Here is a 274,244-nt window from a genome sequence, read left to right as displayed (position 1 = left end):
GTAACCAGGGTTTAAAAGAGAGAGGGGGGACAAAAAGGAAAAACAAACTCCTTCTCACTCCCAACTCTCACTCCCCTCCGCTTCTCGTCTCTGACGCTCCTGCCGGTAACAGCCGGGAGGTGAAACTCCATCCGCCGCCACAACAAGCTCTCCTTCCCCCAGCTGCACTCCTCTCCTGCGAACCAAGCGCACTGCCCGGTGCTTTTCTGTGTCGCCTGAACCTCAACGTCAACTCACCTGTCGTCAAACACTGGGCTTCCTTTTCCTGCTTACAAAATAAAACAACTTTTTTTATTCTCATCCTAAATCCTTCTACATCTCACACTTGAGTGGTTTTGGATCCAGATAAAGCTGGAAGCCAGCAAAAAAACTTCTCCAAATCGAGAAGATTAACTGCTGTTATGGGGTACAATAGCTACATTATGGAGACAGAATTTCGGGTTAGGTAGGTTGAATAAATACCGACTTGTTTAGATCTATTTTGAGGCCCGGTAGATACTTTATGACAGTATTTAGGAGAGCAAATTGCTATTTAGCTTTCAATATAAGCAAAGCACAATATTATACACCCTAAACAAAGCAGCAGAACTCATTTGGGGCTAATCATTTATACAAATAATCACTATTATTTCTGAGCCATGTTTACTTCTGCTGCACTTATTCCCAAACACATGTACTGCTAAATTAGTACTTTTTTAATGGCCCCCTGGAGTACTGGGTCCCCCTGGGGTAATCGGCTGTTAATTAGAAGCCTTCTTTCAAATCCTTTTTGCTTCTGGTGCTTACTAATAAACACTCTGGAGATAAAATAAGCTAAAATCATTATGCTATTCCTGTACTGAAGAGAATCTAATTAGATTTTGTCCCTTATCACTTATGCGATGCTAAGCCTTTATTTTGAAAGCACTCCTGCTGTGCTTCCTCTGTTACCACGGGTTACCTGACTGGCAGACTTACTGTACAGTCTGGGCGTGGATGACGATGCTACAGCACCAACGGGAGGCTATGCCTTTGTTAGGTTCACACTCGCAGCAGCCACCGGCAGTAGCAGCCGCTGCCGCTCTCACACCTCAAACTTATTCTGGCACACTTGCACATGCGCACTCCTCCTCTGTGCGGACAGTGTATTCTCGTCACTGCTGAATAGATTTAGAAGCAGGTGAGCTCCTAAAATATCCCGCAGTCATGCTAGAGCAGAGTTTGTGTGAATGCAGAGGAGGGATTTGTCGTTTTTTTCTCTTATGTTTGCTGATGTGACAGCCTGGGAAACTGAGACTCCCTCCACCCTCTCCACTGCGCCCCCACTCTGCAGGTCGGTGCAAGCTTGGACCTGCTAAATTGGAATTTAGAAGCAAATGTTGCCTTTAAGCACTCCACCTGCAGCTGCAGTTCCCCCCCCCCCCGAATTTTATAAGCGCTTTTAGGCAATTCAAATGATTAAAGTCTTGAAATTAAAGAATAATTTAAATATGCATTTATTATTTTCTTCATTAGTCAACCTTGGAGCAAATAAAACTTTACTTTTTCACATCTATGCGACGATGACAGTAAACTACAATTCAGCTTTTATGAGTTTCAGTATATTAGGTAAGAATTTAATATCTAACAACCCCCAAATTATCCAAATGTTTTTGTTTTATTTTTAAATTTTTTAATGACCTGATTATATTTCTCAGAAACATACACCCTCAGCTGCTGCTGAGGCTTCAAAGGCTGTGTGTGCTCGCTCCACGTGTTTCCAGCTGTGGCAGCATTCAGATTAAGGTCCTGCGTGTCACCTGTTGATCTGAAATCAGGTCAGCAATAGCAGATTTCGGCAGCGATGGGGGAAAACAAGCTCTTTGTTCGCACAGACTTATGATATTACTGTCATCCTTGCACCCACATGTTAGTGATTACATGATGCTGCTCAGTGAGAGAGCTGGATCAAGCCTCTGCTTGCACAGGTTACTACTATTATTGATTATACAGTATTTATGTGACATACATATCCCAGTAATGTGTAGGTCTGCAGATGTGAAATAATCATTTAAAAACACATGTCATCATGATCACATGTTGTTTACTTTGTGAACATGTAGAAGCTTAGGCTGGTGGAAATGTATGGTGGCCCTGAGGTGCCAAATGCATACATAAATTGCTTTTTACAAAAAACAAAACAAAAACTCATGAAAATACAGGTGCTACTTCATGAGATATTCTCACTGGTCACTTCATTAGGTACACCTTATTGGATTGGGTCCCTTTTTATCTTTGTAGCTGCCTTAATTGTTTGTGGTACACCCACCCAACAAGTTGCTGGAGACACTCCTCAGAGATTTTGGTCCGTACTAACACAATAGGATCCCATAGTTGATGCAGACTTGTCTGCTGCACATGCATGATGTGAATTTCCAGAGATGCTCTGTTGGACTGAGAGCTGGTGATTGTCAAGGCCATTTGAGCACAGTGAACTCATTGTTATGTTTAAGAAACCAGTTTGAGATGATCTGAGCTTTGTGACATGCATGGTGCCATCCTGTTGGAAGCAGCCTTCAGAAGATGGGTACACTGATCATAAAGAGATACTCAGGTATGTTTTGGTGTTTAAATGATGCACAGTTGGTACTAAGGAGCCCACAGTGTGCTGAGAAAGTATCCCTCACACCATTAAATTACCACCAGTCTGAACCGTTGATTCAAGACACGATGGCAATACTTTAGCTTTCTGATCTTAGAATGTTTTTCAGTCTATTATTGTCTGCTTTTAGCGAGCCTGTATGAAATACAACCTCAGTTTTCTGTAATTAGCTGATGTACCTAAGTGGCCGAAGAGTCTATATTAATCTTGTTCAAAGTAGTGAACCTACCAGCAGACTGTCATTTCCTTCCTCATAAGAGGTGCCACTAGTATGACTGAAAACAATAGACTGCGTGGCACAAGCTGAAATTGAAATGCTCCTCTTAAAAAAGACCAAACAAAACCCATTTCTTCTGCAATACTATAATGCTTCTATAATAATTCAGTTTTTTTATTAAACCTGCACACTATCATTGTATAAAATATCACAGGATCGCTCCAACGCTGAACTAAAACCAGAGGATGAAACAGTGAAGAGGCAGCTGCAGCCACACTGGGTGTTGGACACAGATTTTGCACTTCGCACTCAGCCGAGACTCAACCTGATGCCTCTCTCGTTCATCCTATTTCCCACAATCCTGCCGCACATGGAGCTGGCAATCCTTGCACTCTGCTCCACACACACACACACACACACACACGCACGCACGCACGCAGTATATAAGTGAACGTGTAAACTTTGCTTACATAAATGGGTCTGCACTGTGACGTAGCTGTCATCACAGACACATTAAGCTGCAGTATGTAAACAGCAGAGGAGAGCAGAACTTTTCTGTCTCTTAGACACACACACTTGAACACTTAATGTCCTTCTATGACTCACTGCACTTCTCCAGCCATAAAATGTCATGACCATTTATGTTCACAAAGACCAAACGCTCTGCTGCAGCGCTTCAGTGCAGCACGTTTGAGCCGACAAAGTGGCTGCACTCTTATTTAAAGAGCTTCACCCTCCAAGCTTCAATATTTAGCAGTATTTCTTACACACACACACACACACACACACACACACACACACACACAAATGAATGAGCAGTTTTAAAAGTGTTCATTAATCTAGCTTTCAAATAGAAGTTTCAAAAGTAAGTTATGTTGCGGTTGTGCTGTCAGAATGAATTTTTATGTGTTTTTAATTTGTTATTTTTCAAAACATGTGTTAGATACGTTTGACACCAGCGTGCCTGTTGTATTCATCCAGCCAAATTTTTTTAGCACCTACATAAATTTACCTCTCAAATCAAGTCACATACATTTTGTTAAAAGCCTTTTCAATTTGTGTGAGAATCAATCAAAAAGGGGCAGTCGTTAACCTAACCGGTGTCTTGGTGATTTTTAGGAGGCCAACAATGCTGCTGTGTAAATTGTAGATGTATGAGCTATACGGCTGTGCTTCAAAAACAACACATTTTCACATACAAAAAAAATGAAATATGTAGTGCTCCTGTATAGGCTGAGATAAAGTGTAGAAATAGCAGAAATCGCTGAAGCACTAAAAGACCAGGAGAAACTGCCCATTTTAGAAAGACAGTTTCTTAGGTTTTCACAGGAAAGCAAAGAAACTATAAAGCTCCAGTATTAAATCAGCCAATGTGGTTTTTCTCTTATTAGCCAACAGTGATTAAAGTCCAGCTTTTAAAGTTTGGTAGCTAAAGAGGGAGCCTCAATAGTCTGAAGCTGAAGACGACAACTATTTGACAAGGGATAAGACAAAGACGCGTACATATAAACATCTTTCTGCCCCTGTTGGATTCAAACTATCATACTGTAACAGTGCTAGGTTAATGCAGTGTTAAAGAGTCGGAGTTAACGTTTGGTAAAACTTTGTGCTATGGCGCTCATTTTCTATTTGTTTAATACATAGTTGTCATACAATTATAATGCCCTACTAAGCATAATCATGTTCTATGCACACCCTCTGGGCCATTAACTAAATAGAAACTTCACCATCGAGCCAGAAACAGTCATAGAGACTGAAATTGGAGCTCTTAATGCTTGTAGTTTAGTTGCATAAAAATAGGCGGCGTTTTTTTTTTTTAAGCGCTATTAAAGGAAATATCTACTCTCACAGTTCCTCCACCTTAAAAGGCCCAGACGGAGCAAAGCATGGTAACATTGTATTCTATGAAGGAAAACTCTTATTTAATGGCCAAATAGAGAAAGCAATTAATATGGGATTGATAGTGAGTTTAATAAAGAATGAATAGGCAACTAATAAGCAATGAGGTAATGGTGAATATGTTGATCTTAATATTTTAGATCAACATATTCACCATTATAAAAACATTTTAAAACATAGCTCAGCGTTTTTGTCTTTTTCCAAAACAAATGCTCACAGACCGAAGAACAACGTCAGTGTGTTTTGTTTGTTCATGGCAGTTTGTGTTTCACATTTTTAAGTAATGAGCTTTAGACGTAGGCACGGGAAGTCTCATAATGAGCCGAGAAAGATGTCTGCAAAGAACTTCACACCCGACACTTAGAAAAAGTGAAACCTTTTCAGTCGGATACCTTTTATTATTGTGAGTATTTCAGCAGCTTTGACAGACAAAAATACAACTTATTATTACGTGTGTATTTTTTCTTTTTTTAAGATAGTTTTTTTTTGGTTGGGGGGGGGGGGGGGGGGGGGGGGGGGGGGGGAGAACTAAGTCTAGGAAAAATGGGCCAAAATAAAGCAGACGTAAAGTAAAACATTCCTCTTTAAGAAGACAGCTCTGTTAAAAATCTAATTTCAAGTCTGAATCGCTCATTCGTGGAGGCAACTAGCTGTGTTTCAGGAAACCAAACAAATCAAAACATTGTTTTAAATTAAAAAGAAAAAAAAACAAACATCCTGAAATGAATAAATGCACCTTCAGACCGATTTAATGTTCCGAATCCACAGACACCAAAAACTATCCTTTTGTGCTGTGCCGAAGCATGTGCTGTTAGAAAAGTCACTCCCCCTAAAGTAGCCGCACAAGCGTGAGGCATGGGCACATGAACAGATAGTCTTTGTGCGTCCACGGAAAATAAAATAAAATAAAATTACATTAGATGGCAGATTAGAAAATTCACATAAAGACACACACACACACTTAAGTAATCAGGCAGCTTTACGGTGCCCTAATTTTCCTCTTTTCTCAGAGTGGATGTTTATTTCCACTGTCTCTACTCGTCGGCTCAACTTTTCTCTCACAGTTCTGATTGTTGTATTTACATTGCCTCAGTTTTAAAAGTGCAGCACATGTTAAGGAGCTATTTACACATAATTAAAAAAAATAAAATAAATGGGAATGGGTGCGGGCGGGGAGGAACAGACTGGTGTCAAAGCCATGGAAATTCACACTTTACTTGTAAAGAAATGCTTGTTCTGACTGAGACATACACTCATTCAACTGAATCACTGCAAAATCATTCAAAGTTCTGTAGAAAATAGTTATGTGTTCCCATTCTTGCACAATATACACTGTACACGCTGCGAGGACGAGCAGGAACATGATTCGTCGCTCCCCTCTGAATATGAAAGCGCTGGATTACAAATCGAATTTCAGCGCAGTGCAAAGTAAGACATTCCTCTGAAGATACGACATTCAGCGTTTCCCCATGCCTACAGGTCTGAGTGAAGCTCACTGACGAAAAGCTGGGATGCTTTTTTTAATTGAAACTTGAACAACAGAAGCAGGTTTCTGGGAATGGTTTTCTGTAGGCACGACCAAAGTTAGAAATCTCATCCTCTTGCTGTCTCACACAAACACACAAAGGTGCGCATTTTATCCTTCTTAGCGCTGCAAACGTGTGAATTGTCCGCAATTAAAAGTGGAAAACAAAACAGATGACGAGTGTGTAAAAATGCGTTTTCTCAGAGTCGTCAAAGACTCGGGATTGTTTTATTTGTATAAGTCTGAAGTCACGCGGTGGCTCGTGAAAAGGGAGCCCCCATTGTAGTTTAAAAAAAAAAAATCATGTTCTTTTCCTTCTCATTTTGCGAGACTTGTAGGGTCTTCGAGAGTGGCGGTCTAGCTGGTGCTGACTTTGAGGTTCTTCAGTCGGTGAAGCAGCGAGTCCTTCTCCATCTGAGCCTCAGCCAGCGCCATCTTTGCCCGGGAAAGCTCCACCTTTAAACACTCATTCTCTTCGATCAGCATCTGAAAGAAGAAATAAATAAACATCACAATCTGCCCCACATACAGAATATGGAACATTTCATCCTTCATTGACCGCTGACATTCTCAGCAGTTCAGTTGCTGTTAATCAGCCAGCTCCAACCATTCCAGTCTCAGTTTCCCTACAGGTATGAAGTCATTCAGGTGTCTCATCGGTAGGCTTATTATACCCTCCCAGGGATCGCTGCTTATACGAAAACTTAAGAGAAATACTGCTTCTTTGGAAAGTTGGGCTGAACAGAAAACATAACGACTGCAGCAAGTTTTACCACAAAGAGGAAGAAGAACAAGCAACGGCTACAGTGAACAGTTTCAGGGGCTTTTCGTGTCTGATTCCACTGAACTATAGTGTGGCTTTTGCACATAATGACTTCTGTCTTTTAGCCGTGACCAAAAAGCCAGATGAGACAATAGGTCTTAGCTGCCTACAGTATGATGTAAAATTCTTGAGTCATTTCTCATTTCTTTTTATTGTGCTTGCAAAGAGACAGATTTTGTGGTAATATTTCAAAGCAGTCTTAATCAATAGAAGAAATGGACAGAGACCATTTAGACTCTTTGTTACTAACATCCAGTTTCAAAAACACAATTTGTTCATCAACAGTAGCTTTGCACCTACAGGGTGATCCCCAGAGAGCTATTAGCTAAAAGCTCAGTGTATCTCAGCATAGTGTGCAGTGTGTCTTTAAAAAAATTGGAGGAACTTGAAAAAGTGGAGGAAAAAAAAAAGCTATCTATATATGAAAGTCATCATCTCCTTAAGAAATAGGAAAATATCCAGTCAAAACCTGAAACAGGACCTGAGAGATGCATCTGACCCTTCAGCTGATCCATCTACTGTTCACTGACGCTTCATCAGAAATGGTCTCACCATCCAATATCTGTATCTGGAAAGCACCTGATTGGCAGTGGGTTCAGACTGGCCTCCTCAGAGCCTGGACCTTACCATTACTGACGCAACATGGGATCATTTTGACAAAGAACAAAACAAAAGGCAGCTAATATCCAAGCAAGAACTTTGAATGTCCTTCAAGAAGCCTGGAGAACTATTTGTGAAGACTACTTAAAGAAATTACAAGAAAGTTTGCTTAAGAGAGTTCAGGCTGTGCTGAAGAATAAAGGTGGTCAATAAATTGCTGCACCTAATTTCCATTTTTCCAGCAAAAATAAATGCAGAGAGGCTCAAGACTTTAAACAGTATTGTAATTCCAAACAGACCCTCGCCGTGGGATAAAGTTTAAAAGGTAATTTAGCTATTTTGGTGGCAATGAATAAGCATCGAGTAGATTGTAGATCTGGCTGAAAATGCAATGCTTTTCCTAAGTTTCTAAATATCACTCCCACTGTGAAACAAGCTCAAGCCAAACACAGAACTGGAATAGCTTTACCAAAGCAAAACCTGGCACACCATGCTTCAGCCTCCAGAATGATCAGAAAGAAACAACATTCTCATTTGGAGCTGTTTGTAGGAGAAAATGACAAAGAAGAAGAACAAAAACATGAACATCAACACTGTTTGCACATGTGGTGTTTGTTTATTTTTGCCTCTATGCTCTCTTTCCACTGTGTTTTGCCGTATTTCTCACCTTCTCCTTGTCAGATGGAGGGGGGCTTGTAGGCGGAGCCTGAGTCTGCGTCGCCTTTGAAACACCACAGATGCCGCCCACAGTCTCAGGGACTGGACTCAGAGAGCTGTCAATCACTGAGGCCGCTTGCTTGGGTTTGGCCTCTCCTGCTCTATCCACTGCGAGGAAAAAGAGAGAGGGAGAAGAGGAGGGAGTTCGGATGTGTGGATGCAGCGAGCGTGGACTTTAAAAAGCCACTTAATAGGTCATCTTATATAACTGCAGTGAATCAGCGCTGGAGTGGAGGTGGAAATATCTGGCAGATGAAAATGCGTGCACGTTTGTCACCTCCTATAGAGAAAGACCCGTCGTCTCTTCTGTGTACGATGAGGCTGTCGATGTGCAGCATGACCGGCGAGGGCTCCGAGTTGGGATTATCACGAGGGTCATCATCCTGCAGGAGACACAGCACATGTTGTTGGGACTGAGTGTACCAGAGACAGAATGAGGGAGACGTTTAGTCCAAATCCATTTTCTCAAATCAGTTCCACAGCAAAGCTGCTTGACCATGAAAGAACCAAACAGAGAGTAGAAAGGCCTTTTCTTTCTGTGTCATTAAACCTTTAGTTCAAATCCAAATGCCAATTAGGCCACTGTTCAAAATATTTAACTTGATAACAAGAGAGTGCTTTAGTCTGAGGCAGTGAGTTATGGGCTCCATTAGTAAAACTGGATTTGAAGCAATGAGACAAATTTCCCACTGAAACAGTTCTGTTGGTGTTCTGCAACAGTAACCTCGGGGTAAAACACAAACTTTGCAAAGTACAAAACTGAAATAAGTCTTTTCACCTTTAAATCAATGTGTGTGTCCCTGATGCTGATCTCCATGGGCAGCACCTGGGAGGCCGAGTCGTCCTCCAGGAAAAGGGAAAGGTTGCGGAGCGAGGACATCATGAAGCTCGCCGTGTAATCGTGAAGCTGCAGCTGGAGGAAGCCGTTACGTTCAGCCAACGGGGAGTGGGCGGCGGCCCAGGGCCCGCTTTCCAGCCGAGCCCGGACCGCCGGACCGTGAAGGCCCTGGATGGATGCAGAGCTGGTCTCGCCGCCAGCTGGGAAGGAAGACATGTAAGCTGTTAACATCAACGCTACATTTGTGAAGCTTGGAGATAAGACAAGTCAGCTTAAACACACCCGACATTAAAATCCACCCAACATGAAATAAGGCTGGTGTGTCTTTTGAAAGTGTCCAGGAATCTGACAAGAAGAAAATTTCACTTCTTGTCTAATTCAAGATTTGGACCGTTTTAATCTCTCTGTGTAATCAGGTCAAACCATCAGCTGATATTAGCTGACTGCAAACTTTTATCTCGAGATGTTTTTGAACCTACTATGAACACTGGTCTCAAATTTATGTCAGAGAAAAAAAGATGGTGCCAAAATCTCTCTTTTTTTCCTTTTTCATTCCCTTTTCTCAACATCAGTGTAGAGTCACTTTATTAGGTACACCTTGCTAGTACTTGGTTTGATCCGCTTTTGGCTTCAGAAACAACTTAACTCTTCATGGCACAGATTCAACGAGGTGCAGGAAACATTCCTCTGAGATTTTGGTTCATACTGACATGACAGCATCAAACAGCTGCTGGAGATTTATCCAGTGGATGGAAGTAGGAGATATCTGAGTAAAGGACACTCATTTTCATGCTCAAGAAACCAGTTTAAAATGAGTTTTGTGACATTGCATGTTATCCTGCTGCAAGCAGTCATCAAACAGTCGGTACAATATGGGCAGACATAGTCGGCAACAATACTCAGGAAGGCTGTGGTGTTTAAATGATGCTCGGTTGATACTATGGGGTCCAAAGTGCACCAGAAAAACCCACTATTATCCCAAACAATTACTCTACCCGCAGCTGTTGATACAAGGCAGGATGGATCCATGCTTTCTTGCTGTTTAAGCTAATTCTCATCCTGCCATCCGAATGCTGGGGCTGAAAAATCAAGAAGCATCAGACTCTTTGGGTGCTACCATTCACGTGGATGTCACTTACCACCCACCAAAACACTGCAGCAGACCAAGCACACCATGTCACACTACCAAAAACTGCTCAGGAACCACTAAAAGAATGTCACAAAGAGCTTTGGGCACTGAACCTCGAATTATCTTCAACCAAATCTGAGCATCGGTGATTTCCACAGAGGTGTCACCCCGCAAACTACATCATGAAAAGGATCCACTGCTAACACCCACCAGGTGGGACTATACACTATTAGGCACTATTGAGCAGGGCATTTAAGACATTAATAAAGTTTAATATGCTCACATTGTTGTCACGGTGAAGTTTAAGGACGTTCCTTACTTCTTAAAATGTGTCAAAAACATCTCGAGGTCATCACGGTTACTTCTTCTAAATAAAGGGTGAATTTTAATATCAGGTTTACACAAGCTCAAAGTAAGAGGTGGGATGAATGAAAAGACAGAGGAAGAATAACATCAGAAAGACGAGTGGGAGACGGACTTGAACAGAAAGTTAAAAAGAAAGAAAGAACGAAAGAAAAGAAGCCGGAAGGATTTAAGAAGGTGGGCTGAAGGAGATCTTTTACAGTCCCATCGGCTCTTTCCAGCTGTAATGTTTAATTATTTCCAAAGCCTGGGGACTTGAGGGTTTGGTGGAAAATACAAGCAAAAGTTTTCATTTAATACTTTTTTATTTATTATATGAATAAAACACCTAGCACATCTAAGCTCCAAGGAGCTGAAAAGAAAAAGGTTTGCTGGTGTACTAATGAAAAAAAGAGTTTCACCCCTGAAAGACTTGAATATGACTACAGGAACTACAAAATGTGACTGTAAGAATCCTATTTTTTTGCTGGGTTTTTTTTGAGAAACAGAAGTAAAGAAGACAAAAAAATGAGTACAGAGAGAAAGAAGACGTGAAGTGAGAAAAGTCTCAAGGAGTCGTCAACGTCAGCACACAAAAGGGGGACATTCACTGGGCAAGCGCACAAATACAGACAAGCTTTTGAACAGGTGAGAGAGTCGCAATAGGAACACAAGGCATGAAAATGGCCACTTAAAGAAATCACTCTTTTTATTATGACAGCGAGAAGCGCGTCGCTTCCCTTTCAAACGCTCTCTAAAGGACAGTCAGGAGAAGGTTAATACTGTAGGGCAACTGCACGCCTAGCAAAAACACTCAAAGACACACACACACACACACACACACACACACACACACACACACACACACACACACACACACACACACACACACACACACACACACACACCGAATTCTGTCAGCTTTTCCTCAGATAAAATTGCATATTCTCTCAATCCTGAGCAGCCAGGGTTGAGGCGAAGAGAGGGAAGATGGGAGTGGGTGAGGAGAGAGAGCGAGGAAGCCGGCAGCCAAGAACTGAATGACTGTGATAAGACAGGGAGGGGAGGGGAAATGGCCTACAGAGGGAGAGAGATGAAGGAAAGGAAAGGTGAAGGAAAGGGAGGGGTGAATGACAGAGGATTAGTAGGAAGATGGAGTAGGACCTGGAGGGAAGAGTGAAAAGGAAGGTGGAGGGAAACAAAGAAGGAAGAGGGGGGGAGGTAGGATAGCTTTTGTGAGAGGAGGCGAGGGGTAAAGCTGGCATTTCTCTCATTGCCTGAATCACTGGACTGAAACTGCAAAGTCTGCTGCAGTGGAGAGATGAGGTAGTAGGAGGGAAAAAGAAAAAAAAACAGGGGAGGATGGAGAGAGAGGGTGAAAGAGGAAGGATGGGAGGATTTGGGGTTAAAGCTGTCAGCACAAAAAGTAGCTGTTACCCTAAATATGGCACGAATGTGCGTAGATTTGAAGGTTGCAGGCCTAATGTTGCAAATAATGGGACCACTCACTCCATTACGGTCACATTTATCCTCTGTTAAGTGCCACACACACACACACGCACACACACACACACACACACACACACACAATACCACATCAGCACCCCGTGCTGCTGCTGCTGCTGCTAAAAAAAAAAAAAAAAAAAAGGAGCACCACACACTCCTCATGCGTTGCAACACACGCCGTCTGCATCTGCAGCGCATGCCACTGAGCAAGTCCTGCAAACCGTAACACACACACACACAAACAAACAAAGAAACACGTACACAGATGGAAAAAGAGGCACGAATGCAAGCATGCACGCTAGGCTACAGATGGCGCATTAACACGCAGCAGTTACCTTGGCTGCTTTGTGCAGGTATTGGTACTGAACACACCATACCTGTGGGGAGTTATGGAGGGTAAATAAAAAAGGTGAAGGGGGTGGTTGGTAGTGGTGGGCTGTTAGTGTGCGAGTGTGTGTGTGTGTGTGTGTGCACTTGAGAAGATAAGTGGATTCAGACTCAGGCTGCATTCATCTACCAATCATCACACAGGGATGTGCCATGAAATGTCTGGCTTTGTCCCAGAAACTCCACCAAGGATGGCAATTCATTCTCAAATCTGAGAAGCACTCAAAGCCTTAAATGATCAATAAATCACTGCTGTAACTGAAAACAAACGTCTTTTTTCCCCCAACACTCTCTATATATCACCTTCCTGCTTTCACTGGCATCTGCTGAGAGAGAAATGTGGATGTCCTGATGTAAGCTGCTGTTCACCCCATCATTTCAAATGTGAACAACATTTTTTTTTAATGTCAGGTGTCGCCTCAGTATCCTGATGGTCTTTTCCAGGACCTTTATCACATGTTCCTTCCTCTCCCTGTCCTAATGATCCCTCTTACTCTCTGAAACACTCCACCCTCCACCTCCTCAAAAAAAAAAAAAAGGGATAAAAAAAAAGGATAAAAAGCCACAAAAAAAAAGCTGTAGCTGGATTGAGTCTAAATCCATTAACAAACACAGGTGCACACAATTTTACGTATTAGCACTGGTTTTGCTAATTATCAATTGACAATGTGGCAATATTCATGTGATAGTTTGGCATTTGTAACATTTAAATAAAAAAACACTCAAAAATAATTAGAGCTCACATGAAAAGCTGTTTGTCTCATGCTCATTCTCAGACAAAACTTTAAAACATGCGCGTAGCCGACTTGCATTTCTTACCCAGGCTGCGGTTGCTGAGGTACTGTCTGAGGCTGACATTTCCCAGCTGGCTGGGTGTGACCCGGCCCACCTCCAGAGCCACGGCTGTGCTCTCGCCCATGGCCTCCATGCCCACACACACCGACTGCACCTTCAACACCAGCACTGACACCTGGAGGTGAGGAATACATATTTAAAAATCGAATAAGCTGCGCATGCTGGCTTTTTATTGTTCATCCCAAAACCACTGTTTCTTACTGTATCTTTGGTGGGCTCATCAATGCTCTGTGATGCTGCGCTGGCAGAGTCGGGGGACTCTCCCCCCTCGTGCTCCTGACCAGTCGCTGCCTCGATGGCGCTCTCTGCGGTGCTTTGTTCACTGATGACGTCCTTGAAGCCTGAGATGGACACGTCGTCTGCAAAGTACATAAAGGAATACAAATGTGACACACACAGACAAATAAACACATGTATGATCATGATAAAGAGAACCATACACCCTCTGATGAACTCTAACGTTTTACATAACACATAATAAAAAGGATCTGTTATAAACTAAGTGCATGTCGTGATTCAATAGTTTGCAGAACCACCTACAAGAGCAATAACTGAGCTCACCTTTTTCTGTCCAACTTAATCAGTGTCTCAAAGTCCTTAAGAAGGAATTTTGGCAACTCCTTTTTAACAACACTGCTACTTTAGTTCATTGAAGTTTGCAGGCATTCGTTAATGCACAGCTCTCTTAAGGTCCCACCACAGCAGCTCAATCGGGTTGAGGCCACTGCAGCACCTTTATTCTTTTCTTTTGCAGCAATTCTGTTGTAAATTAGCTACTTTGCCTGGAATCATCGTCTTGTAGCATGATCCAATTTGGGCCAAGCTTTAGCTGGACTCAATGACTGCAAAAGGTGCCCATGTCCTATGGTTGCAAAACATGCCCAAATCATCGCCCAGCAGTTGTGCTGATATGCTGTGTCAGGCTTTCTCCAAATATAGGGCTGTGAATCATGTCCAAACACCTCCACTCTGGTCTCATCTGTCTAAAGGACACTGTTGCAGAAGTCTTGTGGTTTGTGTAAGCTGTGCTGCCATGTTCTTTTTAGAGAGAAGAGGCTTTGTCCTGACAACCTTTCCAAACGCGCCGTACTTGTTCAGTCTTTTTTTCTAGCTATGCTGTCATGAACTTGAAATTTTAAGACATGAACCTGTCTTGTGACAGGCCTGTAGTGTCTGAAGTGCAGTTCTTGGGCTTTTACAGTTTATCTGAGCATTGCAGGGGTCTGAACTTCTGGTGAATTTGTTACATCATCCACTCTGTGTTGAATGTTTCCCACTTCTAAATAGTCACTCAGTGTATGATGATGGACTTCAGACTGTTTGAAAAAAATGCCCAAAACCCTTCCCAGTTTACCAAAACCTCAGCTTTTACAAGTGGATCTGATTAACAGCACCTGCCTACTATTTACCCTCTTAATCCCTGTGGAAGCCTTAAGGCTGTAGTTATTTTTTCCACACGCAGCTTCTGCATTGTTGGCCTAAATTTTGTTGATCCAGTATAGTATATCATGTTTTGTATTCATTAGTGTAACTTTTTCCTTTCTCATGTAATCCAGTTCACCAATGCACAACCAGCACAATGCTGCCACCTTAAGGCCAAACAGCAAGCTGCAACTACACCTACACAAATCATTAAATCTTGATCCCTGCGGAGATATGCTCTACTCCATGAAACACATAAGAAGTCCAAAGGTCAGGATAAAATGGTGGAGCTTAGTGCAACTACACGATATTTTTACCTCTTTCCAGCAGGCTGTAAGTGTCTCCATCCTCCATCAGGTAGCTATCTATGGAGATGTTGTCCAGGGACTGCAGAGAGGGGCTCTTCTTCATATTTTTATAGGACACAGAGAAACTGGACTGGGAGCGATCCCGCATCAAACGACCACTACAACACACACACATACACGGGCGCATGAGGAGGTGTGACAGTAGTGACCATAATCACCCCGATCACTCTGTTTCTGCTTGAGGTACAATTTTCATGCATGCAATTAATTCTAAGTTATGACAAATTTATGACAGACTGAGTAACAGTGACATAAAAAAGGAGTCCAGTGAAACTATTTCATCACATCTGATAGGAGTTTGTGTTATGCCGACACTAGCCGACACCACAGTGCTCTCTCTGAGCTGACAGAGCCTACTCGACAAGTCATGAATTAAATATCGCTTCATTCCTTTGTGTAGTGTTGTTTAAGGTCACGTAAGAACCAAGTGTGCTAGCCTCACCAGAGCGCCAGAAATAATCTCAAGAAAAATTCAGATCAGACAAAAAAATAAAAGCTGCTCCCGACAGACTGAGAACACAAGGCGGGGGGGGGGGACTGTCACAAAGGAAGAGCTTCCCATTTCATCTCGACCATGAAGGGTTAACAAATAGACAGCAAACAGAGGGGAGAAAAATAACACATACAGACATGCACTCATGCAAATGCATGCCCACAGAGGATGCACATATACACATTTGCATTTGTACTCATCCACAGACTGCAAGCAGGAGGACACACACACAGGGTACATGTACACCCTCATTAGCACAGCTAGTCACAGATCCAGTGGCTTACATGTTGGACATGGAATAAAGGGAGGTGGATCTGCTGGAGTTTGAGGAGCTGAGGAGATCAGATACCACAGACAAACTTCCTTTCCTTGATAGAGAGAAAACACACACACACGCACACCTCGCATGGGTCAAAGCAAAGGTCAAGAGGCAGAAAAGGAAATGAATGAGTTAAAACACAGAACATCCAAATGTCGACAGACGGCAGATGAGAAAACACATGTAAGAAAAGACAGCAGCTTGTGGCTGGCCAACATTCAGAAAGTGAGACAGGTGATGTGAGAAGACTGAACATTCAGACTGACGAGCACTCATGTGGGAATTCGACACACAGCTCTTGTGTTCAGGAATAGACATGAAATTAGTGAGAGAAAGACTCATGTAGGTCAATGACAGCGAGGCACAGAGGTCTTTCTGAAAAAGCTGTCTGGATCATTTAACAAAAGTCTGACAACTGTGACATACGATCACTTCTCTGGATTCAGCACCGCAACGCTATTTAAACTGGGTGCAAATCATCTAGTAGAAAATATGTTTGCTGGTTTACTTATAAAATCTAATAGATATTTGATTTTTTTGACATTATGTTTGCAGCTAAGGGTGTACTCAGCACTTAGTACCGTTGTCTTATCCTGTGCCTACACACTCCTGCTCCCCATATTTTACTCCATTGCTTTTCTCTCTTATAAAAGGCACAACTAGTTTCATATGACAGTCACCTACGGAACCACTTTAACCTTTTACATGCAACTAAAATAGTTGGCCAAAAAAAAAAGGGATTGTTTAGCCTTTTTCCTACATAAAGAACTTTATCAATTCATTAACTAACAACCCTGCTGTCAATTAATTTTCTGTCAGCTAAATCAAGTCATCAGCTGAACATTTCTGGACTACTTATTGAAGGCTGAACTAGTCTGGAAGTGGTTTAAGTGGTATGTTTCAAGCTTTAAAGATCATATGGAAATTAAGATTTCAGCTTCAAACATTAAGATTGTTTGAGTTTGTTTATCCCCCCCTCAATTACACATTTGATTACTCTTCCTCGTCTCACCCAAACTGGTCAGTGTAGATGTCTGCTCATCCCTGAGCCTGGTTCTGCTGAATGTTTCTTCCTGTTAAAAGGGAGTTTTTCCCTCCCACTGTCACCAAAGTGCTTGCACATAGGGTGTTCATATGACTGTTGGGGTTTTCTCTGTTGTATTATTGTACAATCGACCCCACAATATAAAGCGCCTTGAGGCAACTGCTGCTGTTATTTGGGCGTTGTATAAATAAAATTGAATCAAAACTTTTTCGAACTCCACAAATAAAAAAGAAACATATCCCAATTTAAAGTTGCCTGTTGTCACTTTCAAGGGCCTATTTTTGTGTTTCTCAGTTATATTTGGATTACTCCATGGAAGCCATGATCTGATCTGCAAATGCATATTTGCAATTTCGCAGTTTCCTCCCTGGTGACGAGAGCTCCGTTTCCAGCTACAAGCGCACTCTTCAGCACAGAAGAGAACAGAGTATCCAAATTGAAGGAAACACTTCAAGACTAACACAACCGGGGGCATCCTTTTCTTAATAAAGAGTCCTGCTGTAACATCTTAACGCCTGAGAGAGAACGTCCTGAGCTGTGGTGCAGCCACACCAACACAATCCCCCCTCAGCCCTGTTCGTAACATTTGGCTCCCTGCAAAGTTACATTTAGGTTGTAGGGTCACTTTTAATAAATGAAAACCAGGGCAAATCTCAAATGCACATGAACGAGTAGTCAGATCAACCAGAGAGTGATCCAAACGCAGCAGGAGTGATGAAAGTGATGACACAAGGAGACGGCCTTTCAGGGGATATGTTTGTTTTTGTTTTTTTATGGGTGTGATTCTAGTCCTTGTATGGTAGCAAATTTGGGCTTTAGACCTTGGTTGGATAAAACAAGCATCTGTACAACATTAGTTAGGATGTTGACATTGTAATGGCCTCTTTAACATGCTTTCCCGACTGGAAAAGATTCTACAAAGATTAACTTGTTAATCAACAAAATCATCAGCAGACTAACCTTATTAAAATTATGCTTTGTTGAATCCTTAATATTTTTTTTGTTTCTCTCTTGGTGTTCAGCACTAACTTAATAATGCACTTACACAGCCTGTACTGCAAGCATCTGATTCCTGGTAGAGCGATTCCTCTTCTGCAAATGTGTGAAACTGAACTGTATAAACAAAACTAATTACTGGCTTATCTCAGCGGAGTCTAAATGTTGAAACAGCACAGTTCTGCCTTAACGTATTAGTAATGACTCTGTTGTGGAAACTAATAGCATTCGTGAGACAAACTGAATACCTGGATATTGACTGAGGCATCTTTGCAGCCTTGTCTTTGTCACTCCAGTCTTTGCTGCTGAGTGGATCAGGCAGATGGTCACATGGTTGGCTTTTGGAGTCTAACCTAGATCCCATATCATCACCTCCAGACAACCCATCCATCAGCACCTCGCCACCTTCATCTGAACTCCCCCGCCCAGTCCTTTTAGCTGGAGTCCTCTCCTCCACTGACGTTTTGTGGTTCAAGTCGGGATGTGTAGTTGAAGTGGAAGCGGGAACGAGAGGTGCAGGAACCTGCATGGGTCCTCCCTCTAAGCCATGGCTACATAGCAGCTGGTCTACAGTGCAAGACTGCTTGGCTCTTCCACCTTCTGAGCCAGATCCTTCATTGCCTTTCTCTCCCCCGTCTCTCGCATCACTCGCAGGCTCCAGAGTTCCTCGGCTCTCTGAGGGCGACAGCTCCGAGCCTGGAGGAGATCCTGAACCCTCAGGCTGCGGAATGGGCTTCAGGAGCAGGGACACCTCTGCGCTTTTGAGCAGGAGGCCCAAGCAGACGGTGAACGGCTGGCGATCTGCCGGATGGTGGGAAGGATCCTTGCGGTCTCTCTTGGAGCTCATCTTCTCCATATCCTGCTGTAGTGTCTGCTGCAGGGATTTGATGGTGCGCTGAAGCTGCATCAGAAACACATACTGCCGATGGCTTACCTAAACACATGCACAGAATAAAGGCGTTAAAGATGTATAAATGTGTTAATGCTGTGAAGCTTTTTTCAGGGGGTTGTTAACTATCAAAGGTTTATTGTTTAACTTCTTAACTTTCCTGTCTCTTTTCAATCTGTGATGTTTATTCTTTTTATCCCTGTAAAGGTAACAGGTCAGAACTGTTACCATTACCAATTAAGTAGATTTTCCTTCCTATTTAGGTTTCAAACCAACCAAAAGATATGGAATAAAAAAAAAAGCAAATTAGATACAAAAGCCTTTATGAAAAAATACCTGAGCGCTCAGATGCTTCTGCACATGCACCAACACATGCACATCTGCATCTTTATCTGATGACAAAGAGGAGGATGAGGAGGGCAGACTGTCTAGTGAGAGGGGTTTATGGAGACCATTACTGGCTGGCAGTGCTGAATTGCTATTGTGAGGTGATGATGTCGTTGCATCAGTGCTGTAATACTCCTTTAATAATCGCTTCCTCTGTAAACGTGCGACAGCCTCCGCTGACGAGCTTCTGGACAGTCCTGGTCCAGCAGCACTCCTCAGCTTCTCCTGATGCTGGACGAGCTTTGCTGGCTGACACGCCCACACAGTTAGAGGGAAGGAGTCCACAAAGGGCTGGGGCCGCCCTTTACCTCCGCGGGTTCCTTCATAGTCCACCCAAAACTGGGCAAAGTGCAACGCCCAAAAGTCAGTGGCTGCAGGCATCTTGAGGGCGTCCGTGCCCATCGTGGGCACCACCAGGCCCCGATAAATGTCGTGCAACTTGGTGTCCTGTTCGTGAGCGTGGCGCTGGAAGACGGGATGGAGGATTGGTAAAGAGGATGAGGAGCGAGGGAAAGAGGAAAAAGATGAACAGAAGAAGGGTTCCTCTTCAAAGGCCTGCAGAAGGGCTTCAAGGTGGGATCGTGTACAGTTGGCCGGGTGTCGGGTGTTAGTGGCTGCCATTTCTGAAGTCTGAATTGAGATGGAGCGAGGCAGGTCAGCAGGCGAAGAAGAGTCCTGATCAGTGGGAATTACGAGCTAGTGGAGAAATAATAATAATTTTTAAAAAAAAGGCATGAATCCGAGAAAATACAGTCCAAGCTTCAAACCAGGAAACGGCCTATCCCTCTGCAATCCTTCTTACCTTCAGCATGAGGCCGTCAACCCTGATGTCAACATGCTCGTCTGGTTTTTGAGAGTCATTGAGCTTGTAGATCTCCATGAACTGCTCCAGACTCTGCCTCAGGTCGAGGGCAAAGAGGTTGAGCCACACCAGGCTGCGAGGATCCAGGACCAGCTGAAGGGCATTGAGCTGAGCATAAAGGTTTGGACACGGAACTGGAGGAGCAGAAACATGATGGAAAAGATGGAAAGGTTACATGATATTTAGAAACACGTAGCAGAAAGTAATAAGACACTATACGCATTAAAAAAGAAGAAGGAAGGAATGGTACTTAATTTGCTAAATGTTATTTTCTTGGCTGCACACTCGAAGTCAGAAAAGTAAAAAACCTTTAGTGGCTCTCATAATGTGTGCTAATAGAGCTTGTGAGAAATCCATAAATGAATTAATTGGGTGATCCCTCATCCAGAGCACTGAGTGTAATTCAGAAAAATCAATGTTCTCTCAGCCACACAGGAGTCAATGACTAACCCCACAGCTCACCGATTGGACTAAATGGACTCGAAAGTGTGATGGGAGATAGAAAACCTACCATGAAGCAGAGCCCGGGTTTAGAAAAATTGTTATTTACACAGCGCACGATCAACTCATTTATTTGTGAGGTGAGAAAATAAATGTATCCTGAGTATCAAGGCACAAAAGTCTTACTAGGGTAGTCTTTTCCATCAGGGAAATAGTATTCTGTGAACTCTACATGGATGGCCGGCATCTCTGACGGAAGGTACAATGACTTCTTATTACAGGAGATCATGGTCTTGGGGCTGGAGCGGCGCTGGTCTGCTGTTGAGACCTGAAAAATGAATTAAAGGTAGTTGAGAAAATGTATACAGCCTCAGTGATTTCCTGCAGAAAAAGTCTGCAACATTACTGAACCTGATAGATGCTGAAGTCAGCCACCCTGAGAACAATTGAGCTGGACATGAGCTGAGCCTTGGGAGTCTGAGGCAGAGGAGGACTGAAGGAAGCGCTGGAAGACGTGTTTATCTTACCTGGAGGGAAAAGAAGAAGGTATGTGTAGGTAAAACAAGAGGAAATGACTAAAAACACAACAGCAGAGAGGGCGGCAAACAGTGTCACAACTCAGTTCTCCAATGAGAAACTTCTGTGCCTAGACAAAGGTGTGTATCACCGCACCAAACTGTGCGCAAACACACCGCGATACCTGGCTCCAGGCACCAGCAGCACTGCGCTGGAGGCTGTGCGTGTGGGCTCCAATCTAGTAGTGAGGAGTGTGTCTCACTAAGCCCTACTGCTCCTCCTCCCGCTCCTTCCTGACTTCCTAGAGAGCCATACACATCGTCCCTAAGGGACACTGGAGGACAGAAAACCCACAGGGGTGATGTGCTGTGGGTACAACAAAAATGCACCTAACACCTGTGTGTGAGCGTGTGTGCTTTTACCATGCTTTGGGGAACTGTGGGTGTGGCTCGGGCCTTGCTGGTCTCGAACTGTGCTCTTTAACATCTCCACGTTGGTCCTGAATTCATCCAGGAGGCTCCGTGCCCAGCTCTCTCTTGTCTTAGTGGCGTCGCTGTAGTGCATCCAGTGAGCGCAGCTGTCACCTATGAAGATTGAAATACAATTAATAAATTCTGTTTGTTTAAAGTAAACAGTGTTTATTTTGTTTGGCAGATTACTGATCTCAACAGCTGAATTCATACCTGCTCTGTGGAAAGGGTAGTAGTCCAAAGTAATGGAGCTAAAGGAAAGCTGCATGGCTCCACCGGTTATCCTTTTATTGACGACTATACACCAGAGGCAAAAAACAAGAGACCTCAAGTTGAAAACAATCATGCTTGTCATTTGTGTGCTTAATAAAGTAAACACGTAAAGCTGCACATGCGTTACCTTTGTCCTTAGCATGGATATCATCGCAGATGTGCAGGTCTAGGTGTGTGATCTGGAGATGGTGCGATGTCTCGCACACATCATAGGCGCTGAACAGCTTGGCCATGGTTGCACTCTGGTCAGCAGCTGAGGACGCCTGTTGGGTGCGAACCTGTTGGGCTGAAGGGGGCGGCGATGACACCTGGAGAACACAGAACGTTTTAAGTGTTGACGCTTTGCCCGTGTTATAAACGCTCTGATAGATCATCCTATTCTTGTCACTGATGAGGTTTTCAGTTCATTTCCTACAAGAGTGACTCATGAAGATTGATGAGTCCAATAAAAAAGATGAGCGGTGAAGTACTCGGTGTTTCCACCAGGTGGCATATAAGGCCAATTTACAGGAAACTGATTCATTACTGTAAAGTAAAGCTGCTGAGATATAGGAAGGTGTGAATATGAGTGGGCGATGGCTGTCTGTACATTTTGTGTCTCTGTGTGTGTGTAGAGAGCAGGAAAGTAGGACACTGACTGAAAGAAGCTAAAAAGCAACAGTGAAAGACATACTGTGGGCACAAATAGGGCATCAGACGGGATTTTGACAAGCATGAGGACTAAATATTACACCATGGCTCATTCACACACAATTAGAGCATGAACAGGAAGAGGAGGAGGAAATGGGAAAAATGGAAAAATGGGGAGGGTGACAGAAAGAGGGGAAAAAAAGGTAAGAAAATATGATAAGCGTTCTCTATGCGTGGAAAACGTCACTGACTGGTACCTGGTCTTCTGTGGCCATGCTTTTCCTCTGCTGTGCAGACTTCTCCATAGCCTCACTGAGGGACTTGGCATACTGCACCATAGCTTTGAGCTGAGAGTCTGTCAGCACCCACAGGAGGTCATCCAAGATCAGAATCAGCTTGGAGGCCACCACGTTACAGTCTTTGATCTGAATCACACAGAAGAGTTGCTATAAACAAGCAATATGCAGGTGGAGGTTCGCCAAGAGTTTCCAGGAATGTAACATGACACCGAATTCACAAGAACATTTATCAGATTTAAAACAAACAAACAAACCGAATACAGGTTTTTGCAGTTTAAGGAGCATCTGTATCTTTGTCCAATAGGAACTCAGCAGGCCAATTACTTTTGCTCAGCACACTAAAATCCCCTTTGTGTTGAAGAAACTGCATACTGGTTGCCATTTTGGCTGAAATAAACACCAGCTGTTTAATGAAGCACTGCTATTGGCCCTGCAGCCTGTGAGGCCACACAGAGGGGTCATTGTTCACAGTGGGCAAGCCGATGTTGCCTAGAGTCTGGGTTTCAAGCCTGCTCCGTCAAATGTCATAGCATGAATATCTGAAAGGGCACATGCGTGGTATCTAACCCGTCTCTTGAGAGTGACTCGGATCTTGGACTGGTTGGTGATGAGGCGGATGGGGGCGCTCAACATCTCGTGCTCGGCGCTCTGGATAGCGTCGGCCTCGATCCGGATCATCTGCCAGCTGATCTCTTTAAATGTCAGAATCTGAGCGAAAGAAAAAAGGGCAGTAAATGAGAACGTTGTGTGTCAAAATACCCTTATTTTGTTTAAAACTAACAAACACCGACCTCTCCTTTCTGGGGGTCCTGAATGCGAGTAAAGCGTAGGTCACCGATGCTCCAGCTGGTGTTGACGCTGTAGACCTGCAGCTGGGAGAGCTCAAAAGACGCGTTAAAGGCCTTGGCACTGATCCGGATGATAATGGAGTTGATTGATAAGGATATGCCCTCTACCACCTTCTCAGCAAAACCATATTCACTGTAAGATGCACAGAGAGGGGGGGGCAATAGATCATTAGTAGCCTGTCAGTCATCTGCGTCTTTCAACAAACAAAAACCTCACACATCATCTAAATAACCGCCATGTTTTGTATTCATTAATTTTTGAAGATAAGCTTTATTGATAGCTGTATAACAAGCAAAGTAAATATTAGTCTTATCTCTGAACTTTGATTTGTGACCTTTATGATCAGAAATAAACTCCCATCCCATTGTTAACTCATAAAAATGACCCTTTTTTAATACTAGTGGTTGAGTAATTAATATTTTTTAGAGTGGGAGGGTTCCGGTTTCAGTGCTAGTACTCTGACACTGTTTTAGCTGCCCCTCAGAGTCATCTGATTTATAGTGGTGTATGGTGACACAACAGAACTGTTTTAAAAATGTCTGTTTTTAATTAGTTTTGATTTTTTTTTGCCATTACTGGTCAGCACTATATATATATATATATATATAGCATTAATTCACATTCAAAAGGCAAAAATAAAACAAGCAAAAACTGGACTGTTGAAAAGTTTGAAAGCACTTCATTGCTGCCTACACTGCTCATCCGACTCATCCCAATGAGTATAACAGAAAGAAAAGCCCACCTCTGTCCTGATGCTGTTGCAATGGGAGATGGGCCATTGGGTGGACGAGGCTCATCGCAGGTACTCATCTCCATCACCACTTTATCCAAAGTCTGAAAGAACAAGCAAGTCAAAGACTAGAATGTCATAGACATAGTAGCTCATCTGACTCATTATCGATCACAGTTCAGAAGTATATTGGTTGTCCTGTCAGGTCTTATCACTGATTGGTTGTACTGCACAATCTAATGAGAATAAAAATTCATTGAGAAAGACATTTGACAAACTTGAGCATGTTTTGAGTGAAGGCCATTAGGTGGTTATTTCAGTTTAGTTAAACTCGGAGCAGCATTACAGGCTGAGTGATTCTGCGATAAAGGTTTGGTAACCAGTTGGCGAAGGGACGGGTGCCTTAGTATGTCATGAGCTCAACAATCCTCTGGCTGCATGAGCTAAAATATGCAAAATAAGCAAACAGCCTTACTTTTATATAGTCTTTGTCAACGTATTAAAATTTGCCAATCCAACAATCGTCAGGAAGCGCTGGTGTGTATTTTATCTTTTCATACTTTGATGCTAGACCTGAATGTGTTAAATCTTGCCCCTGATAAATACCAAACACAGTATGATATGAAAAAGCTCAAATTAACACTAAAACTAATGAACCCCGAAGAGGAAATGCACATTAGAAAACACAAAAATGTTTCCTTGAGCCCAGAAAGTTCACAACGCTCAGAGCTGAAGGCGTCTAAAGGTTTTGTGTAGGCAGGTGTACTGTGTGTTCTTGTTGCTGGCTTTCACTGGCCCGTGTTCTGGGAATTGAAGCTACCTGGAGACTGGGAGTCTATCAACCTGACACCTGTGGCCTGCTCATTCAGGCGGAGGTCAGAGAAACACTGGCAGCCAGTGGAACAGACATAAACGAGCTTTTGGAAAAGTTCAGCACCAACACGAAGGCCAATTGACAGCATACTGAAGATAAAACGGGCTCAAGACGGGAAACTAAAGGCTCTCGTACGTCATATGTGCAAGTGCGTCAAAGGAAAGCTTCAGCAGTGCTTTAGGAAGCTTACTGACACATTTTGTTTGCCATTTCCTGCTCTTAACCTTCTAATAAAGTGTATCATATATCCTGGACATTCACTTATTGATTGAAAGTGGCACATCAACTTACCAAAGAGATCGGGTGAGTCTTCAACTTGGTCCATGGTATCTGTGGGTGAAAGCAGAGCAGCGTGTCAGCTTTGCAGCATTGCATGCTACACAGAACTAATCTTTACCTCACCCATTCAGATTTTTGGTTCACTGAACTGAAAAATGCAATTTCAATTAACAGGATGTACAAATCCAGCAGAGTAGAAAGAACAAAAACGTAATCGATGAGTAGTATAGACTGACTGGCAGCTCATTCATTCATCTCCAGAGCGTCATTAATCCTCGACATGCAGCCTCCTGATTCAAGTCAAATTATATAGCAAAACAGATTAAATGCTTATGTTCGGTTTCAGGGGTTTTTTTTTGTCACAGAGCGACTCCTTTTTGTCATAAATCAAGTAATGGGAAATACTCGGGATTTGTGCGTCTAATTCAATTAAATCCATTTCATTTGCCTTCCTTCTGGTTTTCAAAGACATCAGGGGGTTCTAGCTCATCTTTTAAACTACTGAGGCAGAAACATCTACTACAGTATGTGAAGTTACAAATGAGTCTTTGCCCGTCTAGATATCGATTGTGTAACTTTACTCAACAGGACCATTCAATGAAGCAACCTATTTTTACTCTAATTTGTGTATTGCGGCCTTTTAAAGGGAAGAGGTGAATGTGTGAGGCTTACTGTCTCCGTAACAGGAAGATGCAAAGAACAGATGGGGATCTAACAAGTGAGGAAGTGAGATATGATTCTGCTTTCTGTTTTATTTTAAAAGCCGGTTTAATAGCAAACGCAAAAATACCCAGCGAGCTACGTTAAGGCTGTAGTGAAGGTTTCAATTCACCAGCTCCATTGTTCACTCAGAAATCATATTCCCCTTACACTGACCCCAACTGTCTTTACTTTTACAAGTAAAGACAAGGGAACAATGGTACATTGCATTTACAGCTGATCAGACATCGAAGTGGCAACCTTAAAGCAAATCGAAACAAGAAGAAAAGGCTTGAAAAATTATGCTATGAGCTGACGGTTCGGCTTTTTGAGGATAAGGGGGGAAGGTAGTCGGGTGGGGGAGGGAGGGCAGAGGTGGAAAATGGACCTTGGCCTGAATAAAAGTCCAGTCATGAAGAAAATTATACAGCTGCATTCACCGTTTCCAGGGTGTGTCAGAGGCTGCTCTTAGTCATGATACTTGGCTGATCACCATGACCGCATCGGAGTGTCAGACAGCTCCAGCAGAGAGTGCTTATGTAGTGCAAAGAGTCACTAGAGGTTACCAGTGTGCCTTCAACACTTGTATGATATGTTTTTAAGGCACACTGTTTGTATATACACATTGTGTGTTTATGGAGTATTCTAGGTATCCTTGACTTGAGTGCAAATCTGCTTTGCACATCTATTTAAATATGCCTCCTTAAAAAAAGCACCACTGGAACCAGCATCATAACCCATGTCTCATTTTTCAAATCAAATCTATTTTCCTAAACCCAGTGTTTCCAGTCCTAATGTTCTCTATAAAAGCGTAAGGGTTGTTTCCATCTGAAGCCAAAGCTCTTCCCTAAAAGTCGTCATTTCCAGTAAATAGGTGACAAATTGAACAACCCCGAGTCTCACCCTGATGGCAGCCTTGTTGCATTCCACACGATTGATGGCCAGCCAGGTGGGCAGGTCCAGCAGGCTCTGGAGCACCTCCTCATCGAGCTCCAGGTTGGTGAGCTGGCCCTCCCCTTTCAGCGTGCTCAGGTTGATTTTGTCGGGCGACAGGTTCTTAGCAAACCTACGGGACACAGACGAGAAGAGTCCAGATATATTTATAGAAACAGGCTGTAAACAAACCGACAGGCCAGCCAAGCAAATCCCAAGAGTAGCGCTTACGGTGTATTGGATGTCGATTGCAACACACACACACACACACACACACGCTTGTGGTTTTAAAAAACATTTATATTAAATACAGAATAAATTATATTGAGAAACACTAAAAAAAAATGTTTAAAAGCCCATAATTTAAGGTTATGACTGCTGTTGAATTTAACATTCCAGCAACAGGAATGGAAAGACATATGTCATAAAACCACAGCTAGTGTTTGGAAAAGGTGTTTTCTACTTAATTGAAGCTGTATTTGTATTTGTATTGCTTATACACTGCTCAATCTACTGATGATGAGCTCATAAACAGATGCTGAAAAAGAACAGGGGTAAGTCTAGCACAGTAACATGTGTAACTAACACTGGACAAAGTGTACCCAGGCCTCACAGTCTCATAAAATAAGGTGCACATTTATAAGTATTTGCCAGTGTCCCATGCTATATGCTGAATCAGTGAGTCCCCGTTTGCTTTTACACAAAGTAAAGACACTTAATCACACAAACTTGATTGTCCATGACCTAAGTGTTTTCTGCCTCCATTCACAGTTTGAGTATTGGTTAATAGTTAGCAGAGTAGCCGCACACTGAGTTGATCATTGACGCAGAAATCTCCGTAGACCAATTCAGCACAATCTCCTCTAAACACTACTGTGATTTTATTGATTTCACATTCTTTCTTTTGCCGTCCGGAGCTTCACGGCCTTCCCTGTACATTCCCAATTTTGGTCCGCATCACATTTGAAGAATGCAGTGAAACCATGATAAAGCCCCACAAAAGCATTAGATCCTAGCCTGATATTCATTTGAAATGTTAAAAAACAATAAATAAATGAAACCTGACCATAGAAGTGTCCGCCACAGTTTGGGGTATCATTGTTACTACTATGTGGAACATCTTTAATAATAGCAAACTGACACCAGAAAGAGATTTTCTTTCTGAGTTACACCAGAAAATAAATAAATTTAAAAAAACAAAAAACATTTAACTGAGTGTAAACCAACTGAGCATAGATTCTACTAGAATGCCATGATCCACTCAATAGTACCATATTATCCTAACATTTGTATATCAACACTGTTAAGTCAAGATACATGCAGGCATGCAGTTTTATTGTAGCATGATCTAAATCGTGTGATTGATCTTTGTATTTATTGTCTATTTCACAAACAAATATTGATACATTTTTGCTTTGAATTACTGTAACTCAGACTCCTATTAATAGTTATTTTATATAAATAATATTACAGGTTGGGATCAGGTTAAAAAATAATTATTTATTATTGAAACTCTTTAGCACTAGAATAATACATCTATTGCTTTTTCAACCCACCATAGTGCTTACTTACTTGTACTTTTCTAGTGAGGTCAGCAGAGGTGACCATCCTGAAATAACATTAGGCGTGGACGCCAAAGCTACCATTAAATCAGGTCAACACTAAACCCAACCAACACTGGACACACTTATCTTGATATACCCACCTCCTAATTTAGAGCAAGCTAATAAAAATAACACAATCCATATGTCTATGCTCAAGACACAGATATGTGACACCATATGTGACTCTACGAAGAAGCACAGCAAAACCTGAGGAAAGGTTGATTATAGCAGGAAGGGGTGGACTAACTTGTGAGTTGTAGATTCATATGTGACTATAACTTAACCTCTGGGCAACCGCTTTCAATCATGAGGCCACTGCACAGGTCACCTAGTGAGAGGCGATCCTGTCTCCAAACGACCACGGTCCAACTTGCACCATCTCAATTATAAATACAGATTTGCACAATGCTGGACTCAATCTGAGCAAGTCAGATTGGCGAACAAATGGCCATTTCAAATCTAGGAGGTTCTTGCTTTGAATGCAAGTAGTTAACGTGAAACTTTCTGTGTAAGTAGATGCCAACAGACTTGCCATTTTCACCATTTCATTAGTTTATCTTCGTTTTATTGCAAATAGATTGCGTGTAATTGCCAACTTAGCCTCATTCAGTTTCAAACTGTTAAAAGACTGATGGCAGAGTTGCTCCATGTTATTGCCGCTTTTTCGGCATCTTCACACACCAAAGTACATTCAAAGACGGCAACTGGCTGCGTTTGTTCGCAGACCATGTTGCCATCTTTGTAGCAGCGATTTCAAAGCTCGCTCGATTGCACAAAGCTGTAATCATTTTGGTCGCGTGCATTCTAAAACTACTGTTTTCCATTGTGTGAGTTCGGCATCAGCAGGTAACTGATTGGTGAATTTGAATCAATTTTTCAAAACAATAGTAAAAGCTGAAAAATATAACAAGAGACCAAAATCAGGTTAGCCTAATAAGAAGTATAAGAGTCAATTAAAAACCTGAGAGCAACTTCTTAAAGTCACATTGGTAGAGAAAGTCACGGAGAGCTCATGAGAGTCACGAAGAGCTCAAAAACTTGCACTCTCAGCATTCCCGAAATGGTGCTGTATGATTACGCAGCCATTAAGAAACTGGATAGTCATAAGAAGACAAAAGGTTTTTCTTTTTGTTCAGATGGTCTGTCTGGACCCAGACTATCAGGACACTCTGCCACTGCTTTGTGATTTGGCAGCTCATGTCTGTAATGATTCAATCAGTCAAATCCAGTTCCTTTACACCCAACACCTTCTCCTGGCAGCACTGGATTCTTCTCGTATTCGCCATCCGTGTAAATTATTCAGCTGGGGAAGCATAAACTGAGCCTCGGCACAGCAGAATGAGTCCAAAAAATTAATTAATTAAAACTCTTACAAGCAAAACACAAACAATTCAATGCACACATGGGCATGCACATAGAAACAGTTTGTGTCTGAGAGATGGAGAGTCTTAGCCTTGTGACCAGTGAAATATTCATTTCTGCTGCTGATCAAGTATCAGCCAACTAGCCAGCTAGTTTCCCCTCCCTCCTTTGCACCTTATCTGGTATATCATCCTCAGTCGGGGCTTCCTCTTGCCTTCCTTCAACTCCATAAATAAATCACTACTGTGAGCAAATAAAATGCTGTTAATCAGCTGTCTAATATCAAGGCTACTAAAGCTAAATTAAGCAGGTAGATCCCAGTCAACAGCAAGAGGTAGAGGGTATTATGTTCACACACACTGTCATCTTTCTCTTTCATCTCTCCACACTAGACCTCAGCCATTATTCCAGTCAGCAGGTTCCAGCTCACCGGACCAGATCCAGGCCCATAAAGAGATTAGAGCAGGCTAATGGCTGCAGGCGGGGGTGTCTGCCTCTCCAAAGGACAAAATTAACCACTCAGCACAGAGCTAATTCCTGCAAAACTTAACCAGTTTCACATGACCCATTTGAAACGATTAGTAACCATCATGCCAAAAGATACACAAAGTAGGACGCCACTTTTAAATACCTTAAAGCGTTTAAAATGAATATTTTTTTTATATTAAAATGTGATCAAATGAAAGTGGCTGCACTACAGTGACAGTTGTACCATCTACCCCTCGGCTCCATTTGTAGTTTCTGCTCTGTAGTCGTGTTTGGAGAGAGCTGCTGTCTCCTTCTCTCCTGCCGTTCAGAATCTTACCCAAAGCTAATCTAACCTTCTGCTTCAAGGTTCATGTTTATGCAACACGCATCACCAATTTTTCATCCTTCTTTTTCCATCTGCATGACTTGGCTGTTCAGTAAACACCTGCTGCTAATAAACATTTGTGAGTCATTTTGCTCAAACTCAGCTAGGGACGTCTCCAACAGTACGCTGATCCTGCAACTTCCCACACAACCACAAACCAAGAGCAGAGATTTGGCCCGCCACACTGTATGCTTATGTCTGCGGATCTGGTTGATGGATACAGGTTTTTCCTACTCTCCGACGATGCATTTGAGGCGCACCCTGATGACATCAGTGCCAGAAAGAGAGGAGGCAAAACAGCCAGAATGACTCAGAGGACTACCAACTCTATTTTTGTTTTTGTTTTTTTTAGCAACAAAGACTGCGGCGACATAAAGTGAGAAACAAAGAGACAAACAGAAAGAGGATAAAACAGGAAACACAGGCGGCATCTTCAGGGCATTCCTGTGCAACCTAGAATTGCAGTTTACCGGAAGAGAAAGGGGAGTTCCAACATTTTTACTTGGCTCAACAAGAAAAATGGTGAACGTGAGCTTTAAATAGCCCTCTAAATCCTTCACTGGCCCATTCAGTGTAAACAGGAGAGCGGGTTGAGCCTCCTGAACTGATAACGCCTTTCATTAGGGTCAGTATTCCTCAACAGATCACCAGGTGCTGGATGTAATTAGAGGCCAATTAGGACAATAAGATGCTTCTGGTGAATGTGACTTGCTGGGATAATTTGACAAGTCACACATTAAATCACACTAAAGTGTTTCTCAAAGCCAATTATATTTTTAAAGCCATGCCTAAGATACGCTTCCAGGTCAGAGGAGTGCAGTGTGGGTTTGTGCAGCACACACAGGATCCTCTTCTTAGTTACCAGTCGCTGCGGTCTCCAGTCTTTACCCAATATTCACATTATATAGAGCCTTCCTGAGGATATTGCCTCTTACTGCCTGGCTTTAATAATTCGAGCTTGATTAAAGCTTGGACTCATTAACGGTATCTGAAGGCTGCAAGCCACGGTCTGTCGCATCTCATCGTCTTTGATCTGTTCTGGGTCACAAAATTCTGATAGCAAAGGTTAAGAAAAATGATTAAGCATTAGGCATCAGTCACTTATCCTTAGCTAGCTGGATGACAACCTATATGATATGATAACCTGCAATTTACAGTATCATCATTTTTAAAAAAAAACAAATGGTCCAAATTTACTATTTGATTTACTAGAATATAAATAATTAATGATCTGATAATCAAAATCTTTCGTTACAGTCCTGCATTTGGTTATATTTGTTGTTTTGGGGTGGCCTGACTAAGTATTAGGGATTGGATGAGGAGCTTCTACATCATGATGGATCTGATGGGAGCGTCAAAAGGAGACAGATGAGGCGGTTTAAGCATCTAATCACAATGATTCCTTGGTGCATTCCTTTGTAGGTTTTCCAGCAGGGAGGGAGGAGACTCAAAGCTTACTAGAAAGACTGGCTTTCCAAGTGTCTCGGGATTCCCCAACAGGAACTGGAAAACATCGCTGGAGTGATTTTTGTGTGAAATACCCTGCTCAATCAGCTACACTGCAACCACAGAGGGAAAATGATATTATTAACTAAAGGGGAAAATCTTTATCAAATCTTTACCAATTCTGTGTTCAAAGGCAGCTAGACGGCGAGGTTTTAGCACGTGTCTCATTATTTGCAGTGTGCAAACATGATGTAGACAGTAAAGCTGCACTGCTTTGAGTTTGACGTCAGTGTTTTGCAATGATCAACTGTCAAAAAGACATGCAAGTACTCAGAGAAGGAAGCGTTCGGCATGTTTCTCGATTCCCAATTGAAACCGCAACTTGACCTCAGTGAAAGAAAATGGATGGGTGGATTTTGGCTTAGTGAAAGTAAACGACTTGGCAAGAAAAAAAAAAGGCTAAAACAAAAAAAGCATTTGCATTTGTTTTCACTCCCATTATATAAATCTTGAGCGATTTTGGACTCATTTGCAATATTTGATTAATATTTACACTTATCAAAAACTTTATAATTCAACTCATCATTAACATCAACTAATCGCATGGTAGCAACTCACTGCACTTTGGCATGCAAAAGATCATGATGGCCTCCTGAAATTCAAACGGGAGCTTCAGAATGGGGAATAAAGGTGATGTCAGTGACTTTGAACGCGGTGTGTTTGTTTGCGTCAGACAGGCTGGTCTTGGTGCAAATCAAACTGCAAAGTCAACCTGAGTATTATTCCCTTTATGACTACATCACAAAGCACAGCTCATCTCAAACTGGTTTCATGAAAATGACAATGAGTTTCACTGTACACAAATGAGCTCCACAGTCCCCAGATCTCAAACCAAAACAGCACCTTTGGATGTACAGTCAAAAAAAATCAGCAGCAGCTGTGTGACGCGTTAATGACAACATGGACCGAAATCTCTGAGGAATGTTTCCAGCACCTTGTTGACTCTATGCCACAAAGAATTAAGGCAGTTCTGATGGCAACACCTTGGGCCTCACCCCTTACTAGCAAGTGTGCCTAATAAAGTGGGTGATGAGTATATATTGCCAGTAAAGCTTCAAGCATGCTACCAGTTGGACTTTTATTGCACGCCTGGAATTTTTGCCTGCTCTTCCTTTTTGAATTTGACATCAGGAGGTAGACCCTTTAATCCCACATACACAAACTCCTACTAAACGCCTCCACGCAAACACAACACAATGAAGGCAACCTGAAAAAGTTAGGCGAGTATGTGTTGGCACAGCACGTCTTTGTGGAATATTTACAGCCCCGTGGAGGCAGCGAAAAGGTTAGCGTGAAGGAGAAAACAATCCACCAGCCCAGTCACGGGCAGCAGAGGATGCCAAGGCCTGGAGGGACCCTGGCCAAATGTCGCTCTATTGCACTCGCTGCACAAACACAACCTACACACTAAGCACTTCACAGCTACACACTGATGAGACACCCAAAGCGAGGCACTTAGTCATGACTCAGGCCATAATAGCCTTCCCACCAGCAGAGGGAATAGTGGAGTGCATCACTATGGTGCATTATTACACAGCTACAGCAGAGGATGGGAAGATACTCGTGGTGATAAACACAGGAGAAGAAATGAATCCCACTGCAATGGCCACTAAAACTCCAATGATGAGAAAGCACAGACTCAACTCAACCTCAAAACACTATATCGGATTCATATCGGTATCGGCAGATATCCAAATTTATAATATCGGTATCGGACATAAAAAAGTGGTATCGTTCCATCTCTACTTACAATTAGTGGTAGTGCTATATGACGGCCCTATGAAATTCATAAGCATCCATTTAACTCAGTCATAATGACGTTATGAAAGGAAGAGGTCAAAACACAGCAAAAAAATATATAAAAAGTTGTTTAACGTGTCAAATCGTATGCTTCTTTGAGGAGGACTGAATTCAAGACATGGAAACAAAGAAATCACTGACATTTTTTGATAGCTGGACAGACAAAAACAAAACCTTGAGTTCTGGTATATTCTCTTGCCTGTTTTTTGCTATTCTTGGATATTTATTTGTATACTGAGGACAATAAACTAATAATTTCAATTTCAATTTTATTTCTATAGCACATTTAAAAGTCACAGGTACAACAAAGTGCTTCACAGACGAGCCATACTTGCAGGTTTACAGCAAAAGAAAACAATCAACAACAAAAATACAGTTATAGGATGGTACTATTGCAACAAGCATGAACCGGGAAGAAATTAAGCTAAGTAGTTTGAAAGGCAAGCTTAAACAAATGGGTTTTTAACCGTGATTTGAAAGATTGAATAGTTTCCGACGCACGGACATCAACCGGCAGGCTGTTCCACAGTTTTGGTGCAGCAAAAGCAAAGGCACGATCCCCCTTCGTCTTTAGTCGAGACATTGGTTGCATTAGGAGCCCCTGATTAGAGGATCTGAGTGCCCTTGTAGGGATATATAAATTAAGAAGGTCAATCAAATAACTGGGTGCCAAGTTATTTAAGATTTTAAAAGTGTATAGAAGAATTTTAAAAACAATACGGTACTTGACAGGAAGCCAATGGAGGTTAGCTAGAATAGGAGTGATATGATCCTGTCTTCTAGTGCCGCTTAAAAGGCGTGCTGCGGCATTCTGGACTAATTGTAGGCGTTGGATGAGGGAGAGTTGGAGGCCTAAGTAAAGAGAATTACAATAGTCCAGTCTAGAGGTTATGAAAGCATGAATGAGCCTTTCAAGGTCCTTGTGTCGTAGGTAAGGCATTGCCTTCGAAATTTGGCGTAGTTGGTAGAAGCTGGACAAAAGTCAGAATCAGATTAAGAGACTAAAGGTAGAAAAGTGAAGAAAGTGAGGACATTTTTAAAGGGCCACAAAAGGGTTAAAAGAATCACATGTGCTAAGAGATGAAGAAGCAACAAAAGGAGGAAGACAAGAAATAAGGAAATGAGTGCTCATTCGTTAACTGGAACACCTGTAATTAAGCTCCTTTCCCAGCTCCGTAATATTCCTTTATATGAGAGTGTGACCTTTCATTGAGACAGCCTCTTTCAGGAGAAACATAGCGTCGCTACATCTGTTTTTGTGTGTGTAACTGGATCTCGCCGCGTCAGGCTCTGAGCCAGTGTCGTGTCGATATCCAAAGCGGTCCGTAACGCAGACAAGCAAACACCTTGTTGTTAACTCACCCCCGGGGGTTACCTGAGTTCGACCTTCTGCGAAACACTTTATCGACTAAACACTTTCACATTAGGGCAAAACATTGAGGCCAGCAGCTCAGCCAGTGCTCTCTCAGCATTCACAAACTCATTCTTGGGCATGAAAAGTAAAACACAAAGCTTCTTCTAACAGATCACATCGTGGAAACGGGGCTCTTTCAACTAGTTTAATATGTCATGCATGCCTCAGTGCACTTGTCCTGCCCAGAGGGGGAAACGGTCATTGCAGACGTCTTGATCAGTGAACTGTGAAGATGTGATGCTGGCTCACTGTGACAGTCCTAGTCACAGACAGTATTTGAGAGAGGAATGTCCTCTGCAACAGTTAAGCTGTTGACACCCACAACATAAACTGCAGCTGTAAGCACACAGATAATGATGGTGATAAAGCAGAGAGAATCTATGCAGAATCACAGCCTGCTGTGGCCAAACTCGTGCGGTAGAGCATTTAGGGCCACCCTGCTCTGGTATTCTGACACCAGCACCTCGATCATGACATCACCTAATTGAAAGATGCAGGACTGGTTGACTGTCTTCTTCCGCTCAGAAACAGACCAATCAGGCCAGGACAAAAAAAAAAAAAAAAAAAAAAAAAAAAGGGACGGCAAGCAAAAAGACAGATGACATCACGCCTCCTCCAGTCATTTCCTGTCAAAGTAGATGCTATTTTTTGCTGACAGCATGCACAGTCATATGTACATGCTCTTATCTCAACACAACACCACGTATGAGGATGCTGAAGGACGTGCCACTAATAAGTGGTGTGTAGCAGATCATTTTAATTTTTAACTGCAGCAGTGTGCAAGAACATCAAGGGCACAGCAATAACAAATGCTGATATAATCCACAGGGTGACAAATTCCTCACAGTTTCAACAAAGGTTTTTATCAGTGAGGACAATCACCTCACTGCTTTTTTCTTTCTTTCCAAGCACCAGTCCACCTGCATGCTTGTAGGCTTTTCATGACTTACCCATCAGTGATCTGGATTAGAAATATGACAGCTGAACGCTACTACATCATTACTATTCCATGACGTTTGGAGAGGCATTAAAGGGCAACATAGATATAATATGGTGGGGTGTTTAACAGTGACGCAAAATGCTGTTAAATATATTGAGTTAGGGGGCAGGACAATATATTTCACTTTCTAAATGACCTTATCTTGAATAATAGGACGTTGAGGCTCCATGTACACCAAGTATGATGCCTGATAGGGGAACACAAAGGCGAAAAGTGCCAGATAAAAGGGGTTTAAACCCATGTAAACAAACCTGTACCTTGCACGTCTTCCCATTACTATATTGACTGTATGCCCACTAGCTACCTGCTAGGCAGTTGCTGAAGGTTAAGCTACCTTGAGGTGAACGCTGAGATTGTTGATTTTAACAATCTGACTCAACTACACAACTGGTTCAACCCGACTTAGCAAGTGTCTGGAGGATTAGCAGCTCGCGTGGTGCTAGCACACTTAGCTGGGTAGCCACGTCTCAGGTCCTGTGAGGGTTACCAACTCAAAAACGCACAGTGACAGTCAACGGAGGGACGTGTTAAATTACAGGACACCCTTCATCTATGTGCGGCAAGCATAAACTCATTAAAGTGAGGTTTTTGTGGGTGCTAGCTAACGCCTGTGACAGCTTGATCCATTCGTCGTCGCTTTATTTCCACTCCCTGTCTGCTAGCGTTAACCTCAACTCATCACTGACCTGGAGAGATGCTTCAGGATCTGCTTCTTGATGAGCCCCGCCATGGTTGCGCAAATCCGATATCCGAGCCTCCGCCGCCGGGTGTCACAGCTAGCTGGCTAGCCAAACCGCTAGCTTTTCCCACTCGAGGTTTAAACTCACAGCTCACAGCCTGATCCCTTCGCCCGCGTTCATGTTAGCGGTGTTCCCGCTTTATTCTCTGGGAGACGAGGGGCGAGATGGGCGGAGAGACGGCATTTCGGACGTCCGAGTGACAGACAAGCTCGGAGACAAAGCATATCGCGTTAGGCCATTTCACGCAAATATACCGACAGAGGTCTGAAACGGTCCGGATCACTGCAATACCTCACACCGTACACCTGGACGGAGCGGCGTCTGCTGTCACGGCGTCTGGGCGGGGACTAATGCGGGGTTCATAGTCTGCTAGGAAATTCCCATTACCCACAGCCGGGTAAGTGCCAGTGTTACAAGTGGTAACGTTTTACAGTATATAAAAATGTCTTCTTTATGATTTTATCATTTCATCTAAAATGGGGCTTGCTAAACTATATTAAAAGTATATGCTGATCAAGCCAACACTTCAGTCTCGATTAATAAACGTTTTGGACGTACTTTCATTGTCATATCTACATGTTCTAAAAATGTAACTTACTTTATTCTGAAAATCTATTTTACGATGGTTTTTATAAAACAAACAAGTCTCATCTTTTAATTTCGTTTTTATTCTGTTTTTTTTCTTTCAGGATTTTTAAAGGCATGATCTATTTTAAGGAAGATGTAATTTCAATTCATGTCTTTAAAATTAAAAATTAATTTTAATGAAAGTGGTTTATCCATTTATTTATTTATTCAATTTCCTTCTTTTTTTTTCAATTAACGTCGAAGATATAAATGAAGACATTTATCAAATTACTTTAAAAAAAAGTTTAAAAACTTTTTAAATGAAATGAAGATTTTCGTGATAAATTAATCTTTTCCTCATTTTGCATAATTTATACCACGTAACATCTGTCCACTGATTGAATTTAGCTATTTATATTCATATTTAAAAGACAGCTACAAAACTTTTCAACCAGCTATACAGGCACTATTGGGTCCTCTGGATGACGAAATATCATTGTCACTATTATTAACTTTCTTTCTTTTTTAACTTCATAATTAAAAACGTCAGACCATTAAACAGAATTTCTTTGTAGTAGAAGTAGAGGATTGAAAGTGCCGAACTGGCCTGCCTGCAGTCCACAGCTTTAAATAACTGAAAACATTTAAGCATCACGAAACAAAACATAAAATGCAAAAAGAAGACAATGCCAATGCAAAAGGTAACACTGTGACTTATTTTAACTCTCTTAATAGTCTAAACTTGTTGCACATTTGAGTTTAATACACAATTATTATTCAGTACATTTTGAAGGAACAAATCAAGGTGTGAATTGGATCACTTATAAGCTCTCCCTCTGGAATAAAACAGGGCAGTAACTCATTCCACTTTTTAAGTTTATAGTTTTTTTCCACATATACATGCTAACATTTTTATCATCTTCTGACTTAGTATTTCCATTTTCCTTCCTTTTATTGGCAATTCTGTTGTACTTTTCTATATGCAAAATTGTTATGTTGCACATCTCTGCTGAATAAAACATTTAGGGAAACATAGACAGTTGCATTTAATTTAATTTAATTTAATTTAATTTAATTTAATTTAATTTAATTTAATTTAATTTAATTTAATTTAATTTAATTTAATACGAACGTCAATGCTTGTTCTGGTTTTGACTTTAAACGCTCTCTTAGCGACATCTAGTGTTCAAACCGAGAATGTGACCATTTCGTCGTTTTTTACGTCTTTTTTTAAGAAAGGGGGCAGAAAATTACTAATATTCTGTCTCAGAACGTTTTCGTTATGTGGTTTAAAGAACAAAATCCAGAAATAAAATAAAAGTCTATCAGTAAAGATGCAGATTAGAAAGCCCTAAAGAATAAAATGACAACATTATTAAAATATATACCATGAATGAGTAACGATGCCACAAAGATCATTAAGACCACTGAACTGTTGGTGATTTATTCACCTTTATAATGCGTTTACTGACTTTGACATTTGCACACGGACTCTGTGACTTTTCTGATGTCTCTTCTCTGCGCGAACGTGTACAGTACGTGATTTGCTGCCGTGCCAAAACTTCAGCTGCCACGTATGAAAGGAGGAGCAAACTGGAAGGGAAGAAAGTGCCCCTCCCTGCGCTGCGCTGCTTCACTGAGCTGTGTGCAGAAAGTTTGCATCAGCAGAAAGAAAGAAGAAAAAAAAAACAGCATTAAGGGAAATTTGTAAGAATAATAGAGACAAAAGTGTGTGGATGGCACACCGACTGACACTTTGATAAATCTTTTCTTCTTCTCTCCCCTTCACGTTATTAAAAAGTCACAGTTTTTCTGCAAATGATGAGAGTATGACACACCTATATAAATCTGTCTTTATGCGATTATCACACGTGATGCAAAGATAAAAACATGCCTAATATAAAAATCTACTATAAGTGCAGCAGCCCACTAATCATTCATTGCTTCCTAGTGTTTTATGTCACCGGACAAGACCCATTCAGAGCCTGGAGTTGGGCATGGGACAACCCCCATCCGCATACCTCAGCGCAAAAGCCCCCCGGGGAAAGACACGAAGCGCTCACTGATACGCTGCTGGTCCAGTCAGTGGGACTGGACTGAAAAGCCTCTCCATCCACGACTGCAAAACTAGCAGCCCTCTCTCACACACACGTCTCAAAGCTCCCGCTAACCATGACTGCGAAAAAGCCAAAGAATAGCGACAAGAGCGCCGCATCCAGCCAAGAAGATGCGCCGAAGAAAACCCAAAAGAGCAGCCACAACGGAGCGAGTGCCCCCGGACCTCAGGGGTCGCCACGGCCAGGCAGCTGCCTGAGTCTTCTTGTGACCACGGTGTTTTATGTGGCGTTAATAGGTGCTGCAGGGTTCGCTGCTTTTCACGTACAGCAAGCGCTGGATGAAATCCGCCAGACGAGCGCAAAACACGAGGAGAGCGCACGGCAAAGCGCAGAACTGAGCGGCAAAGTGGAAAGTGTCGTTCAACAGGTAGGTAGGAAAGAATACGAATCAATGGATAGAACTTCTAAACGTCACTTTTCTTTTATCCAGGTATTTTCCAGAACTCTAAAAGGAAGCATCACCTTATAATAAACGCGTATGCACTTATATAGACGTGGATAATGTGGTTTTACTTCATGTACTCTAGGAGTCTGTGTTTGTGAGCTCTAAAATGTGAGTCGGTAATAAAATTTCAGACCCACTCAATAATACGTCATCTACAGTATTATGAATTTCTTTATCGCGGGTTTCTTTGAATGAGAACAAGTCGTTTCTGATTGCAAAGCTGGACAGGGCAGATTATGGATTTACAAGGTCAGTCATTAATGCAGAGATTCAGCTTTCTCTTGCTTCACAAAGAACATGAGGTGGCAATATCTTTTCCCGAACTCAGCCCTGCTAAAAAATTCAAATTCATATCTAGGCTGTTAAAGTGGAGACTGAGACTCCGTTAAAGGCTTGTTTCATATATCATTTCTTCTTGTGCTTGATCTGAATGATACCAAAAAGAGAGAGGAGACAGGATTCATCTCAGGCACATAAAAGCAGCCCACTGCAAACCTTCTGTTTGCTAGGATTGATAAATCAGAAGCAAACTGTGTAAAAAGGATGTGTGGCCTTTAGAAGCAAGGGACTGCACTGAGCCCCAGTATAAGATTATCTTACACTGTGAAGCTCTGATACAGTTCAAGGAATAACAATACTGAGAAACTGAAAAATTCCTGCACCATCTTTTCAACCTTGTAGAGATTTCATTTTTATACTTTGAATTTGAGCTTCATTTGCACTGCTGTAGACTGTGAAATCTAACAACATCTAAATGCGAGAAAAGAGTGTATGAGTAAAATTTGTCTTTGTGTTTCCAATGTTCTTTGTAAAGGTGGAGTCTCTGAGGGGTGTTGTGGACGGGCTGGAGTCATCTCTGGGGATCACACGGGTGGAGATGGAGGGGGCCATCAGTCGAATGAAGAGAGCCGAGGTGGAGACGAGGAGAGTGGAGGAGGCCCTTCAGAGGCTCCAGAATGATCTACTCAGGGACCTTTCAGAGGGTATCAATGACGTGAAGGAGGCTCGAGAGAAAGACTTCTCCTCTCTGGAGAAGACTATTGAGGAGCGCTTAGCTGAGGCCAGCCAGTCCATTAAAGCCAGCGTTGCAGAGTTCACTGAAGCTCAGAGTGAGGCGCAGAGCCAGCTGGCTGATCTTAAAGCCCGTCTGGGTGACATCGAAGACCCCGCTCTCATCAAACAAGAGCTGTCGGCCATTGTTGATGCTGTAGCTGAAATTAAAACAGCCAAAGATGCAGCTGACTCGTCAGGCGATTCCCTCAGACAGCAGATCAGTGCAGTGAGGGAAGAGCTCCAGACTCGCAACCGAGAGGTGGCCTCAGTGTCTCAGGAAATTGAGACACTGAGGAAAGTAATGCAAGACACCACTGGGAATCTGAGGGAGTCTCTGTCTTCAACCGAGGCTTCGCTTCAGGCTCTGAAGGACAAGGCTGTGATGCTAGAGAGTGGCATGGAGCAGTTTGCCGATGCTGTTCGTAATGTGGAGGAGCATGTGAATGAAGCAGCTACTCAGGCCCTGCTGAGAACTGATGACCTTGCAGCCAGAGTCAAAGCATCGGAGGAGAACGTAGTTTCAATGTCTGCCTCAGTGTCAGACATCAACTCCAAAGTACAATCACTGTTTGACAAGCATGATGCACATGAGAGCAGTCTGGCTGCACAGGGGAAAGCTGTGGAGGACATTAAAACTAATTTGGAGCAAGAACTGGAGGCAGTGAAGAGCAGTTTGGAGGATCTCCAGTCTAGTATAGCTGCTCTAGAAGGAGACAAGACAGAGTTACCTTCAGCAGACTCCAGCCTGGGTGAGCAGGTGGAGGACCTGGAGAGGAGGCTCGCTGCTTTGGAGGACAACAGCAGCAGGATGAAGCCCGAGCAGCTGGAGAACTTAAGAGACATGGTAGCTGGTTTGGAAGGCAAAGCAGCCAAGCTAGAAGGCCACGATCAGGCTATCGCTGCCCTGCAGGAAGCCCTGCAGAAGACCACAGAGTCACTGGCAGGCCTGTCTGAACAGCCCGACATCACGGAGGAGTAGTTAGCAATGTCCCATCGGGATGTCAAAACATGCAACAACAGGGTCAATAATGAATCCAAATGGGTGACAAGCTTTTCCTAGTTTTAAAAAGAAAGGTTTTTCAGAGTTGATGGTTGATGCCATGAAGTTGCACACTAGAAAAGAACAAACATGAGGACAGTTAGAGCAGGAGTGAGAGGGGCAGAGACGGACTGCTGATCTGTGAATCCACACTCATTCTGCACTGTACTTTTCTATTATTATTTTTTTCAAACTCACCGTTTTTGTGCCAGTTGGCTGTTTTTTAATCTTTCTAGTGGATCAATGAGCTCATTTTGAGCACCCCGTTTTTATTCACTTTGTTTTTTTGTTTTTTAAGAATTAAAAAAAAACCTTGTTAACTCAAAATTGTGAAGAATTATTTCTGGGTGTGAACTACGTGATAAAATGATTTTTTACTTTGGTTCATTACATCATGGGTGATGTATTGACAGGAAGGGCGGGAATGAAAAAATAAGAGACGTGATTTACCCAGTAGCTGATGGGGAGAGGGGAAAAATCGTAATCCGTCTTCGCTACATTATTTATAACGTCAGCATCGTGTTATTAATAATATGTGACAAGGCTGTGGAGTCCAGGCAACGATTTTTCACCTCTTAATGAATAAATACCAGATGCTGAACTCTTTATACAAGTGAAAAATAGTTTTGCCTCTTTACCAAGTGTTCCATAGGAAGGCGCTTCCTTCAGCAACAGCTAAAGCTGTGGTTGGGTGACCACTTCACTGGAATACTTCAAAGCTATCTGTTTTGGTTTAAGGCATTTGGACATCAATAAACTATTTAAGTAATCTAGAGAGTACATCAGGAAACACTCATGTACTGCATATCTCTAGTGACAAACTGGATTTCCAAGTCTGTAGCACTTTAATGGTAAAGGTAAGACGATTTAGGACAATGTGTTAAGTAAAAGCTGTAAGAAGAACTGATGCGTGGGGAGTGATGTCAGTAAGATATTACTGACATCACTCTGAGCACAGTGTAAACACGGGGAACATGAAAACAGGCAGCACAGCCGTTTTCAATGTTCCAAACATTAAAAAAGGGTCATGGACTACCAAACTAATCAGACACAACATTAAAACCATAGGCACTGAAAGATCATCGCTTTATAAAATCTGTTTAAGTTGGAAAACCTTTTTTTCTGGCATTCATAAGACACACTAGTAGTGCAGTACTCACACCAAATTCTTGTACATTGGGATATCTGCATCACTTATACTACTACAGAATAAGCCATGAAAGTGGTTGATTAACAGTTCAATCCTTTCCTTATTTACTGGCTTTGCATCATGTCAGTTAGGGTAGCTAATCCACTTAAACCCGATGTTGGTGGGTTAAAGGGAAAAAGAAAGGGATCTAAAATGGCTTATTTCAAAGGATGAACCGAGGGGGTGTGAAGCAAGTCCAAAATCATAATATAGCACTTTGACTCTTAAAAGGTAGCTTCAACACTGGAAAACAATGAAAGAGCATGCTTAAACATGAACGCAAGTGGAGAAATATAATGGCACCATAAAAAAGGTAGAAAGAAAAAGGGAAAACAATTAACCGCTGCTTTTCGTTACACTTGGTTTCTATAGAAAATGTATGGTGTGTGTGATGTAGTAATGGTGTTTAGACTGGTGTAATTTAAGCGTTATATTAATGGGAGGCTGGACTGGAGAGGATTAAAAACTGCAGTAATTATTAGTTAATTGACAGTTAAAACTATAAAGAGGAAGCGCAATAAATGAATAGAGAAGAATGACACAGCTTCTAAGGCCTCCGATTTCCACAGAACTTTAACCGATCGAGCATCTGTGAGATAAACCGAACAAGCACCCTGCAGGTCACTGGAGCCAGGGGTCCCACTGAGGTCCTTTGTCCAGCTTTGACAAGTCAGAGCTTTTCTGGTTTGAAGAGGGGGATCCAAACAATATGTGGCAGGTGGTTTTATTGTCGTGGCTACTTGCAATCGGTGACAGGGCTGGTCAGAACCAATAACTGGAGCTATAACTCAGTAATTCACATTTACCCTGGAGACACGAGAGAGATTCTGCAGAGCTCTGCTGGAACGCGAATAGGCACATTCCTCAAAATGTCAAGCTACTGTATTGCTGTATCCCCTAAAGCTAGTATTATGTGGCCCATACTGAATATCAGGGAGATTATAGAAGGAGGAGGAGAAGCCATCGCACATGGCATGAAACCCGATGGAAATGTATGAGAGAATTGTGCAGGTAAAAAAGAGAGTTGTGTAAGTGAAACTTCTTCTGGGGGGCAAAACCAGCAAACTTTTCATGCAGTTGTATTTGTTTTACTGGGGATTCTTGACTTGGTAAGTAATGAAACTGACACATTTAGATGGAGCCAGGCAAAGAAAAACAATAAAGCGATCAAATCTTCATCCTCGAGGTCCAGATCATATTACGCCATTTAGAAAAGCTGACAGCCTCAGATCATAGTGATTGCTTCAAGGGTGTTCAGATGCTCACATTTGTTTTATTCGTAATAAAAAACAGATTTATTTCAGTATTTGTTCTTGTTCTAAAACAGCAGTATGACAGGTAATCGGGTTAAATCGATGAATTGAAGCCAATGTCGGTTTGTTTTTCATGTTGGCTTGTGTATCTCTCCAATGTCTGTTATATCAGCTATCTCGTTGACCTGTTTACTTGTGACGCTCAAATCTCCCTCGACTGCAGTGAGGTTGCTTAATGTCTGTCGAAGCTCAGCGATCTCTCTCTCTCTTTCCATGAGATCTTTTGCTAATCGTCCTATCCGAAGAGTCAGGTCTGACAACTGGGGCTCAAACGCGCCAAAGTCTCTCCTAATATTAGCCACCTTTGGTTTAAGGTCGCTGGCAAAGGTCACCGTTCTTATCACGCGGGCCCGGCCGCTCTCTAGCTCCACCAAGCGCTCCGAGATCTGCTCGTCGGCGCTGGCGAGTTCAGGGATGCGTCTGCGGAGCTGCTCTATGGCCTGAGAATTGCGTTCAGATGCGGATCGGAGGTTGGAAACTCGATCGATGCTGCTGGCCAGCACATCCCCGATGCGTTTCACCATGCTGTGCTCCACCCGAGCAGCCTCGTCTTCAAGCTCGCCCACCTGAGTCAGCAGAGACTCCACCTCAGAGTGCAGGCCATCCATCCTGCGCACATCAGTCCTCACTGACGACACCTAGATGGCCATAGGGAAAAAAGAAATGTTTGAAACAGCACTAAGAAAGCTTTTTTTGTAAGGGCTTTGCATTATTGCACAGCACTGTGTAAGTATTTAGTCTTTCGTTTTTATGTTATCTGTAAAAAAGCAAAAAGAATCTTTTGCAGAGGTGAACATGCTTTTTTGTTGCAAATTTGGGTATCAACTGAACCAAATAAATACGCGGCCGTACTGCTGATACCAATACTGCTACTTTTAACCTATAAAGGGACGCGAAATATATAGCAGAGTGTGTTATTGTTTATGAGAGAAATTATCATCAACCTGCAATTTCCGAAGAGATTTTAATGATCACTAAATCACATTTTTACTTTCCACAATAAATAGTACAATAAAGCACCCCTATCAGCTTTTCATCTATTTTTAAACTTTTAGACCTTGAATGTAAATGTGGTGTAGCTGAGGTATAGTTTTTCACCCCTCCACCCCCAAAAAAGTATTTAACTGAATTCAGTGGGCTACATACTGAACGGCAATATCGATTGCTCTAGTATTAATCAGATACCGATACCAGAGTTGCTATCAATATGATTAGTCTCTACCCACATACACTTGCACTCTAGAAAAAGAAAAGGCGCGACATCAATAACATCATCAATAACCTTGCTGGTAAAGTCCTTTGTGATGGTCGATGTCCGTGCTTCGATCTGACCCACAGCTTCTCTCAGTGAAGTCAAGCTGCTCTGAAGCTGAGCCCTCTTCTCAGTCAAGCCAGTAGCCCACTCCTTCAGCCGAGCTACATCCTGCTCCAAACCCTCCAGCTGAGACTTCAGAGCCCCACGCTGACCCCCGAGACTCTCTAGCATCAGCTGGACGCTCTCACACTGAAAAAGGTGGTACAGGACATGTTTTTTCCCCAATGGAAAAAAAAAAAAAAACAAACACCTCAGGACAGAAGACGATTCACTGAGAGGAAAAAACAAATCAGACATTGTTCTGTAAAAACAAAAAAAGATTGTTTTATTAAATAAGCTTAGTGACACAACAGGTGACACAAGAACAAGATGGAAACGTGACATTCAAATATGTGGATTGTCTTGATATTTGCAAAGCTTCTTCTGTTTAAAATCTAATCTAACACTTAGAAATTTTATTGACCCTGTTCATTATTGCTTGTTTCCAACTGATCAGGGGATCTTTTGCTGTTTAAACAACAAAAACGTGCAAAGAAAATGGTCAACAATGACGACCTTGCATCAAAGGTGGTGATATGAAACTGCTTTGTTCTCAATCAAAACTTTAAAACCTAAAACATATCCAGTTTACATTTGAATAAAATAGAGAAAAACAGAGAAGACTGAACAAAGACTGGCACATTTAATGCTTTAAAACTGTATCAGTGCATATGGATACCTTGAGAGTAGTCGGGCATATTTAATAAAATGGTGCACAAAGGTAAATGTATCCGACTTCTGTAGTACAGTGCAGTGTTTTAATGAGCTCGTGTTGACATCAGGCTAGTTTTCTGACATTAAAGTGAGGTACAAAGTTTACAGAGATACTACTAAACTCAACTTAAGGGGTTTACAGCCTACAGTTAAACAGGACATTCCTACTCATTTTTCCTAGTGGACAAAAAAACAACAACAATGACATCATTCTGTGAGGTCATCAAGAAAAGGCTCGGTCAATTTATCCTCTTCATCTTTCTCCCACTCTTCCTCCTCCTCATTCCATTCCACTTCCTCCAGAGCGTCAGAGTTCATTTGGCTGTCAACCCCACTTTCCCTCAACACCATGGTGAGTTCACGGACCGCCTCTTTAACCACGGACAACTCATTTTTCATCTTCATGATGCTGTTTTGAGCCTGCAGGGTGTCCAGCTCCTGTCTGATCTCGAGGATTTCATTTGTTGCTTTCAGCATGCTGTCCTCGGTGCCGAACACCTGCAAGGTCACCTCCTCCAGCCTCTTCTCCATCCCGCTCAGATCTCCACCCAGTTTGAGGATGGAGCGCACTGCCTCTTCTACCTCCGGCAGATGCTCTTCGCAGGCCCTCGCACGGGGAATGTGCTCCTGGAGCTGAGAGCTTAGCTCGGCCTCCCTCTTGTTCAGGATGCCGATCTGCTCCTCCAGCTTGTGGATCTGCTTGGTGTTCCAATCCAGCTGATCCTGCGCTCGCTTGACGTCGTCCTCCTCTGTGCGCTCCAGAGCTCGGGCGTTCCTCTTTGTGCTGTCCTTGAGCTCCTCCAGCCTCTCCGCCAGTGAACGGATTCTCCGCTCGGCTTCATTCACCCGCTCTGTGGCTCCTGCATGAGTGTCCCTGGACTCGGCCTTGAGTGAGGTGAGATCGGTGGTGACGGCTGCCAGACTCTCTTGCCACGTCTCGGTCACGTTGAGGAAGTGGGCGTTGACCTTCTCCAGATCACGGGAGGCAGAGCTTTCATCAGCCTGTATTGTCGTGACAGCAGCATGGAGGGTGGAGATGTCCTGCTGGAGTTTTGTCACCAGGGAGATGGTGGAGAGCGCATCCTGTAGGTCATCCTCAGAGGCGGCAAGCTGCAGCCGCAACACAAAACAGGAGTGCTGTTTCTGTGGGAGCTCTATCTGCAGTATTCATATAATACACAAAGTGGTGCAGTGATAACTCAACTTTAAAAGAATGAAATTCATGAAGATAGTTTTTTTTCTCCCTTTCTTTAACTTAAAGGTACTTTTTGTAATTATCCCTGTAGTTATCTAAATCTTTCAACACCAGGGAGCAGTATTTGACATTGGGTGTACTTCCATGTTTTCAGAAGTGCCCATAATTGTAAATAACAATGCACCCCTAATGACTTGCTTTGGTAAATAAAGGCTTGCTGCACCATCTTGTGGTTCAAATCAGTATCACATGAGAATACAGGTCCTGGTTCAAATTCAGGTGACATCTTTTAAACAAAGAAAAATCAAAGCAGTTGTTTCTGCTCTACCTGTCATTGACTTTGGGTAATATTGGAAGGTTTTAAGGTGTTTTTAAAACATAGGAATTTACAAAAGGTATAGAAGCATCCCTTCTGACTTGATGCTTAAAGTTAGTTGCATATGTTTGAGGTGAGTAAAAAACCCCAGAATGTCCCAAGAAATGCAAAGACTAAGCAAGTTTAATTCTGCAAAAAATGTAACCATAGTTTTCCCCTCCCTTGAGGTTAAACAAAATATATATAAAATAAATAAAATATAATAAGAAGACACTTTTTCTTTGCTAAACTTAAATTCAAATGGGCTGAAATGCAATAATCTCAAATGGAATTTAGGTGAACAGACACATTGGATTTTATGTGTCCAGATTTTGGAATATTTGTCTCACAGCTTTCCTTAAGCAACCCAATACAACACAATCATTGTTAAGTTTATTTGTTTTGCCCAAAGAACTAAATTCTATGTTGAAATAAAGAACATCTGGTAGCCATAGAGTCCAGTTAAAAACAAGGTAGCGTTTTATAATACAGTGTGTGGTTAAAAAGCAGTTCCGCTCAAATAAAATCTATTTTATCCAAAGTATTAATAATTGCCTACAAATACCTACTAGATACAGTAGAATAAGGGGCAACAGTTCACGTTTTTACAGGAGCCAATAAATAATTACACTGTAACTAATTTTCAGTAATGCATAACTTCCTTAAACCTTAAAATTACTTAAAACTAAGTTATTATTTCCTGTAAAATATCTGAAGTGCTGTCCTACTTAAACGTACCTACACATAGTACTTACAGTATAATAACTTCTTCTAATTACATCTTCTCTAAAATACATATTAACATACAAGCTATAAACTACTTAAAATTACTTATGGGCTATTTAAAATTACTTGGGCGCAACTTAAAATGACATAAAACGGAATGATTTCTTCTTTCCTGTGAAATACCTGGAGTTAGCACTACTTAAAAGTAGTTACGCTGATACTTAGAGTATAATTATTTCTTCTTGCCTAAAAACATATTATTATTACACCCTTATCCTACTGTATCTAGCAGTAAATATTTATAGATACATAATTACATCGTAATTTCATGTAAAATACACTTAAAATCGATTTAATTCTAGGGGAATTACACTCTTTATCGTCGGGCTAAATATTTAAAGATCGCTAAGTATTTGACATTCACACCCATCAAAATTTGCAGATTCATGGTCCAAACACGTTGAGGATCTGCTCCACAGTCAATCAAACGTACCTTTTTGGAAACTCTGACAATCTCCTCCTCCATGTCGAACAGACTGGAAGTTTTTCCGTGTAGAGATCTGTATTTTTCCTCAATCTGGGAAAACTTCTCATTCTGCTGCAGCACCAACCTGAAAGTCAGAAAACCTTCAGAGAGAAGTCCTCTGTAGTTCTGAAGAAAGCGTTAATACTAATATGTGGACTTACCAGCTCAGAGCCCCGCAAGCTGCGAGCGACAACAAGCACATTACACTTCTAATGTCCAGGCCCGAGGACGTTTTGTTCGCTCCTGTCTCGTCTCCTGCTTCAGTCTTCACTTTCTGCGTTTCTTCTTTCCCGTTTGAGCCTTCTGATGGTTCATCGCTTTGCTTCTGTGCCTGCGTCTTCCTCCTCTGCTTTAGTTCAGTAGGCATTTTAGCGCAGTAATAAACCGCTGGTTATCTTTTTATAGCCTATTTAGAGAGTTAAACGGGCTTACCAGAGTTTGTTACCTTGCACAGAAAAACAAGACTCCTGTTTTAGAGAGAAGTTCATAATGTAGAAATCAACTTCAAAAACGCAAAAAATAACGGACTGAGTGTGCGTGTGTTGGCGCTTTAAAAGGACTTTTTCTTTACCCCTGTTCCTTGGAAAAATGCGACCTTCAAGGGGTGCTTCGTAAGCTCGTAAATATTAATACTGTAATGTTTAACTAGTTAAAAGCACCAACGCTTTTAGTTGTTTAAATGCTATAAACACAATTAAAGAGAAACATTTTACTCCAGTAACTGATTATTTGTTCGTGATGAAACCTTTAAATTAAGCAACTTTTCGCCAGGTTTAGCAGTGTTGTTTGATTTTGCATCAAATTTCCGACAATGACCGCACGACTATCAACGCAACAACCGGCCACGTAAGCGGTTGCCAGAATTTGCTCTGAAATTGGCCAAAGTGGATTAATGTCTGCAGAAGTAGATCAACATTTGATAGACTGTCCGATGTGGAAGAGAACTTTACTGATATAATTTTAAATTTTCACTGATTATTTAAGATATTTATCAAAAACACGAGATCACGTTTCAGCTTTTTAAAGCGAGAACTGCTGCTTTTATCTGGTTTATACTATTGACTTTTAACGAAGTGATATTTGCCCAATAAAAACACGCAAAGGTCTTGAGCCACCCTTTAGTCTTATATTTTTATAGAGAAAAATTGGAAATGAATGCATCAATTGCATGAAACACTGAAATTTACAAAAGATACGGAAGTACAGTAGGTAAGGGGAAATTGAGTGGGTGGGACAACAGAAGGGCCAGATGCATCTCTCAGGTCCTCCAGTTTTTTTAGGGCACACTACTCACCCTGATGATAAAGGTTTTCTGCCAATAGCTCTTTGAGAATCATCTTGTTAATGCAAAAATATTTTATGCCTGTCAAACTGTGCTGTCATTGGCATTTTCAAAGATTCAGGCTGGGTTCTTGGATGTTTAAGAGTTTTGCACAGTACTGTGAATAAGAGGTCTTAAAAAGAAAAAACAAATCCCACTTAAATCTAAAAAAAAAAAAAAAAAAAAAAAAAAAGTTTGCAGGCACACGGACCACAGACACATTTACACAAATAATGAAGACAGTAAAAGTTTAAGCACAAACCATTTATTTGGCATATTCCCAAAAGTCGTACTTACATTTTGAGTGTCAAAAATGGTCAAAATCTATCTGTAAGTTTTTTCATTAATGAAAAACCCCTATACAAGATTGTATGTAGCAGTTCACAGCGGACTAGAGTTTTAATAAACAAGTTTCTTAATCCATCTCATATTCAGGATGTGTTGACATATTTATTTTGAGGGCTACAAGGGCCATGCAGCTTATACAAGCTCCTACATGTAACAATATAGAACGGCAGAGACACAATCTTACAAAACATATATGCCGACTTAGGGGCAAAAACTAGAGTGCAACCAAGCAAAAGCTGTTACACACAATTTCCAACACATGTGCAAAAGATACCTAGATTGAGACAACAAGAAGGTGTGTAAATCAAAGATCTCCGGACTAAGGCATTTACTGATGGGAATTAAAAAACAAAACCCAAAAAACAAAAATATATTTGACCATTTAAGAACCTCTTTAGTGTTTCATATTTGAACATGTCAAATCAAACTCCTGGGATGTTCCAGCTTCTCAGAAATTAGTCTGTACTATTATGACGGAGTCCGGGCTTTAATTAGTCCCTTTAACTTTGGACAATGATAAAGGACAGAAAAAAGGCAAAAGCGCAAGCTTTACTCTGAACAGATATCAAATCTAACTCAAGCACTGCCTGTAGTTCTACTGTGTTTAGAAACAATAGCATATATAAAGTTAAAACCTTTTATGATGGCAGTTAAAGTAACAGAAAAAAATAACTGATGGTTTTAAAGGGATCATTCACATTGTTCTTTTAAAGTGGAAACGAGGCCTGAAAGCTACATAAAAGGTCTCAGCACATCAAGAAATCCTTCAAGTTTTATAGAGGCGATCCAAGGGCCATACTAAGTGTACAATTTAGAGATTTACCAAGATGATTAGGCATTTATTTCAAGAACATTAAAAAAAAACAATAATCTAACAAAAATTACTTCTTAAAATGATGACTGAATTCTTCATAGCATCTAATTCTATGCAACTGGAGCTTTTACGAAGCTCATTTGTTGTTTTAAAGAAATATTTATATCTTATAATAATTGTTTTTTTTTACTCCTTAAAACTTTGACATATCACATTCCTTTTTTATAAGCATTTCTGCATGACTTCCAAAAAACAACAACAACAACAACAACAAATTGCGACTCACAGGATAATGACACTTATGTGCTAGTGACGCATCAGTTTACATAACTTACAGTACTCTTACTAAAAGTATATCTGTTGCCCCAAGGCCTCTGTTTTAAATCAGCTTTTGGTCCTGCCTTTGGAAGAGCAAATGTAAGTGCACTTTGGGGACAGAAAGGACACTTTCAACCCTGCATGAAGGGGCACAAAAAAACAAAAAGCACAAAAACAACACTACAAAGTGCACGTGATGAGTGAGTTACTGAATTAAGTACTTACGGAGGTAAAGGAATCAAACGGATAGCCCTCCTAGCTCCTCAGACTGCTACATACAGCATTTCTATATATGTAAAACCCCGAAGCTCAAAGCAAACTTAACATAATGCAGGCTGAATATTCTTCATAGCTGTATATACACAAATATCTTCCTTCAAGGTGTTTGCAGGGGGAAAATAATTCCACCGAAAAATATTGGGCTCTGCTCATCTTTATTTGATCCCAAAGACTACGACTATGTATATACATCATCTAATAAAAAACTAGATATAGATATACAATATACAAGTACATTCTGCAGACTTGCTCATAGCATTGATTTATGTTTTCCTCCCAACTCTCCCACGATGAGCACCCACTAGAAATGTCATCTAACTGGCAAACAGAAGATACCTATGGACGGTGAATCCGACATGTTCACTTAGGAACTGTAGTGATCCTGAAAAAAGGAAATTAAAAAAGCACCATGAGAAGTCGTCATTATTGATGAACTTCTATCATACGCTGGAATATATCTGACTGACCTGAATTGAGCTAACTACGCCGCTGGCCATGACTGAAAGTTTTCCTGCAACTGAGCGCACTCCATGTTTGAGCTGCGACATGTCGGGAGCACTGGGGAGTACGTTGCTCAGACGGTACGAACTCGCTGTGGACACGAGGCAAAAAGTCAAGCAGACAGAGAGACAAAAAGCTCGAGGACTCGTGGAGAAGCCACTCGCATGTACAGTCATGTGAAAAAGACAGTTTTCAGGAGACTCCCTGCAGTCCTGTGTAAAACAAAGTACAGTAGCCTGCTGAGCACATTTAGCAGCAATAACTTGAAGCAATCATTTCCTGTATGATCTTACAAGTCTCTCACATTGTTGTGGAGAAATTTTGGCCTGCTCGTTAAAGCAATGCTGTGATATGATCATTGTCCTGCTGCATGACCCAGTTTTGTTTAAGATTCATCTCTTGGACAGATGGCCTCTCATTCGACTCTACAATACTTTGGTATACAGAGGAATTCATGGGGGTCTGTGACTGCAAGCCCCCCCAAACAAACATCCCTACTTTGGGTTTTATCTGTATGAAGGACATTGTTCCAGAAGTCTCGTGGTTTGTTCAGATGCAACTTTGCAATCCTAAACTGGCAATCCTTCCAAACAAACTATACTTGTTCAGTCATGACCATTAACATTTAACATGCCAACATGCTGAGGCCTGTAGAGTCAGAAACAGAGAAACTAAAAAAATAAAATAAAATGCTACAAATGGTCTGACCTTCTAGTGACTTCCACTCCTGATAAGATCAGTAATTATATTGAATGTTTTCCACTTGTGAATAATTGTCCTCACTGTAGAATGAGCGACTTCAGATTGTTTGAAAATGGCCTTATAACCCTTCGTAGATTGATTGGCAGCAACAATTGCTTCTTTAAGATCATTGCTGATATCTTTCACCCCGAATGCTCCAGAACAGGAAAACAAAACGTCTGCTGTCACAGAGGTGTTCACACTTGCTCAAAATCAATTACTCAAATGCCTTTGATTAGCAGCACCTGGAGGCTACTTACCTTCTTAATGCCTGTGGAAGCAGTAAGTGTGTATTTAATGTTTTCAGTCTTGTGAAACCTGCTTTTTCACATGATCATATGAAAGAATTTACGGTATTTAGATTTCCTCTGAGGTACAAGGGTTGAGACCAGTTCGACCAGTATGCACAGTTGGTATGGTTAATCACTCTGGAGCTAGTGCAAAACTTCAGTGTATGTGAGATAAATTACTCACAATTTCAGCACAGCTTCACAATAAACTCAAAAGTCAGACTTCTTTTCATAATTTCAGGGGCATAATATTTTATATTACAACCTGTATCACAGTTCAATACTTATTATGTAATTATTCTAGCAGAGATTCAAGGGTCATCAGACAGGTGGAAAACCTCCATTCCACCTAAAATTCCACCCAACAGTGTAACACCAAGTAGGATAGGCCAAGATTGTCTTCTCAATGTGACCACCACCTAACTAAGCCTGGAACAAGCATCCAACATGTGCAGTTTCTCTCTTATGATACAGTTTTAGCAACCGGCATTAATCAGTGACCCAAAGTCCCCAATAAAATTAAGAACACAGCTGAATTTGTGGCGCGTTTGTCTACTTATTACTGACAAAATGACCTGGAGTTTGGAAGATGTATCAGAAAAGCACACAGTTAACAGGTTGTTAAATCCAACTTTAAAGAATCACACAAGTCGGCATCTTATTAAAAACAAACAAACAATCATACTAAGATGTTCCTCCGAGCGGCTCAACATACAAGCGCTAAGAAAAGAAGAGACAGTCATGTCTTACCAGTCTGCTTCTTTGGATCATCAAATAGATCGGCTGAACTTATGGATGCACTCGCAGAAAATCTCTCCAGTCGGGTTTTGGCTTCATACTGAACAACAGAAAATTTTGAAAATTTCAACCAAGTTTTATGTTTGACCATTTAAGAACCTCTATTTAAATTAAAGACCTTCAGGAACTAATGTTCAGGCTTATCTCAAGTTCCAAGGAACAAATACAGACAGTTTTTAATGTGATTTCCCAGTCTAGTATTCACCAAATGAAATCAAAGGAAAAGCACGGTTTAGAATGTGTGTCCACGTTGTGCTTGTATACCTCAGAGTTGTCTTGTTTTCCAAAGTACATATCAGACGAGATGGCTTTTACATCATCTCCAAACTTTTTCCGAGCTTCTCCTGTGTCTGAGAGCGCTGCTGTTTCTGGTTTCCTTCTGGTTGTGGGCCTGATAACAGTTACCAACAGAAAAAAATAATAATATGACAACAGGATGAAGTACTTTAAGCACAAATCGTGTATTTTAAAAGAACACGCTGAATTAAATTACACCAAACATATTTAAGACTGAAGAGTCTTACCTTTGTGTAAAAAGTATCTTAAGCTACAATTAAAAAACACTGATGACCACCAACACTACACCTCAGCCAGCTAGCAGACGCACTTATGCTATCATGTGTTGAAAGTTCTACTTTGCCTTCTTCTCGAGTTATTGCATGTCACCCATCAGCCTTTTGCGGCTGAGGTGTAAAAAATTTCTTTCTGTAAATTAGTAATTTTATTTGATAAAATAGAATAAATCTGATTATTTTATTTGATAACATAATCAGATTTATTCTAGAAAGCCCTTATCTTAATTTGCTGTTAATTTTGATTGTTGTATTTAACTAAAATTTGCTTTGAATCATTAAACCTAACCATAAAAACATGTAGAAAGCTTCAGTTTTGTGTTTAAACAACTAACCTGTCATCAAATGAAGTTATAGTGGAGGACAAGAAAAAGTCTGGCTCTGGTTTCTTGCTCTCTTTCATCCAGCCTCTTCCATCATCTCCATCGCCCCACCGTGAAGAGAAACTGTCTGAGGTTTCACTTTGGTCCTCAAAGCGAGTTAGAACCCTGAAGAAAGAAGCCAACAAGAACAATATAAGGTGGAACAAAAAGAGAGATAATGGACTTTACTAGTACGCTGACACTAAGATACCCAAATTTACACAGTCAGCACATTGTTTAGCATGCAAATGTTAGATTTATAGACTCCCATTCATCATGCTACAGTGTCAGGGAAGTGCTCACAGATCCCACATTAATCCTGTAACTTGAAAATGACTCTGAACATAAAGAAATATTAGAAACAGAAAGAACAAAGAGCTCTGCAACACATAGTTCAATATCAACACAGTCTGAATTGAAAGAATGAACTTTGCCAAGTTGTTCATTCGTCTATAACTGATATATTTGAGTGCAAGAGCACCAAGAAGAATTACTCCTATTTAAAAAGGCTATGGATGTTCACAACAAATGCTACTTCAGGTTTCCCCAACTGTTAATCATTAAGAGCTACTACATTTTTCACACACCATATATATTTTTGTACCATACTCAGTTTTATTTATGATCATTTAGAATATTATATGTTTTAATCAAACTGCATCAGTAATTTTTTTAAGAAAAAACAAACATCTATCTGACCTATCACATCGACCCTCTGCATGTCCTCCTTCACTACATCTGTAAACCTCTTTTTTGATCTTCCTCTTTTTCTTCCTGCCTGGCAACTCCATAGTCAGCACCCTTTGTCCAATATACCCACATGTCCAAATCATCTGAGCATTGCCTCTCTGACTTTATCTCCAAACTTTTCAAACTGAACTGTCCCTGTGATGTACTCATTTCTAATCGTGTCCACCCTGCTCACTCCCAATGAAGACCTTGACATCTTCAGCTTGGCTTTTTGTCAGTGCCAACATCTCCAAACCACACATCAAAGTAGGTCTCACTATCATTTGGTAAACATTCCCTTTCACACTTGGTGTCACAAATCATTACTGAGACATATCTCCATCCACTCCACCCTGCCTGCACTCTCTTCTTCACCTCTCTTAGCCACTGTCCGCTACTTTGGATAGTCAACTCCAACTATTAAACTCATCTACCTTCACTACTGATATTTTTTACAGCTTTACTGTTATACCCGTCTCTGTCTCACTCAAAAGGAAAAAAACCCTGTAATATTATTAACACAGTATCAAGATTTCATTTTGTTTATATATTATCAACATCAACTTTATCTGACCTAGAGCTGAAGGACCCTTCATCGTCATCTTCATCAATAAATCGCCGTCCTTTGGTGGTCTTTGCTCCAATTGGATTGTCCTGCTGGATGGTGTGCATGTCTGACATCACAGAGTGAGAAACTCCACTACAGAGAAGAGCCAAGAAAGAGTAAAAATGACAGTGAGACACATTAAAATGGAGAAAAAATAAAAAAAAATAAATCTTAAATCTACTAGAGGTTTGTCCCCCCTCACTCCCAATTTGTCTTACCTCCTCATGCCCAGACCCATGCCCAGTCTCTCAGCCTGTTCCTTCTTTTTCCCCTCTAGTCCTTTCAGCTTCTGCTCTTCGATTTTCCTCTGCTGCTCAAAATCTTTGTAGGCCAGCCGCATGGATGGAGCACTGAGAAGAAAAAAAGTAGGTAAGCTCAGAGATGGAAACAGACGAGCCAAATGTGGTGCATAGCTTAAGTAATATACATGATTTAGCCCCTTTCTCCTGAGGTAAAGAGAAGAAAGAGCCATGGATTTCATCTTGCCATAGAGGACACAAAGTTACATTCGCTTTCCGATTAAGTGATTACAACAAGAAAGATGGAATGAAAAAGAAATAAAAAGCTATGGGTATTCTTACATGGACTCCTCAGTTGTAACGTTCTTCTTGGCACCAGCAAAGCTCTCTTTCTCTCTGATTTTGTCAGCAGCCTGCGCCTTCTTCTCAAGCTCCGAGAAGCTCTGGCTGCTAACCTTCTGAGCGCCCAGACCGCCCTTCTTTGAGGCCAGCTGCACACAAACATACACATTACAATGATGTACCAAATAAAACAGATAACGGAGCTGGGGTAGAAGCTTGTATTCTGAGATAACATTCAGAATCTCCAAGATTAAAAACATATTTTAAAAGAGGAAAATTCAGAAAACAAAAAACAACCTCTCATAATACTATACTATAACCTCTTATAAATGGGTCCATGAGGCAGCAGGGCAGTGCAAACTGCAGGGACATGTGGAATGGGACCCCAATTCATTATTTAAAACAAACGTGTAAAGATAATTTATTTTATTGGCAGTAAATGGTGCCTACTGTTGTTGTGATTCACCTTATTTACCTGTTCTTGTGTCCCCTCAGGTCAATCATGTGATGTGTGTGTATGCAGTGACTACTGCTGCACTGCCTAACTTGGGTGTAAATGTGGCCCTCCCTATGTGGCTGTGGTGTGTAGTACGATCAGGTTGACCCGAGCTTGTAAAGTAAGACAACGTGACTGGCTTTCTATTTGTCTTAAAATTTATCTCAGACACTACTTGAATTTTTTGTCTGAATATTACCCTCCTCCCTTAAGTAATAGTTTTATTGTACTTATTATGACACCAATATAAAACTTTATACATACTGTTTTCTTGGCACCTGCTGGCTTCTTCTTAAGAAGAGAAGAGGGCTCTGAGAAAACAACAGACAGAGTGAAGTCAATATTTAGACAGACTTTTACGGGCATTTAGGTAGAGTTAACTAAACATGCACAGTATTGACTCAAACCTGGGTTTGCTTTTGGTGAAACACTGAGCATTTCCACATTGGGACCCTCCTCTGAGTTACCTGAAGATAAACATGTGATGAGCCACAAAACTATTTTAATATAAAACTGCAGTGAGTCAGTATAAATCAGATTATTAAGCAATGACACAAAGATACCATTACGGTCTTCATCTTTTTCTGGCTCTGAAAGCTTCTCTGATGCGGAGGGGCTCAGACTCATTTTGGCCATGTTCAGATTTTCAGGAACAGCCTGGCCAGGAAACAGACACACGTAGTGAAATTAATAATCGCTGTGTCAGGCTGTGCAGCATATCTGTGGAAAGTTCTGGACTAAATCCCAATTGAAGAAACCACACACTTATACCTGTGTATGCAGACTGAAGAAATCCACCTGCTTGTCGCCTGGGGATGTTGGAGACAGAGGAGCCTGACTGTCCAGCCACAGCTGTGGAGAACAAGAGCCGTAAAATGATTCAATTATATGAGCGTTTATTATAAGTGTGATAAGCATATGGGTAATACCCAGGAAGCCAGTGTTTAATAAATTTAATCTCTCAGCCCCAGGTTGGTTTCTCCCCGCCCCCCTTGAGGAGAAACATGGAGGTGTTTTCAGACTGTAACCCAGCCTGTCAGTGTTACCTCAGTGCCATGGCGTCTGGTTGCTTGTGTGGCTAAAGTCTTTATCTTCTCTCTGTACAGCTGTGCAGCCCGGCTGTTGTACTTGGCATTGGCGGCATTGGCTCTGCAGCCATGTTGACTGAAAAATGCAATCTGACACCGAGAAGTCAAATAAGAAACAGGAAAGCAAACAGGTAGAATCACGCTTGTGTCACACACTGCTGGAGTTTTAACCTGATGATAGTGTGCTGATATTTTACTCACTGCGCTGGTGTTGCCTCCAACTTGCATACATCTTAGCTGGAACCACGACCAATTAAAATCCAGCTCGGTGGACCTGTGTGGCACAACAGGATCAGGGTTTGAAGAATGTGTGTTTGAACAAAGAAAAACACCTGAGGTTACAGAACCCTATCCACTCCCATCTCCTTGCTTGAGCTGCCTTTGTTCCACTTATCCTTCACTGTATCTGAATCGTCTTTATTCTGTTTTATTTGTTTTGGATGCTTAAGTCATTTATTTTTATCCAAAATTACAATAAATCTCTAGAGATTGTTATGTCCAATTAATATACCGTATCCAGGATTACTGCTCGTAGTTTACACATTCACCCAAAAAGTGAAAGATCCCTGGTTCAAGTCCAGGAGGAGAAATAAATCCCTTTGGGGTGGGGTCAGGAAGGGCATCCGGCATAAAAATCTGCCAAGTCAAACATGTGAAGCTACCTGTTGTGGTGAATGATTGCAAAATAAGGAAGCAGCCTACAATAGCTTTACTATTACATTACACACTTTTAATGTAGTCATTTGAAATGACAGTTTATTTTTTTCTTCTTTTTTTTAAAAATTGCTTATCTTTTTAAAAGTTTACTTTTATTACACAGGTAACACAATCCTATGCCTTAACAATAAGAACACCAGTCATGCTTAGTTACCCTACAAAGGCCTGTTTTTGGCTGAGAGTATACTTCTGAGCTGTTCAGTCCATATTGCACTACATCTTTGCAGTTTGGGTTATAAAAGGTAGAGGGAATTTGATCAAAACACTGTGCATATCTTACCTTCTTTTCATTTCTATGACTGCTGTTGTCTTGAATTTTTTAAAGGGTTTAATACTATCCTAACGAGCTGATATTTTTACGTCCTAATTTCTTATACTGCAAAAAAACAAAAACTTTTTATAAAACTCAATTTAATTAAAAAAAAATATTACAGCAACAGCAGAGTCAAGGCACTTTTGTTTGCAAAAACGGAAAAATAATCATTCACATCCACTTTCACTTCAAAGAGGTGGCTACAGCGAATCATCTGCCTCCATCTCACCCTATCCCAGGGATCCTCTTAAGTCACACCAACGCTCACCAACACCTTCTCCGTTTTCTTCCTCTTTTCCTCCCATTGGGCAGCTTCATCTTCAGCATCCTTTGTTCAGCGCTGCATATCTTCATACTAGCTCAGCCTTGCCTCTCTAACTTTGTCTCCAAACTGCTCAGCCTGAGCCATCCCTCTGATGTACTCTTTTCTAGTCTTGCATGTCCTGGTAACTCCCAGTGAAAATCTGGAAGCTCTGTCCCCTGTCTTTTTGTTAATCCCAACATCTCCAAACCATACATCATAGCAGGTGTCAGTAACGCACTGCAAATCTTCTCAGAAAATTAAAAAATAATAATAATAATAATTCTCAGTGTTTAATCCTCAAACACAACCTTCCCATTGAACACACTTCTGAACTGTTGTTTACTCTTGATTTATTATTTTGTTAGAGGTGCTTGTGGCTCATGATGAAGAGGAGGTTGTCTGCAAACTGGCTCCTCTAGTCTGCATGTTGAAGTAAACTTGAACCCAAAGATCCCGATGCTTCTATTGGAGTGTGTGATGTTAGATAAAAAGCACTTATACATTTTCTACTGTATTTGAGAACTTTCTTACAACAAGCCCCATTCACACATTGACATGAGCACCAGTCCATTTACCTCCAACTCCAAGGAAAATATATAATTCCTGACTTACCTAATAAATGAAAGGTGCACTCCCAGAGACCTGTGAGTCCCAGAACAATCTATACAGACAAAAACCCCATAGGTGATGCTGGCCCAGCTGGGGTTCTTAGCTGCGCAGTCAAAGCAAACCTGAGGGACAGAGAGCAAGAATATATACAAACACACGAGATATTCATCATATTAACAAAAGAGACGGATCATTCTATAACTGGAGAAGACTATTTTTTTAAAATATAGATAATTTAAAGATATTTTATTTGATGTAAGTAATAAAAACAAATAATAAATTGATATGGCCAGTTCAGGCATCAAAGGTGCACTTTTTATTTGTTGCATACTATGCTTGATGCAACCTGGTAACCAATATGGCAGAAAAAAAAATGAGATTTTTAAAATAGTGTTTAATAAATTCTTGACTATTAAGTGAATGAACTCATATTGCATACTCAGTTTCAGATGAGAGTTGGTTTAATCACTTTAAACAACTTGACCCTGTACTACAAACTTTTACAAAAGCAACAGATTAAGCCCTTATGAATGAAAAAGCAACAACAAAGCATTTACGATCATTTTAGTAAAAATTATATGGTAACCTGGTTAAAATAAGAGTAACAAGATTGTACAAGTTAACGTGGCTGAAATATAGTACTTTTATTTGCAGTTATGACATAAATGTGACAAATACTCAGGACCACAGCAGTGTTGTTTAATAATATTTCATGATTTTAAAATGTTTATTTTATATGTATGTCAACAGGGTTGCAAATCATAGCTGTTATTAGTGTTTTCTCAGAAAAATATGCTATCTAGGGATAAATGTGGTCATATAAATAAAGGATACTTTGAACCTTTGGTAATATGAGTAATAGGGTTGTATTGGTTAGACTAATGCACTCAATGCACTTAACTAGTCAGAAAAAATTGAAAAAAAAAAATAAAAAAAAAAATATGTCAGAGGACAGACCTTTGGTCTAACCATGGTGTTGGCACATGAACAACATGACATGTCATTTTACTGTTTTATCTCTTCCTTTCTAAGGCGAATTAGGTCGTACATGTGCTGTTGGACACAATTTACAGAGCATAATGTTCTTTAAAATATGCTGATGTTAACAAAATGTTTAAAAACACATGTGGATCTGGAAGAAGTGGATTTCTAAGCTGGAAATTTGTTTGTTATATTTAGACGTGTTTTATAAAATATTTCATAACCACTGTTTCAACAACTGGATTTACATTTTGTCTCAGGAGTATATTTGGTATTGTAGTATTTTATGCATGGATTCTTTTCAAATTAACGCAGTTGTAGAATGGTCCACGGGTGGAGGCCAAGAGCGTGAAGAGTGTCCGACTACACGAAGCAACAGCTGTGAGGATAAACAGGAGACTGTGCTACTGACTCAAACAGCTGTTGGTGAAGTGGCGTTAATTTCGCAATGAGATCAACAGATAATAGTTACAGCAGCGAGTCGCAAACACATCTTTGTCCCTGAAGATGTCTGTTCTGTCTTTTACATGACCCGAGTCGAGAAAAGGCCTTAGAAACGGAGCTTTAAACAAACACGGCTAATGTAAACTGTCAAAATGTAGCTAGCTAGCTGTCACCCCGTTTGCTAACGTCACGTCACGTCAGGTTACAATTTCTAAGTTTTGTGATATTTTGCTTCTGCACGTTTTAAAAACACGTTGTTTTTTTTTTTTTTAAACCCGACTTATTCTAAAGATGACACACGTCAGACAGCTGTTAAATTGGTCGCAAACTGAAGCCAGCTGTGGCGTTTCCCATAAAGTGCGACGTGTCAGATATTTAGTTCAGCGGACTTCCTTGTGCACCAGAATACACCCGTCTTTCTGGTATTTATTTAACTCTCACCTTATTCGTAGGGATGGAACGAAGTCGCTTGAAAATAACAGAAATGTCCTGCTTGCTGGGTTCTGCCATTTTTCTACCTGTTGGTGTCTGGCGGTTAAAGGAACAGCATCAAAAGCAGACCCGTGTTTTTCCCCTGAACTAAACCCGACACGTCAGTAAGAGAACACCATGGGCGGACGCTGATTGGCTGGAAATGATCCGTCGTCGTGTTATTGTCGCAAAGGCTTCTTGGCAATGTAGTTTTAGATCATATAAGCGATAGCTTACGCATCTTCGAATTTCATGCATTTCTGTGTGACCGCAGCCAAAACATTAAACACAACGCTGAACAATATAACTTTAATAACGTGTCTTGAAATAAGATACAATAACACTAAATAAAAAATACTAAAATATGATAAAATAGTTCAATAAGATAAAAAAAAATGCATGAAAAATGGATCATTTGAACCGAAAAAGAAATAAAGCTCAAATAAAATCTAATCTAGTTATTGTTATTTTGGAATGTGGTAGGTCATTTCCCGTCTTTTGTGGCACCTTTTTATTATTAATATGATCATTATTACTAATGATAAGGAGAGAATTCTAGGAGTAAGGTGAAATGGAGGCAGATTATCAGCTGTGGCATCCCCTACAGGGAACGTCAAGGTATGTGTGTATATATGTGTGTTAGATGTTTTATATTGATTCTTATGAGGGAATACAATAACACTTTTTTTAAACTGTTATCGAGTTGCTCTGTGGTGTATTGCTTAAAAGGTTATATGTGAAAGGTCACATGTAACTCGGATTACTTGAGTTTCCCCGAGTGTGAGAAGAGACACCCAGACCCAGGGGGTCCCAAGCTAGTGTATAGAAAAATGGGAGGGTAGCCAGCTAAATCCTGTGCCAAATGAAATATGCAGATCTATCTGCTGTGGTGACAACTTGGGAAATAAGGGAGCAGCTCAAGTTACCTTTCACTTTATATCTAATATATTGTACACACATTAAGTTTTCTTTAAAACCAAACAAAGCAATGCAGTGACTCGGGGCTATACGGCTTTTTAAAAACAAACACACACCCAGTTCCCATTAAAACAATGTCCAATACTTTCTAAGTTTATAACATATCAACATGTGTGTCATATGAAATGTGTCTCTGAAAAGAGATGCGATTTGTGGATGCATGCTTATTGGAAGCCTAAATGATTATCATACCAGCTGAAACACAAGGGAATACACCAGTGTCAAGACTATTTAAGAGAGAGAGAGAGAAAAAAATAACTTTACTATAAATAGAAACCTGCAGTGTGTGGGAAAACTGCATCCAGTCTAGTTTGTCTTGGATGGATTTGATGCCAAACCTTAAAAACAAAACAGTCAGATTTATCACAGTATCCAACTGCATATTCCAGTTTGTTGACATTTGTTCAACTTTCTGTTGTATCGTTTAAATCCTCGTCTTGCAGAATAGCATAAGGCTACAACATAAAACTTATTTTACAGTCATATGGTGCCTTGTAAGGATATACACCCTCAAAGCAAAAAACTATATATTAAAAGAAAAATTACAGCAACAGAAAAAAAGTTAGATGCAGTCAAACTTCTTTTAATAAATAAAGTACAATAGTGATCAAATCTGTAACGGTTTGTGTTACCTATTGAAACAGACTCAGTTCTGAGTGTCTTTCAATTCATTGAAGTTATTCAGTGAAAATATAAGAAGAAAATCTGTATATTTTCCCAGTAAATTCATTTATTGTGATGTGGGACAACAATTACAAACCTTTCTGTGCAAGTATAACTGTCACTGCATTTTGCTAGCAACACTCACATCTTTCCTCACTGATGTACAAAACAAAACTTTTTCCTCCTCTGCTGTAGCCTGAAGGCATCAAAAGTAATAGTTATTTAATGAATGCTCTTTGTGAACGATGTGCAGTTCATATTTGCAAACTGTGCATTAAGGCTGTGATAGCAATGGCATAGGTCCCAAAGAAAATTAATTTTTCACAAAGCATTTTGTGATCAAAGCAACTCATATGGCCCTCTGAAGGGAAAATATAAATCATATTTACAGATATAGCAGTAACGGTCGATGAACGTTTGCCATAAACATTCAGTTAATGTACAAACTGATTCTCCATCACAACATTTCAGCATCAGAACAACAGAAGCACTTGTGGCATCATAAATTAAGAATTTCCTGCACATCATCCAATCAGAATGTTTGATTTGTTCTAATATTAATGTATATGCAATACAATATTCAATTGTGTTTTTATTGCTAGAACATGAAATCTAAATCAAACAAAATATTCTCCCATAACCTGGCATGTGACAAGAATCGAGAACTGAACTTAGAAGATTCAAGTGAGAAACTTTCAGTGTTGCATGAAAAATATCTACAATCATCAGAAAGGTATGTGAGAAAGGGAGTGGGGTCAGTGGACGCAGTAAAAGTGAACAATCCATGAGTAAAAACAAATACATTCAGCTGCAGTCACTAAAGGAAGTCTACCCATGAATAAAGGTAACTGAGGACCTTTACCATTCCTTTGAAAAACTAACAACAACCACAACGGTTACAAACTGAATGGGGAAAAAAAATCAAAACCCTGAAAGAAATGAGAGAATATAAACACTAATTTAAAATGAAGTTCATGAATCTCACAATTCAGGCCAAATAATAAAAAACATCTATGGACTGGATTCTTTCAGGAGAAATGCAAGTACTGGTTATAAAAAAGGTTCAATTCCCTTGGTGAATTAAAAACAGGCTTGCATATCAAGGCTGTGTTTCGCATGCAAGACTATTTGTAAGATCGTAATCTCAGTGATTTTTATTTTTATTTTTTAAATGATCCAAATTCACACATTTCATTCAGTCTTATCCAATATGTACTTGAATAGCTATTTCTGTAACAGCATAAATGGGATTCTAAGTAACATCTTACACCAACAGCAAGTCTTCTTGGATCTTCCTGAAATCTTCTGGAAACTTGCAGTTAGTTTCCAACAGTGTCCATGGGTAAGAAATGACTAAAGTGGTCCTCCTAAGCTCTACAAACCCTTCTCTTCTGTCTTCCACCAACTCCAATCCAGTCATCACAAACAAGGAAAAGAGGGCTGAAAATAAGAGCCTGTCAAGTTTCATAAAACACATTCTTCACATTTGTTTCTATCTGTGGCGATTCATTACTGGATGTCTTCCACATAGTTAGCAGGATAGAGGCCCGTTTGTCCATCCTTGAGCCTGCCTTTGCACCAGCCCTGATCATCTTCTTCACCTATTTTGGTAAATTCATCACCTGGAAATGGGGAGAGAGAAATCTTAATCAATCTTAATCTACGTACATATACAGAAGTCATTTTAATTTTAAAGGTTAAAAAAAGGGGGGGAAAAAAGAAAAGAAAAAAGAATCAAGTCAGTTTACAGCATCAGCGTCAAATATGCAGCTAAATTTTTTTGAGCAGAACCAAGGTCACCAGAACGCAATCTAATAATGGGGATGCAACTTTAGGATGTGGTTAAACAGAGTTGCATCATGGAAGTATGCATCTCCAGCAACTATATCAATATGGACTCAAATCTTTTAGGGCCCTTTCTAGCACCTTGTTGAATCAATGCCATGAAGAATTAAGGCAGCCCTGAAGACAAAGGGAGGTTCAACTCTAAGATGTACCCTAAGGTCATAGGTGTACATTACTGAAATCATAATCTCCTTCACAAATGATTGCTTGAGGCCAAACTGACCCCTTTTAGTCATGTACCTGCTTTGAAGCTCAGCTCATCCTGCTCCTGTCCCTCATAGTCGTAGAGAGCTTTGACAGGCACAGATACAACAGGAGAGGCCGGCTCTTCCTCGAATGGATTACCCTCACCATTGGTGGAGAAAGGGTTACCATCTGTGTCCTCATCCGACCAGTCTGGAGTCTTCTCCGTACTGCTTGCACTGGACAGACAGACCAACCACATAGTAAAACCCTGGTATTTTGCCTCACAAGTCAAAGAAAAACCGTCAAGGCAGGTGGAAAGAGTTTGGTTAGGGCAAAAAAAGGAAAAGGGGGGGGGGGGGGGGGAATAAAACAAATACAGTACAGTGGAAACCCAAAAGCATAAAATAGGCATCTCCAAATGCAGGGAAAAACAAAAAACAAAAAAACTCCTTTTGGGTCAGTCTAAACAACTGCAAGACTAAAAAGCAAGCATTTGGTTGACGCAGGATAAATGATTTCAAAATTGCTTATATGCCACTGACAACAAGAACTTGAAGTCTATGGAGACGAGAGAGAAATAATAGGGGGCAAAGCAAAAAAAAAAAAAAAAAAAAAAAAAAAAAAAAAGAAAGAAAGAAAGAAAGAAAGAAAGAAAGGAAAAAAAAAAAAAAAAAAAAAACCATCAACGCGACATGTAAGAAAAACAAAAACCGAAGCACAACAAGATGAAGCAAGACAAATCACAATTGTCAACGCATGATTGGAGTTTAACTCTGACCAGGAGAGGGAGCCACCTAAACATCAGAAGGAACTTGGCAGGCAAAGCTGAAAAAAACAAAACCAACAAGAATAATTTACAGTCAGACCAGTTTATGGTTTCAAGGCTATTTTTGGATCCCTCCACCCATTAGGTACAACTGTTATTCAAATGAATAAAAGTTGATACACAAAACTTACTCATTTTGTTTTAAAGAGCCTTTAAATTATCAGCTGGCACAAAAAAAAGAAAAAAAAGAAACAAAGACCAATTTCAAATATCCAGATCTGACTGTAAGAGAGAAACAATGCATTTCCACAGCAGAAGCATGCGCCTCCATGCGCATACACTTAACGTTCTGCAAGACATGAAACTGTTAGGGATGAAGAAAAGACACAGGCTTTGTGTGCAATGCCATTCAATGACCATGCAGAGCCACAACATGACACCTGAGGAAGGAGAGAATAAAAAGTAGTGGGAAGAAACCAAGAAAAGGAAAATGCACGAGACGCGACACCAACGACGCTCCACATAGCAAAGGTAGAAACAGAAAATGCTGCAGGTGAGCGTTTCCGGTTCACCAACGTTTTTATTTCCTCTTTATTCACAACGGTGTTGTTGACTGTGATCTCCTGCTCCACGGCAGTCTCCCCCACTTCATCGTCATCTTCGTCAAACGGGTTCGTGCCCGCAGGTGCAGCTTTTGGTACAGTCAGGCTGACAACATGGGACACAGTGAGAGATTGTTGACAAGCATGCATACAGAGTCACACCTGGGATTTAAAAAAAAAAACCCAAGTTATGCATAACAGGAAGCAGAAGAAGATTGGATCATTGACCCATTCGATATTTTAGTCCAAAAGGAAACTAAAGGGCTATTGCTGTGATGGACTGACAGCCTATCCATGGTGTACCGAGCTTCTCGCTCAGCGACAGCTGGGATGGGATTTAAGTTCATAAGCATGTAAGAAAATGGTTGGGCAAATGAACATGTGTCCAGTGAGGTAACAACTTGAAGTTCATCAGCACATCACACAAGTTAAAGTTGTCCTATCAGCCTTTCACTAAACCCCTCAACCCAACAGTGAGAATCCAAACAAAACAAAGCTGGTCTTGCACAACATCATGGATTTCCCAGCAGGTTCCAGTAGTGTGCATGTAACTATAATGAGCTCTTACAGTCAGACTCGAATCTTTTACGCCATTCTCTGGATTGAAATGAGTTTAGACATCAGTTTAAGTATCCAACCCCAAACAAGGCCAGGCATAGTCAAAGACCGTCTAATGAAGTAAATATTCAAAACTGAGTTAGACAAAAGTCATTGAGCAAAGAGTTGTACAGAAGACTGTGCAAAGTCCCTCCAACAATGTGGGCTTTACTCTATTTTTAAAAAGATGGGAAAATACTGACAGCACTCAAGAAGCAACTTTTTCTGTAAGACTTCCCATCACTGAATCATGTTTTCCACCATCTTTAAAAAAAAAAAAAAAAAAAAAAAAAAAAAAAAAAAAAAAAAAAAAAAAATGATACGCTTGTGCACCTGCTTTTTCAGCAGGGCCGTCTGACGGTTTTCCCGTCATGGGCTACATTTTCTAAAGCCTGATAACAGAGTGTATGAGTCTAGATGAAACACAGGCAAGCTCAAAAGGTTATTTTAGAATTTAATCAGGTCATAGAATTAGTCAGCTGAAGGTTAGAGATTTCTGCCTCTGTTGCACATTTAGCAACAGCAAGAGAGGTGGGGCTATAACTGTAGGTTTAAGGACAGCTGGAAGACCCAGTAATTTTCATATTTATATGAAAGAGTGACATCAACAAAGCATGAAACTAAACAGACAGAAAGAGCATTCTAGTGAGACTTGTTTTTCACTAATAAGTGCTGCATGTCATAATTATCACAAAGCTATCAAAAACATCAGTGAGCCCCTCCCTGAGCCCTTAATTGCCAGCTGTGGGTTGTTTAGGTGTAAAAACCCTGTGAAGAAGTCACATGAGGGTTGTTTACTTCCTATTATTGTGATTGTGTTTCAAGGAGCAAAAAACCAGAAGAAGGCCTGTATCAGAGGAAACAAGACTCCTACTCCCTGTTTATAGAAACATTTACAGAAGCAGTTATCAGTTGGCCCCAAGTACAGAAATGTGAACGCCTTTGTTTGCATAGTCATGCTATGCTCTTCGAGTTAAGCCTGTGGCATTATTACAGCAAACACTTCTGCAGTGGGAGTCTGGTACAGTGTAACTTAGCTGACTGAAACCATCCAAAGTTGACCTCATAATCATGAATTAAAAGACTTGACATTGTTCTAAGCAAGCTCTAAGAGTTTTAAAATCGGTTTGATTCATGTCTGACACTTCAAATCAAGGACAAAGAGGAAAAAAAAAACCAAAAAACCCAACAACAAAGGGAAAGAAAAGACAAATCTGACACCGACTCAAAAACAAGTTTCACCATTATCCAAGTTGTGACTACAGATAGGGATCAGACTTGAAACAAGTACCCATACTCACTGATGTTCAAAAAGAACCAACAATAAGCAGCATATACGGGGGAGTGGCAGCAAGTGCAATGGTAGTGGTCAGAGGCCAAATACTTTCCATGCTTGGCATTCCCTCAATCGGCTCCTCTACACACTCCTCCACAAGTTTTAAATGCACACATCTTCCTGCTTGTTAAGAGCAAACAGCAGGTGTTTGCACATTAAATTGAGAGATTACAAAGCTACAAAGGAATGTGAAGAGTTGAGGCCTCCCAAAACACACAGGCCCATAAAAACCAATCACACACACAAATCATTTAACCAAGTTTTTATAGAGCGTATCTAAATTAGTCTTTTGTCATCATTTCCATGACTTGTCAAGTCCACAGTACTGTTGCCACGACACAGTTAACAGATGTCTGGGGACAACTACATTCCCATCTTATCGCTTTAGAAAGACTCCTTCATGTTATTAAAAACCGCCAGCCATTTAACTTTGATAGAAGCCTTAAATCCCTTATGTATTTTATTAGATCAATGGAGGATTAACTCCCTTACTATAAACTGAAAGAGGGTTTGTGTCGATATTTTGCTTAAATCTTAAAATGAGTCTGTTAATTACAGTATTAGTTGACATAACATCTTAGCCCACTTGCTTTAAGTACAGATGTCCGATTAATCGACCCTTTTTTCAACTTGTCACTACCAATATGAATGCCTATAAAGCATGTGCGTGGGTTGTATTTTCACAGTACTTTTGGCATGCTTTCAGGTATGCACCAGCAGACTTAGTCTCTTGACGATAACTTTATCCCACCAATCTGTATCAAAATGTTTACTGTTCCCATGGGGACGGCTGCACAACTGAACATCATTCCTGGAGCTTCCCTCATGCAAAGTTTACAGCCATTCCTTAAGAGTAGGATGCCATGCACAGGGTGCAGCAGCATCTTTGATGTGGTGAGTTTGGATAGATGTGTGTATTAAATCAGATGTTCTATTCTCTGCATGTTTGACAAAGACAGTGAACCAATGAGTTATCAGACATCTACCTGTTGCTGGTTTTGGCAGGCTGAACAGGCTGGTCTGACCCAGCTGGACTAATGCCCGTCAATGTGATGCCCTCTGATGGCTTCTTCTTTTCTCGTCTGCTCAAGGTTCGGTTGAGGTCTATGGACCATTCCTGTTACACATTTAAAAAAATTACGTATTAAAAATTAACCGTACAACTGTGCCAAACTTAGCCAAGTGAAAAGCGTGAATCAACAAGCCCATCAGCTAGTACAGGGAGAACTTAAGCACAGCATCTTAAACACACAGCCCCAGAGTCCCTGATCAGTTCAGCGTTTCTCAAGCTGATCCACTAATTCTCAATTTTAAAACTGTGCATACATGTCTGTTTATATTTGAGTGTGTCAAGGATATACAGACATATCGTTAGCTTCATAGCATAATTGCCTAAGTCATTTGACTAAGTCAATGACTTAGGCACTTATGCTATGAAGCTAACGATATGCAGCATCCATATCCCATTGAAAGAAACATCACCAACAAATTTTCCCCCTCAACCAAAGAGGAAGGTTATTACATAATTTTATTCTTCCTTAAAATGGATGCAAGCATAACCTCAGAGCTCCAATTGTTTCTCTAACCCCTCTGATTTATAACTTAAAACCAAAGTCTTCCATGACACAGTATCATGTGACACTGCAGAGTTCACATGAACTGCAGGAATGCCTCAGAGGCTGAAATGACGGGTCAGAGTCCAAAAGTTAGAAAGACGAAAGATAAATTACAGCAATTCTGATATCGAGGAAAAGTAAATGTCAGGAAGCTTGAACCTTTGACTGGCACTGATAGTATTCATATATTGTCTGCATATACCACATGAAGTTTTGTCTCAGTTAAGTTTCACTAAGGCAACTTGAGTCAAAGGCACACACAGAATGAGAGAGGGTTAGTGGGAATAAATAGTCTCCCTGTGGCTGCTGTGAGAGAATAGCCCTCATGCAGAACTCACTACAATGGACCATCTCTTAGAGGGACGATGACGAGACCATTCCAAATTCTGTCAAATATGCGGAAAGGAAAGCAGGGGTACAACAGGTTTAATGCAGATAACACTATGTAATCCTAAACCATGTTGCTGAAACAGTTGCATAAACAAAAAAAAAAAAAATCTCCATCTTGCAGGGAAATGAAGACAGTGATGTTTTATTCAGTTTACTTAAATGTGCCATGGATAGCAGTTCTCAGTTGTGTAGAATTTAATCTAAGGGGAGATATATTCCTCTTTAAACCCCCCCCCAAAAAAAGACAAAAAACAAAAACCAACAACCTAAACTTCCAAAAATAAGCACTAGTCAGACAGAAAGTGGAAGAAGTTGGCTCACGGGAACAACTATGCCTGCAAGAGTATTCAGAAACACTAAATTGTATCAGTGGAAGCGCATGCAGCTTTACCCGCAGACAGATCTACTTCCACCTCTGGTGTCTCAATGCCAAGAGTGACAGAAGGCTATAACTCCTGCTTGGGCCAAATGCTTTACTTCCCTTGAAACTTTTTCATTCAGATGTTTTCCCCATTTCTGACCTGTGGTGCTTACAGCTGCACCTCAAGAGTACCCGCAGCTCTTAAGATAAGCTTCCTAAAGTACTTTAATTCATTCTTAAATTACCCTACTGAATAATATATATAACAGCTATTAGTGTATATCATCATCTCATCAAGTCTGGAACAACAACCCACTCTTCAGAGTGACACGAGTCAAACAGAGCATCCGGTTCAGATGTAAAAACTATTTGGAAACCTCTAGCAATTGCTCTCAGAGCTCAACCCTTCCCCTAGCCGATTTACACTCATGCATTAAATAAGTGTGGTCTTTAGTACATTACCTCAAACTGGGGCCAGTTCATTGGCATTCCAGGACCATGATTGGACCGGAACCATTTTAGGTCCTCTTCAGGATCGGTGCCAGAGATTGTGTCTTCCAGTGTGTGGTAAACTCCCTGATATCTACAATGACAAAGGGCAAGGGATACACTTAAAGTGCAACTATTCAAAGCTCCAACTTCTCCCACATCTGTGTCTTTCTGAAAGGGATGTTATGTCATTTCTGACCTGTGATTGGTTGAGAGGTCCAGGTGCTGCTTAACCTCCAGCAGCACCTCTTTGAAAAATTGAATGCGCTTGTCTTCAAACTGCTGGCACTGCTCGAACACTTGCTCCATGTTTTCCATGTACTGAGGGGTCAATTTGTTCAGCTCCTCGATGGATTTCTCATAACGTTCTTTAGTCTGAAAGGTAAGAAGGGAAGAAATGATAAATCACATTTAACAAACAAAAACTCACGCAGATTCCCACATTCAGCTAAGGGGGGGGGGGGGGGGGGACAAAACAAAATGTCTTCCCAGTTACAAGCCTCCCTCTTAGTCTCTTGCCACAGGAAACTGTACCTTCTGGACCTCTTGCTGACACTTTTCCACCTTTTCCTGGAGTTTCTTTTGGGCTTCAGGGTTATTGTTGCTCTCGAGTTTGCTGTTAGTCTCCCTGCTGGCTGCAAGCTTCTCTTCTTTACAAGCAGTGTGGTAGGCCTTCTTCAAAGTCTCTACCTGCAGGTTTGATGGTTAAAGTAAAATTAAGGAAATGACACAAGTCGTGTGTAACCAGGTAACTTGAAACAGTGTGAGGAAGTGTGGAAAGAATTGTTAACACTGGTATCTGAAGATATAACCACCTCTTTACCCAGCCTTAATTTGTGTGAAAACTTTCAGTGAAGTATGTAAGCAAACAACATTTGTTATGCTTTCCAAAATGTTCAAGTGGCTGCCTTCACATTTATGTGAAACTGATGACCGCACTTGTTCACCGAAAAAGCTGAACTTTTTAACGTCATTTGTAATCATTACGCTAGATGGCTCAAAACAACAAGAGCCAGCCCTAATTTTTAAGTTATAACAGACATTTGTGTGTTTTCCCTTTTCTGAATAGAAAAAAAAATATTTAATGTCCACAAAAACAAAACAAGAAGGCTCGGGCCTATGAATAAAATACTTCATAGTCAGTTTAGAAGGCAGGTCCGATACTGACACAATACCCACTTCCCCCATGTCAGCTAGCCAGTTAATTACCCCCATTTTCTCTCTGCCATTCATCGCTTGTCCTTGCCCATCTGGTCAATCAATAAATCTCCATCACAAAACAGTTTTGCTCAATGACAGGCCAGGATGTCACCATCCCCTGTGACATCATACTCACAGGAAGTAGTGGGAGCCTGAAGGTTGCAACATGCCCGGTTATAAATATGCCCAGGAAGAAGGGGGGGTAAGGTTCCAACAAGTAAACAGGCTAAAATAAAAGTAGCAGTAGGAAATACATAGACCTCATTTTCAACCAAAGGAGTCTCCCTCTGTGCCCTCACCATTTCCTTTCCTATGCCTGGCAGTAACCTTCAAAATCAACACTAACCAGATACAACTGTGCTTGTGCTCTGGTGTTGTTTAAGACATTGTTTGCTCTTCTTTCCATGACTACCACTGAGTCAGTAAAATGTATTCATGAGAACTGAGGGGTAAAATTTATAGCTGTGATCAGCAAGATGATAAATGACTTCCTTGCTTTAGATAAGATGGCAAAACTGGAAAGCTTGCTAAGCACCAAACAGTTTATCAACATGTGCTAACTGTATCAGAATTGTGCAGCCAAAGTCCTGAAACAGACAAAAGGACTCGCTCGATTTTATCAACTGAATTTTAAGACAACAAAATCCACCGAGTGCATTTCATTTTTGACCCACAGACCATAGAAGGTGAATGACATTAACAAATTAAAGTGAAAATGAGCAAAATAATAGCCATCACTTTAAGTTGAGAAATTTTACTCTGCCCTATCCAACTTCAAAGAGGCACAATTGAATAAACTACCAGAGGGATACTGCTGAATGCCATATGAGTCATAAGAAAGACTGTCCTTCCTCAGCAACAAAGGTGTGTTAACACCCTGTTTTTGGTCATCTGACATGCAACCATGGTTGCATATAAAAACCAAAAAGTTAAAAATGAACTTCACAAGAGAAATGACGTTCTCTGACTGCTGAGATCATCTTGTGATAAATATAGCAGTTTTTAAAATTGAGTAATTAAGTACTTCCACCTCTTGAGATAGTCACCCTTAAAATTTCCTTTTTGTGACATTCCTTGTTTGGTAGCTTGTTAGCCTGTCTTTTCAGGCTACAGACCATACAACCAGAGGATGAAATTTAAAATGAGAACCAAGTGATGTTTGTGCCAGACTAAAATTTGTAAAGCCCAATTTTGATTTGCAATCCTCAAATGTGAAGCCTGACCTAAATGTTTAGTTCTAGAGTAAAGCTGACGCTGCTCATGATTTATTAAAGCTAAACTACATTTTTCCTAACTCACATCAAATGTCCTGAGCTCATGAGAAGTTTGAAATTCACACCTCTTTGAGTTTCTTGGCCCAGGGTTTTTGAGCCTTGCGGAAGCCATCTTCAGTCTCTTTAGTCTCTTTGAAGCCACCGATCATCTGTTTGTGGAAGGACTCTCTCTGCCAGTTCTTCAGCTTCTCATAGTCTTCTCCCATCAATGCTGCTTTCACCTCCATGTGAAGCTCGCTCACCTTCTCTGCCTCAGTACACAGAGCAGCCCACGCTCGCTCCAGCGTGCCATATTGAGGTCCTGACGGCAGAGTTATTGAGAAAATTCACGCTTCGATTCAACTTGAGCTCAAATTTCCCATTGTTGATGATGAATCAGCACATTGTTCTGGGTGATAAATATATTAGAAAGATTAAGATGCTACAATAATTATAATTTATTGTAGGTTTTTCACCCAAAGAGCCTTTAGGCAACCGAACCGGCACAGTATAATCTACACTCAATTTACTTAAGACAAAGCAAAATCTTTATGTATATAAAAAAAAAATTAACTATGTACAATTTAATCTTACCTTTCTCTACAAGTTGCCGCCAGCGCTTCCCCCATTCTGTGAGCTGCTGTGCGTAGGCCTTTTCAATACGCGCCCGCTCATGAATGCAGTTCATGAGATCTGTGCAGAGCCGACTACCATCGTCTATCCGTTTCACGGTGCGCTTGTAGTTTCCAACCTGCAAACCAGAACAGTGCTTGTTTTCTATTAAAGGGCTTTCTTTTGGAGAGCAGTTACACCCCTCCCAAGAATGATTTAGAGCATAATTATATTATAATTGATCCTCAATCGTTTGCTTGAGTTGAGCCATTTTAAAAAAAAAAAAAAAAAAAAAAAAAAAAAAAAAAAAAAAAAAGTGTAAATAACCAAGTTACAAACTGTAGAACAGAGGAAAGATTTAATGCATCTCACCTCCCAGAAGCTGTCACTGGAGACATCAATCATGGAGTCATCATAGGTGCCTGACATGGCTGCTGCCCAAAGCTACACTTAGTGTGTGGGTCCTAGAGAAAACGCATGCAAAAATTAAAAGTCAGAATATCCATGTTATGAGCACAAACCACACTCCATTTAAAAAGGTCCAAGGCTTTTTACAATCAGTCTAGTTCACATGTTATTACAGTAACTTTCTGTTTCACAAATGTGTGGGGGGGAGACAAGCTGATGTTCATAAACCAAAAGGAGGAAGGGAAACATTTTAAACACTCAAATTTGTCTTCCCTCCATGCATTACAAAACCACCAAGAAAACAGCATTTAGTCAACATCACTGTTCTGTCACAAAATTCCACAGAGACTACAGCTGTGTTCAGACGCAGATAAGATGTGAAAGATAAAAGGTTCAGAAGAGCAGTTCAGACAGATGCAGAGTGTGTGATCTGGTTCGATAATCTTGGCCAGCAGGTGGGTCCCCCACGCCCCCACCAGCACATATGACAAGTTGAAACCACAGCGGCTACTCACAGAACACTGAGTCTCTATTATCGCAGAAAAAGAAACCATCAAGAGGCGCACAGCGGGCAGCTTCCGTTTCCTCCAGACTAGTACGACAGTCTTTGCTCTGTTACTCCTTGAGTCCTCGCATCCAGCATTTCAAACTCAAAAGCCTCAAAAAACAGGCAGTTTATTCTTCCCTTCACTCCTCTCTGCTAAATTTCCCACTCCTCTCCTTCCTCTCATCCTCATCAACTTGGAGGCCCTTTTCATTCTAGTATCTCATATACATTTTCAGATCAGAGTTGAATCTAACCGATGTCAGCTGACAGTTTGCAAGTATCAACAGGATGCAAATGCTTCTCAAATGGGCACTTCAAAGTGTATTTGAACTTTCACCCAGAAAATTCTGTGCTCAGCTACACTTAGAGCAGAAGTAATTTGAAGTTTTTAATAATGCTCAGATGCTGAGGTAGTAAAGTCAAATGTGGCTTCAATAAAAACATAGCAAATTAAAGCGTTCATGTTCTACCTCTATTTTTTTTAAGATCTGTAACTTAAAAAACAAAACTACACACTTTTAGATGCATTCACACCCACAGTGAGTTTAGCAGTTTTATCAAAGTCTTGTAAAACTCCTCCAGTAGTCACTTTTACTTTAAAAAAATAAATAAAAAAAATCAACTTATAAATCTAACAATTCTCACCCCCAATTGAGAGCTGTCCACTTCCGACTGGATCACACAAGATTCAATTTAGTGCCAAGTATGAACACACTGGGCCCCTTTCAGCTGTGCGAGACAGTGAGAAGATGAGGCCCACTGCTCTGTGGGTCTGTTCATCAATGGTCAGTGGCCCATGGCCTCCAGGGCAGGACTTGGACAGAGGGTAGTATTGTGGTGTCCACAGGCCAGGGAGGCAAATGAACAATTTTCTCTTAAACTGTGAAGTTATGTCGGTCTAACAGCCAATACACACACTCAGAAGAAACTATGCAACAACAGATGGTGTGCCACCATTTCTATACATTTTTTCTTTTTAAGAAAAAAAAAGAAAAAAAAAAGGGGTGAACTTTAATTTTCTCATAAATGACAGCTTTAATAAGCTGTAGTTGTGGAGCATTTTGTCTGCATCAAAAAGTTAGTCCAGTTATAACACCATTCCTGACTCAGTTTATTGTTGTTAAACGGGTTACTTCTCTAAATAAGAGCACCATTTCAATTTCATTATTTGTGCATGTAAGCTACACACTATATAGAGAATCAGAGAAAACAACAATACTGAGTCAAAAATGAGCAAAATGGGTCCCTTTTAAGTTAACAAACACCACACACCCTGTTCAGTCATCATACACTTTTGAACCAATGATGGGTGGAGAAGGGGAACTAACCTTGAGCTCTAACATAACAGACTTGACTGATTAGACGTGACCGTATAGTGCAAAATTCACAATTTTCTTTGTAGACCATCCTTCATAAGAAATCATGTAAGAGGTATAGATGATCAAAATCTCAAAAGAGACAAGCCAGAAGAGTGTAAATGATGAGCATGTGATCATTAAACTTCAAACAGATACCTCTTCATAACAAAATTAATTAGAGCCAATTTCCAAGAATTAAGGGGCATGTGCAATCCTGTTGTCCTATCCCTCCTACCAGCCGTTTCAAACAGTGGACTACACAACACAAGCTACTTGTGTGGGTGACAGGAAGAGAAAAAAAAAACAAAAACGCCCAAACAAAAACAAAGGTGATGTCAAGGGGCAAGGATATTTGAAACCAGCAAGAAAATTCAACAGAAACCTCTAATAACATCATAATGACCTAATATGAGTAAACCAATAACAACCGTAGTAATACACATACACATTTCTGTTTTGCTACTCATGGGAGGGGATGAAACTGAGAATATGACTTTGCCTTTACAAGATACATAAACATCAACATTTTGAGATGTGTTCATGTGCTTGGGGATATGAAAACTCAGTTTAAACTACATACTTATATTCTCAGGATACAAATATGTTTGAGCTAGGGCTGCTCGATTATGGCAAAAATGATAATCACGATTATTTTCACTGAAATTGAGATCACGATTATTTGACGATATTTATTTCGTCCGCCAGAGCTTATATTATTTTTTTACATGCTGTAGTGCCATTTGTGGGAGCATTTCAAGTTGCTATACATCAATACAACTGTTATAGCCCATATTTTAAAAATGTGTATGCATTAAGTCCATAGTAACTACATTAATTGCAAAAAAGTGCAATAAACTACAAAAAAATTGAAAATCGTTTTTGTTTTTACATATATATTTCTACTTGGAGAAATTTAAGAGGTTTATCCCTCAAAACTTTAAATACAAAAAAGTTGCAAAAAATAGTTTACAACAACAACAGGAAATTTATTTTGAGTGTCTTCATAGTTTTATTTTTGGAGATACAGCAATTTTTATATACTGCAGGAAAAACAAAAAAACAATCCTATGATGCAAATTTGCAAAGAATGTGCATGTGCATCAAAATAAACTATTTCCAGCAGTGCAATTCGAGTTCTAAGGCCTATAAGTAAAAAACTACATTTTCCGCAAAAACGATGTCACTTGCGATAGTTCGTGTTGACGTCTTGTTCAATGTGGGAAGTTCATGATCGGATCGGCAAAGCGTGTTTCTGGAATATTATGTTTTTGTTCCTGCAAGCTCTTTTTATGCAATTTTTGCAAAGCTATATGTGGAAGGAAACCGTGACCGAGGACAAGCTGATGGCATAAGAAGTACGTACAACTCCTCTGGTTTCATATGGAAAAAAATTTATTGTGCTAGCTTAGCGTTCAGGTTCTACAGGGATTTAAAAATAGTTACGCAAAACGAGCATGCTGCTCTGACCGGCTTTAAAGGTTTAACAATAACAATGTATTGAATAATGACTTTAAAAATAATATAAAATAGTGTGCAAATACTGATAACAGTGCAAATGTTTGCAATATAAGAAATAAATGAAAAATGTGAACTTTGCAGTGTTGCTCTGTGGTGCAGCTACGACACCATAGCAAAGTTTACACACTGTGTCTACTTGATCCACGTCTGACTCCGCGAAGCCATAATGTTTCCACACCACTTAAGTTTTTTTTTTTTTACCTCTCTTTTCAACCAACGGCAGTCCACTCCTCTCCAAATAACTTCTGCTTAGCTTTCCGAGCTTCCCTCGGGTCCTCTTAATTGTTGTGACGCGTGTTCGAAATGCAGAGCAGTGCGCTTGATTTGCCACATGGAGCAGCGCGAGAGTAAAGCATGAGGGAGGGGCTAATAATCGGCTCAGTCATTTTTAATGATCGTTGAAAGCCCAGATGTAATCGTGATTAAAATTCGATTAATTGAGCAGCCCTAGTTTGAGCAGGTGATTGTTCTAGTAGCTACATTCAAAATAAACAAGGATGAATAGGACAATCTGTTACACACTTAAAAGAAACTTAAATCGCCACAAAGACTGAATTCCTATATAGGAAAACCTCTGCACACCCTTGGCTCTGAAGGACATTGTGTGGACTGTGCTAAACAATTGAACACAGCTTGAGCCAGAACTGTAAACAATGGTGTTGACTAAGCTGGGGTCTGAAGTCCACTCAGTCTGTCACTGTAGGAGAACGCTGGAAATTTCAACACTATGCTGCTATGCCCAAGCAAAAAAACAACAACACTTAAATATGCGGAAACTAAAGTCGAGAGTGTTTATCGTTTAAATTTGAATTGAATAAAAATGACAAGTGTCTTTCTAAATGTATGATTTAATCAAGACTATAGACTGCCTTAGATTACAGGCTTAGAAATTGCATAATCACTGAAGTCTGATAAGTGTATGTACTAACCACAGTGGAATTTAATTGCTGACAATAGCCTTAAGATAGAAGTGAACAAATACATTCCTCAGTGCCTGACTGAGCCATGGCATGTTAAGTAAATTCCCACACTGTCACTACTCGAACCCATTTTGCAAAAAACACACCAAAGAGCTGTTCTACGAATTGAGTTCAACACAGCCAGGCTTTCTTCGAGTTAGCTGGACTGACAAAACCCCAAACAGATAACAGTATCTTGATAGCGGTTATCAACTTTCTTTGCCAACCCTGGCTCTCCAAGTGCCCACATGAAAGGGTGAGTTTGACACATCATTTCCCTTTTTTGCCACATCAAAGACTCAAGTTCTACACTGAACGATACTGCATACTTCCAAAGAAAGGGGCAAATATACCAACACAGAAGATGCTGCATAAAATCAAGAATCTTTGAATGGAGAAAAAAAATAAATAAAAAAAAATAAAAATTCCAGCATCGTTTTTCCGTTTTTCCATTAATCTTGCTTTGTAATACACTTGTCAGGCTGTCTGTTTGGAAAGTAGTATTAGTGGTTTCTTTTGTGAATGGTTTAAAAAGCAGACTCCGAATAGGGTGAGCACGACCTGATGAGGTATAGTTTACCTCTGCTTAAGTGTTGAAACAAACAGTAAAACAGGACAGGTTGAGCATATGATATTGAAAATAATAATAATAAAATCATCTTCCTTAAAATCATATTGTTTTAAATAGATATGAGTAGTATAAAGCGAGCTCAAGTCTGTTCAATACTCTTATATGAATGACATTAACTTCTAAAACAGTTTACTGTTATTTTAGCTGCTGTTGTAACAGTTCTAAGGTTGTAAAGGTTCAAGGATGTATTCACAGACTACCACATATCTTTAGGCATATATGTATAATTATTAGGAGGAGGAAGAAGAAGAGGAAGAAAAAAAAAAAAAAGACTCGTCTATTACTGTGTTCAACATTTTTAGTCTTTATTATAGCTGGATTTGCTTTCCTTCATGGGGCTTTCCATGATAATCTCATTAGTTTCCAGCTGTGCTGATTTATAATTTCTCCGCATTGGGCATAACATAATGTCAAAATGTGACATTTTGTCATTATGTAGGACACAGGGATAACTGATAAATGCTGTGCATTCCCTCAAAAACAGGACATCGACCAGTGCTGATGAATGGCAAAAGATGACCATTTTATTAAAAAGCACATGAACACTTACTGTAGTATGCTGGCAAGAAGTGAGAAAGCCTGAGTCACGTCTGTAAAAAGACACGAGCTCCCAGTGACTTCTGCAAATGGTGGGAAAGACTGCTAAGCAAAACACACCCTTTACCAAGGGCATATTCCTTTCCATAAGCTATCAATAGACAGACTTCTCATTGCATGTTTATGTTCCTCAGAGTGCCCTGCAGACTGTCACAGATAGTAATGAATGAAGCAGAAAAGCAGGAAACAACAGGACGTACGCACCACAGAAATGAGCACATATATACAGCCGACAGGCGCACACATGCCTAAAGCAGTCTTTATATCAGTGGTTGAGAAACATAATCAGAACACCAGATGATACAAAGCAAGTGGTTTGATGAGGATTTGTGATACGATGGCCATTTTCAGTAAAACATTTAATAGTGAAACACAGATATTGCTCCATTCATGTGACATAATCTCATTCTGCCTCCATCTAAATGCATTCAGTAATTGGAGGTATGCTGATGACTTCTGTGTCAGTTTTTGTTGCCTGACAAATACATGTTAGTCTGGATATCTGCCAGTATAAGCAAGAACCCACAACTTATAAAATGAAATGAAAAGGCACATCCACATTTGCTATATTTTTTCCTCAGATAAGATTTGCAAGAATTTTTGAATGGGCCACTAATGACTCCAGGATTGATAGATATTTAACTGCCTGCAAACTGGGCTGCCACGATTAGTCGACTAATCACGGTTACGTTGACTATCAAAATTATCGACAACAAATGTAATAGTCGGTGCGTCGTTTAAAGCCTTGTAAGATCCTAAAAGACGCACGAGTTAGTAGGATTTAAGAGTGTAATAACGGACTGAAACAGAAGATGGCAGCATTGCATGTACAAGGATGCCAGCTGCCATTAAACCCTGAAGTAGAAGAAGCAACTCAGTTTTCGTAGCTGTGTCCAAATTCAGGCCGCATCCTTTGGAGGCCGATTACGTTACAGCAGCGTGACGAAGGCTTCCCAAATTCGAAGACGCCTCCAACTGCGTTCTTCATTTCCTCAGCGTAGCTCAACCCCCAACCCATCCCAGGAATCATAGCGCGGCCCAGCCAATTCCAGTTTCCAACAATGGCGGCAGCTACTTAGTTCTAATATTACTTTTTCTGGGTCACAAAATAAACTTTTAAGATATTTTCAGGCGAGAATGTAGCTGTGCAAATATCTGATCGGTTTATCAAGACATCACATATTTGCAAAAGTGCTCTGACGTTTTCGGAGACATCTCTTACCCACCAGCTGGCTAGCTAGCTGGGGGGGTTTAAGTGGTCACTCGAGCCAGCGAGAACACCGGACTCTCGGCAAATCGTTTTCAAACCCCCCGCGGACTTTCGCTACTCAGGTTAAACATGATATATCAGTGACTTAGATAACTTAAAACTGTTATTGTTTGGCTTTTTTTTTAGCGTTTTATTTGTTCCTGAGTAAATCGGTCTTGCTGAGATTAAAGTTATAGTTTTCCCACAGCTGAATAAACGTCAAACAGAAAACTGATTAAACGGAACTGTGAGATGGTCGAGAATTTACTCCAGTGTCCTGTTATATTTTAGATAGCAAGGAGCAGACGGCTGAGTTTATTAAACTCCACTGAGACAATCTGCAAATTTTATTAAAAGTTTAATAAACTATCATCTTGTCTTTATTTTTAGTTTGCACATACCTTAAACACTTCAAGCTGTAAGCTAATGGTAGTTATACAAATCCAGACGCATGCTGGTGCAATAAGCTGTATGTTTTACGTCCAATGGATGCATGATCTTATTAGTCGACTAGTCGCAAAAAATAATCGGTGACTAGTCGACTATCAAAATAATCGTTTGTGGCAGCCTTACTGCAAACCATAAGAGGTAAAAGAACCAGGAAATTGATTAGTTGTGAAGCTATGATACTTTTTTATGTGGAGGGTAGACTAAATGTTTGAGCAACTTCAACCATTTTCATACATGACATACACAAAACAATGCAAAAAATGAAATATGTGCTGAAAGCTAATCACATGGAAGTTACTTACCAGAGCAAGGGTGATTTTTTTTTTGGTTTTGCATGTTTCCATTTTACTTTATTGTAGTACAAAGCAGCTGCAATCTCTGTGGTGGAGAGTGCAGCTGAGCTGATCTATCCCTTCAATATTGCACTTTCACTGCAGGGCATTGTTTAATACCAACTGTGCTAAAGAAGGAGGGGAAAAAAAAGAAAAAAAAAACAAAACTTGTGCACTCAGGAGTAGTAGTAGTATCCACCAAAAAATAAAAATAAATAAAATCACAGGCCATGACCTTTAATATCTATCACTCTCAGTCAACTCTGCCCTCCTTTCCTCACATGAGCTCAACAGCTGCTCTTAAAGGAATATGCCTTTCCAGAACAGCATCTGTGGCCCTTACAGACATCACTGGTAGAACTTAACTATAGTTAAGAAGCCTCAGATCTCTACACAATGAAACCGCTGGTCCGTCAACACCCAGTTAACTGTAGCCTCGACATCACTGATCAGTCCCCCTGTTGCTCAGTGGACAAGGATAAACAATGGCATTTGTTCCACAATTTCAGGCACTTTCCACTCTGTATGCCAGCAGCATGGAGAGAAACATAATGGAGGGAAATCCAGTATTACATGAAAGGGAAAGAGGAGATTGTTACATCACCACCAGGCATGTTTTCCTGTGGAAGCCCCAGTCTTGCATTATGAGCAGTATGCAAAGTCTTCAGCAAAGTAGGGCTGCCACAAACAATTATTTTGATAGTCGACTAGTCACCGATTATTTTTGCAATTAGTCGACTAATCAGATCATGCATCCATTGGACGTAAAACGTACAGCTTACTGCAATAAGCATTCATCTGCCCTTATAGAACTATCATTAGCTTACAGCTTTAAGTGCGTAAGGTATGTGCCAACTAAAAATAAAGACAAGATTATAGTTTAATAAATTTTAATGAAATTTACAGATTGTTTCGGTGAAGTTTAATAAACTCCATGCTATCTAAAATATAACGGGACACCGGAGTATATTCTCCAGCATCTCACACTTTTGATAATCAGTTTTCTGCTTGACATTTATTCAGCTGTGTAAAAACTATAACTTGATTTCTCAGCCAAACCAATTTACTCAGGAACAAATAAAATACTAAAAAAAGCCAAACAATAACATTTTTAAGTTATCTAAGTGACTTATATATGTTTAACCTGAGTAGCGACAGACGGCAGTGGGTTTGAAAACGATTTGCCGGGAGTCCGGTGTTCTCACGGGCTCTAGTGAGCCTTGCCCCCGGCTAGCTATCGAGCTAGTGGGTAACAGACGTCTCAGAAAACGTCGGAGCGCTTTTGAAAATGTGGTGTCTTGGTAAACTGAGCAGATATTTGAGGTTTACACAGTTACATTCTCGCCTAAATATACGTTAAACGTTTATTTTGTGACCCAGAAAGAATAATAAGAGTAATATTAAAACTAACTAGCTGCCGCCATTGTTGGAAACTGAGCTGGGCTGCGCTATGAATTCTGGGACACCGCTTCTTCTTCTTCTTCGGGGTTTAACGGCAGCTGGCATCCTTGTATATGCAGTGCTGCCATCTTCTGTTTCAGTCCGTTATTACACTCTTAAATCCTACTACTTATTCCTGCGTCTTTTGTGATCTTACAAAGCTTCAAATGACGCGTCGACTATTAAATCAGTCGTCTACGATTTTGATAGTTGACGTAATCGTGACTAGTCGACTAATCGTGGCAGCCCTACAGCAAAGAACCGCAAACAAGTAATCTACCAACTGTTACAAATCAATTTCTTATCCTTATTTTTGTTTATAAGTGGATTGGCATAAAAGAAGCAATACTTATTTTTTGTACTTTACATACTGTTATTAGTGTTGTTGATATAACAATATATATCGGATGACAATATAAAAACAGCTATCATTTCATTTTACGTTTGTTTCGTGGTGTCGGAAAATAAACTGTTTATGGCAATATTTTCTCATCGTTTTGATGGTCATTCTAGTGGCTATATTAATTTCTTAAACTTCTCTCTTTCTCTTATATTTTATATAACCACACTATGGATGGACAAGCGTCTGTTTTTATGCGTTGTGGTTAGCAACAACGAAGGTAACACCATCACGTGTCCGCTTGTTTATGTTCCACATAAACCTTTCACAATAAAGCTCAAGATCCTGTTGAGACTTTTCAAAATAAACTGAATCACGTGAAAGAGCAGATTATTTACGGATGAGAAGTAAAACAAAAAACAAAACAAAAAAAACAAAACCTTAGACTCAAACCTTAGAGGCTTTTCCCCGCAGCACGCTGTGTAATAAATACTCACAAAAAACAAAAAAACAAAAACAAACAAAAACGGCAGCTGTTACAACTTATGTCTAAAAATTTATAATTTCATGCATCTGTTAAAACACTTGATTCCAGCTACATGACGCGCAGCTGGAAACACTTCCATAAGTCGAGCTGCCCGAGATTCACAGAATTTACAGAAAGTGTTACATTTTTGTGATTTATATCGTTATCGGGACGATAGAATTCTTATATCGGGATATGAGATTTTGGTCATATCGCACACCCCTAACTGTTATAATGGCAAATGCTCATGCAGTGGGTTGTTTTTCCTGCTTCTTCCTATACATCACGTCAGAGAGTGGATAGCACTAATACGGTAATTTCAGGCACCATCCAGGTGTTCATAGAAGCCCCAAATCTTCTGTTTCCAAGGGGAAGCTAAAGAGAAGAAGGCTGGTATAAAGGGAGACAGAAAGAACTCTTTTTTTAAACTGTAATAAGAAGTCCTAATCTAAAATAAATAAGGATTATGTTGAACTGAATTAGGTCTGGGCAATTAATTCAATTTAAAACTCAATTATCTACCAGTTACGAACACAATATTTACATTCACTGCTTGAGTCAAGAGGACCAAAAGAAAGCCTTCAGTCAAAAAACACCAATGTAAAAGTCCTCTTGGGCACAGATTTTATGCCCAAGTAAATGCAAATGCTACTTAGAGAAAAAATAAAGTTACTTTTCTTTAACCAACCCTGGAAAGCCCAAATATATTTGGTGGCCACCAAAACTTCTTATTTAGAGGAAAAACAGCTGCACAAAACACCCATCATGATGTCGAGGAGCACAAGAGTAAGAGACTGTGAAAACAGGGGGGGGTTTGGTTATGAGATGAACTCAGTAGCATATTATTTATTTATTCTAGTTCTAGTAAAGATAGTCTCATCAAGTGTTGCAGGCCCATAGTCATTTAACTTCTTCGTGGGAATACACCAACAACAGTACCTCAAAATGCAGTGAAGTGTCCTCAGCCTGAATTGGAACACCCATTCTAAGTTTAGCTTGGTTATGTGAAGGTCCAATCATTTTGGATGTCTTCCCCCCCGATAAAAAAAGGAACCAGGTGCATTTTCACTACTGCTTTACCCTGACAACAAAACTACACATACAAAACACAAGGACCTCAAATCTCCGCCTTAGTATCCATCTCTAAATTCTCCTGCTACATGATGACTGATAACTTCCACTCATTCATGGTTAATGTCATGACCATTAGGTGTTTTGTTATAGTCAGTCCCCAAAGCTCTGAGCAATATAGACACAGACTGTCGGGATATGTGCAGCACAGGAGTTGAGGAGGGCAGAACTTGGCAGCCAGATGACACTGCAGCAAACTGAGCAGAGCAGATCAAGAGGGCATGTGTCAGAGCTCAGACAAACATACCAATCTATTAGTTTCCACGGAAAATGTTAAAATTATGTAATGCTGCGAGCACAGCGTGCAAGCTAGGAGGTTATCTTTACTTGCGAAACCTGCCCCGCCCTTTACCACTTCAGCTCCAAACTCGCATTACAAAAACGTGAGAACAGTTGAGGTGAAACAGCTTAAAGCAGCTGACCGACTCTGCTTTATAACAATAACATCAAATCCCACATAAATCACGGTGACATTTAGTACATTACCACTTAACTGTGCTGGCTTAAGTCTTACTACAGGTCCCCGGAATATCCAAGTTACTGCAACCGTGATAATAGTCAGTGGTGAACTAGTTCAACTTCACTTTTACAGTCCATGACACACCTGAAACCACTTTAGCGCTACCATTATCTGACCTTTCCCACGACTAAATACCGGTTCTCGTGTTTGTAAAGCCAACTTCCTTCAAGTGCGAATTAATAAAGTTAGCCCTCAGTTAGCTCCAACATTAGCGAATAAGCCACAGCCCCTTCAGTTAGTAAATGTAAGTTAGTAATAGAGCACAACATAAAAGTATCTATGTAAACTTACCTTAAACTGGTCCTATTGAGGATTTATGATCTAATGAAGCGTTACTGGTCCCAGTGGTACCAATTTACAAATCTTTTCGCCGTTTTTCTGCTCAGCAGCGGCACCATGGATCAACTGACTGAAATAGCCGTGTCAGTTATAAGCAGACGACCCTGCACATCCGGTCAAGATTTTCACAATAAGACTGCGAGGACAGGCGATGACGTATATATAACGCCAAGCAGAGTTTCACAGAGATCATAGAGCTGAAGGAGACTGCTTGAATTAAATTACACACTTTATTGAGCAAACAGCTCATGTGAGATCTTTAAAACAATTAAATAATGAAATGCATAACAAAAAAGTCCTTTTTTTGTTTTCCATAAATAATGTTTGAATTTACAGCTTTCGCTTGAAAATATTTGTGCTCATATGTTTGCAACTTTTAACAAAAACAAGTTTTTTTTTGGCAAATAAAATAAGTATGTAAACAAATTTTATGGTTATAGCATATTCAAAACAAAGGTGCTATACCATAAAACACACCACAACAATACAAATAAATAATAATAAATATTAGATTTAAACAGCACACTATCATGGTATTTACATAAAATTATACAAGAGACTGTCATCCAGCCACAGTTCCAATGATCAGCCACTTCCAAAATCTTCATATAAAGTATGTCTTCAGATTAAAGAGAAACACTGCAAGTAAATCATGGTCATGGTGGTAATGTATTCTATGTTTCTCTCTCTCTCTCTCTCTCTCTCTCTCTCTCTCTCTCTTTCCCTCATATATGTATATGGAGGATTTTTCATTTATGTATATATTTTTTAAATGATTTACTCCAAAAATATTTTTATACAGGTTTAAAATACATTTTAATTAATGAAATGGCAAAAAGAAAAAAAAGAAAAGACACTTGGCCTTAACTGTATGTGGACCAATAGGGCGAGTCAACCCTCAAAGGCTTATTTTAAACCAGAAAAAAATTACTTGTGGCCTCATTATAATATTGCACTTGTAATCTGAAGAAACTAATCTGGAAAAAAATGTTTAGCAGAGATGAATTCTGTTTAGGCAACCTAAGTGGTGCATTTGTTTCTCGATATTCTCGGTGTCACACACTTTATTTTGAAATCACATGACTTCCGATGCTGGACTAGTCAAGATAGATTTTCTTATGCAAACGAGCGAGACGCGCATTCTGACGTCACATTCCCCAGAAAACTTTTTTAGATTACTATTTATGAAAAGTTAGTAGTTCCCACTGTGAGGTCTGTGGCGCTCCAGACCATGTCATCTGAAAACAATAGATACGGAGGTACAAAGAGCCAACAATATAGCACATCTACTGCTGTTTGGGGTAATTTTGGGGGGGGGGGGGGACTCTAATTAAATCTCACCAGATATGAGAACTGGGTGCTGCTGGCCTCTGTTCCTATGTATCGCTGCTGACGATATCCATGTTTGTTTTTTTTTTATTAAAATGAATCAGCAACAGAATGACACAAATTCTCCTCTGAAAATCAGAAAGTACACTGTGGAATCGGAGGAGGCATGTTTTTTTCATCCTCTTACAAATATTTATTCAGATAATGAATCCGTGAGAAAATATTATCAATGAAAGATGATTAAAAAAAATAAACAACCACAGATGGCTTTTCAGAAATAGGAAGTTATAACCGCCTTGTGCTTCCACCAAAATAACACATGTAAAGCCCATTGACTAATTCTGTAACTTGAGCTAAGATATGATTAACAGAGATGTGCAATGGTCACTTTCCAATGAACAATAGATTTCTTTCACACCAGCAGATGACATATGACATGCAAATAAACTGACTGCTCTTATTGTTGAAGGGTCAATACACACAAATTGACAAATTGCAACCATAACTGTTTATCAGCGCATCAACAGTACGATATTTTATTGAAATATAAAAGCAAAAAACATTTAAAGGAGTTTCTGTTCATGTATTGTTCACAAAAGTTTGTAAAGGGGTTAAAGACAAGCAGCTGTGGGAACCTAACCTTCCAGTAAATTTGGTTTCTAAATTTAAATTTGGTTCGTAAAAACAGAGTGTTTACTTTGGGGACTTCAGTCAGAAATCACAGGCCACAGCATGTACAGCTTACACCACTTGACAACCTGCTGATAACCAAAAAACAGTACCATGCAGAGACCTGCTTTGCTGCTGTGGCAACAGCAAGAACATATAGGTCTTAGGCTTTTTGAAGGCTTGACCTCTGATTATTCTCTAGATTACACATTTATTTTCAACAAAGACTACAACCCTCCCCCTAACAGTAACCTGACAGCTTTTTATTTAAACAGAATGAATTTAGTAAAGTAAAGAAAGGTGTACTTTTTTACACAGCTTGTTATTTCAAATCATGACTCCGCACAAATAATGCAACTAAAGAAAAGCAGCATTTAATTACACAGAAAACAGCACAAAGGACACTGTGTCAGGACAGAGCTGAATCATACTGTTTCAACCTTGTTTAATCACAATTTGATGGCAGACACTATTCTCTAAACCCTTTCACTGTCTTTTCGTTGCTATTTGGAGAAAATGATCATGGATAATACTCCTGATTGTTGACTTGAATTAGAAGTGGAAGTAGTAATAAATGCAGAACTTTTGAAAACCTTTTCAAGTTACACCTTCTGTAATTCATTTTAATACATCTTATATCATTTCACAGGCAAAGTCATTAGTGAATTCATGGAAAAAGTAAAAAATTACAGAAAAAATGTTAGCAGCAGCCCAAAACAGAATCAGTAAGGTAAGAGGGAGTTTTGTAACTTTATTTTAAAAGACCAAGATTTATTTCTCAGCTTGTCGCCAATATCATTTAGCCCCAAATCCAGTTATCAGAAAGATGGACGATAACTCTTCATCAGTGTTTCAGTTTTTTAGTAGTTGAAGGAAATGAGCAGGCAATAAGAAAACATCCCAACACATATAATTAGCATTTAAATTTTCAGCAGATGTGACAACGGGTCAGACTCGAAATGAGACATACTTTTTAAAGCACATGTAAAGAAATAAAGTGCAAGAGGAATACAATCATCAAAACCCCGCAAAACATACTGATAATGAACGTACAAAAAATTAATAAAGTCTGTTAACATTTAGTACTGCTAATTCTGCCTATCGACTGCCTTTTAATAAATTAAATCTTTAAATCACTTCTATTTGATAACTTTATACCACTTCATTACCATACAGTGTATGTTCTCATTAGCACCGGTGTGGAAGGTCAAGTTAAAGTGTCAGCAATCCAATGTCATGCATAGTAATCCTTCATGTCCATCTCCGAAGATTTCATCAGCACTTGTCTTAATTGTGGAAACCGCTGCTGTATGTGATATTTGACCTACTTGATTTGACCTTAAACCTGTCAGAGCACTGTCAGTTCCACTTATTTTGTTTTACATTCATATAAACAGTGACAAACACAAGCTTTTCAACCTTCTCAATGTGAGCACATAGCTGATTTTTCTCCACTGAGCAGCAGTGCCATTGCTCCCTGTGCCACAGTCAGTGAAATCTGGACGGAGGGAGCATCTGTCCAATGTGCTAAAAAAAAAAGAAGTCCAAGTGGTTCACCACAGAAGGTCCCTGGAGTGTTGTACAGGAAGTAAATTTTAGGGAAAAATTATCGCTTCACTTCCAGGTGGCGGCAGTAGGGCGAACGCCTGCACTCCCCTTGGTGCCCTTTGACCCAAGTGACTGACCGGAACGGCTCCGCAGGTCACGCTCAGCATTCTCGCTCTGCGCCTGCTCTTCGTCATACCTGATGACACAGAAACAGTGGATGTTCAGTGAATGTGTAAGCAAAGGGATTTCCTGAAACAACACCCCCGTATTGTGCACAACAGCTGTATTTGAAACTCTATGCAGCATCACTCTGATGGCTCAGCTGGAAGAGCAGAGGATTGTAGTGAGTGTTTAGATAAATTCCATAGGTTCAAAACTGGCATAATTACCTTCTTAAGTTTGGTTTATTTGGTCTTATTATGTTTGACAAGCCCAGACACTGGTACTGTTTTTTGGTTTTGTTTTGTTTTTTACAGATAACTGCAGAGCAGAAGAAGAGGGCAGAAAGTCAGACACAGGAACAGAATAAAGAAGCTGCTCAGCTTTCAAAATAAAAGACCTTATACGGAGTAAACCTCCACTTCTAAAATGCTCTTGTGAAATTTGTAATGAAAAAAATGGAAGAAATTCAGACAGATAAAGACATAAAGCTGGTATTTTCCACTGGTTCACAGGAATTCATGGGAAGAAATTATTTTGAGTGGGCTTGATGTTGTGGTGTGTCAGGAGTAGTAGTATAGGCTTATTGCAGTAAACCGTGTCTTGACTAGTTAATAATAACAAAAAGGGTTCCTTCAAGCAAGACTTTAACCAGTTGCGTAAAAATTTACAAGTAACCCACTACAGTCCTGCATAATACCAACTGAGCTAACGAAGGCAAACCCTGTGCAATGCCCCACTGAAGTAGTCGCACTAAAACAACATCTTAACATGATTATATGATAAGCACGATTCAGCAAAAAGTTCAGTAGTTAAAAATCACAGTAGTGGAACTGAAAAGAAAATTTCACGGCTTTGCTAACATTTTCCTTCGAGCTGGATTTGAACCAGCAACTAAGGATACAACGCCAGCATAATCTACTACCTAAGATTATGACTTAATAACCATGTTATGGTCCTCTGGTCTACCAACTGAGCTATTGAAGCAAGCCACACACGCATAGCTCATTAGGACGACCTATTTTATTCACAAACACTGGTCCATCAAAAGTCACCAACATTCATGATTGACTACAAAATCATGTGTTAATATGTGTGTTAATTATATGTATTAACTACACATAACAAGTAGTTAATGAGTATAAGCTATGGGCTCAATGCTGCATACAGTATGTTGACTAGTTAAGCAGTACCAAACAGATATTCCAGTGGAGTTCTGCTTATGTAATGGGATTCAAGGTGTGCAAATACATTCTGTTAAATAAATATTTAATACCAAAGAGTGAAATATGGAGTTAACATTCATGTAAACATCTATCTAGATATCCATTAGTTAAATCAACAGCCTCCTTTGATGCAGGTTTAAACCAGTGACCTAAAGCTTCCCATGTTAGTCCAGCGCTCTACCAAGAGAGCTATCGAAGGAAGCCAGTCCACAGTGTCCCACTGGAGGAGTTCCACTAGAGCAAAATCTTTACACGAATATATGACAAGCACAATTCTCTAAAAAGGGCAGCAGTTAAAAGGGCTCTATTAGGCAGTAAATGAACTGATCAGTGATCCGAGAAAAAGAGATGGACACTCCTCTATGGAAAAGAGGATTTCACTAACATCTCCCTTCAAGCTGGACTTGAACCAGCGACTGAGGATAGCCACGGATACGTCGTCAACCCAATCCACTATCTAAGGATATGACGTTGTATCCATGTTATGGTCCTCTGCTCTACCAGCTGAGCTATCGAAGGAAGACACACACACAGCTCTTATTAGGACGACCTATTTTATCCACAAAGCACTGGTTATCAAACAGGTCGCTTAGAAAAAAAGTCAGTCTTTTATTACAAGTTCAGAAGATTATACTTAATTATTTATTTATTTACACTATAGTTTTATCTCTCTCTCTCTCTACATATATATATGTACATATACTGGTATTTTCCTATATTTAGAAGTGGTCAGACTGTAATTAATAAGCTGAGCACCACACACTATTAAAAGCCTCTGGTTTGAGTCAGATTTGAGCTGAAAACTGAAGTAACAAAGTTACTTAGAAAGTAAAATCCAATGTAGATGGACACTCCTCTATGGAAAAGAGGATTTCACTAACATCTCCCTTCAAGCTGGACTTGAACCAGCGACTAAGGATAGCCACGGATACGACGTCAGCCCAATCCACTACCTAAGGATATGACGTTGCATCCGTGTTGTGGTCCTCTGCTCTATCAGCTGAGCTATCAAAGGGAGCTAGTCCACAGTGTCCCACTGGAGTAGTTCCACTAGAGCAAAATCTTTACACGAATATATGACAAAAACAATTCTCTAAAAAAAGGGCAGCAGTTAAAAGAGCTCTATTAGGCAGTAAATGAACTGATCAATCATCCAAGAAAAAGAGGATTTCAATCACATCTCCCTTCAAGCTGGACTTGAACCAGCGACTGAGGATAGCCACGGATACGTCGTCAACCCAATCTACTATCTAAGGATATGACGTTGTATCCATGTTATGGTCCTCTGCTCTACCAGCTGAGCTATCGAAGGAAGACACACACACAGCTCTTATTAGGACGACCTATTTTATCCACAAAGCACTGGTTATCAAACAGGTCGCTTAGAAAAAAAGTCAGTCTTTTATTACAAGTTCAGAAGATTATACTTAATTATTTATTTATTTACACTATAGTTTTATCTCTCTCTCTCTCTACATATATATATGTACATATACTGGTATTTTCCTATATTTAGAAGTGGTCTGACTTTAATTACTAAACTGAGCACCACACACTATTAAAAGCCTCTGGTTTGAGTCAGATTTGAGCTAAAAACTAAGTAAGAAAGTAAAATCCAATTTAGATGGACACTCCTCTATGGAAAAGAGGATTTCACTAACATCTCCCTTCAAGCTGGACTTGAACCAGCGACTGAGGATAGCCACGGATACGTCGTCAACCCAATCCACTATCTAAGGATATGACGTTGTATCCATGTTATGGTCCTCTGCTCTACCAGCTGAGCTATCGAAGGAAGACACACACACAGCTCTTATTAGGACGACCTATTTTATCCACAAAGCACTGGTTATCAAACAGGTCGCTTAGGAAAAAAGTCAGTCTTTTATTACAAGTTCAGAAGATTATACTTAATTATTTATTTATTTACACTATAGTTTTATCTCTCTCTCTCTCTACATATATATATGTACATATACTGGTATTTTCCTATATTTAGAAGTGGTCTGACTTTAATTACTAAACTGAGCACCACACACTATTAAAAGCCTCTGGTTTGAGTCAGATTTGAGCTAAAAACTAAGTAAGAAAGTAAAATCCAATTTAGATGGACACTCCTCTATGGAAAAGAGGATTTCACTAACATCTCCCTTCAAGCTGGACTTGAACCAGCGACTGAGGATAGCCACGGATACGTCGTCAACCCAATCCACTATCTAAGGATATGACGTTGTATCCATGTTATGGTCCTCTGCTCTACCAGCTGAGCTATCGAAGGAAGACACACACACAGCTCTTATTAGGACGACCTATTTTATCCACAAAGCACTGGTTATCAAACAGGTCGCTTAGGAAAAAAGTCAGTCTTTTATTACAAGTTCAGAAGATTATACTTAATTATTTATTTATTTACACTATAGTTTTATCTCTCTCTCTCTCTACATATATATATGTACATATACTGGTATTTTCCTATATTTAGAAGTGGTCAGACTGTAATTAATAAGCTGAGCACCACACACTATTAAAAGCCTCTGGTTTGAGTCAGATTTGAGCTGAAAACAGAAGTAACAAAGTTACTTAGAAAGAAAAATCCAATGTAGATGGACACTGCTCTATGGAAAAGAGGATTTCACTAACATCTCCCTTCAAGCTGGACTTGAACCAGCGACTAAGGATAGCCACGGATACGACGTCAGCCCAAACCACTACCTAAGGATATGACGTTGTATCCGTGTTGTGGTGCTCTGCTCTACCAGCTGAGCTATCAAAGGGAGCTAGTCCACAGTGTCCCACTGGAGTAGTTCCACTAGAGCAAAATCTTTACACGACTATATGACAAAAACTATTCTCTAAAAAAGGGCAGCAGTTAAAAGAGCTCTATTAGGCAGTAAATGAACTGATCAGTCATCCGAGAAAAAGAGGATTTCAATCACATCTCCCTTCAAGCTGGACTTGAACCAGCGACTGAGGATAGCCACGGATACGACGTCAGCCCAATCCACTATCTAAGGATATGACGTTGTATCCATGTTATGGTCCTCTGCTCTACCAGCTGAGCTATCGAAGGAAGACACACACACAGGTCTTATTAGGACGACCTATTTTATCCACAAAGCACTGGTTATCAAACAGGTCGCTTAGAAAAAAAGTCAGTCTTTTTTTACAAGTTCAGAAGATTATACTTAATTATTTATTTATTTACACTATAGTTTTATCTCTCTCTCTCTCTACATATATATATGTACATATACTGGTATTTTCCTATATTTAGAAGTGGTCAGACTGTAATTAACTCATTCACTGCCAGCCATTGGCAGTGAATGAGTTAAACCCATTGACTCATTCACTGCCATTGACGGCTATAGACGTCAATGGCAGTGAATGAGTTAATAAACTGAGCACCACACACTATTAAAAGCCTCTGGTTTGAGTCAGATTTGAGCTAAAAACTGAAGTAACAAAGTTACTTAGAAAGTAAAATCCAATGTAGATGGACACTCCTCTATGGAAAAGAGCATTTCACAAACATCTCCCTTCAAGCTGGACTTGAACCAGCGACTGAGGACAGCCACGGATACGCCGTCAGTCCAATCCACTATCTGAGGATATGACGTTGTATCCATGTTATGGTCCGCTGCTCTACCAGCTGAGCTATCGAAGGAAGACACACACACAGCTCTTATTAGGACGACCTATTTTATCCACAAAGCACTGGTTATCAAACAGGTCGCTTAGAAAAAAAGTCAGTCTTTTATTACAAGTTCAGAAGATTATACTTAATTATTTATTTATTTACACTATAGTTTTATCTCTCTCTCTCTCTACATATATATATGTACATATACTGGTATTTTCCTATATTTAGAAGTGGTCTGACTTTAATTACTAAACTGAGCACCACACACTATTAAAAGCCTCTGGTTTGAGTCAGATTTGAGCTAAAAACTAAGTAAGAAAGTAAAATCCAATTTAGATGGACACTCCTCTATGGAAAAGAGGATTTCACTAACATCTCCCTTCAAGCTGGACTTGAACCAGCGACTAAGGATAGCCACGGATACGACGTCAGCCCAATCCACTATCTAAGGATATGACGTTGTATCCATGTTATGGTCCTCTGCTCTACCAGCTGAGCTATCGAAGGAAGACACACACACAGAGTTCATTAGGACGACCTATTTTATCCACAAAGCACTGGTTATCAAACAGGTCGCTTAGAAAAAAAGTCAGTCTTTTATTACAAGTTCAGAAGATTATACTTAATTGTTTATTTATTTACACTATAGTTTTATCTCTCTCTCTCTCTACATATATATATGTACATATACTGGTATTTTCCTATATTTAGAAGTGGTCAGACTGTAATTAACTCATTCACTGCCAGCCATTGGCAGTGAATGAGTTAAACCCATTAACTCATTCACTGCCATTGACGGCTATAGACGTCAATGGCAGTGAATGAGTTAATAAACTGAGCACCACACACTATTAAAAGCCTCTGGTTTGAGTCAGATTTGAGCTAAAAACTGAAGTAACAAAGTTACTTAGAAAGTAAAATCCAATGTAGATGGACACTCCTCTATTGAAAAGAGCATTTCACAAACATCTCCCTTCAAGCTGGACTTGAACCAGCGACTGAGGATAGCCACTGATACGATGTCAGCCCAATCCACTATCTGAGGATATGACGTTGTATCCATGTTATGGTCCTCTGCTCTACCAGCTGAGCTATCGAAGGAAGACACACACACAGCTCTTATTAGGACGACCTATTTTATCCACAAAGCACTGGTTATCAAACAGGTGGCTTAGAAAAAAAGTCAGTCTTTTATTACAAGTTCAGAAGATTATACTTAATTATTTATTTATTTACACTATAGTTTTATCTCTCTCTCTCTCTACATAATATATGTACATATACTGGTATTTTCCTATATTTAGAAGTGGTCTGACTTTAATTACTAAACTGAGCACCACACACTATTAAAAGCCTCTGGTTTGAGTCAGATTTGAGCTAAAAACTAAGTAAGAAAGTAAAATCCAATTTAGATGGACACTCCTCTATGGAAAAGAGGATTTCACTAACATCTCCCTTCAAGCTGGACTTGAACCAGCGACTAAGGATAGCCACGGATACGACGTCAGCCCAATCCACTATCTAAGGATATGACGTTGTATCCATGTTGTGGTCCTCTGCCCTACCAGCTGAGCTATCAAAGGGAGCTAGTCCACAGTGTCCCACTGGAGTAGTTCCACTAGAGCAAAATCTTTACACGAATATATGACAAAAACAATTCTCTAAAAAAGGGCAGCAGTTAAAAGAGCTCTATTAGGCAGTAAATGAACTGATCAGTCATCCGAGAAAAAGAGGATTTCACTAACATCTCCCTTCAAGCTGGACTTGAACCAGCGACTGAGGATAGCCACGGATACACCGTCAGCCCAATTCACTATCTAAGGATATGACGTTGCATCCATGTTATGGTCCTCTGCTCTACCAGCTGAGCTATCGAAGGAAGACACACACACAGCGTTCATTAGGACTACCTATTTTATCCACAAAGCACTGGTTATCAAACAGGTGGCTTAGAAAAAAAGTCAGTCTTTTATTACAAGTTCAGAAGATTATACTTAATTATTTATTTATTTACACTATAGTTTTATCTCTCTCTCTCTCTACATATATATATGTACATATACTGGTATTTTCCTATATTTAGAAGTGGTCTGACTTTAATTACTAAAGTGAGCACCACACACTATTAAAAGCCTCTGGTTTGAGTCAGATTTGAGCTGAAAATAGAAGTAACAAAGTTACTTAGAAAGTAAAATCCAATGTAGATGGACACTCCTCTATGGAAAAGAGGATTTCACAAACATGTCCCTTCAAGGTGGACTTGAACCAGCGACTAAGGATAGCCACGGATACGACGTCAGCCCAATCCACTATCTAAGGATATGACGTTGTATCCATGTTGTGGTTCTCTGCTCTACCAGCTGAGCTATCGAAGGAAGACACACACACAGCTCTTATTAGGACGACCTATTTTATCCACAAAGCACTGGTTATCAAACAGGTCGCTTAGAAAAAAAGAAAAAAAAGAAAAAAAGGGGCAGCAGTTAAAAGAGCTCTATTAGGCAGTAAATGAACTGATCAGTCATCCGAGAAAAAGAGGATTTCACTAACATCTCCCTTCAAGCTGGACTTGAACCAGCGACTGAGGATAGCCACGGATACGCCGTCAGTCCAATCCACTAGCTAAGGATATGACGTTGTATCCATGTTATGGTCCTCTGCTCTACCAGCTGAGCTATCGAAGGAAGACACACACACAGAGTTCATTAGGACGACCTATTTTATCCACAAAGCACTGGTTATCAAACAGGTCGCTTAGAAAAAAAGTCAGTCTTTTTTTACAAGTTCAGAAGATTATACTTAATTATTTATTTATTTACACTATAGTTTTATCTCTCTCTCTCTCTACATATATATATGTACATATACTGGTATTTTCCTATATTTAGAAGTGGTCTGACTTTAATTACTAAACTGAGCACCACACACTATTAAAAGCCTCTGGTTTGAGTCAGATTTGAGCTAAAAACTAAGTAAGAAAGTAAAATCCAATTTAGATGGACACTCCTCTATGGAAAAGAGGATTTCACTAACATCTCCCTTCAAGCTGGACTTGAACCAGCGACTAAGGATAGCCACGGATACGACGTCAGCCCAATCCACTATCTAAGGATATGACGTTGTATCCATGTTGTGGTTCTCTGCTCTACCAGCTGAGCTATCGAAGGAAGACACACACACAGAGTTCATTAGGACGACCTATTTTATCCACAAAGCACTGGTTATCAAACAGGTCGCTTAGAAAAAAAGAAAAAAAAGAAAAAAAGGGGCAGCAGTTAAAAGAGCTCTATTAGGCAGTAAATGAACTGATCAGTCATCCGAGAAAAAGAGGATTTCACTAACATCTCCCTTCAAGCTGGACTTGAACCAGCGACTGAGGATAGCCACGGATACGCCATCAAGCCAATCCACTATCTAAGGATATGACGTTGTATCCATGTTATGGTCCTCTGCTCTACCAGCTGAGCTATCGAAGGAAGACACACACACAGAGTTCATTAGGACGACCTATTTTATCCACAAAGCACTGGTTATCAAACAGGTGGCTTAGGAAAAAAGTCAGTCTTTTATTACAAGTTCAGAAGATTATTTGTTTGTTACGTTGTGATGTGTCATATCGTGTCGTGTTGTGTTATATGTAGTGCCGACGTAGGACAGTTTTTCCAATTTCATTGTACTACTGTACTATGTATGACTGTGCAATGACAATAAAGAGTTATCTTATCTTATCTTATCTTATTATACTTAATTATTTATTTATTTACACTATAGTTTTATCTCTCTCTCTCTCTACATATATATATGTACATATACTGGTATTTTCCTATATTTAGAAGTGGTCTGACTTTAATTACTAAACTGAGCACCACACACTATTAAAAGCCTCTGGTTTGAGTCAGATTTGAGCTAAAAACTAAGTAAGAAAGTAAAATCCAATTTAGATGGACACTCCTCTATGGAAAAGAGGATTTCACTAACATCTCCCTTCAAGCTGGACTTGAACCAGCGACTGAGGATAGCCACGGATACGTCGTCAACCCAATCCACTATCTAAGGATATGACGTTGTATCCATGTTATGGTCCTCTGCTCTACCAGCTGAGCTATCGAAGGAAGACACACACACAGCTCTTATTAGGACGACCTATTTTATCCACAAAGCACTGGTTATCAAACAGGTCGCTTAGGAAAAAAGTCAGTCTTTTATTACAAGTTCAGAAGATTATACTTAATTATTTATTTATTTACACTATAGTTTTATCTCTCTCTCTCTCTACATATATATATGTACATATACTGGTATTTTCCTATATTTAGAAGTGGTCAGACTGTAATTAATAAGCTGAGCACCACACACTATTAAAAGCCTCTGGTTTGAGTCAGATTTGAGCTGAAAACAGAAGTAACAAAGTTACTTAGAAAGAAAAATCCAATGTAGATGGACACTGCTCTATGGAAAAGAGGATTTCACTAACATCTCCCTTCAAGCTGGACTTGAACCAGCGACTGAGGATAGCCACGGATACGACGTCAGCCCAAACCACTACCTAAGGATATGACGTTGTATCCGTGTTGTGGTGCTCTGCTCTACCAGCTGAGCTATCAAAGGGAGCTAGTCCACAGTGTCCCACTGGAGTAGTTCCACTAGAGCAAAATCTTTACACGACTATATGACAAAAACTATTCTCTAAAAAAGGGCAGCAGTTAAAAGAGCTCTATTAGGCAGTAAATGAACTGATCAGTCATCCGAGAAAAAGAGGATTTCAATCACATCTCCCTTCAAGCTGGACTTGAACCAGCGACTGAGGATAGCCACGGATACGACGTCAGCCCAATCCACTATCTAAGGATATGACGTTGTATCCATGTTATGGTCCTCTGCTCTACCAGCTGAGCTATCGAAGGAAGACACACACACAGCTCTTATTAGGACGACCTATTTTATCCACAAAGCACTGGTTATCAAACAGGTCGCTTAGAAAAAAAGTCAGTCTTTTTTTACAAGTTCAGAAGATTATACTTAATTATTTATTTATTTACACTATAGTTTTATGTCTCTCTCTCTCTACATATATATATGTACATATACTGGTATTTTCCTATATTTAGAAGTGGTCTGACTGTAATTAACTCATTCACTGCCAGCCATTGGCAGTGAATGAGTTAAACCCATTAACTCATTCACTGCCATTGACGGCTATAGACGTCAATGGCAGTGAATGAGTTAATAAACTGAGCACCACACACTATTAAAAGCCTCTGGTTTGAGTCAGATTTGAGCTAAAAACTGAAGTAACAAAGTTACTTAGAAAGTAAAATCCAATGTAGATGGACACTCCTCTATTGAAAAGAGGATTTCACAAACATCTCCCTTCAAGCTGGACTTGAACCAGCGACTGAGGACAGCCACGGATACGATGTCAGCCCAATCCACTATCTGAGGATATGACGTTGTATCCATGTTATGGTCCTCTGCTCTACCAGCTGAGCTATCGAAGGAAGACACACACACAGCTCTTATTAGGACGACCTATTTTATCCACAAAGCACTGGTTATCAAACAGGTGGCTTAGAAAAAAAGTCAGTCTTTTATTACAAGTTCAGAAGATTATACTTAATTATTTATTTATTTACACTATAGTTTTATCTCTCTCTCTACATAATATATGTACATATACTGGTATTTTCCTATATTTAGAAGTGGTCTGACTTTAATTACTAAACTGAGCACCACACACTATTAAAAGCCTCTGGTTTGAGTCAGATTTGAGCTAAAAACTAAGTAAGAAAGTAAAATCCAATTTAGATGGACACTCCTCTATGGAAAAGAGGATTTCACTAACATCTCCCTTCAAGCTGGACTTGAACCAGCGACTAAGGATAGCCACGGATACGACGTCAGCCCAATCCACTATCTAAGGATATGACGTTGTATCCGTGTTGTGGTCCTCTGCTCTACCAGCTGAGCTATCAAAGGGAGCTAGTCCACAGTGTCCCACTGGAGTAGTTCCACTAGAGCAAAATCTTTACACGAATATATGACAAAAACAATTCTCTAAAAAAGGGCAGCAGTTAAAAGAGCTCTATTAGGCAGTAAATGAACTGATCAGTCATCCGAGAAAAAGAGGATTTCACTAACATCTCCCTTCAAGCTGGACTTGAACCAGCGACTGAGGATAGCCACGGATACACCGTCAGCCCAATTCACTATCTAAGGATATGACGTTGCATCCATGTTATGGTCCTCTGCTCTACCAGCTGAGCTATCGAAGGAAGACACACACACAGCGTTCATTAGGACGACCTATTTTATCCACAAAGCACTGGTTATCAAACAGGTCGCTTAGAAAAAAAGTCAGTCTTTTATTACAAGTTCAGAAGATTATACTTAATTATTTATTTATTTACACTATAGTTTTATCTCTCTCTCTCTCTACATATATATATGTACATATACTGGTATTTTCCTATATTTAGAAGTGGTCTGACTTTAATTACTAAAGTGAGCACCACACACTATTAAAAGCCTCTGGTTTGAGTCAGATTTGAGCTGAAAATAGAAGTAACAAAGTTACTTAGAAAGTAAAATCCAATGTAGATGGACACTCCTCTATGGAAAAGAGGATTTCACAAACATGTCCCTTCAAGGTGGACTTGAACCAGCGACTAAGGATAGCCACGGATACGACGTCAGCCCAATCCACTATCTAAGGATATGACGTTGTATCCATGTTGTGGTTCTCTGCTCTACCAGCTGAGCTATCGAAGGAAGACACACACACAGCTCTTATTAGGACGACCTATTTTATCCACAAAGCACTGGTTATCAAACAGGTCGCTTAGAAAAAAAGAAAAAAAAGAAAAAAAGGGGCAGCAGTTAAAAGAGCTCTATTAGGCAGTAAATGAACTGATCAGTCATCCGAGAAAAAGAGGATTTCACTAACATCTCCCTTCAAGCTGGACTTGAACCAGCGACTGAGGATAGCCACGGATACGCCATCAAGCCAATCCACTATCTAAGGATATGACGTTGTATCCATGTTATGGTCCTCTGCTCTACCAGCTGAGCTATCGAAGGAAGACACACACACAGAGTTCATTAGGACGACCTATTTTATCCACAAAGCACTGGTTATCAAACAGGTGGCTTAGGAAAAAAGTCAGTCTTTTATTACAAGTTCAGAAGATTATACTTAATTATTTATTTATTTACACTATAGTTTTATCTCTCTCTCTCTCTACATATATATATGTACATATACTGGTATTTTCCTATATTTAGAAGTGGTCTGACTTTAATTACTAAACTGAGCACCACACACTATTAAAAGCCTCTGGTTTGAGTCAGATTTGAGCTAAAAACTAAGTAAGAAAGTAAAATCCAATTTAGATGGACACTCCTCTATGGAAAAGAGGATTTCACTAACATCTCCCTTCAAGCTGGACTTGAACCAGCGACTAAGGATAGCCACGGATACGACGTCAGCCCAATCCACTATCTAAGGATATGACGTTGTATCCATGTTGTGGTTCTCTGCTCTACCAGCTGAGCTATCGAAGGAAGACACACACACAGCGTTCATTAGGACGACCTATTTTATCCACAAAGCACTGGTTATCAAACAGGTCGCTTAGAAAAAAAGAAAAAAAAGAAAAAAAGGGGCAGCAGTTAAAAGAGCTCTATTAGGCAGTAAATGAACTGATCAGTCATCCGAGAAAAAGAGGATTTCACTAACATCTCCCTTCAAGCTGGACTTGAACCAGCGACTGAGGATAGCCACGGATACGCCATCAAGCCAATCCACTATCTAAGGATATGACGTTGTATCCATGTTATGGTCCTCTGCTCTACCAGCTGAGCTATCGAAGGAAGACACACACACAGCTCTTATTAGGACGACCTATTTTATCCACAAAGCACTGGTTATCAAACAGGTCGCTTAGGAAAAAAGTCAGTCTTTTTTTACAAGTTCAGAAGATTATACTTAATTGTTTATTTATTTACACTATAGTTTTATCTCTCTCTCTCTCTACATATATATATGTACATATACTGGTATTTTCCTATATTTAGAAGTGGTCTGACTTTAATTACTAAACTGAGCACCACACACTATTAAAAGCCTCTGGTTTGAGTCAGATTTGAGCTAAAAACTGAAGTAACAAAGTTACTTAGAAAGTAAAATCCAATTTAGATGGACACTCCTCTATGGAAAAGAGGATTTCACAAACATCTCCCTTCAAGCTGGACTTGAACCAGCGACTGAGGATAGCCACAGATACGTCGTCAACCCAATCCACTATCTAAGGATATGACGTTGCATCCATGTTATGGTCCTCTGCTCTACCACCTGAGCTATCGAAGGAAGACAGCAACAATCCTTTCATGACTGATGATATCTGTATCTGTATAGCCTGAACAAAAAGTAGTTTGAAGGCCAGATATTCTGTACAGACAAACCATACCCAGTGGCCATTAGTCTACATCCCTGCTGTCTTTCTTTGACACATTTCTATACACTTTGTGAATGTGGAGCTTAAAAATAAAATTAGTTCTCATACAATTTTGGTCTTTAAGGCCTGAATATGATTGACATGTTCACTCACAGGATTTGATAGTTGCCCAGGGCCTCTCTAGGCGGACTCCGATTCCAGCGGCAGTCTGGAATATCCCCATTGGGTGTTACGATGTTGAGGGTGTCATTGATGAGGTTGTACTTAAGGATGCGGTCATTGGCTGTGCTGGATGTCAACGAGGGAGAGGCGTTGACCTGAGGATCACACCAAGAAAACCACATTTATATTTAAAGGGAGGGTTGCACCATGCGCAAATGGATCTGCTTTTGCAGCAAATAGGCAGTGCTTAATAATACCCCAGGGATCCAAACAGGTAGGAGCAGATTGTTTTAATCTCTTCCTGTCTTTACAGAGAAGCTTTTATCAGGAAGTGTAGCTGCTACATTAGAACATTAGATACACTGTGGAAGATTTACATGAGTGCAGAGAACGAGATGGAGCAGTTACTCTATCATCAATGTGAAAGGCAGCAACACAAAGACCTACTTTAGCTCCTCGTAGCGTAACAGAGGAAGCTGCAAGATTAATGAACAACAGAGCGTGGTCTTGAGTAGGTTTGTGGCACAAGTTGCTCACTGAGGAGCCTTTATGCCCTTCAACCAACTTGTTTTTGCCCAAAATAGAGCAGAATGGTGTCTGTGAACAGAAATAGCTCAGACCTAGCCTCAAAACCTAGCAACACATTGTACAGCTGTCAAAATATGAAAGTCTCATACCGTAACAACAAAAGAATGTATTGCATGGCAATTCTCAGTTCCCTCTCCTTTGAGCAGTGCTTGTCAGCAGCATTGCATGAGTTAAAAGCAGACCTTCAGCACACATTTGAATACACATCTAAGCATACCTCAAGGGCATTCAAATTTACTCGACAATCTAAGGAAAGGAACATGGTGTTACTGTGCAACCCCGATAAGTAATCAAGGACTCAAATATGCCAAAAAAAAAGAAAAGAAAGAAAAATAAGTAAAGAAAAACACTTTTTTAAATTGTTAATTCCTTTTTTAAACTTCTTACCTCAATAAGCCATGGCTTCAACTTGTCATCAATAATGATGTCATACCCGTAACACTCGAAACAGTGCTTGTCATTGTTCATCACAGGCTGTGAGACAGAAAAGCAGAGAGTGATTTAGCACGAGGGATCTTCTCAAGAGTGATTCTTTTATGTGGAAACTTATTGATGCAGCACTGAGCGATTCATCAACGAAGGATGTTAAAAAATAATCAGTCATAACTATAGGCACACAAAGTGGCCCGGGTATGGAGGCTTTACAGGAAGCAAGTCCAATCACTTAGCAGAAAGAGGAAGTGTGCATTAGGCTGATTGTGCAGTTGTTCTAAAAACAAAAAAGCCATCACCACAACCAGGTGGCTTTGCAACAGTGTGTTTCAAAATGTTTGAGCTTAAGCAGTTACAAATCAGACATTAACTTTTACACAGGGTGAACGCTGTGGCTTGAAAACAGCTTCTGTCAGATGTTTAAATTAGGAACTGTTAGCTAACCACATCTAAGGGTGATGATAAGCTGCGTGAGAACTGTAACCCTCCAAGTTGCCAAAAAGTTACTGCAGAGCGAAATTAAAGAACTAAATTTATATGCATCATAATCTTATAATATACACTGGCAAAAATGCACAGACAATATGTTTACTTTAGCAGCACTCTCCACAATTAACTGTTACTTCATGTGAAAACTGTAATAAGAAAAAAAAACCCATTAAACTTCCTGGTGTTGCCTGAAAACTGAAAAAGGATCTGCAGAATATATGGTGGTAGGTAACAATACATTCACAGGCCATTTTATTAGGTCCAGCTGTTCGGATTTTTGTGTTAACTCAAATCAGCAACTCAATGCATTTAGGCATTAACACAGGGTCAAGATGACCTGCTGAAGTCCAAACTGAGCATTAGCATGAGGAAGTGCCTTTGAACATGGCATGGTTGTTGGTTTGATCTGCAAGAACAGTTCCCTTTCAGTCGATTCACTCGGTACAACACATAAGAATGGGATATCACGCCCTCGCGTGTCCTGGCTGAAGAAACCTTTAATCACGCCTGTAAGGCAGATGACGTGTGATGACACGCGCACGGCCCCGCCTGCACATATAGCCGCTGTCATCACAGTCATCCCTCAGTTCAAGTGCCTTTGAACATGGCATGGTTGTTGGTTTGATCTGCAAGAACAGTTTGTTGCTAGAATGTCAATATGAAGCAAGATTTGTCAAGCTGTTTCCAACAGTTTGACAAATCTATGCCACAAAGAATTAAGGAAGTTCTCAAGGCAAAAGGGGGCCCAACCTGACCTTATCAAGGTTTACCTAATAGAGTCACCTATGAGCGAAACATCATATGGATTAGGAACACACCTTCTTAATATATTATTAAAAAAAACAAACAACTAACATCACATCAACTTACAGCTACAGCCTTCAGTGACTGCACCACGATCCAGTGGATCTGGTCAAACAACCTGTTTGTCACCTCCTTTCCTCTGGTGCTCTCTAAGTACAAATGGAGGTTACTGACCGTCCACTTCCCTCCATGGACATGGTTGTAGTCATCCTGCATCAAAGGTAAAGAGTCTAAGTAGAAATTAATCATGATTGCATCAATTTATTTTACAAAATACGCACATATCACTTTTTAGACTTGAAAATGCTCAGTGAGTGTCTCAATAAATAAGAAGTTATACATATAAATATATAGTTATTCAGCACAGTAAAAGATGTTAACAGATCAGAGACTATTAGTAGGTGCCTCATTCCCTCTTCCCTTCTTCTTATGAGTCAGAATCCAGCCACCCTTCTGAGGCAGGATTAGAAGTCAGAATACAACCATCGTGCCACTGAGGGCTAGGGGCAGACAAAGTCTGGAGCTGCACAAAAGTCACGGGTGTTATGTTTTTGCGTTAAGTTATGCAAAATGTTTCTTATCTTGAGTATCAGGAACTTGCTCAGCAACAGGAAGCTGCTGTCACAAACCCGGACTAACCAAGGTTCTTGGTCAATCAGAGAATCAGTCAAAGGAAAGTATTTACGACAAGTGTACAACTGACACTGTTTATGCTGCAAGTGCTAATGGTCACTCAACTATTAACTCTGTTTATGACATAAAGGTTGGACACAGAAATACAGAAAGTGAAGGTTGATCTTGATGATTGTGGTAACTTGAGTTACAAATTACCACATTACAAGAGTCACAAATATCTGTAACCAGGGACTATTTCATAAAGTTATGTTAAATCATTCTCGATTAGATCATTCCATTGGGTTTTCTCACTCAGTTTTGGCAAGAGAACAGTTTCAACTATTCTGTGTAAACAGGAAGTTTATTTAAAGCAGAGGTGTCAAACATAAGGCCCGGGGGCCTGAACCAGCTCCCACAAACTCCAATTCGGCCCACTGGACAGCTTTGGAAAATATGAAGTAGGGCATAAATGTTGTTTTATTTTCATGAGTTTTACTGCTTTTCCTAGTTTTATGGTCTTTTATGGTCAATTATTCTACACTAAAGTAATTGAGATAAACAATTAAATGACAGAAAAGTTCTTGTTTCACTATAGAAAGTCCTGTTTTTTATGATAGATCCACAGTAAGAAAAGAAAATTCTGTGAATTAACATTAACATTGTTTCATAATTACAGGATAGTATGAGCAGTGAGCTACCAGAACTTTTTCTGAAACTTTGACATGTATATCTTACAATTTAGGCTCTAAGAAGTGTGCTGACATTTACTACAGCAACATTTCTTATCTTGTAGAAAAACTGAGATGTCCTGCTGAAATTGCACATCTTTTTCTTAAAGAGTTTCCTGAGTTTAAAGAGGCCTGTGCTGAATCCCTCCAACAGAATGTGATACAGCAGTAACTGTTTGAGCTCCAGCTCCCAGAAAGCTAAAAGTGGCCTGACTCTGTGCCATGTTAGGGACTGCCTGTAATGTGGTGAGGCAGGTGCATAGATGTGCTATATGTGCAGAATTCAGACTATTCTCAACAATGGGCAAGCTACCAATTTTCCAAGTAGTGACATTTCCTGAAAGTGTTGAAACATTGCATTTTCAAACAGAAACCCTGTGTTATAAACCGTGACTGTGGATTTGGATAAAATGTGAACATTTACAAGTCAATGAGGATCTAGCAAGAGATGGAGAAACAGAAAGTCCCCTGTTGCTAACACAAAAGCTTTATACTACTTCCTGTGAACCCCACCAGACCTACCCCATGTTTTTGGATGGCCACGTTAGTGAGGTGCACAAACATGTTGTCCAGTTCGCTGGTGCTGGGTGTGTACTTCACTGTGCAGAACCGGCAGAAGCCCAGCTTGTACCTGAAAGTCGAACGCCAGAGAGAGAGAGCATTAAACAACAGTTTTTTGTGTGCACGTTTGAGAATAACCACTAACAAAACAGGAAAAAATCCTCTTAACATCTCCTATATACTGATGTTTTTGACATGATCAAAAAACCCATCAACAGTATCACAGGCTTACATGTAGCATTTCAGGGGTCGATATGTGGTCACCAGGACATAAAGACGCAGGTCAAACTTCTTCCCCCCTATCAGCAGAGGGTTGTCAATGTACAGAGAGATGACATAAGCTTCCTTGCCACTAGATGCTGCTACAAACCTGGGGCAAAGACACAGCCAGGCATCAGCACACGACAGCCTGTGACCAAACAATTTTAGATTTACCAGGAAAGAAATTGTCTATAAAACAGATTTAGCATGTGTTCAAATCCAGAAAGAACTTTTGTAGCTTCCTTAGATGAGACTATCTGACAAAACAAGAGGGGAACAGTTATATAGAGGCTTTTTGTAATGGGAAATTTAGAGATATGCTAATTTCTCACAATATTTCTTGCTGCTTCTGTCTGGTCACACGATAACTCACGTTGAGGTGCGGCTGTCTCTCGACCACTTTTTAATCTGGGACAGCTTGTTAATGAGGAAGATGCCTTTCCCCTGGGCCTTCCCGCAGGGCTTCATTATCCAGGTGCTGGATGGATTCTTACGAAACTCCTCCACAAAGAGGTTATAATCAGCAGGAAGCATGAACGTCACCGGGACGAAATCTGCACAAAGAGAAAAAGCAGTTTCATTGAAGAAAACAGCGTGCCTCTTTGAGTTTTGTGAGGCAAAATAGGAGCAAGTCATGTACCCAGATAAATGTATTTTCCATTCTCGTCTTTCTCCGCTAACGGACTGCTTTCTTTCTCCAGCTCCTTGCGATAGCGTTTGATGTTCTTGATCATCAGGTCCTTCCTAGTCAGCTCATAATGATTGGGGAAGTGGTTAACCATCTGGTCATCTGACAGGCGGTAACCAGTGTCCACGCTGAACACATTCCTGATGGTCTGGATGCTCATCCTGCATGTGGGTACAAATAACCCGCTCAAAATACACTTGGTACATTGAGTATCACACTAATAAATATATTAATTGATATTTTCACGATAAATATGCATCTGATTTGCCAACCTAGATCCTAAATTTCAGTTTTTCAGTCTTACAAAAAGAACTGTATAGCTGAGGATCCATGTTATTTAATTAAACAAATCATATACTGTCCTAAGTGTCCATAACCATCTAATTTATAAGAAGGCAACATCTTCTTCAGCACCCATAAAGATGATCCATTTCTTCCACTTTTAGACCTTCAGACCTTAGCAAGAACGTCATCCTTTCCATCATAAAGATTTCCCTTCCTTTAAGACTCAGAGGATCAGGTTTATACCAGTTCTTTGTGACAGCTTTATAAAAACAGTTACATATCCTCTTAATCATCTCACAGTCCTTCAGATTCTTCTTTTAACCTCAGAGACACATGTACCAGTCTCATTACACTGGCTCTCTGGAGATATGAGGGCAGATTTTAAAATCTCACCATTAACTTTATTATATGGTAATAGTTGATGCAGGTGAGGAGGTCCAGGGTGACACTATGACCTCTTGTCTGGTTATGCGTCTGACTTCTTAGTAGCCCATGAGCCTACATGTCAAATAATCCTCCCAACCTTTGGAACGATCTCCCTGAAGAAAACTGATCTCTCACCTCTTAAATGTCTTCTGGGAGCAGACAGTTATCAAAGAGCCTTTCCTGATTTTTTTCTTACTGACCCCCTGCTATTTCTTATATTTTATTCTCTTTATTTGTAAGATTACCATAACTATACTTTTTATTAACCCTACATAACCCTACCCTAACCCTACATAACAATATCTGTTGTAAACCAGTTAAAGCACGCCCTTGCTTAAATCTAAACACGCTATTGAGGTCAAGATTAATCATATGAATACTTTATAAGTATGATTTTTAATGCAGGACCTTTACTTGTAATTGCATCATATAAGCAGGAAGAACTTATGTGCCTGTGTATGTGCCAATTGAATGTATTTATCCAAGCTGGACAGGTGCAGGTGTGCTGTAGATATAAAACCTACCAGTAGAAATTCCAGTCGTCGTTTTCTGTAACTTGAATCCATTCCCTTTTCTCAAAGTTGTTGATAAGCACTGATTTCTCAATATCTGTCACCCACTTAACCTTACCGGACATGGTGCCTCCCACTAGGGTGGAGTACAAAAACAACAACAACAGGTAAACACATAGAAAAGCACCACAGACAGACAGGACCAATGCATAGACATATATTTGAAAAATGTCATTCTTTTACAAGAAACTAAAGCATTTTGCACCAGTGAACTACCTGAAAGTCAATGCCAGGAAAACAGCCAGTCATCAGCATGAGCTAGCCGGGCTGGCTCTGTTAGCAAGCTGCTGAATCCTCCCCGGGCTGCTGATGCTGCCGCAGAGGCTGGGCGGACATCATCCGGTCAGTGATGCAATACCCACAAACTGTCCCTGAGCTAAACTCACAGCGAAACACACCATCAGCAGAAGCAGCTAGCGACTGAAAGCTACCTCCATGCTAGCTGTTTTAATCGCCAACAAGCTGCTTTTTAATTATCCCGGCGACGTGAAGCTGGACAGAGACGAAAACGCCCAGCACAGTCAAACTCCTCTTCACAATAAAAGTCTTTGTTATGTAAATGTAATTGCATGTACACAGATTAGTAACTACGTTAAAAAAAATTTAGCGACACGTTTAAAGAAGGAAAGGTCTCAAAACCACTAAAGGACGTCGTTACGGGCTTGGTCCTTCCGGAAGAATTACCTAGCAACCGAGGACGCAGTGATGTCATTGTGTGGCGTGCTACAAGAAAGCACCAGGAGAGGTCAGTGTTGGACTGTGGGTGGCAACAATGCATCACGTCCTTCCAGAAAAATGAAACATCAGTTATTTACTACCTTGCATGTATTCGTGAATAGTAAGCATTAGTTTGTTTCTTCATTCAAGATAATAAGGTCCGAGTTAACAGACAAGCACCGCATCGTGGTCATTGTAAAACAATGTCCCTAAAGCCACTTCATTAGGTACACTTTGCTAGTACAGAGTTGGCCACTTATCAATTTCAGAGCTTCTTTATGACATAAATTCAGTAAGGTATTGGAAACTTTCCTGATATAGTAGCATCATTGCCTAACGATGTGTCGGTTGCATAACCCAAAGGTGCACTACCGGCTTGAAATCATGTGACTGTGGAGGTCAGTTTGAGATTATTATTATTATTAGTTTTGGTGACATGGTGCATTATCCTGCTGGAAGCAACCATGAGAAGATGGGTACACTTCGGTCATAAAGGGATGGACATGGTCAGCAAAAGTAAACAGGTAGGTTGTGGTTTTAAATGATAATCAGTTAGGGCCCCAAAGCGTGCCAAGAAAACATCCCCAACAACATTACACCACAGCAGCCTGAAGCTTTGATACAAAGCATATTGACTGATTACACCCAATTCAAATTCCATATGAAGTTGATCTGCGTCATGAAATTCACACAGGTTTCATTTGTAATAATCAAATACGAACAATTTTTTATTCACATATAAATACTCTCCTAACGATGATATACTTTAACACATATTCATTTAGCAATACCCGTTTTTAAATGCTACGTGTTCAACTGTATGACTAATAACATCACAAATGTAGATAGAATTAGTGTAACAATAGCATTAAATTAATTTATAACTAATTAAAATAATTTAATTTGTTTTAAAACGAAAGAAAATGGATTATGGCTGGAATGTGGATTTCCAGATGCCTGGACGACAGGCTTGGTGCAGTCATGCAGTTTAGGCTTCGTGTTTGTCTGCTTGAACTTCACCTGTCCTACCTCGCTAACGTCACCTTGTCCTCTTTCCTAGAAGTTGCTCCTCTGTGAGCTTGGTTTCCATTCCGGACTTCAGAAACCCTCTTGGACCTGTAAATAACCCAGCCTGGAGCCTACCCCAGCCCAACCGCGCACCTCGCAGAGTAATTTTAAGCTGTGGTTATTAATAATAACCCTGCAAACATTACCAGAATGCATCTTACAGGTGGCCCCCTGGTGTTCACTGTCGGCGGAAGCCCCAGCGGTGATAGATAAAGGTGTGTCCTGTCATTAGCGGCAGCAGTTACCTGAGAGCGTCGAGATTAAAGGGCGCTGCTGTAAGTAGAGGAAGAAAACACTTCGAAATTATGCTTTTATTCAGTATTTTCCAGCAATTTTTAACATTACAATGTTTATTTTTAATTTGTTTGCTTTTATCTCAGGGCGGCGTCCACTTAATCAACATAAAAAGGTAGTTTTTAATTTCCTTTTGTGTGTGTGTGTGTGAGAGAGAGAGAACGAGAGTGTGCACCTGTTTACTTCTCAGGGTTGGGATATTCATACTCGACTAATATCTAATATTATACTGCTCAAACATGATACAATACACTAATTTAAGTCTTTAAATGGTTTAATACCTGTTTATTGTTTATCTAATTCAATATGTGTGATCTTCAAAACGACCTTTGTTTGCTGAGAGCAATGACTCCGCACTTTGTTGTGGCAATATGGCTTCTACCTGATGGCTGCCTGTCGTTTTAATGGTGGTGTTTATGTTTCCACGTTTAAGGCTTCAGTTTGCTGATGTTTTGCCAAAAGAAAAAGGGTTTGTAAAAATAAAGACGTTGCAATTAAATCCAGGGAAAACCAGTTCTTGATTTGTCAAGATTTATAGTATTTAAAGCTTGTGATCTGATTCTTCTGACCCGGTGGTGTTTTTCTATCCTTCTCTGTGAGAGTAAAATGGCAGTTTGGTTAATTTGAGTTATGGAAATTCAGCATTTGCATTAAATGGCAGGATTGCAGGTGCAACAGGAACTGATCTCAAGACAGGTGTACCTGGGAGATTATAAACCTGTTTTAAGCTGGACTTTAAGACAAAAACAAAAAATTCAGTGAAAAAGGCAAATTGAATGTAAAGTGTTACGTCTTGAGTTGTCGTAAGTTGGTCGTAAACATGAAAGCATTGCAATGCATTTTTGCTGCAGTTTAAAAAGAAAGTACAGCACAAAGGTTGGACTTGAGCCAAGAGATGATGTTATCTCTGGAGCTGTTTTTTTCTTTCAGCCTAGTAACCCAGTCCACACCTATCCTGGTCACATGAGCCAGTATTTACACAGCCTGTTATTGACCGTTGGGAGCCTGAGCAAAGATAACACACAGACACTTTCAGGCTGTGGAGCCATTGTCTGTCCTGTTGATGTTCTTAGCAGTCTGCTGCACGATATGAACAATTTGCATATATGTTCTCAGAAAACAAAATGGTGGAACAAACAAGACGCCCAAGTCGTGTCATCGCCCTCCAGGCTGGACCTAGTGAGGTGGACCCTGGCACCCTGAGGTACTGTATAGTCCCGCCCTTGCCCCAGTTCGACTATTAATACCAAAAACAAACACACAGCTCGGGCTTGTGCCTTGGGCAAAAACAACTTTATAAAAAAGAGATTTTTATTGAGTTCCCCATATTTATGATGGATTCTAAACACACCTGCCTTTTCCTCCCTCAGGATCAGTGACAGGGTTGCACGGGCCTGTGGCCGCCAGTTGGCTTTAATCGGTGACCAGCTAGACCGAGAGTATGCCAGCAGAATGCCAAACCAGCTTCCGACTCCCTTAAACCTCCTGAGACCTGCCCAGGCACTGACTCGGACCATCTATAGGTAAAAAAAAAAAAATTTTCCCTCTTATTTTATTTCACTTATCAAACTATTACATTTGTGTGATTGGTTCTAACTTCTCACTGCTTCCTCATAGGGATATTCACAATCAGTTAGGAACTTTTCGGGGTTTGTCTGCTGCAATGAAGACCTGGTTAGTGAGCACTGCACCTGGGCAGGGGATCCTCAGAGTTGAGGCCTTGACAGCTTGGGTAACTCTTCTCTTTAACGCATCTCTGCATTATACGTATGCATAAAGGTTCATTGCTCTTAGTGTTTGCATTAAGGCTTTGTATTCCAAGGAAAAGAGATATCTTTCCATTTACAGCAGCGGGTTTATCCAATGACTCCAAAGTGTAGAGGTTTACACATGTGCCAAACAAGCAAAGCTTCCTGGTTTAATTCCTTTGGAGGTTGTGTCAGCAAAGTCAACAGATGCATAACCTGCAAAAACGTTTAATTGGCAGACAGTTTAATAAAGAATCAAAGATTTTAAAGTGGATCCCATCTGTGAACTACTTTCTCAATTTGAACCCCAATATAAATATGATTTTTAGATAAGAACCTATACATAAAACAAGGAGAAACTCAATTTAAACATAAAAAAATAAAAATAATAGAGCCAAAATAGTCAAAATAGGTGGATTTGAGCAGTCTTGCTTTGTTGCATTGTTGACTGTTGTGTGGTCGTGTTATATTAAATATAATTTGGTACATCTATCCAAAACAGCCCACTTTTTCTCATTATGTCTCATTTTACAGGCATCCAACTTTAACCCAGTAACCTTCACTGGGTGGAACAGAGGAGCACTTGTTACTGTGGCACTGGTGGCCATGGTGACCATTTTCAGTGCACTATGGACGGAGCAGAAAGCTTAAGAGGGCCACGAGCAGGTCTTCTCAGCCATGTTTGTCAAAATATGTTTGCTATCGAGTGAGAATTACTGCTGTTTTCTCTTGCTGTTTACTTTGACTTTTCCCTTTTTTTTTAAATAACTGTTTTTATTGAGCGGTATTGAAGTTGAAAGTGAGGACGACAACCTCTTCTCTCAAAAGAGAAGAAAAAAAAAGTATAATGTAAAATTAGTTGGGAGTAAATTGTTTAAAGGAAATCTAGCCTTGCCTAAGGAGTTGGCCAGTTTATTGTAGCAGTGACATGTTGATTCATGTCAGAAAACATGTTGACTGGACTGTTGCTGGCTTGCAGTCTTTTGTATCCAGATTTGTTTCTTACTGGTTTAAGAGGCCAAAATGTTTTCAAATGATATGTAGCATTGCTTAGTGTACAATGAAGGGAGCTGGACTTTCTGTTCAAGATTTGAAACTGCTTTTTCATGTGACGCCAAATAAACTTCTTAATGACAAAAATGTGACAACATTGTAAATTAAAAAAAGAAATTACAAAAATCTTTAATTACACACTTGTATAAAGACAAGAAGCAACCACAGGAGCTTTATCAGTCTTCATATGCGGTGACTTCCACATGGGCGTACGTTTGGTATGCCTTCCTGTTGCACTTCTGAAGCGTGGCGCCCAGCTGCCTTCCGGGTCCGACCTCGTAGGTGTGTGGGAAATGCTGTCCTTGCGTCCTCTTGTAGATCTCGTGCAGGGTCTGCTCCCATTTCACTGGTGACACCAGCTGCTTAACAAGCTGCCTGCGCACGTGGCTCTCGTTCATGTAACGTTTTCCATCTACGTTGGAGTAGACGCTGATCTCAGGACGTCGTACCTGGACGGGAAGGGGACGAATAGGAAATCGCACATGGAACTTGTGGTTAGGAGGCTCAAAAATGATTTAAATACAATGTCAGATGAACAACACATGGACCCTGACTTTATCAGTCCCTAACATGCCAAATCTTCTTTACAGTGTTGCTTATTTAGGCTTATTTTTTAATTACATAAATGACACTGTGTTATGTTGTTTTGCAGCTCATATGTGCTTGTATTTACTTAATTTTAAGACCTGCTAAGGACCAGATGTAAAATCTTGGGTATACTTTCCATTTAACTTTCCGATTCAGACTGAATAGGATGGGTTATCTTAAAAAAATGAGGACTGGTGTAGCTTTACAGAGTAATTGAATGCATGTTTCAGAAAATATGTTAATCCCTTTTGGATAAAGTGGCTGACTGACCTCCACCTGCCGGAGCACCTCTCTGAGGGGTTCAGTAGCCGATGCCATCAGCTCAGTATGGAACGCACCACTGACTGGGAGAGTTTTGGTCCGCATGAACTTTAGGCGCCGAGAGTTTTCCTGGAGGAAATCCAGAGCCTGAGAAGTCAAAGAAGACAGCAGAAATGACAAGAGCAGCTCTAACAACTTTTTTGATGGTTGAGAGAAAAGACAGAAAAGAGAACACAATAGATTCACGGTATATTAAAGCAGCAAGAATATATGAATGCATTACCTGCTGGTGCCCTGCAATAACCCTGCCATCTGGAAACAGGTAGTTGGCCACAGAGCACACAGGATTCTCCACCCCCAGACTCTTGCAGTGCTCTTTTGCCTGCAGACAGGCATAATTATACTGAGCCTGAGGTCTACCAATGACTGACAGCATCCCACTGGGAACCAGTTCTGAGGCCTTCTGCATAGTCTCCGCTCGCACCTTCACTGCATACAAAGCTAGAAGATGCATAAGGAGTAAATACAGAATATTAACCAAAGTTGTGATTAAAACACCTTTTACAAGTGCACAAAAAAACCCCAAAAAAGAAATCTTTCTACCTTCTGCAAAGTTCATCGCCCCAGAAAAGACAAGAGCAGCAAATTCTCCGACACTGAAACCTGCAGCAGCGACACACATCTCAATGGCCTGTGTACAGCAGGAAACAAGTCAAAAAAAAATAAAAAAATAAAAATGTAACAGCCTCCCGATTATGACCGATATATCATTTATGTCACTGATACATCCGTAACTGAAATTAACTCAGAACAATTTGTTTATTTTTTTAAATGGTCATTCAGAATCAGAAGATTATTTACGGTGATGTTTTTGGTGGGAGTGAAACAACAATCTACTGATAAAAACAATAAAAACAAGATGTGATAATAAGAAATAACCACTGTTGGAAGCCTTATTTACTCTACCGCCTTAATCAAGGGGCAGTAATTAAAGTTGAAAGGAGAAACTTTGCATTTGAAAGATGCTCTTCTACTGGGCACTCAAGCATCATTCATCCACACCCTCATACATAATGTGCGCACATTTTAAATATAAATTAATATTACTGTAGCAGTATTTTTTAAAAATGAAAAAAAAAAAAGATAAACTGGCCACATTTAAGAAGGCAGGACCTGCAGTTATTGTCCTTTTTCCAGACATTTATCTGGCACTTACTTTGGGGTTTTCTTGGTTGAGTCTCTCCACAGCAGCCAGGGAGGTGACAAACACCGCCGGCTGACAGTGAACCGTTTTCTGCAGCTCGTCCTCGGGGCCCTCCAGACACAGAGACAGCAGGTCGTAACCCAGGATCTTCTGGGCTACGGTGAACATTTCTTTAACGTTGGGGTATTTTAAAAGTCCTCTGCCCATGCCCACAAACTGGCTGCCCTGACCGGGGAAGAGGAGCACGGAGCAGCCGCTGGGGTCTTTTTTGGGTCTCCGCTGAGGCGCCGCGGCTGGCTCGCTGTTCGGGGGAGAAGCGGGAACTTCAGCCGGAGAAGGGTAATCTCCAGCCGTGGAACCGGGCTTGTTGGTGGACAGCGTCCTGCTCAGAGAGACCAGCGACCTGACCTTCCCTCTGGAAGATGCCGCCATCCTGACTGCCACTGATGCCAACATGAGCTGTTCCTCATCCAACGACGTGTCTGCGGATGAAATAAGACGCACAGCCCGCCCGGACAAACTGTAATCACCGAAAGAGTCAACTTTGCTTGAACTCAACTCTGACATCTGCTCGGCATGACACCTCACAGGGAGACGCCATGTTGTTTATACGGAGTTTATTCTCGTCTTCTTCCGGTTGACGTTCAGGCTCTTTCACGCTGCAGCGCCACCTCAGGTCAAAGTATGTCATGTCATACAAAATTTACTACAAAGTGAAAATAACTATAAGAGCTTTTAAGTATACACAGACATGCGCTTCTTAAATTTAGCTTAATTGGCTCCACAGGTAGGAAGTAAAAAAGTAAAAAAAAAACTTCCTTGCTGTACTTAATTTTTACTCCCTACGTTTTTAAACAAATATCTGTAGTTTCCACTCCGTATATTTTCAAAACAAACTCGTTACTTTGGGTTTAACCCATTGGGGGAAGTTAATATTTCACGTGACTGCAGGCCTTCAAACAATGAGATTTGAGCCTAAACAGTGACACATGAAAGGCAGTCGCGTTTTAATCAGTAGAGGATGTCGCATAAAAAGAGATGAAAGAGCAAACCGTGTTGATTCATTTATTTTTAGCACAACACCAGAACAACCCCACGTGCCCATAATTTGCGGTACTTCAGAAAAAAAGGAGTGAACATAAAAGGGAGTAAAATGTTGTGTCAGGTAATTTGAAATGCAGCATTTCTATCACCTCAACAAACACTAACTGTGTCACAGTGTGTTGCTAGCTAAAGCTCCACTTGCTGTATTTCACAGGAGGAGAAAGAATGAGAGCTAACTTCACTCAGAGTATAGAAAGAAAGAGAAAGAAACCAGGCTGTATTTAAAGGTAAGGACTGCTTAGTGATATTTGATCAAATGTAATTGTATTTTAACAGGGACATAAAATTCTTGTCTTACTCCCTTCTTCTAGCTCGAAATTACTTGCCAAGTGGTAAGGACCGTTCATGGTCACACGGTGAGAACATTGGTGTTGACTATGAAGAGATACGGTCAGACAGGGGAGGGGCCAGTCAGATTTATCAACTCAACCTCCTTAAAGCATGGAGAGAGGCTGAAACCAATCTCTGGTGAGCCCGGTTAAGGAAAGAGATGAGTTGGTGCCTGAGATGCCAAATTCCAACATCCTCATTCCCGCCATTGAGATAACACTCTCACACAGGCCCAGAGAGCAGATGTTGCTGCATTGCAGATGTGTTATACCCCCTGCCCAGCCGAATGCCTCTCAAAAAGAAAATTTTGCAGAAAATCAGTGTGATCGCTTGGCTCACTGGAATTATCATCTCGATATCTCTTGTCCTTCTTTCATTTCAGACGTCTTGAAAACAAGTTTTAACAAAGTCCTGGAGAAGTGCCCAATGCTGGAGGACCTCCTGCTTTACCCCTGGCTCAGATAAACTCCTCTCTGACACAAACACACACGCATACTGAATTCACATCTTGCCATACAAATGTGATACAGTAACCAACTTTCTTTCTTTCAGAAAAAAAGAAAATTGGGAGATTCAAAATTTTCCTCACAGTAATGTTTGCATCAGTCTATCAGATGAATACCCTCCAAGTCCAATATTTATATTAGTTACAGTGATAATGCTTGGTGTCTACTTTCAGCCACTGCAGTAGAATGCAAGGAATGAATCTCATTGAAATTGTAGTTGCATTTGCTATTTAATTTAATTGTCATGGATGATACACAGACAACCCAACAGCAAACAGAGGAAAACAATGGGCTTAAATACACAGAGGGATAAATGAGGGAATAAGACACAGGATGAGAGCACAGCTGCGAGAAATCACAAACAGCAAGACCATGGGGAAGGAAAACTGAAAACACTAGTCTAAGGAGCTTAGAAAGAAAACGTCTGGACTTCTTTAAGTTGCTTGAAGACATTCAAGCAAAGTTTAAGTTCTGACGCTTTCTTTCCAAACTCCTTAGACTACGATGACCTAGATGACTGAGAACCTTCACAGACATGAAAACACTAACATAGCACACATGACTATCAAAGTAAAACAGCAAACAAGAGACTTTTACAAAGACACAGAGTTGACACAGAGACATGACTGACTGGGGAGAAATTGGGGAACATGGAAACAAGAATGAATAGATATGACACGTGGGACACAGGGGCAAGGCAAAGTAACAGAAACCTAAAGCCTAAGAATATAACACAAGAAGAAAACAATAAAGAGAACCAAAAACATACATAAGAATAATCAATGAATATAAATGAACAAACACAAAACACTGGGTCACAGACTCAGTACCATGACAGTTAAATGTACATAATAAATACTTTAAATCAGATGACAATGTAGCTGACACTGTGTTTATTAGTGTGTGGTCAACCACAAATCTTCATACTGTCATCCATAGATGAGGTCTTTATACAAATGATGAAAGATAATGAAAGAAACTGTTTAATTGATATGAAATGATTGAATTATATGAAATATTATGGCTTTGTCTGCCAGTGTTTTTCTGTAAACTACTTTGAACTACTGGCAGTCAGTGAAGTCACTGAAAGGCAAGATTCTATGTTGTGTTGCCGTAGTTTCCAGAGTTTACTTATAAAGCTCACTTACAGAATTCAGTTAGAAAAGTCAAGCATTTGAAAGGTGCACATTTGAAGAAGTATTAACTCAATATTAACTCATTACGGTTTACATTTTCGATTTTAAAGGGTCTCCGAAATTACAATGAAAAAGGAAACAAGAAAAATTACCACTCCGGCCGATAAGAAAGATTCAGGAGATCAAGGTAAGTAAAATAATAAAATAAGAACCTGGTAAAATCCAAATCCTAGAAATGTTGACACTGTGTGAATCATTTTTGAAGCAATTGAATCATATGTTTGATTGAAAATAGCTTTAATACAAGATGTCTAATCAAAGGAAGGTTACCGGTCTTTTGGTAAAATAATGTAATAAGTTTATTCTTGGACTCAACAGTAAAAACAGACCAACAAGTGTCATCAAGATCTAAGACTTAGTAAACCTAGTATCAATTCGCACTGGTCAGTTTTTTTAATCCCAAGAATAAACTTGTGATCATTTAAGCAAAAGCAATTTCAAATTCTTTGCCATCAAACTGCTTCCAGTCCTGATGTCGGGGACTCTTTTTCACCACTGTGTTGTTGTCGTCGTTTATAGATTGTAAGAGCAGGACTGCTAAAAGAAAGGCCAGTCCTGAAAAGAAGACCCCAATAAAAAGGAGGAGGGTCGCTGAGCAGGCTGGTCCTTCCACCAGCTCAGATGTGGTCAAAGGAGTGAAGCGCAAGGTTGTGCAAGATGAAGAGGGCACAACAAAGAAAGCAAAGAAGGCTAAACTTCTCGACCATACGAGCGGTGACAAGGAGCAAGCATCCTCCTCGTTGGACTCTGGTAAAGGTAGGCTAATTAGTTGAATAAGGGGGTAGATTAAGTGTGGTTGCTAGGTTTAAGATATTGGTGTTTAGTGTTTGTGTCTATCATCCAGTGAGCTGATGTGCTTTTGGTGTTTTCCACATCTCCAGACTTGAACAACAAACAGGAGTGCACAAAAAATGGCAAAAGAAAGGCCACGGGAGACAACAGAGAGTCACCCAAGAAAAAAAAAAGGAATGTGGACCAGGGCAAAAAATCAGTGGCAGACCAAAAACGTAAGTAGCAAGCAGCTTGGGTTTTATATTCAGGGGAAGGGCAGAAGGAACATTTAGGCTACAGAGGAGAGTAATTTGTGTCACAGCTGTAATAAAACAAGATTTGCTGTTTTGTCTGTTCAGGTGAATTCCAAGCCAGATATGTGGAGGAGCACCAGCTCGGAGAAGGAGGCTGCGGAGCAGTGTTTTCTGGCTACCGGATAGAAGATCGTTTTCCAGTAAGTGTTCAGATGATGGTAGTAAGACAGGCAGTAACGCAGATAATGGATAATATCGTAAACTGAGACGTCTGCTGTGTTTCCACCTTTCATTATGTCATACTGAGGAAATGCTCACCAATGCTCTGTGTCTTCTAGGTTGCCATCAAACACATTCCCAAAAATAAAGTCTACTGCAAAGTGGCGGTAAGCGTCCAACACTTGAATTAGTTTTACATTACTGGATTGAATGCGGCGTTCCTCATCATCCACTTTGTTGTAATATTTCAGGATGAAAATGGGAAGATGCTCTCGGTGGAAGTGGCCATTATGCTTAAACTTGCAGGTGAAGCAGAAGGGTCAGTGGGAATATCAGCACCTGTGTCCTTGCTGGAGTGGTTCGACTTTGGCAAAGAGCTGATCCTGGTGCTGGAGAGACCTGTCCCTGCTGTGGACCTGCAAAAATACAAAGCAGAAAATGGAAGAGCTTTACCAGAGGACAAGGCCAAGGTAGGTTGACTGGGAGAGCCTTAGACTGTACAGCATTCAATCAAGGCAGAAAAGCATTAACTCATTATTGTGTTTTTCATCTTTTCCAGGTCATTCTGAAGCAACTAGTTGATGCTGTAAAGGAACTTGAGGAGAAACACATCTTTCATCGGGACATCAAGGGACAAAACATTCTGATTGAGACCGGCTCAGATGTGCCTCGAGTTCGCATCATTGACTTTGGACTGAGCTGCTTTGTTAAACAGCGATCTCTGTATCGCATCTTCTATGGTAACATATTCTGCTCCTGCTTTTCACAGATGTAACAATTTGTGTCTTTTGTTTTAGAAGAAATTGCAATTGTGTCTGTTTGTTAGGCACTCCTCTTCACATCCCTCCCGAGTGGTACATTAGGAGCTGCTACAGGTGTGGACCCACCACGGTGTGGCAAATGGGAGTGGTGTTGTATGAAGCGCTTCATGCACGATACTTTAGTACCGCGAGGTTCCTCACAAAGCAACTGAGCATCAAAAAGCGTCTGTCCACAGGTAAGAAAACTTCACACTTCCACATTCACTGATGCCTTGGATCACTAGAACTATCATCTTCATCTTTTTGATCTTTTCTTTCTTTCAAGAATGCCGGAATTTCTTGGACGCATGTTTAGCTATAGTCCCGGAGAAGCGCCCAACACTGGAGGAGCTCCAGCTTCACCCCTGGCTAAGATAACACACACAAACACACAATTCACACCTTATCATGTAAGTGTGATACATTGTAGTAACTTCCTTTCTTTTTTCTGTTGGACAGGAATAGATAGAGTGGGTCAATCTTAAAAAATAAATAAATAAAAATTTAGCTTTTTCGGAGTTCCTGTAACCCCCCCAGCCATCCCAGGAAAGGGGATCTCTCTTTGAATGGGCTTTCCCGAGGTTTCTTCCCATCGATCTGGCCCCCTGGGGAGTTTTTCCTCGTCTTCATAGAGAGCTTGGGCTGGGTCAGGAGCTCCATCAAAACTGTCTTTATTTGATGACATTAAAGTCATCAAATAAAGATGTGTTTTACTTAAAGTAAAATTTGATCAAAATAAAACTTGTTTAATTCATCTTTGCTGAAGATTCTCCTTCATTACTATTTTGTTTTGTTTTTTTTTACCCATGGTGCATTTTGACAAATAAGAAAACTGAATCAGGTTAAAGTGTGCACAAAGACAGTCACACTGCAAATGATCTGAAGACTTGCATCTGTTGCTCTAACCCCCAACTAGTTTAGACAGATTTCCTGGTTCTACCAGAGGTTTTTTCCTTCAAGAAGGGAGTTTTTCCTTCCCACTGTTGCTGAGTGTTTGCTCATAGTGGGTTGTAAAAGCATAAAAGTTAATAAGAGGCATTCATAGCAGAGTTATCACAGAGGGAACTATATAGCTTAAATGTACAATTTCTACAGGACGAATTATAACTTCATTATGTATAAAAGCTCCTGTGGATAATTACTCCTATTTGTAACTTTACACAAGAGAAAGTTTGCTGTCACACTATTTATAACAGGTTGGGTTTTGTCCTCTGAGTTGAGCCTTTGGTTGCAGTTTATTGAAGAATTTCCTCTAAAGTAGCTGTTGATAAAGATTTAAGGTCCTGTTTATATACAGAAATATGCTTTAGTTCATGTTTTTTTACATGTCTGCCTCAGTGGATCAGTAGAAGATCTGGCACAGGAAACTAGATGATGAAAAAAGGTTACGAATACACATATATATCTATATAGATACAGATATACTCATGGTGGGTTCACGCCCTCGGCCCACGCCCCTCTGAGGAGGAAACACCTGGGCCTCATCAGTGCAGCCAGCATTTAAGCCAGGGAGTGGCTTCTACTCATCGCTGGATCGTTGTGTGTGACTCGCGTCAGTGCAGCCCGGCTCTCAGCAAGTTCTCATTTGCTTCCCTGTGCAAAACCTCTAACGTGTGTTTCCTTCTGTACATAGATCCCCTGGACCCGACTCTGCATTCCCCGAGCGGATTCCCTTTTTGTGTGAGTGTTTGGAGAGAGAGTCAGAAGAGGAGCAAGTGTCTTTTCCCTACCTGGATTTCCCCGGAGCCTTTTCCCTGTCACCGCTTTGTATATAGCACTATCCCCTGCACTGTTTGTATATACACCTGGTGGAACTGTAATAAATACTGACTGTGCCTCTGAGTCCTGCATGTGAGTCCTCAAGCGAACCGTGACACCCACACAGATGAGAGCTTAGCAGTGAAGCTCTCTCTTAAAATTTGAGTTATAAAGTCAGAAGTTATCACTGACAGAGATCCATGTTCTTTTAACATAAGAAAGAATATTTGCTGAAATTGACATTAATCCAAGCCCTTAAAACGCCATTTTGGATTAAGCATTTCCTTTTAGAAAAGTCTTCAATGAGCAGGAAGCTCCAGTACTGAAAAAAGAAGCCAACATCAACTGCTAAACGTGCTAAAAGTAAGTAAGTCCCTGTAGACTCCTATGATCAAAACACATACAGTATAAAAGTTATAGGTTACAGATCTGAAAAGTAAAACAAATGTCAAAGTGCAAAAAGACTTATGGTCCCATAGAAGTCTATTCCATTTGCCTGGAATTAGGTGAACACCTTTGTGACAAATTTAATGGCTCAGTCATTTGTTTCATGTCATATTTAATAAAAGACTGACATGGTGGCATGTTGAATTGTCCATTTTGCACATATTTGGTCATTCTAAGCGTCAGAAGGGGAAAGATCATTCTGGGAATGCCTACTGGCGAAGGATGTGTGACTGACAAGTCCAGTGTGTGAAGTTTAACTACAGTCTAAGGAGCGTGGAAAGAAAAGCATCTGGACTTCTTTAAGTTTCTTGAAGATGTTTCACCTCTCATCTGAGAAGCTTCTTCAGTTCAGAATTTCTTCAGAGAACTGAAGAAGCTTCTTGAATGAGAGGTGAAACGCTCTTCAAGAAGCTTAAAGAAGTCCAGATGCTTTTCTTTCCAAGCTCCTTAGACTACGATGACCTGAACGACTGAGAACCTTAACAGACAGTTCTTCCCTTCATTCATCATGCCTGATTTCAAAACACCAAGATGGCAGTCGTGAAAACACTCATCTTGAGTCTTCATGGGACTACGGTGAGATCAGTTATGCCTCTTATGATGCTGTCCCAGACTTCAAAGCAGTATAAAACATGTTTGCATCCTGTAACAACTCCCACTTCCCTCATTACCTTCTGTGTATTTATAGTTTTGTATGACTTCTTATGTTCCTGTTAATAAAGACCTGCCTTTGAGTTCATCCCCGTGTGTCTAGAGCCGTGCATTTGGGTCCTCTCTTGCCTTCACACAGCCGCCGCACGACAGAACGACGCAACCACGAAATGGACCCAGCAGGCTCCGCCCGTGAGGGAGATATTCTCCGTGTACAGAGTCTGGTGCAACGAATAACCCGCGCCTCGGACTCACGGACAATTTCCGTCGGACTTAACGCCATAAAGGCAATAATCGAGGGAAACCCTTTCCTTCACCAGCTCACCTGCTATGAGGGCTTTATTGACGAACTGAGCCGAGCCAAGGAGGCATTACAAGCTCGTGAGCTGGCAGACAGTGTCTGTTCCCGGGATTCCACACCACAGCGACTGCAGACGGAGATCTCCGCCAGTCAGCCGCCGCAGCAGCAGCGAACTAAGCTCGCCGCGACGGCATCGCAGCAGCAGACGGGGCTCTCGGTATCGCAACAGCGGCTGCTAAAACGAGAGGGTTTTTTGGCGCTGCTGCCGCGGAGCCCTTCTCCATCCCCTCTCAGCTCTGACCGTCGCTCTCCCGCTGCTTTCCTAGCAGCGATGAGGTCGGATGATGAAGAGGAGACCGTCACCCCCGCATCATCACCGGTTTCCCCCGTCACCTCCGTTCCCTCATCAAGGAGGAGACGCCGTCGCCGGTCCTCTCCTCAGCCGGATTCCGGGACTACTGAGCAGCCGGCTGGGGTGAGTGACAAAGACACTCTTTCTGTTCACTCTGAGGCTAGTTCTCACTACTCTGAATGCAGGAATGCAAACTCTGTGACTCTTGCCGTAGGCTCTAAAGGCTCACGATCTGTAAATGTTGAATCCGAACCCGAACTTCTTATGAACCGTTGTACTGCCCGGAGGGTCAACTCAGAGACCGTTTCTCCTACGTTTGGACTCATATTTGAGAAAGATTATCCTTCGCTAGTGTTTCCTAGGTCTGAAAACTTGAAGTCAGCATTTCCTGAGTTAGAGACACCTGCTTCTGTGCCCTTTACCTGTGTGTCTGCTGAGAATGATTGTTTTGCAGTTAAGCTCACCACTGGGGCTTTAAAACCTGCCTCCTTAGATGTTAAAGCAGTAAAATCCAAGACTGTAAATGTTCCTGTGATAGCTCGACCCCAGCTCGTTACTTCTGAGCCATCACCCCAGGGGAAAGTCCATTCTGACGTATTTACTGATTCGAATGTTCTTGAGTCAGGGGGCTCTACACCCACCACTGTTTTCCCTAGGTTTACTGCTTCCAGCGATCCGGAGGTAAAAGACTTTGTTTCATCTGCCTCTCCGGTGCACAGACCTATGTTTACATCGGCTATTAACCCCTCCTCTGTCAGTATAAGCATGGTTAGCTCCGAAGAAAGAAGCTCTAAGACTGTTGGTGCATCAGCTGATCACATTTCTCTAGAGTCTGTAAACACTGAAGGTGGTGCATTAGTGCCTGTAAGCTACAGCTTTAGCACACTTAACGCTATGAAGTCAGAGCGCTGTTCCTCATCCGCTCACTCAGGGCAGGGAATTGATCTCTTGCAGACTGTTCTTTCTAGGCCCGCCTCCCAGGCCCCTTGCGTTCTAGGGATAGCTGCGGCCCAGCACTCCCCTGCACCTATCTCAGTTCCCCAGGTGAGGGGGGCTGGCGCCCAGCTGGTCCCTGTTCCGGTTTCCGGGTCGACTGAGGCTCTGCTGGTCCCTGCACCCGTATCAGCTCCTCGGGTGGGGACAGCAGCCGCCCAGTCCCTGCCGAAATCTGTGCCAACCACTGAGGTGGGGCCCGCCAGGACCCAGCCGATCTCTGCACCTGTACCTGCTCCTCAGGTGGGAGCGACTGGTGTCCAGCAGGTGCCTGCACCTTTCATCCGCATTGTAGGCTCAGGGGACCCGACACCACCACCTGTCCAACATTCGCTCCCACAACCATCATTACACTCAGCTGCACAGGATGCTCCTCAGTCAGTCAGTCAGCCTTCTCCTCAGTGTACAGTCCAGCCTTCTCCCCAACCGCCATTACTACCACTAGTTCAGTTTGCTACCCAGTCTCCCTCAGTTCAATCTGTAGCTCTGCCTCCTGTGTCCCCGCTGGCTCTGTCTCCTGTGTCCCCCGCACCTCAGTCAGCTACCCCACCACAAGCTCAATTTTCACCTCTACCATCACTTCAGTCATCAGTTCAGTCTGCCACTCAGTCGCCCGTAGCTCCATCATCCACACCATCACCCGCTTCTCTTCCACCACAACCATCACGACACTCAGCCATTCAGGCTGCTGCTCAGTCAGTCATTCAACCTGTAGTCCTGTCATTAATGCACTCCTTAGCTGAACCATTAGCACAGTCACCGTTAACTCAGTCATCCACTCCACCGCCCACTCCACTGTCACCACAACCATTACTACAGCCATTAGTTTGGTCCCCTGTAGCAGTTTGGTCTTCTGGTCAGCTTAACATTCAGCCAGGGGTCCCGATACCCTCTGGCGCTACATCAGCTCCGGCTGGAAGCTCGGATGAGCCCATCCAGCACTCCGCGGCTTCCACGCTGCCACCTGCCTTGTCCGCTGGGGGTTCTGGAGAGCCCAGCCAGCCCTTCCTCGTCTCCGCTGGAGGGTTCGAGGGGCCCGGCCTCCGGTCCCGCTCTGTAGCCGCCGCCTTCCACACGGCCGGCCTCCGGATCTGTTCTGCCGCCGTTGCCGTCCGCAAGGGCTGTCTGGAGTCAGCCCTTGAGGGGGGGTATTGTCATGGTCCTGGGTCATTTTGACCCAGTGTTCTCAGTTTTCCTGTGGTTTTGTATTTTGTTCCTTATGTCCATTGGATTGTTTGGTTTGGTAGTTGGATTCCCCCTGTGTCCATGCTTTTATTGTGGTGTTTGTTCTGGTACCGTGTTCCCGTCCGTTGTGTTCTGTGTTCTCCTCATCCCCTCGTATTCATCCTTGTTCTCTGCCTCTCTCTCTGTGCTCATCTCTGTGTACTGTGTTGTGTTTAAGGTCCACATCTTGGTGTCAGTATTTTCAGTTTCGTGTCCTCCCTGCTCGGTCATGAGTAATTGTCTTCAGCTGTGTTCCCCGTGTGTTCCCACTTCCCTCATTACCTTCTGTGTATTTATGTCAGAGTGTCCCTTTGTTCTGTGTTGCGTCATCCTTCTAGGTTGTGTGCATTTCCCGTGTCTTCCCAGCGCCTCAGCTTTAGTTTCTCCCAGTATAGTTTTGTATGACTTCTTATGTTCCTGTTAATAAAGACCTGCCTTTGAGTTCATTCCCGTGTGTCTAGAGCCGTGCAATTGGGTCCTCTCTTGCCTTCACACAGCCGCCGCATGACAGTTAATACTTCTCATGGATATCTCAGATCTCCATCACAAATAAAATAATAAAGGGCCATAATAAGAGTTAGAAATCCATTGTTACCGCTCAAGCTCCAGTCTGGCCCTCTCCTCCTCCAGCCGAGCCTGGATCTCCATATTAAGGGCAACTTCCAGCTGCTGCTGTGTCAGCTCCAGCTCCCTGATCCTCTTCTTCTGTTGTTCAGCCTCCTTTTCCTTCACCTGCATCTCAGCCTGCATGCTGTCTTTTATCTATGCACACACACACAGCTACATAAACAGATGCACCAACAGAGCGGTATAAACTGACCTATTCCTGAATCACCTTTTCCTGGACTGTCATAACCATTTTTCCAAATCATTATAGGTGTGAATTTTATAATGACAGTCAACATTTTGCTGCAGTTCTCAAAGATCAAAGTCAAGGAGAAAAGACTCTGTACATAATTGGTGTCAAGTGGAAAACTTTTTTTTTTTACCATCTCAGCCTCTTTCAGCTGTCTTTCCAGTTCCATCTGCACCTCCCTCTGCTTCCTCCGCTCTCTCTCCTCTGCCTCCCTTCGGCGAGTTTCCAGTTCCCGAGCATGCTGTGAAACAGATGAAAGAGCCATTGTTTGGTTTGTGTTTTCACCTCTATCCAGCAGGTGACACTAGGCCATCAGCTTCGAGGTTCAACGTATTGTGCTTTCAGCGGTGCTCTTCTTGATAACTTGGTTGAAGTAAGTGGGTATTTGAGTTCATGTTGCTTTCCTTACAGCTGTAAGTAATCTGCTCATTCCGCTTTTGATCTTTGGCACCAACAAGTGATTTTTTTCCCAGAGAAGTGCTGCTCACAGGAGATTTCCTCTATTTCAGACCATTTTCTATAAACCGGTTAGATGGTTGTACAGTTTCTGAAATACTCAGACAAGCCTGTCCGACACAAACAACAATGCATGTTCAAAGTCATTTAAATCCCATTTGACCTTCAGCAGGTCATCTTATTAATGTATACATGCCTAAATGCACTGAGCTGCTGCCATGTGATAGGCTGATTAGGTATTTGACCTAATGAGCAGCTCAACAGGTGTATCTAACAAAAATGTGGCCAGTGAGTGTACATGGTACTTTTTAAATGGACAAAATGAACTGCACTGGCAGCTGCCCAGTGCCACTATGACTTAGTTAAATAATCACTACCATGGATAGTTTGGTGCATGATGTAATTAAATAAATATTACAAAAAAAGATTCTTATAGCCCTCACTTACCTTGATAATGTTTTCAATCTCTAAGTCCTGTTTGTCTTTCTCTTTTTCTGTCTTCTCTGTCTCATGGATATTCGAGTCATCAGATTGGCTGCCCCTGCTGCTGCAGCTGCTGCGGGCGCTCCGGCTGCGTTCCCGCTGACTGTTTTCCCGCTGGATCCGTCTCTTCAGTTTGAGTTCATGGTGAAGGGAAGACTTTCCCTCACTCTGAAGACGGAGGGCAGTTTGAATGGCTGAATACCAGATGTAAAATCTTGGGTATACTTTCCATTTAACTTTCCGAGTCAGACTGAATAGGATGGGTTATCTTTTAAAAATGAGGACTGGTGTAGCTTTACAGAGTAATTGAATACATGTTTCGGAAAATATGTTAATCCCTTTTGGATAAAGTGGCTGACTGACCTCCACCTGCCGGAGCACCTCTCTGAGAGGTTCAGTAGCCGATGCCATCAGCTCAGTATGGAACGCACCACTGACTGGGAGAGTTTTGGTCCGCATGAACTTTAGGCGCCGAGAGTTTTCCTGGAGGAAATCCAGAGCCTGAGAAGTCAAAGAAGACAGCAGAAATGACAAGAGCAGCTCTAACAACTTTTTTGATGGTTGAGAGAAGACAGAAAAGAGAACACAATAGATTCACGGTATATTAAAGCAGCAAGAATATATGAATGCATTACCTGCTGGTGCCCTGCAATAACCCTGCCATCTGGAAAAAGCTAGTTGGCCACAGAGCACACAGGATTCTCCATCCCCAGACTCTTGCAGTGCTCTTTTGCCTGCAGACTAGGGCTGCCACAAACGATTATTTTGATAGTCGACTAGTCACCGATTATTTTTGCGATTAGTCGACTAATCAGACTATCCACTCTGCCATAGCTCGGCTACAGACTCAGCACCCGAGTGCCTTTATTGTGATCTCGGGTGACTTCAACCATGTATCACTGGACAATACACTACCAACATTCAAACAATATGTGGACTGTCCCACCAGGGGAGAGAAAACTTTAGACTTACTGTATGCTAACGTCAAGGATGCATACAGCTCCTCCTCCCTCCCCCCACTTGGTAGGTCAGATCATAACCTGATTCACCTCACCCCCCGCTATGTGCCAATTGTGAGGAGGGAACCTGTGACCACCAGGACTGTTAGGAGGTGGTCAGAGGAGGCAATAGCGGAACTACAGGGCTGTTTCGAGGTGACCGACTGGGAAACACTCTGTGAGCCTCACGCCGAGGACATCAATGGGCTTACTGAGTGTATCACAGGCTACATAACTTTCTGCACCGACTCCATTGTTCCAGCTCAGACTGTTCATTGTTACCCAAATAACAAGCCGTGGGTGACTAAGGACATCAAAGCCCTCCTCAACAACAAGAAGAGGGCTTTCAGAGGGGGCAACAAAGAGGAGGTGAGGAAGATCCAGGTGTTACTAAAGGACAAGATCAGAGAGGCTAAGGACAATTACAGGAGGAAGCTGGAGTGGAAACTCCAGCAGAACAGCATGAGAGAGGTGTGGAGGGGCATGAAGACCATCACTGGATTCAGGCCAACCAACAGCAGGGGAGCTGAGGGAGGTGAGAATAGAGCCGACGAGTTGAATCTGTTTTTCAATAGATTCGACACCACAGTGTCTGCTCCCACCCCCACAACCTCACCTGCAGTCAGCCTGGAATCCAGAACCACACCACTGTGCCAGCCTCTCTCTTCACATGTTGCCTCCTGTGAGATTCCTGACACCCCTCCCCCACCCATCACCTTCACTCAATACCAGGTTGAGATGCAAATGAGGAGACTTCACTCAGGCAAGTCTGCTGGACCAGACGGAGTGAGTCCCCTTGTCCTCAAGACCTGTGCCCCCCAGCTGTGTGGAGTCTTTCATAAACTGTTTATGCTGAGTCTGAGTCTGCAGAGGGTCCCGGTGATGTGGAAGACATCATGCCTCGTCCCTGTACCAAAGACGCCTCGTCCCAGTGGCCCCCAGGATTACAGGCCCGTGGCACTGACCTCCCACATCATGAAGACCCTGGAAAGGCTCATCCTGGACCAGCTGCGACCCATAGTAAGACCACATCTGGATCCCCTTCAGTTCGCTTATCAGCCTCGTCTCGGAACAGAGGACGCCATCATCTACCTGCTCAATCGTGTCTACACCCATCTGGACCAGCCGGCGAGCACTGTGAGGGTCATGTTTTTTGACTTTTCCAGTGCTTTCAACACCATCAGGCCGACCCTCCTGGGTGATAAGTTAGCAGCGATGCAGGTGGATGCTTCTCTGGTGTCCTGGATTGTTGATTACCTGACAGGAAGACCACAATATGTACGTCTCCCACAGTGTGTGTCTGACAAGGTGATTAGCAACACAGGGGCACCACAGGGGACTGTCCTCTCCCCCTTCCTCTTCACCCTCTACACCACAGACTTCAGCCACTGCACAGAGACCTGCCATCTTCAGAAGTTTTCTGATGACTCTGCGGTGGTTGGATGCATCAGCAGGGATGATGAGACAGAGTACCGGGCTGTGGTCGACTCCTTTGTCACGTGGTGTGAGCAGAATCATCTGCAGCTCAACGTGGCAAAGACCAAGGAACTGATCGTGGACTTCAGGAAGACCAGGAAACACTTGACCCCTGTTTCAATCCAGGGGGTCAGTGTTGACATTGTGGAGGACTATAAATACCTTGGAGTACACATTGACAATAAACTGGACTGGGCTAAAAACACCACAGCACTTTACAGGAAGGGCCAGAGTCGTCTCTATTTTTTGAGGCGACTGAGGTCCTTCAACATCTGCCAGAAAATGCTGAGGATTTTCTATGAGTCTGTTGTGGCCAGTGCGATCCTCTATGCTGTTGCATGCTGGGGGAGCAGGCTGAGGGTCGCAGATGCCAACAGACTTAATAAACTGATCCGTAAGGCCAGCAGTGTTGTGGGGATGGAGCTGGACTCCCTCAAGGTGGTGTCGGAGAGGCGGATGCTGTCCAAGATAAAGACAATGTTGGATAACACCTCCCACCCACTCCATGACATGTTGGTCAGTCACAGGAGCTCGTTCAGTGAGAGACTGAGATTACCGAAAAGCACCACTGAACGACACAGGAAATCATTCCTACCTGTGGCCATCTCCCTGTACAACGCATCCACTTAACACACTGTTTGCTGCTACAGCTACACATGTTTCTTTTCCAACTATTTATTTATAAGTGACTTATGTATGTATGTATGTATATATATGTATATATTGTACTATTCTTAGTTAGCGTATTGTCTGTCTTGTCTTAATGTTGGTTTAAAATGGAGCACTGTAACAAAAAATAATTTCCCCCAGGGATCAATAAAGTATTCTGATTCTGATTCTGATTCATCATCCATTGGATGTAAAACGTTCAGCTTATTGCACCAGCAGCATCTGCTCTTATATAACTATCATTAGCTTACAGCTTTAAGTGTTTAAGGTATGTGCTAACTAAAAATAAAGACAAGATGATAGTTTATTAAATTTTAATGAAATTTGCAGATTGTTTCGGTGAAGTTTAATAAACTCCTTGCTATCTAAAATATAACAGGACACCGGAGAATATTCTCGAGCATCTCACACTTCTGATAATCAGCTGTCTGCTTGACGTTTATTCAGCTGTGTAAAAACTATAACTTTAATCTCAGCAAAACAGATTTACTCAGGAACAAATAAAATACTAAAATAAGCCAAACAATAACATTTTTAAGTTATCTAAGTGACTTATATATCATGTTTAACCTGAGCAGCGAAAGACAGCGGTGTGTTTGAAAACGATCTGCCGGGAGTCCGGTGTTCTCACGGCTCTAGTGAGCCTTGCCCCGGCTAGCTATCGAGCTAGTGGGTAACAGACGTCTCCGAAAACATCGGAGCGCTTTTGAAAATATGTGGTGTCTTGATAAACTGAGCAGATATTTGAGGTTTACACAGCTACATTCTCGCCTGAAAATATGTTAAACGTTTATTTTGTGACCCAGAAAGAATAATAAGAGTAATATTAAAACTAACTAGCTGCCGCCATTGTTGGAAACTGAGCTAGGCCGCGCTATGAATTCTGGGACACCGCTTCTTCTTCTTCTTCTTCTTCTTCTTCTTCTTCTTCTTCGGGGTTTAACGGCTGGCATCCTTGTATATGCAGTGCTGCCATCTTCTGTTTCAGTCCGTTATTACACTCTTAAATACTTATTCCTGCGTCTTTTGTGATCTTACAAAGCTTCAAACGCCGCCTCGACTATTAAATCAGTCGTCGACGATTTTGATAGTCGACGTAATCGTGACTAGTCGACTAATCGTGGCAGCCCTACTGCAGACAGGCATAATTATACTGAGCCTGAGGTCTACCAGTGACTGACAGCATCCCACTGGGAACCAGTTCTGAGGCCTTCTGCATAGTCTCCGCTCGCACCTTCACTGCATACAAAGCTAGAAGATGCATAAGGAGTAAATACAGAATATTAACCAAAGTTGTGATTAAAACACCTTTTACAAGTGCACAAAAAAACCCAAAAAAGAAATCTTTCTACCTTCTGCAAAGTTCATCGCCCCAGAAAAGACAAGAGCAGCAAATTCTCCGACACTGAAACCTGCAGCAGCGACACACATCTCAATGGCCTGTGTACAGCAGGAAACAAGTCAAAAAAAAATAAAAAAATAAAAATGTAACAGCCTCCCGATTATGACCGATATATCATTTATGTCACTGATACATCCGTAACTGAAATTAACTCAGAACAATTTGTTTATTTTTTTAAATGGTCATTCAGAATCAGAAGATTATTTACGGTGATGTTTTTGGTGGGAGTGAAACAACAATCTACTGATAAAAACAATAAAAACAAGATGTGATAATAAGAAATAACCACTGTTGGAAGCCTTATTTACTCTACCGCCTTAATCAGGTGCAGTAATTAAAGTTGAAATGAGAAACTTTGCATTTGAAAGATGCTCTTCTACTGGGCACTCAAAATGCTTTCTTACAACAAGCATCATTCATCCACACCTTCATACATAATGTGCGCACATTTTAAATATAAATTAATATTACTGTAGCAGTATTTAAAAAAAAAAAAAAAAGATAAAATGGCCACATTTAAGAAGGCAGGACCTGCAGTTATTGTCCTTTTTCCAGACATTTATCTGGCACTTACTTTGGGGTTTTCTTGGTTGAGTCTCTCCACAGCAGCCAGGGAGGTGACAAACACCGCCGGCTGACAGTGAACCGTTTTCTGCAGCTCGTCCTCGGGGCCCTCCAGACACAGAGACAGCAGGTCGTAACCCAGGATCTTCTGGGCTACGGTGAACATTTCTTTAACGTTGGGGTATTTTAAAAGTCCTCTGCCCATGCCCACAAACTGGCTGCCCTGACCGGGGAAGAGGAGCACGGAGCAGCCGCTGGGGTCTTTTTTGGGTCTCCGCTGAGGCGCCGTGGCTGGCTCGCTGTTCGGGGGAGAAGCGGGAACTTCAGCCGGAGAAGGGTAATCTCCAGCCGTGGAACCGGGCTTGTTGGTGGACAGCGTCCTGCTCAGAGAGACCAGCGACCTGACCTTCCCTCTGGAAGATGCTGCCATCCTGACTGCCACTGATGCCAACATGAGCTGTTCCTCATCCAACGACGTGTCTGCGGATGAAATAAGACGCACAGCCCGCCCGGACAAACTGTAATCACCGAAAGAGTCAACTTTGCTTGAACTCAACTCTGACATCTGCTCGGCATGACACCTCACAGGGAGACGAAAAGAATATTCAGAATACAATTGACAAATGCAAAAAAAACCTCTAAACCATTGACTACAGAGAGATTTAACGTTGTTCGGCAGGATAATGTTGACCAAGGTTGAATCTTTGTCCAGTTTAATCTATCCAGCTTATTCCCTAGCCATCCCACCAAGAATTATAAAAGACATAAATAAGGCGAATTTTAATTTCATATGGAAAAATAAACATCATTATATTAGTAACAGGGACTTGATAAAAGATTATGAAGAGGGGGGTTTAAAAGCAATCGATTTTGAAATAATGAATGGCATTTTAAAGATTAATTGGCTACGATCTTTCTTGAAAAATGATAATGAGATGTGGTTCTTGATGCCATCTCTTATTTTCAACAAAGTTGGGGGGATCCTTTTAGTATGTGATTTTGACATTTCTAAACTACCCATAAAACTTTCCAAATTTCATCAACAAGTTTTGTTAAATTGTAAATTAATGTTTAAACATAACTTTAGTCCCCACAATGTTCCATTGTGGAATAATAGGGTGATATTGAATCGGGGGAAATCTATGTTTGTGGACGAATGGATGACAAAACAAATTTGGTCTGTGACACATATAATGGATGAAAATGGAGATATACTTGAATTAAACAGGCTTAATGAGAAATATGACATGAGTTGCTCGTTCGAGCTCTATAAAAAGGTTTCACAGAATATCCCAACAGTCCTTGTAAATACAATAAAGAACAATTTTTCAAATATACAGACTACAAATTTACATAAAGTTAAACTAGATGGTCTTGACTTGGTTAATGGAAAATGCAATAATCCATTTTTGAGGAGGTATTTGGTTAACACCTTATATCCAGGTAGGACAAAATTCTCCCTGTTCCATAAATCTCTTAAGCTAATAAATAAGCCCCAAGCAATCAAATTGCATAGATTTTTAGAAGAGTTTGATTTTTCTTAGCCCCTTATTTAAGTTATGTGTCTTGTTTATGGAACCTCACTTTTAGAGATTTTATGATCCCCCTTGTCTTCTTTATTTCTGTTCCTTGTTTTTCATTCTTTTTTTTTATTGTTATTTATTTTTGTATTGGTTATTCATCTTTTTATATTATTATTATGTAGATGTGTGAATATGGATGTGTATGTATGCATGTGTATATGCATATATATGTATATATATGTATATATATGTATGTGTGTGTGTGTGTGTGTGTGTGTGTGTGTGTGTGTGTATGTATGTTTACTTTCAGTTATTGTCGATTTCATTGTGGTGTACAGGAGATGTGATTCTGTTCTGATTGATTTAATATGTCGCTTGTCTCTTTGAGATTGTCATTGTTATTGTTCTAAATAAAGTTCATTTAAAAAACAAAACAAAACAAAAAACCTCACAGGGAGACGCCATGTTGTTTATACGGAGTTTATTCTCGTCTTCTTCCGGTTGACGTTCAGGCTCTCTCACGGTGCAGCGCCACCTCAGGTCAAATTATGTCATGCTCTAATGTATCGTGTTTTTCTTTTCTGTGCTTTAATTTGTCTACAAAGTGAAAATAACCATAAGAGCTTTTAAGTATACACAGACATGCGCTTCTTAAATTTAGCTTAATTGGCTCCACAGGTAGGAAGTAAAAAAGTAAAAAAAAACTTCCTTGCTGTACTTAATTTTTACTCCCTACATTTTTAAACAAATATCTGTAGTTTCCACTCCGTATTTTTGACAGAGAGGAGGGCTGGGTAGCCGTAGTTTTTGTTGACCGCTGCGCTGCACAACATGTTTCGCTTTGTTACATTAGAGCCTGTGATGTTTTAAGAGTCTGAATCAGGAGCTGATGACATTACTCTGTAAACTCTCAAAGCACTTTAATAAACAAGCAAACAATTCCACCTCTTGCATTATTGCGTAAAGTTGACAGCGTGTCAGGCAAATAGGCAGGCTCCATCCCTGGCCTCTAGCGACTGTGGAAGTCGCTACAGTAATGTTTGCATCAGTCTATCAGATGAATCCCCTCCAAGTCCAATATTTACATCAGTTACAGTGATAATGCTTGGTGTCTACTTTCAGCCACCGCAGTAGAATGCCAGGAATGAATCTCATTGAAATTGTAGTTGCATTTGCTATTTAATTTAATTGTCATGGATGATACACAGACAACCCAACAGCAAACAGAGGAAAACAATGGGCCACGTGGGACACAGGGGCAAGGCAAAGTAACAGAAACCTAAAGCCTAAGAATATAACACAAGAAGAAAACAATAAAGAGAACCAAAAACATACATAAGAATAATCAATGAATATAAATGAACAAACACAAAACACTGGGTCACAGACTCAGTACCATGACAGTTAAATGTACATAATAAATACTTTAAATCAGATGACAATGTAGCTGACACTGTGTTTATTAGTGTGTGGTCAACCACAAATCTTCATACTGTCATCCATAGATGAGGTCTTTATACAAATGATGAAAGATAATGAAAGAAACTGTTTAATTGATATGAAATGATTGAATTATATGAAATATTATGGCTTTGTCTGCCAGAGTGTTTTTCTGTAAACTACTTTGAACTACTGGCAGTCAGTGAAGTCACTGAAAGGCAAGATTCTATGTTGTGTTGCCGTAGTTTCCAGAGTTTACTTATAAAGCTCACTTACAGAATTCAGTTAGAAAAGTCAAGCATTTGAAAGGTGCACATTTGAAGAAGTATTAACTCAATATTAACTCATTACGGTTTACATTTTCGATTTTAAAGGGTCTCCGAAATTACAATGAAAAAGGAAACAAGAAAAATTACCACTCCGGCCGATAAGAAAGATTCAGGAGATCAAGGTAAGTAAAATAATAAAATAAGAACCTGGTAAAATCCAAATCCTAGAAATGTTGACACTGTGTGAATCATTTTTGAAGCAATTGAATCATATGTTTGATTGAAAATAGCTTTAATACAAGATGTCTAATCAAAGGAAGGTTACCGGTCTTTTGGTAAAATAATGTAATAAGTTTATTCTTGGACTCAACAGTAAAAACAGACCAACAAGTGTCATCAAGATCTAAGACTTAGTAAACCTAGTATCAATTCGCACTGGTCAGTTTTTTTAATCCCAAGAATAAACTTGTGATCATTTAAGCAAAAGCAATTTCAAATTCTTTGCCATCAAACTGCTTCCAGTCCTGATGTCGGGGACTCTTTTTCACCACTGTGTTGTTGTCGTCGTTTATAGATTGTAAGAGCAGGACTGCTAAAAGAAAGGCCAGTCCTGAAAAGAAGACCCCAATAAAAAGGAGGAGGGTCGCTGAGCAGGCTGGTCCTTCCACCAGCTCAGATGTGGTCAAAGGAGTGAAGCGCAAGGTTGTGCAAGATGAAGAGGGCACAACAAAGAAAGCAAAGAAGGCTAAACTTCTCGACCATACGAGCGGTGACAAGGAGCAAGCATCCTCCTCGTTGGACTCTGGTAAAGGTAGGCTAATTAGTTGAATAAGGGGGTAGATTAAGTGTGGTTGCTAGGTTTAAGATATTGGTGTTTAGTGTTTGTGTCTATCATCCAGTGAGCTGATGTGCTTTTGGTGTTTTCCACATCTCCAGACTTGAACAACAAACAGGAGTGCACAAAAAATGGCAAAAGAAAGGCCACGGGAGACAACAGAGAGTCACCCAAGAAAAAAAAAAGGAATGTGGACCAGGACAAAAAATCAGTAGCAGACCAAAAACGTAAGTAGCAAGCAGCTTGGGTTTTATATTCAGGGGAAGGGCAGAAGGAACATTTAGGCTACAGAGGAGAGTAATTTGTGTCACAGCTGTAATAAAACAAGATTTGCTGTTTTGTCTGTTCAGGTGAATTCCAAGCCAGATATGTGGAGGAGCACCAGCTCGGAGAAGGAGGCTGCGGAGCAGTGTTTTCTGGCTACCGGATAGAAGATCGTTTTCCAGTAAGTGTTCAGATGATGGTAGTAAGACAGGCAGTAACGCAGATAATGGATAATATCGTAAACTGAGACGTCTGCTGTGTTTCCACCTTTCATTATGTCATACTGAGGAAATGCTCACCAATGCTCTGTGTCTTCTAGGTTGCCATCAAACACATTCCCAAAAATAAAGTCTACTGCAAAGTGGCGGTAAGCGTCCAACACTTGAATTAGTTTTACATTACTGGATTGAATGCGGCGTTCCTCATCATCCACTTTGTTGTAATATTTCAGGATGAAAATGGGAAGATGCTCTCGGTGGAAGTGGCCATTATGCTTAAACTTGCAGGTGAAGCAGAAGGGTCAGTGGGAATATCAGCACCTGTGTCCTTGCTGGAGTGGTTCGACTTTGGCAAAGAGCTGATCCTGGTGCTGGAGAGACCTGTCCCTGCTGTGGACCTGCAAAAATACAAAGCAGAAAATGGAAGAGCTTTACCAGAGGACAAGGCCAAGGTAGGTTGACTGGGAGAGCCTTAGACTGTACAGCATTCAATCAAGGCAGAAAAGCATTAACTCATTATTGTGTTTTTCATCTTTTCCAGGTCATTCTGAAGCAACTAGTTGATGCTGTAAAGGAACTTGAGGAGAAACACATCTTTCATCGGGACATCAAGGGACAAAACATTCTGATTGAGACCGGCTCAGATGTGCCTCGAGTTCGCATCATTGACTTTGGACTGAGCTGCTTTGTTAAACAGCGATCTCTGTATCGCATCTTCTATGGTAACATATTCTGCTCCTGCTTTTCACAGATGTAACAATTTGTGTCTTTTGTTTTAGAAGAAATTGCAATTGTGTCTGTTTGTTAGGCACTCCTCTTCACATCCCTCCCGAGTGGTACATTAGGAGCTGCTACAGGTGTGGACCCACCACGGTGTGGCAAATGGGAGTGGTGTTGTATGAAGCGCTTCATGCACGATACTTTAGTACCGCGAGGTTCCTCACAAAGCAACTGAGCATCAAAAAGCGTCTGTCCACAGGTAAGAAAACTTCACACTTCCACATTCACTGATGCCTTGGATCACTAGAACTATCATCTTCATCTTTTTGATCTTTTCTTTCTTTCAAGAATGCCGGAATTTCTTGGACGCATGTTTAGCTATAGTCCCGGAGAAGCGCCCAACACTGGAGGAGCTCCAGCTTCACCCCTGGCTAAGATAACACACACAAACACACAATTCACACCTTATCATGTAAGTGTGATACATTGTAGTAACTTCCTTTCTTTTTTCTGTTGGACAGGAATAGATAGAGTGGGTCAATCTTAAAAAATAAATAAATAAAAATTTAGCTTTTTCGGAGTTCCTGTAACCCCCCCAGCCATCCCAGGAAAGGGGATCTCTCTTTGAATGGGCTTTCCCGAGGTTTCTTCCCATCAATCTGGCCCCCTGGGGAGTTTTTCCTCGTCTTCATAGAGAGCTTGGGCTGGGTCAGGAGCTCCATCAAAACTGTCTTTATTTGATGACATTAAAGTCATCAAATAAAGATGTGTTTTACTTAAAGTAAAATTTGATCAAAATAAAACTTGTTTAATTCATCTTTGCTGAAGATTCTCCTTCATTACTATTTTGTTTTGTTTTTTTTTACCCATGGTGCATTTTGACAAATAAGAAAACTGAATCAGGTTAAAGTGTGCACAAAGACAGTCACACTGCAAATGATCTGAAGACTTGCATCTGTTGCTCTAACCCCCAACTAGTTTAGACAGATTTCCTGGTTCTACCAGAGGTTTTTTCCTTCAAGAAGGGAGTTTTTCCTTCCCACTGTTGCTGAGTGTTTGCTCATAGTGGGTTGTAAAAGCATAAAAGTTAATAAGAGGCATTCATAGCAGAGTTATCACAGAGGGAACTATATAGCTTAAATGTACAATTTCTACAGGACGAATTATAACTTCATTATGTATAAAAGCTCCTGTGGATAATTACTCCTATTTGTAACTTTACACAAGAGAAAGTTTGCTGTCACACTATTTATAACAGGTTGGGTTTTGTCCTCTGAGTTGAGCCTTTGGTTGCAGTTTATTGAAGAATTTCCTCTAAAGTAGCTGTTGATAAAGATTTAAGGTCCTGTTTATATACAGAAATATGCTTTAGTTCATGTTTTTTTACATGTCTGCCTCAGTGGATCAGTAGAAGATCTGGCACAGGAAACTAGATGATGAAAAAAGGTTACGAATACACATATATATCTATATAGATACAGATATACTCATGGTGGGTTCACGCCCTCGGCCCACGCCCCTCTGAGGAGGAAACACCTGGGCCTCATCAGTGCAGCCAGCATTTAAGCCAGGGAGTGGCTTCTACTCATCGCTGGATCGTTGTGTGTGACTCGCGTCAGTGCAGCCCGGCTCTCAGCAAGTTCTCATTTGCTTCCCTGTGCAAAACCTCTAACGTGTGTTTCCTTCTGTACATAGATCCCCTGGACCCGACTCTGCATTCCCCGAGCGGATTCCCTTTTTGTGTGAGTGTTTGGAGAGAGAGTCAGAAGAGGAGCAAGTGTCTTTTCCCTACCTGGATTTCCCCGGAGCCTTTTCCCTGTCACCGCTTTGTATATAGCACTATCCCCTGCACTGTTTGTATATACACCTGGTGGAACTGTAATAAATACTGACTGTGCCTCTGAGTCCTGCATGTGAGTCCTCAAGCGAACCGTGACACCCACACAGATGAGAGCTTAGCAGTGAAGCTCTCTCTTAAAATTTGAGTTATAAAGTCAGAAGTTATCACTGACAGAGATCCATGTTCTTTTAACATAAGAAAGAATATTTGCTGAAATTGACATTAATCCAAGCCCTTAAAACGCCATTTTGGATTAAGCATTTCCTTTTAGAAAAGTCTTCAATGAGCAGGAAGCTCCAGTACTGAAAAAAGAAGCCAACATCAACTGCTAAACGTGCTAAAAGTAAGTAAGTCCCTGTAGACTCCTATGATCAAAACACATACAGTATAAAAGTTATAGGTTACAGATCTGAAAAGTAAAACAAATGTCAAAGTGCAAAAAGACTTATGGTCCCATAGAAGTCTATTCCATTTGCCTGGAATTAGGTGAACACCTTTGTGACAAATTTAATGGCTCAGTCATTTGTTTCATGTCATATTTAATAAAAGACTGACATGGTGGCATGTTGAATTGTCCATTTTGCACATATTTGGTCATTCTAAGCGTCAGAAGGGGAAAGATCATTCTGGGAATGCCTACTGGCGAAGGATGTGTGACTGACAAGTCCAGTGTGTGAAGTTTAACTACAGTCTAAGGAGCGTGGAAAGAAAAGCATCTGGACTTCTTTAAGTTTCTTGAAGATGTTTCACCTCTCATCTGAGAAGCTTCTTCAGTTCAGAATTTCTTCAGAGAACTGAAGAAGCTTCTTGAATGAGAGGTGAAACGCTCTTCAAGAAGCTTAAAGAAGTCCAGATGCTTTTCTTTCCAAGCTCCTTAGACTACGATGACCTGAACGACTGAGAACCTTAACAGACAGTTCTTCCCTTCATTCATCATGCCTGATTTCAAAACACCAAGATGGCAGTCGTGAAAACACTCATCTTGAGTCTTCATGGGACTACGGTGAGATCAGTTATGCCTCTTATGATGCTGTCCCAGACTTCAAAGCAGTATAAAACATGTTTGCATCCTGTAACAACTCCCACTTCCCTCATTACCTTCTGTGTATTTATAGTTTTGTATGACTTCTTATGTTCCTGTTAATAAAGACCTGCCTTTGAGTTCATTCCCGTGTGTCTAGAGCCGTGCATTTGGGTCCTCTCTTGCCTTCACACAGCCGCCGCACGACAGAACGACGCAACCACGAAATGGACCCAGCAGGCTCCGCCCTTGAGGGAGATATTCTCCGTGTACAGAGTCTGGTGCAACGAATAACCCGCGCCTCGGACTCACGGACAATTTCCGTCGGACTTAACGCCATAAAGGCAATAATCGAGGGAAACCCTTGTACTGCCCGGAGGGTCAACTCAGAGACCGTTTCTCCTACATTTGGACTCATATTTGAGAAAGATTATCCTTCGCTAGTGTTTCCTAGGTCTGAAAACTTGAAGTCAGCATTTCCTGAGTTAGAGACACCTGCTTCTGTGCCCTTTACCTGTGTGTCTGCTGAGAATGATTGTTTTGCAGTTAAGCTCACCACTGGGGCTTTAAAACCTGCCTCCTTAGATGTTAAAGCAGTAAAATCCAAGACTGTAAATGTTCCTGTGATAGCTCGACCCCAGCTCGTTACTTCTGAGCCATCACCCCAGGGGAAAGTCCATTCTGACGTATTTACTGATTCGAATGTTCTTGAGTCAGGGGGCTCTACACCCACCACTGTTTTCCCTAGGTTTACTGCTTCCAGCGAGCCGGAGGTAAAAGACTTTGTTTCATCTGCCTCTCCGGTGCACAGACCTATGTTTACATCGGCTATTAACCCCTCCTCTGTCAGTATAAGCATGGTTAGCTCCGAAGAAAGAAGCTCTAAGACTGTTGGTGCATCAGCTGATCACATTTCTCTAGAGTCTGTAAACACTGAAGGTGGTGCATTAGTGCCTGTAAGCTACAGCTTTAGCACACTTAACGCTATGAAGTCAGAGCGCTGTTCCTCATCCGCTCACTCAGGGCAGGGAATTGATCTCTTGCAGACTGTTCTTTCTAGGCCCGCCTCCCAGGCCCCTTGCGTTCTAGGGATAGCTGCGGCCCAGCACTCCCCTGCACCTATCTCAGTTCCCCAGGTGAGGGGGGCTGGCGCCCAGCTGGTCCCTGTTCCGGTTTCCGGGTCGACTGAGGCTCTGCTGGTCCCTGCACCCGTATCAGCTCCTCGGGTGGGGACAGCAGCCGCCCAGTCCCTGCCGAAATCTGTGCCAACCACTGAGGTGAGGCCCGCCAGGACCCAGCCGATCTCTGCACCTGTACCTGCTCCTCAGGTGGGAGCGACTGGTGTCCAGCAGGTGCCTGCACCTTTCATCCGCATTGTAGGCTCAGGGGACCCGACACCACCACCTGTCCAACATTCGCTCCCACAACCATCATTACACTCAGCTGCACAGGATGCTCCTCAGTCAGTCAGTCAGCCTTCTCCTCAGTGTACAGTCCAGCCTTCTCCCCAACCGCCATTACTACCACTAGTTCAGTTTGCTACCCAGTCTCCCTCAGTTCAATCTGTAGCTCTGCCTCCTGTGTCCCCGCTGGCTCTGTCTCCTGTGTCCCCCGCACCTCAGTCAGCTACCCCACCACAAGCTCAATTTTCACCTCTACCATCACTTCAGTCATCAGTTCAGTCTGCCACTCAGTCGCCCGTAGCTCCATCATCCACACCATCACCCGCTTCTCTTCCACCACAACCATCACGACACTCAGCCATTCAGGCTGCTGCTCAGTCAGTCATTCAACCTGTAGTCCTGTCATTAATGCACTCCTTAGCTGAACCATTAGCACAGTCACCGTTAACTCAGTCATCCACTCCACCGCCCACTCCACTGTCACCACAACCATTACTACAGCCATCAGTTTGGTCCCCTGTAGCAGTTTGGTCTTCTGGTCAGCTTAACATTCAGCCAGGGGTCCCGATACCCTCTGGCGCTACATCAGCTCCGGCTGGAAGCTCGGATGAGCCCATCCAGCACTCCGCGGCTTCCACGCTGCCACCTGCCTTGTCCGCTGGGGGTTCTGGAGAGCCCAGCCAGCTCCCTCGAACCCTCGTCTCCGCTGGAGGGTTCGAGGGGCCCGGCCTCCGGTCCCGCTCTGTAGCCGCCGCCTTCCACACGGCCGGCCTCCGGATCTGTTCTGCCGCCGTTGCCGTCCGCAAGGGCTGTCTGGAGTCAGCCCTTGCGGGGGGGTATTGTCATGGTCCTGGGTCATTTTGACCCAGTGTTCTCAGTTTTCCTGTGGTTTTGTATTTTGTTCCTTATGTCCATTGGATTGTTTGGTTTGGTAGTTGGATTCCCCCTGTGTCCATGCTTTTATTGTGGTGTTTGTTCTGGTACCGTGTTCCCGTCCGTTGTGTTCTGTGTTCTCCTCATCCCCTCGTATTCATCCTTGTTCTCTGCCTCTCTCTCTGTGCTCATCTCTGTGTACTGTGTTGTGTTTAAGGTCCACATCTTGGTGTCAGTATTTTCAGTTTCGTGTCCTCCCTGCTCGGTCATGAGTAATTGTCTTCAGCTGTGTTCCCCGTGTGTTCCCACTTCCCTCATTACCTTCTGTGTATTTATGTCAGAGTGTCCCTTTGTTCTGTGTTGCGTCATCCTTCTAGGTTGTGTGCATTTCCCGTGTCTTCCCAGCGCCTCAGCTTTAGTTTCTCCCAGTATAGTTTTGTATGACTTCTTATGTTCCTGTTAATAAAGACCTGCCTTTGAGTTCATTCCCGTGTGTCTAGAGCCGTGCAATTGGGTCCTCTCTTGCCTTCACACAGCCGCCGCATGACAGTTAATACTTCTCATGGATATCTCAGATCTCCATCACAAATAAAATAATAAAGGGCCATAATAAGAGTTAGAAATCCATTGTTACCGCTCAAGCTCCAGTCTGGCCCTCTCCTCCTCTAGCCGAGCCTGGATCTCCATATTAAGGGCAACTTCCAGCTGCTGCTGTGTCAGCTCCAGCTCCCTGATCCTCTTCTTCTGTTGTTCAGCCTCCTTTTCCTTCACCTGCATCTCAGCCTGCATGCTGTCTTTTATCTATGCACACACACACAGCTACATAAACAGATGCACCAACAGAGCGGTATAAACTGACCTATTCCTGAATCACCTTTTCCTGGACTGTCATAACCATTTTTCCAAATCATTAAAGATGTGAATTTTATAATGACAGTCAACATTTTGCTGCAGTTCTCAAAGATCAAAGTCAAGGAGAAAAGACTCTGTACATAATTGGTGTCAAGTGGAAAACTTTTTTTTTTTACCATCTCAGCCTCTTTCAGCTGTCTTTCCAGTTCCATCTGCACCTCCCTCTGCTTCCTCCGCTCTCTCTCCTCTGCCTCCCTTCGGCGAGTTTCCAGTTCCCGAGCATGCTGTGAAACAGATGAAAGAGCCATTGTTTGGTTTGTGTTTTCACCTCTATCCAGCAGGTGACACTAGGCCATCAGCTTCGAGGTTCAACGTATTGTGCTTTCAGCGGTGCTCTTCTTGATAACTTGGTTGAAGTAAGTGGGTATTTGAGTTCATGTTGCTTTCCTTACAGCTGTAAGTAATCTGCTCATTCCGCTTTTGATCTTTGGCACCAACAAGTGATTTTTTTCCCAGAGAAGTGCTGCTCACAGGAGATTTCCTCTATTTCAGACCATTTTCTATAAACCGGTTAGATGGTTGTACAGTTTCTGAAATACTCAGACAAGCCTGTCCGACACAAACAACAATGCATGTTCAAAGTCATTTAAATCCCATTTGACCTTCAGCAGGTCATCTTATTAATGTATACATGCCTAAATGCACTGAGCTGCTGCCATGTGATAGGCTGATTAGGTATTTGACCTAATGAGCAGCTCAACAGGTGTATCTAACAAAAATGTGGCCAGTGAGTGTACATGGTACTTTTTAAATGGACAAAATGAACTGCACTGGCAGCTGCCCAGTGCCACTATGACTTAGTTAAATAATCACTACCATGGATAGTTTGGTGCATGATGTAATTAAATAAATATTACAAAAAAAGATTCTTATAGCCCTCACTTACCTTGATAATGTTTTCAATCTCTAAGTCCTGTTTGTCTTTCTCTTTTTCTGTCTTCTCTGTCTCATGGATAGTCGAGTCATCAGATTGGCTGCCCCTGCTGCTGCAGCTGCTGCAGGCGCTCCGGCTGCGTTCCCGCTGACTGTTTTCCCGCTGGATCCGTCTCTTCAGTTTGAGTTCATGGTGAAGGGAAGACTTTCCCTCACTCTGAAGACGGAGGGCAGTTTGAATGGCTGAATACCAGATGTAAAATCTTGGGTATACTTTCCATTTAACTTTCCGAGTCAGACTGAATAGGATGGGTTATCTTTTAAAAATGAGGACTGGTGTAGCTTTACAGAGTAATTGAATACATGTTTCGGAAAATATGTTAATCCCTTTTGGATAAAGTGGCTGACTGACCTCCACCTGCCGGAGCACCTCTCTGACAGGTTCAGTAGCCGATGCCATCAGCTCAGTATGGAACGCACCACTGACTGGGAGAGTTTTGGTCCGCATGAACTTTAGGCGCCGAGAGTTTTCCTGGAGGAAATCCAGAGCCTGAGAAGTCAAAGAAGACAGCAGAAATGACAAGAGCAGCTCTAACAACTTTTTTGATGGTTGAGAGAAGACAGAAAAGAGAACACAATAGATTCACGGTATATTAAAGCAGCAAGAATATATGAATGCATTACCTGCTGGTGCCCTGCAATAACCCTGCCATCTGGAAAAAGCTAGTTGGCCACAGAGCACACAGGATTCTCCATCCCCAGACTCTTGCAGTGCTCTTTTGCCTGCAGACTAGGGCTGCCACAAACGATTATTTTGATAGTCGACTAGTCACCGATTATTTTTGCGATTAGTCGACTAATCAGACTATCCACTCTGCCATAGCTCGGCTACAGACTCAGCACCCGAGTGCCTTTATTGTGATCTCGGGTGACTTCAACCATGTATCACTGGACAATACACTACCAACATTCAAACAATATGTGGACTGTCCCACCAGGGGAGAGAAAACTTTAGACTTACTGTATGCTAACGTCAAGGATGCATACAGCTCCTCCTCCCTCCCCCCACTTGGTAGGTCAGATCATAACCTGATTCACCTCACCCCCCGCTATGTGCCAATTGTGAGGAGGGAACCTGTGACCACCAGGACTGTTAGGAGGTGGTCAGAGGAGGCAATAGCGGAACTACAGGGCTGTTTCGAGGTGACCGACTGGGAAACACTCTGTGAGCCTCACGCCGAGGACATCAATGGGCTTACTGAGTGTATCACAGGCTACATAACTTTCTGCACCGACTCCATTGTTCCAGCTCAGACTGTTCATTGTTACCCAAATAACAAGCCGTGGGTGACTAAGGACATCAAAGCCCTCCTCAACAACAAGAAGAGGGCTTTCAGAGGGGGCAACAAAGAGGAGGTGAGGAAGATCCAGGTGTTACTAAAGGACAAGATCAGAGAGGCTAAGGACAATTACAGGAGGAAGCTGGAGTGGAAACTCCAGCAGAACAGCATGAGAGAGGTGTGGAGGGGCATGAAGACCATCACTGGATTCAGGCCAACCAACAGCAGGGGAGCTGAGGGAGGTGAGAATAGAGCCGACGAGTTGAATCTGTTTTTCAATAGATTCGACACCACAGTGTCTGCTCCTACCCCCACAACCTCACCTGCAGTCAGCCTGGAATCCAGAACCACACCACTGTGCCAGCCTCTCTCTTCACATGTTGCCTCCTGTGAGATTCCTGACACCCCTCCCCCACCCATCACCTTCACTCAATACCAGGTTGAGATGCAAATGAGGAGACTTCACTCAGGCAAGTCTGCTGGACCAGACGGAGTGAGTCCCCTTGTCCTCAAGACCTGTGCCCCCCAGCTGTGTGGAGTCTTTCATAAACTGTTTATGCTGAGTCTGAGTCTGCAGAGGGTCCCGGTGATGTGGAAGACATCATGCCTCGTCCCTGTACCAAAGACGCCTCGTCCCAGTGGCCCCCAGGATTACAGGCCCGTGGCACTGACCTCCCACATCATGAAGACCCTGGAAAGGCTCATCCTGGACCAGCTGCGACCCATAGTAAGACCACATCTGGATCCCCTTCAGTTCGCTTATCAGCCTCGTCTCGGAACAGAGGACGCCATCATCTACCTGCTCAATCGTGTCTACACCCATCTGGACCAGCCGGCGAGCACTGTGAGGGTCATGTTTTTTGACTTTTCCAGTGCTTTCAACACCATCAGGCCGACCCTCCTGGGTGATAAGTTAGCAGCGATGCAGGTGGATGCTTCTCTGGTGTCCTGGATTGTTGATTACCTGACAGGAAGACCACAATATGTACGTCTCCCACAGTGTGTGTCTGACAAGGTGATTAGCAACACAGGGGCACCACAGGGGACTGTCCTCTCCCCCTTCCTCTTCACCCTCTACACCACAGACTTCAGCCACTGCACAGAGACCTGCCATCTTCAGAAGTTTTCTGATGACTCTGCGGTGGTTGGATGCATCAGCAGGGATGATGAGACAGAGTACCGGGCTGTGGTCGACTCCTTTGTCACGTGGTGTGAGCAGAATCATCTGCAGCTCAACGTGGCAAAGACCAAGGAACTGATCGTGGACTTCAGGAAGACCAGGAAACACTTGACCCCTGTTTCAATCCAGGGGGTCAGTGTTGACATTGTGGAGGACTATAAATACCTTGGAGTACACATTGACAATAAACTGGACTGGGCTAAAAACACCACAGCACTTTACAGGAAGGGCCAGAGTCGTCTCTATTTTTTGAGGCGACTGAGGTCCTTCAACATCTGCCAGAAAATGCTGAGGATTTTCTATGAGTCTGTTGTGGCCAGTGCGATCCTCTATGCTGTTGCATGCTGGGGGAGCAGGCTGAGGGTCGCAGATGCCAACAGACTTAATAAACTGATCCGTAAGGCCAGCAGTGTTGTGGGGATGGAGCTGGACTCCCTCAAGGTGGTGTCGGAGAGGCGGATGCTGTCCAAGATAAAGACAATGTTGGATAACACCTCCCACCCACTCCATGACATGTTGGTCAGTCACAGGAGCTCGTTCAGTGAGAGACTGAGATTACCGAAAAGCACCACTGAACGACACAGGAAATCATTCCTACCTGTGGCCATCTCCCTGTACAACGCATCCACTTAACACACTGTTTGCTGCTACAGCTACACATGTTTCTTTTCCAACTATTTATTTATAAGTGACTTATGTATGTATGTATGTATATATATGTATATATTGTACTATTCTTAGTTAGCGTATTGTCTGTCTTGTCTTAATGTTGGTTTAAAATGGAGCACTGTAACAAAAAATAATTTCCCCCAGGGATCAATAAAGTATTCTGATTCTGATTCTGATTCATCATCCATTGGATGTAAAACGTTCAGCTTATTGCACCAGCAGCATCTGCTCTTATATAACTATCATTAGCTTACAGCTTTAAGTGTTTAAGGTATGTGCTAACTAAAAATAAAGACAAGATGATAGTTTATTAAATTTTAATGAAATTTGCAGATTGTTTCGGTGAAGTTTAATAAACTCCTTGCTATCTAAAATATAACAGGACACCGGAGAATATTCTCGAGCATCTCACACTTCTGATAATCAGCTGTCTGCTTGACGTTTATTCAGCTGTGTAAAAACTATAACTTTAATCTCAGCAAAACAGATTTACTCAGGAACAAATAAAATACTAAAATAAGCCAAACAATAACATTTTTAAGTTATCTAAGTGACTTATATATCATGTTTAACCTGAGCAGCGAAAGACAGCGGTGTGTTTGAAAACGATCTGCCGGGAGTCCGGTGTTCTCACGGCTCTAGTGAGCCTTGCCCCGGCTAGCTATCGAGCTAGTGGGTAACAGACGTCTCCGAAAACATCGGAGCGCTTTTGAAAATATGTGGTGTCTTGATAAACTGAGCAGATATTTGAGGTTTACACAGCTACATTCTCGCCTGAAAATATGTTAAACGTTTATTTTGTGACCCAGAAAGAATAATAAGAGTAATATTAAAACTAACTAGCTGCCGCCATTGTTGGAAACTGAGCTAGGCCGCGCTATGAATTCTGGGACACCGCTTCTTCTTCTTCTTCTTCTTCTTCTTCTTCGGGGTTTAACGGCTGGCATCCTTGTATATGCAGTGCTGCCATCTTCTGTTTCAGTCCGTTATTACACTCTTAAATCCTACTACTTATTCCTGCGTCTTTTGTGATCTTACAAAGCTTCAAACGCCGCCTCGACTATTAAATCAGTCGTCGACGATTTTGATAGTCGACGTAATCGTGACTAGTCGACTAATCGTGGCAGCCCTACTGCAGACAGGCATAATTATACTGAGCCTGAGGTCTACCAGTGACTGACAGCATCCCACTGGGAACCAGTTCTGAGGCCTTCTGCATAGTCTCCGCTCGCACCTTCACTGCATACAAAGCTAGAAGATGCATAAGGAGTAAATACAGAATATTAACCAAAGTTGTGATTAAAACACCTTTTACAAGTGCACAAAAAAACCCAAAAAAGAAATCTTTCTACCTTCTGCAAAGTTCATCGCCCCAGAAAAGACAAGAGCAGCAAATTCTCCGACACTGAAACCTGCAGCAGCGACACACATCTCAATGGCCTGTGTACAGCAGGAAACAAGTCAAAAAAAAAATAAAAAAATAAAAATGTAACAGCCTCCCGATTATGACCGATATATCATTTATGTCACTGATACATCCGTAACTGAAATTAACTCAGAACAATTTGTTTATTTTTTTAAATGGTCATTCAGAATCAGAAGATTATTTACGGTGATGTTTTTGGTGGGAGTGAAACAACAATCTACTGATAAAAACAATAAAAACAAGATGTGATAATAAGAAATAACCACTGTTGGAAGCCTTATTTACTCTACCGCCTTAATCAGGTGCAGTAATTAAAGTTGAAATGAGAAACTTTGCATTTGAAAGATGCTCTTCTACTGGGCACTCAAAATGCTTTCTTACAACAAGCATCATTCATCCACACCTTCATACATAATGTGCGCACATTTTAAATATAAATTAATATTACTGTAGCAGTATTTAAAAAAAAAAAAAAAAAAGATAAAATGGCCACATTTAAGAAGGCAGGACCTGCAGTTATTGTCCTTTTTCCAGACATTTATCTGGCACTTACTTTGGGGTTTTCTTGGTTGAGTCTCTCCACAGCAGCCAGGGAGGTGACAAACACCGCCGGCTGACAGTGAACCGTTTTCTGCAGCTCGTCCTCGGGGCCCTCCAGACACAGAGACAGCAGGTCGTAACCCAGGATCTTCTGGGCTACGGTGAACATTTCTTTAACGTTGGGGTATTTTAAAAGTCCTCTGCCCATGCCCACAAACTGGCTGCCCTGACCGGGGAAGAGGAGCACGGAGCAGCCGCTGGGGTCTTTTTTGGGTCTCCGCTGAGGCGCCGCGGCTGGCTCGCTGTTCGGGGGAGAAGCGGGAACTTCAGCCGGAGAAGGGTAATCTCCAGCCGTGGAACCGGGCTTGTTGGTGGACAGCGTCCTGCTCAGAGAGACCAGCGACCTGACCTTCCCTCTGGAAGATGCTGCCATCCTGACTGCCACTGATGCCAACATGAGCTGTTCCTCATCCAACGACGTGTCTGCGGATGAAATAAGACGCACAGCCCGCCCGGACAAACTGTAATCACCGAAAGAGTCAACTTTGCTTGAACTCAACTCTGACATCTGCTCGGCATGACACCTCACAGGGAGACGAAAAGAATATTCAGAATACAATTGACAAATGCAAAAAAACCCTCTAAACCATTGACTACAGAGAGATTTAACGTTGTTCGGCAGGATAATGTTGACCAAGGTTGAATCTTTGTCCAGATTAATCTATCCAGCTTATTCCCTAGCCATCCCACCAAGAATTATAAAAGACATAAATAAGGCGAATTTTAATTTCATATGGAAAAATAAACATCATTATATTAGTAACAGGGACTTGATAAAAGATTATGAAGAGGGGGGTTTAAAAGCAATCGATTTTGAAATAATGAATGGCATTTTAAAGATTAATTGGCTACGATCTTTCTTGAAAAATGATAATGAGATGTGGTTCTTGATGCCATCTCTTATTTTCAACAAAGTTGGGGGGATCCTTTTAGTATGTGATTTTGACATTTCTAAACTACCCATAAAACTTTCCAAATTTCATCAACAAGTTTTGTTAAATTGTAAATTAATGTTTAAACATAACTTTAGTCCCCACAATGTTCCATTGTGGAATAATAGGGTGATATTGAATCGGGGGAAATCTATGTTTGTGGACGAATGGATGACAAAACAAATTTGGTCTGTGACACATATAATGGATGAAAATGGAGATATACTTGAATTAAACAGGCTTAATGAGAAATATGACATGAGTTGCTCGTTCGAGCTCTATAAAAAGGTTTCACAGAATATCCCAACAGTCCTTGTAAATACAATAAAGAACAATTTTTCAAATATACAGACTACAAATTTACATAAAGTTAAACTAGATGGTCTTGACTTGGTTAATGGAAAATGCAATAATCCATTTTTGAGGAGGTATTTGGTTAACACCTTATATCCAGGTAGGACAAAATTCTCCCTGTTCCATAAATCTCTTAAGCTAATAAATAAGCCCCAAGCAATCAAATTGCATAGATTTTTAGAAGAGTTTGATTTTTCTTAGCCCCTTATTTAAGTTATGTGTCTTGTTTATGGAACCTCACTTTTAGAGATTTTATGATCCCCCTTGTCTTCTTTATTTCTGTTCCTTGTTTTTCATTCTTTTTTTTATTGTTATTTATTTTTGTATTGGTTATTCATCTTTTTATATTATTATGTAGATGTGTGAATATGGATGTGTATGTATGCATGTGTATATGCATATATATGTATATATATGTATATATATGTATGTGTGTGTGTGTGTGTGTGTGTGTATGTATGTTTACTTTCAGTTATTGTCGATTTCATTGTGGTGTACAGGAGATGTGATTCTGTTCTGATTGATTTAATATGTCGCTTGTCTCTTTGAGATTGTCATTGTTATTGTTCTAAATAAAGTTCATTTAAAAAACAAAACAAAACAAAAAACCTCACAGGGAGACGCCATGTTGTTTATACGGAGTTTATTCTCGTCTTCTTCCGGTTGACGTTCAGGCTCTCTCACGGTGCAGCGCCACCTCAGGTCAAATTATGTCATGCTCTAATGTATCGTGTTTTTCTTTTCTGTGCTTTAATTTGTCTACAAAGTGAAAATAACCATAAGAGCTTTTAAGTATACACAGACATGCGCTTCTTAAATTTAGCTTAATTGGCTCCACAGGTAGGAAGTAAAAAAGTAAAAAAAAACTTCCTTGCTGTACTTAATTTTTACTCCCTACATTTTTAAACAAATATCTGTAGTTTCCACTCCGTATTTTTGACAGAGAGGAGGGCTGGGTAGCCGTAGTTTTTGTTGACCGCTGCGCTGCACAACATGTTTCGCTTTGTTACATTAGAGCCTGTGATGTTTTAAGAGTCTGAATCAGGAGCTGATGACATTACTCTGTAAACTCTCAAAGCACTTTAATAAACAAGCAAACAATTCCACCTCTTGCATTATTGCGTAAAGTTGACAGCGTGTCAGGCAAATAGGCAGGCTCCATCCCTGGCCTCTAGCGACTGTGGAAGTCGCTACAGTAATGTTTGCATCAGTCTATCAGATGAATCCCCTCCAAGTCCAATATTTACATCAGTTACAGTGATAATGCTTGGTGTCTACTTTCAGCCACCGCAGTAGAATGCCAGGAATGAATCTCATTGAAATTGTAGTTGCATTTGCTATTTAATTTAATTGTCATGGATGATACACAGACAACCCAACAGCAAACAGAGGAAAACAATGGGCCACGTGGGACACAGGGGCAAGGCAAAGTAACAGAAACCTAAAGCCTAAGAATATAACACAAGAAGAAAACAATAAAGAGAACCAAAAACATACATAAGAATAATCAATGAATATAAATGAACAAACACAAAACACTGGGTCACAGACTCAGTACCATGACAGTTAAATGTACATAATAAATACTTTAAATCAGATGACAATGTAGCTGACACTGTGTTTATTAGTGTGTGGTCAACCACAAATCTTCATACTGTCATCCATAGATGAGGTCTTTATACAAATGATGAAAGATAATGAAAGAAACTGTTTAATTGATATGAAATGATTGAATTATATGAAATATTATGGCTTTGTCTGCCAGAGTGTTTTTCTGTAAACTACTTTGAACTACTGGCAGTCAGTGAAGTCACTGAAAGGCAAGATTCTATGTTGTGTTGCCGTAGTTTCCAGAGTTTACTTATAAAGCTCACTTACAGAATTCAGTTAGAAAAGTCAAGCATTTGAAAGGTGCACATTTGAAGAAGTATTAACTCAATATTAACTCATTACGGTTTACATTTTCGATTTTAAAGGGTCTCCGAAATTACAATGAAAAAGGAAACAAGAAAAATTACCACTCCGGCCGATAAGAAAGATTCAGGAGATCAAGGTAAGTAAAATAATAAAATAAGAACCTGGTAAAATCCAAATCCTAGAAATGTTGACACTGTGTGAATCATTTTTGAAGCAATTGAATCATATGTTTGATTGAAAATAGCTTTAATACAAGATGTCTAATCAAAGGAAGGTTACCGGTCTTTTGGTAAAATAATGTAATAAGTTTATTCTTGGACTCAACAGTAAAAACAGACCAACAAGTGTCATCAAGATCTAAGACTTAGTAAACCTAGTATCAATTCGCACTGGTCAGTTTTTTTAATCCCAAGAATAAACTTGTGATCATTTAAGCAAAAGCAATTTCAAATTCTTTGCCATCAAACTGCTTCCAGTCCTGATGTCGGGGACTCTTTTTCACCACTGTGTTGTTGTCGTCGTTTATAGATTGTAAGAGCAGGACTGCTAAAAGAAAGGCCAGTCCTGAAAAGAAGACCCCAATAAAAAGGAGGAGGGTCGCTGAGCAGGCTGGTCCTTCCACCAGCTCAGATGTGGTCAAAGGAGTGAAGCGCAAGGTTGTGCAAGATGAAGAGGGCACAACAAAGAAAGCAAAGAAGGCTAAACTTCTCGACCATACGAGCGGTGACAAGGAGCAAGCATCCTCCTCGTTGGACTCTGGTAAAGGTAGGCTAATTAGTTGAATAAGGGGGTAGATTAAGTGTGGTTGCTAGGTTTAAGATATTGGTGTTTAGTGTTTGTGTCTATCATCCAGTGAGCTGATGTGCTTTTGGTGTTTTCCACATCTCCAGACTTGAACAACAAACAGGAGTGCACAAAAAATGGCAAAAGAAAGGCCACGGGAGACAACAGAGAGTCACCCAAGAAAAAAAAAAGGAATGTGGACCAGGACAAAAAATCAGTAGCAGACCAAAAACGTAAGTAGCAAGCAGCTTGGGTTTTATATTCAGGGGAAGGGCAGAAGGAACATTTAGGCTACAGAGGAGAGTAATTTGTGTCACAGCTGTAATAAAACAAGATTTGCTGTTTTGTCTGTTCAGGTGAATTCCAAGCCAGATATGTGGAGGAGCACCAGCTCGGAGAAGGAGGCTGCGGAGCAGTGTTTTCTGGCTACCGGATAGAAGATCGTTTTCCAGTAAGTGTTCAGATGATGGTAGTAAGACAGGCAGTAACGCAGATAATGGATAATATCGTAAACTGAGACGTCTGCTGTGTTTCCACCTTTCATTATGTCATACTGAGGAAATGCTCACCAATGCTCTGTGTCTTCTAGGTTGCCATCAAACACATTCCCAAAAATAAAGTCTACTGCAAAGTGGCGGTAAGCGTCCAACACTTGAATTAGTTTCACATTACTGGATTGAATGCGGCGTTCCTCATCATCCACTTTGTTGTAATATTTCAGGATGAAAATGGGAAGATGCTCTCGGTGGAAGTGGCCATTATGCTTAAACTTGCAGGTGAAGCAGAAGGGTCAGTGGGAATATCAGCACCTGTGTCCTTGCTGGAGTGGTTCGACTTTGGCAAAGAGCTGATCCTGGTGCTGGAGAGACCTGTCCCTGCTGTGGACCTGCAAAAATACAAAGCAGAAAATGGAAGAGCTTTACCAGAGGACAAGGCCAAGGTAGGTTGACTGGGAGAGCCTTAGACTGTACAGCATTCAATCAAGGCAGAAAAGCATTAACTCATTATTGTGTTTTTCATCTTTTCCAGGTCATTCTGAAGCAACTAGTTGATGCTGTAAAGGAACTTGAGGAGAAACACATCTTTCATCGGGACATCAAGGGACAAAACATTCTGATTGAGACCGGCTCAGATGTGCCTCGAGTTCGCATCATTGACTTTGGACTGAGCTGCTTTGTTAAACAGCGATCTCTGTATCGCATCTTCTATGGTAACATATTCTGCTCCTGCTTTTCACAGATGTAACAATTTGTGTCTTTTGTTTTAGAAGAAATTGCAATTGTGTCTGTTTGTTAGGCACTCCTCTTCACATCCCTCCCGAGTGGTACATTAGGAGCTGCTACAGGTGTGGACCCACCACGGTGTGGCAAATGGGAGTGGTGTTGTATGAAGCGCTTCATGCACGATACTTTAGTACCGCGAGGTTCCTCACAAAGCAACTGAGCATCAAAAAGCGTCTGTCCACAGGTAAGAAAACTTCACACTTCCACATTCACTGATGCCTTGGATCACTAGAACTATCATCTTCATCTTTTTGATCTTTTCTTTCTTTCAAGAATGCCGGAATTTCTTGGACGCATGTTTAGCTATAGTCCCGGAGAAGCGCCCAACACTGGAGGAGCTCCAGCTTCACCCCTGGCTAAGATAACACACACAAACACACAATTCACACCTTATCATGTAAGTGTGATACATTGTAGTAACTTCCTTTCTTTTTTCTGTTGGACAGGAATAGATAGAGTGGGTCAATCTTAAAAAATAAATAAATAAAAATTTAGCTTTTTCGGAGTTCCTGTAACCCCCCCAGCCATCCCAGGAAAGGGGATCTCTCTTTGAATGGGCTTTCCCGAGGTTTCTTCCCATCAATCTGGCCCCCTGGGGAGTTTTTCCTCGTCTTCATAGAGAGCTTGGGCTGGGTCAGGAGCTCCATCAAAACTGTCTTTATTTGATGACATTAAAGTCATCAAATAAAGATGTGTTTTACTTAAAGTAAAATTTGATCAAAATAAAACTTGTTTAATTCATCTTTGCTGAAGATTCTCCTTCATTACTATTTTGTTTTGTTTTTTTTTACCCATGGTGCATTTTGACAAATAAGAAAACTGAATCAGGTTAAAGTGTGCACAAAGACAGTCACACTGCAAATGATCTGAAGACTTGCATCTGTTGCTCTAACCCCCAACTAGTTTAGACAGATTTCCTGGTTCTACCAGAGGTTTTTTCCTTCAAGAAGGGAGTTTTTCCTTCCCACTGTTGCTGAGTGTTTGCTCATAGTGGGTTGTAAAAGCATAAAAGTTAATAAGAGGCATTCATAGCAGAGTTATCACAGAGGGAACTATATAGCTTAAATGTACAATTTCTACAGGACGAATTATAACTTCATTATGTATAAAAGCTCCTGTGGATAATTACTCCTATTTGTAACTTTACACAAGAGAAAGTTTGCTGTCACACTATTTATAACAGGTTGGGTTTTGTCCTCTGAGTTGAGCCTTTGGTTGCAGTTTATTGAAGAATTTCCTCTAAAGTAGCTGTTGATAAAGATTTAAGGTCCTGTTTATATACAGAAATATGCTTTAGTTCATGTTTTTTTACATGTCTGCCTCAGTGGATCAGTAGAAGATCTGGCACAGGAAACTAGATGATGAAAAAAGGTTACGAATACACATATATATCTATATAGATACAGATATACTCATGGTGGGTTCACGCCCTCGGCCCACGCCCCTCTGAGGAGGAAACACCTGGGCCTCATCAGTGCAGCCAGCATTTAAGCCAGGGAGTGGCTTCTACTCATCGCTGGATCGTTGTGTGTGACTCGCGTCAGTGCAGCCCGGCTCTCAGCAAGTTCTCATTTGCTTCCCTGTGCAAAACCTCTAACGTGTGTTTCCTTCTGTACATAGATCCCCTGGACCCGACTCTGCATTCCCCGAGCGGATTCCCTTTTTGTGTGAGTGTTTGGAGAGAGAGTCAGAAGAGGAGCAAGTGTCTTTTCCCTACCTGGATTTCCCCGGAGCCTTTTCCCTGTCACCGCTTTGTATATAGCACTATCCCCTGCACTGTTTGTATATACACCTGGTGGAACTGTAATAAATACTGACTGTGCCTCTGAGTCCTGCATGTGAGTCCTCAAGCGAACCGTGACACCCACACAGATGAGAGCTTAGCAGTGAAGCTCTCTCTTAAAATTTGAGTTATAAAGTCAGAAGTTATCTGTCATGGTCTACGGTGGGTGGCTGGAGTTTCCATTAGGCTCCTGAACTGACCTGGGATCCGCCCCTGGGCAGGGCCAACTCCAGCTCCTGCACACCTGGAGCCTATTGCAGGCTATCAAGCCAGAGGGATTTAAACCACACATCGATGTTCACTCACTGCCAGTTCGTCATCAACCCATGTTGGTAACAGGTCTTGTGTTTCAAGTTCTCGCTGTGATTCATCTTACTAACTAAGACTCTTTTGTGCTACAGTCGCTGTACCCACCCTGGCCCACTCCACCTCCGGACTCGGAATACCTAATGATCATTTTGGAAATCCCTCTGTGCCTCACCTGCCTGCCCTCCTGCCATCACACTCCATCTGGAGCCCCGGATCTCAGGTCAGCCTTTCCACGCCACTCAGCCTCCCCTGGATCTTCATCATCCCCCTCTCAAACACTCCAGGTCCCTAACTGCAAAGTAAGAATTGCTGCTCTTATACTGGCCACTTCTGAGCTGCCTTCACTACCTGCCTAACTTCTATATCCTCTCCCCTCAGTGTGACTGTTCCCCACTCAGCTCCGTTCCACTTCTCAGGCCTCGTTCCCTCGCCCTAGCCACGTTCCCCTGGGCACGCCACACCAAGGCTCCACGTCTCGTCATTTTCTGTCTTTGCCACGTTTCCCTTTTTTTGTTCCCCTTGCACTTAACCGTAATAAACTATTAAATCATCTACCGTCTCCGCTCTGGGTTTCTGCACCTGGGTCCTATTCAGTACCGGCCATCCGTCGCCGTGACATTATCACTGACAGAGATCCATGTTCTTTTAACATAAGAAAGAATATTTGCTGAAATTGACATTAATCCAAGCCCTTAAAACGCCATTTTGGATTAAGCATTTCCTTTTAGAAAAGTCTTCAATGAGCAGGAAGCTCCAGTACTGAAAAAAGAAGCCAACATCAACTGCTAAACGTGCTAAAAGTAAGTAAGTCCCTGTAGACTCCTATGATCAAAACACATACAGTATAAAAGTTATAGGTTACAGATCTGAAAAGTAAAACAAATGTCAAAGTGCAAAAAGACTTATGGTCCCATAGAAGTCTATTCCATTTGCCTGGAATTAGGTGAACACCTTTGTGACAAATTTAATGGCTCAGTCATTTGTTTCATGTCATATTTAATAAAAGACTGACATGGTGGCATGTTGAATTGTCCATTTTGCACATATTTGGTCATTCTAAGCGTCAGAAGGGGAAAGATCATTCTGGGAATGCCTACTGGCGAAGGATGTGTGACTGACAAGTCCAGTGTGTGAAGTTTAACTACAGTCTAAGGAGCGTGGAAAGAAAAGCATCTGGACTTCTTTAAGTTTCTTGAAGATGTTTCACCTCTCATCTGAGAAGCTTCTTCAGTTCAGAATTTCTTCAGAGAACTGAAGAAGCTTCTTGAATGAGAGGTGAAACGCTCTTCAAGAAGCTTAAAGAAGTCCAGATGCTTTTCTTTCCACGCTCCTTAGACTACGATGACCTGAACGACTGAGAACCTTAACAGACAGTTCTTCCCTTCATTCATCATGCCTGATTTCAAAACACCAAGATGGCAGTCGTGAAAACACTCATCTTGAGTCTTCATGGGACTACGGTGAGATCAGTTATGCCTCTTATGATGCTGTCCCAGACTTCAAAGCAGTATAAAACATGTTTGCATCCTGTAACAACTCCCACTTCCCTCATTACCTTCTGTGTATTTATAGTTTTGTATGACTTCTTATGTTCCTGTTAATAAAGACCTGCCTTTGAGTTCATTCCCGTGTGTCTAGAGCCGTGCATTTGGGTCCTCTCTTGCCTTCACACAGCCGCCGCACGACAGAACGACGCAACCACGAAATGGACCCAGCAGGCTCCGCCCGTGAGGGAGATATTCTCCGTGTACAGAGTCTGGTGCAACGAATAACCCGCACCTCGGACTCACGGACAATTTCCGTCGGACTTAACGCCATAAAGGCAATAATCGAGGGAAACCCTTTCCTTCACCAGCTCACCTGCTATGAGGGCTTTATTGACGAACTGAGCCGAGCCAAGGAGGCATTACAAGCTCGTGAGCTGGCAGACAGTGTCTGTTCCCGGGATTCCACACCACAGCGACTGCAGACGGAGATCTCCGCCAGTCAGCCGCCGCAGCAGCAGCGAACTAAGCTCGCCGCGACGGCATCGCAGCAGCAGACGGGGCTCTCGGTATCGCAACAGCGGCTGCTAAAACGAGAGGGTTTTTTGGCGCTGCTGCCGCGGAGCCCTTCTCCATCCCCTCTCAGCTCTGACCGTCGCTCTCCCGCTGCTTTCCTAGCAGCGATGAGGTCGGATGATGAAGAGGAGACCGTCACCCCCGCATCATCACCGGTTTCCCCCGTCACCTCCGTTCCCTCATCAAGGAGGAGACGCCGTCGCCGGTCCTCTCCTCAGCCGGATTCCGGGACTACTGAGCAGCCGGCTGGGGTGAGTGACAAAGACACTCTTTCTGTTCACTCTGAGGCTAGTTCTCACTACTCTGAATGCAGGAATGCAAACTCTGTGACTCTTGCCGTAGGCTCTAAAGGCTCACGATCTGTAAATGTTGAATCCGAACCCGAACTTCTTATGAACCGTTGTACTGCCCGGAGGGTCAACTCAGAGACCGTTTCTCCTACGTTTGGACTCATATTTGAGAAAGATTATCCTTCGCTAGTGTTTCCTAGGTCTGAAAACTTGAAGTCAGCATTTCCTGAGTTAGAGACACCTGCTTCTGTGCCCTTTACCTGTGTGTCTGCTGAGAATGATTGTTTTGCAGTTAAGCTCACCACTGGGGCTTTAAAACCTGCCTCCTTAGATGTTAAAGCAGTAAAATCCAAGACTGTAAATGTTCCTGTGATAGCTCGACCCCAGCTCGTTACTTCTGAGCCATCACCCCAGGGGAAAGTCCATTCTGACGTATTTACTGATTCGAATGTTCTTGAGTCAGGGGGCTCTACACCCACCACTGTTTTCCCTAGGTTTACTGCTTCCAGCGATCCGGAGGTAAAAGACTTTGTTTCATCTGCCTCTCCGGTGCACAGACCTATGTTTACATCGGCTATTAACCCCTCCTCTGTCAGTATAAGCATGGTTAGCTCCGAAGAAAGAAGCTCTAAGACTGTTGGTGCATCAGCTGATCACATTTCTCTAGAGTCTGTAAACACTGAAGGTGGTGCATTAGTGCCTGTAAGCTACAGCTTTAGCACACTTAACGCTATGAAGTCAGAGCGCTGTTCCTCATCCGCTCACTCAGGGCAGGGAATTGATCTCTTGCAGACTGTTCTTTCTAGGCCCGCCTCCCAGGCCCCTTGCGTTCTAGGGATAGCTGCGGCCCAGCACTCCCCTGCACCTATCTCAGTTCCCCAGGTGAGGGGGGCTGGCGCCCAGCTGGTCCCTGTTCCGGTTTCCGGGTCGACTGAGGCTCTGCTGGTCCCTGCACCCGTATCAGCTCCTCGGGTGGGGACAGCAGCCGCCCAGTCCCTGCCGAAATCTGTGCCAACCACTGAGGTGGGGCCCGCCAGGACCCAGCCGATCTCTGCACCTGTACCTGCTCCTCAGGTGGGAGCGACTGGTGTCCAGCAGGTGCCTGCACCTTTCATCCGCATTGTAGGCTCAGGGGACCCGACACCACCACCTGTCCAACATTCGCTCCCACAACCATCATTACACTCAGCTGCACAGGATGCTCCTCAGTCAGTCAGTCAGCCTTCTCCTCAGTGTACAGTCCAGCCTTCTCCCCAACCGCCATTACTACCACTAGTTCAGTTTGCTACCCAGTCTCCCTCAGTTCAATCTGTAGCTCTGCCTCCTGTGTCCCCGCTGGCTCTGTCTCCTGTGTCCCCCGCACCTCAGTCAGCTACCCCACCACAAGCTCAATTTTCACCTCTACCATCACTTCAGTCATCAGTTCAGTCTGCCACTCAGTCGCCCGTAGCTCCATCATCCACACCATCACCCGCTTCTCTTCCACCACAACCATCACGACACTCAGCCATTCAGGCTGCTGCTCAGTCAGTCATTCAACCTGTAGTCCTGTCATTAATGCACTCCTTAGCTGAACCATTAGCACAGTCACCGTTAACTCAGTCATCCACTCCACCGCCCACTCCACTGTCACCACAACCATTACTACAGCCATCAGTTTGGTCCCCTGTAGCAGTTTGGTCTTCTGGTCAGCTTAACATTCAGCCAGGGGTCCCGATACCCTCTGGCGCTACATCAGCTCCGGCTGGAAGCTCGGATGAGCCCATCCAGCACTCCGCGGCTTCCACGCTGCCACCTGCCTTGTCCGCTGGGGGTTCTGGAGAGCCCAGCCAGCCCTTCCTCGTCTCCGCTGGAGGGTTCGAGGGGCCCGGCCTCCGGTCCCGCTCTGTAGCCGCCGCCTTCCACACGGCCGGCCTCCGGATCTGTTCTGCCGCCGTTGCCGTCCGCAAGGGCTGTCTGGAGTCAGCCCTTGAGGGGGGGTATTGTCATGGTCCTGGGTCATTTTGACCCAGTGTTCTCAGTTTTCCTGTGGTTTTGTATTTTGTTCCTTATGTCCATTGGATTGTTTGGTTTGGTAGTTGGATTCCCCCTGTGTCCATGCTTTTATTGTGGTGTTTGTTCTGGTACCGTGTTCCCGTCCGTTGTGTTCTGTGTTCTCCTCATCCCCTCGTATTCATCCTTGTTCTCTGCCTCTCTCTCTGTGCTCATCTCTGTGTACTGTGTTGTGTTTAAGGTCCACATCTTGGTGTCAGTATTTTCAGTTTCGTGTCCTCCCTGCTCGGTCATGAGTAATTGTCTTCAGCTGTGTTCCCCGTGTGTTCCCACTTCCCTCATTACCTTCTGTGTATTTATGTCAGAGTGTCCCTTTGTTCTGTGTTGCGTCATCCTTCTAGGTTGTGTGCATTTCCCGTGTCTTCCCAGCGCCTCAGCTTTAGTTTCTCCCAGTATAGTTTTGTATGACTTCTTATGTTCCTGTTAATAAAGACCTGCCTTTGAGTTCATTCCCGTGTGTCTAGAGCCGTGCAATTGGGTCCTCTCTTGCCTTCACACAGCCGCCGCATGACAGTTAATACTTCTCATGGATATCTCAGATCTCCATCACAAATAAAATAATAAAGGGCCATAATAAGAGTTAGAAATCCATTGTTACCGCTCAAGCTCCAGTCTGGCCCTCTCCTCCTCCAGCCGAGCCTGGATCTCCATATTAAGGGCAACTTCCAGCTGCTGCTGTGTCAGCTCCAGCTCCCTGATCCTCTTCTTCTGTTGTTCAGCCTCCTTTTCCTTCACCTGCATCTCAGCCTGCATGCTGTCTTTTATCTATGCACACACACACAGCTACATAAACAGATGCACCAACAGAGCGGTATAAACTGACCTATTCCTGAATCACCTTTTCCTGGACTGTCATAACCATTTTTCCAAATCATTAAAGATGTGAATTTTATAATGACAGTCAACATTTTGCTGCAGTTCTCAAAGATCAAAGTCAAGGAGAAAAGACTCTGTACATAATTGGTGTCAAGTGGAAAACTTTTTTTTTACCATCTCAGCCTCTTTCAGCTGTCTTTCCAGTTCCATCTGCACCTCCCTCTGCTTCCTCCGCTCTCTCTCCTCTGCCTCCCTTCGGCGAGTTTCCAGTTCCCGAGCATGCTGTGAAACAGATGAAAGAGCCATTGTTTGGTTTGTGTTTTCACCTCTATCCAGCAGGTGACACTAGGCCATCAGCTTCGAGGTTCAACGTATTGTGCTTTCAGCGGTGCTCTTCTTGATAACTTGGTTGAAGTAAGTGGGTATTTGAGTTCATGTTGCTTTCCTTACAGCTGTAAGTAATCTGCTCATTCCGCTTTTGATCTTTGGCACCAACAAGTGATTTTTTTCCCAGAGAAGTGCTGCTCACAGGAGATTTCCTCTATTTCAGACCATTTTCTATAAACCGGTTAGATGGTTGTACAGTTTCTGAAATACTCAGACAAGCCTGTCCGACACAAACAACAATGCATGTTCAAAGTCATTTAAATCCCATTTGACCTTCAGCAGGTCATCTTATTAATGTATACATGCCTAAATGCACTGAGCTGCTGCCATGTGATAGGCTGATTAGGTATTTGACCTAATGAGCAGCTCAACAGGTGTATCTAACAAAAATGTGGCCAGTGAGTGTACATGGTACTTTTTAAATGGACAAAATGAACTGCACTGGCAGCTGCCCAGTGCCACTATGACTTAGTTAAATAATCACTACCATGGATAGTTTGGTGCATGATGTAATTAAATAAATATTACAAAAAAAGATTCTTATAGCCCTCACTTACCTTGATAATGTTTTCAATCTCTAAGTCCTGTTTGTCTTTCTCTTTTTCTGTCTTCTCTGTCTCATGGATAGTCGAGTCATCAGATTGGCTGCCCCTGCTGCTGCAGCTGCTGCGGGCGCTCCGGCTGCGTTCCCGCTGACTGTTTTCCCGCTGGATCCGTCTCTTCAGTTTGAGTTCATGGTGAAGGGAAGACTTTCCCTCACTCTGAAGACGGAGGGCAGTTTGAATGGCTGAATACCAGATGTAAAATCTTGGGTATACTTTCCATTTAACTTTCCGAGTCAGACTGAATAGGATGGGTTATCTTTTAAAAATGAGGACTGGTGTAGCTTTACAGAGTAATTGAATACATGTTTCGGAAAATATGTTAATCCCTTTTGGATAAAGTGGCTGACTGACCTCCACCTGCCGGAGCACCTCTCTGAGAAGTTCAGTAGCCGATGCCATCAGCTCAGTATGGAACGCACCACTGACTGGGAGAGTTTTGGTCCGCATGAACTTTAGGCGCCGAGAGTTTTCCTGGAGGAAATCCAGAGCCTGAGAAGTCAAAGAAGACAGCAGAAATGACAAGAGCAGCTCTAACAACTTTTTTGATGGTTGAGAGAAGACAGAAAAGAGAACACAATAGATTCACGGTATATTAAAGCAGCAAGAATATATGAATGCATTACCTGCTGGTGCCCTGCAATAACCCTGCCATCTGGAAAAAGCTAGTTGGCCACAGAGCACACAGGATTCTCCATCCCCAGACTCTTGCAGTGCTCTTTTGCCTGCAGACTAGGGCTGCCACAAACGATTATTTTGATAGTCGACTAGTCACCGATTATTTTTGCGATTAGTCGACTAATCAGATCATCATCCATTGGATGTAAAACGTTCAGCTTATTGCACCAGCAGCATCTGCTCTTATATAACTATCATTAGCTTACAGCTTTAAGTGTTTAAGGTATGTGCTAACTAAAAATAAAGACAAGATGATAGTTTATTAAATTTTAATGAAATTTGCAGATTGTTTCGGTGAAGTTTAATAAACTCCTTGCTATCTAAAATATAACAGGACACCGGAGAATATTCTCGAGCATCTCACACTTCTGATAATCAGCTGTCTGCTTGACGTTTATTCAGCTGTGTAAAAACTATAACTTTAATCTCAGCAAAACAGATTTACTCAGGAACAAATAAAATACTAAAATAAGCCAAACAATAACATTTTTAAGTTATCTAAGTGACTTATATATCATGTTTAACCTGAGCAGCGAAAGACAGCGGTGTGTTTGAAAACGATCTGCCGGGAGTCCGGTGTTCTCACAGCTCTAGTGAGCCTTGCCCTGGCTAGCTATCGAGCTAGTGGGTAACAGACGTCTCCGAAAACATCGGAGCGCTTTTGAAAATATGTGGTGTCTTGATAAACTGAGCAGATATTTGAGGTTTACACAGCTACATTCTCGCCTGAAAATATGTTAAACGTTTATTTTGTGACCCAGAAAGAATAATAAGAGTAATATTAAAACTAACTAGCTGCCGCCATTGTTGGAAACTGAGCTAGGCCGCGCTATGAATTCTGGGACACCGCTTCTTCTTCTTCTTCTTCTTCTTCTTCTTCGGGGTTTAACGGCTGGCATCCTTGTATATGCAGTGCTGCCATCTTCTGTTTCAGTCCGTTATTACACTCTTAAATCCTACTACTTATTCCTGCGTCTTTTGTGATCTTACAAAGCTTCAAACGCCGCCTCGACTATTAAATCAGTCGTCGACGATTTTGATAGTCGACGTAATCGTGACTAGTCGACTAATCGTGGCAGCCCTACTGCAGACAGGCATAATTATACTGAGCCTGAGGTCTACCAGTGACTGACAGCATCCCACTGGGAACCAGTTCTGAGGCCTTCTGCATAGTCTCCGCTCGCACCTTCACTGCATACAAAGCTAGAAGATGCATAAAGAGTAAATACAGAATATTAACCAAAGTTGTGATTAAAACACCTTTTACAAGTGCACAAAAAAACCCAAAAAAGAAATCTTTCTACCTTCTGCAAAGTTCATCGCCCCAGAAAAGACAAGAGCAGCAAATTCTCCGACACTGAAACCTGCAGCAGCGACACACATCTCAATGGCCTGTGTACAGCAGGAAACAAGTCAAAAAAAAAATAAAAAAATAAAAATGTAACAGCCTCCCGATTATGACCGATATATCATTTATGTCACTGATACATCCGTAACTGAAATTAACTCAGAACAATTTGTTTATTTTTTTAAATGGTCATTCAGAATCAGAAGATTATTTACGGTGATGTTTTTGGTGGGAGTGAAACAACAATCTACTGATAAAAACAATAAAAACAAGATGTGATAATAAGAAATAACCACTGTTGGAAGCCTTATTTACTCTACCGCCTTAATCAGGTGCAGTAATTAAAGTTGAAATGAGAAACTTTGCATTTGAAAGATGCTCTTCTACTGGGCACTCAAAATGCTTTCTTACAACAAGCATCATTCATCCACACCTTCATACATAATGTGCGCACATTTTAAATATAAATTAATATTACTGTAGCAGTATTTAAAAAAAAAAAAAAAAAAGATAAAATGGCCACATTTAAGAAGGCAGGACCTGCAGTTATTGTCCTTTTTCCAGACATTTATCTGGCACTTACTTTGGGGTTTTCTTGGTTGAGTCTCTCCACAGCAGCCAGGGAGGTGACAAACACCGCCGGCTGACAGTGAACCGTTTTCTGCAGCTCGTCCTCGGGGCCCTCCAGACACAGAGACAGCAGGTCGTAACCCAGGATCTTCTGGGCTACGGTGAACATTTCTTTAACGTTGGGGTATTTTAAAAGTCCTCTGCCCATGCCCACAAACTGGCTGCCCTGACCGGGGAAGAGGAGCACGGAGCAGCCGCTGGGGTCTTTTTTGGGTCTCCGCTGAGGCGCCGCGGCTGGCTCGCTGTTCGGGGGAGAAGCGGGAACTTCAGCCGGAGAAGGGTAATCTCCAGCCGTGGAACCGGGCTTGTTGGTGGACAGCGTCCTGCTCAGAGAGACCAGCGACCTGACCTTCCCTCTGGAAGATGCTGCCATCCTGACTGCCACTGATGCCAACATGAGCTGTTCCTCATCCAACGACGTGTCTGCGGATGAAATAAGACGCACAGCCCGCCCGGACAAACTGTAATCACCGAAAGAGTCAACTTTGCTTGAACTCAACTCTGACATCTGCTCGGCATGACACCTCACAGGGAGACGAAAAGAATATTCAGAATACAATTGACAAATGCAAAAAAAACCTCTAAACCATTGACTACAGAGAGATTTAACGTTGTTCGGCAGGATAATGTTGACCAAGGTTGAATCTTTGTCCAGTTTAATCTATCCAGCTTATTCCCTAGCCATCCCACCAAGAATTATAAAAGACATAAATAAGGCGAATTTTAATTTCATATGGAAAAATAAACATCATTATATTAGTAACAGGGACTTGATAAAAGATTATGAAGAGGGGGGTTTAAAAGCAATCGATTTTGAAATAATGAATGGCATTTTAAAGATTAATTGGCTACGATCTTTCTTGAAAAATGATAATGAGATGTGGTTCTTGATGCCATCTCTTATTTTCAACAAAGTTGGGGGGATCCTTTTAGTATGTGATTTTGACATTTCTAAACTACCCATAAAACTTTCCAAATTTCATCAACAAGTTTTGTTAAATTGTAAATTAATGTTTAAACATAACTTTAGTCCCCACAATGTTCCATTGTGGAATAATAGGGTGATATTGAATCGGGGGAAATCTATGTTTGTGGACGAATGGATGACAAAACAAATTTGGTCTGTGACACATATAATGGATGAAAATGGAGATATACTTGAATTAAACAGGCTTAATGAGAAATATGACATGAGTTGCTCGTTCGAGCTCTATAAAAAGGTTTCACAGAATATCCCAACAGTCCTTGTAAATACAATAAAGAACAATTTTTCAAATATACAGACTACAAATTTACATAAAGTTAAACTAGATGGTCTTGACTTGGTAAATGGAAAATGCAATAATCCATTTTTGAGGAGGTATTTGGTTAACACCTTATATCCAGGTAGGACAAAATTCTCCCTGTTCCATAAATCTCTTAAGCTAATAAATAAGCCCCAAGCAATCAAATTGCATAGATTTTTAGAAGAGTTTGATTTTTCTTAGCCCCTTATTTAAGTTATGTGTCTTGTTTATGGAACCTCACTTTTAGAGATTTTATGATCCCCCCTGTCTTCTTTATTTCTGTACCTTGTTTTTCATTCTTTTTTTTATTGTTATTTATTTTTGTATTGGTTATTCATCTTTTTATATTATTATTATGTAGCTGTGTGAATATGGATGTGTATGTATGCATGTGTATATGCATATATATGTATGTGTATGTATATATATGTATGTGTATGTGTATATGTGTGTGTGTGTGTGTGTGTGTGTGTGTGTGTGTGTGTGTGTGTGTGTGTGTGTGTGTGTGTGTGTGTGTTTACTTTCAGTTATTGTCGATTTCATTGTGGTGTACAGGAGATGTGATTCTGTTCTGATTGATTTAATATGTCGCTTGTCTCTTTGAGATTGTCATTGTTATTGTTCTAAATAAAGTTCATTTAAAAAACAAAACAAAACAAAAAACCTCACAGGGAGACGCCATGTTGTTTATACGGAGTTTATTCTCGTCTTCTTCCGGTTGACGTTCAGGCTCTCTCACGGTGCAGCGCCACCTCAGGTCAAATTATGTCATGCTCTAATGTATCGTGTTTTTCTTTTCTGTGCTTTAATTTGTCTACAAAGTGAAAATAACCATAAGAGCTTTTAAGTATACACAGACATGCGCTTCTTAAATTTAGCTTAATTGGCTCCACAGGTAGGAAGTAAAAAAGTAAAAAAAAACTTCCTTGCTGTACTTAATTTTTACTCCCTACATTTTTAAACAAATATCTGTAGTTTCCACTCCGTATTTTTGACAGAGAGGAGGGCTGGGTAGCCGTAGTTTTTGTTGACCGCTGCGCTGCACAACATGTTTCGCTTTGTTACATTAGAGCCTGTGATGTTTTAAGAGTCTGAATCAGGAGCTGATGACATTACTCTGTAAACTCTCAAAGCACTTTAATAAACAAGCAAACAATTCCACCTCTTGCATTATTGCGTAAAGTTGACAGCGTGTCAGGCAAATAGGCAGGCTCCATCCCTGGCCTCTAGCGACTGTGGAAGTCGCTACAGTAATGTTTGCATCAGTCTATCAGATGAATCCCCTCCAAGTCCAATATTTACATCAGTTACAGTGATAATGCTTGGTGTCTACTTTCAGCCACCGCAGTAGAATGCCAGGAATGAATCTCATTGAAATTGTAGTTGCATTTGCTATTTAATTTAATTGTCATGGATGATACACAGACAACCCAACAGCAAACAGAGGAAAACAATGGGCCACGTGGGACACAGGGGCAAGGCAAAGTAACAGAAACCTAAAGCCTAAGAATATAACACAAGAAGAAAACAATAAAGAGAACCAAAAACATACATAAGAATAATCAATGAATATAAATGAACAAACACAAAACACTGGGTCACAGACTCAGTACCATGACAGTTAAATGTACATAATAAATACTTTAAATCAGATGACAATGTAGCTGACACTGTGTTTATTAGTGTGTGGTCAACCACAAATCTTCATACTGTCATCCATAGATGAGGTCTTTATACAAATGATGAAAGATAATGAAAGAAACTGTTTAATTGATATGAAATGATTGAATTATATGAAATATTATGGCTTTGTCTGCCAGAGTGTTTTTCTGTAAACTACTTTGAACTACTGGCAGTCAGTGAAGTCACTGAAAGGCAAGATTCTATGTTGTGTTGCCGTAGTTTCCAGAGTTTACTTATAAAGCTCACTTACAGAATTCAGTTAGAAAAGTCAAGCATTTGAAAGGTGCACATTTGAAGAAGTATTAACTCAATATTAACTCATTACGGTTTACATTTTCGATTTTAAAGGGTCTCCGAAATTACAATGAAAAAGGAAACAAGAAAAATTACCACTCCGGCCGATAAGAAAGATTCAGGAGATCAAGGTAAGTAAAATAATAAAATAAGAACCTGGTAAAATCCAAATCCTAGAAATGTTGACACTGTGTGAATCATTTTTGAAGCAATTGAATCATATGTTTGATTGAAAATAGCTTTAATACAAGATGTCTAATCAAAGGAAGGTTACCGGTCTTTTGGTAAAATAATGTAATAAGTTTATTCTTGGACTCAACAGTAAAAACAGACCAACAAGTGTCATCAAGATCTAAGACTTAGTAAACCTAGTATCAATTCGCACTGGTCAGTTTTTTTAATCCCAAGAATAAACTTGTGATCATTTAAGCAAAAGCAATTTCAAATTCTTTGCCATCAAACTGCTTCCAGTCCTGATGTCGGGGACTCTTTTTCACCACTGTGTTGTTGTCGTCGTTTATAGATTGTAAGAGCAGGACTGCTAAAAGAAAGGCCAGTCCTGAAAAGAAGACCCCAATAAAAAGGAGGAGGGTCGCTGAGCAGGCTGGTCCTTCCACCAGCTCAGATGTGGTCAAAGGAGTGAAGCGCAAGGTTGTGCAAGATGAAGAGGGCACAACAAAGAAAGCAAAGAAGGCTAAACTTCTCGACCATACGAGCGGTGACAAGGAGCAAGCATCCTCCTCGTTGGACTCTGGTAAAGGTAGGCTAATTAGTTGAATAAGGGGGTAGATTAAGTGTGGTTGCTAGGTTTAAGATATTGGTGTTTAGTGTTTGTGTCTATCATCCAGTGAGCTGATGTGCTTTTGGTGTTTTCCACATCTCCAGACTTGAACAACAAACAGGAGTGCACAAAAAATGGCAAAAGAAAGGCCACGGGAGACAACAGAGAGTCACCCAAGAAAAAAAAAAGGAATGTGGACCAGGACAAAAAATCAGTAGCAGACCAAAAACGTAAGTAGCAAGCAGCTTGGGTTTTATATTCAGGGGAAGGGCAGAAGGAACATTTAGGCTACAGAGGAGAGTAATTTGTGTCACAGCTGTAATAAAACAAGATTTGCTGTTTTGTCTGTTCAGGTGAATTCCAAGCCAGATATGTGGAGGAGCACCAGCTCGGAGAAGGAGGCTGCGGAGCAGTGTTTTCTGGCTACCGGATAGAAGATCGTTTTCCAGTAAGTGTTCAGATGATGGTAGTAAGACAGGCAGTAACGCAGATAATGGATAATATCGTAAACTGAGACGTCTGCTGTGTTTCCACCTTTCATTATGTCATACTGAGGAAATGCTCACCAATGCTCTGTGTCTTCTAGGTTGCCATCAAACACATTCCCAAAAATAAAGTCTACTGCAAAGTGGCGGTAAGCGTCCAACACTTGAATTAGTTTCACATTACTGGATTGAATGCGGCGTTCCTCATCATCCACTTTGTTGTAATATTTCAGGATGAAAATGGGAAGATGCTCTCGGTGGAAGTGGCCATTATGCTTAAACTTGCAGGTGAAGCAGAAGGGTCAGTGGGAATATCAGCACCTGTGTCCTTGCTGGAGTGGTTCGACTTTGGCAAAGAGCTGATCCTGGTGCTGGAGAGACCTGTCCCTGCTGTGGACCTGCAAAAATACAAAGCAGAAAATGGAAGAGCTTTACCAGAGGACAAGGCCAAGGTAGGTTGACTGGGAGAGCCTTAGACTGTACAGCATTCAATCAAGGCAGAAAAGCATTAACTCATTATTGTGTTTTTCATCTTTTCCAGGTCATTCTGAAGCAACTAGTTGATGCTGTAAAGGAACTTGAGGAGAAACACATCTTTCATCGGGACATCAAGGGACAAAACATTCTGATTGAGACCGGCTCAGATGTGCCTCGAGTTCGCATCATTGACTTTGGACTGAGCTGCTTTGTTAAACAGCGATCTCTGTATCGCATCTTCTATGGTAACATATTCTGCTCCTGCTTTTCACAGATGTAACAATTTGTGTCTTTTGTTTTAGAAGAAATTGCAATTGTGTCTGTTTGTTAGGCACTCCTCTTCACATCCCTCCCGAGTGGTACATTAGGAGCTGCTACAGGTGTGGACCCACCACGGTGTGGCAAATGGGAGTGGTGTTGTATGAAGCGCTTCATGCACGATACTTTAGTACCGCGAGGTTCCTCACAAAGCAACTGAGCATCAAAAAGCGTCTGTCCACAGGTAAGAAAACTTCACACTTCCACATTCACTGATGCCTTGGATCACTAGAACTATCATCTTCATCTTTTTGATCTTTTCTTTCTTTCAAGAATGCCGGAATTTCTTGGACGCATGTTTAGCTATAGTCCCGGAGAAGCGCCCAACACTGGAGGAGCTCCAGCTTCACCCCTGGCTAAGATAACACACACAAACACACAATTCACACCTTATCATGTAAGTGTGATACATTGTAGTAACTTCCTTTCTTTTTTCTGTTGGACAGGAATAGATAGAGTGGGTCAATCTTAAAAAATAAATAAATAAAAATTTAGCTTTTTCGGAGTTCCTGTAACCCCCCCAGCCATCCCAGGAAAGGGGATCTCTCTTTGAATGGGCTTTCCCGAGGTTTCTTCCCATCGATCTGGCCCCCTGGGGAGTTTTTCCTCGTCTTCATAGAGAGCTTGGGCTGGGTCAGGAGCTCCATCAAAACTGTCTTTATTTGATGACATTAAAGTCATCAAATAAAGATGTGTTTTACTTAAAGTAAAATTTGATCAAAATAAAACTTGTTTAATTCATCTTTGCTGAAGATTCTCCTTCATTACTATTTTGTTTTGTTTTTTTTACCCATGGTGCATTTTGACAAATAAGAAAACTGAATCAGGTTAAAGTGTGCACAAAGACAGTCACACTGCAAATGATCTGAAGACTTGCATCTGTTGCTCTAACCCCCAACTAGTTTAGACAGATTTCCTGGTTCTACCAGAGGTTTTTTCCTTCAAGAAGGGAGTTTTTCCTTCCCACTGTTGCTGAGTGTTTGCTCATAGTGGGTTGTAAAAGCATAAAAGTTAATAAGAGGCATTCATAGCAGAGTTATCACAGAGGGAACTATATAGCTTAAATGTACAATTTCTACAGGACGAATTATAACTTCATTATGTATAAAAGCTCCTGTGGATAATTACTCCTATTTGTAACTTTACACAAGAGAAAGTTTGCTGTCACACTATTTATAACAGGTTGGGTTTTGTCCTCTGAGTTGAGCCTTTGGTTGCAGTTTATTGAAGAATTTCCTCTAAAGTAGCTGTTGATAAAGATTTAAGGTCCTGTTTATATACAGAAATATGCTTTAGTTCATGTTTTTTTACATGTCTGCCTCAGTGGATCAGTAGAAGATCTGGCACAGGAAACTAGATGATGAAAAAAGGTTACGAATACACATATATATCTATATAGATACAGATATACTCATGGTGGGTTCACGCCCTCGGCCCACGCCCCTCTGAGGAGGAAACACCTGGGCCTCATCAGTGCAGCCAGCATTTAAGCCAGGGAGTGGCTTCTACTCATCGCTGGATCGTTGTGTGTGACTCGCGTCAGTGCAGCCCGGCTCTCAGCAAGTTCTCATTTGCTTCCCTGTGCAAAACCTCTAACGTGTGTTTCCTTCTGTACATAGATCCCCTGGACCCGACTCTGCATTCCCCGAGCGGATTCCCTTTTTGTGTGAGTGTTTGGAGAGAGAGTCAGAAGAGGAGCAAGTGTCTTTTCCCTACCTGGATTTCCCCGGAGCCTTTTCCCTGTCACCGCTTTGTATATAGCACTATCCCCTGCACTGTTTGTATATACACCTGGTGGAACTGTAATAAATACTGACTGTGCCTCTGAGTCCTGCATGTGAGTCCTCAAGCGAACCGTGACACCCACACAGATGAGAGCTTAGCAGTGAAGCTCTCTCTTAAAATTTGAGTTATAAAGTCAGAAGTTATCACTGACAGAGATCCATGTTCTTTTAACATAAGAAAGAATATTTGCTGAAATTGACATTAATCCAAGCCCTTAAAACGCCATTTTGGATTAAGCATTTCCTTTTAGAAAAGTCTTCAATGAGCAGGAAGCTCCAGTACTGAAAAAAGAAGCCAACATCAACTGCTAAACGTGCTAAAAGTAAGTAAGTCCCTGTAGACTCCTATGATCAAAACACATACAGTATAAAAGTTATAGGTTACAGATCTGAAAAGTAAAACAAATGTCAAAGTGCAAAAAGACTTATGGTCCCATAGAAGTCTATTCCATTTGCCTGGAATTAGGTGAACACCTTTGTGACAAATTTAATGGCTCAGTCATTTGTTTCATGTCATATTTAATAAAAGACTGACATGGTGGCATGTTGAATTGTCCATTTTGCACATATTTGGTCATTCTAAGCGTCAGAAGGGGAAAGATCATTCTGGGAATGCCTACTGGCGAAGGATGTGTGACTGACAAGTCCAGTGTGTGAAGTTTAACTACAGTCTAAGGAGCGTGGAAAGAAAAGCATCTGGACTTCTTTAAGTTTCTTGAAGATGTTTCACCTCTCATCTGAGAAGCTTCTTCAGTTCAGAATTTCTTCAGAGAACTGAAGAAGCTTCTTGAATGAGAGGTGAAACGCTCTTCAAGAAGCTTAAAGAAGTCCAGATGCTTTTCTTTCCAAGCTCCTTAGACTACGATGACCTGAACGACTGAGAACCTTAACAGACAGTTCTTCCCTTCATTCATCATGCCTGATTTCAAAACACCAAGATGGCAGTCGTGAAAACACTCATCTTGAGTCTTCATGGGACTACGGTGAGATCAGTTATGCCTCTTATGATGCTGTCCCAGACTTCAAAGCAGTATAAAACATGTTTGCATCCTGTAACAACTCCCACTTCCCTCATTACCTTCTGTGTATTTATAGTTTTGTATGACTTCTTATGTTCCTGTTAATAAAGACCTGCCTTTGAGTTCATCCCCGTGTGTCTAGAGCCGTGCATTTGGGTCCTCTCTTGCCTTCACACAGCCGCCGCACGACAGAACGACGCAACCACGAAATGGACCCAGCAGGCTCCGCCCGTGAGGGAGATATTCTCCGTGTACAGAGTCTGGTGCAACGAATAACCCGCGCCTCGGACTCACGGACAATTTCCGTCGGACTTAACGCCATAAAGGCAATAATCGAGGGAAACCCTTTCCTTCACCAGCTCACCTGCTATGAGGGCTTTATTGACGAACTGAGCCGAGCCAAGGAGGCATTACAAGCTCGTGAGCTGGCAGACAGTGTCTGTTCCCGGGATTCCACACCACAGCGACTGCAGACGGAGATCTCCGCCAGTCAGCCGCCGCAGCAGCAGCGAACTAAGCTCGCCGCGACGGCATCGCAGCAGCAGACGGGGCTCTCGGTATCGCAACAGCGGCTGCTAAAACGAGAGGGTTTTTTGGCGCTGCTGCCGCGGAGCCCTTCTCCATCCCCTCTCAGCTCTGACCGTCGCTCTCCCGCTGCTTTCCTAGCAGCGATGAGGTCGGATGATGAAGAGGAGACCGTCACCCCCGCATCATCACCGGTTTCCCCCGTCACCTCCGTTCCCTCATCAAGGAGGAGACGCCGTCGCCGGTCCTCTCCTCAGCCGGATTCCGGGACTACTGAGCAGCCGGCTGGGGTGAGTGACAAAGACACTCTTTCTGTTCACTCTGAGGCTAGTTCTCACTACTCTGAATGCAGGAATGCAAACTCTGTGACTCTTGCCGTAGGCTCTAAAGGCTCACGATCTGTAAATGTTGAATCCGAACCCGAACTTCTTATGAACCGTTGTACTGCCCGGAGGGTCAACTCAGAGACCGTTTCTCCTACGTTTGGACTCATATTTGAGAAAGATTATCCTTCGCTAGTGTTTCCTAGGTCTGAAAACTTGAAGTCAGCATTTCCTGAGTTAGAGACACCTGCTTCTGTGCCCTTTACCTGTGTGTCTGCTGAGAATGATTGTTTTGCAGTTAAGCTCACCACTGGGGCTTTAAAACCTGCCTCCTTAGATGTTAAAGCAGTAAAATCCAAGACTGTAAATGTTCCTGTGATAGCTCGACCCCAGCTCGTTACTTCTGAGCCATCACCCCAGGGGAAAGTCCATTCTGACGTATTTACTGATTCGAATGTTCTTGAGTCAGGGGGCTCTACACCCACCACTGTTTTCCCTAGGTTTACTGCTTCCAGCGATCCGGAGGTAAAAGACTTTGTTTCATCTGCCTCTCCGGTGCACAGACCTATGTTTACATCGGCTATTAACCCCTCCTCTGTCAGTATAAGCATGGTTAGCTCCGAAGAAAGAAGCTCTAAGACTGTTGGTGCATCAGCTGATCACATTTCTCTAGAGTCTGTAAACACTGAAGGTGGTGCATTAGTGCCTGTAAGCTACAGCTTTAGCACACTTAACGCTATGAAGTCAGAGCGCTGTTCCTCATCCGCTCACTCAGGGCAGGGAATTGATCTCTTGCAGACTGTTCTTTCTAGGCCCGCCTCCCAGGCCCCTTGCGTTCTAGGGATAGCTGCGGCCCAGCACTCCCCTGCACCTATCTCAGTTCCCCAGGTGAGGGGGGCTGGCGCCCAGCTGGTCCCTGTTCCGGTTTCCGGGTCGACTGAGGCTCTGCTGGTCCCTGCACCCGTATCAGCTCCTCGGGTGGGGACAGCAGCCGCCCAGTCCCTGCCGAAATCTGTGCCAACCACTGAGGTGGGGCCCGCCAGGACCCAGCCGATCTCTGCACCTGTACCTGCTCCTCAGGTGGGAGCGACTGGTGTCCAGCAGGTGCCTGCACCTTTCATCCGCATTGTAGGCTCAGGGGACCCGACACCACCACCTGTCCAACATTCGCTCCCACAACCATCATTACACTCAGCTGCACAGGATGCTCCTCAGTCAGTCAGTCAGCCTTCTCCTCAGTGTACAGTCCAGCCTTCTCCCCAACCGCCATTACTACCACTAGTTCAGTTTGCTACCCAGTCTCCCTCAGTTCAATCTGTAGCTCTGCCTCCTGTGTCCCCGCTGGCTCTGTCTCCTGTGTCCCCCGCACCTCAGTCAGCTACCCCACCACAAGCTCAATTTTCACCTCTACCATCACTTCAGTCATCAGTTCAGTCTGCCACTCAGTCGCCCGTAGCTCCATCATCCACACCATCACCCGCTTCTCTTCCACCACAACCATCACGACACTCAGCCATTCAGGCTGCTGCTCAGTCAGTCATTCAACCTGTAGTCCTGTCATTAATGCACTCCTTAGCTGAACCATTAGCACAGTCACCGTTAACTCAGTCATCCACTCCACCGCCCACTCCACTGTCACCACAACCATTACTACAGCCATCAGTTTGGTCCCCTGTAGCAGTTTGGTCTTCTGGTCAGCTTAACATTCAGCCAGGGGTCCCGATACCCTCTGGCGCTACATCAGCTCCGGCTGGAAGCTCGGATGAGCCCATCCAGCACTCCGCGGCTTCCACGCTGCCACCTGCCTTGTCCGCTGGGGGTTCTGGAGAGCCCAGCCAGCCCTTCCTCGTCTCCGCTGGAGGGTTCGAGGGGCCCGGCCTCCGGTCCCGCTCTGTAGCCGCCGCCTTCCACACGGCCGGCCTCCGGATCTGTTCTGCCGCCGTTGCCGTCCGCAAGGGCTGTCTGGAGTCAGCCCTTGAGGGGGGGTATTGTCATGGTCCTGGGTCATTTTGACCCAGTGTTCTCAGTTTTCCTGTGGTTTTGTATTTTGTTCCTTATGTCCATTGGATTGTTTGGTTTGGTAGTTGGATTCCCCCTGTGTCCATGCTTTTATTGTGGTGTTTGTTCTGGTACCGTGTTCCCGTCCGTTGTGTTCTGTGTTCTCCTCATCCCCTCGTATTCATCCTTGTTCTCTGCCTCTCTCTCTGTGCTCATCTCTGTGTACTGTGTTGTGTTTAAGGTCCACATCTTGGTGTCAGTATTTTCAGTTTCGTGTCCTCCCTGCTCGGTCATGAGTAATTGTCTTCAGCTGTGTTCCCCGTGTGTTCCCACTTCCCTCATTACCTTCTGTGTATTTATGTCAGAGTGTCCCTTTGTTCTGTGTTGCGTCATCCTTCTAGGTTGTGTGCATTTCCCGTGTCTTCCCAGCGCCTCAGCTTTAGTTTCTCCCAGTATAGTTTTGTATGACTTCTTATGTTCCTGTTAATAAAGACCTGCCTTTGAGTTCATTCCCGTGTGTCTAGAGCCGTGCAATTGGGTCCTCTCTTGCCTTCACACAGCCGCCGCATGACAGTTAATACTTCTCATGGATATCTCAGATCTCCATCACAAATAAAATAATAAAGGGCCATAATAAGAGTTAGAAATCCATTGTTACCGCTCAAGCTCCAGTCTGGCCCTCTCCTCCTCCAGCCGAGCCTGGATCTCCATATTAAGGGCAACTTCCAGCTGCTGCTGTGTCAGCTCCAGCTCCCTGATCCTCTTCTTCTGTTGTTCAGCCTCCTTTTCCTTCACCTGCATCTCAGCCTGCATGCTGTCTTTTATCTATGCACACACACACAGCTACATAAACAGATGCACCAACAGAGCGGTATAAACTGACCTATTCCTGAATCACCTTTTCCTGGACTGTCATAACCATTTTTCCCAAATCATTAAAGATGTGAATTTTATAATGACAGTCAACATTTTGCTGCAGTTCTCAAAGATCAAAGTCAAGGAGAAAAGACTCTGTACATAATTGGTGTCAAGTGGAAAACTTTTTTTTTACCATCTCAGCCTCTTTCAGCTGTCTTTCCAGTTCCATCTGCACCTCCCTCTGCTTCCTCCGCTCTCTCTCCTCTGCCTCCCTTCGGCGAGTTTCCAGTTCCCGAGCATGCTGTGAAACAGATGAAAGAGCCATTGTTTGGTTTGTGTTTTCACCTCTATCCAGCAGGTGACACTAGGCCATCAGCTTCGAGGTTCAACGTATTGTGCTTTCAGCGGTGCTCTTCTTGATAACTTGGTTGAAGTAAGTGGGTATTTGAGTTCATGTTGCTTTCCTTACAGCTGTAAGTAATCTGCTCATTCCGCTTTTGATCTTTGGCACCAACAAGTGATTTTTTTCCCAGAGAAGTGCTGCTCACAGGAGATTTCCTCTATTTCAGACCATTTTCTATAAACCGGTTAGATGGTTGTACAGTTTCTGAAATACTCAGACAAGCCTGTCCGACACAAACAACAATGCATGTTCAAAGTCATTTAAATCCCATTTGACCTTCAGCAGGTCATCTTATTAATGTATACATGCCTAAATGCACTGAGCTGCTGCCATGTGATAGGCTGATTAGGTATTTGACCTAATGAGCAGCTCAACAGGTGTATCTAACAAAAATGTGGCCAGTGAGTGTACATGGTACTTTTTAAATGGACAAAATGAACTGCACTGGCAGCTGCCCAGTGCCACTATGACTTAGTTAAATAATCACTACCATGGATAGTTTGGTGCATGATGTAATTAAATAAATATTACAAAAAAAGATTCTTATAGCCCTCACTTACCTTGATAATGTTTTCAATCTCTAAGTCCTGTTTGTCTTTCTCTTTTTCTGTCTTCTCTGTCTCATGGATAGTCGAGTCATCAGATTGGCTGCCCCTGCTGCTGCAGCTGCTGCGGGCGCTCCGGCTGCGTTCCCGCTGACTGTTTTCCCGCTGGATCCGTCTCTTCAGTTTGAGTTCATGGTGAAGGGAAGACTTTCCCTCACTCTGAAGACGGAGGGCAGTTTGAATGGCTGAATACCAGATGTAAAATCTTGGGTATACTTTCCATTTAACTTTCCGAGTCAGACTGAATAGGATGGGTTATCTTTTAAAAATGAGGACTGGTGTAGCTTTACAGAGTAATTGAATACATGTTTCGGAAAATATGTTAATCCCTTTTGGATAAAGTGGCTGACTGACCTCCACCTGCCGGAGCACCTCTCTGAGAGGTTCAGTAGCCGATGCCATCAGCTCAGTATGGAACGCACCACTGACTGGGAGAGTTTTGGTCCGCATGAACTTTAGGCGCCGAGAGTTTTCCTGGAGGAAATCCAGAGCCTGAGAAGTCAAAGAAGACAGCAGAAATGACAAGAGCAGCTCTAACAACTTTTTTGATGGTTGAGAGAAGACAGAAAAGAGAACACAATAGATTCACGGTATATTAAAGCAGCAAGAATATATGAATGCATTACCTGCTGGTGCCCTGCAATAACCCTGCCATCTGGAAAAAGCTAGTGGTGTCTTGATAAACTGAGCAGATATTTGAGGTTTACACAGCTACATTCTCGCCTGAAAATATGTTAAACGTTTATTTTGTGACCCAGAAAGAATAATAAGAGTAATATTAAAACTAACTAGCTGCCGCCATTGTTGGAAACTGAGCTAGGCCGCGCTATGAATTCTGGGACACCGCTTCTTCTTCTTCTTCGGGGTTTAACGGCAGCTGGCATCCTTGTATATGCAGTGCTGCCATCTTCTGTTTCAGTCCGTTATTACACTCTTAAATCCTACTACTTATTCCTGCGTCTTTTGTGATCTTACAAAGCTTCAAACGCCGCCTCGACTATTAAATCAGTCGTCGACGATTTTGATAGTCGACGTAATCGTGACTAGTCGACTAATCGTGGCAGCCCTACTGCAGACAGGCATAATTATACTGAGCCTGAGGTCTACCAGTGACTGACAGCATCCCACTGGGAACCAGTTCTGAGGCCTTCTGCATAGTCTCCGCTCGCACCTTCACTGCATACAAAGCTAGAAGATGCATAAGGAGTAAATACAGAATATTAACCAAAGTTGTGATTAAAACACCTTTTACAAGTGCACAAAAAACCCCAAAAAAGAAATCTTTCTACCTTCTGCAAAGTTCATCGCCCCAGAAAAGACAAGAGCAGCAAATTCTCCGACACTGAAACCTGCAGCAGCGACACACATCTCAATGGCCTGTGTACAGCAGGAAACAAGTCAAAAAAAAATAAAAAAAATAAAAATGTAACAGCCTCCCGATTATGACCGATATATCATTTATGTCACTGATACATCCGTAACTGAAATTAACTCAGAACAATTTGTTTATTTTTTTAAATGGTCATTCAGAATCAGAAGATTATTTACGGTGATGTTTTTGGTGGGAGTGAAACAACAATCTACTGATAAAAACAATAAAAACAAGATGTGATAATAAGAAATAACCACTGTTGGAAGCCTTATTTACTCTACCGCCTTAATCAGGTGCAGTAATTAAAGTTGAAATGAGAAACTTTGCATTTGAAAGATGCTCTTCTACTGGGCACTCAAGCATCATTCATCCACACCCTCATACATAATGTGCGCACATTTTAAATATAAATTAATATTACTGTAGCAGTATTTTTTAAAAATGAAAAAAAAAAGATAAACTGGCCACATTTAAGAAGGCAGGACCTGCAGTTATTGTCCTTTTTCCAGACATTTATCTGGCACTTACTTTGGGGTTTTCTTGGTTGAGTCTCTCCACAGCAGCCAGGGAGGTGACAAACACCGCCGGCTGACAGTGAACCGTTTTCTGCAGCTCGTCCTCGGGGCCCTCCAGACACAGAGACAGCAGGTCGTAACCCAGGATCTTCTGGGCTACGGTGAACATTTCTTTAACGTTGGGGTATTTTAAAAGTCCTCTGCCCATGCCCACAAACTGGCTGCCCTGACCGGGGAAGAGGAGCACGGAGCAGCCGCTGGGGTCTTTTTTGGGTCTCCGCTGAGGCGCCGCGGCTGGCTCGCTGTTCGGGGGAGAAGCGGGAACTTCAGCCGGAGAAGGGTAATCTCCAGCCGTGGAACCGGGCTTGTTGGTGGACAGCGTCCTGCTCAGAGAGACCAGCGACCTGACCTTCCCTCTGGAAGATGCTGCCATCCTGACTGCCACTGATGCCAACATGAGCTGTTCCTCATCCAACGACGTGTCTGCGGATGAAATAAGACGCACAGCCTGCCCGGACAAACTGTAATCACCGAAAGAGTCAACTTTGCTTGAACTCAACTCTGACATCTGCTCGGCATGACACCTCACAGGGAGACGAAAAGAATATTCAGAATACAATTGACAAATGCAAAAAAAACCTCTAAACCATTGACTACAGAGAGATTTAACGTTGTTCGGCAGGATAATGTTGACCAAGGTTGAATCTTTGTCCAGTTTAATCTATCCAGCTTATTCCCTAGCCATCCCACCAAGAATTATAAAAGACATAAATAAGGCGAATTTTAATTTCATATGGAAAAATAAACATCATTATATTAGTAACAGGGACTTGATAAAAGATTATGAAGAGGGGGGTTTAAAAGCAATCGATTTTGAAATAATGAATGGCATTTTAAAGATTAATTGGCTACGATCTTTCTTGAAAAATGATAATGAGATGTGGTTCTTGATGCCATCTCTTATTTTCAACAAAGTTGGGGGGATCCTTTTAGTATGTGATTTTGACATTTCTAAACTACCCATAAAACTTTCCAAATTTCATCAACAAGTTTTGTTAAATTGTAAATTAATGTTTAAACATAACTTTAGTCCCCACAATGTTCCATTGTGGAATAATAGGGTGATATTGAATCGGGGGAAATCTATGTTTGTGGACGAATGGATGACAAAACAAATTTGGTCTGTGACACATATAATGGATGAAAATGGAGATATACTTGAATTAAACAGGCTTAATGAGAAATATGACATGAGTTGCTCGTTCGAGCTCTATAAAAAGGTTTCACAGAATATCCCAACAGTCCTTGTAAATACAATAAAGAACAATTTTTCAAATATACAGACTACAAATTTACATAAAGTTAAACTAGATGGTCTTGACTTGGTTAATGGAAAATGCAATAATCCATTTTTGAGGAGGTATTTGGTTAACACCTTATATCCAGGTAGGACAAAATTCTCCCTGTTCCATAAATCTCTTAAGCTAATAAATAAGCCCCAAGCAATCAAATTGCATAGATTTTTAGAAGAGTTTGATTTTTCTTAGCCCCTTATTTAAGTTATGTGTCTTGTTTATGGAACCTCACTTTTAGAGATTTTATGATCCCCCCTGTCTTCTTTATTTCTGTTCCTTGTTTTTCATTCTTTTTTTTATTGTTATTTATTTTTGTATTGGTTATTCATCTTTTTATATTATTATTATGTAGATGTGTGAATATGGATGTGTATGTATGCATGTGTATATGCATATATACAGTGGGGCAAAAAAGTATTTAGTCAGCCACCGATTGTGCAAGTTCCCCCACTTAAAATGATGACAGAGGTCAGTAATTTGCACCAGAGGTACACTTCAACTGTGAGAGACAGAATGTGAAAAAAAAATCCATGAATTCACATGGTAGGATTTGTAAAGAATTTATTCGTAAATTAGGGTGGAAAATAAGTATTTGGTCACCTCAAACAAGGAAAATCTCTGGCTCTCACAGACCTGTAACGTCTTCTGTAAGAAGCTTTTCTGTCCCCCACTCGTTACCTGTATGAATGACACCTGTTTGAACTCATCATCTGTATAAAAGACACCTGTCCACAGCCTCAAACAGTCAGACTCCAAACTCCACCATGGCCAAGACCAAAGAGCTTTCGAAGGACACCAGGAAAAGTATTGTAGACCTGCACCAGACTGGGAAGAGTGAATCTACAATAGGCAAGCAGCTTGGTGTGAAAAAAATCAACTGTGGGATCAATCATCAGAAAATGGAAGACATACAAGACCACTGATAATCTCCCTCGATCTGGGGCTCCACGCAAGATCTCATCCCGTGGGGTCAAAATGATCATGAGAACGGTGAGCAAAGATCCCAGAACCACACGGGGGGACCTGGTGAATGACCTGCAGAGAGCTGGGACCAAAGTAACAAAGGTCACCATCAGTAACACACTACAACGGCAGGGAATCAAATCCCGCAGTGCCAGACGTGTTCCGCTGCTGAAGCCAGTGCATGTCCAGGCCCGTCTGAAGTTTGCCAGAGAGCACATGGATGATACAGCAGAGGATTGGGAGAATGTCATGTGGTCAGATGAAACCAAAGTAGAACTTTTTGGTATAAACTCAACTCGTCGTGTTTGGAGGAAGAAGAATACTGAGTTGCATCCCAAGAACACCATACCTACTGTGAAGCATGGGGGTGGAAACATCATGCTATGGGGCTGTTTTTCTGCCAAGGGGACAGGACGACTGATCCGTGTTAAGGACAGAATGAATGGGGCCATGTATCGTGAGATTTTGAGCCAAAACCTCCTTCCATCAGTGAGAACTTTGAAGATGAAACGAGGCTGGGTCTTCCAACATGACAATGATCCAAAACACACCGCCCGGGCAACAAAGGAGTGGCTCCGTAAGAAGCATTTGAAAGTCCTGGAGTGGCCTAGCCAGTCTCCAGACCTCAACCCCATAGAAAATCTGTGGCGGGAGTTGAAAGTCCGTGTTGCTCGGCGACAGCCCCAAAACATCACTGCTCTCGAGAAGATCTGCATGGAGGAATGGGCCAAAATACCAGCTACTGTGTGTGCAAACCTGGTAAAGACCTATAGTAAACGTTTGACCTCTGTTATTGCCAACAAAGGTTATGTTACAAAGTATTGAGTTGTATTTTTGTTATTGACCAAATACTTATTTTCCACCCTGATTTACGAATAAATTCTTTACAAATCCTACCATGTGGATTCATGGATTTTTTTTTCACATTCTGTCTCTCACAGTTGAAGTGTACCTCTGGTGCAAATTACTGACCTCTGTCATCATTTTAGGTGGGGGAACTTGCACAATCGGTGGCTGACTAAATACTTTTTTGCCTCACTGTATGTATATATATGTATGTGTATGTGTATATGTGTATATGTGTGTGTGTGTGTGTGTGTGTGTGTGTGTATGTTTACTTTCAGTTATTGTCGATTTCATTGTGGTGTACAGGAGATGTGATTCTGTTCTGATTGATTTAATATGTCGCTTGTCTCTTTGAGATTGTCATTGTTATTGTTCTAAATAAAGTTCATTTAAAAAAACAAAACAAAACAAAAAACCTCACAGGGAGACGCCATGTTGTTTATACGGAGTTTATTCTCGTCTTCTTCCGGTTGACGTTCAGGCTCTCTCACGGTGCAGCGCCACCTCAGGTCAAATTATGTCATGCTCTAATGTATCGTGTTTTTCTTTTCTGTGCTTTAATTTGTCTACAAAGTGAAAATAACCATAAGAGCTTTTAAGTATACACAGACATGCGCTTCTTAAATTTAGCTTAATTGGCTCCACAGGTAGGAAGTAAAAAAGTAAAAAAAAACTTCCTTGCTGTACTTAATTTTTACTCCCTACATTTTTAAACAAATATCTGTAGTTTCCACTCCGTATTTTTGACAGAGAGGAGGGCTGGGTAGCCGTAGTTTTTGTTGACCGCTGCGCTGCACAACATGTTTCGCTTTGTTACATTAGAGCCTGTGATGTTTTAAGAGTCTGAATCAGGAGCTGATGACATTACTCTGTAAACTCTCAAAGCACTTTAATAAACAAGCAAACAATTCCACCTCTTGCATTATTGCGTAAAGTTGACAGCATGTCAGGCAAATAGGCAGGCTCCATCCCTGGCCTCTAGCGACTGTGGAAGTCGCTACAGTAATGTTTGCATCAGTCTATCAGATGAATCCCCTCCAAGTCCAATATTTACATCAGTTACAGTGATAATGCTTGGTGTCTACTTTCAGCCACCGCAGTAGAATGCCAGGAATGAATCTCATTGAAATTGTAGTTGCATTTGCTATTTAATTTAATTGTCATGGATGATACACAGACAACCCAACAGCAAACAGAGGAAAACAATGGGCCACGTGGGACACAGGGGCAAGGCAAAGTAACAGAAACCTAAAGCCTAAGAATATAACACAAGAAGAAAACAATAAAGAGAACCAAAAACATACATAAGAATAATCAATGAATATAAATGAACAAACACAAAACACTGGGTCACAGACTCAGTACCATGACAGTTAAATGTACATAATAAATACTTTAAATCAGATGACAATGTAGCTGACACTGTGTTTATTAGTGTGTGGTCAACCACAAATCTTCATACTGTCATCCATAGATGAGGTCTTTATACAAATGATGAAAGATAATGAAAGAAACTGTTTAATTGATATGAAATGATTGAATTATATGAAATATTATGGCTTTGTCTGCCAGAGTGTTTTTCTGTAAACTACTTTGAACTACTGGCAGTCAGTGAGGTCACTGAAAGGCAAGATTCTATGTTGTGTTGCCGTAGTTTCCAGAGTTTACTTATAAAGCTCACTTACAGAATTCAGTTAGAAAAGTCAAGCATTTGAAAGGTGCACATTTGAAGAAGTATTAACTCAATATTAACTCATTACGGTTTACATTTTCGATTTTAAAGGGTCTCCGAAATTACAATGAAAAAGGAAACAAGAAAAATTACCACTCCGGCCGATAAGAAAGATTCAGGAGATCAAGGTAAGTAAAATAATAAAATAAGAACCTGGTAAAATCCAAATCCTAGAAATGTTGACACTGTGTGAATCATTTTTGAAGCAATTGAATCATATGTTTGATTGAAAATAGCTTTAATACAAGATGTCTAATCAAAGGAAGGTTACCGGTCTTTTGGTAAAATAATGTAATAAGTTTATTCTTGGACTCAACAGTAAAAACAGACCAATAAGTGTCATCAAGATCTAAGACTTAGTAAACCTAGTATCAATTCGCACTGGTCAGTTTTTTTAATCCCAAGAATAAACTTGTGATCATTTAAGCAAAAGCAATTTCAAATTCTTTGCCATCAAACTGCTTCCAGTCCTGATGTCGGGGACTCTTTTTCACCACTGTGTTGTTGTCGTCGTTTATAGATTGTAAGAGCAGGACTGCTAAAAGAAAGGCCAGTCCTGAAAAGAAGACCCCAATAAAAAGGAGGAGGGTCGCTGAGCAGGCTGGTCCTTCCACCAGCTCAGATGTGGTCAAAGGAGTGAAGCGCAAGGTTGTGCAAGATGAAGAGGGCACAACAAAGAAAGCAAAGAAGGCTAAACTTCTCGACCATACGAGCGGTGACAAGGAGCAAGCATCCTCCTCGTTGGACTCTGGTAAAGGTAGGCTAATTAGTTGAATAAGGGGGTAGATTAAGTGTGGTTGCTAGGTTTAAGATATTGGTGTTTAGTGTTTGTGTCTATCATCCAGTGAGCTGATGTGCTTTTGGTGTTTTCCACATCTCCAGACTTGAACAACAAACAGGAGTGCACAAAAAATGGCAAAAGAAAGGCCACGGGAGACAACAGAGAGCCACCCAAGAAAAAAAAAAGGAATGTGGACCAGGACAAAAAATCAGTAGCAGACCAAAAACGTAAGTAGCAAGCAGCTTGGGTTTTATATTCAGGGGAAGGGCAGAAGGAACATTTAGGCTACAGAGGAGAGTAATTTGTGTCACAGCTGTAATAAAACAAGATTTGCTGTTTTGTCTGTTCAGGTGAATTCCAAGCCAGATATGTGGAGGAGCACCAGCTCGGAGAAGGAGGCTGCGGAGCAGTGTTTTCTGGCTACCGGATAGAAGATCGTTTTCCAGTAAGTGTTCAGATGATGGTAGTAAGACAGGCAGTAACGCAGATAATGGATAATATCGTAAACTGAGACGTCTGCTGTGTTTCCACCTTTCATTATGTCATACTGAGGAAATGCTCACCAATGCTCTGTGTCTTCTAGGTTGCCATCAAACACATTCCCAAAAATAAAGTCTACTGCAAAGTGGCGGTAAGCGTCCAACACTTGAATTAGTTTTACATTACTGGATTGAATGCGGCGTTCCTCATCATCCACTTTGTTGTAATATTTCAGGATGAAAATGGGAAGATGCTCTCGGTGGAAGTGGCCATTATGCTTAAACTTGCAGGTGAAGCAGAAGGGTCAGTGGGAATATCAGCACCTGTGTCCTTGCTGGAGTGGTTCGACTTTGGCAAAGAGCTGATCCTGGTGCTGGAGAGACCTGTCCCTGCTGTGGACCTGCAAAAATACAAAGCAGAAAATGGAAGAGCTTTACCAGAGGACAAGGCCAAGGTAGGTTGACTGGGAGAGCCTTAGACTGTACAGCATTCAATCAAGGCAGAAAAGCATTAACTCATTATTGTGTTTTTCATCTTTTCCAGGTCATTCTGAAGCAACTAGTTGATGCTGTAAAGGAACTTGAGGAGAAACACATCTTTCATCGGGACATCAAGGGACAAAACATTCTGATTGAGACCGGCTCAGATGTGCCTCGAGTTCGCATCATTGACTTTGGACTGAGCTGCTTTGTTAAACAGCGATCTCTGTATCGCATCTTCTATGGTAACATATTCTGCTCCTGCTTTTCACAGATGTAACAATTTGTGTCTTTTGTTTTAGAAGAAATTGCAATTGTGTCTGTTTGTTAGGCACTCCTCTTCACATCCCTCCCGAGTGGTACATTAGGAGCTGCTACAGGTGTGGACCCACCACGGTGTGGCAAATGGGAGTGGTGTTGTATGAAGCGCTTCATGCACGATACTTTAGTACCGCGAGGTTCCTCACAAAGCAACTGAGCATCAAAAAGCGTCTGTCCACAGGTAAGAAAACTTCACACTTCCACATTCACTGATGCCTTGGATCACTAGAACTATCATCTTCATCTTTTTGATCTTTTCTTTCTTTCAAGAATGCCGGAATTTCTTGGACGCATGTTTAGCTATAGTCCCGGAGAAGCGCCCAACACTGGAGGAGCTCCAGCTTCACCCCTGGCTAAGATAACACACACAAACACACAATTCACACCTTATCATGTAAGTGTGATACATTGTAGTAACTTCCTTTCTTTTTTCTGTTGGACAGGAATAGATAGAGTGGGTCAATCTTAAAAAATAAATAAATAAAAATTTAGCTTTTTCGGAGTTCCTGTAACCCCCCCAGCCATCCCAGGAAAGGGGATCTCTCTTTGAATGGGCTTTCCCGAGGTTTCTTCCCATCGATCTGGCCCCCTGGGGAGTTTTTCCTCGTCTTCATAGAGAGCTTGGGCTGGGTCAGGAGCTCCATCAAAACTGTCTTTATTTGATGACATTAAAGTCATCAAATAAAGATGTGTTTTACTTAAAGTAAAATTTGATCAAAATAAAACTTGTTTAATTCATCTTTGCTGAAGATTCTCCTTCATTACTATTTTGTTTTGTTTTTTTTTTACCCATGGTGCATTTTGACAAATAAGAAAACTGAATCAGGTTAAAGTGTGCACAAAGACAGTCACACTGCAAATGATCTGAAGACTTGCATCTGTTGCTCTAACCCCCAACTAGTTTAGACAGATTTCCTGGTTCTACCAGAGGTTTTTTCCTTCAAGAAGGGAGTTTTTCCTTCCCACTGTTGCTGAGTGTTTGCTCATAGTGGGTTGTAAAAGCATAAAAGTTAATAAGAGGCATTCATAGCAGAGTTATCACAGAGGGAACTATATAGCTTAAATGTACAATTTCTACAGGACGAATTATAACTTCATTATGTATAAAAGCTCCTGTGGATAATTACTCCTATTTGTAACTTTACACAAGAGAAAGTTTGCTGTCACACTATTTATAACAGGTTGGGTTTTGTCCTCTGAGTTGAGCCTTTGGTTGCAGTTTATTGAAGAATTTCCTCTAAAGTAGCTGTTGATAAAGATTTAAGGTCCTGTTTATATACAGAAATATGCTTTAGTTCATGTTTTTTTACATGTCTGCCTCAGTGGATCAGTAGAAGATCTGGCACAGGAAACTAGATGATGAAAAAAGGTTACGAATACACATATATATCTATATAGATACAGATATACTCATGGTGGGTTCACGCCCTCGGCCCACGCCCCTCTGAGGAGGAAACACCTGGGCCTCATCAGTGCAGCCAGCATTTAAGCCAGGGAGTGGCTTCTACTCATCGCTGGATCGTTGTGTGTGACTCGCGTCAGTGCAGCCCGGCTCTCAGCAAGTTCTCATTTGCTTCCCTGTGCAAAACCTCTAACGTGTGTTTCCTTCTGTACATAGATCCCCTGGACCCGACTCTGCATTCCCCGAGCGGATTCCCTTTTTGTGTGAGTGTTTGGAGAGAGAGTCAGAAGAGGAGCAAGTGTCTTTTCCCTACCTGGATTTCCCCGGAGCCTTTTCCCTGTCACCGCTTTGTATATAGCACTATCCCCTGCACTGTTTGTATATACACCTGGTGGAACTGTAATAAATACTGACTGTGCCTCTGAGTCCTGCATGTGAGTCCTCAAGCGAACCGTGACACCCACACAGATGAGAGCTTAGCAGTGAAGCTCTCTCTTAAAATTTGAGTTATAAAGTCAGAAGTTATCACTGACAGAGATCCATGTTCTTTTAACATAAGAAAGAATATTTGCTGAAATTGACATTAATCCAAGCCCTTAAAACGCCATTTTGGATTAAGCATTTCCTTTTAGAAAAGTCTTCAATGAGCAGGAAGCTCCAGTACTGAAAAAAGAAGCCAACATCAACTGCTAAACGTGCTAAAAGTAAGTAAGTCCCTGTAGACTCCTATGATCAAAACACATACAGTATAAAAGTTATAGGTTACAGATCTGAAAAGTAAAACAAATGTCAAAGTGCAAAAAGACTTATGGTCCCATAGAAGTCTATTCCATTTGCCTGGAATTAGGTGAACACCTTTGTGACAAATTTAATGGCTCAGTCATTTGTTTCATGTCATATTTAATAAAAGACTGACATGGTGGCATGTTGAATTGTCCATTTTGCACATATTTGGTCATTCTAAGCGTCAGAAGGGGAAAGATCATTCTGGGAATGCCTACTGGCGAAGGATGTGTGACTGACAAGTCCAGTGTGTGAAGTTTAACTACAGTCTAAGGAGCGTGGAAAGAAAAGCATCTGGACTTCTTTAAGTTTCTTGAAGATGTTTCACCTCTCATCTGAGAAGCTTCTTCAGTTCAGAATTTCTTCAGAGAACTGAAGAAGCTTCTTGAATGAGAGGTGAAACGCTCTTCAAGAAGCTTAAAGAAGTCCAGATGCTTTTCTTTCCAAGCTCCTTAGACTACGATGACCTGAACGACTGAGAACCTTAACAGACAGTTCTTCCCTTCATTCATCATGCCTGATTTCAAAACACCAAGATGGCAGTCGTGAAAACACTCATCTTGAGTCTTCATGGGACTACGGTGAGATCAGTTATGCCTCTTATGATGCTGTCCCAGACTTCAAAGCAGTATAAAACATGTTTGCATCCTGTAACAACTCCCACTTCCCTCATTACCTTCTGTGTATTTATAGTTTTGTATGACTTCTTATGTTCCTGTTAATAAAGACCTGCCTTTGAGTTCATCCCCGTGTGTCTAGAGCCGTGCATTTGGGTCCTCTCTTGCCTTCACACAGCCGCCGCACGACAGAACGACGCAACCACGAAATGGACCCAGCAGGCTCCGCCCGTGAGGGAGATATTCTCCGTGTACAGAGTCTGGTGCAACGAATAACCCGCGCCTCGGACTCACGGACAATTTCCGTCGGACTTAACGCCATAAAGGCAATAATCGAGGGAAACCCTTTCCTTCACCAGCTCACCTGCTATGAGGGCTTTATTGACGAACTGAGCCGAGCCAAGGAGGCATTACAAGCTCGTGAGCTGGCAGACAGTGTCTGTTCCCGGGATTCCACACCACAGCGACTGCAGACGGAGATCTCCGCCAGTCAGCCGCCGCAGCAGCAGCGAACTAAGCTCGCCGCGACGGCATCGCAGCAGCAGACGGGGCTCTCGGTATCGCAACAGCGGCTGCTAAAACGAGAGGGTTTTTTGGCGCTGCTGCCGCGGAGCCCTTCTCCATCCCCTCTCAGCTCTGACCGTCGCTCTCCCGCTGCTTTCCTAGCAGCGATGAGGTCGGATGATGAAGAGGAGACCGTCACCCCCGCATCATCACCGGTTTCCCCCGTCACCTCCGTTCCCTCATCAAGGAGGAGACGCCGTCGCCGGTCCTCTCCTCAGCCGGATTCCGGGACTACTGAGCAGCCGGCTGGGGTGAGTGACAAAGACACTCTTTCTGTTCACTCTGAGGCTAGTTCTCACTACTCTGAATGCAGGAATGCAAACTCTGTGACTCTTGCCGTAGGCTCTAAAGGCTCACGATCTGTAAATGTTGAATCCGAACCCGAACTTCTTATGAACCGTTGTACTGCCCGGAGGGTCAACTCAGAGACCGTTTCTCCTACGTTTGGACTCATATTTGAGAAAGATTATCCTTCGCTAGTGTTTCCTAGGTCTGAAAACTTGAAGTCAGCATTTCCTGAGTTAGAGACACCTGCTTCTGTGCCCTTTACCTGTGTGTCTGCTGAGAATGATTGTTTTGCAGTTAAGCTCACCACTGGGGCTTTAAAACCTGCCTCCTTAGATGTTAAAGCAGTAAAATCCAAGACTGTAAATGTTCCTGTGATAGCTCGACCCCAGCTCGTTACTTCTGAGCCATCACCCCAGGGGAAAGTCCATTCTGACGTATTTACTGATTCGAATGTTCTTGAGTCAGGGGGCTCTACACCCACCACTGTTTTCCCTAGGTTTACTGCTTCCAGCGATCCGGAGGTAAAAGACTTTGTTTCATCTGCCTCTCCGGTGCACAGACCTATGTTTACATCGGCTATTAACCCCTCCTCTGTCAGTATAAGCATGGTTAGCTCCGAAGAAAGAAGCTCTAAGACTGTTGGTGCATCAGCTGATCACATTTCTCTAGAGTCTGTAAACACTGAAGGTGGTGCATTAGTGCCTGTAAGCTACAGCTTTAGCACACTTAACGCTATGAAGTCAGAGCGCTGTTCCTCATCCGCTCACTCAGGGCAGGGAATTGATCTCTTGCAGACTGTTCTTTCTAGGCCCGCCTCCCAGGCCCCTTGCGTTCTAGGGATAGCTGCGGCCCAGCACTCCCCTGCACCTATCTCAGTTCCCCAGGTGAGGGGGGCTGGCGCCCAGCTGGTCCCTGTTCCGGTTTCCGGGTCGACTGAGGCTCTGCTGGTCCCTGCACCCGTATCAGCTCCTCGGGTGGGGACAGCAGCCGCCCAGTCCCTGCCGAAATCTGTGCCAACCACTGAGGTGGGGCCCGCCAGGACCCAGCCGATCTCTGCACCTGTACCTGCTCCTCAGGTGGGAGCGACTGGTGTCCAGCAGGTGCCTGCACCTTTCATCCGCATTGTAGGCTCAGGGGACCCGACACCACCACCTGTCCAACATTCGCTCCCACAACCATCATTACACTCAGCTGCACAGGATGCTCCTCAGTCAGTCAGTCAGCCTTCTCCTCAGTGTACAGTCCAGCCTTCTCCCCAACCGCCATTACTACCACTAGTTCAGTTTGCTACCCAGTCTCCCTCAGTTCAATCTGTAGCTCTGCCTCCTGTGTCCCCGCTGGCTCTGTCTCCTGTGTCCCCCGCACCTCAGTCAGCTACCCCACCACAAGCTCAATTTTCACCTCTACCATCACTTCAGTCATCAGTTCAGTCTGCCACTCAGTCGCCCGTAGCTCCATCATCCACACCATCACCCGCTTCTCTTCCACCACAACCATCACGACACTCAGCCATTCAGGCTGCTGCTCAGTCAGTCATTCAACCTGTAGTCCTGTCATTAATGCACTCCTTAGCTGAACCATTAGCACAGTCACCGTTAACTCAGTCATCCACTCCACCGCCCACTCCACTGTCACCACAACCATTACTACAGCCATCAGTTTGGTCCCCTGTAGCAGTTTGGTCTTCTGGTCAGCTTAACATTCAGCCAGGGGTCCCGATACCCTCTGGCGCTACATCAGCTCCGGCTGGAAGCTCGGATGAGCCCATCCAGCACTCCGCGGCTTCCACGCTGCCACCTGCCTTGTCCGCTGGGGGTTCTGGAGAGCCCAGCCAGCCCTTCCTCGTCTCCGCTGGAGGGTTCGAGGGGCCCGGCCTCCGGTCCCGCTCTGTAGCCGCCGCCTTCCACACGGCCGGCCTCCGGATCTGTTCTGCCGCCGTTGCCGTCCGCAAGGGCTGTCTGGAGTCAGCCCTTGAGGGGGGGTATTGTCATGGTCCTGGGTCATTTTGACCCAGTGTTCTCAGTTTTCCTGTGGTTTTGTATTTTGTTCCTTATGTCCATTGGATTGTTTGGTTTGGTAGTTGGATTCCCTCTGTGTCCATGCTTTTATTGTGGTGTTTGTTCTGGTACCGTGTTCCCGTCCGTTGTGTTCTGTGTTCTCCTCATCCCCTCGTATTCATCCTTGTTCTCTGCCTCTCTCTCTGTGCTCATCTCTGTGTACTGTGTTGTGTTTAAGGTCCACATCTTGGTGTCAGTATTTTCAGTTTCGTGTCCTCCCTGCTCGGTCATGAGTAATTGTCTTCAGCTGTGTTCCCCGTGTGTTCCCACTTCCCTCATTACCTTCTGTGTATTTATGTCAGAGTGTCCCTTTGTTCTGTGTTGTGTCATCCTTCTAGGTTGTGTGCATTTCCCGTGTCTTCCCAGCGCCTCAGCTTTAGTTTCTCCCAGTATAGTTTTGTATGACTTCTTATGTTCCTGTTAATAAAGACCTGCCTTTGAGTTCATTCCCGTGTGTCTAGAGCCGTGCAATTGGGTCCTCTCTTGCCTTCACACAGCCGCCGCATGACAGTTAATACTTCTCATGGATATCTCAGATCTCCATCACAAATAAAATAATAAAGGGCCATAATAAGAGTTAGAAATCCATTGTTACCGCTCAAGCTCCAGTCTGGCCCTCTCCTCCTCCAGCCGAGCCTGGATCTCCATATTAAGGGCAACTTCCAGCTGCTGCTGTGTCAGCTCCAGCTCCCTGATCCTCTTCTTCTGTTGTTCAGCCTCCTTTTCCTTCACCTGCATCTCAGCCTGCATGCTGTCTTTTATCTATGCACACACACACAGCTACATAAACAGATGCACCAACAGAGCGGTATAAACTGACCTATTCCTGAATCACCTTTTCCTGGACTGTCATAACCATTTTTCAAAATCATTAAAGATGTGAATTTTATAATGACAGTCAACATTTTGCTGCAGTTCTCAAAGATCAAAGTCAAGGAGAAAAGACTCTGTACATAATTGGTGTCAAGTGGAAAACTTTTTTTTTTACCATCTCAGCCTCTTTCAGCTGTCTTTCCAGTTCCATCTGCACCTCCCTCTGCTTCCTCCTCTCTCTCTCCTCTGCCTCCCTTCGGCGAGTTTCCAGTTCCCGAGCATGCTGTGAAACAGATGAAAGAGCCATTGTTTGGTTTGTGTTTTCACCTCTATCCAGCAGGTGACACTAGGCCATCAGCTTCGAGGTTCAACGTATTGTGCTTTCAGCGGTGCTCTTCTTGATAACTTGGTTGAAGTAAGTGGGTATTTGAGTTCATGTTGCTTTCCTTACAGCTGTAAGTAATCTGCTCATTCCGCTTTTGATCTTTGGCACCAACAAGTGATTTTTTTCCCAGAGAAGTGCTGCTCACAGGAGATTTCCTCTATTTCAGACCATTTTCTATAAACCGGTTAGATGGTTGTACAGTTTCTGAAATACTCAGACAAGCCTGTCCGACACAAACAACAATGCATGTTCAAAGTCATTTAAATCCCATTTGACCTTCAGCAGGTCATCTTATTAATGTATACATGCCTAAATGCACTGAGCTGCTGCCATGTGATAGGCTGATTAGGTATTTGACCTAATGAGCAGCTCAACAGGTGTATCTAACAAAAATGTGGCCAGTGAGTGTACATGGTACTTTTTAAATGGACAAAATGAACTGCACTGGCAGCTGCCCAGTGCCACTATGACTTAGTTAAATAATCACTACCATGGATAGTTTGGTGCATGATGTAATTAAATAAATATTACAAAAAAAGATTCTTATAGCCCTCACTTACCTTGATAATGTTTTCAATCTCTAAGTCCTGTTTGTCTTTCTCTTTTTCTGTCTTCTCTGTCTCATGGATATTCGAGTCATCAGATTGGCTGCCCCTGCTGCTGCAGCTGCTGCGGGCGCTCCGGCTGCGTTCCCGCTGACTGTTTTCCCGCTGGATCCGTCTCTTCAGTTTGAGTTCATGGTGAAGGGAAGACTTTCCCTCACTCTGAAGACGGAGGGCAGTTTGAATGGCTGAATACCAGATGTAAAATCTTGGGTATACTTTCCATTTAACTTTCCGAGTCAGACTGAATAGGATGGGTTATCTTTTAAAAATGAGGACTGGTGTAGCTTTACAGAGTAATTGAATACATGTTTCGGAAAATATGTTAATCCCTTTTGGATAAAGTGGCTGACTGACCTCCACCTGCCGGAGCACCTCTCTGAGAGGTTCAGTAGCCGATGCCATCAGCTCAGTATGGAACGCACCACTGACTGGGAGAGTTTTGGTCCGCATGAACTTTAGGCGCCGAGAGTTTTCCTGGAGGAAATCCAGAGCCTGAGAAGTCAAAGAAGACAGCAGAAATGACAAGAGCAGCTCTAACAACTTTTTTGATGGTTGAGAGAAGACAGAAAAGAGAACACAATAGATTCACGGTATATTAAAGCAGCAAGAATATATGAATGCATTACCTGCTGGTGCCCTGCAATAACCCTGCCATCTGGAAAAAGCTAGTTGGCCACAGAGCACACAGGATTCTCCATCCCCAGACTCTTGCAGTGCTCTTTTGCCTGCAGACTAGGGCTGCCACAAACGATTATTTTGATAGTCGACTAGTCACCGATTATTTTTGCGATTAGTCGACTAATCAGACTATCCACTCTGCCATAGCTCGGCTACAGACTCAGCACCCGAGTGCCTTTATTGTGATCTCGGGTGACTTCAACCATGTATCACTGGACAATACACTACCAACATTCAAACAATATGTGGACTGTCCCACCAGGGGAGAGAAAACTTTAGACTTACTGTATGCTAACGTCAAGGATGCATACAGCTCCTCCTCCCTCCCCCCACTTGGTAGGTCAGATCATAACCTGATTCACCTCACCCCCCGCTATGTGCCAATTGTGAGGAGGGAACCTGTGACCACCAGGACTGTTAGGAGGTGGTCAGAGGAGGCAATAGCGGAACTACAGGGCTGTTTCGAGGTGACCGACTGGGAAACACTCTGTGAGCCTCACGCCGAGGACATCAATGGGCTTACTGAGTGTATCACAGGCTACATAACTTTCTGCACCGACTCCATTGTTCCAGCTCAGACTGTTCATTGTTACCCAAATAACAAGCCGTGGGTGACTAAGGACATCAAAGCCCTCCTCAACAACAAGAAGAGGGCTTTCAGAGGGGGCAACAAAGAGGAGGTGAGGAAGATCCAGGTGTTACTAAAGGACAAGATCAGAGAGGCTAAGGACAATTACAGGAGGAAGCTGGAGTGGAAACTCCAGCAGAACAGCATGAGAGAGGTGTGGAGGGGCATGAAGACCATCACTGGATTCAGGCCAACCAACAGCAGGGGAGCTGAGGGAGGTGAGAATAGAGCCGACGAGTTGAATCTGTTTTTCAATAGATTCGACACCACAGTGTCTGCTCCCACCCCCACAACCTCACCTGCAGTCAGCCTGGAATCCAGAACCACACCACTGTGCCAGCCTCTCTCTTCACATGTTGCCTCCTGTGAGATTCCTGACACCCCTCCCCCACCCATCACCTTCACTCAATACCAGGTTGAGATGCAAATGAGGAGACTTCACTCAGGCAAGTCTGCTGGACCAGACGGAGTGAGTCCCCTTGTCCTCAAGACCTGTGCCCCCCAGCTGTGTGGAGTCTTTCATAAACTGTTTATGCTGAGTCTGAGTCTGCAGAGGGTCCCGGTGATGTGGAAGACATCATGCCTCGTCCCTGTACCAAAGACGCCTCGTCCCAGTGGCCCCCAGGATTACAGGCCCGTGGCACTGACCTCCCACATCATGAAGACCCTGGAAAGGCTCATCCTGGACCAGCTGCGACCCATAGTAAGACCACATCTGGATCCCCTTCAGTTCGCTTATCAGCCTCGTCTCGGAACAGAGGACGCCATCATCTACCTGCTCAATCGTGTCTACACCCATCTGGACCAGCCGGCGAGCACTGTGAGGGTCATGTTTTTTGACTTTTCCAGTGCTTTCAACACCATCAGGCCGACCCTCCTGGGTGATAAGTTAGCAGCGATGCAGGTGGATGCTTCTCTGGTGTCCTGGATTGTTGATTACCTGACAGGAAGACCACAATATGTACGTCTCCCACAGTGTGTGTCTGACAAGGTGATCAGCAACACAGGGGCACCACAGGGGACTGTCCTCTCCCCCTTCCTCTTCACCCTCTACACCACAGACTTCAGCCACTGCACAGAGACCTGCCATCTTCAGAAGTTTTCTGATGACTCTGCGGTGGTTGGATGCATCAGCAGGGATGATGAGACAGAGTACCGGGCTGTGGTCGACTCCTTTGTCACGTGGTGTGAGCAGAATCATCTGCAGCTCAACGTGGCAAAGACCAAGGAACTGATCGTGGACTTCAGGAAGACCAGGAAACACTTGACCCCTGTTTCAATCCAGGGGGTCAGTGTTGACATTGTGGAGGACTATAAATACCTTGGAGTACACATTGACAATAAACTGGACTGGGCTAAAAACACCACAGCACTTTACAGGAAGGGCCAGAGTCGTCTCTATTTTTTGAGGCGACTGAGGTCCTTCAACATCTGCCAGAAAATGCTGAGGATTTTCTATGAGTCTGTTGTGGCCAGTGCGATCCTCTATGCTGTTGCATGCTGGGGGAGCAGGCTGAGGGTCGCAGATGCCAACAGACTTAATAAACTGATCCGTAAGGCCAGCAATGTTGTGGGGATGGAGCTGGACTTCCTCAAGGTGGTGTCGGAGAGGCGGATGCTGTCCAAGATAAAGACAATGTTGGATAACACCTCCCACCCACTCCATGACATGTTGGTCAGTCACAGGAGCTCGTTCAGTGAGAGACTGAGATTACCGAAAAGCACCACTGAACGACACAGGAAATCATTCCTGCCTGTGGCCATCTCCCTGTACAACGCATCCACTTAACACACTGTTTGCTGCTACAGCTACACATGTTTCTTTTCCAACTATTTATTTATGAGTGACTTATGTATGTATGTATGTATATATATGTATATATTGTACTATTCTTAGTTAGCGTATTGTCTGTCTTGTCTTAATGTTGGTTTAAAATGGAGCACTGTAACAAAAAATAATTTCCCCCAGGGATCAATAAAGTATTCTGATTCTGATTCTGATTCATCATCCATTGGATGTAAAACGTTCAGCTTATTGCACCAGCAGCATCTGCTCTTATATAACTATCATTAGCTTACAGCTTTAAGTGTTTAAGGTATGTGCTAACTAAAAATAAAGACAAGATTATAGTTTATTAAATTTTAATGAAATTTGCAGATTGTTTCGGTGAAGTTTAATAAACTCCTTGCTATCTAAAATATAACAGGACACCGGAGAATATTCTCGAGCATCTCACACTTCTGATAATCAGCTGTCTGCTTGACGTTTATTCAGCTGTGTAAAAACTATAACTTTAATCTCAGCAAAACAGATTTACTCAGGAACAAATAAAATACTAAAATAAGCCAAACAATAACATTTTTAAGTTATCTAAGTGACTTATATATCATGTTTAACCTGAGCAGCGAAAGACAGCGGTGTGTTTGAAAACGATCTGCCGGGAGTCCGGTGTTCTCACGGCTCTAGTGAGCCTTGCCCCGGCTAGCTATCGAGCTAGTGGGTAACAGACGTCTCCGAAAACATCGGAGCGCTTTTGAAAATATGTGGTGTCTTGATAAACTGAGCAGATATTTGAGGTTTACACAGCTACATTCTCGCCTGAAAATATGTTAAACGTTTATTTTGTGACCCAGAAAGAATAATAAGAGTAATATTAAAACTAACTAGCTGCCGCCATTGTTGGAAACTGAGCTAGGCCGCGCTATGAATTCTGGGACACCGCTTCTTCTTCTTCTTCTTCTTCTTCTGGGTTTAACGGCTGGCATCCTTGTATATGCAGTGCTGCCATCTTCTGTTTCAGTCCGTTATTACACTCTTAAATCCTACTACTTATTCCTGCGTCTTTTGTGATCTTACAAAGCTTCAAACGCCGCCTCGACTATTAAATCAGTCGTCGACAATTTTGATAGTCGACGTAATCGTGACTAGTCGACTAATCGTGGCAGCCCTACTGCAGACAGGCATAATTATACTGAGCCTGAGGTCTACCAGTGACTGACAGCATCCCACTGGGAACCAGTTCTGAGGCCTTCTGCATAGTCTCCGCTCGCACCTTCACTGCATACAAAGCTAGAAGATGCATAAGGAGTAAATACAGAATATTAACCAAAGTTGTGATTAAAACACCTTTTACAAGTGCACAAAAAAACCCAAAAAAGAAATCTTTCTACCTTCTGCAAAGTTCATCGCCCCAGAAAAGACAAGAGCAGCAAATTCTCCGACACTGAAACCTGCAGCAGCGACACACATCTCAATGGCCTGTGTACAGCAGGAAACAAGTAAAAAAAAAATAAAAAAATAAAAATGTAACAGCCTCCCGATTATGACCGATATATCATTTATGTCACTGATACATCCGTAACTGAAATTAACTCAGAACAATTTGTTTATTTTTTTAAATGGTCATTCAGAATCAGAAGATTATTTACGGTGATGTTTTTGGTGGGAGTGAAACAACAATCTACTGATAAAAACAATAAAAACAAGATGTGATAATAAGAAATAACCACTGTTGGAAGCCTTATTTACTCTACCGCCTTAATCAGGTGCAGTAATTAAAGTTGAAATGAGAAACTTTGCATTTGAAAGATGCTCTTCTACTGGGCACTCAAAATGCTTTCTTACAACAAGCATCATTCATCCACACCTTCATACATAATGTGCGCACATTTTAAATATAAATTAATATTACTGTAGCAGTATTTAAAAAAAAAAAAAAAGATAAAATGGCCACATTTAAGAAGGCAGGACCTGCAGTTATTGTCCTTTTTCCAGACATTTATCTGGCACTTACTTTGGGGTTTTCTTGGTTGAGTCTCTCCACAGCAGCCAGGGAGGTGACAAACACCGCCGGCTGACAGTGAACCGTTTTCTGCAGCTCGTCCTCGGGGCCCTCCAGACACAGAGACAGCAGGTCGTAACCCAGGATCTTCTGGGCTACGGTGAACATTTCTTTAACGTTGGGGTATTTTAAAAGTCCTCTGCCCATGCCCACAAACTGGCTGCCCTGACCGGGGAAGAGGAGCACGGAGCAGCCGCTGGGGTCTTTTTTGGGTCTCCGCTGAGGCGCCGCGGCTGGCTCGCTGTTCGGGGGAGAAGCGGGAACTTCAGCCGGAGAAGGGTAATCTCCAGCCGTGGAACCGGGCTTGTTGGTGGACAGCGTCCTGCTCAGAGAGACCAGCGACCTGACCTTCCCTCTGGAAGATGCTGCCATCCTGACTGCCACTGATGCCAACATGAGCTGTTCCTCATCCAACGACGTGTCTGCGGATGAAATAAGACGCACAGCCCGCCCGGACAAACTGTAATCACCGAAAGAGTCAACTTTGCTTGAACTCAACTCTGACATCTGCTCGGCATGACACCTCACAGGGAGACGAAAAGAATATTCAGAATACAATTGACAAATGCAAAAAAACCCTCTAAACCATTGACTACAGAGAGATTTAACGTTGTTCGGCAGGATAATGTTGACCAAGGTTGAATCTTTGTCCAGATTAATCTATCCAGCTTATTCCCTAGCCATCCCACCAAGAATTATAAAAGACATAAATAAGGCGAATTTTAATTTCATATGGAAAAATAAACATCATTATATTAGTAACAGGGACTTGATAAAAGATTATGAAGAGGGGGGTTTAAAAGCAATCGATTTTGAAATAATGAATGGCATTTTAAAGATTAATTGGCTACGATCTTTCTTGAAAAATGATAATGAGATGTGGTTCTTGATGCCATCTCTTATTTTCAACAAAGTTGGGGGGATCCTTTTAGTATGTGATTTTGACATTTCTAAACTACCCATAAAACTTTCCAAATTTCATCAACAAGTTTTGTTAAATTGTAAATTAATGTTTAAACATAACTTTAGTCCCCACAATGTTCCATTGTGGAATAATAGGGTGATATTGAATCGGGGGAAATCTATGTTTGTGGACGAATGGATGACAAAACAAATTTGGTCTGTGACACATATAATGGATGAAAATGGAGATATACTTGAATTAAACAGGCTTAATGAGAAATATGACATGAGTTGCTCGTTCGAGCTCTATAAAAAGGTTTCACAGAATATCCCAACAGTCCTTGTAAATACAATAAAGAACAATTTTTCAAATATACAGACTACAAATTTACATAAAGTTAAACTAGATGGTCTTGACTTGGTTAATGGAAAATGCAATAATCCATTTTTGAGGAGGTATTTGGTTAACACCTTATATCCAGGTAGGACAAAATTCTCCCTGTTCCATAAATCTCTTAAGCTAATAAATAAGCCCCAAGCAATCAAATTGCATAGATTTTTAGAAGAGTTTGATTTTTCTTAGCCCCTTATTTAAGTTATGTGTCTTGTTTATGGAACCTGACTTTTAGAGATTTTATGATCCCCCTTGTCTTCTTTATTTCTGTTCCTTGTTTTTCATTCTTTTTTTTTATTGTTATTTATTTTTGTATTGGTTATTCATCTTTTTATATTATTATTATGTAGATGTGTGAATATGGATGTGTATGTATGCATGTGTATATGCATATATATGTATATATATGTATATATATGTATGTGTATGTGTATGTGTGTGTGTGTGTGTGTGTGTGTGTGTGTGTGTGTGTGTGTATGTATGTATGTTTACTTTCAGTTATTGTCGATTTCATTGTGGTGTACAGGAGATGTGATTCTGTTCTGATTGATTTAATATGTCGCTTGTCTCTTTGAGATTGTCATTGTTATTGTTCTAAATAAAGTTCATTTAAAAAACAAAACAAAACAAAAAACCTCACAGGGAGACGCCATGTTGTTTATACGGAGTTTATTCTCGTCTTCTTCCGGTTGACGTTCAGGCTCTCTCACGGTGCAGCGCCACCTCAGGTCAAATTATGTCATGCTCTAATGTATCGTGTTTTTCTTTTCTGTGCTTTAATTTGTCTACAAAGTGAAAATAACCATAAGAGCTTTTAAGTATACACAGACATGCGCTTCTTAAATTTAGCTTAATTGGCTCCACAGGTAGGAAGTAAAAAAGTAAAAAAAAACTTCCTTGCTGTACTTAATTTTTACTCCCTACATTTTTAAACAAATATCTGTAGTTTCCACTCCGTATTTTTGACAGAGAGGAGGGCTGGGTAGCCGTAGTTTTTGTTGACCGCTGCGCTGCACAACATGTTTCGCTTTGTTACATTAGAGCCTGTGATGTTTTAAGAGTCTGAATCAGGAGCTGATGACATTACTCTGTAAACTCTCAAAGCACTTTAATAAACAAGCAAACAATTCCACCTCTTGCATTATTGCGTAAAGTTGACAGCGTGTCAGGCAAATAGGCAGGCTCCATCCCTGGCCTCTAGCGACTGTGGAAGTCGCTACAGTAATGTTTGCATCAGTCTATCAGATGAATCCCCTCCAAGTCCAATATTTACATCAGTTACAGTGATAATGCTTGGTGTCTACTTTCAGCCACCGCAGTAGAATGCCAGGAATGAATCTCATTGAAATTGTAGTTGCATTTGCTATTTAATTTAATTGTCATGGATGATACACAGACAACCCAACAGCAAACAGAGGAAAACAATGGGCCACGTGGGACACAGGGGCAAGGCAAAGTAACAGAAACCTAAAGCCTAAGAATATAACACAAGAAGAAAACAATAAAGAGAACCAAAAACATACATAAGAATAATCAATGAATATAAATGAACAAACACAAAACACTGGGTCACAGACTCAGTACCATGACAGTTAAATGTACATAATAAATACTTTAAATCAGATGACAATGTAGCTGACACTGTGTTTATTAGTGTGTGGTCAACCACAAATCTTCATACTGTCATCCATAGATGAGGTCTTTATACAAATGATGAAAGATAATGAAAGAAACTGTTTAATTGATATGAAATGATTGAATTATATGAAATATTATGGCTTTGTCTGCCAGAGTGTTTTTCTGTAAACTACTTTGAACTACTGGCAGTCAGTGAAGTCACTGAAAGGCAAGATTCTATGTTGTGTTGCCGTAGTTTCCAGAGTTTACTTATAAAGCTCACTTACAGAATTCAGTTAGAAAAGTCAAGCATTTGAAAGGTGCACATTTGAAGAAGTATTAACTCAATATTAACTCATTACGGTTTACATTTTCGATTTTAAAGGGTCTCCGAAATTACAATGAAAAAGGAAACAAGAAAAATTACCACTCCGGCCGATAAGAAAGATTCAGGAGATCAAGGTAAGTAAAATAATAAAATAAGAACCTGGTAAAATCCAAATCCTAGAAATGTTGACACTGTGTGAATCATTTTTGAAGCAATTGAATCATATGTTTGATTGAAAATAGCTTTAATACAAGATGTCTAATCAAAGGAAGGTTACCGGTCTTTTGGTAAAATAATGTAATAAGTTTATTCTTGGACTCAACAGTAAAAACAGACCAACAAGTGTCATCAAGATCTAAGACTTAGTAAACCTAGTATCAATTCGCACTGGTCAGTTTTTTTAATCCCAAGAATAAACTTGTGATCATTTAAGCAAAAGCAATTTCAAATTCTTTGCCATCAAACTGCTTCCAGTCCTGATGTCGGGGACTCTTTTTCACCACTGTGTTGTTGTCGTCGTTTATAGATTGTAAGAGCAGGACTGCTAAAAGAAAGGCCAGTCCTGAAAAGAAGACCCCAATAAAAAGGAGGAGGGTCGCTGAGCAGGCTGGTCCTTCCACCAGCTCAGATGTGGTCAAAGGAGTGAAGCGCAAGGTTGTGCAAGATGAAGAGGGCACAACAAAGAAAGCAAAGAAGGCTAAACTTCTCGACCATACGAGCGGTGACAAGGAGCAAGCATCCTCCTCGTTGGACTCTGGTAAAGGTAGGCTAATTAGTTGAATAAGGGGGTAGATTAAGTGTGGTTGCTAGGTTTAAGATATTGGTGTTTAGTGTTTGTGTCTATCATCCAGTGAGCTGATGTGCTTTTGGTGTTTTCCACATCTCCAGACTTGAACAACAAACAGGAGTGCACAAAAAATGGCAAAAGAAAGGCCACGGGAGACAACAGAGAGTCACCCAAGAAAAAAAAAAGGAATGTGGACCAGGACAAAAAATCAGTAGCAGGCCAAAAACGTAAGTAGCAAGCAGCTTGGGTTTTATATTCAGGGGAAGGGCAGAAGGAACATTTAGGCTACAGAGGAGAGTAATTTGTGTCACAGCTGTAATAAAACAAGATTTGCTGTTTTGTCTGTTCAGGTGAATTCCAAGCCAGATATGTGGAGGAGCACCAGCTCGGAGAAGGAGGCTGCGGAGCAGTGTTTTCTGGCTACCGGATAGAAGATCGTTTTCCAGTAAGTGTTCAGATGATGGTAGTAAGACAGGCAGTAACGCAGATAATGGATAATATCGTAAACTGAGACGTCTGCTGTGTTTCCACCTTTCATTATGTCATACTGAGGAAATGCTCACCAATGCTCTGTGTCTTCTAGGTTGCCATCAAACACATTCCCAAAAATAAAGTCTACTGCAAAGTGGCGGTAAGCGTCCAACACTTGAATTAGTTTCACATTACTGGATTGAATGCGGCGTTCCTCATCATCCACTTTGTTGTAATATTTCAGGATGAAAATGGGAAGATGCTCTCGGTGGAAGTGGCCATTATGCTTAAACTTGCAGGTGAAGCAGAAGGGTCAGTGGGAATATCAGCACCTGTGTCCTTGCTGGAGTGGTTCGACTTTGGCAAAGAGCTGATCCTGGTGCTGGAGAGACCTGTCCCTGCTGTGGACCTGCAAAAATACAAAGCAGAAAATGGAAGAGCTTTACCAGAGGACAAGGCCAAGGTAGGTTGACTGGGAGAGCCTTAGACTGTACAGCATTCAATCAAGGCAGAAAAGCATTAACTCATTATTGTGTTTTTCATCTTTTCCAGGTCATTCTGAAGCAACTAGTTGATGCTGTAAAGGAACTTGAGGAGAAACACATCTTTCATCGGGACATCAAGGGACAAAACATTCTGATTGAGACCGGCTCAGATGTGCCTCGAGTTCGCATCATTGACTTTGGACTGAGCTGCTTTGTTAAACAGCGATCTCTGTATCGCATCTTCTATGGTAACATATTCTGCTCCTGCTTTTCACAGATGTAACAATTTGTGTCTTTTGTTTTAGAAGAAATTGCAATTGTGTCTGTTTGTTAGGCACTCCTCTTCACATCCCTCCCGAGTGGTACATTAGGAGCTGCTACAGGTGTGGACCCACCACGGTGTGGCAAATGGGAGTGGTGTTGTATGAAGCGCTTCATGCACGATACTTTAGTACCGCGAGGTTCCTCACAAAGCAACTGAGCATCAAAAAGCGTCTGTCCACAGGTAAGAAAACTTCACACTTCCACATTCACTGATGCCTTGGATCACTAGAACTATCATCTTCATCTTTTTGATCTTTTCTTTCTTTCAAGAATGCCGGAATTTCTTGGACGCATGTTTAGCTATAGTCCCGGAGAAGCGCCCAACACTGGAGGAGCTCCAGCTTCACCCCTGGCTAAGATAACACACACAAACACACAATTCACACCTTATCATGTAAGTGTGATACATTGTAGTAACTTCCTTTCTTTTTTCTGTTGGACAGGAATAGATAGAGTGGGTCAATCTTAAAAAATAAATAAATAAAAATTTAGCTTTTTCGGAGTTCCTGTAACCCCCCCAGCCATCCCAGGAAAGGGGATCTCTCTTTGAATGGGCTTTCCCGAGGTTTCTTCCCATCGATCTGGCCCCCTGGGGAGTTTTTCCTCGTCTTCATAGAGAGCTTGGGCTGGGTCAGGAGCTCCATCAAAACTGTCTTTATTTGATGACATTAAAGTCATCAAATAAAGATGTGTTTTACTTAAAGTAAAATTTGATCAAAATAAAACTTGTTTAATTCATCTTTGCTGAAGATTCTCCTTCATTACTATTTTGTTTTGTTTTTTTTTACCCATGGTGCATTTTGACAAATAAGAAAACTGAATCAGGTTAAAGTGTGCACAAAGACAGTCACACTGCAAATGATCTGAAGACTTGCATCTGTTGCTCTAACCCCCAACTAGTTTAGACAGATTTCCTGGTTCTACCAGAGGTTTTTTCCTTCAAGAAGGGAGTTTTTCCTTCCCACTGTTGCTGAGTGTTTGCTCATAGTGGGTTGTAAAAGCATAAAAGTTAATAAGAGGCATTCATAGCAGAGTTATCACAGAGGGAACTATATAGCTTAAATGTACAATTTCTACAGGACGAATTATAACTTCATTATGTATAAAAGCTCCTGTGGATAATTACTCCTATTTGTAACTTTACACAAGAGAAAGTTTGCTGTCACACTATTTATAACAGGTTGGGTTTTGTCCTCTGAGTTGAGCCTTTGGTTGCAGTTTATTGAAGAATTTCCTCTAAAGTAGCTGTTGATAAAGATTTAAGGTCCTGTTTATATACAGAAATATGCTTTAGTTCATGTTTTTTTACATGTCTGCCTCAGTGGATCAGTAGAAGATCTGGCACAGGAAACTAGATGATGAAAAAAGGTTACGAATACACATATATATCTATATAGATACAGATATACTCATGGTGGGTTCACGCCCTCGGCCCACGCCCCTCTGAGGAGGAAACACCTGGGCCTCATCAGTGCAGCCAGCATTTAAGCCAGGGAGTGGCTTCTACTCATCGCTGGATCGTTGTGTGTGACTCGCGTCAGTGCAGCCCGGCTCTCAGCAAGTTCTCATTTGCTTCCCTGTGCAAAACCTCTAACGTGTGTTTCCTTCTGTACATAGATCCCCTGGACCCGACTCTGCATTCCCCGAGCGGATTCCCTTTTTGTGTGAGTGTTTGGAGAGAGAGTCAGAAGAGGAGCAAGTGTCTTTTCCCTACCTGGATTTCCCCGGAGCCTTTTCCCTGTCACCGCTTTGTATATAGCACTATCCCCTGCACTGTTTGTATATACACCTGGTGGAACTGTAATAAATACTGACTGTGCCTCTGAGTCCTGCATGTGAGTCCTCAAGCGAACCGTGACACCCACACAGATGAGAGCTTAGCAGTGAAGCTCTCTCTTAAAATTTGAGTTATAAAGTCAGAAGTTATCACTGACAGAGATCCATGTTCTTTTAACATAAGAAAGAATATTTGCTGAAATTGACATTAATCCAAGCCCTTAAAACGCCATTTTGGATTAAGCATTTCCTTTTAGAAAAGTCTTCAATGAGCAGGAAGCTCCAGTACTGAAAAAAGAAGCCAACATCAACTGCTAAACGTGCTAAAAGTAAGTAAGTCCCTGTAGACTCCTATGATCAAAACACATACAGTATAAAAGTTATAGGTTACAGATCTGAAAAGTAAAACAAATGTCAAAGTGCAAAAAGACTTATGGTCCCATAGAAGTCTATTCCATTTGCCTGGAATTAGGTGAACACCTTTGTGACAAATTTAATGGCTCAGTCATTTGTTTCATGTCATATTTAATAAAAGACTGACATGGTGGCATGTTGAATTGTCCATTTTGCACATATTTGGTCATTCTAAGCGTCAGAAGGGGAAAGATCATTCTGGGAATGCCTACTGGCGAAGGATGTGTGACTGACAAGTCCAGTGTGTGAAGTTTAACTACAGTCTAAGGAGCGTGGAAAGAAAAGCATCTGGACTTCTTTAAGTTTCTTGAAGATGTTTCACCTCTCATCTGAGAAGCTTCTTCAGTTCAGAATTTCTTCAGAGAACTGAAGAAGCTTCTTGAATGAGAGGTGAAACGCTCTTCAAGAAGCTTAAAGAAGTCCAGATGCTTTTCTTTCCAAGCTCCTTAGACTACGATGACCTGAACGACTGAGAACCTTAACAGACAGTTCTTCCCTTCATTCATCATGCCTGATTTCAAAACACCAAGATGGCAGTCGTGAAAACACTCATCTTGAGTCTTCATGGGACTACGGTGAGATCAGTTATGCCTCTTATGATGCTGTCCCAGACTTCAAAGCAGTATAAAACATGTTTGCATCCTGTAACAACTCCCACTTCCCTCATTACCTTCTGTGTATTTATAGTTTTGTATGACTTCTTATGTTCCTGTTAATAAAGACCTGCCTTTGAGTTCATCCCCGTGTGTCTAGAGCCGTGCATTTGGGTCCTCTCTTGCCTTCACACAGCCGCCGCACGACAGAACGACGCAACCACGAAATGGACCCAGCAGGCTCCGCCCGTGAGGGAGATATTCTCCGTGTACAGAGTCTGGTGCAACGAATAACCCGCGCCTCGGACTCACGGACAATTTCCGTCGGACTTAACGCCATAAAGGCAATAATCGAGGGAAACCCTTTCCTTCACCAGCTCACCTGCTATGAGGGCTTTATTGACGAACTGAGCCGAGCCAAGGAGGCATTACAAGCTCGTGAGCTGGCAGACAGTGTCTGTTCCCGGGATTCCACACCACAGCGACTGCAGACGGAGATCTCCGCCAGTCAGCCGCCGCAGCAGCAGCGAACTAAGCTCGCCGCGACGGCATCGCAGCAGCAGACGGGGCTCTCGGTATCGCAACAGCGGCTGCTAAAACGAGAGGGTTTTTTGGCGCTGCTGCCGCGGAGCCCTTCTCCATCCCCTCTCAGCTCTGACCGTCGCTCTCCCGCTGCTTTCCTAGCAGCGATGAGGTCGGATGATGAAGAGGAGACCGTCACCCCCGCATCATCACCGGTTTCCCCCGTCACCTCCGTTCCCTCATCAAGGAGGAGACGCCGTCGCCGGTCCTCTCCTCAGCCGGATTCCGGGACTACTGAGCAGCCGGCTGGGGTGAGTGACAAAGACACTCTTTCTGTTCACTCTGAGGCTAGTTCTCACTACTCTGAATGCAGGAATGCAAACTCTGTGACTCTTGCCGTAGGCTCTAAAGGCTCACGATCTGTAAATGTTGAATCCGAACCCGAACTTCTTATGAACCGTTGTACTGCCCGGAGGGTCAACTCAGAGACCGTTTCTCCTACGTTTGGACTCATATTTGAGAAAGATTATCCTTCGCTAGTGTTTCCTAGGTCTGAAAACTTGAAGTCAGCATTTCCTGAGTTAGAGACACCTGCTTCTGTGCCCTTTACCTGTGTGTCTGCTGAGAATGATTGTTTTGCAGTTAAGCTCACCACTGGGGCTTTAAAACCTGCCTCCTTAGATGTTAAAGCAGTAAAATCCAAGACTGTAAATGTTCCTGTGATAGCTCGACCCCAGCTCGTTACTTCTGAGCCATCACCCCAGGGGAAAGTCCATTCTGACGTATTTACTGATTCGAATGTTCTTGAGTCAGGGGGCTCTACACCCACCACTGTTTTCCCTAGGTTTACTGCTTCCAGCGATCCGGAGGTAAAAGACTTTGTTTCATCTGCCTCTCCGGTGCACAGACCTATGTTTACATCGGCTATTAACCCCTCCTCTGTCAGTATAAGCATGGTTAGCTCCGAAGAAAGAAGCTCTAAGACTGTTGGTGCATCAGCTGATCACATTTCTCTAGAGTCTGTAAACACTGAAGGTGGTGCATTAGTGCCTGTAAGCTACAGCTTTAGCACACTTAACGCTATGAAGTCAGAGCGCTGTTCCTCATCCGCTCACTCAGGGCAGGGAATTGATCTCTTGCAGACTGTTCTTTCTAGGCCCGCCTCCCAGGCCCCTTGCGTTCTAGGGATAGCTGCGGCCCAGCACTCCCCTGCACCTATCTCAGTTCCCCAGGTGAGGGGGGCTGGCGCCCAGCTGGTCCCTGTTCCGGTTTCCGGGTCGACTGAGGCTCTGCTGGTCCCTGCACCCGTATCAGCTCCTCGGGTGGGGACAGCAGCCGCCCAGTCCCTGCCGAAATCTGTGCCAACCACTGAGGTGGGGCCCGCCAGGACCCAGCCGATCTCTGCACCTGTACCTGCTCCTCAGGTGGGAGCGACTGGTGTCCAGCAGGTGCCTGCACCTTTAATCCGCATTGTAGGCTCAGGGGACCCGACACCACCACCTGTCCAACATTCGCTCCCACAACCATCATTACACTCAGCTGCACAGGATGCTCCTCAGTCAGTCAGTCAGCCTTCTCCTCAGTGTACAGTCCAGCCTTCTCCCCAACCGCCATTACTACCACTAGTTCAGTTTGCTACCCAGTCTCCCTCAGTTCAATCTGTAGCTCTGCCTCCTGTGTCCCCGCTGGCTCTGTCTCCTGTGTCCCCCGCACCTCAGTCAGCTACCCCACCACAAGCTCAATTTTCACCTCTACCATCACTTCAGTCATCAGTTCAGTCTGCCACTCAGTCGCCCGTAGCTCCATCATCCACACCATCACCCGCTTCTCTTCCACCACAACCATCACGACACTCAGCCATTCAGGCTGCTGCTCAGTCAGTCATTCAACCTGTAGTCCTGTCATTAATGCACTCCTTAGCTGAACCATTAGCACAGTCACCGTTAACTCAGTCATCCACTCCACCGCCCACTCCACTGTCACCACAACCATTACTACAGCCATCAGTTTGGTCCCCTGTAGCAGTTTGGTCTTCTGGTCAGCTTAACATTCAGCCAGGGGTCCCGATACCCTCTGGCGCTACATCAGCTCCGGCTGGAAGCTCGGATGAGCCCATCCAGCACTCCGCGGCTTCCACGCTGCCACCTGCCTTGTCCGCTGGGGGTTCTGGAGAGCCCAGCCAGCCCTTCCTCGTCTCCGCTGGAGGGTTCGAGGGGCCCGGCCTCCGGTCCCGCTCTGTAGCCGCCGCCTTCCACACGGCCGGCCTCCGGATCTGTTCTGCCGCCGTTGCCGTCCGCAAGGGCTGTCTGGAGTCAGCCCTTGAGGGGGGGTATTGTCATGGTCCTGGGTCATTTTGACCCAGTGTTCTCAGTTTTCCTGTGGTTTTGTATTTTGTTCCTTATGTCCATTGGATTGTTTGGTTTGGTAGTTGGATTCCCCCTGTGTCCATGCTTTTATTGTGGTGTTTGTTCTGGTACCGTGTTCCCGTCCGTTGTGTTCTGTGTTCTCCTCATCCCCTCGTATTCATCCTTGTTCTCTGCCTCTCTCTCTGTGCTCATCTCTGTGTACTGTGTTGTGTTTAAGGTCCACATCTTGGTGTCAGTATTTTCAGTTTCGTGTCCTCCCTGCTCGGTCATGAGTAATTGTCTTCAGCTGTGTTCCCCGTGTGTTCCCACTTCCCTCATTACCTTCTGTGTATTTATGTCAGAGTGTCCCTTTGTTCTGTGTTGCGTCATCCTTCTAGGTTGTGTGCATTTCCCGTGTCTTCCCAGCGCCTCAGCTTTAGTTTCTCCCAGTATAGTTTTGTATGACTTCTTATGTTCCTGTTAATAAAGACCTGCCTTTGAGTTCATTCCCGTGTGTCTAGAGCCGTGCAATTGGGTCCTCTCTTGCCTTCACACAGCCGCCGCATGACAGTTAATACTTCTCATGGATATCTCAGATCTCCATCACAAATAAAATAATAAAGGGCCATAATAAGAGTTAGAAATCCATTGTTACCGCTCAAGCTCCAGTCTGGCCCTCTCCTCCTCCAGCCGAGCCTGGATCTCCATATTAAGGGCAACTTCCAGCTGCTGCTGTGTCAGCTCCAGCTCCCTGATCCTCTTCTTCTGTTGTTCAGCCTCCTTTTCCTTCACCTGCATCTCAGCCTGCATGCTGTCTTTTATCTATGCACACACACACAGCTACATAAACAGATGCACCAACAGAGCGGTATAAACTGACCTATTCCTGAATCACCTTTTCCTGGACTGTCATAACCATTTTTCCAAATCATTAAAGACTAGGTGTGAATTTTATAATGACAGTCAACATTTTGCTGCAGTTCTCAAAGATCAAAGTCAAGGAGAAAAGACTCTGTACATAATTGGTGTCAAGTGGAAAACTTTTTTTTTTTACCATCTCAGCCTCTTTCAGCTGTCTTTCCAGTTCCATCTGCACCTCCCTCTGCTTCCTCCGCTCTCTCTCCTCTGCCTCCCTTCGGCGAGTTTCCAGTTCCCGAGCATGCTGTGAAACAGATGAAAGAGCCATTGTTTGGTTTGTGTTTTCACCTCTATCCAGCAGGTGACACTAGGCCATCAGCTTCGAGGTTCAACGTATTGTGCTTTCAGCGGTGCTCTTCTTGATAACTTGGTTGAAGTAAGTGGGTATTTGAGTTCATGTTGCTTTCCTTACAGCTGTAAGTAATCTGCTCATTCCGCTTTTGATCTTTGGCACCAACAAGTGATTTTTTTCCCAGAGAAGTGCTGCTCACAGGAGATTTCCTCTATTTCAGACCATTTTCTATAAACCGGTTAGATGGTTGTACAGTTTCTGAAATACTCAGACAAGCCTGTCCGACACAAACAACAATGCATGTTCAAAGTCATTTAAATCCCATTTGACCTTCAGCAGGTCATCTTATTAATGTATACATGCCTAAATGCACTGAGCTGCTGCCATGTGATAGGCTGATTAGGTATTTGACCTAATGAGCAGCTCAACAGGTGTATCTAACAAAAATGTGGCCAGTGAGTGTACATGGTACTTTTTAAATGGACAAAATGAACTGCACTGGCAGCTGCCCAGTGCCACTATGACTTAGTTAAATAATCACTACCATGGATAGTTTGGTGCATGATGTAATTAAATAAATATTACAAAAAAAGATTCTTATAGCCCTCACTTACCTTGATAATGTTTTCAATCTCTAAGTCCTGTTTGTCTTTCTCTTTTTCTGTCTTCTCTGTCTCATGGATAGTCGAGTCATCAGATTGGCTGCCCCTGCTGCTGCAGCTGCTGCGGGCGCTCCGGCTGCGTTCCCGCTGACTGTTTTCCCGCTGGATCCGTCTCTTCAGTTTGAGTTCATGGTGAAGGGAAGACTTTCCCTCACTCTGAAGACGGAGGGCAGTTTGAATGGCTGAATACCAGATGTAAAATCTTGGGTATACTTTCCATTTAACTTTCCGAGTCAGACTGAATAGGATGGGTTATCTTTTAAAAATGAGGACTGGTGTAGCTTTACAGAGTAATTGAATACATGTTTCGGAAAATATGTTAATCCCTTTTGGATAAAGTGGCTGACTGACCTCCACCTGCCGGAGCACCTCTCTGAGAGGTTCAGTAGCCGATGCCATCAGCTCAGTATGGAACGCACCACTGACTGGGAGAGTTTTGGTCCGCATGAACTTTAGGCGCCGAGAGTTTTCCTGGAGGAAATCCAGAGCCTGAGAAGTCAAAGAAGACAGCAGAAATGACAAGAGCAGCTCTAACAACTTTTTTGATGGTTGAGAGAAGACAGAAAAGAGAACACAATAGATTCACGGTATATTAAAGCAGCAAGAATATATGAATGCATTACCTGCTGGTGCCCTGCAATAACCCTGCCATCTGGAAAAAGCTAGTTGGCCACAGAGCACACAGGATTCTCCATCCCCAGACTCTTGCAGTGCTCTTTTGCCTGCAGACTAGGGCTGCCACAAACGATTATTTTGATAGTCGACTAGTCACCGATTATTTTTGCGATTAGTCGACTAATCAGACTATCCACTCTGCCATAGCTCGGCTACAGACTCAGCACCCGAGTGCCTTTATTGTGATCTCGGGTGACTTCAACCATGTATCACTGGACAATACACTACCAACATTCAAACAATATGTGGACTGTCCCACCAGGGGAGAGAAAACTTTAGACTTACTGTATGCTAACGTCAAGGATGCATACAGCTCCTCCTCCCTCCCCCCACTTGGTAGGTCAGCTCATAACCTGATTCACCTCACCCCCCGCTATGTGCCAATTGTGAGGAGGGAACCTGTGACCACCAGGACTGTTAGGAGGTGGTCAGAGGAGGCAATAGCGGAACTACAGGGCTGTTTCGAGGTGACCGACTGGGAAACACTCTGTGAGCCTCACGCCGAGGACATCAATGGGCTTACTGAGTGTATCACAGGCTACATAACTTTCTGCACCGACTCCATTGTTCCAGCTCAGACTGTTCATTGTTACCCAAATGACAAGCCGTGGGTGACTAAGGACATCAAAGCCCTCCTCAACAACAAGAAGAGGGCTTTCAGAGGGGGCAACAAAGAGGAGGTGAGGAAGATCCAGGTGTTACTAAAGGACAAGATCAGAGAGGCTAAGGACAATTACAGGAGGAAGCTGGAGTGGAAACTCCAGCAGAACAGCATGAGAGAGGTGTGGAGGGGCATGAAGACCATCACTGGATTCAGGCCAACCAACAGCAGGGGAGCTGAGGGAGGTGAGAATAGAGCCGACGAGTTGAATCTGTTTTTCAATAGAATCGACACCACAGTGTCTGCTCCCACCCCCACAACCTCACCTGCAGTCAGCCTGGAATCCAGAACCACACCACTGTGCCAGCCTCTCTCTTCACATGTTGCCTCCTGTGAGATTCCTGACACCCCTCCCCCACCCATCACCTTCACTCAATACCAGGTTGAGATGCAAATGAGGAGACTTCACTCAGGCAAGTCTGCTGGACCAGACGGAGTGAGTCCCCTTGTCCTCAAGACCTGTGCCCCCCAGCTGTGTGGAGTCTTTCATAAACTGTTTATGCTGAGTCTGAGTTTGCAGAGGGTCCCGGTGATGTGGAAGACATCATGCCTCGTCCCTGTACCAAAGACGCCTCGTCCCAGTGGCCCCCAGGATTACAGGCCCGTGGCACTGACCTCCCACATCATGAAGACCCTGGAAAGGCTCATCCTGGACCAGCTGCGACCCATAGTAAGACCACATCTGGATCCCCTTCAGTTCGCTTATCAGCCTCGTCTCGGAACAGAGGACGCCATCATCTACCTGCTCAATCGTGTCTACACCCATCTGGACCAGCCGGCGAGCACTGTGAGGGTCATGTTTTTTGACTTTTCCAGTGCTTTCAACACCATCAGGCCGACCCTCCTGGGTGATAAGTTAGCAGCGATGCAGGTGGATGCTTCTCTGGTGTCCTGGATTGTTGATTACCTGACAGGAAGACCACAATATGTACGTCTCCCACAGTGTGTGTCTGACAAGGTGATTAGCAACACAGGGGCACCACAGGGGACTGTCCTCTCCCCCTTCCTCTTCACCCTCTACACCACAGACTTCAGCCACTGCACAGAGACCTGCCATCTTCAGAAGTTTTCTGATGACTCTGCGGTGGTTGGATGCATCAGCAGGGATGATGAGACAGAGTACCGGGCTGTGGTCGACTCCTTTGTCACGTGGTGTGAGCAGAATCATCTGCAGCTCAACGTGGCAAAGACCAAGGAACTGATCGTGGACTTCAGGAAGACCAGGAAACACTTGACCCCTGTTTCAATCCAGGGGGTCAGTGTTGACATTGTGGAGGACTATAAATACCTTGGAGTACACATTGACAATAAACTGGACTGGGCTAAAAACACCACAGCACTTTACAGGAAGGGCCAGAGTCGTCTCTATTTTTTGAGGCGACTGAGGTCCTTCAACATCTGCCAGAAAATGCTGAGGATTTTCTATGAGTCTGTTGTGGCCAGTGCGATCCTCTATGCTGTTGCATGCTGGGGGAGCAGGCTGAGGGTCGCAGATGCCAACAGACTTAATAAACTGATCCGTAAGGCCAGCAATGTTGTGGGGATGGAGCTGGACTCCCTCAAGGTGGTGTCGGAGAGGCGGATGCTGTCCAAGATAAAGACAATGTTGGATAACACCTCCCACCCACTCCATGACATGTTGGTCAGTCACAGGAGCTCGTTCAGTGAGAGACTGAGATTACCGAAAAGCACCACTGAACGACACAGGAAATCATTCCTGCCTGTGGCCATCTCCCTGTACAACGCATCCACTTAACACACTGTTTGCTGCTACAACTACACATGTTTCTTTTCCAACTATTTATTTATAAGTGACTTATGTATGTATGTATGTATATATATGTATATATTGTACTATTCTTAGTTAGCGTATTGTCTGTCTTGTCTTAATGTTGGTTTAAAATGGAGCACTGTAACAAAAAATAATTTCCCCCAGGGATCAATAAAGTATTCTGATTCTGATTCTGATTCATCATCCATTGGATGTAAAACGTTCAGCTTATTGCACCAGCAGCATCTGCTCTTATATAACTATCATTAGCTTACAGCTTTAAGTGTTTAAGGTATGTGCTAACTAAAAATAAAGACAAGATGATAGTTTATTAAATTTTAATGAAATTTGCAGATTGTTTCGGGGAAGTTTAATAAACTCCTTGCTATCTAAAATATAACAGGACACCGGAGAATATTCTCGAGCATCTCACACTTCTGATAATCAGCTGTCTGCTTGACGTTTATTCAGCTGTGTAAAAACTATAACTTTAATCTCAGCAAAACAGATTTACTCAGGAACAAATAAAATACTAAAATAAGCCAAACAATAACATTTTTAAGTTATCTAAGTGACTTATATATCATGTTTAACCTGAGCAGCGAAAGACAGCGGTGTGTTTGAAAACGATCTGCCGGGAGTCCGGTGTTCTCACGGCTCTAGTGAGCCTTGCCCCGGCTAGCTATCGAGCTAGTGGGTAACAGACGTCTCCGAAAACATCGGAGCGCTTTTGAAAATATGTGGTGTCTTGATAAACTGAGCAGATATTTGAGGTTTACACAGCTACATTCTCGCCTGAAAATATGTTAAACGTTTATTTTGTGACCCAGAAAGAATAATAAGAGTAATATTAAAACTAACTAGCTGCCGCCATTGTTGGAAACTGAGCTAGGCCGCGCTATGAATTCTGGGACACCGCTTCTTCTGCTTCTTCTTCTTCTTCTTCTTCTTCGGGGTTTAACGGCTGGCATCCTTGTATATGCAGTGCTGCCATCTTCTGTTTCAGTCCGTTATTACACTCTTAAATCCTACTACTTATTCCTGCGTCTTTTGTGATCTTACAAAGCTTCAAACGCCGCCTCGACTATTAAATCAGTCGTCGACGATTTTGATAGTCGACGTAATCGTGACTAGTCGACTAATCGTGGCAGCCCTACTGCAGACAGGCATAATTATACTGAGCCTGAGGTCTACCAGTGACTGACAGCATCCCACTGGGAACCAGTTCTGAGGCCTTCTGCATAGTCTCCGCTCGCACCTTCACTGCATACAAAGCTAGAAGATGCATAAGGAGTAAATACAGAATATTAACCAAAGTTGTGATTAAAACACCTTTTACAAGTGCACAAAAAAACCCAAAAAAGAAATCTTTCTACCTTCTGCAAAGTTCATCGCCCCAGAAAAGACAAGAGCAGCAAATTCTCCGACACTGAAACCTGCAGCAGCGACACACATCTCAATGGCCTGTGTACAGCAGGAAACAAGTCAAAAAAAAAATAAAAAAATAAAAATGTAACAGCCTCCCGATTATGACCGATATATCATTTACGTCACTGATACATCCGTAACTGAAATTAACTCAGAACAATTTGTTTATTTTTTTAAATGGTCATTCAGAATCAGAAGATTATTTACGGTGATGTTTTTGGTGGGAGTGAAACAACAATCTACTGATAAAAACAATAAAAACAAGATGTGATAATAAGAAATAACCACTGTTGGAAGCCTTATTTACTCTACCGCCTTAATCAGGTGCAGTAATTAAAGTTGAAATGAGAAACTTTGCATTTGAAAGATGCTCTTCTACTGGGCACTCAAAATGCTTTCTTACAACAAGCATCATTCATCCACACCTTCATACATAATGTGCGCACATTTTAAATATAAATTAATATTACTGTAGCAGTATTTAAAAAAAAAAAAAAAAGATAAAATGGCCACATTTAAGAAGGCAGGACCTGCAGTTATTGTCCTTTTTCCAGACATTTATCTGGCACTTACTTTGGGGTTTTCTTGGTTGAGTCTCTCCACAGCAGCCAGGGAGGTGACAAACACCGCCGGCTGACAGTGAACCGTTTTCTGCAGCTCGTCCTCGGGGCCCTCCAGACACAGAGACAGCAGGTCGTAACCCAGGATCTTCTGGGCTACGGTGAACATTTCTTTAACGTTGGGGTATTTTAAAAGTCCTCTGCCCATGCCCACAAACTGGCTGCCCTGACCGGGGAAGAGGAGCACGGAGCAGCCGCTGGGGTCTTTTTTGGGTCTCCGCTGAGGCGCCGTGGCTGGCTCGCTGTTCGGGGGAGAAGCGGGAACTTCAGCCGGAGAAGGGTAATCTCCAGCCGTGGAACCAGGCTTGTTGGTGGACAGCGTCCTGCTCAGAGAGACCAGCGACCTGACCTTCCCTCTGGAAGATGCTGCCATCCTGACTGCCACTGATGCCAACATGAGCTGTTCCTCATCCAACGACGTGTCTGCGGATGAAATAAGACGCACAGCCCGCCCGGACAAACTGTAATCACCGAAAGAGTCAACTTTGCTTGAACTCAACTCTGACATCTGCTCGGCATGACACCTCACAGGGAGACGAAAAGAATATTCAGAATACAATTGACAAATGCAAAAAAACCCTCTAAACCATTGACTACAGAGAGATTTAACGTTGTTCGGCAGGATAATGTTGACCAAGGTTGAATCTTTGTCCAGATTAATCTATCCAGCTTATTCCCTAGCCATCCCACCAAGAATTATAAAAGACATAAATAAGGCGAATTTTAATTTCATATGGAAAAATAAACATCATTATATTAGTAACAGGGACTTGATAAAAGATTATGAAGAGGGGGGTTTAAAAGCAATCGATTTTGAAATAATGAATGGCATTTTAAAGATTAATTGGCTACGATCTTTCTTGAAAAATGATAATGAGATGTGGTTCTTGATGCCATCTCTTATTTTCAACAAAGTTGGGGGGATCCTTTTAGTATGTGATTTTGACATTTCTAAACTACCCATAAAACTTTCCAAATTTCATCAACAAGTTTTGTTAAATTGTAAATTAATGTTTAAACATAACTTTAGTCCCCACAATGTTCCATTGTGGAATAATAGGGTGATATTGAATCGGGGGAAATCTATGTTTGTGGACGAATGGATGACAAAACAAATTTGGTCTGTGACACATATAATGGATGAAAATGGAGATATACTTGAATTAAACAGGCTTAATGAGAAATATGACATGAGTTGCTCGTTCGAGCTCTATAAAAAGGTTTCACAGAATATCCCAACAGTCCTTGTAAATACAATAAAGAACAATTTTTCAAATATACAGACTACAAATTTACATAAAGTTAAACTAGATGGTCTTGACTTGGTAAATGGAAAATGCAATAATCCATTTTTGAGGAGGTATTTGGTTAACACCTTATATCCAGGTAGGACAAAATTCTCCCTGTTCCATAAATCTCTTAAGCTAATAAATAAGCCCCAAGCAATCAAATTGCATAGATTTTTAGAAGAGTTTGATTTTTCTTAGCCCCTTATTTAAGTTATGTGTCTTGTTTATGGAACCTCACTTTTAGAGATTTTATGATCCCCCTTGTCTTCTTTATTTCTGTTCCTTGTTTTTCATTCTTTTTTTTATTGTTATTTATTTTTGTATTGGTTATTCATCTTTTTATATTATTATTATGTAGATGTGTGAATATGGATGTGTATGTATGCATGTGTATATGCATATATATGTATATATATGTATATATATGTATGTGTGTGTGTGTGTGTGTGTGTGTGTGTGTGTATGTATGTTTACTTTCAGTTATTGTCGATTTCATTGTGGTGTACAGGAGATGTGATTCTGTTCTGATTGATTTAATATGTCGCTTGTCTCTTTGAGATTGTCATTGTTATTGTTCTAAATAAAGTTCATTTAAAAAACAAAACAAAACAAAAAACCTCACAGGGAGACGCCATGTTGTTTATAAGGAGTTTATTCTCGTCTTCTTCCGGTTGACGTTCAGGCTCTCTCACGGTGCAGCGCCACCTCAGGTCAAATTATGTCATGCTCTAATGTATCGTGTTTTTCTTTTCTGTGCTTTAATTTGTCTACAAAGTGAAAATAACCATAAGAGCTTTTAAGTATACACAGACATGCGCTTCTTAAATTTAGCTTAATTGGCTCCACAGGTAGGAAGTAAAAAAGTAAAAAAAAACTTCCTTGCTGTACTTAATTTTTACTCCCTACATTTTTAAACAAATATCTGTAGTTTCCACTCCGTATTTTTGACAGAGAGGAGGGCTGGGTAGCCGTAGTTTTTGTTGACCGCTGCGCTGCACAACATGTTTCGCTTTGTTACATTAGAGCCTGTGATGTTTTAAGAGTCTGAATCAGGAGCTGATGACATTACTCTGTAAACTCTCAAAGCACTTTAATAAACAAGCAAACAATTCCACCTCTTGCATTATTGCGTAAAGTTGACAGCGTGTCAGGCAAATAGGCAGGCTCCATCCCTGGCCTCTAGCGACTGTGGAAGTCGCTACAGTAATGTTTGCATCAGTCTATCAGATGAATCCCCTCCAAGTCCAATATTTACATCAGTTACAGTGATAATGCTTGGTGTCTACTTTCAGCCACCGCAGTAGAATGCCAGGAATGAATCTCATTGAAATTGTAGTTGCATTTGCTATTTAATTTAATTGTCATGGATGATACACAGACAACCCAACAGCAAACAGAGGAAAACAATGGGCCACGTGGGACACAGGGGCAAGGCAAAGTAACAGAAACCTAAAGCCTAAGAATATAACACAAGAAGAAAACAATAAAGAGAACCAAAAACATACATAAGAATAATCAATGAATATAAATGAACAAACACAAAACACTGGGTCACAGACTCAGTACCATGACAGTTAAATGTACATAATAAATACTTTAAATCAGATGACAATGTAGCTGACACTGTGTTTATTAGTGTGTGGTCAACCACAAATCTTCATACTGTCATCCATAGATGAGGTCTTTATACAAATGATGAAAGATAATGAAAGAAACTGTTTAATTGATATGAAATGATTGAATTATATGAAATATTATGGCTTTGTCTGCCAGAGTGTTTTTCTGTAAACTACTTTGAACTACTGGCAGTCAGTGAAGTCACTGAAAGGCAAGATTCTATGTTGTGTTGCCGTAGTTTCCAGAGTTTACTTATAAAGCTCACTTACAGAATTCAGTTAGAAAAGTCAAGCATTTGAAAGGTGCACATTTGAAGAAGTATTAACTCAATATTAACTCATTACGGTTTACATTTTCGATTTTAAAGGGTCTCCGAAATTACAATGAAAAAGGAAACAAGAAAAATTACCACTCCGGCCGATAAGAAAGATTCAGGAGATCAAGGTAAGTAAAATAATAAAATAAGAACCTGGTAAAATCCAAATCCTAGAAATGTTGACACTGTGTGAATCATTTTTGAAGCAATTGAATCATATGTTTGATTGAAAATAGCTTTAATACAAGATGTCTAATCAAAGGAAGGTTACCGGTCTTTTGGTAAAATAATGTAATAAGTTTATTCTTGGACTCAACAGTAAAAACAGACCAACAAGTGTCATCAAGATCTAAGACTTAGTAAACCTAGTATCAATTCGCACTGGTCAGTTTTTTTAATCCCAAGAATAAACTTGTGATCATTTAAGCAAAAGCAATTTCAAATTCTTTGCCATCAAACTGCTTCCAGTCCTGATGTCGGGGACTCTTTTTCACCACTGTGTTGTTGTCGTCGTTTATAGATTGTAAGAGCAGGACTGCTAAAAGAAAGGCCAGTCCTGAAAAGAAGACCCCAATAAAAAGGAGGAGGGTCGCTGAGCAGGCTGGTCCTTCCACCAGCTCAGATGTGGTCAAAGGAGTGAAGCGCAAGGTTGTGCAAGATGAAGAGGGCACAACAAAGAAAGCAAAGAAGGCTAAACTTCTCGACCATACGAGCGGTGACAAGGAGCAAGCATCCTCCTCGTTGGACTCTGGTAAAGGTAGGCTAATTAGTTGAATAAGGGGGTAGATTAAGTGTGGTTGCTAGGTTTAAGATATTGGTGTTTAGTGTTTGTGTCTATCATCCAGTGAGCTGATGTGCTTTTGGTGTTTTCCACATCTCCAGACTTGAACAACAAACAGGAGTGCACAAAAAATGGCAAAAGAAAGGCCACGGGAGACAACAGAGAGTCACCCAAGAAAAAAAAAAGGAATGTGGACCAGGGCAAAAAATCAGTGGCAGACCAAAAACGTAAGTAGCAAGCAGCTTGGGTTTTATATTCAGGGGAAGGGCAGAAGGAACATTTAGGCTACAGAGGAGAGTAATTTGTGTCACAGCTGTAATAAAACAAGATTTGCTGTTTTGTCTGTTCAGGTGAATTCCAAGCCAGATATGTGGAGGAGCACCAGCTCGGAGAAGGAGGCTGCGGAGCAGTGTTTTCTGGCTACCGGATAGAAGATCGTTTTCCAGTAAGTGTTCAGATGATGGTAGTAAGACAGGCAGTAACGCAGATAATGGATAATATCGTAAACTGAGACGTCTGCTGTGTTTCCACCTTTCATTATGTCATACTGAGGAAATGCTCACCAATGCTCTGTGTCTTCTAGGTTGCCATCAAACACATTCCCAAAAATAAAGTCTACTGCAAAGTGGCGGTAAGCGTCCAACACTTGAATTAGTTTTACATTACTGGATTGAATGCGGCGTTCCTCATCATCCACTTTGTTGTAATATTTCAGGATGAAAATGGGAAGATGCTCTCGGTGGAAGTGGCCATTATGCTTAAACTTGCAGGTGAAGCAGAAGGGTCAGTGGGAATATCAGCACCTGTGTCCTTGCTGGAGTGGTTCGACTTTGGCAAAGAGCTGATCCTGGTGCTGGAGAGACCTGTCCCTGCTGTGGACCTGCAAAAATACAAAGCAGAAAATGGAAGAGCTTTACCAGAGGACAAGGCCAAGGTAGGTTGACTGGGAGAGCCTTAGACTGTACAGCATTCAATCAAGGCAGAAAAGCATTAACTCATTATTGTGTTTTTCATCTTTTCCAGGTCATTCTGAAGCAACTAGTTGATGCTGTAAAGGAACTTGAGGAGAAACACATCTTTCATCGGGACATCAAGGGACAAAACATTCTGATTGAGACCGGCTCAGATGTGCCTCGAGTTCGCATCATTGACTTTGGACTGAGCTGCTTTGTTAAACAGCGATCTCTGTATCGCATCTTCTATGGTAACATATTCTGCTCCTGCTTTTCACAGATGTAACAATTTGTGTCTTTTGTTTTAGAAGAAATTGCAATTGTGTCTGTTTGTTAGGCACTCCTCTTCACATCCCTCCCGAGTGGTACATTAGGAGCTGCTACAGGTGTGGACCCACCACGGTGTGGCAAATGGGAGTGGTGTTGTATGAAGCGCTTCATGCACGATACTTTAGTACCGCGAGGTTCCTCACAAAGCAACTGAGCATCAAAAAGCGTCTGTCCACAGGTAAGAAAACTTCACACTTCCACATTCACTGATGCCTTGGATCACTAGAACTATCATCTTCATCTTTTTGATCTTTTCTTTCTTTCAAGAATGCCGGAATTTCTTGGACGCATGTTTAGCTATAGTCCCGGAGAAGCGCCCAACACTGGAGGAGCTCCAGCTTCACCCCTGGCTAAGATAACACACACAAACACACAATTCACACCTTATCATGTAAGTGTGATACATTGTAGTAACTTCCTTTCTTTTTTCTGTTGGACAGGAATAGATAGAGTGGGTCAATCTTAAAAAATAAATAAATAAAAATTTAGCTTTTTCGGAGTTCCTGTAACCCCCCCAGCCATCCCAGGAAAGGGGATCTCTCTTTGAATGGGCTTTCCCGAGGTTTCTTCCCATCGATCTGGCCCCCTGGGGAGTTTTTCCTCGTCTTCATAGAGAGCTTGGGCTGGGTCAGGAGCTCCATCAAAACTGTCTTTATTTGATGACATTAAAGTCATCAAATAAAGATGTGTTTTACTTAAAGTAAAATTTGATCAAAATAAAACTTGTTTAATTCATCTTTGCTGAAGATTCTCCTTCATTACTATTTTGTTTTGTTTTTTTTACCCATGGTGCATTTTGACAAATAAGAAAACTGAATCAGGTTAAAGTGTGCACAAAGACAGTCACACTGCAAATGATCTGAAGACTTGCATCTGTTGCTCTAACCCCCAACTAGTTTAGACAGATTTCCTGGTTCTACCAGAGGTTTTTTCCTTCAAGAAGGGAGTTTTTCCTTCCCACTGTTGCTGAGTGTTTGCTCATAGTGGGTTGTAAAAGCATAAAAGTTAATAAGAGGCATTCATAGCAGAGTTATCACAGAGGGAACTATATAGCTTAAATGTACAATTTCTACAGGACGAATTATAACTTCATTATGTATAAAAGCTCCTGTGGATAATTACTCCTATTTGTAACTTTACACAAGAGAAAGTTTGCTGTCACACTATTTATAACAGGTTGGGTTTTGTCCTCTGAGTTGAGCCTTTGGTTGCAGTTTATTGAAGAATTTCCTCTAAAGTAGCTGTTGATAAAGATTTAAAGTCGTGTTTATATACAGAAATATGCTTTAGTTCCTGTTTTTTTACATGTCTGCCTCAGTGGATCAGTAGAAGATCTGGTACAGGAAACTAGATGATGAAAAAAGGGTACGAATACACATATATATCTATATAGATACAGATATATATATACACACACACACAGGTTGCAACATAGTATTTTCATTTTTTCTTAGCATTTCTTTAACGTCTTGGTGCAAAAGAATTCCTGCATTTGTGTGTAAAGAAATGTTACATATATACTCAAAACAGTTGGAAAAAAGAACTACAAATTTGGAAAGGAATTTATTCATGTTCTTACTCATGGATGGAGTACATGGTTTAAAAAACACTGAGGAAACAGATATGAGGCGGCTGTATCAACATAAAAACATTAATACAGTTAAAAATGAATAAAAAGTTGCACGCTTAAACTTATTTCTCTACAGTTTGTACAATTAATCCATGTAACAATAGGTTCTCTCTTAATATAGTAGTTATTAAAATATCTTTACATAAAAATACATTTTTAAGTACTCTCCAGTGGAAGTCTGTTGTGGCTTATGTTTCTAAATGACACAACCATAAAGCAGCCCACAGAATATACAAATATGTCTTTGATAAGTGAATGTTGGCTCCCACAATGGCCTGTTAAGTTATTGCAAAAATAATTTACTGCATAATATGTCAGATTAGAACATGTTATAAGCACAAAACTGAAGGGGAAACAATAAAAACAAAAATTAAAAAACAAATACTAAATTAAGTTAAAGGATATTTCTTACTATACTATATAATTGTATAATGTTGCGTTTGATTGCAAAAGAAAACCCACCAAGAAAAAAAGAAAGAAAAAAAGAGAGAATAGAGTTTAATTTATTCAAAACACATTCTTTTCTTTTATTTAAGTTGTAGCGAGATTCAAATGGACAAAAGAGAAAGAAAAATATTACAGATTTGTTTTATTAATCATGAATAAACTTTATTATACACAACTCTAAATTTCAGTTGGTCTTAGTCAGATGTGTTTTTAATTAAATCCTGCAACACTGTGCTCGCTGCCACGCTGCCATCACTTTATATCTTAGTGTGCAATTCAAATATATACTTATTACAATATTTTTCCCCCTTAACTCTCAACTCGCGTTTTTAAAATGTCTGTGATCATATTTGTCCGTTGACTTCTGTCTGGGCCTCGAACGATTCATCAGACAGGTTGGCAGCCTCCAACTGATGCTCCAGACTTTCATCATCGCCTCTATTCTGATCAACTCTTATCTTAAACTTAGTGATGAACTCATTACTGGCCAGCGCGTCCTCCTTTTTAGGGCATGTGGGCTTTGATAACAGCCGGCTTTCCAGTCGCTCTGCAAAGAAAATTCACAAAACATTTCTTATTTGGTAAGCTTGTTAACAAATTTTAGTTCAGTTTTGCTGAAAGTTATAGCATGCATCAGGTAAGAAGCAATTGGTTTTTAAAAAGCATATACATTCCCCAAAACATTTTTATTATGTGCATTTTGGAGAATAAAAGATTGTACACAATTTCCCTTTTTAAAGTAAAAAGATTATTAAGTCTAATTCTTACTTATTCAGTAGATTAAAGTATTGAAACATCATTATTCATAAAATATGCACATTACAAAATTAAAGTTATTCAAAAATTACTCAAGTACTTACTCCAATACTCACATTATTCAAGTAAATGTAATTTTTGCCAATGTAATGTCACATAAAATCTTAATCTGAATAAGGGATTTGAACCCCACTGTCACGGCCAGGGGATCAGCAGGCCGCTGACTAGTAGTGTTCTCTCTCTTGCTCTCTCGCCAGGGCGGAACTCATGGTGGGTTCACGCCCTCGGCCCACGCCCCTCTTAAGAGGAAACACCTGGGCCTCATCAGTGCAGCCAACATTTAAGCCAGGGAGTGGCTTCTACTCATCGCTGGATCGTTGTGTGTGACTCGCGTCAGTGCAGCCCGGCTCTGAGCAAGTTCTCATTTGCTTCCCTGTGCAAAACCTCTAACGTGTGTTTCCTTCTGTACATAGATCCCCTGGACCCGACTCTGCATTCCCCGAGCAGATTCCCTTTTTGTGTGAGTGTTTGGAGAGAGAGTCAGAAGAGGAGCAAGTGTCTTTTCCCTACCTGGATTTCCCCGGAGCCTTTTCCCTGTCACCGCTTTGTATATAGCACTATCCCCTGCACTGTTTGTACTGTGCATGCGGTTATTTTTCGTTTTAAGATTTCCGTGTTTAAATCATAATAAGATTTAGTTTTAATTTTTTTTTCTTTTTTTCTTTTTTTCTTCTCGCCTGTCCCATTTGGTTCTTTAGCCGTCAGAATTGTTGTCTGAAGACCAACAAGGATACCCAATGGATTTACTTTGCCAAATGGATCATCGTGGCATTGCCGTATTGGTCCATTTGGTCGATCTTTGTTTTTATTATTTATTATATTTTATTTTCAGATGTTACAGACGGGACAGACATGAGTGAGAGATAGGAAAGGGAGAAAGAGGAAGGAAAGGAAAAACAGAAGGGGAGAGGGACAGTGAGAAAGGGGGGGAGAAAAAAAATAAAAATCTCCTGGATCACCTGTTGAGAGAAGAATAGAAAACAAGCAAAAAAAGACAAAAAAAAAAACAAAGCAACACCATCGCATTAATCTAGCTAAGTGTAAACAGCAGTAAATACTAAATATTCAATGTTGTTGTGCAGCACGCAGGACAGATGTGCTTCGAAGTAGCAGCCAAGAAAGGTGTAATTTGGGTCTACGAGCAGTGAACACCCGTGTGCATACCTGTGTGGATCAGCGCGCTTGTATTCCAAAGGTTTCTCCATGTAACGATCTGCTAGGGAGTGTGGGGGGGCCACAGCCCCGTCCTCCAGGGTGTGAAGCAGCCTTAATTAGTTTTAATTTTACTTGTTTACTAGTTTTAATTAACTTGAGGTGAGTCAGATTCTTTCATTCAAGTCACTGAATTAATCTCTTGACATGTTTGGGGGTAGGTGCCTTTTGTAGCATTTTAATGCAATTATCTGACAGATTATATGGTCTACACTGTTATTAACTATACTAACACTCTGTTCCTGAAGTCTGTACCGCAAAGAGGCAAAGTGAATACCGCACCTGCAGGAGTAATGGGGGTCATCAGTCGGTTCAGCTGGATGTTCCAGTGCCGTACATGTTGACTGGCATTCCTCAGCCTCTCCTGGACCTCCTGGAAACAAAAATCATGCAGGCATCTTCATCAGTGTTGTTTTAGAAGAGCACTAAATAAGATGCTGCTCACAAAGCCAGTCAAAACAAACTTGCTCACCTCCAGACGCTGGTGACTTCTTTGGCGAGATGCCTGCAGATCCTGGAGCTCCTGAGAGGCAGAGTTGAGGGCTGAGGGGGTGTCCTCATCGGGACTGCCATCTGACAGCTCCTGTATGGGGCTGAGGTTTTGCATTGTACGTTGCTGCTCCTGGAGGAGCTGGAAATGTTTCCTCTTTTCATCTTCAGCCTGCAGCAACCTGAAGGAGGGGAAAAAGGGAAGAAGCAACTGAAAATGTTAATACTTCTCATGGATATCTCAGATCTCCATCACAAATAAAATAATAAAGGGCCATAATAAGAGTTAGAAATCCATTGTTACCGCTCAAGCTCCAGTCTGGCCCTCTCCTCCTCCAGCCGAGCCTGGATCTCCATATTAAGGGCAACTTCCAGCTGCTGCTGTGTCAGCTCCAGCTCCCTGATCCTCTTCTTCTGTTGTTCAGCCTCCTTTTCCTTCACCTGCATCTCAGCCTGCATGCTGTCTTTTATCTATGCACACACACACAGCTACATAAACAGATGCACCAACAGAGCGGTATAAACTGACCTATTCCTGAATCACCTTTTCCTGGACTGTCATAACCATTTTTCCAAATCATTAAAGATGTGAATTTTATAATGACAGTCAACATTTTGCTGCAGTTCTCAAAGATCAAAGTCAAGGAGAAAAGACTCTGTACATAATTGGTGTCAAGTGGAAAACTTTTTTTTTTACCATCTCAGCCTCTTTCAGCTGTCTTTCCAGTTCCATCTGCACCTCCCTCTGCTTCCTCCGCTCTCTCTCCTCTGCCTCCCTTCGGCGAGTTTCCAGTTCCCGAGCATGCTGTGAAACAGATGAAAGAGCCATTGTTTGGTTTGTGTTTTCACCTCTATCCAGCAGGTGACACTAGGCCATCAGCTTCGAGGTTCAACGTATTGTGCTTTCAGCGGTGCTCTTCTTGATAACTTGGTTGAAGTAAGTGGGTATTTGAGTTCATGTTGCTTTCCTTACAGCTGTAAGTAATCTGCTCATTCCGCTTTTGATCTTTGGCACCAACAAGTGATTTTTTTCCCAGAGAAGTGCTGCTCACAGGAGATTTCCTCTATTTCAGACCATTTTCTATAAACCGGTTAGATGGTTGTACAGTTTCTGAAATACTCAGACAAGCCTGTCCGACACAAACAACAATGCATGTTCAAAGTCATTTAAATCCCATTTGACCTTTGACCTTCAGCAGGTCATCTTATTAATGTATACATGCCTAAATGCACTGAGCTGCTGCCATGTGATAGGCTGATTAGGTATTTGACCTAATGAGCAGCTCAACAGGTGTATCTAACAAAAATGTGGCCAGTGAGTGTACATGGTACTTTTTAAATGGACAAAATGAACTGCACTGGCAGCTGCCCAGTGCCACTATGACTTAGTTAAATAATCACTACCATGGATAGTTTGGTGCATGATGTAATTAAATAAATATTACAAAAAAGATTCTTATAGCCCTCACTTACCTTGATAATGTTTTCAATCTCTAAGTCCTGTTTGTCTTTCTCTTTTTCTGTCTTCTCTGTCTCATGGATAGTCGAGTCATCAGATTGGCTGCCCCTGCTGCTGCAGCTGCTGCGGGCGCTCCGGCTGCGTTCCCGCTGACTGTTTTCCCGCTGGATCCGTCTCTTCAGTTTGAGTTCATGGTGAAGGGAAGACTTTCCCTCACTCTGAAGACGGAGGGCAGTCTGAATGGCTGAATAGTGAAAGAATACATAAAAATAGTAATGCAATTTTGTTGCCTTGCTATAGAAAATAATATATTAAAACAATTAAAAAAACAATATATTCCTTTTATAGCTTCCCTCAGAAAAGACTTCTTGCTATGAGTTGCATCTTAGCAAACCCTCATCATCACCTTCATTATCACCTGGATCAGCTGCCACACTATCATTAATCTTTGCAGACACCACATTTGCTGCTATAAATAGAATGAACAGCCTACGAACAAAGCAAAGATACGAACTACATGTACACTTTGTTTTTACATGAGAAAGCCATGGCAGCATTCTTTCATGAAAAAAAAAAAGATGCGTCTCAGTGTTACAAGGCAGAGCTGTAAAAAAAATAGTTATGTCCACTTTAACCCAAACTTTGTACTTCTTTGTCTTTTTTTGTAGAAGAGGTGTTTTGTGCCCCTCTGTCAGTGACCTCTTTTCAAATTACCAAGCTGTCTGAACCTATTATTCATGAAATGTGGCTCCTTATCTCAGTCACAATCGTAGGCAAACACAATTTGTTATTACAGGAAGCAGTAACTAACTAGTTAAATCTCATTTAGTATCAACAACCTCCATCACACCTTTTCTTGCAGCTGTTTAAGAGACTTGCATAACCTAAAATCATGATGCTACCTGCACCATGCTTAATAGTGTTGTGCAGTGTTTTTGGTCATTGCTTCTTTTTTCTCAACTCTTAAAACTCCTTCTGATAAAAGGAGAAAGTCCTTGATTTTCTCCATTCGTAGACAGCTGCATTCTATAATGCTTCTTGTGGAAGTTAATGGCACTGAGTCATGGTTGAAAGCAGTTTTTATATAGTTACCAGAGACCATTTTTGTGCTTTATCTCTGTCCAACACCACAGTAAATTTTAAATTAAACAATCAAGACGTGACTGAAGTGCAGACTTTCACCTTTAATTCAAAGGTTTTTGAAAAAATAATGCATTAACTCTTTAGGAATTACAGCCATTTTTATACACAGTCCTCCATTTTCAAATGCTCAAAAACACCAATTGGCTAAAAAGCAGTTTCAGTGAGTCCCCTTGTTATTTTATGACAAATAAAGCAGACATAATATCTGTAATTTTAAAGAGGAGACCCAAAGAGATATCAGTGCAAATGAAGGAGGCCATCATTAGGCTGAAAACCTAAAATACACCTATCAGAGTATAGGTAGAGATATCACTGTTAAAGTCTGTAATCAAGAGGTGCCTTCATGAATGGAAATACAGAGAGCTTACAACAAGGTCCAAAGCACTGGTTACGCTCAAGAACTGGAAGGTCAGGTTAAACATTACTAAGAATAAAAAAGAGCCTGCACAGTTATGAAAAATATTGTAAAGATGAAATTGAGTTTAACTTGGAAATGTAGACAACGTCCTCCGTCAAACATGGTGGAGACAAAGAACTGAGTCACTAGTGTTTATTGAAGGTGTGACTGCTTATAGAAGTGGCACGATGAATTGTGGAGATACTGACCCAAAACATCGAGGGAAAACTATTTTAGCATTATCGAGTCTGGCTGTAACTGTGACTTAGTCAACATTTTATAAGCTTCAGCTGACTTCTGAAAGTTTTCTTAATCATTGGCAAAAGAAACACAAATAATTAGCAACCAATGAAACACAGATTGTTTGACAAGTGGCCTCAATATATCTGAAAGATCCTGGAATTATTTATATACACTATGATAAGCTTCAGTACATTTCAACCACACTAAACCAATGAGCACACACATTGTAAGTTACACACCTTGAGTCCACTCCACTTTCTGTTTCTGGTCAGGCGCGCTCATCTCGTAGGTTTTACTATGGGTTTTCACACAGAACAGACAGCGCTTCCCCTCCCTGTCTGGAATAGACTGAAACAAAAAAATGTATGTAAGTCACAGCGTTGGTTGGTGAAGAGTTAAACATGCTGAGTTTTCCTCACTAACCTCTATGACACAGTTCTGATCCAGCTGGATCTCCCCTCTCTTGTCTTTTAAGTCCTCGCTGACATAGTAGGCCATGGAGGAGGGCTTCAGCACAAACCAGCGCTCAGTCCAATTCCTACGCACATGCCCCTTTTTCCACATGTAACCCTGCAAAACAAGGGATCAATTGAAGAACAAAGAAAGACAAAAATGTCAAGGGAGCAGTCAAATAGGCTCCAGTGACACAGCACAACTCACTCTCTTGAGAACGCTGTGATAGATCTCCAGGAACACCTCATCTAAAGCCAGGCTGAAGGCCTCAGCGCTGGTGACGCTCAGCAGCCGGCCTGCACTCATATCCTCCAGGAAGGTCCACACGGACATTCCCTCTTCCCACACTGTAGCATCCTGCGATAGTAAGTCCTCCATGGGCTTCCCATCCCACTCCTCGCTCATCGCAGTGGAGATTTTCTTGAGGAGATACTCCACCTAGAAGCATTCAAATATTTGTATACGAAACTTTTTGCACATCGCTAAAACCAAATATTAACGGCACCGACAATGCAAATACTGACTCAACACAGATTGTATTCTGTGGTTTTGGGATATCACTCTTCATGAGGAGCTCACTGAGTGACTTCTACAGAAGCCGTTTATTTTTATCTCTGTCGACAGGAAACCAAAAGCATTATGGAGGAAGTGCAGGAAGGAAGAGCCTCATTAACTAACTTACTTGCACTTGTATTTTCCTACTGAGAAAATCTTTAAACTGTCCTAACTCTGTCATCACACACAAATTATATTTCTTTTTGGGTATTTGGGTATAGCAGTGTCTAAAAACTACAAGCGTTGCTGGTGTTTGTTCCTCTAACTCTCTTAAATTGTTTCTTTTAAATCAAAAGTGAATTGTTTAACTTTTTGTACAATGTGTGTCCATTTTTCCATTTATAGCATACAAATGACTTAAAATATAATCACTGTGGATTTGAGCCTTTTCAAGAAAGCCCTAATGAATCAGGCCTCAAGCAGTTGCCTAAAATAAAATCCTCTCCAACTTTAAGTGTTTCTACAAATTCTCAGTGAACACATTTCACTCTCCTTATTCTTCATAACTATTACCTCCTCTGGTATCATCACCAGTGGGTATCGGTCCTCTGACAGAAGGTTGAATAAACAGAAGAGCTTGAAGCAGTCCCTTTCCGATAGCAGTGTCCCCTGTGGCACCCTTCTGAAGTTCTTCTTCATGGTCATTGTCCAGCACAGGTCATCAAATTTCTCCTTATCAAACATCCCCTTTTTGACCTGGAAATGCAAAACTGGAAATGCTCTGAACTGAAACTAAAATTGCACTTTTTAAAACAGTTTTACATAAGATTATTTGTTTCCTGAGGGGTGTGTTATGAAGGAAGTTCAACACTGCCTGGCTTTCTTATCATGACACTGGTTATCATCTTTCTCGATTAACTCACGCTTTCTGCTTCAATCTCTGTGCACACTTATATAAAATGGGACTCGACTGAGCACTGCGTGCTGCAGTCAGAAGAAACGGGTTACAAAGATCTCTAAAGTTTATATAAATATAAGAGTAAAACACAACACTGCTGCTGCAAATAAGACTGACTGCTTCAGAAGATCATTAAGTTACAATAACTCAGCTACAACTCTTAACAGTGTAAAAAAAGGACTTCAGCAGCATTGGCATCAAGCATAAAAATATCACCAGCTGAGTACATGGAAAATCCTGTGACAATGTGACACACATTTCCACTGCTATGTTGCTAGTGAGGTGCACTCATTTTGTTAGATACACCTGTTTGGCTTCTCATTAACACAAATATTTAATTAGCCAGTCACATGGCAGCAGATCAATGCATTTAGGCGTGTAGATATTATTAAGTAAAGACGACCTACTGAAGTGCAAACTGAGCATCAGAATGGGGAAGAAAGATGATTTTAGTGACTTTAAATGGCATGATTGTTGGTGCCAGATAGTCTATGTCAAAAAACTGCTGATCTGCTGGGATTTCCCCACACAGCATTCTCTGGGGTTTACAGAGAATGGTCAGAAAAAGAGAAAACATTGAGTGGTAAAAAATCCCTTGACTGCTTCAACAGTGATTGAAATAACTACTCATTACAACAAAGGTATGGAGAAGAGCATCTCTGATGTACAAAACAGTCAAACATTGAAATAGATGGGCTACAGCAGCAGAAGGCCACACTTCTATCAGCTAAAACAGGAAACTGAGGCTGTAATTCACACAGGCTCACCGAAACAGGACAAAATATAATTGGGAAAATGTTTTCTGGTCTGAGGAGTTTTGATCTCTGCTGTGACAAGTATTTTTTGTTGATGTAATAGTGGTGGGAATACTTTTTTGACACACTTTTACCCCTGAGTACCAACTAAGAATCACTGAAAGATTGCAGCCTACCTGAGAGTCACTGTAAAAAGAACCCAGCTGCGCTATAAAAATTGAAAAAGTCCCAGTGATTTTCTGCCAGTACATTTTCTGTTTTTTGAGAGAGGTTTTCATAAAGTGTAAATAGTCAAATTCAACGTGTGCTTAAAAAAAATTACAGTTTTTTTTTGTTTGTTTGTTTGTTTTTGCTGACCATATCCACCCCTTTATGACCACAGTGTACACTTCCTCTGATGGATGCTTCCATGCTCCATGTCACGAAGCTCAAATAATCTCAAACTGGTTTCTGTAACATGATAAAGAGTTCACTTGAATTAAATGGCCTCCACAGCCACCAGATTTCCATCCAATAAAGTACCTTTGTGATGTAGTGGAATGGGAGATGTGCACCAACTGTGTGATGCTATCATGTCACCATAATCTCTGGGGAATGTTTCCAGCATCTTGTTGAATCTGTGCCGAAGGTTTAAGGCAGCTCTGAAGCACAGTGTGACTATTAGGCTAGCTAACACGTATTTCTTCAGCAGAGAATGTTGGGCTTTCAAAACTGAAACTCTGAACATAAACTGCCCGACCACGTTACGGTCTCAGCATAATGTCAAAAGAGAGTCGACCTTTGTGTCGCTGGAATGTCTGACTTTAAGATCACGATAGCCTGCTAACTAATCTCGCTTTGTAATCTTCATTTCTGGTTGTAAGCAATGTAACAATAGTTACAAACAAAGAAAAACCTGACAAAACAAAACCCAGGGGGTTTGACTGAACTGTTAATAAAGTACTAGCTGGAAGTATTCAGGCACAGCTAGGTTAAATTAAAGGGAAAATGTAAAATAGATATAAGGGCTATATTTTCCTCATCTCAATAAGTCCAAAACCAACAACTAGTCGGTTCTGAATTTCTTTTTAAGTTAGCCGGGTACTGTAGGTTTTTGCAAGTGTTACTCGAAACTGAGTAAATACTGCATGAAATGGGAATGTCATTCAACTGCAGATCGGCACACAGTACTGCACGACCAGCTGGCACGCAATGTAAACATAAACTTAAGTTAATGATCGTGGTAATGAAGGAGCATGAGATCGAGGGTAAAGGTACTGCTCAGTGATGTGTTCGTAAGAGTTTTGAACAACATAAATACAAGTATAACTGCAGCTGAAGGAAAACCCTTTGCATAGATTGTATTTTTTACATTACCTTATCCAGTATGTATTTGCTGAGGTAGGGCATGTAGCCATGATTAGACACTGGTCCATCATCATCATCCTGGAAATGCTGCTCCAGAGCAACGGGATCATGTGGGATGTTCAACACTGTGTACAAGTTGTGGGACAGCACCTGGAGAATTCAAACAGACATACAGCATAAGTGGATGGATAAAACTAAGCACAACTCCCGCACACTCCCTTGTTTCTTCACATATCAGCAAACAAACGCTCACAAGCACAGGCAGCTAGTCACCAGTGAGTAAGCATGTCAGGGCAGCTTTCTGCTATTTCCCTGGATTCTTCTAACCAAGAGGGGGGGTCAGTTAGGCATGTAGGGAGTGGAGGGAAAGCAAGTTAACAGGCAAAATAAAACCTACCGAGGGGAAAAGAAGGCAAAACATAATATTCGTCTTTTATTTAGAAACCCTGACAATTTTGTGTGGTATCAAGGCCATGATAAGGTTGGACTTTCACCTCCACTCTGAACAGGCTAAACGTCTGTTAATGTCTGAAAAGATCTGGATTTGAGTGCGAGCTTTTAATCTGTCTGCGTGTCTCATGTTCCTCTGATTACAACACGAATTCACGCACAGTATGCCACCACACGTACACACCACTACGTTTGAGTTCTGACTTTAGACAGAGTCGAAGTGATGACCAAAGTAAAACTGCAAGAATATAAAGCGTTTGTGTTTGTCTCTGTGCTCTCTCCAGCGGACGCCCCTCGGTCTCAGTTTCCTGATCTTAAAAACGTCTCGCACTAAAATTCTCCTTACCTTTAACTGCGACTTGGAAACTTTCCCGCACTTCTCCACGTCCAGCGACGTGAAAGCGTACCAGATGGACTTCAGGAGTTCGGATTTTAGGTCCATTTTTTGGAGACCGCCGGGGACGCGCAAAACTACATTTCCGAAGCGGTGCGCAGCGGCTTTTTACGCAGCCACGGGTGAGCGCCCGTGTGGTGAGAACAGCCAAGCAAAATGTGGAGCAGAGCACTCACTGCGGTGCAAACGACAAAGGCCCAAAGTATCAGATGTGGTGCAGACTTAAAGAGGCGGAGAGCCGAAACAAAACCTGGAGCACCACACGGTCCTCCTCCCTTCTCATAATTCAACAAAACGATTTAAAATAGTGGGGGGAAAAGCAGACATGGATAGATCTCGACAGTGTGAAAACATTTACGTGATGATTTCACACTACATGTATTCACAGAACTGTATCTAAGGTATTTCTCCTGATAGGGTGGGCTCCAGAATTCCTCAACGCACTGCCAAAAACCAAAACCAAAGAGGAGGAATCCTGTTATCAGATTCAGGAGACTTGCTAAAGGACACACCCACCTTGGTAAAGAGCCCAAGGACACATTTGTTTGAGTAGGTTAAAAATCTTAAAGGTTTGGGGGTGCCACAATATGTAGCCTGTGGCAAGGCTGAAGCACTTGAGCTTAATATTAGTAGTAGCAGTAAATGTTTTATTATTTAGCTCAGTGACTACGGATTATTTTTCCACTTTTCATGTTGTGTTTATGTGCATAACTTGCACACATTGCAGACATTTATTTTTGTACCTGATGAGCCTTTGATTTCATGCAATGGCGTTAAAAAATCGTGTATGCTGGGTTCAGACCTTTGATTCAATTCAAATGGACTAGAAATAGAGCATAAAAAGTTTGGCGTTTGTCTGAATTCAGGTGTCTAAATCTCTCTCAGAGCTCCTCTTTGGTTTGATTAAACTGGAGGTGGAGGCATGGCCTAACCTCGGGCAAAATAGAATACAACAAGCACAGCCTAATCAGACAGAAACCTTATTAGAGCACAATGTAGGCTAATCAATAGCATAATTAGGTCATGAAAATGGTTGTCATTGTTCAGAGGTCATAGCCTAAAGTCTCTCTACATCTAACAGTCATAGATGTTGGTTTTAAGGTAAATGTGGGGGTAAAGTATGAAAGACTTGATCACAATTTCTATTTCCATAATTTATTATTTTGTGCTCCATTGACCAATCAATGCTGGCTCAGGGTGCTCTGTTTCATCACCCTCAGCTGTGCATATGCTGCATATGCTGCACTCTGTTATCTCCCTTCAAGGGCAGATCTAATCACCATCGTCTCAGGTGCACAGCAGAAATGAGATGTCACTCAGTTAGCAATAATTCAGATTTACGTGGCCAGAGGTCCCAGCCATGATCTACTTCTCAATGCAATGAGAATTTCCTGCTCTGGCACACCTCCAGCATGACCTTCCCAACGAAATAAAGACATAGAGCTGCTTCTATAGCTCTTTAAAATGCATGCAAAAGGTTCCCACATTAAAGATGAAGGCTATAAATCAACATTAAAGAGAAAGAAAAACACATTAGAACCCCAAAGAGCTTCACAACATGTTTATTATGCATCAATTCTTCATTACCAGAATTTATACATTTAACATAATCGAGGGTAGAAGACTGTGGCAATCAACATTATATCACATATTTAGGCAAGTGTTTTCTTTGTTTATTGTTTACATAAATAGTTTACAGTGTAGGTCATGCTTGCTTGCAGAGCTGGTAATCATATACCAGTTATGCATTATTAAATAGGGAACGTTTATCATATTAAGAACAATAAAAAGGAAGAAATTTGGAGATGCACCATAATGAGAAGGCTGAAAGGGTTTCATATAATTTCAGTGCATAGTAATACTAAAACATGTACAATAAAACACATTCACATTCATCTTATTGAAATACTTTCTTTATAAGGTTGCATATGTCTCACAAGTATAATGCTAAGCTAAAAATCTAAGAAGAAGAGCAAGACAAATGTTTATATAACCCAACTTTTTGCTGTTGCTTGTTGTTTCATGCCAGTAGTGCGTGTTTCTAGTCATACCTTTCAATGATGTGCTTTGGAACAACACAGTGACATCTGGAAGAAACTGATCGAAAGCAGTCATAATTGAATAAACTCTCTAACCAAAGCTCTCGACACAGTGGAAATTAGTACGCACTACTGGGTGTAAAAACAACACAAAATACCAGACAGTAATATTAATCTCTTTTTAAAGCACCAAAACCAGCACAGAGTGATCTCTGAGATGGGAAAACGAAATGAAGTAGATACAAACATCTGTGAGCACAGCCAGACTAAACGATCAAAGTGGAAAACAGCTGGTGAACATTCCTGTGCATTTAGGACTGAGGTGTGCCAGAGGTGAAAAGGTCCAAGGATCAAGTATGTAACACAGAGAGGTATATTATTTCATGCCATCATTTAAATATTTCTTAATTAATTCATACAGCAAAAAGGAGAAAATGTCTCACTGTACTGCCACCGGGTGAGATCTGAAGTCTGTTACGCAAACCCAGTTGTTCCTACGCTGTTGCATGTAGCACAAAAAACATTACATGAGAAGACAACCTCCATTATTCATGCTGAGGCCAGTGAGTGTAATACAGCTGCAAAGGCAAAAGTGACGCACAAAAGTAGTAACTTGACTGAAACCGCTGAAGGATAATATAAGAACATCATTAAAGTTGCAATATGCATTTTTTCCTGTAATACTTCATTTTAAAGTAAATATTAACTACACAATGATCAGTTTGGTAATCTATAGAGTGCTCAGCCCCAAGGTATTAAATTTTTCAGGAAAATGCCCGATTTTGCAATGCAAAGAGGAAAAAGAGCATATTGACTTCCCTGGCATCTATCTGTAGCTTCCCTCATCTAGCTGTAAAGAAGGACAGTGAAGGAATTTAAGCAATGTGCTGGATTTCTGAACACAAGTTTGGACCTTTGACTGTTTTGTCAAAGAATCACGTGTCATATGTTTGAGTAACTTTTAGTGTTATATAAGTCCTACAAATTCCTGGGGGTTTTCAAACTTCCCAACTCTATTAAACCCAAATGGCCAATCCACCAGCTAGCCTTATTAATTAAGTATTAATGTGCTACTACACGTCCATGCTGTCTCGGTGCCAGTTTATTGGCTAACAGACAAGCCAGGGCAATGCCTCCAATCTGTGTGAAGGCCAACCCCAGCACAGTAGCAGCAATATGGAAGACATTGTCATTGACCAAGCTGAAGACTTTGCGGAAGCAGCCATGCGGATGGATCCCCGCGGCAGCCACACCGTCACCGTCATCTGCCAGAAGAGGCCGATTCTTGCAACCCTTTCGCCTCACGCAGCAGCTGTCGGGCAAGGACACCGAGGTGCCGTTCTCAATGGGCAGGAAGTTCATATGCTGGATAGCCCAGTCAGACACAAGCCAGTCGCGCCAACCGTCAGCTCCACAACACTTCAGAGCCCTCTGAAGGCTGTCTAGAGCATCAGCACGGCCTTCATCCTCTGTGTAGCCCGCCACTGCTCGCTGTAAACCGCTGCGAAATCCACCGGCAATTTCTTCACGGTAGAAGAGGCCCGAGAGTCCTGCTGCCAAACCGGCTACAAGTGCAGCAAGCTGAAAGAAGCCGTAAGCCCTTAGCACGCAAGGCAGGTTTGCAGCCACCCCCAGGCAACCCAGGAAGCCCCATGCTGTGATGGCCGCACCTGTGGACAGAAGGATGAGCGGGGCATTGGGGTAGCGGTTGGCGGAGAGCATCATGTAGTCTGCCAGGGAAATTTGAGCCCACACGCCCAGTGTGAAGATAGCCAGTCCAGCTGCCCAGAAGAGGCAGCTGAAGGCTAGGAGACCCAGACGCAAGAGGTGCATGACTCCCACGGAATGGCAGCAGGGTGGGCCAGCACCCACAGGTGGAGGAGCAGGGGGCGCCAGGGAGGCTTCTGAGCACACGGACAAGGAGAGACGCTGCTGTTGCTGCTGCTGCAGGCTGAGCTGCTCCTCTTGACCTTGGTATGGAGGCAGCAGGTAGCAAGGGATGGCAGAGGGTCGACGAGGAAGAGGAGGCGGAGTCAGCAAGTCAAGACTCCGTGAAGACAGTCGTCGCACAGCTAGCTGCTCATGCTCCCAGTCCAAAGCTTGTCTGCTGGGACTCGGCCGAGCCGACAGCGAGTCGTAAGGCAGTGCACTCATAATCCTGGCTTTATCTACTCACTTCTCTCTCCGTTACACTCTCCCTCTCGCCTCCTTTTTCTCCTATCAGTGCCTTCACCCTCGTCCTCCTGCAACACACACAGCCGTTCTCCCAAAGCTTTATGACTGTTTATTAATCCGCCACCAGCAAAACCATTGCCAACTGGACTGTAAATCACACTGATGGGTGCGCGTTGAGTCGTTATCTGCATCCGCAGCTGCCTTGTTTCCACCTTATTTATCTGTTTATTCTGAAGGTTTTTTCCACCTGCTTGGTCACCAGTCCTCCAAAGTCCTCCGCTGACAGTCACATCCCGACATCTGCCTGCTCGCCGCTGCCCTGATCAAGAGAAGAGGTGATTGCAGGGGGAAATGACCGAGAATCAACCAATGCACACCCTCTCTCGGTGTGGAGGAGCCATCCCTTTGACTTTTACAGTTTTCCATTTGTAGAATAAATGATTCCAGGATAAGTGCAGTAAAAGGTTATTTTTAAAAGCTTAAAAGACCCTTAGATACTACATATTGTTTTTAAAAATACAAACAAGTCTATTCTGCTTCATCAGGACTGCACTGGTATTATTATTGTAGCACAAAAACACTGATACTTATGTATTTTAATGATGTTCAGTAGAAAAAACAAACGAAAATATAAAGTGAGTAAAAGGCAAGTTAAAAATAGAAACCCACTACCTCACCCACTATTATTCTGCTTCAGTTAGTCTCCCATTAATATGACAGGGACATTTTTATTCTGGTGACTCCTGCTTGGCATGCCCTCTCCACCAATCACCTACCTGCCTAGTCAGAGCTAATGAAAACATCTCGGTTAATTAACCACATTCAACTTCCTCTTTTTATAAGGATAACCATAATACTGACATGATGACAGAGAGGGAATACCCAGAAAAAGTGGCAGGAGAAGACTGATCTCATTTTGTGGCAGTTTGGGATCTAAGCCAGTTTTGCTTTTTCTTCTTTTGTTTTTTTTTTATTTTTACACATCATTTCAAACTTCCCTGTTGAGGGTGCTTTTACATAATACAGGCTTATTTTTTTAAATCAAAATTTCTGGAAGAGCCTTGGCCTTTTTAGTAATGAGCCTCTGAATTGTCCTAGAAATCTTTGCAGAGATAATGTTTCCCTAATGCTGATTTTTTTTTTTTTTTTTTTTTAATTCTTTAAATCTTAGAGAAATTGTTTTGGTGTTTGAAATACTTTTACCAAAGTATAAAAAATTACAAAAGCTGTGGACTACATCCAAAAAGAAAAAAAAAAGATTTGAATATCGTTGAATGTCGTTCTACTTTTATGAAATTTTAGTGGGACTGGGATAAAGTGAGACTGACTGGTGACTTCAAACATTGTGTAATTTATAGGATGTTAAAAATGGCCAAAAATCTACACACCACTTACTTCTTATAAAATATAAATCTTTTCATGTTTTCGACCATCACGCCAAGTGGCCATCTGCACGCAGAGAGAAACATAACACAGCCAATCTCAGATCTCCTGGGATCTGTGGTGAGCGCAGGAATGTGACACGTTTTGCCACGGCTGCCGAGGCGAGCTGTGTGGTGTTGGAGGAAAGGAGGACCCAAAATGCAGGTGATGACTCATGATTCGAGTGATGTTTATTTACAGGGTGGTGTAGTGGCAAATAGGCAGTGAGGGATGACAGGGAACTAAAGAAACCTAAACTGGAAAAACGAAATAACAAACCTGAGAACATAAGAAACGGGGAGCGAGGCAAAGAGCCGCAGACAAGGGACAGGACAACGTGGAACACAGACGAACCGGCAACAGGCAGGAGAACACACAGGGCTTAAATACACACAGCAGTAATCAGGGGATGAGAGACAGGAGGGCAACACACCTGGAAGAAGTCAGAGCTGACGGGACAGGGGAAACGTAAACTGAACACACTCACACGAGACAGGGACTTTCAGAATAAAACAGGAAACTCAGACACAGAGAACCAGACATGACACTGAACTAACTAAACAGACAGATTCACAAACAGACAGTGTGACACCATAGACCAGGGGTGTGCAATCTCAGTCCACAAGGGCCGGTGTCCCTGCAGGTTTTAGATCTCACCTTGGGTCAACACACCTGAATCACATGATTAGTTCTTTACCAGGCCTCTGGGGAACTTCAGGACATGTTGAGGAGCTAATTTAGCCATTTAAATCAGCTGTGTTGGTTCGAGGACACATCTAAAACCTGCAGGGACACCGGCCCTCGTGGACTGAGATTGCCCACCCCTGCCATAGACAGACAGAACACAGAAGTGGGACCAGGGTAAGCACAGAACAGTAACCTAACAACTGGCAAATCATAACAGAATACATACTCAGGATAAACAAAAGCATAAAGAAACACAAAACACTGAGTCGGCAGACTCAGGACCATGACATGTTTACGCTTTTACAGATACCTTTGTTTGGGAATTATCCACAGACCAAATTAAAGAGGGGCTAGGCCACACTGATTAAAAAACAAAACAAAACAAGTATTAGTGTTCATTTTCAAGTCAAAACTTGAAATTCTATTTTAAGAATAAAGTGGAAATAATGAAATTAGAAAGAAAGTCTTGTCACGGTCTGGGTGCGCAAATCATGTGGAGTAAGGATGAGGACCCAAAATTTGAGTCCCAAATGCAGATAAAGAGGCTGAAACTGAATCTTAACAAAAGGTAAGCTGAGACTAGAGTAACTAACTTCAACTGGGTGAAATTAAACACTAAGGGTGTGGTACATAAAGAACATAGAAAAACCTAAAACCTGGAACATAGAAGGAGCCAGACAGGCAAAAAATGCACTAAAGGACAAAGGAAAACTGACACTATATAACAAATTTCCCACATGTGGGACTAATAAAAGTTATCTTATCTTATATTCACATCAGGGTGATATAGGGAAGTGGAAACACAGGGGAACAAAGCTGGAATTAATAGACATAACGAGATGAGGGAAGCAAAATTGAACACACTGAACACAGGGCAAGAGACTAGCACGATAAAACAGAAAACACACTGAGAAGAAGACACGCTTGACACTGGGGCAGATATAAGAACAAAACAGACGAGAGAAAAGTAGGACCAAACGAGATAAAACATGAAGACATGAGTGTCTAAACATGAAGAGCGGAACACAGGGGAGGTATGGCAACAGAAACCTGAAGATTAGAAAATGTACATTGCTAACATTAGCTAAGCTGGCTAATCAAGTTGTTTCACAAATTCATCTACATGAGGCATTTTGTAGAGCGTATAGCAACCATGGCAGTTGTTTGACTTAGAACATCAGGTTAAATCTCCACATTTGGACTTTTTTCTCAGAAAAATTTCAACCGTATTCTCAAAATGAACACTAAGATTTTTTTTCTTAATTCGGCTCTAATGCTCAGCTGCAGATGTCACTCATTGCTTTTACATATTTCGACTCTTTAGTGTTAGCATTTTAGCTATCACTTTGTTGTGTTTTTGAACCATGAAGTGACCATATTAGGATGAAAGAGTGGAGTGCTATAATACGCGCTAATGCTAGCAATCTTTAACTTTAGCGGTACAAAGCACAGATACACAGACAGCATCTGCTAAGTAGGGCTAGAATTTCACTCACCACTAGTGAAGCTTTTTGGATGGTCTGGACCACAAAGTAAGCATCATATATGCCATTACTAAAGGACGACAACACCACATACAAGTAAGAAAGTTCCAGGTCAGTCACTTAGAGTGTTATATAAACAATTTCTAAATTTACTTTATTTAGAATCACTTGATCAAAGTTAATTATGATCATTTTTTGACCTTATAATGTGAATCTGCTTAATCAATGGTCATGGCAATTTGCATATTAATGATAAAGGAACTGACCTCACAGACCATTGTTCATTGAGTAGACTAGGTTCAGTTGTTGTGCAAATGTCCTGTTTCTAAGATTGGGGAAACCTGCAGTCAGCTGAGACTGAAGAAGATTCTCCCACTGAAAACGCTACATCCAGATGTATAGAACGAACCTTTTGGGATTTACTTACCTGGATGATTGAGCATGCATCAAGACGCGGCTCTGCTTACCAATTCTTCTGTTTTTTTGGTGGGAAAAGAGAGAGAGAAAAAAAGAAGAAAAGAATCAAGAACAAAAAACAGTATAATTAAAAATAAATAAATAAATAAATTAGGTACAACAACATCTCAACAGAGATAAATGGTACTAATATAGCAATATATTATAATGTAATAATATACAGTTCTCCTTTTGAACATGCTTTTTCGAACATCAACAGTTTTCAAGATATCATTGTCAAATTTTATGTGACGGTAGATACAACACTGATTTAATTTTGGGAAAATTGGTCAAAGGTCAAGGTCAAAATCAATAAAAACTTTATATTACCCACACAGAACAAACAGCACACAGCTAGAGGGAGAACACAACAAAGAGCGAGGGAAGTCTGAGACAATATATACACCGAGGGTAATGAGGAAACAGGAAGTTATAAAGCTTACACTAATTACAGACTAAAGAGACAGGGAAAGCAAAATGGAACACGGTGCACATAGGCCTATCAAAATATAACAGGAAGACACTAATACTGAGACCAGCACTAACATATGGAAACTTGACACAAAGACAGAAGTTAAAACAGAAAGAGACGAGACTAAAAAAAATAGAAGAGGAATACCAAAAGGGAATTAACCAATCAATCAACTAAGCAATCAGAAAACTAACGGCACAGAAAACAGGATTCATCATAAGCCCAGGAAAATAAATATAACACTATAACCAGAAGACATAATAATACACAATATAGAGACCACAACATCAAAAATACTAAACCAGAAACCCCCAAATATTCAAGAAGCTCAAAAACAGGGACCAAGGAAATTTCATTATCCACTGTTGCATTGATATGACAGCATATATTTTTCTTGGTGCACAGGAGGGCAAATCAGATTTATGAGAGAGATCAGGCTTTTGCCACACTTAATTTGTGGCAACCCACCCATGACACCCACAAGAACAAAGAGGCTACATGTATGGAGGCGGTTCACAGTCTGAGATTGTGTTCTTAAGAGTTCTTCTGGACTGCATCGATGCAGAAAGCATCCTCACAATCTTCACAACAGCCTTGTACCATAGCAGAAAATTTACATGAAGTTATGGAAAATTTTCCAATGTTTTAAAATAGACACCGAACACCATTAGTTCTCAGTTAGTGTATGAGGAACTCTATCAGAAAATGAAGGGGACAGACTGCTTTTTACCACAGACAGCTGGAGCTGTGTGAAGGAAATTAGGTTATGTTTATCATCTTTATAACACCATAACCATCAGATCAATGAGTCATTTGGTTTTTATGTGAACTGCCGACACAAATAAAGAAGACACATCACCTGACATGCAGAATCATTTTTCAAGGTCACCTCAACAGCACCAAATGTCACCAAGCACGTTTTCGCAAGAGTTCCACATTTAAACAAATTAAGGCTTGCTTGCAGGTCCTAAATGGGCCCCTCGTGTATGTCACAAAACGAGATGGTGATCGGACAAAACTGAATCAGAGACACAAAATCAAACAAAAAAAAAGAAAGAAGAAGAGACAAACAGAACATAAAGGACCTCAAAGAGCAATGAAAAGTTGGAGAGGGTGCATTTATGATCAGTGGTGCAAAATGAGATATGAAACAAAAACCGAGACACAGAAAGATAAAGAGATTAAAAAAAACAATCAAATGATACACAAAGATCCAACATAGGATAAAACATGACTGTAATGAGACAAAATGTTGTAGAACATCAGCAAACTGTCTATTTGGTGAGACAAAACTACCAAAACTCTGCGTGGTTTTCAGCTTCTCTGTGGGATGAGTGAGGAAGATACATGTGCCCAGAGGCCCTAAACTTTCATAATCCGTCCATGCATTTTGCATGTTGTGTATGTTCAGGTCTTTTATCGTCTCAAATTATTAAGGCCTAAATGGAAGAAACTTACCGCAACAAAGCGCTAAGACTTACTAATGAGCAGAATTATCACTACAGATGTAAGGCAATGGCGGTGACAGAAAACCTGTTTCTGTACAGGTATTATAAATAGTCCTGAGGGGAGGATGTGCATGTCTGACCACATTTCACAATAATGCATTCAGTAGCCGCCGAGATATCAACCTCTGATTTCCTGTCATTGTTACTCATCACAACACTGAACTATGTAACCCTTTGAGGTTGCTTGGTTTGGCCTTAAAGTTGAATGCAATCCAACATACAACACTTTCTCAGCAAAAAAAGAAACATTACATACATCATAAAAGGATGATTTATTGCATGATGCTCATTTTAATGTTTGATGACAACAGTTCTCCAAGAAGTCTAGAAAATCATGTTTTTCCTTTCTTTACTACCTGCTGGTAGTATCTTTGGTTTCAGGTGGGCAATAGTACAATGGCAACACAAAGAAGGAAAAAGGCAGTACATGCAGTGAAAAAGTCCACTACAGGAGCAGTTTTTGTTCATCTTCCGTTTGAAAGTATTTTGAATATGATTTCCTTGTTGTGAAGTGAAAAGAGTAAAACTGCCAATATAAAAATTTATTTTTTTAAAAGAAAAAATCGATTTTGCTGACAAGCTGAGGGCCTGTTGTTTCGCTCCTGATCTGCATAAAATATATTTTCTCCAATTATATAAATCTAAACATCTAAACAAAATATTCCTTCCCCACCCTACTTATTTAACCTCTGGGAGTTTCTGTTACAAGTTTCATTCCTTGGTCTCTACAGACTGCACTGTGTCTCCTTCGTCTCTATGTGTCTCCATGTGTTTTTTCAGTTTGGCCTTAGATGCGAACGTCATCATGCACCGCTCGCAGCGCGGCTTCACCCGCTTTAAGCCAGAATGGCTGCGTTTGTGTCGTGCCAGCTCGGACGAGCTCTTGAACTTCAGCTCGCATGTGTCGCAGGGATACGGGCGTTCCCCCGTGTGGATTCTCTGATGCAACTGAGCCTCACTGAGGGTGAGGAAGGACTTCTCACAGTGTCCACAGGGGAATGGCCGCTCTCCTGTGTGGATCAGGTTGTGTCTGGTGAGGGCGTAGGGTTTGGTGAAGCCCTTCCCGCAGTAAGTGCAGGGGTAGGGGCGGGCCCCAGTGTGTGAGACGATGTGCTCTTGCTGTGTTTTCTTGCTCTTAAAGCGCTTCCCGCACTGAGGGCAGGAGTACGGCCTGTCGTCCACGTGTGACCTGTGATGTTTTGAGAGCTCGCCCTGTGACAAAAAGCCTTTCCCGCACTGAGAACAGAGGAAGGGTTTCTCCCCGGTGTGCATCCTCTCATGTCTGGCCAGCACAGACACCAAGGTGAACCTCTTTGGGCAGTGGGAGCACTGGAAAGGGCGCTCACCCGTGTGAACACGGAGGTGTTTGATGAGCATGAAGCGCAGCGAGAATCGTTTGCTGCACTGGTTGCACTGGTAGGGTCGCTCCCCAGTATGGGTGGACAGATGTCTCTTAACGTCAGACCTCCGAGTGTACGTCTTCTCACAATGTGGACATTTAAACTGACGCTTCACCTGATGCATCTGCCTGTGCTGAGAGCGTGCGAGTAGGGTGTCGAAGCCTTCGCCGCACTGCTGGCAGATGTAGCGTTTAGCGGTGACGTGGGACTTCCTGTGCTCCAGCAGCTCAGACGGAGTCGGGAAACTCTGACTGCAGATGGAGCACATTTGAGGCAGCTGGCTCTCCTGCGAGTGAGACTTTTTATGGTGGACAGTCAACGCCCTCAGGTTAGCGAAGGAGCTCCTGCATACCTGGCAGGTGAAGGAGATGGCTACGCCGTGATGTTTGCTCTCGTGCTTCGCCAGATCCCACGAGTGCTGGAAGGTTCGGTCACACTGCGAGCAGTGAAACGGTCTCTCTCCCGTGTGAGTGAGCTGGTGTCTCCTGACATCCGATGTCCGGGTGAACGTCTTACCGCATGTTTCGCATGTGAGTGATCTCTGACGGCCGTGCAACTGAGAAACACTCTCTCTGCTTTGCTCTGGCTGCTCTGCTTTTCTCTCCTCCGAGTTTCCTCTGGGAAAAAGTTTAATAGATGTAAATATTTCATCTGTGCTGGAGGGGGATGGTGTAAATTTAACTCCTGAGAGAGTCCTGTATGCTTCTTTGCGAACGCTCTGCATGTGGAAGTGTGGAGGACTGTTTTCATCCGAGTTATGGAAAGGACACTGCGAGCAGGTGAAGATGATAGACGTCATCTCGTGTGAATCTCCTGCATTAAAATAAAGGAACAGATACATGAGTGGATTTATTTAAGAAGTTCAACATTGTTTTCTTCTTGACATCACATCACCTTTGTCAGATCCTTTGATGGCTATCACAGAAGGGGCAGCTGATCCATCAGCAGTGCTCCTGGAGAAATCAAAACACTGTGTCACAATATTTAAAGGAAAATCTCTCAGACTTCTCACATTTTTGTGATATGAACAAGTAGAAGAAAGTGTAACAGGAAACCATAAATGTTTAATCAGAATGCTAAAGTACATAAAGCACATAAAAATCCTTTCAAAGTCTGTCATCTTGTCCTGGGATACAGCAGTTTATATGCACTCATCATAGGGATTAATATCATGGTAATTTCGAGCTTTTAAAGAATTGGGTGCACAAGTACAACAAATTCTTGCTTTTTAAAGTAATTAAATATGTATGCTGTACAATCATTTCACCTTGGAAAAAGAACAAATCAAGGAAATCATTAAAAGCTCAAAATTACCCCGATATTCATGTCCACAATGACTGCATGCAAACTTGATCTGCAGATGAGAAGCTGCTCATATCTGTGTACTAAATATGCTCCAGTGAGCACAAAGACGTTAAAACCAGGGAATCGTCCAGCCTATAACATGTTAATTAGTGAGGTTTTAGCAGTGCTGACGGGCAGATTTATTTATTTTTTAACATTTGCACCGATCCAGAGCAAGCGTTTAAGGATGCTGGGTGTGGCTTCACATTTACCAACCAGACATGACAGTAATGACCTATTTTCTTATATTATTTTAACCGTGACCAGGAATATTTTAACCATACTTAAATGGATGAGCATGAATTAAAAAGTGCATCTTTAGATTATAATAGCTATACCCAAGATCAACATAACCAAATTAATCAGATTTTTTTTTGTTATTCTAATAAGGTGTACATTTCTGCTAAAGATATTTGGAATGAAAATAATGTTTTTGTACATTTTTGGTTCTTCAGGATTTTCTCTTGTTGTCCTTTTTATTTTACACGTCTCGTTGCAACTCGGCGAAGTCTTTAGTTGCAGACGTGTGGATCTGCGCATGTTTCCTGACGTGTCAGACTCCTGTGCTTCCGACATTTCGGTCTGGATTTCTGCCATTTCTTGAGCAGAAAATGAATTATCTTTCAGGTCTGCGCATATATTTCTCTCTATGCCTCCAAGCTGGAACTCATCTGTCACTTCTTCTGCAATGACTTCCCGTTTCCCTTTAGTCACTTGGTCACTTATTTCAAGCCCTTCATGGCTTTTTCCTTCATCTGTTCCCTTTCCTGGTTCAAGATCGTCATTTATGGATGACTGGTTGTTCTTTTCTGTAAGTACGTCTTGCCCCCTTAATGCAAAGGTTCTCGTCAACGTCTCCAAAGCTTTCGCTACATCCACAGTCTCACTCGTTTCTTCAGCCCTCACCGCAGGAGCCTCTTCGTCGCCAGCGCTATCAGCACTTACAGCCACTATCTCCTCTTCATAGAAATCTGTCTGAACTTGAACTGCAGCCGACTCCATCATTTGCTCATCCACCTCAGCTGCTCCGACTTCCACTTCAGTGTAAACGGTGACCACGCTGTACTGGTCGGTTCCCACTAAAGTGACTGGGTTCAATACGTTAGCGTAGTTATGGATGGCGTCCAGTCCAACTGATACGTTTGTCTTTTGTGAGGGAGGGATTGATAATGCAGACATGATGGAGTTACCAGCAGTGGAAGAAGGACCGTCTGCAAAAAAGAGACTCATCAGCTACTGCAGAGAGAGACATATGTGAACAAAATCTCTCAATTCATTTTATTTATATAGTGCCAATCAAAACAGACTCAGGTACTAGGAAGTAAGAGTATAAAGTGTATACTAATAATAGTACACACACACACACACACACACACACGTATATAATACAAACAAATGTATTTAGGTGCGATGAACACGACATCTATTGTATCTGTTATTAAACATTTAGTTGACGTGTTACAAATATGTGGGAATCAAAGTAGGTTAAAGCCTGGTTACACTATCATTTTGTGGTATCAGTCTAAAACATAAATATATACAATAGAATATGGAATGACTGAGTTCATTTATATGCAAAGTAATATGATGTATTTGATTGTATTTCCAAGCCAATTCAACCTTTTCTCTCAAACCTTCTCTTCAAAACATTGAACCTGAGAGGACACTTAGATATATTCTCAGAAATTGTCATTTAAAGTTTGCTGATAAAAGCATTAGGAAGTCACGAGCACCTCTATATTTTGGTGTCAAAATTATGTTAACATACTGTAATACACAATTCACTCAAACATGGCAAACAAGAAGAGGATTAAATACATTTAGTTTTGTTTATACAACTTGTGTTTTTTAATTTCTTTTGGCATAAAAAAGATTAAAAATATAATTTATTACATTAGGAAATGTCACTAAAATAGCTTTGTCACTTAACAGCCATCAGGTCACCCCTATCCCACTTTGAGCTAAGGTTGAGTTAATATTCACCTCTCTTCGTGGAATTTTCCCCGTTTAGAAAAACCAAATGGAAAATCCCATCAATGAATAACTGCAAGGCCAAAATGTATGAAGGAGACTTCATTTGAAAAATAACAACTTCTAGTTTCTGGAAATGTATTTGTTTAGCATGTGAGTGAAACATCACCTAACCCCAAATGGTTTGCTGGAGATTTGGTGGGTGTTTAGACTTTAGATAATTCAATTCAATTTTATTCATATAGCGCCAATTCAGTCGCCTCAAGGTGCTTTATATCGTGATGGAAAGACCCTCCAATTTTAGAAAGAAACTGACAATCACGCAACCACCTATGAGGACAAAAAAAAGTATTTAACAGAATGAAACCTCACGCAGAAATAGGCTGAGGGAGGTGCTGTCAGTGCTGTCACAGTTGAGTTAAGGAAAGCAAACCAGTAGTCTAAGCCTATTGCATCACAATGAGTCCACTAGGGTCTATTTGACATAATCTGGTCATCAGATGGTGATTGTGAGGGTTACATGGAGATGTGATCCTCACATATTGAAATGCACCAACTATACATGCATACCAGGTGGACTTTAAGTGGGCTTTTAACAAGTAAAACAGGAATGAGTGCTCGGCTGTTGGTGCTTTAGCTGTTCCTCTCCATAACAGAGTAAAATCAAGGCCTAAGGGAGGATTCAGAGTCACCTGATCCAGCTCTAACTATAAGTTTTATCAAAAAGTAAAGTTTTAGGCCTAATCTTAAAGGTAGAGAGGGTGTCTGTCTTCAGAATCCAAACTGGGAGCTGGTTCCACAGAAGAGGGGCCTGATAGCCGAAGACTCTACCTCCTATTCTACCTCTAAAAACTCTAAGAACCATAAGTAAGCCCGCAGAGAGAGGGCAAAGACCTCATTAGGTAATATGACACTAATAGGTCTTTAAACAGGGCCTGTTAAGATAAGCATTATATCTCAGAAAGTTCTGATAAAGTGCATTACTATACACTACAAACCTGTTGCTATGAATTTATCCACTGATCTTGAAATATTAAGAAGTGAGAACTAATTATGCAACTTTAAATCTGACTTTTTAACCCAGCTGTGATGATGCAACATCTTGCTTCATAGTTTTGTTGATTGTGAAAACTGCTGCAGCTCTACTTAAAGTAAAGCGCTATACAAATACAGGCCATTTTACTTACATGCCATTTTCAGTAGTCCTGAACTTTTGTAGTGCTGGTAGATAAAGCTCAGATCTTCAGTTGACAACTGAATGCATTCCCCCAAAACAGAAGGAGCTGAGTCCAGCCAGGCTACAGTCTGTAATCACAGCACAATGTTAATATAACCCGCTGAAAATCACCTGAAACAATTATGTTATCTGACTGAATACCTGCTTTAGGTCTGGTACTGGAAGCAACTTTTCCAGCTTGGAGAGCAGATTCCATAATAACATATTTAGTGCTGAGTCATACTGTGGACCGTATTCCACTGGAAACACTTCCTGTAAGATAATAAGATGTTATTTTTATTCTGAGCATTTTCAAGCAAAGATATGAAATACTAAAATATGTCCTACCTGAAAAAAATATGCCCTCTCAATTGGATCTTTCAGCAGACTTTGAACCAGAGCGACAAAAGTAGACTCTGTTGTTTTCACCTCTGCATCCCTATACTGCAACAAATTGAAGTGATATCTTGAAAAAAGTACTGGGCACACTTTATTTTATCCGCTTCTCTTTAACGTACTTACATCTGTGTTTTCAGAGGTTACTGGGAGTCTGTCCAAATGGCTCTGGATTGCTTGAGAATCAACAGAACCGCGTGTCGAGCCTTTGCAAAGCTCCAGTATCAACTGAAATATCAATAAACTGAGTTTTTACAGAATCAACGCAGCAAAATAAACATACATGGATGGCATGTCAGCCAGACTACCTCCTCACCCTCGCTCTGAGTCCGAGGATGAGCTGGGCTCTCTGCCTGTGGCTGATCAAACCAGGAATCGCCTCTGTCACTGTGAACACGAACTCCTGCAGCTTCTGGTAGTTCATCACATCTTTCTGCTTCACCAGCTGCCACATGGAGGCAGACAGAAGCTGCAGAGGTGGCACCAGGAGTTGGAGGGATGAGAGAGACAGGCTTGGATCTAAAACATAAAGGTGTAATGTAACAAATGGTCTTTAGAGGGCAGCAATCAGCTTTAAACTCCAGAACTCACATTATAACAATACATATGTTATTCATTTAATTCAGTGCTGTTCATATATTACTATGGTAATAATTTTCTCAGGTAAAGCAGTGCACACATATGTATTTTTTTTTTTGCCCTGCATTTAAACAGCCATAAGCTTGGGAACCCGAATAATTGCTGGGCCGCCCTTAATAAAAGGAGTTTTAAATTGCGATTCTTCAAATATATCATCACCTATGGTTTAGACAATAAATTAAGCATAATACTTGACAGAATAATAAAAAAAAAACTGAAAATAATTGATTTATTTTTCATGCTAAAGCTTAAATCGTGCGTATCACGATTCCTTTAAATAGACGGCCCCCGCTAACTGTGTAACCGGCATAGACGTAGCTTACTTTATATCGCAGCTGGTTCAGATTGCCACTGTACCCACCGTTTGTTTTCTCTGCAGAGTCGAGAACCTCCATGGGTGCACTGTGCCTCTTGTGGCGCCGAAAATTAGGTGTTAAGTTGTTTTGTTTTAGTTAGCAGCTAACATGCGCTGTTCGGACGCAAGCACCGTTTCCTCAACGCTTATACTCCGATTCCGCTTTTCAAAATAAAAATATCAAAGCTGACAGGCGACTTGTCTCGCTGACATTAATTTCTTACAGTTTTGTTTTTAGTTGGAAGACAAGATAGGACAGACTTTCCTAATCCTACAAATCCTAAAAAATTTGTAATTCAAATGTTACATAAATTAAAAAGTAAGTAAACAAGTAAACATTGCATCTGCATGCCTTTCCCCAGCATGAAGCTATACTGCTGCTTACTGATCGTCACCTCTCTTCTTAACCTAGCTTGTAGAATTCCTTCTCATAGCGTCACGGTTTGGCACATCAGCCTTATCCCTCTGTAGTTACTACAGCTCTGTACATCACCCTTGTTCTTGGCAGTCAGTACCACGATATTCATGTCCATGTAAAAAAACAAAACAGTAGACCGTAATAAAGTAAAAATATCTCCTATCTAACAAAGCAAGATTTAAAGAATTAAAATTTGCAACAATATAACTCCAAGCATTCTTTTAACTGAGATTTTTTTTAATTTAAAAAGCATGAACATTATCTGATAATGAAGACCTCATTGTTTGAGTTCATTGTTTTGCTTGCCTCCTATAATCTGTTCTTTATTTTTTGTTGTCAAAAACCTATAAATAAATAACTAAATAAATGCAAATTCTATACAACAATGATATTTTCATGGCTAAATTACAATTAGCTCCGAATGTAGCAAAAGTTCAACTTTTACTTTGAAGTAACACCCAACCCACCACCCCCTCTTAACTTTATTTTAACACAAACAATTTACAGAAAAATACAAACATGGCGGTTGACAGTGCATATAATTTAGGTAAAGCGGGGAACAAGAAAAAATACAGGGTTAAAAAAAAATACAGGCTCGAGGGTTTTTGAAGTGCGACTTCGAGGCAGACTTCTGCTACGCAGTTGGTGACGTCAGGACGTGATCACGCAACCCAGAGTCACGTGAACCGTTTCACATATGTAAATGTTTTAATAACCTGTTTTCGGTCTTTTTTGCAGTGAAATTTCTTGCTGCTGAATTTGAAAGTGCACTTTAATCTTCAGCCATCCAACATGGACGAGGACGGGCTGCCCATCGTGGGCTCTGGAGTCGACCTTACCAAGGTTGGCGTTGACTAGTTAGCTAACATAGCTATTTGAGTAGCTGGTGAGGAAATGAAAGCAGGCACAAGCAGAGCTGCTTGACATATGTTTTGTTTAAGAAGTAAGATAACACAAAGGCTGTTTATCGGTGATAGAAGCCTATAGCTTGTAAGTCATTAACAGATATGACTGTCGCAAGCGCTTGTAGTTCAATTTCCCTGATAAATGTGGGATTTTTTTTTCTGAAGTGAATATATGTTGTTTCTACACTTGATCTTCCAGGTTAACAGATTTAACCTTTGCAAAGAGATATACTTACGCTTATCTTTTTTTAAACAGTTTTGTTTAAAATAAATCTATGAAGTGAAAATGTCTGTCTTTTGTATAAATAACTGTTTTTCGGGAAGGGATGCTTTTTATTTTATTAACCGTTCTGGGCAATATTAGCTAATCTAAAATGCTGTTTTGCTCTTGTGAAATATAAGTGGTATATTTTGCATTCAGCATTTGAAGTTGCCTGTGAATGACTGTCAGTATGTTAAACTTGTTCTACTCATTATTTTTTTTCACAAGAATAATAAAAATATTTTTGCATCACGTTTAAAAGCAAGATACTTCACAAAAAACTGATTAAAAGGTTATAAAAGACAGAAAATGAGAAAATAAAAAGAAAGCAAAACATAACAATAAAATATGAAATGGCATATATATCGTTTGGAGACAGCACTACTAAAGAAGTTGTTAAAAAGATGAAAATGTTCAGATTTTGATTGGGAGTGATCAGGGTGGACCTGGAGACAAGGCGGACATGGTTTGGATGTGCAGAGGAGGGATATATTGGACAAAGGGTGTTAAACGTGGAGCTGCCTGGCAGGAGCAAAAGGGAAAGACCACAGAGGGGGTTCATGGATGAAGTGAAGGAGGATGATTTTCAGGGCAGGGTGAAGTGGAGGTGAATGATCTGATGTGCCGACACCTAAAAGGAGCAGGGGAAAGAAGATGTGTGCAGCCTAGGGAGGAGAAGTTGCTTTAAGGGGAGATTGGACTGGGAGTTGTTTCATTTCCTTGTTATATTACACTTGTTCCTTCTACCTTAAATTCCTTTTCCTGTGTTTCCTTCAGGTTCCTGCGATCCAGCAGAGAAAAATTGTTGCCTATCTCAATCAATTTGTTGCACACACTGTCCGCTTCCTTAACCGCTTTTCCACAGTGTGTGAAGAGGTTTGTTTATCTTTATTTCTCTTCTGTTCTCGTCATGAAACAAAAAATGTCTGTAACACTTAAATCCTGAACTGTTGTATAACATCTTCCCCCAGAAACTTGCAAACATATCTCTTCGCATACAGCAGATAGAAACCAGCCTGTGCATTTTGGAGGCCAAGGTGAGTTCTGAAGCCTCTGCAGGCTGCAGTGCAACATTATCTTAATTTCATGCCAATTTACTTGATATTTATGGAGCAATATTGTGCTCTGTGTAGTTGTCTTCCATTCCTGGACTGGAGGACGTCACAGTCGAAGGACTCAGTAAGCAGCAGCAGACTGCACAGGCCAATGGACCCATCATCCCCAATCAGAGCCAAATCGATGGTCCAGTAGCAGCGCCTCAAGAAGAGGTAGATACACAAACTCGTACACATGGAAACATAGCTCCATCCAGCTTCGCTGAACTGCAAAGTCGAGGATTTTTTTTGACAGTTTTAAAAATAAACCTGTGAGCAGACAAAGGTTTCAAAGCACCCCCAAGACCACCTAATTAGAACTTAATATCTGACCTGTTTAGTCCATTTTCAACTTGACAATCCCACATTGAGAGAGGCTCCTCTAATATATCTTTGACACGATGGGAGCCAGAGCAGCTTTTCTCTTCTGTATTTGTTGTCCAGACATTCAAGTAAAAATTTCCACTGTTTTGACTACAGTGGGATGATGTCCCACCACATGTGGTTTTTGTTTTTCTTCCTCTAGATGAAGAAAGGGAATATTTCCATGGAGCTTTATCTGGCTGAAGTTCAGTTGTTTCCAGAGTAGCTCTTTTAATGCAAGAGAGCCAGTAAAGAGAAAAAACTGAAGTAGTTGAAGACAAATTAAACTTTGGTGTTTTTTCTTTTTGGGAATATAATCAAATTGTAGTGGTTTTGATGACCTCCACCTCTGTTACTGAAGTGAAAATGAAAGAACTTCAAAGCAGGAATCTCCCACTTGTATTATTTATATCTACCAGTGGAGCAATTTTAAAAAAGAGCCACATGAAGATAGTTTAGGGTAAATGAGATGATGAAAAGAGCATAAATGTTATTTGAAAGATCCCTTGCAAAGAGGACCTCAAACAGAAAACTTTTACAGGCTTTCATTTCTCTTATTGTGAAACATTTGCAGAAACATGTTGTGGAAAAGTCAAACTTTTTTATTTAAAGACAAAACATTTATCTTTTTACTAGGGGTGCAACGATACTCGTATCGATATTGAACCGTTCGATACAGTGCTTTCGGTTCGGTACGCATATGTATCGAACAATACAAATTTTTAAATTAATTTTATCAACTTTCCTTCTGACGATGCTGTCTGTGCTGAGCGCTGAGTGGATCTGCGCTCGACAGTGCAGCCTAGGCGGAGTAGTCGAACGCAGATTCACTGAGCGCAGGGCAAGCTAGCGAGACAGAAGTTAAGCTCTCCTTGCAACATGGCAAATTGAACCTCCCCCACCCTCATTCAGATGTGGTGTTTGGAACTATTTTGGTTTTCATGTGACGTATGACCCTGAAGGTAAGCGCGTCATGGACAAAAGAAAAACAGTATGTCGGTTGTGCCACGCAATGCTCAATTACATTGGTGGGAACTAGTGTGTTAGCGCAGTTAGCTCGTTAACGTGTTGACGCCGTCCAGCCCCACGCACGGGGCGATCCGTGGTAGCTCGTTAACGGAGATTTGCCGTGTTGTGGCTTTAACGCCATTTCAACGAGATTAACGCTGACAGCACTAGTGGGAACACAACGAATATGACTGCACATTTACTCCAACAGCATCCTAGTGCAAAGACAAGTGGAAGCAGACAAAAACAACAAGCACGGATGCTACAAACAAGAAGCGTATAGTATAGCTTTTATTTTGGAAAGAGCCATTTCTCTGTAATAAACTCTCCTTTCCAAAGATGAGTGATTCTTCAATCAGATTTTTTTTTATCCCTTTGTTGTTTCAGCAACATTAAATTTAAAAACTGTACTTTTGAGTTAAAATATATATTTATAATTTTAATAAATGACAAATTAAAAAGGCATGAACATTTTTTTTTGTATCGAAAAAATATCGAACCGTGACACCAAAGTATCGAACCGAACCGTGAATTTTGTGTATTGTTGCACACTTACTTTTTACAGTTAACACTTCATGCATTATTCTACCACAAAAGAGAATAGATGAGAGGGGGGGGCAACAAATCTCTGGAAAAGGGGAAAAGGGACCTGTTTAAGTAGAGAAAGGTGTGATGAATGACTGAATGCCAAAGGAGATGGTCTTACAGGGGAAGATTTATTTAAGCTAAATATCATCACTGAAATCCTGTACTATGAGATCCCACAGGGCTCCATCATAGGACCGTTGCTGTTTAGTGTATTCACCAATCATTTTTTATGATCTTGTTGCTGGGAGTGTTGCATGTACATTGTAATGTCTTTGAGCAAGTTGCTGTTAAGTTAGCATTCACCATTCAAAAAGTTATCAAATGCTCTGAGCAAATTTGCAGAGCGATCGGGTCCACCACAAGGGGGCACTGTAGCGTGCCTGAGCAAGGCACCACTTTTTTACAGTCTACTTTCCCTAACAGATAAAATAAAGCTTGGAATTTGCTTCCAAAGGATTTGCAGATTTGCACAGATTCTCTTCTCATGATTTGGATAAAAAAAGGATTTTGAGAATTAATTTCATTATAATTTTCTTTTTGTTTTTGCAAAATCTATTTGTTTTTTATTATATGTGTGTCTATGCACATATTTATTTGGTATTTCATCATGTGCATATCTGTTATTTGGTGATTTCACTGGTTTTTAACTGCCCAGGGCCTGCAGATGGACAGTAGTAGCTAGTAGCTAAATCTAATACAAAGCATCTTTTGCTTTCATGTGACTAATATATTTAGTACATGGTCCCTTAAAGAAATAAACAGGTAGCACTATGCCCCTAAACAAAGTGATGAAATGTGTATGTTTCCAGGTACTTCCAAAATTGTATCACCTGATTTAAAAACATATCTTAAACTATGAAAATGTAAAACCTGTCAGGATATCTACTGTCATCTAAACCGCTTCACTCTGCCTTCGTTTCTGTGCATGTGTCATGTTGCAGCCTGCTCAGACCACACCAGAAGCTTCAGCGACGCAAAAAGCAGAAGCGGCTGCAGAGAACGTCATGACGGTGGCCAAAGACCCGCGCTATGCCCGATACCTGAAAATGGTTCAAGTGGTGAGTTATTATTACTGCTGCTGTGGTTACCTGCGTAACGGTTTAGTTTTGTGCCTTAATGTGATGTTTAATGTGCCACAGGGGGTTCCGGTGATGGCCATACGGAATAAAATGGTCATGGAGGGTTTGGATCCCAATCTGCTTGAGTGAGCGTTTTTTAAATTACTGTTCTGGTTATTACCAGTTTTCTGATAAACTGACAAACAATATGTGACTTGTTCTCTGTTGACCATAGCACACCTGATGCCCCCGTGCCCGACGGAGGAACGAAGACCTCAGAGGACCAAGACGCTGCCGGCAGCAACTCTGATAGTGAATCATCTTTTAGTGACTGAAATTGCTCATTTGTCCTCAACACACAAAGTTTCCTCATCCATCGCTGTCTGCACAGCTTTAGGCCCGTAGCGAGGAAGTATGAGGTACCTGTTAAGGGCTTCGAAGGAGGTGGTGTGAATGTAGGTGCCTGAAACAGGAAATCCAAATTGAGTGACTGTAGTTTCAGTTTAAAAGAGCTGAACTGGTTCTCCTGTTTAGTCATTCAGTGACCTTTATTTTTGAAAAAAAAAAAATTTTCTCATAAATTACTTTTCAAGAGGAGGAGATCATTTTTTCCTCTTAATCATACAAGCAGCAGTCAGAAGATGACAGTAGCAAGTGTTTTAACAAAACCAAACCATATCACATAGAGGTCTTCTGTGGTAGTTGCACCACTGACTAATCACTAATGTCTAATGTCTGAAATGTTGTGTTCACACCAGCTGCAGAGAATATAGCTGGAAACCCATGAACATTCACTCTTAACAACCAGCAGGATGAGAAGGAATCAAGTTACAGTACATTAATTTAGAACTTAACATAATGTCCCAAACATTTACTCATGTTCATCTAAACCTTCTCCTTTTTCCTGTCTCTGTTTCAAAGCAAAGTTCAACTATACAGCTCGAGATTACCTCAAGTTTGTCTTTTATTTCTTATCGGCACTGAGGAGAATCTGAGGTCATGTAGCATGAAGTGAACTTTTTGGTAAAGTTGAAATATTTTAACTACTCCCCTCAGCTCACATCAGTTCTATGGAGGCTTATTACTGCCACTGAATTTTTTCCCATTGATAACTCAGACTTTCGGAACCTAATTAAATTTTTAAAAATGAAATAAAAATTGAAATTAAAATAAGTTTTTTTTTTTTTTTGAGTGGCGAAAACGAGCTTCCATAGATTTTGCCTCCGCATAAACTTTATTAATAGGAAGAACAAATATGTTGGTATTTTCAATGTTGGATTATGTTCATGTGCATTCAGGGGTAAATTAAATCTTTGGATCTTGAAACGCTTTTCTCTCTATTTTTAAAAAAAAATTGTACTGTTGTTTAATTATTTTTAAGTTAGAAGTAAATACGTAACAGTTCTAACACAAAGACTATATATCATTTACATCCTATACTATATACAGTATAGTCTTCACCATGCCTGGTGAAATGTAATAATAAAGGAAAGTCCAGTGCAGCAACTGAACTTGGATATACATCACAGTAGTGACGTGGTGTATTTTTTTTTCATTATCAAAGAGATCAGACTTGTGGCAAAAAAAAGAAAAAAACTTATCTCGGTTTTGTTATTTATCCACTCTAAATAAAAGCAGAGGTATGAACTGATCTGATCTGTGGTTTAAATGGGAAGAATTAAATGGGAAGATTCACACTTCTTACATGTGTTATACTATAAATGCTTTTTGTTTTCACTCTAAAGTGCTTAACTATCTCACCTAAGGTTTGTATTACACTCCTGAATATGACTTCCTGATTGTGCTGGCTGATGCGTTCATCAGCCAGGTGTGCTTGCATTTCGAGCTGCCCTCACGTCTGTGTTTACCCAGCAACGTGTCGTACTTGGACGAGGCTCAATGAGAAACCTATGACTGATCTCATTCATGGAACCTGTCATATCTGCATCAACTCACACAAAGGAAAAGTTGCTCTGCAGCTGCTAATCAGGCTCACTTATAATAATTTCCTCACTCTGTATGATGTATGGGTATGATTTTTTTTTTATTTTTTAAAGAGATGGAGGTGAAAAAAATGATTTTACATTACATAAATTAAATGTAGTATAAGTGTCCACACCACCTTTATTCGAGCAACAAATGTAGGTATCAGAGCGCCGTCTTTCGGAGACATCACAACATAAACACTTGCTGATTATGAGCAAAAGTGGCTAATATTTGCCATGTTATTCAGAAATGGTTTATTCTCCAATAATGGTAAGACTTGTGCAGTAATCTTTTTGATTATTGTGTAACCTTGATGGAAAAAGAGGATGCTGTTCAGACTAAAATATTCTTTATCAAGACTTTAAATCCGTACCTGCAGCACTGCCTAGTGCACTTTCATCCATTTAGTTGAATCTAATAATTTATAACAATAAAACTATTTTCTTTTTGATATTTGTTTGTTGTTTGATATTCAAATTCTTTGAAAAATGTTAATTTCCCAAAGCTGCTTAAGTTTTGATGTTTGATACAGAGAAATTAATTACTGTACTATTAAGACACTGAGTACTAATACACTCTACAGCCAGTCAGTCCAATGACATGCCTCTTGATCTTCACCTGGTTTTGTAGAGTTATGCTCTAGCTTTTGTAGGTGATGTGTGAACTGCAGTCTTTCTTGTGGTGTTTGTTGTTGGTAGGAAGTACGACTCTTCATCGTCATGTGATTCAAAGCTTGTGGGTACAAGCCTGAGAAAGAGGGGCAATCATGTCATCGCTGTCAGGGATAAGATGTCTTTTAACAGATGCTAAATTGAAGTGAGATAAGTGTGGAGTTGTACTGAAAAAACACCATGCTGGATCTGTGATTCTGCCTTAAATAAACACTCGTACACTTTTTCTTTTCTTTTTTTAAATATGTGCTTTTATTATGCATCTCAGCTGTGCATTACAATCTGTGTTGTAACTCATTTTATAAGCAAAAGTACAAAAGTAGTTCAGAAAAAACAAAAATAAAATGTTTCCCTCTTATAAAAACAGTACCTGTAGTGAAATGGTTACAACCTGTATACATCACTGCGCAGGATCCTTTTATTTTCTTTAATGTACAGTACGTTTATTCCAGCTCCACATTAACAGCTCCAGTCGAGAGCAGTTCAGCAGAAGTATGTGCCTGCTGCTCCGCTAAAACTTGACCACTTTTCTCAGTTTGCATGTCTCTCTGTCTGAGAGATTAAAGGTAATGAAACTTTCAAGTAGCCTTCTAGTTTGTTAATATCTTCCCTTGTTCCTTTTATGTAACAATCTCTAAATCACACATTTTTCTCAGAGTTTTACAGCCCTCTTCTAGTCTCCCAGTGATTTTACTTTGCTGATTTTTGGCTAAAACGGTGGCTCTTAATTTTAGATGTTTTCCTCTAAACATCTAAAAGTAAATAAATAAATTACGCCAAATTACACCAGCTGCAATGCCACAAACGTCTCACCCCACCCACCTGCTAAAATCAATATTTGGAAGATGGGTGTAGTCCAACACCCTTTAAGTATGGGGTGTCAAACATAAGGCCTGGGGCCAGAATCGGCCTGGTAAAGACTCCAATTTGCCACTCGGCAGGTCTGGAAAATGTGATGGAGTGCATAGACTTTGTACTTTTAACTGTATTCTGATATTTTTTTGAGCTTGGCAGACATACTACGCCAAAGTAATTCATAGATAAACAAGAAAATGACAGCAAGTTCCTGTTTTTTCACTGTCATCTATATAAATTCAAGCTTTTGACAGCGGACTGGACAAAGACTGTCTGGGTAATAAATTACCAAAAGCTTTTCTATGATTTTACATATTTATCATGTAATTCCACTGGTCCAGCTCATTTAAGATCAAAGTTGTCTAAAGTTTGCCATCCTTACTTTAAAGTCAGCCTGCACACCTAAAATGATCCATGACTCATACCTTACACACTTAAAAAACATATCTTTTTCTTACTAGGTACAAGATCCATACTTGGTACCAGAAACTTCTGCCTAGATTAAAACCGTACGATGTAAGGTTACAAGTGAAAAACCAGCCAGAAGCCCTATTGAATGAACCTCCAGAATTCCAGCTTTACTTTCGGTTCATATTGTATAATTCCTACTAAAAAGTAGCATAATTCCTATTACCTGTATGAAAATCTACATTTGTAGCAGCACCAGAGATGATTTGGAGTGTCTGCTAGCATGACTGAGAACGTGAACAGTATACAGTAACTCATGTCAGTCAGAAACACCATGTTGGACTTTTCATGAGGACAAATTCAAATACCGAAACCAAAACTGTGAATCTGAGCATCCACAGCAGGAGGTTTTCCTCCTTAATTTGATGTTGCAATAATGTGGTCATCCAATAAAACTGGGAATTCATAAACCTCTGCACAAAACCAACAACTAGTACACATTTACTGTCAGTCAAAGACAGGTCAGACTGCCAAGTAGCCACAGACATACTGAGTGGTCTGAGTGGTATTGTCATTTAGCCCCGAGTGCACCGATCATGTGCTTACTGTGTGATGAACTTCTCCTATGTAAAGTCAGAGCTCTCACAGAATGTGTCATGCTGGTGTGGCAACAGCAAAGTGCAAAGTAAGCAGGCAACATTAAGTACACTTGAAAATAGTTTGTGTAAAAACAATGTAATAATACAGTATTTGCATAGTTTTTCCATCTGTCACACGTGACAGACAGCCAGTTGTACTAAAATGCATAAATAGATATATTTTTAAGTATCTACTGTATTCTACCAAAATTTCAGCCAGGGGAAAATGGACAGGAATAAAGATACATACATAAAATGTAAATACTTATTTATCTTAATGTTTGTGGCCCAAAATGTTCCAAGACTAATCCTCAAGTTCTGCTTTCACCCGTAAGGTAAAGAACTGTAGGAGAATAAAAAAAGAAGAATTTTAGCAAATGAATAAATATATATTAAAAAACTATATACTATGTGTGACAGTGAGATACTGACCTTGAAATCATGAATGTATGTGAAGAAGAAGAAGACAAAGGTAAAGGCAACAATCCACTCGCATACTGCACTGGCTACATGGAAGGGATAGTCCTGCACGATGGAAACAGACGCTTAAATCAGAAAATTCTATGCATCTAATAATGATTATTATAATTTTTGGTCCATAAATGTTGGAACTTTCTGTCCAATGATGCCAAATATACTTCGACTAGTTTACTGTTAGAATACTTTTTTGCACAACTTCTCACATTTAGGCAGCGCAGATGAACAATGGACAATGGCAACGGTAAACAGTTCTCACATATTATCTGATATTGGCGTTTGAACATTATTTGCATCACCATTTGTTTTTCTCTGCTGCTTCTTTTCAGACTCTCTTAACTTCCACAAAAGGTTTCTAGTTCTTTTAGCTGACTCATGGCAGTGAGAAGTTTGTGTTATGCACACACTTCCATTTAATGCCAATAGTAAATTTACCAAAAATCATCACTGACATGTTGGGGAATGTTTGTTGGATCTATGTATTAGACCCCCCCCCCCCCCCCCCCCCCAAAAAAAACCCCCAAACATTTCCCACATTTTGACACTTTATGTCACTATTTTGACACTATACGTTTTATTCCTGATCTGTGCTGTGATCTGATGCAATGTGCTGACACACTGTGGCCTACCTTGTCATGCTTTTGTCTGTGCAGCTCCGTTTGTTTCACGTAAAATGCACAGATGACAGCTGAGTTATCCGTGAAGGAAAACACTGAGTCGATACAGGAAATGACACTAATCATAATATTCTGCAGGTCATACATTTACATATTGCCAAGAGAAAAATAAAGTCAAAAAAAAAGTTTATATATCAGGTTGTAATAAAAAGTCTGCCGGCCCTCAGCAGGGGTTAAAATTATGTAAATACAGTCTGACTTTGCTTTTATTACTTCTTATTTAGATTACTGAAACTCTTTATATGTTGGCTCTGATCAGTCTTTATTGCCTGCAAGCTTTTCGAAATGCAGCTGCTCGCCTTTTGACGGGAAAGAAACGACGTGAACACATTACACCTACACTGGCCTACTTAGACTGGTTTCCACTCCATTTCAGTATTCAGTTTAAAATTCTCTTACTTGATTTTAAGTCTCAAGGGTTTGGTGCCACACTTTTGAAACCCTGCAATCCTACCAGAGCACTGAGGCCTCTAAACCAGCTGCTCTTAAATAAGTCCTAATCCAGGCTTAAAAGCACAGGGGATAGACTCTTTTCAGTGGTGGCTCTTAATCGTTATAACAACTTGCTGTTTCACATAAGAGCTGCCCAGTCTCTCAATCATTTTAAAACCCTTGGCTGTTATTTATACTGCATATTATGTACAACTAAGGTTGTTTAAAACTTTGTCTTGGCTAATTTCAGGTGAATAGAACATAACATGATACACAGTGCTATTATTTATTTTAAAAGTCGATGTGAGGGACTAGTAAAAAAAGTTTCAGTACTACACTGCTTCTGCATTTCAGCTTAGTTTTTGTTATAAATAATATAAATAAATATAAATAAGTAAATAATGACGGTATAATACGTCACATATTATTGTTCATCTAAAGTTGTATTTAAATCATTTTCAAACCTAAGAAGGACCAGATGACTTATTTTTCTAAGTCCTGATATATGAAAGCTTCATCATCGTTATCATGATCACAAAGTTAAATCACACAGACATTTGAACACTCAAAAAGGATACTGGGTACAAATGCAACAGCAGCAAGGGAGGCGATAGCGACCCGCACACAAAACACATACTTGGAGCACCCATACGGATGGGCTTGAAATGATATAAAACACTGGAGGATAATGTACACAATGCCACAGACAAAAAACAGAATTGCTCCAATATCATGGACTATTTGCACTACTGTTTCCTGCAATCAAGAAAAAAGAAAAGAAAAGGCACCACTTGTAATTACACTGAATTAGTTGTGATGTGTTAAATGTGATTTTAATGTGAGTACATACTTGGAAAGTAGCAACAATGCACATGCCAAAACATGAGATCACACCAAGCCAAAGCGCTGCTTTGTTGAGGCGTGCGCTCACAGTAGTGGCGTCCTCCCTCAGCAATTCCACGTGCTTGTATCTGGCATAAATTGTGCCCACACCTGTGCAAAAAACACAGAGAGTCACGAGAGTGTGCAAACCTACACATTTACCCTAATCCATGAGTTGTACTTTCATTTTCTTAAAAAAGGGGAAATGTGAGAAGCATCTTTGGAAAGCATGCTTCCTCCTTAGGGAAAGCCCAGAGTTGCCTAAAAAGAGTCAGTTCACAGCGATGACACTGCAGATGTCCACACTGGAATTTCAAATACCTGCACATGCAGAAATAAAAGTCATCAGACCAAAAATGCAGCTTTCTGGGGGGCTGACACCTGTGTCGCTGAAAAGAAAAAGAAAAAGAGTAAAGACCCGTGCAGATTTTCAGTTCGGGTTAAACGTACAATACGTGGGTTGTGTGACTGTGTTTTGTACAATATTAAACATTTAGTTGCCTCTTCTTAACATAAAAGTCTTCTAATGAAAGCGAAGTGAAAGAACATTTTTCCGCTAGTCTCCTACAATAAACAGATGTGCAGGCTACACGCAGCTGGTGTTTGTTATAGCGGAAGAAACCGAAACTAAGACGTTTTCTCATGAAACGTTTTCCACGGCTCCGAATCAGGTTGAGCATGAGAGAAAGGCTGCTTTGTGTGAGCTCTTCAAATAAACTTACCTTATGTACGGGAAGATTACATCGACGTCGTGCCTGTAAATCGCGATGATATAACAAATAATGAAAGTGGCGGAAGACCAGACGACCAGGAACGCTGGCAGGACGCACAGACCTTGCTCGAACCAGTACATCTCCAGTTTTTGCGCTCAGCTTCAGGCAGACTTTCTCTCACGTATATATGCGCAGAGTAAACAGAGCCATGCGATAAGAAAAGCTGGTGTAGGAACAGGAGTGTCAGCTGCCGTCTGTGGTCTGCGAACGACAGTCACATGCAGCGGTGTGTGAGCAACAATGAACTTGGCCTCGGCCAGTAAGCAGCATATACAGTGTACAGTAACCTCTAGCCCAGAGCTACTCCCCCGTAGGGCGATCAAGCGCTTCCTTCTTCCTTTTGATCTTTGTGAAAACACACACACACACACACACACACACACACACACACACACACACACACACACACACACACACACACACACACACACACACACACAACAGCAAAATACCAAACTAATGAAGTGTCTTATAACTTAACTTCAACCGGAGGTGATACTCAGAGTTTCCACAGCAGAGTGAGCAGCAGTTCTACATTTATATGAACAGATTTGAGTTTATAGAGTGAAAAATCTGCATAACTGCCTGCGTTTGTGAAGTAAAAATAACTGTCTTTGAATTATACATTATGACTTGTTATGCGTTTTTTTTTTATTTCACAGCTGTGCAAAACTCTTGAACCGACACTCATTTCTTTGTATTTTTCCTTCTAGACTATAACTTTTTTTTTTCCCCTACACTCATTTTCAGTCCAGTCTAGCTACCTGAACATTTTCAGGGGGATATTTCTTACTTTTTTGGTTTAGTTTAGTTTTTTTGTTAGGTCACTTAACACTGAGGTATGAACGATGGGCCAGTGTTTCGTCTGCTCATAACAGACAACTTAGCAAAGAACCAAATTTAACTTGTATCTTAAGGCCCTTTTTAATCAGCAGTCTGTGGCAAAAACACATGATTTATTCCCATTTCTTTAGTCGAATCTATGAAAATTGCCAAAGATAACAAATTTGGACCTGAGTGATGCATCCGGCCCTTGAGTTGATCCATCTACTGTTGACTGAAGCCTCGTCAACTACTGTCAGGTTTTGATCCACCACGCATTAACATTTTGAAACCATTTGATTGGAAACTGTTTCATTTTCAGCATGGCAGCGAGCCCCAGAAGATTGGCCTCCTCAGAGCCTGAACCTCAACGCTCAACATTATTAAAGCAGCACGGGATTATCTTGACAGAGAACAGAAGAAAAGGCAGAAACACCCAAAGAAGACCTTTGAAGGTCCTTCAAGAGGCGTGAAGAACTATTAAAGAAATTACACCAAAGCTTGTGTTGAAGAATAAAGATGGTCATACCAAACATTGACTTTCAAGTTAATTGTATTGTGCACAGTATTTTCGTGTATGTTTGGATGTTTCAATAAATCCCTGCACATATTTCTCATTTTCATAACAAAATATAAAGAAAAGAGTGGTGGCTGGGGACTTGTTGACACTTATGTAGTTTTGTGGAGGTACTTGTCGTGATCCTTATGTCCTCTCAGGTTGCGTTCTTTCTATCTCTCTGTTGTGTACATGCATGTGTGGGAATGTTCATGATGTAACTGTACTTATGTTATACAAGTAGTAATTGTAACTGCCAGATTCCAGATTCCACACACAACTGATATGAATCTACGGTTCCAACGGTTCTCCTGCCCTTCCCTTACTGGATCATTCGGCTGCTGATCTTATCCTTGTGTGCCCACCTGCCTCTCCATTCTGGGGAAACATCCCTGTCCACTCTACACACAAAGAAATACTTACCAGCTCCCTGGCCTGTAGACAAAAAGAGTACCCTTAGATGCAGC

The 274,244-nt window shown here is 41.6% G+C and overlaps 30 protein-coding genes, 21 non-coding genes and 1 pseudogene across 60 annotated transcripts in view; 10 read left to right on the top strand and 42 right to left on the bottom strand.

Moving 5' to 3' along the window:
- Positions 1–181, bottom strand: part of anks1b (ankyrin repeat and sterile alpha motif domain containing 1B) — a 278,973-nt gene extending 278,792 nt beyond the window's left edge. For all 3 annotated transcript variants that reach the window (XM_085387689.1, XM_085387686.1, XM_085387687.1), the window contains exon 1: positions 1–181. This exon is cut by the window's left edge and continues 450 nt beyond it. The gene's annotated coding sequence lies outside the window, so the exon portion shown is untranslated.
- Positions 182–5,244: 5,063 nt separating this feature from the next.
- On the bottom strand, positions 5,245–37,873 carry bltp3b (bridge-like lipid transfer protein family member 3B). Of its 3 annotated transcripts, XM_085387671.1 has the most exons (24): positions 37,458–37,873; positions 27,203–27,365; positions 25,613–25,651; positions 24,460–24,551; positions 23,660–23,849; positions 23,436–23,576; positions 22,827–22,994; positions 22,067–22,247; positions 21,880–21,963; positions 21,619–21,780; positions 21,092–21,207; positions 20,867–21,008; positions 20,180–20,373; positions 19,327–20,073; positions 18,350–19,035; positions 16,026–16,109; positions 15,198–15,346; positions 13,660–13,817; positions 13,423–13,573; positions 12,552–12,593; positions 9,180–9,439; positions 8,679–8,784; positions 8,352–8,509; positions 5,245–6,747 (listed from the first exon to the last, which is right to left on the bottom strand). In XM_085387671.1, the coding sequence occupies exons 1-24, from the start codon at positions 37,499–37,501 to the stop codon at positions 6,619–6,621; spliced, it is 4,386 nt and encodes a 1,461-aa protein (XP_085243797.1). In that variant the 5' UTR covers positions 37,502–37,873; the 3' UTR covers positions 5,245–6,618. The 3 variants fall into 3 exon arrangements, with proteins under 3 accessions (XP_085243797.1, XP_085243794.1, XP_085243795.1); XM_085387668.1 differs by lacking the exon at positions 16,026–16,109 and having other exon boundaries at positions 37,458–37,870; XM_085387669.1 differs by lacking the exons at positions 12,552–12,593; positions 16,026–16,109 and having other exon boundaries at positions 37,458–37,869.
- Positions 37,874–40,139: 2,266 nt separating this feature from the next.
- ckap4 (cytoskeleton associated protein 4) lies at positions 40,140–43,059 on the top strand. Its single transcript, XM_085387672.1, has 2 exons — positions 40,140–40,562; positions 41,455–43,059. Exons 1-2 carry the CDS (start codon positions 40,251–40,253, stop codon positions 42,670–42,672), a joined length of 1,530 nt encoding a protein of 509 aa, XP_085243798.1. The 5' UTR covers positions 40,140–40,250; the 3' UTR covers positions 42,673–43,059.
- Positions 43,060–45,174: 2,115 nt separating this feature from the next.
- ikbip (IKBKB interacting protein) lies at positions 45,175–50,709 on the bottom strand. 3 transcript variants are annotated; one of them, XM_085387675.1, is made up of 4 exons: positions 50,266–50,709; positions 50,072–50,189; positions 46,517–46,738; positions 45,175–45,872 (listed from the first exon to the last, which is right to left on the bottom strand). In XM_085387675.1, the coding sequence occupies exons 1-4, from the start codon at positions 50,469–50,471 to the stop codon at positions 45,306–45,308; spliced, it is 1,113 nt and encodes a 370-aa protein (XP_085243801.1). In that variant the 5' UTR covers positions 50,472–50,709; the 3' UTR covers positions 45,175–45,305. The 3 variants fall into 3 exon arrangements, with proteins under 3 accessions (XP_085243801.1, XP_085243799.1, XP_085243800.1); XM_085387673.1 differs by lacking the exons at positions 45,175–45,872; positions 46,517–46,738 and adding an exon at positions 46,856–48,460 and having other exon boundaries at positions 50,266–50,707; XM_085387674.1 differs by lacking the exons at positions 45,175–45,872; positions 46,517–46,738 and adding an exon at positions 46,856–48,412 and having other exon boundaries at positions 50,266–50,704.
- A 965-nt stretch (positions 50,710–51,674) lies between these two features.
- On the bottom strand, positions 51,675–63,915 carry arfgap3 (ADP-ribosylation factor GTPase activating protein 3). The gene is made up of 16 exons (XM_085386696.1): positions 63,759–63,915; positions 61,896–62,014; positions 60,151–60,223; positions 59,908–60,039; positions 59,633–59,713; positions 59,425–59,518; positions 59,269–59,328; positions 59,126–59,172; positions 58,366–58,514; positions 58,003–58,134; positions 57,752–57,877; positions 56,422–56,574; positions 55,779–55,905; positions 55,467–55,554; positions 53,652–53,776; positions 51,675–53,566 (listed from the first exon to the last, which is right to left on the bottom strand). The coding sequence occupies exons 1-16, from the start codon at positions 63,825–63,827 to the stop codon at positions 53,549–53,551; spliced, it is 1,593 nt and encodes a 530-aa protein (XP_085242822.1). The 5' UTR covers positions 63,828–63,915; the 3' UTR covers positions 51,675–53,548.
- A 1,418-nt stretch (positions 63,916–65,333) lies between these two features.
- On the bottom strand, positions 65,334–89,135 carry pacsin2 (protein kinase C and casein kinase substrate in neurons 2). 3 transcript variants are annotated; one of them, XM_085386245.1, is made up of 11 exons: positions 88,980–89,135; positions 77,055–77,146; positions 76,665–76,821; positions 76,157–76,392; positions 74,152–74,307; positions 73,817–73,992; positions 73,591–73,711; positions 71,748–71,878; positions 68,803–68,934; positions 67,515–67,696; positions 65,334–67,051 (listed from the first exon to the last, which is right to left on the bottom strand). In XM_085386245.1, the coding sequence occupies exons 2-11, from the start codon at positions 77,109–77,111 to the stop codon at positions 66,939–66,941; spliced, it is 1,461 nt and encodes a 486-aa protein (XP_085242371.1). In that variant the 5' UTR covers positions 77,112–77,146; positions 88,980–89,135; the 3' UTR covers positions 65,334–66,938. The 3 variants fall into 3 exon arrangements, with proteins under 3 accessions (XP_085242371.1, XP_085242372.1, XP_085242374.1); XM_085386246.1 differs by lacking the exon at positions 88,980–89,135 and adding an exon at positions 80,715–80,862; XM_085386248.1 differs by lacking the exon at positions 68,803–68,934.
- A 1,555-nt stretch (positions 89,136–90,690) lies between these two features.
- ttll1 (tubulin tyrosine ligase-like family, member 1) lies at positions 90,691–113,490 on the bottom strand. Its single transcript, XM_085387440.1, has 10 exons — positions 112,879–113,490; positions 112,615–112,738; positions 111,332–111,540; positions 111,065–111,245; positions 110,663–110,800; positions 110,392–110,500; positions 108,593–108,736; positions 107,189–107,275; positions 106,205–106,368; positions 90,691–92,769 (listed from the first exon to the last, which is right to left on the bottom strand). The coding sequence occupies exons 2-10, from the start codon at positions 112,725–112,727 to the stop codon at positions 92,640–92,642; spliced, it is 1,275 nt and encodes a 424-aa protein (XP_085243566.1). The 5' UTR covers positions 112,728–112,738; positions 112,879–113,490; the 3' UTR covers positions 90,691–92,639.
- trnay-aua (transfer RNA tyrosine (anticodon AUA)) lies at positions 94,348–94,477 on the bottom strand. The gene is made up of 2 exons: positions 94,441–94,477; positions 94,348–94,382 (listed from the first exon to the last, which is right to left on the bottom strand). It is a non-coding gene; the product is annotated as a tRNA-Tyr (tRNA).
- On the bottom strand, positions 95,141–95,270 carry trnay-aua (transfer RNA tyrosine (anticodon AUA)). Its single transcript has 2 exons — positions 95,234–95,270; positions 95,141–95,175 (listed from the first exon to the last, which is right to left on the bottom strand). It is a non-coding gene; the product is annotated as a tRNA-Tyr (tRNA).
- Positions 95,624–95,753, bottom strand: trnay-aua (transfer RNA tyrosine (anticodon AUA)). The gene is made up of 2 exons: positions 95,717–95,753; positions 95,624–95,658 (listed from the first exon to the last, which is right to left on the bottom strand). It is a non-coding gene; the product is annotated as a tRNA-Tyr (tRNA).
- Positions 96,107–96,236, bottom strand: trnay-aua (transfer RNA tyrosine (anticodon AUA)). The gene is made up of 2 exons: positions 96,200–96,236; positions 96,107–96,141 (listed from the first exon to the last, which is right to left on the bottom strand). It is a non-coding gene; the product is annotated as a tRNA-Tyr (tRNA).
- trnay-aua (transfer RNA tyrosine (anticodon AUA)) lies at positions 96,899–97,028 on the bottom strand. Its single transcript has 2 exons — positions 96,992–97,028; positions 96,899–96,933 (listed from the first exon to the last, which is right to left on the bottom strand). It is a non-coding gene; the product is annotated as a tRNA-Tyr (tRNA).
- trnay-aua (transfer RNA tyrosine (anticodon AUA)) lies at positions 97,493–97,622 on the bottom strand. Its single transcript has 2 exons — positions 97,586–97,622; positions 97,493–97,537 (listed from the first exon to the last, which is right to left on the bottom strand). It is a non-coding gene; the product is annotated as a tRNA-Tyr (tRNA).
- trnay-aua (transfer RNA tyrosine (anticodon AUA)) lies at positions 97,976–98,105 on the bottom strand. Its single transcript has 2 exons — positions 98,069–98,105; positions 97,976–98,010 (listed from the first exon to the last, which is right to left on the bottom strand). It is a non-coding gene; the product is annotated as a tRNA-Tyr (tRNA).
- trnay-aua (transfer RNA tyrosine (anticodon AUA)) lies at positions 98,570–98,699 on the bottom strand. Its single transcript has 2 exons — positions 98,663–98,699; positions 98,570–98,604 (listed from the first exon to the last, which is right to left on the bottom strand). It is a non-coding gene; the product is annotated as a tRNA-Tyr (tRNA).
- On the bottom strand, positions 99,052–99,181 carry trnac-aca (transfer RNA cysteine (anticodon ACA)). Its single transcript has 2 exons — positions 99,145–99,181; positions 99,052–99,086 (listed from the first exon to the last, which is right to left on the bottom strand). It is a non-coding gene; the product is annotated as a tRNA-Cys (tRNA).
- On the bottom strand, positions 99,348–99,477 carry trnay-aua (transfer RNA tyrosine (anticodon AUA)). The gene is made up of 2 exons: positions 99,441–99,477; positions 99,348–99,382 (listed from the first exon to the last, which is right to left on the bottom strand). It is a non-coding gene; the product is annotated as a tRNA-Tyr (tRNA).
- Positions 100,153–100,282, bottom strand: trnay-aua (transfer RNA tyrosine (anticodon AUA)). The gene is made up of 2 exons: positions 100,246–100,282; positions 100,153–100,187 (listed from the first exon to the last, which is right to left on the bottom strand). It is a non-coding gene; the product is annotated as a tRNA-Tyr (tRNA).
- On the bottom strand, positions 100,636–100,765 carry trnac-aca (transfer RNA cysteine (anticodon ACA)). The gene is made up of 2 exons: positions 100,729–100,765; positions 100,636–100,670 (listed from the first exon to the last, which is right to left on the bottom strand). It is a non-coding gene; the product is annotated as a tRNA-Cys (tRNA).
- trnay-aua (transfer RNA tyrosine (anticodon AUA)) lies at positions 100,945–101,074 on the bottom strand. The gene is made up of 2 exons: positions 101,038–101,074; positions 100,945–100,979 (listed from the first exon to the last, which is right to left on the bottom strand). It is a non-coding gene; the product is annotated as a tRNA-Tyr (tRNA).
- trnay-aua (transfer RNA tyrosine (anticodon AUA)) lies at positions 101,581–101,710 on the bottom strand. The gene is made up of 2 exons: positions 101,674–101,710; positions 101,581–101,615 (listed from the first exon to the last, which is right to left on the bottom strand). It is a non-coding gene; the product is annotated as a tRNA-Tyr (tRNA).
- trnay-aua (transfer RNA tyrosine (anticodon AUA)) lies at positions 102,373–102,502 on the bottom strand. Its single transcript has 2 exons — positions 102,466–102,502; positions 102,373–102,407 (listed from the first exon to the last, which is right to left on the bottom strand). It is a non-coding gene; the product is annotated as a tRNA-Tyr (tRNA).
- On the bottom strand, positions 103,445–103,574 carry trnac-aca (transfer RNA cysteine (anticodon ACA)). The gene is made up of 2 exons: positions 103,538–103,574; positions 103,445–103,479 (listed from the first exon to the last, which is right to left on the bottom strand). It is a non-coding gene; the product is annotated as a tRNA-Cys (tRNA).
- Positions 103,741–103,870, bottom strand: trnay-aua (transfer RNA tyrosine (anticodon AUA)). Its single transcript has 2 exons — positions 103,834–103,870; positions 103,741–103,775 (listed from the first exon to the last, which is right to left on the bottom strand). It is a non-coding gene; the product is annotated as a tRNA-Tyr (tRNA).
- Positions 104,546–104,675, bottom strand: trnay-aua (transfer RNA tyrosine (anticodon AUA)). Its single transcript has 2 exons — positions 104,639–104,675; positions 104,546–104,580 (listed from the first exon to the last, which is right to left on the bottom strand). It is a non-coding gene; the product is annotated as a tRNA-Tyr (tRNA).
- Positions 105,029–105,158, bottom strand: trnac-aca (transfer RNA cysteine (anticodon ACA)). The gene is made up of 2 exons: positions 105,122–105,158; positions 105,029–105,063 (listed from the first exon to the last, which is right to left on the bottom strand). It is a non-coding gene; the product is annotated as a tRNA-Cys (tRNA).
- trnay-aua (transfer RNA tyrosine (anticodon AUA)) lies at positions 105,338–105,467 on the bottom strand. The gene is made up of 2 exons: positions 105,431–105,467; positions 105,338–105,372 (listed from the first exon to the last, which is right to left on the bottom strand). It is a non-coding gene; the product is annotated as a tRNA-Tyr (tRNA).
- Positions 105,834–105,963, bottom strand: trnay-aua (transfer RNA tyrosine (anticodon AUA)). Its single transcript has 2 exons — positions 105,927–105,963; positions 105,834–105,868 (listed from the first exon to the last, which is right to left on the bottom strand). It is a non-coding gene; the product is annotated as a tRNA-Tyr (tRNA).
- A 1,174-nt stretch (positions 113,491–114,664) lies between the features above and the next one.
- bik (BCL2 interacting killer) lies at positions 114,665–117,639 on the top strand. Its single transcript, XM_085387901.1, has 6 exons — positions 114,665–114,722; positions 114,828–114,856; positions 115,858–115,945; positions 116,112–116,264; positions 116,359–116,473; positions 117,024–117,639. The coding sequence occupies exons 3-6, from the start codon at positions 115,866–115,868 to the stop codon at positions 117,138–117,140; spliced, it is 465 nt and encodes a 154-aa protein (XP_085244027.1). The 5' UTR covers positions 114,665–114,722; positions 114,828–114,856; positions 115,858–115,865; the 3' UTR covers positions 117,141–117,639.
- Positions 117,640–117,655: 16 nt separating this feature from the next.
- Positions 117,656–120,215, bottom strand: LOC146649883 (malonyl-CoA-acyl carrier protein transacylase, mitochondrial-like). Its single transcript, XM_085387900.1, has 5 exons — positions 119,608–120,215; positions 118,995–119,082; positions 118,675–118,892; positions 118,401–118,538; positions 117,656–117,991 (listed from the first exon to the last, which is right to left on the bottom strand). Exons 1-5 carry the CDS (start codon positions 120,160–120,162, stop codon positions 117,719–117,721), a joined length of 1,272 nt encoding a protein of 423 aa, XP_085244026.1. The 5' UTR covers positions 120,163–120,215; the 3' UTR covers positions 117,656–117,718.
- LOC146649882 (serine/threonine-protein kinase pim-2-like) lies at positions 120,172–125,529 on the top strand. Its single transcript, XM_085387902.1, has 11 exons — positions 120,172–120,277; positions 120,854–120,926; positions 121,412–122,858; positions 123,251–123,487; positions 123,613–123,738; positions 123,862–123,956; positions 124,095–124,142; positions 124,227–124,445; positions 124,535–124,715; positions 124,802–124,972; positions 125,062–125,529. Exons 3-11 carry the CDS (start codon positions 122,798–122,800, stop codon positions 125,151–125,153), a joined length of 1,230 nt encoding a protein of 409 aa, XP_085244028.1. The 5' UTR covers positions 120,172–120,277; positions 120,854–120,926; positions 121,412–122,797; the 3' UTR covers positions 125,154–125,529.
- Positions 125,530–136,568: 11,039 nt separating this feature from the next.
- On the bottom strand, positions 136,569–137,994 carry LOC146649881 (malonyl-CoA-acyl carrier protein transacylase, mitochondrial-like). Its single transcript, XM_085386121.1, has 3 exons — positions 137,416–137,994; positions 136,792–136,879; positions 136,569–136,690 (listed from the first exon to the last, which is right to left on the bottom strand). Exons 1-3 carry the CDS (start codon positions 137,968–137,970, stop codon positions 136,569–136,571), a joined length of 765 nt encoding a protein of 254 aa, XP_085242247.1. The 5' UTR covers positions 137,971–137,994.
- Positions 137,995–140,185: 2,191 nt separating this feature from the next.
- Positions 140,186–145,657, top strand: LOC146649880 (serine/threonine-protein kinase pim-2-like). Its single transcript, XM_085387903.1, has 9 exons — positions 140,186–140,819; positions 141,212–141,448; positions 141,574–141,699; positions 141,823–141,917; positions 142,056–142,103; positions 142,188–142,406; positions 142,496–142,676; positions 142,763–142,933; positions 143,023–145,657. The coding sequence occupies exons 1-9, from the start codon at positions 140,759–140,761 to the stop codon at positions 143,112–143,114; spliced, it is 1,230 nt and encodes a 409-aa protein (XP_085244029.1). The 5' UTR covers positions 140,186–140,758; the 3' UTR covers positions 143,115–145,657.
- A 2,784-nt stretch (positions 145,658–148,441) lies between these two features.
- LOC146649879 (uncharacterized) lies at positions 148,442–149,961 on the bottom strand. The gene is made up of 4 exons (XM_085386120.1): positions 149,945–149,961; positions 149,610–149,895; positions 148,840–148,947; positions 148,442–148,612 (listed from the first exon to the last, which is right to left on the bottom strand). Exons 1-4 carry the CDS (start codon positions 149,959–149,961, stop codon positions 148,442–148,444), a joined length of 582 nt encoding a protein of 193 aa, XP_085242246.1.
- A 3,953-nt stretch (positions 149,962–153,914) lies between these two features.
- On the bottom strand, positions 153,915–155,343 carry LOC146649878 (malonyl-CoA-acyl carrier protein transacylase, mitochondrial-like). The gene is made up of 3 exons (XM_085386118.1): positions 154,765–155,343; positions 154,138–154,225; positions 153,915–154,036 (listed from the first exon to the last, which is right to left on the bottom strand). Exons 1-3 carry the CDS (start codon positions 155,317–155,319, stop codon positions 153,915–153,917), a joined length of 765 nt encoding a protein of 254 aa, XP_085242244.1. The 5' UTR covers positions 155,320–155,343.
- Positions 155,344–157,516: 2,173 nt separating this feature from the next.
- LOC146649877 (serine/threonine-protein kinase pim-2-like) lies at positions 157,517–161,934 on the top strand. The gene is made up of 9 exons (XM_085387904.1): positions 157,517–158,150; positions 158,543–158,779; positions 158,905–159,030; positions 159,154–159,248; positions 159,387–159,434; positions 159,519–159,737; positions 159,827–160,007; positions 160,094–160,264; positions 160,354–161,934. The coding sequence occupies exons 1-9, from the start codon at positions 158,090–158,092 to the stop codon at positions 160,443–160,445; spliced, it is 1,230 nt and encodes a 409-aa protein (XP_085244030.1). The 5' UTR covers positions 157,517–158,089; the 3' UTR covers positions 160,446–161,934.
- A 5,234-nt stretch (positions 161,935–167,168) lies between these two features.
- LOC146649876 (uncharacterized) lies at positions 167,169–168,686 on the bottom strand. The gene is made up of 4 exons (XM_085386117.1): positions 168,670–168,686; positions 168,335–168,620; positions 167,565–167,672; positions 167,169–167,339 (listed from the first exon to the last, which is right to left on the bottom strand). Exons 1-4 carry the CDS (start codon positions 168,684–168,686, stop codon positions 167,169–167,171), a joined length of 582 nt encoding a protein of 193 aa, XP_085242243.1.
- A 1,452-nt stretch (positions 168,687–170,138) lies between these two features.
- Positions 170,139–171,567, bottom strand: LOC146649875 (malonyl-CoA-acyl carrier protein transacylase, mitochondrial-like). Its single transcript, XM_085386116.1, has 3 exons — positions 170,989–171,567; positions 170,362–170,449; positions 170,139–170,260 (listed from the first exon to the last, which is right to left on the bottom strand). Exons 1-3 carry the CDS (start codon positions 171,541–171,543, stop codon positions 170,139–170,141), a joined length of 765 nt encoding a protein of 254 aa, XP_085242242.1. The 5' UTR covers positions 171,544–171,567.
- A 2,228-nt stretch (positions 171,568–173,795) lies between these two features.
- LOC146649874 (serine/threonine-protein kinase pim-2-like) lies at positions 173,796–177,100 on the top strand. Its single transcript, XM_085387905.1, has 9 exons — positions 173,796–174,429; positions 174,822–175,058; positions 175,184–175,309; positions 175,433–175,527; positions 175,666–175,713; positions 175,798–176,016; positions 176,106–176,286; positions 176,373–176,543; positions 176,633–177,100. The coding sequence occupies exons 1-9, from the start codon at positions 174,369–174,371 to the stop codon at positions 176,722–176,724; spliced, it is 1,230 nt and encodes a 409-aa protein (XP_085244031.1). The 5' UTR covers positions 173,796–174,368; the 3' UTR covers positions 176,725–177,100.
- A 5,562-nt stretch (positions 177,101–182,662) lies between these two features.
- On the bottom strand, positions 182,663–184,181 carry LOC146649873 (uncharacterized). Its single transcript, XM_085386115.1, has 4 exons — positions 184,165–184,181; positions 183,830–184,115; positions 183,060–183,167; positions 182,663–182,833 (listed from the first exon to the last, which is right to left on the bottom strand). Exons 1-4 carry the CDS (start codon positions 184,179–184,181, stop codon positions 182,663–182,665), a joined length of 582 nt encoding a protein of 193 aa, XP_085242241.1.
- Positions 184,182–184,940: 759 nt separating this feature from the next.
- LOC146649872 (malonyl-CoA-acyl carrier protein transacylase, mitochondrial-like) lies at positions 184,941–186,350 on the bottom strand. The gene is made up of 3 exons (XM_085386114.1): positions 185,775–186,350; positions 185,164–185,251; positions 184,941–185,062 (listed from the first exon to the last, which is right to left on the bottom strand). Exons 1-3 carry the CDS (start codon positions 186,327–186,329, stop codon positions 184,941–184,943), a joined length of 765 nt encoding a protein of 254 aa, XP_085242240.1. The 5' UTR covers positions 186,330–186,350.
- A 4,226-nt stretch (positions 186,351–190,576) lies between these two features.
- Positions 190,577–193,456, top strand: LOC146649871 (serine/threonine-protein kinase pim-2-like). Its single transcript, XM_085387635.1, has 9 exons — positions 190,577–190,785; positions 191,178–191,414; positions 191,540–191,665; positions 191,789–191,883; positions 192,022–192,069; positions 192,154–192,372; positions 192,462–192,642; positions 192,729–192,899; positions 192,989–193,456. The coding sequence occupies exons 1-9, from the start codon at positions 190,725–190,727 to the stop codon at positions 193,078–193,080; spliced, it is 1,230 nt and encodes a 409-aa protein (XP_085243761.1). The 5' UTR covers positions 190,577–190,724; the 3' UTR covers positions 193,081–193,456.
- A 5,564-nt stretch (positions 193,457–199,020) lies between these two features.
- On the bottom strand, positions 199,021–200,539 carry LOC146649870 (uncharacterized). The gene is made up of 4 exons (XM_085386113.1): positions 200,523–200,539; positions 200,188–200,473; positions 199,418–199,525; positions 199,021–199,191 (listed from the first exon to the last, which is right to left on the bottom strand). Exons 1-4 carry the CDS (start codon positions 200,537–200,539, stop codon positions 199,021–199,023), a joined length of 582 nt encoding a protein of 193 aa, XP_085242239.1.
- A 3,947-nt stretch (positions 200,540–204,486) lies between these two features.
- LOC146649869 (malonyl-CoA-acyl carrier protein transacylase, mitochondrial-like) lies at positions 204,487–205,911 on the bottom strand. Its single transcript, XM_085386112.1, has 3 exons — positions 205,333–205,911; positions 204,710–204,797; positions 204,487–204,608 (listed from the first exon to the last, which is right to left on the bottom strand). The coding sequence occupies exons 1-3, from the start codon at positions 205,885–205,887 to the stop codon at positions 204,487–204,489; spliced, it is 765 nt and encodes a 254-aa protein (XP_085242238.1). The 5' UTR covers positions 205,888–205,911.
- Positions 205,912–208,122: 2,211 nt separating this feature from the next.
- LOC146649868 (serine/threonine-protein kinase pim-2-like) lies at positions 208,123–211,427 on the top strand. Its single transcript, XM_085387636.1, has 9 exons — positions 208,123–208,756; positions 209,149–209,385; positions 209,511–209,636; positions 209,760–209,854; positions 209,993–210,040; positions 210,125–210,343; positions 210,433–210,613; positions 210,700–210,870; positions 210,960–211,427. The coding sequence occupies exons 1-9, from the start codon at positions 208,696–208,698 to the stop codon at positions 211,049–211,051; spliced, it is 1,230 nt and encodes a 409-aa protein (XP_085243762.1). The 5' UTR covers positions 208,123–208,695; the 3' UTR covers positions 211,052–211,427.
- A 5,563-nt stretch (positions 211,428–216,990) lies between these two features.
- On the bottom strand, positions 216,991–223,898 carry LOC146649867 (uncharacterized; annotated as a pseudogene).
- A 2,184-nt stretch (positions 223,899–226,082) lies between these two features.
- Positions 226,083–229,387, top strand: LOC146649866 (serine/threonine-protein kinase pim-2-like). Its single transcript, XM_085387634.1, has 9 exons — positions 226,083–226,716; positions 227,109–227,345; positions 227,471–227,596; positions 227,720–227,814; positions 227,953–228,000; positions 228,085–228,303; positions 228,393–228,573; positions 228,660–228,830; positions 228,920–229,387. Exons 1-9 carry the CDS (start codon positions 226,656–226,658, stop codon positions 229,009–229,011), a joined length of 1,230 nt encoding a protein of 409 aa, XP_085243760.1. The 5' UTR covers positions 226,083–226,655; the 3' UTR covers positions 229,012–229,387.
- An 815-nt stretch (positions 229,388–230,202) lies between these two features.
- Positions 230,203–241,806, bottom strand: LOC146649865 (differentially expressed in FDCP 6 homolog). Its single transcript, XM_085387633.1, has 12 exons — positions 241,293–241,806; positions 240,506–240,646; positions 238,010–238,192; positions 237,149–237,379; positions 236,912–237,058; positions 236,728–236,836; positions 234,720–234,949; positions 233,944–234,051; positions 233,551–233,717; positions 233,230–233,428; positions 233,040–233,130; positions 230,203–231,276 (listed from the first exon to the last, which is right to left on the bottom strand). Exons 1-12 carry the CDS (start codon positions 241,386–241,388, stop codon positions 231,074–231,076), a joined length of 1,905 nt encoding a protein of 634 aa, XP_085243759.1. The 5' UTR covers positions 241,389–241,806; the 3' UTR covers positions 230,203–231,073.
- Positions 241,807–243,002: 1,196 nt separating this feature from the next.
- Positions 243,003–250,614, bottom strand: LOC146649864 (tetraspanin-7-like). Its single transcript, XM_085386676.1, has one exon. The coding sequence runs from the start codon at positions 245,531–245,533 to the stop codon at positions 244,442–244,444; it is 1,092 nt and encodes a 363-aa protein (XP_085242802.1). The 5' UTR covers positions 245,534–250,614; the 3' UTR covers positions 243,003–244,441.
- Positions 250,615–250,766: 152 nt separating this feature from the next.
- On the bottom strand, positions 250,767–259,073 carry LOC146649863 (uncharacterized). Of its 2 annotated transcripts, XM_085386674.1 has the most exons (9): positions 258,911–259,073; positions 258,227–258,429; positions 258,037–258,138; positions 257,863–257,958; positions 257,677–257,787; positions 257,486–257,603; positions 254,767–255,538; positions 253,878–253,936; positions 250,767–253,796 (listed from the first exon to the last, which is right to left on the bottom strand). In XM_085386674.1, the coding sequence occupies exons 1-9, from the start codon at positions 258,942–258,944 to the stop codon at positions 252,295–252,297; spliced, it is 2,997 nt and encodes a 998-aa protein (XP_085242800.1). In that variant the 5' UTR covers positions 258,945–259,073; the 3' UTR covers positions 250,767–252,294. The 2 variants fall into 2 exon arrangements, with proteins under 2 accessions (XP_085242800.1, XP_085242801.1); XM_085386675.1 differs by lacking the exons at positions 258,227–258,429; positions 258,911–259,073 and having other exon boundaries at positions 257,863–257,953.
- Positions 259,074–259,977: 904 nt separating this feature from the next.
- washc3 (WASH complex subunit 3) lies at positions 259,978–267,365 on the top strand. The gene is made up of 7 exons (XM_085386924.1): positions 259,978–260,165; positions 261,267–261,365; positions 261,461–261,526; positions 261,623–261,757; positions 264,484–264,600; positions 264,682–264,746; positions 264,836–267,365. The coding sequence occupies exons 1-7, from the start codon at positions 260,115–260,117 to the stop codon at positions 264,933–264,935; spliced, it is 633 nt and encodes a 210-aa protein (XP_085243050.1). The 5' UTR covers positions 259,978–260,114; the 3' UTR covers positions 264,936–267,365.
- Positions 267,365–272,644, bottom strand: dram1 (DNA-damage regulated autophagy modulator 1). Its single transcript, XM_085386923.1, has 8 exons — positions 272,349–272,644; positions 271,948–272,015; positions 271,595–271,737; positions 271,323–271,500; positions 270,265–270,323; positions 269,591–269,683; positions 268,547–269,501; positions 267,365–267,889 (listed from the first exon to the last, which is right to left on the bottom strand). The coding sequence occupies exons 1-7, from the start codon at positions 272,477–272,479 to the stop codon at positions 269,463–269,465; spliced, it is 711 nt and encodes a 236-aa protein (XP_085243049.1). The 5' UTR covers positions 272,480–272,644; the 3' UTR covers positions 267,365–267,889; positions 268,547–269,462.
- Between the last annotated feature and the right edge of the window lie 1,600 nt (positions 272,645–274,244).

Source organism: Rhamphochromis longiceps, linkage group LG17 (assembly GCF_057381845.1).
Source record: "Rhamphochromis longiceps isolate RC_006_pf linkage group LG17, R_longiceps_female_GT1.1, whole genome shotgun sequence".
Taxonomy (NCBI): Eukaryota; Metazoa; Chordata; class Actinopteri; order Cichliformes; family Cichlidae; genus Rhamphochromis; species Rhamphochromis longiceps.
This window is presented reverse-complemented; position numbering and strand designations above follow the sequence as displayed.

Excerpts from the sequence above, each read along its gene's own strand:
- LOC146649883 (XM_085387900.1), bottom strand. The coding sequence starts at position 120,162 with ATGTCAGAGTTGAGTTCAAGCAAAGTTGACTCTTTCGGTGATTACAGT. Across the intron at positions 118,893-118,994 it reads GGCGATGAACTTTGCAGAAG|CTTTGTATGCAGTGAAGGTG; the intron begins GTAGAAAGATTT and ends TGCATCTTCTAG. Across the intron at positions 118,539-118,674 it reads TTATTGCAGGGCACCAGCAG|GCTCTGGATTTCCTCCAGGA; the intron begins GTAATGCATTCA and ends TTGACTTCTCAG.
- LOC146649870 (XM_085386113.1), bottom strand. Across the intron at positions 199,526-200,187 it reads AGATTGAAAACATTATCAAG|CATGCTCGGGAACTGGAAAC; the intron begins GTAAGTGAGGGC and ends TCTGTTTCACAG. Across the intron at positions 199,192-199,417 it reads AGCTGAAAGAGGCTGAGATG|ATAAAAGACAGCATGCAGGC; the intron begins GTAAAAAAAAAA and ends GTGTGTGCATAG.
- LOC146649881 (XM_085386121.1), bottom strand. The coding sequence starts at position 137,970 with ATGTCAGAGTTGAGTTCAAGCAAAGTTGACTCTTTCGGTGATTACAGT. Across the intron at positions 136,880-137,415 it reads TCAACCAAGAAAACCCCAAA|GCCATTGAGATGTGTGTCGC; the intron begins GTAAGTGCCAGA and ends TGCTGTACACAG. Across the intron at positions 136,691-136,791 it reads GGCGATGAACTTTGCAGAAG|CTTTGTATGCAGTGAAGGTG; the intron begins GTAGAAAGATTT and ends TGCATCTTCTAG.
- pacsin2 (XM_085386245.1), bottom strand. The coding sequence starts at position 77,111 with ATGTCAGGCACCTATGATGACTCCATGATTGATGTCTCCAGTGACAGC. Across the intron at positions 76,822-77,054 it reads CCAGTGACAGCTTCTGGGAG|GTTGGAAACTACAAGCGCAC; the intron begins GTGAGATGCATT and ends TCTGGTTTGCAG. Across the intron at positions 67,052-67,514 it reads TGAGCTGAGCTTCAAAGCAG|GTGATGAATTTACCAAAATA; the intron begins GTACATGACTAA and ends CCCCATTTCCAG.
- LOC146649880 (XM_085387903.1), top strand. The coding sequence starts at position 140,759 with ATGAAAAAGGAAACAAGAAAAATTACCACTCCGGCCGATAAGAAAGAT. Across the intron at positions 141,449-141,573 it reads CTCGTTGGACTCTGGTAAAG|ACTTGAACAACAAACAGGAG; the intron begins GTAGGCTAATTA and ends CCACATCTCCAG. Across the intron at positions 142,407-142,495 it reads TACCAGAGGACAAGGCCAAG|GTCATTCTGAAGCAACTAGT; the intron begins GTAGGTTGACTG and ends CATCTTTTCCAG.
- ikbip (XM_085387673.1), bottom strand. The coding sequence starts at position 50,471 with ATGCCTACTGAACTAAAGCAGAGGAGGAAGACGCAGGCACAGAAGCAA. Across the intron at positions 50,190-50,265 it reads GCTTGCGGGGCTCTGAGCTG|GTTGGTGCTGCAGCAGAATG; the intron begins GTAAGTCCACAT and ends TCTGACTTTCAG. Across the intron at positions 48,461-50,071 it reads TTGTCAGAGTTTCCAAAAAG|ATAGAGCTCCCACAGAAACA; the intron begins GTACGTTTGATT and ends TGAATACTGCAG.
- arfgap3 (XM_085386696.1), bottom strand. The coding sequence starts at position 63,827 with ATGGCAGAACCCAGCAAGCAGGACATTTCTGTTATTTTCAAGCGACTT. Across the intron at positions 60,040-60,150 it reads TTGGAGGCAACACCAGCGCA|ATTGCATTTTTCAGTCAACA; the intron begins GTGAGTAAAATA and ends TCTCGGTGTCAG. Across the intron at positions 56,575-57,751 it reads GAAGGGTCCTTCAGCTCTAG|GGTTCTAACTCGCTTTGAGG; the intron begins GTCAGATAAAGT and ends TTCTTTCTTCAG.
- LOC146649866 (XM_085387634.1), top strand. The coding sequence starts at position 226,656 with ATGAAAAAGGAAACAAGAAAAATTACCACTCCGGCCGATAAGAAAGAT. Across the intron at positions 227,815-227,952 it reads GGATAGAAGATCGTTTTCCA|GTTGCCATCAAACACATTCC; the intron begins GTAAGTGTTCAG and ends TGTGTCTTCTAG. Across the intron at positions 228,304-228,392 it reads TACCAGAGGACAAGGCCAAG|GTCATTCTGAAGCAACTAGT; the intron begins GTAGGTTGACTG and ends CATCTTTTCCAG.
- LOC146649874 (XM_085387905.1), top strand. The coding sequence starts at position 174,369 with ATGAAAAAGGAAACAAGAAAAATTACCACTCCGGCCGATAAGAAAGAT. Across the intron at positions 175,714-175,797 it reads AAGTCTACTGCAAAGTGGCG|GATGAAAATGGGAAGATGCT; the intron begins GTAAGCGTCCAA and ends GTAATATTTCAG. Across the intron at positions 176,287-176,372 it reads TCTGTATCGCATCTTCTATG|GCACTCCTCTTCACATCCCT; the intron begins GTAACATATTCT and ends TCTGTTTGTTAG.
- LOC146649871 (XM_085387635.1), top strand. The coding sequence starts at position 190,725 with ATGAAAAAGGAAACAAGAAAAATTACCACTCCGGCCGATAAGAAAGAT. Across the intron at positions 190,786-191,177 it reads GAAAGATTCAGGAGATCAAG|ATTGTAAGAGCAGGACTGCT; the intron begins GTAAGTAAAATA and ends CGTCGTTTATAG. Across the intron at positions 192,070-192,153 it reads AAGTCTACTGCAAAGTGGCG|GATGAAAATGGGAAGATGCT; the intron begins GTAAGCGTCCAA and ends GTAATATTTCAG.
- bik (XM_085387901.1), top strand. The coding sequence starts at position 115,866 with ATGGTGGAACAAACAAGACGCCCAAGTCGTGTCATCGCCCTCCAGGCT. Across the intron at positions 115,946-116,111 it reads GTGGACCCTGGCACCCTGAG|GATCAGTGACAGGGTTGCAC; the intron begins GTACTGTATAGT and ends TTCCTCCCTCAG. Across the intron at positions 116,265-116,358 it reads CTGACTCGGACCATCTATAG|GGATATTCACAATCAGTTAG; the intron begins GTAAAAAAAAAA and ends GCTTCCTCATAG.
- LOC146649879 (XM_085386120.1), bottom strand. Across the intron at positions 148,948-149,609 it reads AGATTGAAAACATTATCAAG|CATGCTCGGGAACTGGAAAC; the intron begins GTAAGTGAGGGC and ends TCTGTTTCACAG. Across the intron at positions 148,613-148,839 it reads AGCTGAAAGAGGCTGAGATG|ATAAAAGACAGCATGCAGGC; the intron begins GTAAAAAAAAAA and ends GTGTGTGCATAG.
- LOC146649882 (XM_085387902.1), top strand. The coding sequence starts at position 122,798 with ATGAAAAAGGAAACAAGAAAAATTACCACTCCGGCCGATAAGAAAGAT. Across the intron at positions 122,859-123,250 it reads GAAAGATTCAGGAGATCAAG|ATTGTAAGAGCAGGACTGCT; the intron begins GTAAGTAAAATA and ends CGTCGTTTATAG. Across the intron at positions 124,143-124,226 it reads AAGTCTACTGCAAAGTGGCG|GATGAAAATGGGAAGATGCT; the intron begins GTAAGCGTCCAA and ends GTAATATTTCAG.
- LOC146649869 (XM_085386112.1), bottom strand. The coding sequence starts at position 205,887 with ATGTCAGAGTTGAGTTCAAGCAAAGTTGACTCTTTCGGTGATTACAGT. Across the intron at positions 204,798-205,332 it reads TCAACCAAGAAAACCCCAAA|GCCATTGAGATGTGTGTCGC; the intron begins GTAAGTGCCAGA and ends TGCTGTACACAG. Across the intron at positions 204,609-204,709 it reads GGCGATGAACTTTGCAGAAG|CTTTGTATGCAGTGAAGGTG; the intron begins GTAGAAAGATTT and ends TGCATCTTCTAG.
- washc3 (XM_085386924.1), top strand. The coding sequence starts at position 260,115 with ATGGACGAGGACGGGCTGCCCATCGTGGGCTCTGGAGTCGACCTTACC. Across the intron at positions 260,166-261,266 it reads CTGGAGTCGACCTTACCAAG|GTTCCTGCGATCCAGCAGAG; the intron begins GTTGGCGTTGAC and ends TGTTTCCTTCAG. Across the intron at positions 261,527-261,622 it reads TGTGCATTTTGGAGGCCAAG|TTGTCTTCCATTCCTGGACT; the intron begins GTGAGTTCTGAA and ends TGCTCTGTGTAG.
- dram1 (XM_085386923.1), bottom strand. The coding sequence starts at position 272,479 with ATGTACTGGTTCGAGCAAGGTCTGTGCGTCCTGCCAGCGTTCCTGGTC. Across the intron at positions 271,501-271,594 it reads GCATTGTTGCTACTTTCCAA|GAAACAGTAGTGCAAATAGT; the intron begins GTATGTACTCAC and ends TCTTGATTGCAG. Across the intron at positions 269,684-270,264 it reads ACAGACAAAAGCATGACAAG|GACTATCCCTTCCATGTAGC; the intron begins GTAGGCCACAGT and ends TCCATCGTGCAG.
- LOC146649872 (XM_085386114.1), bottom strand. The coding sequence starts at position 186,329 with ATGTCAGAGTTGAGTTCAAGCAAAGTTGACTCTTTCGGTGATTACAGT. Across the intron at positions 185,252-185,774 it reads TCAACCAAGAAAACCCCAAA|GCCATTGAGATGTGTGTCGC; the intron begins GTAAGTGCCAGA and ends TGCTGTACACAG. Across the intron at positions 185,063-185,163 it reads GGCGATGAACTTTGCAGAAG|CTTTGTATGCAGTGAAGGTG; the intron begins GTAGAAAGATTT and ends TGCATCTTCTAG.
- LOC146649868 (XM_085387636.1), top strand. The coding sequence starts at position 208,696 with ATGAAAAAGGAAACAAGAAAAATTACCACTCCGGCCGATAAGAAAGAT. Across the intron at positions 209,637-209,759 it reads ATCAGTAGCAGGCCAAAAAC|GTGAATTCCAAGCCAGATAT; the intron begins GTAAGTAGCAAG and ends TTGTCTGTTCAG. Across the intron at positions 210,041-210,124 it reads AAGTCTACTGCAAAGTGGCG|GATGAAAATGGGAAGATGCT; the intron begins GTAAGCGTCCAA and ends GTAATATTTCAG.
- ttll1 (XM_085387440.1), bottom strand. The coding sequence starts at position 112,727 with ATGTCCGGTAAGGTTAAGTGGGTGACAGATATTGAGAAATCAGTGCTT. Across the intron at positions 108,737-110,391 it reads TGGCCATCCAAAAACATGGG|GATGACTACAACCATGTCCA; the intron begins GTAGGTCTGGTG and ends CCTTTGATGCAG. Across the intron at positions 107,276-108,592 it reads AGTCACTGAAGGCTGTAGCT|CCTGTGATGAACAATGACAA; the intron begins GTAAGTTGATGT and ends TCTGTCTCACAG.
- LOC146649876 (XM_085386117.1), bottom strand. Across the intron at positions 167,673-168,334 it reads AGATTGAAAACATTATCAAG|CATGCTCGGGAACTGGAAAC; the intron begins GTAAGTGAGGGC and ends TCTGTTTCACAG. Across the intron at positions 167,340-167,564 it reads AGCTGAAAGAGGCTGAGATG|ATAAAAGACAGCATGCAGGC; the intron begins GTAAAAAAAAAG and ends GTGTGTGCATAG.
- ckap4 (XM_085387672.1), top strand. The coding sequence starts at position 40,251 with ATGACTGCGAAAAAGCCAAAGAATAGCGACAAGAGCGCCGCATCCAGC. Across the intron at positions 40,563-41,454 it reads TGGAAAGTGTCGTTCAACAG|GTGGAGTCTCTGAGGGGTGT; the intron begins GTAGGTAGGAAA and ends TTCTTTGTAAAG.
- LOC146649873 (XM_085386115.1), bottom strand. Across the intron at positions 183,168-183,829 it reads AGATTGAAAACATTATCAAG|CATGCTCGGGAACTGGAAAC; the intron begins GTAAGTGAGGGC and ends TCTGTTTCACAG. Across the intron at positions 182,834-183,059 it reads AGCTGAAAGAGGCTGAGATG|ATAAAAGACAGCATGCAGGC; the intron begins GTAAAAAAAAAG and ends GTGTGTGCATAG.
- LOC146649863 (XM_085386674.1), bottom strand. The coding sequence starts at position 258,944 with ATGGAGGTTCTCGACTCTGCAGAGAAAACAAACG. Across the intron at positions 257,788-257,862 it reads AGAGGGCATATTTTTTTCAG|GAAGTGTTTCCAGTGGAATA; the intron begins GTAGGACATATT and ends ATTATCTTACAG. Across the intron at positions 255,539-257,485 it reads AGGACTACTGAAAATGGCAT|ACGGTCCTTCTTCCACTGCT; the intron begins GTAAGTAAAATG and ends TCTTTTTTGCAG.
- LOC146649877 (XM_085387904.1), top strand. The coding sequence starts at position 158,090 with ATGAAAAAGGAAACAAGAAAAATTACCACTCCGGCCGATAAGAAAGAT. Across the intron at positions 159,031-159,153 it reads ATCAGTAGCAGACCAAAAAC|GTGAATTCCAAGCCAGATAT; the intron begins GTAAGTAGCAAG and ends TTGTCTGTTCAG. Across the intron at positions 159,738-159,826 it reads TACCAGAGGACAAGGCCAAG|GTCATTCTGAAGCAACTAGT; the intron begins GTAGGTTGACTG and ends CATCTTTTCCAG.
- LOC146649878 (XM_085386118.1), bottom strand. The coding sequence starts at position 155,319 with ATGTCAGAGTTGAGTTCAAGCAAAGTTGACTCTTTCGGTGATTACAGT. Across the intron at positions 154,226-154,764 it reads TCAACCAAGAAAACCCCAAA|GCCATTGAGATGTGTGTCGC; the intron begins GTAAGTGCCAGA and ends TGCTGTACACAG. Across the intron at positions 154,037-154,137 it reads GGCGATGAACTTTGCAGAAG|CTTTGTATGCAGTGAAGGTG; the intron begins GTAGAAAGATTT and ends TGCATCTTCTAG.
- LOC146649864 (XM_085386676.1), bottom strand. The coding sequence starts at position 245,533 with ATGAGTGCACTGCCTTACGACTCGCTGTCGGCTCGGCCGAGTCCCAGC.
- LOC146649875 (XM_085386116.1), bottom strand. The coding sequence starts at position 171,543 with ATGTCAGAGTTGAGTTCAAGCAAAGTTGACTCTTTCGGTGATTACAGT. Across the intron at positions 170,450-170,988 it reads TCAACCAAGAAAACCCCAAA|GCCATTGAGATGTGTGTCGC; the intron begins GTAAGTGCCAGA and ends TGCTGTACACAG. Across the intron at positions 170,261-170,361 it reads GGCGATGAACTTTGCAGAAG|CTTTGTATGCAGTGAAGGTG; the intron begins GTAGAAAGATTT and ends TGCATCTTCTAG.
- bltp3b (XM_085387671.1), bottom strand. The coding sequence starts at position 37,501 with ATGGCGGGGCTCATCAAGAAGCAGATCCTGAAGCATCTCTCCAG. Across the intron at positions 23,577-23,659 it reads AGGACCCCCAGAAAGGAGAG|ATTCTGACATTTAAAGAGAT; the intron begins GTCGGTGTTTGT and ends TCTTTCGCTCAG. Across the intron at positions 20,374-20,866 it reads TGATGGAAAAGACTACCCTA|TTCCGTGTCCAAACCTTTAT; the intron begins GTAAGACTTTTG and ends CTGCTCCTCCAG.
- LOC146649865 (XM_085387633.1), bottom strand. The coding sequence starts at position 241,388 with ATGGACCTAAAATCCGAACTCCTGAAGTCCATCTGGTACGCTTTCACG. Across the intron at positions 237,059-237,148 it reads ATCACAGCGTTCTCAAGAGA|GGTTACATGTGGAAAAAGGG; the intron begins GTGAGTTGTGCT and ends CTTGTTTTGCAG. Across the intron at positions 233,718-233,943 it reads AGCTGAAAGAGGCTGAGATG|ATAAAAGACAGCATGCAGGC; the intron begins GTAAAAAAAAAA and ends GTGTGTGCATAG.